General features: G+C 39.1%; 5 protein-coding genes, 1 long non-coding RNA gene, 1 other non-coding gene and 1 pseudogene across 12 annotated transcripts; 4 read left to right on the forward strand and 4 right to left on the reverse strand.

The window, feature by feature from the left end:
- The first annotated feature begins 45,790 nt into the window (after positions 1 to 45,790).
- Positions 45,791 to 65,766, forward strand: RPF1 (ribosome production factor 1 homolog). Its single transcript, XM_030324003.1, has 9 exons — positions 45,791 to 46,039; positions 47,543 to 47,599; positions 50,502 to 50,582; positions 56,447 to 56,542; positions 57,136 to 57,289; positions 63,966 to 64,048; positions 64,465 to 64,646; positions 64,835 to 64,961; positions 65,533 to 65,766. The coding sequence occupies exons 1-9, from the start codon at positions 45,812 to 45,814 to the stop codon at positions 65,572 to 65,574; spliced, it is 1,050 nt and encodes a 349-aa protein (XP_030179863.1). The 5' UTR covers positions 45,791 to 45,811; the 3' UTR covers positions 65,575 to 65,766.
- Positions 65,767 to 66,616: 850 nt separating this feature from the next.
- On the reverse strand, positions 66,617 to 74,702 carry GNG5 (G protein subunit gamma 5). Its single transcript, XM_030324004.2, has 3 exons — positions 74,514 to 74,702; positions 70,794 to 70,934; positions 66,617 to 66,788 (listed from the first exon to the last, which is right to left on the reverse strand). The coding sequence occupies exons 1-2, from the start codon at positions 74,592 to 74,594 to the stop codon at positions 70,809 to 70,811; spliced, it is 207 nt and encodes a 68-aa protein (XP_030179864.1). The 5' UTR covers positions 74,595 to 74,702; the 3' UTR covers positions 66,617 to 66,788; positions 70,794 to 70,808.
- SPATA1 (spermatogenesis associated 1) lies at positions 74,699 to 131,737 on the forward strand. Its single transcript, XM_032594330.1, has 15 exons — positions 74,699 to 74,925; positions 83,665 to 83,838; positions 98,260 to 98,366; positions 100,037 to 100,154; positions 103,247 to 103,300; positions 103,395 to 103,623; positions 113,605 to 113,716; positions 114,380 to 114,440; positions 119,457 to 119,568; positions 120,196 to 120,321; positions 123,156 to 123,334; positions 124,829 to 124,927; positions 125,660 to 125,747; positions 127,702 to 127,771; positions 131,652 to 131,737. The coding sequence occupies exons 2-14, from the start codon at positions 83,737 to 83,739 to the stop codon at positions 127,722 to 127,724; spliced, it is 1,410 nt and encodes a 469-aa protein (XP_032450221.1). The 5' UTR covers positions 74,699 to 74,925; positions 83,665 to 83,736; the 3' UTR covers positions 127,725 to 127,771; positions 131,652 to 131,737.
- Positions 88,849 to 89,438, forward strand: LOC115520051 (annotated as a pseudogene).
- CTBS (chitobiase) lies at positions 126,845 to 167,103 on the reverse strand. Its single transcript, XM_030324005.1, has 7 exons — positions 166,271 to 167,103; positions 147,340 to 147,478; positions 146,657 to 146,865; positions 131,632 to 131,800; positions 130,122 to 130,219; positions 129,677 to 129,838; positions 126,845 to 127,246 (listed from the first exon to the last, which is right to left on the reverse strand). The coding sequence occupies exons 1-7, from the start codon at positions 166,436 to 166,438 to the stop codon at positions 127,055 to 127,057; spliced, it is 1,137 nt and encodes a 378-aa protein (XP_030179865.1). The 5' UTR covers positions 166,439 to 167,103; the 3' UTR covers positions 126,845 to 127,054.
- An 8,742-nt stretch (positions 167,104 to 175,845) lies between these two features.
- LOC115519741 lies at positions 175,846 to 195,336 on the reverse strand. 2 transcript variants are annotated; one of them, XR_004343976.1, is made up of 6 exons: positions 195,182 to 195,336; positions 190,750 to 191,002; positions 184,554 to 185,057; positions 183,136 to 183,308; positions 178,576 to 178,709; positions 175,846 to 175,868 (listed from the first exon to the last, which is right to left on the reverse strand). It is a non-coding gene; the product is annotated as an uncharacterized LOC115519741 (long non-coding RNA). The 2 variants fall into 2 exon arrangements; XR_004343975.1 differs by lacking the exon at positions 175,846 to 175,868 and having other exon boundaries at positions 178,344 to 178,709.
- Positions 195,337 to 208,917: 13,581 nt separating this feature from the next.
- LOC115521354 (SSX family member 2 interacting protein) lies at positions 208,918 to 252,586 on the reverse strand. 5 transcript variants are annotated; one of them, XM_030326536.1, is made up of 14 exons: positions 252,503 to 252,586; positions 232,900 to 233,031; positions 231,822 to 231,991; positions 231,146 to 231,358; positions 228,766 to 228,876; positions 227,008 to 227,143; positions 225,118 to 225,193; positions 224,858 to 225,035; positions 221,083 to 221,233; positions 219,201 to 219,337; positions 218,727 to 218,900; positions 215,792 to 215,906; positions 214,834 to 214,999; positions 208,918 to 211,677 (listed from the first exon to the last, which is right to left on the reverse strand). In XM_030326536.1, the coding sequence occupies exons 2-14, from the start codon at positions 232,940 to 232,942 to the stop codon at positions 211,503 to 211,505; spliced, it is 1,845 nt and encodes a 614-aa protein (XP_030182396.1). In that variant the 5' UTR covers positions 232,943 to 233,031; positions 252,503 to 252,586; the 3' UTR covers positions 208,918 to 211,502. The 5 variants fall into 5 exon arrangements, with proteins under 5 accessions (XP_030182396.1, XP_030182393.1, XP_030182394.1 ...); XM_030326533.1 differs by having other exon boundaries at positions 221,056 to 221,233; XM_030326534.1 differs by having other exon boundaries at positions 224,858 to 225,047.
- Positions 234,107 to 234,214, forward strand: LOC115522510. The gene has a single exon (XR_003971416.1). It is a non-coding gene; the product is annotated as a U6 spliceosomal RNA (small nuclear RNA).
- Positions 252,587 to 288,358: the final 35,772 nt, after the last annotated feature.

A 288,358-nucleotide genomic window follows, 5' to 3' on the forward strand; every position in this document is an offset into this window, starting at 1 on the left:
GGTTCTCTGTGGGTCATTTCCCTTTTCTACAAAAGTTCTAAGACCAGTGGATAATAAGATTGCAATAGGTATGATATACTTGAGCAGCAACAAAACAAAGGTCGCTCTTGATATCCTTATGGTCAAGATGACAACATTGGGTGAATGTGAATACAGTCCATTGAACTTATGCATTATTCAAAGGGTGGTAATAGTGGATTTGTGTCAGTGTGAAAGGAGGTTAATGGTGTTATATCCAAGCACTTTTCCCAATTTATTCCATCAAACATACTCTGTATTAGATCCTGTGATGAGCAAAAGGAACAATGAAGAAGACAGTCTCTGCCCTTATAAATATTATACTTAAGTCTCTCCTTAGCCTTGCTCCATAAACATTTTTAGATGAATTTGGTGAGTATTCAGAAAATACATTTATTAAATTGGTACATGACCAGCAGGTAAAAGGAATAGCAGATCCAGCAGATAAAATTGCCTCCCAAGGGTGAAAGGCTGGTGTAATGGGTTAAACCAAGTAATACTAAACACAATAAAGGTAAATATAAGACTCTTCCCTTGAATAATAATAATAAAAAAAAAGGGGGGCACCTGGGTGGCACAGTCGGTTAAGTGTCCGACTTTGGCTCAGGTCATGATCTCACAATCTGTGAGTTCGAGCCCCGCATTGGGCTCTGTGCTGACAGCGCAGAGCCTGGAGGCTGCTTCAGATTCTGTCTCCCTCTCTCTCTGCCCCTCCTCTGCTCACGCTCTGTCTCGCTCTCTCTCAAAAATAAATAAATATTAAAACAAATTAAAAAAAAAAAAAAACCCTGCACGATGGCCATCACAGAGGTATAGGCTGAGGGGAGGTACAGTTTAGTAGCAGATGATATAGAAAACGATCCAGGGTTTTGGCCAAAAAGTCATTACAACTGGCTGCAAAGAGAAAAAGAAGCTAATAAAATCTTGAGATGTGTGAGTAGAACATGTATTAGAAAGGATAAGGAAATAGACAACCTCTATCATGTGTTGGTGACCTAGATAATCACTGTTATAAGGAATACAGAGTGCAGGATGAGTAGAAGACGTTGGCCAGAATAGTATAGTTCCTGAGACAGCAGAAAGAACAGTGGAAGGAAATGGGAATGTCTATCCCTAAAAGGACTCACTGGGGACAGGATAGATTTCTTCAAATATATATTCTGTGGAGGATAGTCTACATTTGTTCCCTATGACATTTAGAGGCAGAGTCAGGACAAAGGAATAGAAAATAGAGTGAGCCATATTCAGCTCAAATTAAATACAAGCTGTGTTATCCAAACCTCTTGCTTTGACCCATGAGCTCTACAGCATATACCCCAGGCTCACTCTCCAGCCAGTCTCCCACCTTTCCCCCACCCACTCACTGCACTTCACCTACTGCCATTCTTCCTCTTCCTCAAACTCTCCAAACTCACCCCCATTCCTCAAGGCATGCCTTTACTGTTCCTGCTGTCTGAAAAACTTTTCTCCCATATGTGCACATGGCTGCCTTTTTCTCATCAGTGAGGCCATCAGCACTGAAGTAATTTCTTAGAAGAGGCCTCTTCTGGCCACCCTAAGTTAGCATCTCTAATGCAACACCCTTTATTTATTTTATTTTGTCACTTGTCACTATATGATATGATCTTCATGAGGGAAAGTGGAGTTTTACATCCTGTTCACTGTCGAATTCCCAGTCTTTTGTGCCCTGTCTGGAGCACTGGGTGTGCAGTAAATATGAGTTGAATGAATGAATGTAAAGATGGCAAGATCTACCTAGACATGTGTTTGAGTGCAGAGCAAAAGTTTACTGGGAAGGCTGTGATAGAGGGAATCACACATAGATTGAGAGGTAGAACTGGATGATCTTAAAGTCCTTTTCAATGCTGAAATTCTATAATTAAGCACTAAGTCAAGGGATGCATTATAATTTCCCTAACAGTTCAGAGAAGGGTAATTAATGAAGTTAGAAGAGTCAAGAAGGATTCATTGAAAAGGTGGAAATTAAGGGCTCTTCAAGGACAGGTGGAATTTCGACAGCTGGAATTGGAAAGAAAGATGTTCTAGGAGAAAGGAATAGTATGAGCAAAGTCTCAGAGGCAGACCTGAGGAGAGAACCACGAGGAGTTAGGCTCAACGCAAGAAGATGATCTGCTTTGGGAACTTGAGAAAAAATGAAGTTAGTCTCTGATAAAATCTGAGCCTTGAAACTGACTTAGACTAAATGATGTCCCTTTCATTCTAAAACAGTTTATTTCTATTCTATTCCATTTTAGGAGGATCTGACAATAATCCTGATGTGAGAGACGAGGTCCTGACCTAAGATGGTAACAAGTGAAATAGGAAAAGATCAATGTGAGAAACATTAAAAAAGAAAGAAAAGAACAATCTACCAGGAATTCGATTCTAAATTAGTAGGTACTCAGTAAATATTTGCTTCTGTACCATGAAAAGATCCCATCACTGAACACTGGCAAGATAAATACAAGCCTTTGTGTAATGATGATCATGGATTTACACACAGTTTCTCACTGAGATTCCTTTGTCACCACTATCCTGCAGGTGGCTAGCTGATCGTGGTCAGGTGCAAAAGATGTCTTCTATTACAAAAGGGCCTATATGGCTATGACCTTATTAGAATCACACTCCATCTAGACCAGTTGTTAAACCTTCTGTGACCAGGCCTATATGAGACAGCACCATAAAGGGATTAAAATGATTTCTTATCCATCTTGCCAGCACTTAGACATACAAATGAATGCCATTCTTTCCAATTAATCACTTTAAAAGCCCATCCCTTAGTATCATTCTTCCCACCCTTCCTGACATTTCTCTTTACAAAAGTCTTTCAGAAGCCACACACCAGCCAAACAATTAAAATGTCTCATCAGTCTCTGTTGAATCTCCTTTGAAGCATCAATACAGTTCCCTGCTTTAGGCAGTGATGGTTAGAGATCAAGATCCCTGCTGGCCTAACCCCTTTTCATGCCCTTTTCCTTGTTAACTGGTCTCCCTTTCTTCTCTTTGCACTTGACTCATTTATTTCTAACATTGCTTGATTTTTGTTGTTTTTCCTCATTTCTTCTGAATCTTTTTGAAAGAAATATTAAATATGTTAGTGTTATTGAATGAATTCAGGATGCTACCCCTTCAGAGCCCAGTTAAATTTGGGAAGTAGCATAGTACGGTATAACAGCTCGGAAATCACATAGCCCTGGTTTGAAACCTGACTCTGTCGATCTTGAGCAATTACCAGCAGTGTGACCTTGAACAAATTATTTAACCTCTCTAAGCCACTTTCTAAACTGGAGAACAAGAATGTTGATAATAGGAATGAGATAATCTATGTAAAACACTTAGTGCCTAGCACATACAAAATTTCCCCATTTTCCATTTTAAACTATCTGAACAAATATTAACTATATTAATTAATCTTATTACTCCAGAGGTTGAGGGAAAAGCAAAAGCTCTGCCTGTAGTGCATTCAAACCACAACTTGGTTCCATGAAGAAATCAGTTTAACAGGTTGGTGTCAATAGAGTAAAGGAATACAGAATGCCATTTATTTGAATTGCTCCCTTTCTCCATGGTGATAGTGTTTTTTCAATAACAAATAGGCAAATAAAAGCCAGTCATTTTTTACTTTATCTCACACTTAAGGAAATCAGGAGGAAATGAATGCAATATTCTCAGGGAAGGGGAAGTACAGGCATAAACCCTACCAATGTGCATGAAAATTCTTCGCAAATGCTTTCAGTACAACATTAACAAGCAGACTAAAGGGCGCTGCTGCCATTATTTGCAGAGTAAACAGGCATGAGGCCCTTCAGGGGAGCAGGGCTTTGGAGGCTTAAATTCCAGTTCTGCCACTTTCCAAGCAGCCTCGGGGGATCTACTTAAACCCTCAAAGCCTTGATTTCCTCATCTGCGAGATGGAGAAAATTAAGAAGAGTAGTAATATATGTGACATTGTTACACAAGGAAAGCAGGCAGTTGACATGGTCTCCCTACTCCCTTAGGGCAATGTTAACTAAATAAAACTGGGTGCTCTGCTCAGGGTTTCTAGGCTGCATCATCTGAAGCGTACGTGGTACTTTGGTACAAAGGAAGACTTTGTATCTGGATATTAGGCAGGCAGGTGTTCAATAAATATTTGATCATTTGTTTTGGCTTTAATGGAAGTGCCTTGTGTACCCCATAGCTAGTCTAGGATCTTTTTTATAGCATTTGTAGGCAGGGAAGTCACCAGCTTCCCAGGTCTGCACCATATTCCCCTAATCCCAAGATCCTGTCTAGTTCATTCACTACTGTTTGTCATTTTCCCATAGTCTCAAAATGTTTGCCGTGGTTCGGCAGGAGAGACATTCAGGAACGCAATCTCTTTTCTATGTTTGGACTGTGTGAAGCTTCCACTATGTTTAATTATCACTCTATGACTGGAAGGTATTTCAAACAGAATTGAAGGAGAAGGAGTAATGTAAATGATTGTCCTAAACAATCAGTTGGTATGAATGTCACATATGTACCACCTTCTGAAAAAGGGGGCTGTCTTACTTTTTTCCATTTGGAGTGAGAAGATTGTTGTAACCTCTAGAGGCTACTGATTCACGAGGGGAGGGGTAAGCTGCTGATTTGGGGGAAATGGGTTGTTCTGAGCAACGCTGGGTCAGCTAAATGACTAGGGTGTGTGTAGGTGGGTGGATGAGGGAAAGCCTTTAGAGTTCAGGGAGCAAAACAGGCAATGGAAATCCCATACTTTGATGCATATGTTATGGGGGAGAAATACAGCCATCAATTTTGAAATGACTTTGCCTTATAGATATTTTTTTTTGGCATTTCTTTCCTATTTTCAATCAGAGTTTTAATTTTTTTTCTTTTTTTAACTTTTTTGTTTCAAATTTTTATTTAAATTCTAATTAGTTGACACATAGTGTAATTTTGGTTTCCGGAGTAGAATTTAGTGATTCAATTTTAAATATTTTTACTTTTAAAATACATTTTTGCAGCACATACTAATACATTTGAAGCTTTGTGTTGCCCTCTGACCACATTCCTCATCCTCCGCAGAGGTAACCACTATCCTGAATATTGGTTAATCTCGTGTTTGTTTTTCTTTGTTTTTACCATATGTATATACTCTTAAACCATATAGTGATTTGTTTTATGTGGTTTTGAACTTTGTTTCTTCTGTTTGGGGTTCATTGAGCATCTTCAAACGTTTACAGTCTTGATTAAATTTGGGAATTAAAGAGAATAGAAAATAAAATAAGTTTTTTCTTTATTAAAAAAAGATATATGTTCACTGAAGCACATTCCAATACACAGATAAGCAAAAGGAAGAAAGTACAAAGCGCTGCAAAAGAGCAGTTGGGGGAGGTGGTATTGACTAGAAGGGGCGTGAAGAAACTTCCAGGGGGAGATACAAATGTTTTGTCTTGATTGGGCTGGTGATTACAAATGTGTATACATTGTCAAAATTCAAGCTGTATGCTTAAAATGAGTGTATTTTGTGTGAGTGTATATAAAGTATTCCTTATAGAGCCAGTCAATATTTTTCGAAGTACTTCTGTCCTCACCCATACAAAATTACGATTAATACCCTTACGTACATTTTTTAAAGGATTTTCTATGTATCTATGTATACACATATCTATGTATATGTATCCATATATCTATATATTTGTTTGTTTACACAAAACATGGTATCATTTTTTTTTTAACAAATGTAAGTGGTTCTTACGAATTTTAATTTTTCACTCTCCTACTTGGAAGCAGATTTGACCACCATAACCAACTGCTCCCATAAAGCTTTATTATGTAACACCCAAGGGAAGAAATTGCTTTGGGGAGAGAGAAACAGGAAACTATTTTCACTTTTTACAGGCTCCAGGATCTCATTATTGACGATTTAACAATCACTGCACGCATTGGCTAGCAACACTTGCCATTGATAATTTAATGACAACTGACTGCCGAGTAACCCACTGGCAGTTGCTACCAATAGCCTTGATTGCATCATAGGTGCCTCCGTAAGTGTGATTCCACTTACATGTTTGTGCCTGATGTGCAACTATACAAGCCTCTGCATCTAGAGTTTTACTAGATATTTTAAAGGAGATGACAACAGAAAAATCTGACCACTTCCTCCAGAGGCAAAGGAATCCTATTCCAAAGGTAATTGAAAGACAGGGAAAACTTTATCTCTACCCTCCCAGAGTCCTCAGCTGGGTCTAAGAATTAAACGGACATAAAACACATTAACAGGAGAAAATCACACACATTTTATTTAGTATGTTTAATGTGACATGGGAGTCCTCGTAAGGAAACAAAGACCCAAAAAAGTGGCAAAACCTAAATGCTTTTATACTAGGTTGATCATTAGAGACAATTGTGGAAGAGTTACTAAGAAACTATGGGAAGGTTAAAGGAAGGAAATAATCATTTTAACAATCTGTACAGAATTCTCTCAGCTTCGACTACCCAATTCTGGTGATAAGAATGTTTCTTTCCTCCTGTTCCCGGGAAAACATCTTTCACATGGGAGTTTCATCTGCTTTTAGGAAGAAAAGGGAAGGTCAGAAGCATCCTTCCTGCACTTGTTGTTTTTCAAGTGCCTTTAGCTCGAAATAATCCTCTGCCAAAATGGCATATTTCGGAGTGACGTTGTGGTTTCCTTCACAATTCTGAAACCCTGACTGCCAGCTCCTTCTTGTCTATGGGAGTCCTCAGGAACAAGGAAGGAGCCAGAGAAAGAGTCAAACCATCCCTGCAGTTAATATGGATGTCAGCGTACGGACCCAATTGCAAGGGAAGCGGCAGCAATGAGCACCTGCCTCTACCTCCGTGCGCATGTGCGCGCATGTGCGCGCAGGTAGGCTGCTCCGCCAAAGGAAGAGGAGGGTTAGACAAAGCTTCTTACTCCAGGGTAATCTGTCAGGGGTTAACGGGTTCCTAGAGAGCTGGAAAAGAAGCTATAAAAATCTAGCCACTTCTACCAGGGACCAAATAATTTGGCCCCGTTGACAGGAAAACAAAAACAGAAATAAAACACTAGTCATTTCGTGACTCATTTACAGCAGTGCCCAGTCGCTCAGGACCATATGCAGATGAGGGTTTCATGAGAGCCTCCTGATGACTCAGGTCTATCTCTCCACCTCCAGGAGGAAGAAGAGTGCCTGGTGACCAACGGGAGGCCGATCCAAGCTGCGGGGCTTGCCAGGTGTGTCCCTATATCCAAGAAGTCAGACTTGCGGCTTCCTCAGCTCCCACCTGAAGCCTGCGTGGGGGCCCCGAGACGGGAAGGCCCAGATCCTTGGGGCCAGGGGTCCGCGTGAAGGCACCTGAGAAGCTACACAAGTTGTCCTGACTCTGTGTCTGTGCTTTGGGGTTGGGGGGTGGGAGCTGCTCTCAGGCCCTCAGCCAGCAGGCGTGTACAGAGTGAGGGCAACACATGAGAAGCAGGGAGTCAGGACGCACTGACAACAGCAGAGAAGTGACAAATGACAGGGTGGGAAGACAGAACATCTCTAAATTTACAGCTGTCTGAAACCACTTAGTATTGGGCTAACAGCCCTGAGGATCTCAAATGTTCCTGAGGGCATGGCAGCATTATAGCATTGGGCAATGACTGATGTTCAAAATGAATCATCAAGAAAAGGTCAAATTATGTTCAGAACATTTTGTTTAAGAAGGCAAAGTAAAGCATTTTGGAAAAATCAGTTTTCAAAATAAAATGTTTAAGTCACCATGTAAGTTTGGGTTGTGCTATGTGGCTATTAATAGTACCTCCACTTAAAATATTAGTTATATTCTATGTTACCATATTAAAAATCCCACGTGGAGAGAGTTGATTTTTATCTTATATAGGCTTACTGATATGCAAATATATATACACATATATACCTATTTCTTTTTTATTTATTTATTTTGAGGTAGAGAGAGGGAACCAGGAGGGAAGGGGCAGAGAGAGGAAGGAGAGAGGATCCAAAGTGGGCTCTGTGCTGACAGCAGTGAGCCCAATGCAGGGCTTGAACTCAGGAACTGTGAGATCAGAACCTGAGCTGGAGTCAGATGCTTGACCTATTGAGCCACCCAGGTGCTGCTATACCTATTTTTAAATATAATACCATATCTTCCTACCTCCTTTAGAACCTGATGCTGTTATTTATCTCCTCCCACGTTATCTGTCAGCCATGTGCTCGCGACTAGATCTTTCTCCTCAGCATATAAGCATGGTTAGCTCTCTCCCACTTTGAAAACAAAACAAACAAACCTGCCTAGGCCCTACATCACCCCACGCTCTTCCAGAATTGACCTATGCCTTGCCTTTCCTTCATAATCAAACTTTTAGGAATGGGCTGAATCTCATGGCCACTTGTCCAAGGAACCTTCTCTTACTAATTTCCAGTGCACTCTACTTAAAGTGTTAATCTTATCTTTACACATTTTTATTTGCACGTTTCACTGTGCCCCCCTTCATAAGCCATGGTTTCCTCCAAGTCCCTGGGATACTGCTCTGCTTTATTTTCTTCCTACCTCCTTTCAAGTTCCCTTTCCACCTCAGTGTCAATATTTCTCAGGGTTCCATCTCTGGATCTCTTTTCACTTGAAACATTCTCCCTAGGCAGTCTTATCCACTATTGCTTTGATGACACCCATATATATATTATTGACAAAGTTCTCACTTATGTGTGTGTTTATGTGCAGGTGAGTGTGTAAAACAGTGCAGTAAATATCTCTATTGGAATGGCAATATGTCCTTAAAATGTCCTATATTCAAGACTCTTTTCTGCTCATCAGACCTGCCCCTCTTTTGTTTTTCCTGTTTGGGAACCACTCATCCAGTAACCCAACTTTGGAGACATTAGAGATTCTTCTCTTTCCTTCCTCTACTCATCCAAACGATTACCACTTCCTCTTGATTCTGCTTCCTTAATACCTCTTATATCTATCTCCTCCAGACTGTCTCCTGTGTGCTGCTTTATTGAATGTTAGATCAGGGTATTGCTTCAGTACTCACCTTCACACTTCAGATCTTGATTCCTGAACTTCGTGCTATACTCCTGGGCTTCTCTTTGGAATTTTGCATTTGGTAATCTGGATTTATTTTCATTCACTACCCAAGACTTGAGATCCTGGTCCTGTTGTGCAGGCCAAAGACCATCCCTTCCTTTCTCTTACCACCACCCTACATAAGGGGGAGAGAAACAGGATAATTTCTCTTGATGGAGGACACTCCCTCACAAATCGTAGCGAAATCATAAATAATTTGTTGTTCTGTATTGGAATTGTTGGTTCCTTTGTTGTCTTCCCTTTTATGCTCTGAATTATTTTACAGTTCTTGACTGCTATTTTCAATATCCAGATAATCAGTGGTCCTGGTTCTACTATCTGTCTTTTCCCTTGATCATTACCCACATTTTATTGCCTCATCACGTCTATTAGTTTTATATCCTATACCAAGGATTAGACATAAAAATATCACAGGGAGTCCAAGTGTTATATTTCATGAGGGAAGGTCCCCCCTTTTCTCTGTTAGGCAGAGAGGGTAAGGGCTTGGCTCCTTCAGTTACACGATAAATTGGGATGTGTTGGGCCCGTGCTGCAGTTTAACTAAACTTGCTCTACCTGTGACCAGCCCCTGTTCCTTGGGCCTAGCTCTCCTGGCCTTGTATTTCTGAGCTTAAGAGTCTTCATCTCGTCAGACTTGACAGATTGTAGGAGATCCTGCTCTGTCCTTCAGAAGTTCCAGACCAGCTCTTCAGCCTACCTGTCCCCCACAACTTCAACTGTTCTCCGGTGAATGTCTTGAGAGACTAGAAGCATTTTGAAACAAGGTTCTCCCCAAAGGGTCTTTGTTTCCTAAGCATTTCAAGAGTGAAGTCTGTCTCTTAGAAGCTTTTACCCTAGCTCTGTAGCCTCCTGCAGAGTGCCAGAATTCCACAAATACGTTATGGGGGAAATCAGCCACGTGTTTGAATCTTCCTCCTTCTTATCTGTCACACCATCCCTATTTGTCATATCATCCCTTTATAACTGCTAAGACATTTACTGATTTTTCTTTGCCCCAGCAGAGGTTCTCTGCCTAAGCAACATCCTCATCAAACACTCTGAATCAGCAAAGGCCCTTCGGAAAAAATATCAGATGGTGTCATCTCTCTTTGGAAAGCATTCTACTCTCTCTGGAATTTTAGTTTATGTAATCCTCAGTGATTCCATAGCAACCCGATGTGTTTAAAGTACAATTTTTTGTCAGTTATACATTATCCTAGTTGTTGTACTAGGAGGAGTGTTGGTCTTCTGTGACCTATTACATTTTACCCAGAAAAGAAAGTCCTATATAAGACTTTTTGATACCTATCGCAGTATTTTGTGCATAATACACCATAACATGCCAAGTGACTTTTAAATTAATAAAGAAATCATTTAACTTTTCTTAGCATCATTTCCTTCTAGTAAGAGAGTAATACCTTCCATAAATTTAGTGTTTAATACTATACAAAATATTTTCAACTCAAGAAAGAACGTGGTCCATATTCCGTATTCATTTAATTCTCACAATACCTCTTCAGTAGGATTTATACTAATGACGAGAAGGATAAAGATAGCTACTAGTTACTGACTACTTATTTTGTGCCAAACCCTATGCTAAATAGTTTATATATACATACATTATCTTATTTAATTCATATAATAAACTGGGAGGTAGGTATTTCTCTCCCCAATTCCAGAAAGAAATCAAGGCTGCAAAATGTTAAGTGACGTGTCTAAGTGCTGAAAAGTGATAAATGAAAGAGTTGGATTCAAATACTGCATGTTTACCTCCCAGTCCTGGATATTTTCCACTGCACTTTAGCTTTTTGTCTGGTATGATATCAGTTTTCCTATAGGGTTCAACTAAAAAACAACATTCTTCAACCTACGATCTTTCCTAAGTACTATGTAAATATAAAATATAATTATGAAGAGCTGTCCCAAGATGATACTGAAAACAGTTAGAGTTGGGTGCCTCTTATTGATAGAGATGGTTTTTTGCCTTCTTCAGATGACGTTTCATTGTCTGGTCTCAGATCTGGACAGCAATAATAATTGGTAGGATGAATGAATACTTAAGATTAGAGATGTGTCTGTGGCCATAGTAATGAGTAAACCTAACCTCGCAGGTTAGGTTAACCTCTGAGTTAACCAGCCATAGATCAAATGGCTCAAATTGCATTCTTTGATGGAAGAACATATTGGTAAAAATGAAAGCTGTTCTATTTGTTTCTTTAAAATTCACTACCTTCAGAAATAACAATCTTAATGTCATATTGAATTATTTGTTGTCATTTGGGAAAAGGGAAAGATTTACTGAAAAAAAAATCAGCCATTTTAGAAACTAAGTGAATAAAATATATGCTTTTTTATCATATTGAACTAGATTTCTCTTTATTCAGAATCATGTATATTTTTTGCCACTTATTTCCCTCAAAATGCTTACAAAAAATTTTGATGCTATGCTTCTATTCAAGGTACAAATAAGACAAGGGAAAAGTGAACTGACACAGTGTTTTAATCAGGTGTATCATTAGATAAGGATGGGTGTGTATTATAAGCTTTAGTTGAAGCATCATCGTTAATTCTCTCCTTATAAATTGAGCATGGGAAATAGGAGATACAAACCTCTTCTCACCAGATAAGAATTTTAGAAAGTAAATGCTTATCAAGAGTCCTGGATTCTTTATTATTTCTGCCTGTAAGCTATTATTGTTCTTAGTGAGTGGGTGGAATGAATAATTATTATAAACAGTGTAACACTTTCAGAAAAAAATTGTCTTCACCTGTTTACTTTCTGTGTGTATAGATTGCATATACAGAGAGAGATTTCATATTTTTTATTATAGAGATATAAATATATCTATTTAGCTATATGTATATATATACACACACATATACACACACACATATACACACACATACACACACATATACACATACACATGTATGTACTCACACACACGTGGAGTACACATGCACTATACGTGTCAAATGAGATCTTTAGTGTAAATTATTGCATAGCTATTTCTTGATCTTTCAAGATGTTTTCAAATCTATTATATCATTTCCTCTTCATAAAACGTTTGTGAGATTAATAAAAGAAGAAATCATAGTACAAAGAGTTGGGTGAAATATATCATCCGTGATCATGAGCGGAATCCAGATGAGAACTTGGTCTGACTGTTCCTTTTCACGGCGCTGGCACCCTTGCTTGATAGGATTCACTCCAGCTGAGTGTGGGAAGGACACCGCGTCCCCATTGCGATCTCCTTGAATCCATTCACTCAAACAAAAGGTCATTTTAGACAAAAATCTGGTTTTGACTGATTTCTTTCACTGTATTGGCCAGTTTGAGCAAATCAGTGTCTGTTTCTGTGTCACATACACACTGCCTAAATGCTGACCAGGTGCTGTAACACTAGCCTCCGTGACCCATTTAAAAGCCTATCTCCTGGACTAAATAAACACCTCTCTCTCTCTAATTGGAATGTGACCGAAAGGCAAGAGAGAGAGGATGAAAAGACAGCAGATGACATCTTCTTAAGCAAACACTATTGAATTACAAAGGCGAAAAAAAAAAGCTATTTTTAACAATTGCAACCACGAGGGAGCAAAGGTATTGATTGTATCATTGTTTTTTTCCTTCTCGTTGCTAGGATGTGGTCTATATTAAAGATAGTTGTTGCCTTGGTAAAAATCTTGCCAGAGCAAAGTAGTAGTGCTCCCCCTGCTGACCAAGAAGCCAGGTTGTTTTTTTTTTGTTTTGTTTTGTTTTTTCAATCCAAAACAAAACCAAAAAAAAAAAAAAAAACCACTAAAAACAAAGGCGATTAGACATCTTTAGTAAAAAGATTAAGACTTTAAATGCAAAATTGGTAAGGATATTATAAACTTACTGAAAGAACACTGAATATTTTCTTTCCTGCTAGGTGTTACCAGAGGAGGCAAATTTTGACCAGGTGCCAGATTTCTCCCTGCTTGGGGCTATTTCTTTGTTTCATCTCTAACTCAGAGTGAGTCTGGAAAGTAAGACCTTTTTCACCATGATAATTTCAGCTCTTTGGGTGACATCTGAGGTTCTGAAAAGGCCTGAGGCAGGGAATTGCTTATAATATTAACCAGTAACTTTTGCTCATCACCAGGTGCTTGTAACAGAGGAAAGAGGGCAAGAAACAGAACTCCACAAAGGTTTTAGTTTCTTTCACCATGGGAATTACTGAAAGCCCAGACAAGTGATAAGTGGTAAGGATTGGGTGGTCAGATTATGGAGGGGCAGATGCCCCTCACTGAATTTGAAAGGCCTGTAACCTGTCCAGTCAGTGATGACCAGAGGGACTAGGGTTCAAGAGAGGGGCTGGGAAATGAAGTTACAGACTTGAAAATCATCAACCTTTATGTCAGAGTTGAAGTCATGGGTGTGGGTGAGGTCATCAAAAGAGAAAATAGAATGAAGAGAAAAGGGCTCAGCATGGGAACTTGGGGAACATCACCAACTGTTAAAGAATGGGCAGAAAGGAGAGCCATTAGTGGAAACTGAGACAGAATCCTCAGAGATTTTGGAGGAAAGCCAAGAGAAACTATTATCAGCTTGACCAAGGAGGAGAAAATTTCAAGAAGGGAGAAGTCAACAGTGTCAAAAACCAAAGGGAAACCAAGAAGTATAAGAACTTAAAGAAACCATTGACTTTGTTATTTAGGAGGTCCCTGGTGTCCCCGAAAGAGTATGGTGGTGGAGGGGAAGACCCCATTTGAGTGACCATTTGAATGATAAATGAGGAAGTAAAAGTACTGAGGACAAACAACACTATGGAGAAATTTGGCAGTAAAGTAGAAGAGAGAAACAGGGTGGTGCCCACAGGAGAGAGTGGGGCAGGAAAAGCTTCCCTAAGACCAGCTGACTTGAATATGTGTGGAGGTTAATGAGGAAGAGCCGGTGAAGAGGGAAAGACAGAGGAGAGAAGAATGAATGGTTCACAGATTCAAGAGAAGTTGGGAGGGGAAAGGATCAAGAGCACAGGCTGAGTCTTGGAAAAGAGTAGAATACATCTTCTTCTGGGACAGCTGGACGGCAGGAAAGGACGTGCCTTCTGAATGGTGGTCGGGAGTGGTGATTTCCAGAGGACCACACTGAGATGAGGGTCTAAGGAGACAGGTAAAGGTTCTGTGCTAGAGCAGTTGCTATATGAGAAAAGGAAAATCAAACCTATTAAAGATTTGTAAAAGACTCCCTGGGCAGTACAGAGGGGACAGTAGGACAGCAAATATAAACTGAAGGAGATGAGCATCAACACAGTTGAGTAGCATTTCTCCAGCAGTTACACGTAAACCAAAGGCATGAGAAAAAAAAAATAAGTAGGATGATTCAGAGTTATAGATTGCCACGGCCAATGCAATGGACAAAGAGTATTGTCTTGGTGAGATTGTGGCAGTGAATATTTGGCTGTGGTATGCAGGAGGAACATGAAAGGAAATGAAGATGGTGTGAAGAAAAGGGATAGGGTGGAGGGTGGAGGGGTATGGCTGACAGTTTGGGAAGATAAGATGAGATCCAGCGACCAGAGACGTCAAAGGGACAGAAAAACCCATTTAATGGGAGAGTAAACTTAGAGGTTAAAGGACAGAAGCTGGAGTCTGAAAGGGGTTTTGATAACTTGGGATCTCTGGGATAAAGCAATTGTTGGTCTATGAATTACTGGAGGGGAATGTTCCTGAGTCTCTATGAGGCAGAATGAAACTAAGAGCCAAATACCAAAACCCTCAGAGAATTTCTCATGGAATGTTGCAAGATGAACCAAAATATCAGGTTATAGTGATTACAAAGATGGGAATCTATAATAGGCTCCAATTTTTTAAGCTCCTACTATGTACCAGGCACTCTGTGGAGGTAATTTGTATATATTATCTCATTTAATTCCCTTTTAATTGTTGCTACTCTGTGAGAAGTTACTCCCATTTTACAAAAGATGAGACTGAAGCTCAAAGAGATTAAGTGATTTTCCCAAGAATGCTCAGGAGTAAATGGTAAAGATGGAATTCGAATCTTCCCCAGGCTATAAGCACTATAAAGTATGATTTAGTGTTATGCCCCCAGCAGCTAACAACACCAAGCACGTTTTAGGAGCCTAAAAACAAATTGTTAAGAAAAAGAAAAGGAAGGAAGAGAAAGCATAAATTAATGACAAAAAAAGAAATGAAAAAAGGACTTGAAAGTTCACGTGCTTTCTCCACTACCCCATTGCCTTGCCAGAAGGGTGTGGTCTAATGGGATGACAAAATCTAATCACAAGCAAGAAAAAACAAAAGAGCCCTCCCCTTCTTCCCTTCCTCTTCCCTCACCATTAAACTTAAGATTTCATTTTATTTCTTTAAGTTTATTTATTTACTTTGAGAGAGAGTGTGCATGTGTGCAAGATGGGGAGGGGCAGAGAGAAGGAGAGAGAGAAAATCCCAAGCAGGCTCCTTGCTGTCAGTACCAAGCCAGATGCAGGGCTCAAACTCACAAACACTGAGATCATGGCCTAAGCAGAAAGCTGGAGTCGGATGCTTAACCAACTGAGCCACCCAGGTGCCCCTTATTTTTAAATCAGAACCTAAACTGAAGGAAATTGCCTACAATCAAGCCTTCCTAATTGTCTTCTATCTGTCCTAAATTGTCCTGTGGGCCACGCAAATAAAACAATATGTTCTTCTCTAATGTGGACCTTTCCAAAAGCCCATCACCACTATCAGCTTCGTGCCAATCCTCCCTCCGCTTCCATTAAAGTAATGAAAATAAGCTTAGATTCCTCTGAGGACAAAGATAATTGATCTGAAAAGAAATGCAGCTGGATTTTGCTGGTCAAAAGCTGAGGTGAGAATGTGAAATGTTTGGTGTCTTTGTAAACTCACAGGAAAGCGCTTTCCCACCAAAGTCACTGGAAAGGAGGACATTTTCACAAGTCTCTGTTTTTGCTTAATATTTTTAAGAGTGCAATGTTCTAATGAGTGAAAACTTAGCACTGAGGTGCAGGCTCCTGGAATAGTTTCAGGGACCCTTCTCCATCAAACCTAGCCTCATGACACTTATGAAGGGTGTTAAGCCTGTGACCACCAGGGGGCTGGCCCCTCGCTCTCCAAGTAAGTTGGGGGCAGGTAAGTAACAGCTTCAGTTTCATTAGAACAGAGATCAGACCTCCAAGAGGCTGGAAGAAGTACAAAATGAAGCTCTTGGGCAAGCCCCATCTAGCATACCAGGCCATTTTCAGAGGTCTTTGTGGCAGAGTGTTTCAATGGTCTCTGGGCTGCTCTGGTATGTGGAGGGGGAGAGGTTGGGGGAGGCCGGGGACTGCTTGCCATTCTGTCTGGCACGGCTTTATGCTTACTTATTTTTATACACTAGATTTCCAAGTAAGGCTTCTTTTAAGAAAAGGTTGTGCTAATTAAAAACAAACAAACAAACAAAAATGGAAAAGCTGTAAGGTTCTTTATAGTTTTATTTATTTTTTTTAGTGATTATATTTTTTTAAATAAGAAAGTCAAACACCCAATAGGGAAATGGGCTGCAGATGAGACCAGGCATTTTATTTTATTTTATTTTATTTTTTATTTTATTTTTTATTTGATTTTATTTTATTTATGTTTATTTTATGTTTGAGAGAGAGAGAGAGAGAGTGCAGGCAGGGGAGGAGCAGAAAGATAGGGAGACAGAAGATCTGAACAGGCTCTGTGCTAAAAGCAGAAAGCCCAACGCAGGGCTCAAACTCACAAACCACGAGATCATGACCTGAGCCGAAGGTGGATGCGTAACTGAGCCACCCAGGTGCCTCTCTTTCTAGTTTTAAAAATAAGCTATGATTATAAATCTACAGAGCAACTACCCCCAAAGTGGAGTGCGGTGATTTGCTGAGGTTTAAGAAGATCCACAAGGGTTTATTTGTTCAATAATCTATCCTAAAAGATTCTAGATGGAGAATTGAAGGAGAACAGCAGCTAGGAGAAGTTCAGATTGCTTGGGGGAGGAAGAGGACCTATCAAGTGATCCTAAGCGGGGAGCACAAACTGTGGAGGGACATCAGGGGGGCTCAAAGAGCCTGCAAGGGAGAGGGGCCTTGAGCAAGGCTATGAACACCTAGGAAAATTCCACACTTCGGCTAAAACTGGCCCTAAACACAGTTTAGGCAAAAAGCTTGAATTTTTTTTTGGTATCCAAGGAAACATAATTAAGGGGACACAGGTGGTAATCCCTCCTAGAATTGACAGAGAAATTCCTCAGAGGTTTGAATACAAGGTTTGTGTCAAACAAATAAGTTTGGCTAATCAGAGGAAATCAGCGACTGTGATTAGATAAGATGAAATATATGTTTAAGAACTTTGGGCATGGATGGGAAGTGAAGGATAGGGATATTAGATCCTTGTCTATTCTAAGTTTGAGGAAGAGAGAAGACAGCGATTCTCAAATCCAGAGTCAATACAGAAAAGGTAACATTCTATATTTGTAATATTTTATGTGACAAGGATTCATTTTTAGCTTATGAACAGTAAAGCCTAAGGTCAGTGGTAAAGTTATTATTAGTAGAAAAGTATAGATTGCTGGTGCAAAAGAGGTTAGAGTGGGAGAGAGCCAAAGCATAAGAGAATCTTAAAAACTGAGAACAAACTGAGGGTTGATGGGGGGTGGGAGGGAGAGGAGGGTAGGTGATGGGTATTGAAGAGGGCATCTTTTGGGATGAGCACTGGGTGTTGTATGGAAACCAATTTGGCAATAAATTTCATATATTAATAAATAAATAAATAAATAAATAAATAAAATTTGGTTAAATCTAAAAAAAAAGTATAGATTGAAGATAATTCATACATTTATTAGGCTATTTCTTTTGATTCTTGAATATCTGTACTCTCTCCACAGCAGCTTGCATGTAATAGGTGTTGAATAAGTATATGCCGAATGAACAAATAATGAAAAATTTTTGTGAGTATTAAGCCATGGGATTTTTGAAGTCTTTTCTGACCTGAGATCACCAATAAAGTCTCATTGGGAGCACAGGGTGAATCTTTGAGCGTCCCCACATCAGTGTTAGCTGAACATCATCATTATTATTATACACTTTAATACCCAGAATCAATGATTCCTGTGTGAAAGGGTTGTGGAAAGATCTCTGTATATCTAAAAATGTGCTAAGCCCTTTCTGGAAGTATGCTAGCACACACATACTGTTTGCTTTCAGGGACAAACTTTTCATAGCAGTGTTAAAGTTTTCCAATAATTAATTACAAAAAAATAAACTGATTGACTACAGTGACAATGCAGTGCATTTCAAATAATTCTAGGAAAATACAAACAATGGCAATGCAAATAAAGACTTTGCTGGAAAGTAGAACAGGTGTGAAGGCTGAGTTTCCATACATAAAAGAAAAGAAAGCATGTTTTTATTCCATTTCTTATCAAAAGAACTTCCTAGTTGGAATTTTTAGACTAGATTAACACAGTCAAGGAGGGACTACTCCTAAATGTCCTAAATTTTGGAAAATGGGGAAAGTTTCTACAAACACAGAATGTTAATTAGAATCATATTTACATTTCTATTCATAAGTCTAATCATTCATTTAACAATCTCCTTGGTGATTATTGCTAAGCCAACTGTTGAGTATTTTTAAAAATTATTCCCTGGTTAGTGTTCAACTTTTATATTATATGGTAACTCATTATTAATGACAAACCTTGATCATGACAAGTACATTACTAACAAATTCTTGGTTCATGAGGGTGTGCATATTCCAGTATAGATGGGATGATTATAAAATCAAGATCTCTGGGGTTCCTGGTGGCTCAGTTGGTTAAGCAACCAACTTCAGCTCAGGTCATGATCTCGTGGCTTGTGGATTCAAGCCCTGCGTCAGGCTCTGTGCTGACCGCTCAGAAGCTAGAGCCTGCTTTGGATTCTGTGTCTCCCCCTCTCTCTGTCCCTCTCCTACCCCTTAAAAATAAACATTAAAATTTTTTTTTAATTCCAGCCATCTAGCCATCCACTCTATTTTCACCCTTATCTGCTTTCTTTCTATCCTTTTAAAAAAGAAGTCAGTCGGGGAGCCTGGGTGGCTCAGTCGGCTGAGCGCCCGACTTATGGCTCAGGTCATGATCTCACGGTTTGTGAGTTTGAGCTCGCATCTGGCTGTGTGCTGACAGCCCAGAGTCTGGAGCCTGCTTCTGATTCTGTGTCTCCCTCTCTCTCTGTCCCTCCCCCACTCATGCTCTGTCTCTCTCTGTCTCAGAAATAAATAAACATAAAAAATTTTTTTTAAATAAAAAAATAATAAAAAAGAAGTCAGAAGACCTCATTCCTCTGCTTAAAATCCTACAACAGCCTAAAACCCCAAATCCTTACATAGTCTGTAAGATCCTGTCTGGCCTCATCTCCTATGACCCTGTGCCTTGTTCACTCTGTTCCAGCTGTGTTGGCCTTACATAAGCCAGGCACACACACACTCTGCTCAGGACCTTTGCACTTGCTGTTACCTGTGCAGGGAACATTCTTATCCCAAATATCCTTGTAGTTTGCTCTGCTTTTCCACAACTTCACTCAAATGTCACCTCCTCAGTACCTAACATCTCCCCTATTTAACACTGTAATATTACTCTCACTCTGGACATTCCTGACCCCTTTTCTCTGTTTTATTTTTTCTCCTTAGCACTAATCACCATCTAAAAATATATATATTTGGGGCACCTGGGTGACTCAGTTGGTTAAGTGTCTGACTTTGGCTCAGGTCATGATCTCACGGCTCATGAGTTCAAGCCCTGCATCTGGCTCTGTGCTGACAGCTTACAGCCTGTAGCCTACTTCAGAATCTGTGTCTCTCTGCCCCTTCCCCACTTGTGCTCTGTCTCTATCTCCTTCAAAAATAAATAAACATTAAAAAAATAATAGTTTACCTTACTATCTTTTTTATCTGTCCCCTCACTAGGAGATAAGCTGTATGAGACGAAGGGTAGTTCTCTGTTTTGTTCCCTGCAGTATCCCCAGAACTTAAAAGAGTGCCTGGTATCTAACAGATATGCATAGATATTTGTTGAATGAATTGCATGAAGTCAAATAGCACCAGCTCCTGAACCAAGAATAAATAGAAAAAAGGTGAGAAAATATGTGACTTAAATTCATTAGGCTTTACTACTTTGGATCAACTGCTTTTGACAAAGTTAGAACACCTGTATAATGTGAAGCTTCTGATTAGCAAATATTTTTCATTTATCCAAGGGTTTCTATCTTCCCACAAAAATTTCCAAAGATGATGTAATAAGTAGAAAAAATGTTGCTTTGCATTTTATCCACTTTCTCTATTCCTTTCTATCACTCTAGGGGCATAATAAAAGGGATTAGGAGTAAAAGCAAAAAATATAGGTAATGTCAAATTGGACAAACTGTACCTGAAAAAAAGAGAAAAGGATGGTTGGTTTTATAAATGGAAACTGTCAAACACGGGCATGAAGAGACTTTCTTCAATAAGGCACCCTATCTGGTTTGGATTGTTTAAGCCACTTAATTCAAATGAAAATGCCTTCCAAAAAAAAATATATCAATTAATGGACTAGACAGTAATTATCTTACACAAGGAGGCAGTGTTGCTCAGAGAAACTGAAGGTTCTACTTCCTTAGCTAAGTCATGGATATGAATCATCAACATACACCCAAAACCACTACAGAAAGAACGAGCATAATTTTCCATATGACTACTTGTTCAACTTCTCCAAAACTCTTCCCTTCTAAATGAAAGTTGTTGCAAGAAACCCAACCCAAATGCATTTATAAAACCCCACTGGAAGGTGCTTTGTTTGAATGTTCACTCAACACAACCTTGTTTCAGATCACAATTTTGCCTTCCACAAGAGCTCCTATAAGATTCTGTTTCAAGAATGCCTTTGAAAGGTAACTTTAAATGAAAAAACAAAAGCAGGCATTTATATTCTACAAATTTTCAAGTGTTAAATTTGTTTCAGCAGGAAGTAAAGTCTTCTTTTAAATTAAGTCTGCAGCTATCCAGAGCTTTGTTGGCAGTGCTGGTGGTGAGCACTGAGGATTTCCCTCCTGGTGCTCTATCAGAATCTTAATTCCACTCTTAGAGATAAAGATATTGACAAGGTATGGCATGGATGGTGGAGTTACGGCTGAACAAAGCCACAAATCAACAAGAGTAATGGGTTTTGCTTGTAAAATCAACTCTCAGTTATTCCCTATGTGGATTCCTATTTTGGTACATTTTCTACATAGAACGTCAAGACCAGTCTGGCTTTCCGCTGCTATCGGCATTCTCCCAAACCCACATGACCTACTCCCAGTTGATGGGTGCTTCTCAAACTAAAGTGATTATAAGTATCACCCACCTAAAGCCAACCATAATTAGGAATGAAAATCCAGTACAGGATAATAATACAAATATATCCCAAGACCAGACAAGCTACTTAAAGTTTTAAATAACTAGCACCACAATCCTGCTTCCTAGGATACTGGTTGCTAATAGAATAGTACCTTATTTGAAGACATGACCTTTTTGAGGTATACGCCTAAAGGCCTAATCCAGGACCCAGGGTAACCCAATGACTTGCCTTCTGACAAGTTGGTCCTGGAGAGGAGCAGCGTATGTTTAGAGCCTTCCCTGGATTCTTAGGAGTAAATCCAAGGAGCACTCTTCCATTTGTTGCTTATCTCCTCCTTTTCAGTTCTCTCCTCTACTCCAAATCAAGGTTGACATGTGCTTTAATTTGATGAAAAGTAGATTACAGGAAACTGTTCCAATATCAGGATAACCTGGGCACACCTTAGTATTAAAAAGCAGGATTTTTCAAAAAATTGAACAGTGAAAATAAGATAAAATCCATTGAAGCCAAATATAATACTTCTATCTATTATGCAAGAATAAGAGCTTAAACATGTGCTCCTCAGTAACAATAAAGATAAAGAAACTGGGTGTTTACATGGAGACCTAATACTTCGTTTCAACATATAAATCACTAGAATTCAAGGAATGACCCAGTGAGTACAGGAACATCCCAGTGACTGTTATGTGAGTCCAAGCTGGGTACTCCAGATTTTGTTAGAGAATATTATCATTGCCCTTTGTGCCACAGACCATCAATAAATATGTATCAGGAAAAAAAATGTATCTGACCATAACATTATTTGCACTCCAGTTTCTTTCCAAAACTATAATTTTGCACACGTTGTTGCCAAACTCACACTGGCAGCTTACTGACCAGAAATAATATTTAATAAGAGTTGCCCCCAAATATGTTATCCATTTGTTTCTCTAGATTAGTGATTTTTCACTTTCTTAAAGGCAAAGACTGCTTTCTTCAAAGCAAATCATATTCAGAACCCCAATTTTTAAATAAATAAAGCTACCCTGATTATAATGGGGGGGGGTGCTCAGAGGCCCTCAGCCACTCACCATCGTCAGATGCAGATAAACCTCTGTGCCCTCTTAGGAAGTGGCTTGAATCCATTGCTCAAGATATTCTCAATTTTGTTATTGTATCAAACCAAACCATCAGAGAGATACACATTTGAACCAAGATTTGGGCCTTTCTAGAATTAATTCTCTGAAAGTACTGCATAAGTTACCTTCTTTTTAAAGTTAATTTAGATTTACTTAAAAAGCAACCCCCCAAACAAGAGTAATGTTTAGTATGACAGCCAAAGGTGTAGATTTCAGAGCTAGACTTCCCAGGTTTCAAATCATAGACCTACCATTTATGAATTGCATGATCTCATGCAAGTTACTTGACTTCCTTGTATCTTTGCTTCCTCATCTGTAAAAAGAGGTTGAAAACATAATAGTACCTCCCCCAGAGAATGCTGTGAAGACTAAATGAATTCCAATATATAAAGCAGTTAGAAATACACTGTTTATGAAGAGCCATGGAGAATTCTTTCCTTTAGCCATCAGTGTTAAGAAAATTTATTTTTCACCCTAAACTGTATATTTTTTATTGTGAAAGCATTGAGATTCTTATAAATGACTATGACTTCTTTATTGTGCAAAATGTAAGGATGTTATCTCCACTTCTCCCTTCAGGGCCCGTGGGAGACACAACTGGCCAATCACATACTGAGATCAGACAAAGCCTCGGAATACTTTGCAAGTAATCCAGGTAACTACAACTACTAAGTCAAATCTGGCATGTAAGTGAAATCTACTTTCCCTGCGCTGCAAGTACTCTTTCCATTAAACCATGCTGCATTCTGGATAGAAGGAATGGTAACACCAGAGAAATGACTATAGAACTTGCTTATGAAAGAGCAAATAAAAGAAACCAACATAGGTTTTTATTTATCAAAAATTAATATTAACAGATTATGTACCAGGTACTTTGAAATATGAACTGTTAATATTAAATACTATAAACCTCATAATCACCCTTTGAGGTAGATATGATTATCCCCATCGTACATAAGAGAACCGAGGCAGAGAGAAGGTGAGAAACTTCTCAAGATCACAGAGCTAGTAAATGATGACCCAGGCAGTCCAACTGCAAAGGACAGCTTTTCATCACCCTGTGATTAGGCATCTCTTCGGGAGTAAAGTCCAGTCAGAGCTGGACTTTAAGAGGATTAACCTGAGGGCAGAAAGTAGAATGAATTAGGAGTACTGAGCGGTGATCATTATTATTATGTGTTCAACACTGATTATGTGCTAGGCATTCTACTGAATGTTTTACATACATTCTCTCAGCTAATTCTCACAACAACCCCTTGAGGCCCATACAGCTGTGTACCCCATTTTACAAGGAAGGTAACTAAGGGTCAGGGAGGTTAAATAATGACACACAGGCAGGAAGTGGCAGAGCTTAGGACTCAAACCCAGTTCTGCCGGACTCCAAAGCTATGTGCTTAACTGCTCACAAAATATGACTTTAGGTGACACATGTGAAAAATAATAGGAATGAAAAAGAAAAACTGATGTAAGACACTTTGCGAAAAAGGAATCCATGGAGTTTAGTGACTATTTCAACATTATCAAAGAAAGGGGAGGGGTCAGGGATGACTAAGGTTTGAAACTGTGAGTAATTTGGAGAATAGTGATGCTGATCAAAGAGAGAAGTCAGGAAAAGCCAGCCTCCCAGAGCAAGATGAGTTCATATTTAGACAACACTCACTCCAGAGCAGGAAAACTATGTGGCACAGAGTTGTCATTTTTATACTAGTTCACGCTACTCATCCATCAGATTTTCTAAAACTCATGCAGAGGCTGAACTGAAACTTCTGGTTCTTGCTCCTCTGAACAGATTTTTCTGAGCTCTTTTACTATTTGAACGATGAACATGATTTTAAAAGTCAAGTCAGAAGGAAAAATGTTAAAAAAAATTATTTTTAATGTTTTTTTTTTTTTGAGAGAGAGAGAGGGAGAGACAGCACAAGTGGGGGAGGGGCAGAAAGAGGAGCATACAGAATCCAAAGGGGCTCCAGGCTCTGAGCCGTGAGCACAGAGCCCCACACAGGGCTCAAACTAATAAGCCGAAGTCGGACGCTTAGCCAACTGAGCCACCCGGCGCCCCTGGTTCCTTTGTTTTAAGGCACCTTGCACTTTAGAGAGGTAGCATCGGCATGAGCCTAGAGAATCTTAGTCTTCCTCATTCTTCTTCTTCTTCCTTTTTTTTTTTAATATTTATTTATATCTGAGAGAGAGACAGAGAGACAGAGCATGAACAGGGAGGAGCAGAGAGAGAAGGAGACAGAATTCCAAGCAGGCTCCAAGCTCTGAGCTATCATCACAGATCCCGACACGGGGCTTGAACTCAGGAGCGGTGAGATCATGACCTGAGCCAAAGTCTGATGCTTAACTAACTGAGCCACCGAGGTGCCCCAAAAGGAAAAACATTTTAAGGTGTTAGTTTCTTTTATTATTACTTTTATTGGGGGGGGGGTGGAGGAGAAGGGCAGAGGGGGAGAGAGAGAGAGAGAGAGAGAGAGAGAGAGAGAGAGAGAGAGAGAATCCCAAGCAGACTCCATCCATGTTCAGCACAGAGCCTGACCTGGGCCTCAATCTCACAACCCTGGGATTCTGACCTGAGGGGAAATCAAGAGTCAGGCACTTAACCAACTGAGCTGCCCAGGCACCCCTTAGGGTGTTAGTTTCTTAAAGAGTAGGGTTCTTTGTGTTTAACCCTTAAGCAGCCAACAAAACCTCTGCACAACAGTCACCGATATTTTGGCATGAGATATACAAGAAGCATCCTAAAAGGTGAAGCCATCTTAGCAGAAACAGGAGTTCCACCTTTTTGTGAAAACTTCTGTCTCTTCTCCACACATTATCACCCCCACCCCCACCGCCAAAAAAAGATAAAATTTTTTGACAAAAAAATTCTTGATTGATAAAAATGTCGGGTTTGGGTTATTAACTAGTTGTGTGACCTAGGTAAGTAACTTGACTTTTCTGTTCTCACCTAGGTTCTTCTTCCTCTATACACTAAGTAGGTTGTTTAGATTCAGTTTAGCTCAGACTTAACATTAACATTAACTTAACCAATGGCAGGGTTCTTTCCCACACTTTATATTCCATTATTCAAGAAGCTAGAAAGGAGGGATTAAGGGTCTGGAGCTCAAACAGAACATCAGAGCTGAACATGCTGCTACCCTTCATCTCACACAATTCCTTTAGTTTATAAACCAAGAAAATGAGGCACAGAGTCTAGACTCAGCTGGTTAGCTACAGAGTCCAATCTAGAACTGAGATTCTGATTCACAGTCTTATGTTTTCCCGCTACACCATAGTGTCTTTTCCAACCAACTGACTGGTTTAGAAATATTTGCCTTGGATGAACTCAGAGTGAGTTACAAGAGAAGAAGGAAAAAAACCAAAACCAAAAACAAAAACAAAATACAAAGGCTCGCTGACCTGAGAGAGATTTATGTGTTGGACTTAGGTTCTTATAAAATGAAATCCCATAACACTTCAACTGCAACATAAAAGTATTAGGCTGTGTTGTGTGCTTTTTATAGAGCAGTATAATTGCTCAAGCCTCAGACAGAACTTCAGGTCTTGCGGCTGCAAACACAGTGTAACCAGGAAAAGTCACTCTCAAGTCTTAGCTCCTGAGACTACAAATGGGAGGCGATAGTACCCTCCTACCTGGGGAATGCCCTTGGCCAAGTCTGCATTTGCTCCCACATTGACTATGCTGCTGGAAGAGCAAAGAAGAAAAAAAGATGTCCTGAGCAAGCTAGACAGGTGAGAAAGTGGGTAACAGAGAGGGTGCCAGCCAAGTCCTCCACCCACCCCCTGTCTTTACCACTGGACCTAAAAGGATACAGAAATAGAGGAACAGCAAATACAAAATTCAGACACAGAGACTGAAACGAGAGTCCGCTTGGCATTGCCTACGGAGCTCTGGGCAGAAGCCCACACTGCCCACCCTAAGGGATGCCTCTGCTCACAACCTCTGTGCTGAGTTGCCAGGTTTAATATAACCATCTGAAGATTCTCTTGGAATTCCTTAGAGACAAGAACTAAGTGCACACAGAAAAAACTAACGAATAAAATGAATTCATTGTTTTTATAGTTCAAAGTCTTTTTACCTTCCAAAAGAGTAAAATAGCAATGAAATTAACCTCTGAGGCAAAACCAGTCTGGGACGTGAAATAGTTGCCCCCCTGAACATACAGGAGTGTGCCTTCTCTGACACCTGGATGCTTCAAGTCTTCCTCAGAGTCTTTTTCTGAATGCTGGGCCTTCTGCTGCTCGCTATTTACGGTTCCGGGTGAAATGTGCTTAGTATAAATCTTACTCCAAAATGAGTTTCTTTAAAAAAAATGCTAATATTCATTCATCAACAAATATTTATTAAATGACTTCTCTGTGCCAGGCACTGTTCTGACAGTTAGGGAGGACCATGAATGAAATAGACAAAAATCCTGTGCTCATGGAACTGACGTTCTGATTGAAATCTCTCCCTCTTAACCATAGTTTGTATGATTCTCCACAAATTCTGTGCATCTTTGAAGTTGAATATTGATGATGGAACAAACATTTAGTAAAACTTTGTTATTGTGAACTTAAAAAAAAAATCTCTCCCTCTTTATCTGCAAAGTGCCTGATTTCATAGATGTTTGTTGAATGAATAATATTTGGGGTAATCTATGAGAATCAGATTGATGATAGTATAAAGATGAGCAGTGAGCCACGTAAAACCTAAAATGTATGTATTTTATTAATAGATTCTTAAATTTCATTTCCATTCCCCTTCAAAACTTTTTCTTATTGGCTATAGTGCTACAAAATAAAATGGAGTTAAGTCCTGGGAAGTATTTCTCCCAAGACACTGAGTCAAAATATCAACAAAGGAAAAAGGGAGAGCCTACTAATGATCACCATCATTCTGTGAAGTCCTGCATTTAGACATCTCCTGCTTCTATATGGAGCATCAGTTTTGTTTTGTTTTGTTTTGTTTTTTTTAATTGAAGAATCATTGACAGACCACCTTATTTTAGTTTCAGGTGTACAACATAGTGATTTGATATTCATATACATTATGTAATGACCACCATAACGAGTCTAGTTACCATCTGTCCCAAAGTTTTACATATTATTGGCTTTATCTCTATGCTACACCCTACATCTCCGAGTCTTTATTATTTTACAACTAGAAGATTGTACCTTTTAATCCCCTTCACCTATTTTGTCTATCCCTCCACGCTGCACATCAAATTTTTGGAAACCAAATGAAGTAGCATCTCAAAACCGACACTAAAATAAGTAATAATGTGGCTGAAAACTTACTTCAAGCAGATTCAGAGATGACCCTCTACAGATTGGCCTTTGGGGTTCCATGTTGGTGTAAGCTCTTCTGAACCCAGCAGAGTACTACTGACCTCCAGTCCGTGGCAACTTCATTTTCATAGTGTCCTGGGTGGTGCAGCCTATGGAGGGATGGGTCAGACAAACCCAGGTATTTCATAATGCAGTTAGACACAAAGCGTGTCCTTTGCCTCTGGGGAGTAAAGTTATGAGGATAAAGGTTATGAGGGAAATCACCTCTAGCATCAAGGAATGGCAACAAACATGGAAACGTAGACATCAAAGCCTAGGTGGTTATTAAAACACATCTCCAAAGAAAGACATACCATCATTGGATGAAGCCGCCTCTCACCATCCCCTTCTAAGGTGACTAGATGAAAGAAGAAAGATATTTATTATTATATCGGAAAGTTAAAAAACAATAAAATACTGGAACACCACAATCACATAACCGTTGTGGCATAAATAATGCTACCTCCGTCTCAATGTAGCCTCTCCTTAGAAGGAAAGCCTGTACTAAAAGGAATGGACTTGACTTTCTTTGCCATCACTCTTGAGCAAAGTACCATTTATATTACAGTCAGCTACATTCACATCCAAAGAAAAGGGCAGGAGTCAAACAAAAGTTTTAAAATAATACTGAGAATATACAGATGAAAAGAAATCATACACACACCCACACCCACCCACACACACACACACACATATACACACAAACATGAACAAGAATAGACAATGACATTACAAGGTCTAGAGGACAAGCTAGCTCCATCCTGACAATGACAACAAGAGGTGAGTTCAAACTTTGATTCCCTTCCTGGGTCATCCTCCCTGGAAGGCCTCTGCAAGAAGGTTATTCACTACTGGTAATGAGAAAGCAGTCAGAAGCAGTTCTCTGTTTAGAAGAACCCAAATAATGATGAGAAACAGCTCTAATATGTACATTGGAAGAACAAGTGCAAAACCATTGTGACTTCTGTGAAGTGTTCCTGTATCTGCTGAAATGGCTTGCATGAGAAAGGCTTGGGGAGGAGATGGATGGCGGTGGGGGTGCAGATGAACAGAAGGAGAGGAGCATAAGTGATATTTTTGTGTTTTTGTTGACTACTTCTAATCTGCTTTTGAAAACTTTCAAAATATTTCGAGAGTATTGGGTCCTCCTTCTCTTTCAAATTTTTCATCCTTCTCGCCAGCTTCCTTTCTTGGCTTTTTCCCCCTTTTGGTGCCTGTTCTCCTCTTCTTTGCCTCCAGCCTGTATGTATGACAGGGCTCAGAGTTTCTGTGTCGAAGAAAGCAATGTCATGGGAATGGAGAATGAGAGTGTGATCGCGATTCGAGGAGGAACCATTTTTCTTCCTTGAACGCTGGTTCTATGAGAAGATCTGTGCAAGCTGGTGAGAATTATTGCAGAATGTGGCAGAGGTGGAGCCTTAGGAAAGAAAGTCCACCATTACAAATTCTAGTCATGAAATGTAAGAAAATACAGTCATTTATTGCCCCATGATATAGTCCCCCATCTGGATCTGATGTTGCATAAATGTATACAGGAAGCTTTGAATGACAATGTCTGGAGGTGTGCATGAAAAAGATGACTAAGACAACACCTTGCCAGTGACCTGAAAGTCAAAGTTTAAGGTGGACAGGCTGTGCCCCAAACACTCAGACAGGAAGCTTGTCTTCCAAGAGCTCTTTCAGGTGATTTGGAAAATGAGTAAAGATTGTTCATCTTTGGACACAGGCTTAATCATTGCTGGCATTATACTGACTAAAAAGAGCCACTATAGACCCAAGAGAACAACCGAATACTTCTAGCAATAAATGTACACTCTCCATACATGAGTATTAAGTAAAACAAAATATACAAAGAAAAAATACAATAAAGAATGGTAGTAAAGATGTCTTGAAAGTTCCCACTATTTTTATTATTGAACCACTGGGGTGTTTCGAAGTATGGACTTCTTTTCTTCTTCTGTGTATTTTCATTTTTCTTCTTTCTTCTTCTACCTCCAACCCTATTCCCATTTCAAGTACATAGAAAGTTATGTGTTTATCACCTCTGAGTAGCTTTGGGGCAAAGCCAAAAGTAGAAAAGGCCTGTAAATCTTTCATTACTCTTCCAGGATCTTAGGAGAACATGGTGGTTTTGTGAAGGAGATGAAAGTCTCTATGCTAAACATGGAAAAAGTGTCTTGGCCAGAAACAAACAGGGAAGAAGAGTTTCACAAGTAGAGATCCCCTTTGTTCCACGCTGGTGGTTGGGGGGAGAAGAGAAGGAGAGAGGAGGAGGTCTGCAGGTTCTGAGAGCAAAGAGAACCTAGTCTGCCTTCTCACCAGCATATTGGTCCAGCAGCAAGATCCACAGAGTAAAGGGCTGCCTGCTGTGTCTATACCGGTAAGAGTACAGCAACTTTAGGACAGAATTCCAGCTCTTTTCAGTAGGGAAAGGTAAGCAGATCACCCCCACAGGCTAGGTATAAATCAAGGTCCTTCACTTGGAAGCAAACTACACCTGTTTGAGCAAAAAGAATGTATTACCATCAAGCAAAAATGGAATGTATTGGAGGGTTATGGGAGAGTTCAAAGAATCAAAAACAATCTGAGAGCACCCAGCTTCAGAAAGGGGAGGACTGAAGTAAATGTGGTGGTCTGGATAACGGGAAGTATGGGCTTCCTCCAGGGTGCTGACACCAAGCGGATCAACTACAATCTTTTCTCATCCTTGGATCATTCTTCACAAAATTTAAATTCCTGGAGAAAAAGAGGAAGCTTACTCAGATCCTTGGTTAAACTTTCAGCTAAAGAGAATATGAAACTTGTTTGCTCATTGTAGAAGATTATAGGGATTGGGGGAGGATTAAACACCCCCACCCCACCAAAGAAAAGTTGAGGTGTTATTATAAAAAATGAAAGAAGGAAAGAATGGATGCTGGGCAGGCCCACTATAGATGGCCACTTTAGATATACAAAAATCTCATATACTTGATTACTTTTTAATACATTATTCATGTGTGATAATCAATTGGAAGAGTTGGAGCTCAATTTGACTGAACATTAAATACATCGTGTCACTTTCCTGCTTACAACCATTTATTGACTCTCCATTCTTTCCAGTAAAGTTCCACATTCTTCATGTTCTTCTGGACCTGCCATTTCCTCCAGGTTCATCTTTAATTCCCTTCTTTCCCTGAAACTTCTGTCCTCATAATACTATGAGATTGACAGTTCCTTGAACACATTATCCTATTGCATATCTATGGGTCTTTATACGTGTCACACCCTCTTCTCAGAATGCCCTTCCCTATCCCTTGTCTGCCTGGAGAACCATTCACCCAATTCAAATACTTCCTCTTTGGAAATGCCTCCCAGATACCTTCTTATTCCTGTCATCCTTTTCCCCCCACCACTTCTCTTCTTTGTTTTGGTACCCCCACTATATGTCTTGCACATTGCCTCTATTTTTAAATTTGTTCTACTGTGTTGTAATTATTTGTGTATATGTTTATCTCTCCTGCAGATCTATGAGGTTTTGGTGGGGGGAGGTTCTGAACAGATGGTTGTTGAACGAACTAATGAATTTTCCAATCAGACACCAATATTCACCAAGGGCCCACTCTGCATGGAATCATACACAGAAGACATTAGTAGGGAGTCATGCAGCATATTGACTGAAGCAGTAATTCTCTACTAGGGGTATGCAGACTACCAGTGGGGAGAGAAAAGTGGTCTAGGGAGGACATAACGTTTTCATTAGAATCCCCAAATTCTTCCTTAATGTCCATGTTCACTTGCAAGCATAGTGCATCACTTTCTGCCTACTTTTTAGTTGCTGATATTACTTTTGCAATTTTAATTTATCTTCATTTCAGAAATATAGTAGTAAAGTTCATACTCTAAAATATTATCAAAATTTTAAAGTTTATTTATCTTGAGAAAGAGAGAGAGAGCAAGGGAGGGGCAGAGAGAATCCCAAGCAGGCTCCGTGCTCTCAACACAAAGCCGGATGTGGGGCTTGAACCCACGAACCACGAGATCATGACCTGTGCCCAAATCAAGAATTGGATGCTTAACTGACTGAGCCACCCAGGTGACCCTACCATATTTTTAATTACTAGTGAAGTACTTGGTTTTATTTAGTGGATCATTTTATAGCGTAGCTCCTAAGAATATGGATGCAGGAGCCAGAGTGCCTGTGTGTGGATCCAGGTTCTGGTTGAGTCACTCTCAGCAAGATACTTAACCTTCCTGTGCCTTAAATACCTCTCTGTGCCTCAAATAAAAGTGAAACTCACAATAGTACCCAACACATGGAATTGTGGAGGAAATTAAATGAGTCAGAGATGTAAAGCACTTAGAACATTTCTCGGCATGTGAAAATTGCTGAAGAAATGTTAGCTGCCATTATTAATGCAATAAGATGTACTTCCTATCATAATTTTTTGGTCATTAAAATAATATAGTAAATGAGAAGTATAATAACATAACGCAGGTAAATGTGAGTTTGTTCATCATGGTAGGATTCAGGTTCTTGGTGAAGTAACTATCAGGACATAAGAAACCATTCAAAACCACTATAACTGAGAATCACTCTTAAGGAATTGATAAATAAATGGGGGCAAAGAGAATAGACACAAATCCAAATCCACCAAAGGGGTGGTTGAATACACTTTCTCACATAAGAACTTAGTAACTGGAAAATAATAACATGAGTCCAAAGTAATTACTTTATTTGAGTGGCCAAAAAAAGAAAGGGGGCCACCTTTTAGTTGGGAAGGGAGGCAGGAATAGGTCTTGAACTTGCTGAAAAACAATTTTTGCCCCCACTTAACATGGGGAATCAGAACTAATGAATGAATCCAGTTAATTCATGAGTCACTATTCACATTTTCAGTCAGTCTTGTTTCCTGGGATCAGAGTTACAAGGTTTACTAATCAGTCATGTATCTGAGAGTTTCTACTCATTTACTCCAAAACTGACTTTCATTAAAGGGAATTTAAATAATTCATCTACTCACCTAAGTCTATAAGTCCAGGTGAAGCTACTGTTAAATAAAACTGTTTTTCCTGGTTTTCTAAGCATGCTGGTCACTCAGTAAAAGTTATTTAATGAGAAATATTATGAGTTTGTTTAAGAGTTTTCATATGGTCACTTTGTTTCTATGGGAAGACACTTAAAAATCCAAACTTATTCCTGTAGTTTTTATTACAAATTGACAAAGGACATTGTGTATTTTTATACTTATGAAAATAAGCACTTGCTGTAAGGTCCAGGATCAAAGATTAGTTAATGATAATTAAGCCTTAAGACTTTGGAAATCACTGAAATATATTTTCCTTCTACCTAATCTCTTAGGGTTTAGCTTTGTTAGGATGTATATGAATTAGTGAAATGAGGTTACTGGCTATGGAAAAATAACTGTGCTATTTTAGTATGTTTGGAACAATATGTGAGGATGTTTTGAAGGGGGAGTGAGACATGTTACCTTGGGAAATGCCGTAAGTCAAATGGAATTTGAAATCTAAAGGCTTCCACTGATGATGACAAACCAATAATAATGAATACTCTCTATTTCCAGTTAGCTAAAATTTCACCCTATGACCTCACCTCTACTACCTCAGTAGGTCAGAAACTCAATTTCCCAAACAGAAATCCACACATCTGTGTAAAATTGCACAACCCCTTTCTCACTAGTCTTTTTCCTAAGGTTGGTCCTCTTCTTATGCTCTGGATGCCACCCCAACTGCCTTCTCTCATGTATTCAATTTCTAATGCCCTCTGTATTGGATCCTTCCCATCAGCTTTCAGACATATTCAGTCTCTTCACCTCTAAAACATCCTCCCTCAACCCTACCTCCTCCCCTAACTACCACCCTGTTGCTGTCCTCCCCTCCACAAACAAACTGAGAAAGGATTTATGTGCTCTGTATTCCTTTTCTCACTATACACTGCTTTTTAGACCCACTTCAATCTAACTTCCATTTCCAGTCCCCTGAAATGGCTGTCACTAAGTCACCAATGGCTTCTAGGTTGTTAAACCCGGTGGACATTTTAGTCCTCACCTTACCTGATCTCTCAGCAGCATTCAACACAGTGATGACACTCTCTTTATGAAACACTCCCATCTCTTGGGTCCTCCTTTTTTTTCTTCTACTATTCTTCCTCAGACTCTTTTGCCAATTGTCCTCCTCTATTCAACCTTCAACTGTTGGAGTTCCTTAAAGATCAGTCCTAGACCTACTGTTCTTCTCATGTTATATCCTCTCTACTTGGTTATATACATTAATTATTATCTATATACCAAATGACTCCCAAATTTCTACTTCTGGCTCAGACTTCTTGGAGCACCAGGCCATATGTCCAACTACCTACCTTATAACTCCAGTTAGGTTTTCAAAAAGTACCTCATACTTGAAATATGCAAAATCAAAGCCGGGGCCTCCCCTCTACCCTGACTAGCTGGTCCTTTCTTAACTTTTCACTGTCTCACCATCCCTTCATTTTCTAGATCAGAAATGGGGAATAATCCTTGACTTTCTTCTCTCTTATCTCCCATATGCAATGTTTCAGGATGGCAAACTATTCTCTCCCTGTATTTTCAGAATTTCCTCCAAAGCTCCAAAGCTGAAGAAGACAGGCATCGATGAAACTTTATCATCTTAAGATAACCACTGGGTTAATGACATTCAACAGAACTGGCTTTGCGCGTGCGTGCACCCACGTGTACACATGCGCGCAGGTGCGCACACACACACACACACACACACACACGGAATATGAAGGGAGTCCCTGGCGGCAAATGATGTGTCTCTTCCCCTCCCACAAGACAAGTTAGGAAATTCAATCAAATTAATTGTAAAGATAAGAACCCCTTCAAGAAAAAGATACAAGTATCTCATTGCTAGGTTGGACATCTACCAAGGCAATGGACTTGCTAATTTACTCTAAGCACCCTGAGCAACAGAAAAACAAGAATTGGAGAACAAAAAGAAGTAGCACCAGTTAGGGTGACAAGATGTTTAGATTTCCCAGAAGACACCAGAGAAGAAATCCAAACTTGAATAAACTGCTGGTACTGCCCAAGAGGGCCACACCCCAAGTGAGGGAACCCTAACACCAAGAGGCTGTGGGAACATTGCTAAGGTAAGGTGTCAAAAGTGGTCCTTCCCACATCACAGAACTGTACAGAAGCCCTTGCAAGGCGTGTCTTTCATCAGCCATGTCAAGTACATTAGGTGCATCCTCATTTTGTAGAAAGCATAGTCTCCTAACAGTTCAAAACCAGTTAAACCACCTTTTAGCAACTCAAATTTTAAACCATGTAAAGTCTTATTCCTGAAAATTTTTTTTTTATCCCTGAGAAAGAAATCTGGAAGAAAAATCAATAACTCTCCTGGCCTCTGACCAAGAATTTTTTAATTGTGTTAACCAAATAATTTTCAATTTATTACCTCACCTCAGGGAATCAAAGATTATTCTTTCCCACTTTCTATAATTGGGAACCCCCAAAATAAGTCTTCCTAGTTTAATTAAGTATATGGGAAACAATATATCAAATGTATATATTTTTGTTTTAATTTCATTGTGCTGAAATTATTTTTTGTTTGTTTTTTAAAATGTGTATTCATTTTTGAGAAAGAGCAAGCGGGGGAGGGGCACAGAGAAAGGGAGACAAGAGAATCTGAAGCAGGATCCATGAGGTCAGCACAGAGCCTGACATGGGGCTCGAACTCACAGACAGTAAGATCATGACCTGAGCTGAAATCAAGAGTTGGACGCTTAACTGACTGAGCCAGCCAGGCACCCCTCCTTGTGCCAAAATTGTATCAAGCTCCACCAGACATGCAAGAAACAAATGGGTTGAAATAGTTCAATGAGAAACAAATATGACTCTTACATTCAGTACATCAACCTTCATGCATCTGATTCTTTTAAAGAGTCCACATGTTATCAAGCGCTTCGTTCCTAAACACTCCCGGCTGAGTCAAGAAAAAGAATATGCAGTTATATGCAGATGTATAGGGTTGTGTTCATTTAATAATTTACTCTAAGTAATATTGATCTAAGGGCATGACACATGATCAGTTGAAAGAGCAATGGCCTAAGTACTATAAGTTGTAGTTTAATCTGAGTGCTGTCTTTCATCTCTTTGAATTTCCACTTTCCCACTGGAAAAATGGTGATAATTCCTGCCTTGTATGTATTTATAAGAATTTTAGGTCTGAAATGATATATTGGAAACATTTTGAGAATCTGTAAGGTTAGATGTGTCATAATTCTTGATATTTTAAAGTAACTTTGGCTTTCGTTTACAGAGATACTGCTGATGAATATCAGAGAGATAAATCATTCCTTCTATTACAGGCATTTTCCAAGACAGATCAACAGCCAGACCAAGATAATATTTGTGATCCTTGATTACCTTAAAAAACAAAATACACTAAAACAGAAAGCATGGAAGAAGTAACATTGGTAACTTTCTGTTCATCCCAAAATTTATTTTAGAAGTGTTAACTTCACACGAACTATTCACCTTCAGTCTTGAGTGTATTTCATATGGATGATTTAAATTTTTGATATTCTGGTTGCCACTGACAAATTCTGCATTTTGACAAGTTTTGATGAAGTCTTTTCATTCTAGACAATTTATGCAAACCTAACTTGAATAGTTGATTTTGACTTTATCCCCTTGAGTTCCTAGAACTGCCCTGATTAAATTTTAAAATATAATTACAGGTAGCACATTGAGTCAGTCAGTTAGTCAGAGAAATCTGAGCTCTGAATGCCTACTTCCTGCATCACACTGCATTAAGTGCTCTGGGGGAGGGCGGGGGTGGATGGGAACAGTCATCCATGAAATGATTTGAGGATTATTATTAAAACAACATATCACCAAGTACAAAGTACTCAAGTAGAAACTATACATAAAAGTTCAAGGAATGAAGAGTAAAGGAAGCACCTTTCCTGCTTTAATTGCCTGTCCTATATATTTAACAAATATGTTTGGTGATTGTTAGTAGTCATCCCTTTGCTGGCATCCCAAGAAAACAAATTAAACAAATGTTGCTCCACCTAACAAATGGGCAGCCTGGGTTGGTATAGAGAAGTTCTTTAATTTCTTTTATCTGCTCATACTTGAACAGCTTTGTTAAGTGAAGTGTCAGTCAGGGTTGTTGGGGTTTTTTTTTAATATTTTTTTTATTTTGGAATAATTATAGATTTATGGACATATTGCAAAAATAATATAGAGAGTTCCTGTACACCCTCATCCAGTTTTACCCAATCTTAATATTTTACCTTGCCATAATACATTTATCAAAAAAACTAAGGACCCACAGTGACACATTACTCTTAGCTAAGCTCTGGGCTTTATTCAGATTTCATTCATTTTCTGCTAATGTCTTTTTTCAGTTCCAAGATTTAATCCATATACCACATTGCAAAGAGACTTTAATGTCTTACTGCTGAGATTTAAAAATCAGCCATTTCTGGGCAATGAAGCTAATCCATGTCAAAATATTAATGTGAACAGTAAAAAGTAAACTGAAAGCCCAAGAGCTACCTGGGCATACCACAGTCGTAGGTTCTCAACTAACTTTGGCAAGAAATAAGCATGATTTTATATCAGTCACTATCCCTTTTTTATTTACTTAAAGATGATGATTGCATCAATATGAGCTTTACCGTAATTGCTTGGGTATTTTTTTAAATATCCATGAGAATAATTCTTTTGGTATCATATAGGGTGGACACCTACATTTTCATACATGAAGACACAAATAGAGGTTGATTGAGTTTCCAGTTAGGGAAGCTTACCATAGTCACTAGAGAAACAGAACTTTAAATAGTCAGCTGAAGGGAATCAGAAGATAATAATGGATCAAGACCAGGGGGTGTACAACTTGGGTATGCATCAGGATCACCTGAAGGGCTTTCTAAAACACAGATGTCTGAGTCCCACCCCCAGAGCCTCTGATTCAGAGGGTCTGGGCTATTCTCAGCATCTGCATTTCTAACAATATTTCTGGAGATGTGGATGCTACTGGTCCTGATACTACACTTTGAAAATCACTTTCTTTGGTAGTTTCCCGGAAGAAGAATACAGTCATTTTGTTCTGACAAGGTATAATTATAGGTCCCTAAATTGATATGTTGTCTATCAGTTATATAGGGAATCTGTTGAATCTCATTCCATATCTGTGCAAGAACTAAAACAGAAAATAAAACAAATATATTAGTTTTCCAAACTGGTGTTTACCATTCAGTCTTCCTTTCAATTAATGCTTTCATTTTAAAAATAATAGAATATTGTTTATAACAATAATAAAATATCATTATAAATGAACCATAAACTTGTGGCCTGAAACAAGACCTCTACCTTGTTTAATAGAAATTAATAGGGGTGAGGGATATAACACTCCTCTTCAGCAGTGTTTTGTTTTGTTTTGAGATAGAGAGGGAACACGTGTGAGCAGGGGAGAGGGGCCGAGGGACAGAGAGAGAGAGAATCCGAAGCAGGCTCCACGCTCAGCAGGGAGCCCAATGCGGGGCTCGATCCCATGACCTTGGGATAATGACCTCATCCAAAATCAAGAGTTGGACACTCAGCAGACTGAGGGATAATTGTAAGGAAACTAAATTAATAACATCTCCTGGGGTGTATTGGCACATGGTGGAAATTTTTGGAAACATTACTTATTGAGAGGTCTTTTATCCCTAATCTCCACTTTTTCACCCTTGTATCAATAAGTAATGTTAGTGCTGATCTCATAAACATATCTTCAGTTCCTCAAACTGTTCTTCCATATCCTTACCTCTCTCTCTCCCAGAAGCCTTCCTGACTCTTGTGATGGAAATTCCAGGACAGCTACTGACATTTGTTACTTCCCCTAAGTGAAGCTTAGCAATTTTTCAGTTTTTGTGACGGCATAGACCAACATTATATAAGACCTCATCATCCCTATTAGAGTGTAAAGAGATAAAGGATAAGGTGCATTTTATTTCTATTTCATCTGGTTGCTACAGAAAGAAAAAGAAAAAGGAAACTTCAGAAAAATTGAAAAGGTATGCTGATTGCCTCAGGACAAGAAGAGAAGATGTGAGAACACATTCTTTTTCACAGTGGGTCAGAAGAGAAAAAATCCTCTGTCAGAAGCAACAAATAGTACAAACTTTGGATCCTGCAAGACCCTGCCTTAGGATCCTTCATATGGTGGGTTGGTAGCTTACATCCTGCACAAATTAATAGGGTACAAGAACCTCTACAAAGCACTCCTTGGATTCCTCTGCAAGTACACTCCAAATATATTCAGGGTTTCTGATAAGGTTGTTCTTGCTAACTAATGGTGGCAAAGGAAAAGTCAGCCAACTTTCAGGGTCCACAGATAAAAAAAAAAAGGTAACAAGGAGATGACCTAGCCCTGGGAAGTATACATCAAGAAGAGGCTCCCATCACACATGACTCCCCTGAACCCCTGTTTCTATCCCCCTGCATTGCTATCAGTGATAGAGGGTTCAGGCACTGGGGGTGGAAGGAAGTCCCCATTCAGTGAAAATCAGAATTTCGGGTAACCTCTGCCCACCACCATAAGCTGGACAGCTTACCAATGCCAGTATTTGAAGACTTTTCTGATGAGATTAGCAGTGATTTTAACAAATGTGATTTTTTTATACTGTATAATGAAATGTGTCAACTTTTGGAAGATATGCACGACTCAGTGCACCAATATATTCCAAATGACCACTATAATGCATGATGTTACAAAGTCATGCATGGGTAAAAAATCCATTCAAAATGAAAGCTAGACCAATAGATTTTAATGTGATAGAGTACATATAGCCTGTTGATATGATTTCAGATTACACATTGCAACTAACCTTTAAGAAACTTAAAACTTCTCAATTTTTGGTGTAATATTAAAGATGAATATCCACAGTTACCTGAAAAAGCTCTTAAATATTCCTTCCATTCCCAATCACATACATTTTTGAGGCCATATTTTCTTCATGTACCTAAACCAAAATAGTATGTCACAACTGGTTAAACGCAGAAGTAGGTATAAAACAAGTTATTTCCTATTAAGCCAAACATAAAAGAAATTTGCAAAGCATGTAAAAAAATGCCACTTTTCTTGCTAATTTTTTTGTTTTTGAAAATACAGTCATTTTCATAGAGTGTGTATATTATCATATAATGGATTTGTTATTTTTATATAAATGAATACATATTTAATTTGTTCTCAGTTTTAATTTCTACATGGTGCACATTGATATGATCTAAATAAACAGAAGCTCTTTGGGGTTCTCAATAATTTCTAAGAGTGTTAAAGGGGTTCTGAGACAAAAAGTTTGAGAACTGCTACTCTTAAGCCAAGGACTATGCTTCATAACCTTTCATTTTAAATATTGTGTTTCTGATAATTGTGCCCAATGTTTGCTATACTTTATGTTTGTGAAATGTATAGTAGGGAATATTTTATTTCACATAGTAATTCTTTCTAAGATTATGGAAAATTAAAACATAAATATGGAGAAAAGTTAAACAGCTGAAAACAAAAGAAACAAATGAATAATCGTGTCTCTAGTGTGGGTGATCTAATCATTACATTTGGGCTAATTTCTATGGAAAATATATTCTCAGCTACCAACGAGGGATGTACAAATGCATCTAATCCGGCTCTTTGAAGAAGACATGAGAAGGTATCATTCTAAATTTGGTGTTGATTACACAATAAGGTAGAAGTCATAGAACCTCTTCTACTTTTTGGATTTGCTTGTGTAATTGTTGGTCTCTCCCAAGTGGAGTTGTTTGATGGAAGGGAATAGTTTCTTTTTTACTGCTAGAACCAAAGGCTCTGGCATGAAGTATGATTTAATAAGTATGTGTTGAATGAATGAAACAACAGAAAAAGTTCTTAGACACATAAAAGCCATTCCAGGTTGTTATTTAAATTATATTTATGGTTGTTCCATTATCAGAAACATAAGCCAGAGGCACCATATGCATTCCAAAGATATGCATAAAACTCCTTTGATGACCCAAACAACCAGAAATCATTTTAGGAGATGATATTTTAGTGAAACTGCAATTTGATTGTGGTGTTGCTTTCCCTAGTCAAGTAGGGGTCAAGAATGTGTATCACCAGGTAAGACACATGTGGAACTATATATACTCTGGAAATATATATTTTCTTAAATGTTTTTAGTGTTTATTTTTGACAGAGAGAGAGACAGAGCATGAGAGGGGGAGGGGCAGAGAGAGAGGGAGACACAGAATCAGAAGCAAGCTCCAGGCTCTGAACTGTCAGCACAGAGCCCGACGTGGGGCTCGAACTCACAGACCACGAGATCATGACCTGAGCCGAAGTCGGACGCTCAACTGACTGAGCCACCCAGGCACCCCTACACTCTGGAAATATTAACAGGCAGAAAAGAATCTGTTTATCCAAATAGCTCACCTTATTGCTTAGCATCAAGTCACTCGGGAAATATAGTAAAAACTGCCCTTGTATCCTATTGCATCATGCCGAGTTTAGAATATGCTGAAAAAAGTTAAATGCCTCAAGGAAACGATTAGAAATTACTCCAAAGGCATGATCTGAAGACTTATTTCTGGAAGAAAACTTCTGGTCTCCTAATAGATTTCTAGTTTCTGGAAAGGGTAGCACACGCATTATGTCTCTTTCACAGTGTGGAGTATACCAAGATGACAGCATTCACCATACAATTATTCTTCAGGTCTTTGATATCTGAAAAATCTTCATGTTTGAGTCACTAATTGAGTTTCAGGTAGGAGGGGGTGTGGTTCTAACATCTCACAAAATTGTACTGATTATACTCTTGCTGACTTTAACTTCTTTCACAGGAAAGCTGCCACTGTGACAGTCCTATTGACACTATGAATCCCTGTAATAACTTTTCAACCAACTTCCTGGTCAGTAAAGCCCGAGAAACAAACCTCCTTAATCATGTAGACAGCTTAAAGTATAGAATAAACAAAAAAAGAGGATTCTCAAAATTCCTTGAGATAAGTAGTTTAAGGGCCAATAACAGCTCTTGAGTACCAATGAAAGCACCCACAGTTGACAGGCTACTTCTGTAATAGGTCTATTGTTTTTGTCAAAAGAAACTTCTGAGAGCTTTGTTTGATATGAACATTTTATTGAGCAAGAAACAAAACTCTTCGCAGAGAGATTTCAAGCTAAAAGGGGTTAGGAGCTCAGCTTTTAGCAGTTACAACTCAGTTTATAAAGCATGAATGAGAGAGTACATTGTTGTTTAATGTGTTTGGTAACTAAAAACTTAGTCTTTTTAGTGTAGTAGCACTGTGCAAGCTTAATTGTGTGCAGCTGATTAGCTGGGAAGCTACAAAGTGACACTGACTTGAAAAAAAAGCTCAAGTTTTGCTTTAGGTCAGTCAGTATTTGGGGGAAATCAGAATAGTTTAAGTGTTGGTTATGTGACTATGAGTGCTGGTTAGTCTAGAGATATTTTCAAACTGTGGCCCCCATTTTGTTTTTTCCTTAACAGTTCTTACCAACAAATTATATGGCATAATTCAAGTTCAGGAAGCATTAATTTAGTGTTTGTCAAACAAAGGTTTGTCAAACGTTTATACCACATTATAAATAAAACATCTTCCAATCCCAAAACTGGTACCCCTTATTCTTATGCAATGGATTAATATTTTGTGCCTCTGGAATAATTTTTGTGATACAAAGAGCTTAAGTCATATTGTAAAATAATAGATCCAATTTTGTGAACAGACTCTTGGTCATTTGTTAGTTTGGATCATTGAATTCATCTGGTGTCCAAGAGTTCTATTTCAGGGTATCTCATATGTCAGAATGAATACAGATAAGGAAAACATATTTATTAAATATTTAAATTGTTTCATTTTAAAACAACATATACTATATCAGGAATGTACCCTGAGAATATCAGACAATGAAGCAATTAGTGAGAAAAAGCAAATGGCCGAAATGGACATCAAGTTAAGGAGCACTCAACATGAACCACTTTTTTTTTTTTTTTTAACGTTTATTTATTTTTGAGACAGAGAGAGACAGAGCATGAACGGGGGAGGGACAGAGAGAGAGGGAGACACAGAATCGGAAGCAGGCTCCAGGCTCTGAGCTGTCAGCACAGAGCCCGACGCGGGGCTCGAACTCACGGACCGCGAGATCGTGACCTGAGCTGAAGTCGGACGCTTAACCGACTGAGCCACCCAGGCGCCCCTTTGAACCACTTTTTAATACATATACTAGAATTATGCTTCAACTTTTTCTAAGCTATAAGCTACTTGAGGGCAATCATGATATCTTTTTTCTCCACACTGTTTGTCATAGTCTTTTATACCCAGAATTATAAAAACAGCTAGTTAGCATTTATTGGATATGTTTCTTTAGCATACATTATCTCAACAACCTACATGACAATATAATTAGCCCCATTTACAGATCAAGAAATTGAGGCTCACAGAGATTATGTGATTTAATTGAGATTTTATAGTGTCTAAGCGACTGAGCCACCCAGGTGCCCCGAGCCCACTGTTTCAATCATACTCATTCACACTGTTCCTTTATTGAGCAGTTTAAATATATATTGGCAGAACTGAACAATGCTTTTGTGACTTCTGCAGAATATGGATTTTATTCTGATAACAGAAATCCTTTCATTCAACTCACACAACTGTTTTGACAAATAAGCCATGAAGAAAAAATAGGAAGTCTCTATATTAATCACCTTATAATCTCATTTGTATAGTACCTCTGAATAAACTTAAGACAATTATCTAAATCCATTTCAGGATTGGGGTGCCTGGGTGACTCAGTTGGTTAAGCATCTGACTTTGGCCTAGCTCATGATCTCGCCATTCCTGAGTTCGAGCCCCTCATCGGGCTCTGTGTTGACGGTTCAGAGCCTGGAGCCTGTTTCAGATTCTGTGTCTCCCTCTCTCTCTCTCTCCTTAGCCCACTCACACTCTCTCTCTCAAAAATACATAAACATTAAAAAAATAACACATTTCAGGATTATTTTGTGTTCTTATGAGGAAAGTATATATTATATGTAGGGAAATAAAATATTAAGACTAGAAGACATTTCCAAAATACTTTTGCAGTCTATATTTTTTAGATAAAGTTTGGTTTGTCTCCTCTTACTTCCCCCTCCTCTCGTTCTTGATCTGATTGTTCCTCTTTAGATGTTACATAAAATCTTATGACTTACTGCAGCCAAACCAAAGTATGTCAGTAATTTTAGAGCTCAACATCTTTTCCTTTCTATTATATTGCATAATTCAGTTTTGTATCTAAATATGCTGGCTTTAGTTTTCTAATCACGATTTTGGACTTGCGACTTCATAGCAGGTTTTGTATTCTGGAAGATGAAGTTTTGATGTTTTCAACATCCTGCGTAAAAGAACTTAAATGGGTAAAAAATGCAGTATGGACATCAAAATATTGGATTATCAAAACACTCAATGTCAATATTTAAACATATAATTTCAAATTAAGGCAGTTTCTGGAAAACTAACTCCTAACAGTAAACCAAAAGGAAGTATTTTGCCTCTGTTTAATTTTCATGAAATTAAAATGAAGAATACAGAAAAATTTAACCATTGGGGAAACATTTTCTTCCCTTGGCTCTTATGACACTCTCTTCATTTTCCCTTCTCATTCTCCTTTAGTGGGTCCTCCTTTTCTCTCCAGCTCTTTATGCAGGATCGTTCCAGTGCTCAGTCCTTGGTCCTCTTCTTTTTTTCAGTTCTTTATCCACACTCACTGTAATGAGTTGAAATACTATCTATATTCCAATGACTCCTACATTTTTATCTCTAGTCCATACCTTTGTCTCCTGCTGCAGAATCATACATTCCAACCAACAACAACAATCAGTTGACTACCAAGTGTCTCAAACTCAATTATTTCCAGAACTGAAATCTTGATCTTACCCTTCAAATTAGCTCTACCTTAAGTCTGTCTCATCTCAAATGATGATAGCCCCATCCTTCCAGTTGCTTAGTTCAAAAGTCTTGGGGTCATCTAAACTCTTCTCTTTCTCTCATGCACTTCATTCAATCATCAGGAACTATACCTTGCAAAAGAATCTGATCACTTCTCACCACCTCCATTAGAACCACTCTGGTTCAAGCCACTTGTCATTTCTCCCCTCCTTCACTTTCCTTCCCCTAAAGTCTATTCTCCAAAGAAGGGCTTGGATGATACTTTCAAAATGTAAGTCAAATCGTGTCATTTCTTTTCTCAAAATCCTCCAGGAAATGTGCATCTCACATAAAATAAAAGCCAAAGCTCTTACAAAATCTTACACAATCTCTTACTTCTAAACCCTTCCCCTACCCACTGTCCTCCTTTCTCATATTACTCCTGGCTTCCACAGTTTCCCAAACGTACCATGCTTGCTGCAGACTAGGAGTCTTGGAATTGTATGTTTCCGTTGCATGGACAGCTTTTTTCCTAGATAAAAGCTTTACTCAGATGAGCAGCTCTTTTCTCAAATATTCGAATAGTTTATCTGTTACCTCTTTCAAATCTTTGCTCAATGTAACTTTTTCCAGAAGGCTTCTCTAACAATCCTATTTAAAAGCTGCAACTGCCCCTCTACCCTCTCTTCTTCCTTTACCCGGTTCTATTTTTCCCTTGCCATGTGTTACTTTATAGCTCATCACACTATTTGTGTGCTCATTTCAGGTCTTTCTCCAGTAGAATGTAAATTTTATACAGCAAAGACTGTTTTGTTTCAGTATTTTGAGGATTCGGCAGATAGCAGATGCTTAATAAAGACTTCTGCGAACTCATCACTCCACTATTCATACAGCTGGGCAGCCCCCCTAAACTTTCCTCAAAACTAAATTTCAGCACCTTCTAAAACTGCTGAAGCTCACAAAGTAGTCCACGTTTTTCTTTAAGAACTTCCTGACCCCGGAAGTAAAAGACTAGGTAAGGGAGTCGGAGGGGTAAGCTATTTCCGTTTCCGTACAGACGCTACGGAGCAAACACCATGGCGAAGGCCGGGGATAAGAGCGGCACTAAAGGAAAGAAAGGCCTGAAGCGGAAAGCAACCGCCGAAGAACCTCAAGAGGCCGCAGTCGCTGAGGATGGGGCGACGGAAAGCGGGGTCCAACCCCCGAAAACGGCTGCCTTTCCCCCAGGCTTCAGCATTTCGGAAATTAAGAACAAACAACGGCGACACTTGATGTTCACGCGGTGGAAACAGCAGCAGCGAAAGGTATGACGGGGCCGAGGCTGCAGGGCGCATGCGCTGCATCCGCGCGCGCGCACGACAGTGGGGAAGGGAATAGCACTTGCGTGGTGGCCGTGGCTTGGCGTCCCGGAGGCGGTAATTAATCTAGAAGGATGACGCTGACGTTCTAATGCCCTGGTCCCCTCGCACTGCTTTGGGGATTCTGTCTAGGTTCAGCTTTTTGCCTGAGCGACGAGGATTCTCTTTCCAGCCCCTGCCTACGTTCCCTGGCTGAGAATGAAAGCAAGAAGTCCCGCTCTCCTAGCAGTGAAAAAAAAAAAAAAAAAAAAAAAAATCCCCCTCCTGACCTGGAAAGAGAAAGTCTCCCATCTCTGTGCTTCGACCCGTGCACCTAACGTTGGCAAATTTCTAGAGCCTGTAATACAGGCAGTACGTGAATCCAGTGATGCTTTTCTGATTCCTGGGCAGCAACTCTTACCTAAAGTATTTCTGTGAAGTTTCTGGTAATTATATTTGTAGCGTTGTCCTCATACTGTTCTAGGAGATAAACAGATATGAGGAGATAAATAAAGCTCAAGATCACAGTGCTTATTTGTGGTTACGTTGCACTCGGAAGCAAGCATTTGTTTATTCCTGTACATCATAAAAGTTCCCGCACATAATATTCTTTTTACTTGCCTGTCTCCTCTTATTAGATACTACATCTTTTGAGGCCCTGAATAGTGCCTTACTCATAAGCGCCAGAGTGCTTTTGGAGTACGTAGAGAATCTAACTCATTCTGGTGAGCGCGTTTGCGGGAAGGGCCTCCTCGAAGACTTCTTAACACTATAATCTGAGATTTGATGTATGGAGGGTCTACAGGCGTTGGGGGGGAGGGAGGGCGTGCCCGGGAGATCACTTTCTGTGTGTGTAAGTGAGCATTCTGTTCAGAAATTTCCAGCAGGTACAAATTTACAGTACAAATGTAACTCACTTTGCAAGTCCTTAATAATTTTAAAAGCATATTTTGATTGTAAAATTTATGAATAACTAATGGTGGTTTATTGGAAGCAATCTGAAAACGCATCTCCCATTCTCATTTACTTGTAGTATTTTCCAAGAGAAGCAACCGGCATAGCCATCATGGTTTTCTTTAGAATGCAACTTGTTAGGAATGCAAAATAAAACAGCCACAAAAACGTGTTAACTAGTTTTAGATGGGCGTTTCACATTTTCACTTAATTTGAGGCTTTATAGTTTATAGTAAGATAAAAAGTAAAAGGTAAAAAGGCAAACTTTAAATATTCATACTTGCCAATTTCAATTTTTTGAAGGAGAAAGAGCTTTGTTTATTGATTAGCCAGCTTATTTGGTTTACAATAACTTTGGTATGAAAGTCTGTGTCAGGGTGTTTGCTTTAATGCGTTACAAAGATTGCTGAGATAAAGTGGCCATAGCATTAGTAATGTGTAGTTTCAGTATGTGTTTGTGATATAACTGATGGTTTCTCAATATTTTTCTGTTTTGTTTTTTTTTAAACCTTTTAGGAAAAGTTGGCAATTAAGAAAAAACTTAAAAAAGAGAGAGAAGCTCTTGGTGATAAGGTAAATAACATTTTTGGCCACCTGCTTTCTGTCTTATGTTGAGTAATGCTCCCTTATGTTTATGTTGTATCGCTTTCTTTTAAAACTTACTATAAAATATTTCCAATGTATAAAAGATATGAAAATAAGGGGCGCCTGGGTGGCGCAGTCGGTTAAGCGTCCGACTTCAGCCAGGTCACGATCTCGCGGTCCGTGAGTTCGAGCCCCGCGTCAGGCTCTGGGCTGATGGCTCAGAGCCTGGAGCCTGTTTCCGATTCTGTGTCTCCCTCTCTCTCTGACCCTCCCCCGTTCATGCTCTGTCTTTCTCTGTCCCAAAAATAAATAAACGTTGAAAAAAAAAAAAAAAGATATGAAAATAAAATAATAAACCCCTTTCCATTCATTACCTAGCTTAGAAAACATTGCATTAGCAAATAATTTTCGAAGTCCTTTGGATGCTTCTTACTGATTGCTTTCCCCTCCAAAGCTAACCACTTATGAAATTGCCATTTTCTTGTTTCCATGCATTTCTTTCTTATCTTTAGGTTTGTGTCCCTAAACAATGAACACAATAGTGATGTTTTGTATTTTTTTCAAAATTTCGTGTAAATGGTATGTCTACTTTAACTTGCTTATTTTACTTAATTTTACGTGTTTGGGAGATAGGGACTTATCTTTCTGACTTTGGAAAGCTTTTGGGGAAGCTTCCCAGTTTAGGCCTGTGGTTGGAGTTTTTGTGACTTGAAGCAAAGGCTCTTGGGGAAAGGCAGGATGCAGCCTGTTCTGTTGTAGGATTGAGGAGTGTAGGAATGAAAGCTGATACAGAGGATATTAACCCTTTGAAGACTGAGAATGGCAAGTGGGAGGAAAGTGAGATACTTGGATGGACTATGGCAAAGAAGAGAGTAAAGATAATACATCCAAAAACGATTTGGCTACTTTTGTGATATTGATAAGAAATGAAGTCTACTGAAAATTTTTAAAAGAACTGCTAAATACATCCACAACTAAGCTGTTTTCCTTTAATTTCATTTTATTTATAGCTAGTGTTAGATTTTGATTTATGCTTGCAAAATTTTTAGAACATACAACTCTTCCTCCTCTACTGTCTCTTAAGATAAGGTACCAAGGAATGATAAGCATTTTTGAGGAAAATGAAAAATGTAAAGATTATATGCAAACTAAACACTCTGCCTTTTCATGCCTTCTCTTAATAGGACTAGGTTAAATCACATGAAATTGCCAGTTTTAGACTGTTTTAACCTGCAGAATTCTATCAGCAGTTATTCTCTTTTAACTCTCAGTAATCAGCCAGTTATAGCAAATATGCCAATCACCTTTGGATATATCACCATTCTTGTTTTTGGACTGTAAAAATGAATTCCTAGAACTGCCTTCTTTAAAAAATTACTTAAAACTTAATATTTGTTTCATAGAGTAATAAGAAATGAAATCCTAGAGAGTTTAGCAGTTCTTATTTCTTCCTATCTCTGCTAACATTCAAAACCATATGTTTTGAATTTGTTTTAGTCAGTATATGCTTACAGTTCTGTATTCCTGCTCTGTAGCATTTCATTTACACAGTTTTTTGGTCTAAGCTGAGTATACATGATTGCCAATTCTAACAATATTCCATTATGTTGAAGTGTCACAGTCTTTACCCTGTTTTTGGATGTTTGCTGTATTTGCTGTTCATAAATTGCTTCTCTCTTTCATACCTTACCATAAATGCTTCAAACTGGAGTTACTAGTTCAGCAGATAGATTTGTAGCTTTGGTTATTTATTTCTGGTGTTTTTTTAAATTTTAATTGTAGAGAGAGTATGCATGTATGCATGCATGTGGAGAGAGGGACAGAGAGAGAGAGAGAGAGGAGAATCCCAAGAAGGCTCCATGCTTAGCGTAGAACCCCACACAGGGCTCAATCCCTAGTCCCTGGGATCATGACCTGAGCTGAAATCAAGAGTTGGGCGCCCAACTAACTGAGCCACCCAGGCAACCCTTGTAATTTATTTCTGAAGAGCTTTCTGAAAGTATTGGAACAAAGTTCCATATATATGTACCTTTGTACATTTGACTCTTGAACAACATGGGGGTTGGGGTGCAGAATACTAACTCCACTCCTGCACATGTGAAAATCCCATACCCTACTATTGGCCTGAAGTCTTACTGATAACATAAAGTGAATTAACACATATTTATGTGTTATATGTATTATATACTGTATGCTTACTATAAATTTTTTTTTAGTGTTTACTTTTGAGAGAGAGAGAGACAGAGCATGAGCAGGGGAGGAGCGGAGAGAGAGGGAGACACAGAATCCGAAACAGGCTCCAGGCTCTGAGCCGTCAGCACAGAGCCTGACGCAGGGCTCGAACTCACAAACTGTGAGATCATGACCTGAACTGAAGCTGGACACTCAACCGACTGAGCCACCCAGGCGCCCTTGTATGCTTACTATAAAATAAGCTGGAGAAAATATTATTTGGAAAATTATAAGAGAAAATACCTTATAGTATTGTACTATAAAAAATGCACATATAAGTGGGCCTGCACAGTTCAAATCTATGTTGATCAAGGGTCCACTATAATTTTTCCAATGTATTTGATATTTTTCTTAGCGTATAATTACTTTGATCGCAGTTTCTTCTTTCTGCTACTTCTGAATGGTTTTAGACCATTTCATTCAGTTAGCAATTCTTCCAGTATGTTTAGGTCTCTGCTTAGAGTTAAAAAAAAAAAAAAACCTCTTACTCAGTATTATTATTAGGATTGATACAGCAATGGAAATGAGGAACAGATTGAGGCTTTGGATTATTTACACATTTCTGTTACTCGTCCCTAACCCAAATGCAAAATTATTAACATAAAATCCTTCTAAAACTTAATCTGTTGTTTTTGTTTTTTTTTTTTTTTTAATTTAGGCTCCACCAAAGCCTATACCAAAAACCATTGACAACCAGCGAGTGCATGATGAAACTATAGTAGACCCTAATGATGAAGAGGTAATGTTGGAAGTCTTAAATAAATTTGGATGACCACATTTGACAAATTATTTGTTCATATGTTGATATTTAAAGTACTGGCTGGTGAAGTTGTATAATGGACTGATTCAGCTATAATATTGGTATATTATTTGCTATAGATTGTTTCATAACTGAATTTCTCAATAATCCTATAGGAAAAACTCTGATTCTACTCATTTTATAGAAATGTATTATATTTTATGACCAGGTAAACTTTTTGTCATTTAATTTATAGTACTTCTGTTGTTTTTAATATCATTTGAAAAGCATTTCTCATTATAGAGTTTTATAGTACTAGAAATTTTGATATAAGGATAACATTTGATATTTTTTGTGTCCTCATAAAACTCTTGGTTTCAAGATAATCATCCACTTTTCACTTTTCACGTTTCCCTTTAAATAGTTTGTTACAGTATGGTGAGAGAATCAAGTTTTAAATTTTTTTTGTGCGTGTGCAGGGAATTTGGTTTTGGTTATGTTTGTTTGCTTTCAAACCGTACTATTATTGACATTCTTTCCTATTTCCTCATATAGTCATTCATTCATTCATTCAGTCAGTCAGTCTTCTAGCAAATGTTTATTGACTGCCTGCTGTGTACTGGGATCTGTTTTAGGAACTTGGCATCTGTCAGTGCACCAAGCACCGTGCCACATATACACACAAAATATCAGCCTTTTTCTGGGCTATTGGTCAGTTTGGTCAGTTTGTCACTGTATCACTTCTTTATTTTTATAATTATTTATCTTCATGGTAAGTTTATCTATTAGAGCAAGATGCCCCTCCCCACATCCATCCTCAAATCTCTCTTCAGGAATGTTCATTCTCTTTTTGGACCTTTGGTCTGCCATATAAAATTATAAAAATTGTATTAAAGTAGATCACTCAGGGGATCTATTTGTATATTGCTCTTTTTAGGTCTTTAAAAATGTGATTCAGTGAATTTTATAATTCTCTTCATGCAAGGTGTACATATAAATCTTTTTAGAGCTATTGATGGCTATCTTATGTTTTTTATCAGTGTAAATCACATCTCATTGAGAATTGTTTTATTTGCTGATTTATAAAAATACAATTGATTTTTGGACTGTGATCTTCTAAACAGTAGATCACCTAGATTCGTCTCCAATAAGTTGTCTAAATATTGTTTCCATTTCATGTTTAGCTAATCATTTCTACAAATAACTTTCAATCCATTAATCATTTATTTCTTTTGTGCTGACTAGAGCCTCCAGCATAATGTGAAACAAATAGAAAACGCAATAGTGGCATCTATGCCCTGGTCTTGGTTTTAAAGAGAATACTTCTAACATGCCATCTTTAATGTTTGTGTCATTAATGGTAGATTCTCCTTATATGTTAAGGAAAATCTATTTCTTTTTTTGTTGCGGGGGGGGGGGGGGTTTGTTTTATCATGAATGAATGTGAAACATTATCAAATGCTTTTTCTGAAAATAGAGATAATTATGTACTTTTTCTGCAAATATTGAGATAAATATGTAGTTTTTCTCCTTTATAGTACCAATGTAGGAAATGAAATGGATCTTCTAATGTTAAATCTCTTTTGCATTCTTGGGGTAAATACAATTTAATTACAATGTTTTATCTTTTACATGTTTTGGTTTGTCAGTACTTTGTTTAGAATATGTACATCTATGTTTATAAGTGAGACTGCAGAAATGTCCCTTTCCATTCCTAATATTATTTATTTGGGCTTTTCACCAGAGATACATCTATTTTGTTACTCTTTTCAAACTACTTTTTTCTTTGATCATCTCTTGAAATTTTGTTTTCTAATTTATTTATATCTCTCATTATCTTTATAATTTATTTCCTGTTACTCTGTTGAGTTTATTCTTCTTATTTAACTCATTTTTCATCTTCCTTTCTATTTCTTCCTTTCTATTGTGAGCAATTAAGGCCACAAAATTCCCTGTAAGTACTACTTTTGGTATATCGCACAAGTTTTAAGATGTGTTTCTTCATTATTATTCAAATCTAAGTATCTCCTTTAATGGGAGATTTGTTCATTTCTTCTGGTAATTTCTTTTTTTTTTCCTTTGACGTTTATTTCATTGTTTTCCCCCGGTTCTTATTATGTTGTTTATTTTACTTATTTAAGGTTTCATTTATTCTTCTTTTTCTAGTTTCTTAAAATGGAAGCTTACATTACTGATTTTATACTTTCTTTCTTTTTAATATAATCTGATAAAGCTATCATTTTCCTCCAAAGCACTGCTTTAGCTACATCTCATACCTTTTGATATGTTTGTTGTGTTTTCATTTTCATTCTGTTCAAGATATTTTCTAATTTCTCTTGTTATTTCTTCTTTGGCTCATTGATTATCAAGAAGTATGTTGTTTAATTTCCAAATATTTGAGGATTTCCCACATATATTTCTGCTGTTGATTTCTAATTCAATTTTATTGTGGTTCTGGAACATACTCTGTTTGATTTTAGTCCTTTTTAAGTAAAGAACTGTTCTGTGTTTTAGGATAAGATCTATTCTTGAAAATGTTCTGTGTTCCTTTGGAAAATGTATATTTTGCTGTTTTGAAGTATATTAAGAGTTGTTTTAAGTTTGATTGTGGTGTTCATGTTTTCTATATTGTTGCTGAATTTTCTATCAGTTACTGAGAGAGGAGTATTGAAACCTCAAACTATAATTGCTGAATTATTCATCTCTTCTTATTCAATTGACCCTTAATCCAGTGTCCCATATTGTCCCATCCCTTCGATTGTCCATAGCCATATTTCTTAATGTCTATTTTGTTTCATATACACATAGCCACCTAAACTCTTTTATGGTTACTGTTTACATGGTATACTTTTTTCATTTTTTACTTTCTTCATTTCTTCTTTTTTACTTTCAACCAGTTTATGTCTTTGAATTTAAAGTGTCACTTACAGGGGCATCTGGGTGGCTCAGTCAGTTAAGTGTCAGACTTCAGCTCAGGTCATGGTCTCATTGTTTGTGAGTTCGAGTCCCACATTGGGTTCTTTGCTGTCAGTGCAGAGCCTGCTTCGGATCCTCTCTCCCCACCCCTACCCCTGCTCTCTCACTCTCTCTCAAAAATAAACATTTAAAAAATAATAATAATAAAATGTCACAGATGTTGCTTTTTTTATTCAGCCTGACAATTAGTATGTATTTTTTTAATTAAAAAATTTTTTTAATGTTTATTATTTATTTTTGAGAGAGAGAGGGACAGAGTGTGAGTGGGGGAAGGGCAGAGAGAGAGGGAGACACAGAATCCGAAGCAGGATTCAGGCTCTGAGCTCTCATCACAGAGCCCAACGCAGGGCTCAGACCCATGAACTGTGAGATGATGACCTGAGTACAAGTCAGACGCTTAACTGACTGAGTCACCCAGGCACCCCTGACAATTAATATTTAATGTTAACTATTGATGTAGTCATATTTACATCTGCCCTTTTACTTTTTTCATTACATTTTATATATTTTTTTAATACTTTTTTTTAATGTTTATTCTTGAGAAAGACAGAGACAGAGCATGAGTAGGGGAGGGGCAGAGTGAGAGAGAGACACAGAATCTGAAGCAGACTCCAGGCTCTGGGCTGTCAGCACAGAGCCCGACACGAGGCTCAAACTCACAAACCGTGAAATCATGACCTGAGCTGAAGTCAGACGTTTAACTGAGCCACCCAGGTGCCCCACTATATTTTATACCTTTATTCTGTTCCTCCTTGACTTTCTCTTATATTAAAAAAATATTTTTATTACGCTATTTTAATACCTCTTAATCTTTTAAGTTATATATTTAAGGGTTTTCTTAGTAGTTTCTGTAGGAATTACAGCATGCATCTTTAATTTATCACAGTGTACTTCCAGCACATACTGACATGATTCTGGTAAATACAGTAGGTTTCCACCAGTATAGCTTTGTTCCTTCACTCTTGTTCATGCTGTTGTCATATATAACATTTGTCTGTGTTATAAATCCAGTGTTGTAATTTCTGCTTTAAAATATCTCATTGTCCAGGGGCGCCTGGGTGGCGCAGTCGGTTAAGCGTCCGACTTCAGCCAGGTCACGATCTCGCGGTCCGTGAGTTCGAGCCCCACGTCAGGCTCTGGGCTGATGGCTCAGAGCCTGGAGCCTGTTTCCGATTCTGTGTCTCCCTCTCTCTCTGCCCCTCCCCCGTTCATGCTCTGTCTCTCTCTGTCCCAAAAATAAATAAACGTTGGAAAAAAAAAAAAATTAAAAAAAAATATCTCATTGTTCGGGCGCCTGGGTGGCTCAGTCAGTTGAGCGTCCGAGTTCAGCTCAGGTCATGATCTCGTGGTTTATGAGATTGAGCCCCGCGTCGGGCTCTGTGCTGATAGCTCAGAGCCTGGAGCCTGCTTCGGATTCTGTGTCTCCTCCTCTTTCTGCCCCTCCCCTGCTCAATGCTTAGTCTCTCTGTCTCTCAATAATAAATAAACGTTAAAAAAAATTTTTTTTTAAATATCTCATTGTTTTTTAAAAAAAGGAAATTTACACATACAACACACACAAAAAGTCTTTTATAGTTAACTTCGTGTTTACCATTTACAGTGCTTTTCTTTCCTTTCCTTGGATCTAAGTTACCATCTGGTGTCATTTTCTTTCAGCTTGTAGGATTTCCTTAAATTTTTTTTTTTTTAGGTTTGTTTATTTATTTTGAGAGAGAGAGAGTGGGTGTGCATGATCATGAGTCGGGGAGGGACAGAGAGAATCCCAAGCAGGATCTGTGCCGTCAGCACAGAGCTCTAAGTGGGGCTCGGTCCCACAAACCGTGAGATCATGACCTGAGCCAAAATCAAGAGTTGGACACTTGATTAACTTGAGCCACCCAGGCACTCCGGGAGATTTTTACTCTTATCTTTGGTTTAAAGTATTTTTTAGGTTATTTGCTTGGGGTAGAAATAGATCCCAGGCTCTGAAGTTTGGCAAAATCATTCTGACCTTGGTAAAAGTATAACTTCCTTGGGAGCCCAGGAGCAAGGCCCACAAACATTAAAAGTTGAATTTCCTTTAACAGCACTGTGTCTCCACTTGTTTGTTTTATTGTTATTTTTAACCTGCCTCCTGAGTGATTGTCCTTGTGTTTGTGTGGCTCAATCGTAAGCCAGTGATTCGGGCAGAGATTGTGTTGAGATACCTTGAGCCTCTGAGCCCCTATCAACTGAGCTACCTGTGGGTTGAGGACTGCATTCAAAGTTGCAACCAGTTTTCAAGTCTCCCTCACCTTTTGTGTGCACTGGTTTTTTAGGTCTGTCCCATGTATAGTTCAGCTGTCAGCCAGGGATTTGTAGAGAGATTATCTCAGCTCCTCTATGGCTCTTACATTTCCAGAGCTCTCCTTTAAATTTCTGGCTGATCCACACCTACCCTGAACTGGCCCAGTAACTTTAGACTGGCAAAGCTAGGGTTTTCAAACCCACCTCTCCTCAAATCCAGTTTACCACCTTGGATTCAAGATTGCTGGTTCTTGCCTACCATCAGACCCGAAGTTGATAAAGTTACTATTTTTGTAGCCATGTTGATGGAAGAAATGGAATAGTTCTAAGGAAGATTCCTGATGTTCTTGCCCACAGCCCTAGCCATTTTTCAAGAAAAAACACAGCTCAGTTTGTGTCTTGAAATTGTTTTTGACAGTTTTTTCCAGTTTTATACTTGTATTCTACAGGTAGAAAATCACCCAACCTCTTTATGTCACCATTAATGTAAGTCCCTCCTGGCTGTCTTCAAATCCCCTATCAGCCAGGAAGGAGGTCAGTGTCATAGGATCCTGATGGAGCTACTTTTAAAATTCTGGCCCAGTAGAGTGTTTGATATCAAATTATCCTTTTTCTGTTCACAGGTTGCTTATGATGAAGCTACAGATGAATTTGCTTCTTACTTCAACAGACAAACTTCTCCCAAGATTCTCATCACAACATCAGATAGACCTCATGGGGTAAACATATCTATCAGTGTAGTTATTGAATTCTTAATTTTCTTACATTACTTAGACTATTTAAAAGAACTCTTTTCAGAAGATCTGAGTTAATTAGTAATTTAATAGATAATGCCTGTGAGTAAGCTAAATAAAATGAATACTGGTGATGTGATGTAGGTTCTCTAAGCATGATTCTTCCGGATAGGGTTTATCAACCTCAACACCATTAGCATTTGGGGCTGGGTAGTTTTTTATTATGGGGGTTGCCCTGTTCATTAGAGGATATTTAGCGGTATCCCTGGCCTCTACCCACTAGATACCACTACCAGCTGTCCCCTACTATTACCACCAGTCATAACCACCAAAAAATGCTTCTAGATATTGTCAAATGTCCTCTAGTGGGGCATAATCACCCCCAGTTGAGAACCACTGCTTTAGGATGGTCAGTCTTTGATAAAGGATTAAATACTGTTCAGATATCATTTTTTTCCCTACCCTTGCTCTTTATTAATAACACATATTAATCATTGCTCCTTTCCTTATTAATGTATACCAACTTAAAATTTTTATTCCTTTTCACCTCAGAAGATTTCTATTATTTTGTTTTGCAGAGAACAGTACGACTCTGTGAACAACTCTCCACAGTTATACCAAACTCACATGTTTATTACAGAAGGGGATTGGCTCTGAAAAAAATTATTCCACAGTGCATTTCAAGAGATTTCACAGATCTGATCGTTATTAATGAAGATCGTAAAACACCAAGTATCCTTTCTTTATTAAAGTTTTCCTGTCTCACCTTCACCCCCTTTTAAAACATATTTAAAAGAATAAGGAAATGTTTTCTATAACTTTCAGAACATAATATTTTAAACAAGAAAATTATGTATCTCTATCCAAGAATCTATAAACTACTTTTTTCATTTAGCAAATATTCATTCAAGCAAATGCTATAGGCAAGACATTACTTTAGTCCTTAGTGAAAGATGCAGAGATAAACAAGAGCTTTAGGGAGTTCATAATCTAGTAGGAGAAAATAGACATGTAAACTAACAAAAATGTAGAGTGGGTAGTACAGTTAAAGAGAAATACAGGATACAGTGCACACTCTGGTAAAAATCTGCCCTGGGGATATCAGGGAGGAAGGACTTGACCGGAAAAAATGCTTAACTCAGTTTGGTGAATATGGGCGAATGAGGTGAATAAGGCAGAGGAAGAGTGCCCAGTGCAGAGAGACCATTTGTAACGGCAGAGGCATTAAGGAGCAGACCCAGTTGGGGATCTGCAAGTAGTTTGATATGGCTAGATTTTATGTTACCAGAGGTGGTATCACAGGATTACATTTTTGAGGCAGATCTGAGCCCATTTTATGTATTTACTACTGTTTCGGATGCCAAGAATACTTTATCCTTTTTCTGTGAGTCTCAGATCCTAGGTGACTGTGTCACTTGAAACCAAGGTATTTTTTCCTGTTTGCAGAAATGAGATCATATAAAGAATGCCTATATTTGTTGTTGCTGTTGTTTTACTTATTTATCAAATTGTGGCTGTGAGATCACTAATTTTAAAGATGATCAGTTGAATGGGTCAAATTCTTAAAACTACTAAGGATTCATAAAAAATAGGGACAGGAGTTTCCTGCTGCCAGGATAACTTTTTTTTTTTTTTTTTTTTTAATCAATGAACACTGCTTTAAAAATGGTGTCAAAGCTATTTTTTAAAAATCTAGATAACTTTTATGGTTTTTACTATTTTCAATAGAAGTTAAAGACGTTATCCACTTGTACGAGTTGCTTTCTAGAGACTAAAATAGACTAAAGCTAGCTTTGTAATGTGATGTTTTTTTAGCCATATTATAATTTGGCTTGGATTGTGGGTTAATGTACCAAAATAACTAAAATCTCTTGAATACTTAACTATTCCAGAAGAGGTCTGTTTTTAAAAATGTAGTTGCTGCCTTCTTAAAACTACATCCCAAAATAAAGTGGCAAGGTCTGTGTTCCTCTTTTATTTTTGGCAGTTAAATAAACCATCATTATTTTAAGGCTGCCAGCAGGTATTCATCAATTGAATAAACATTGTATCCTTGTTTTATCTGAGCTATTTTATATGGATACTGCGTTTCACTTACACCATCTATTGCCTTTAGAAAGCTATGTTCTCTTTTCCTTATAAAATTGTATTGTCTTTTTACTCAAAATGTATTAATATTTTTCTGATTACCATATTGGACACCTTGTAGGGTAAGTTAACCATTAGATCATTAAGATACCATCAGTACACAGACCAAATTTATATTAAGGAAATAACTAGGCTAATGAAGTAATCCAAATATGAGATTGCTTCTCCTATACACGTAAATATATATGCACACAGGTGTGTATGGGTGTCCCAGGATTATAAGTTTTGAGTATAGAATTATGCAGCAGTTTCTAAAAGTCCTAATGAATAGAGTTTGTATCAGTATAATCCTGCCTAGATGTTGATTTTTATAATTTCAAAGATATTTCATTTTCTTTTCTAATTGATATATAGTAATGAGTTAATGGCAAATTATTGGTGAAACAAGCTAGGAAAGCAGACCTCCTACATTGCTTTTGTGTTCTCTGTTAACAGAGAATGGTCTTCAAGACTAATGAGGACATTGCTGGGGGGCCCTGGAAGTCCATCTTGGATAAAAAGTTTGTAAGATAAGGCCTAGAAACTGAATAAGGTCAGATATCCTGGCTTCAAAGACTATGTGCACAAACTTGTAAAGGAGACTTTGCTACTCTGGGGGAAGATATATGAGACAGGCAAGTGGAGGAAGGAGGGAGAAAGAGGACTGCTGGTTAATATATGCCATGATCCAGAAAAAAACATGTCAAATAATTAAAGGGAGACTAATTTGTAAGCACATAATAGAAATGGTGTATGATTCCTAGGGACTTAACATGGGCTCACAAATAACAAATCATGACCCCTAATGATGACACTTGGAGAAAACTTGAAAGAATTGAGGATGTACAGCCTTTGGGAAATTAGAATATGGGGCATGACAAGATACGGAAGGGCTGCTGTGTAAAAGAGTAGTGCCATATGGTGGGAATGGCTTATAAATTTTCAACTTAACTCTAGAAAAGAGCTTTGTCAACTATCTAAACTGAGTCTGGTGGCTTTGGGTCAGGCAGATGTAATGTTAAATACAGACTTCATTACATGTGACTTTTGTCAAGTTTCTTAGCCACTTGGTTTCCTCATCTTTTAAAATAGGAAATGATACCTAAATCTTCAGGTTTCCCACAAAGACCACATTAAATGTATTATGTTTCTTTTTTTAATTTTTTTTTTAATGTTTATTTACTGTTGAGAAAGTGAGACACAGAGTGTGAGCAGGAGAGGGTCAGAGAGAGAGGGAGACACAGAATCTGAAGCAGGCTCCAGGCTCTGAGTTATCAACACAGGCCCCATGTGGGGCTCAAACTCACAAATGGTAAGATCACACATGAGCTGAAGTCAGGCGCTTGCTTAACTGACTGAGCTACCCAGGCGCCCCTAAGGTATTATGTTTCTTAAGGCATAATACCTTAGTCCTGTTGTGGGCATTTTAGTAAATGTTATGGTATAGGGGAAAGCGCGGAAGTTTTTCCTGGAGACACCTAACATCTTCTATTGATTATTTCTAAATGGAAATTTGAGTTAGGTACGTCTTTGTCCTATACTTTTGGCAGCTTGTAGGCTGTTTTGCTTTCTTGGCCTTTGGGGACTAAAAGTCCTTTTTGCCTCAGTCATCATAACAAAATACCTCTATGCATTAGGGCTTGGGCACAGGTGTAGTCCCACCTGTTATGATCTGCCACCTAGCTCTGAAATTTGAGCTTATCTACCTAACCTTTCTCAACCTTTTTTCATTGTTACTAAAATAGGGATAATGAACTCCTATTCTTCAGGATTTATGTTAGGAATTAGTTAGGAATTTATGTTAGGAATAAGTAAAGCTTTTGTACAATGTGGGTACGTAGGAAAGGATTATTTTGGATTTTGTAGTTTTGACAGAAACCACAATTGAGTTGCAATGTCCTAGAAAGTTGGGGATCTGTAATTTGTTTGATATTGCAGATTTGATTTAGGTTGGAAGTGTTGATTTAGGTTGGAAGAAATTACCTTTACCTCTCTTAGCTCCCATGAGTGTGATTTTTTTTCATTGTGCAAATGATCCAGAAATACTTTTGGCTGTACCTCAAGAAGTTGAACCTGTGATGAATTTTTGAAAAGAAGGAAATTTTGAAAAGAAGGAATTCAAACATTACTGATAATCTGGTATGTGGTAGGCACTAGTATTTATCAGAAACAAATGTATCTTCCAAAAGTTAACAGATTAGTTGGGAAGAAAGTCATTTACATAATTATAACTCAAATCAGTGACAAGTGCTATATATAGTTAAGTAACAGTGACAGCTGAGATTTAAAGCTTAATGTTAACTGTGTAAAAAGAAGTGGCATTTGAAGTGAGCCTTAATAACAGTACTGCCCTTCTTGGTCAAGCTTGCGTGAGTCCCAAGGCGACAAGCCCCTTCCCCAGTAAACCAACAGAAACCCCTGCCCATACCACAACTCCCTATCTGATTGCTCTGCAGGGCTTCAGTTCTAGTGGAAGTAGTATCTTGTCTCATTTGATAAGCAGATCAGAGCACACCTAGTTAAAATTGACCACATTCTGGCCAAGTACTAAACATTGCCCCCTGCAGGCAAGGCCAGCCTCTGCAGATGACTGGCCTGAAGGATAGAGCAGCCAAAACACAACTGAGCGCACACAGCACACACGAGATATTCCCTCAAGTGCCAGGCCCTGGACATTATGGGACCTCTTCTTCATAAAGCCATTACTCTCAAAAGCAGGAAACCTAAAGGGCTTTTCTAACAGAGAAGAAGGCAGAGACCTAGAAAAAAAATGCCAAGACAGGAATTAATCCCAAGTGAAAGAACAAGTGAAACAGACATAAGTAACATGTCTGCTGGAGAATTTAAAGCAACAATCATAAGGATACTCACTGGGGTTCAGAAAATGAAAGACTCTGATCAAAATCAAAAGCAGTCCAACACCAAGATACATTGTAATTAAACTTGCAAAATATACTAATAAAAACATCTTAAAAGCAGCAAGACAAAAGAAGTCCCTGACTTAACAAGGGAAGACCCATAAGGCTAGCTGCAGCTTTCTCAACAGAAACTTGGCAAGTCAGAAGGGAGTGGCATGATGTATTCCAAGTGCTGAATGGGAAAAATCTATAGCCAAAAATAGTCCAGCAAGGCTATCAGAATAGAAGAGATAAAAGAATTTCCCCAAACAAAAATGGGGAAGTTTGTGACTATTAAACCAGCCCTGAAAGAAATATTAAAGGGAGTTCGTGACTATTAAACCAGCCCTGAAAGAATTATTAAAGGGAACTGAGTAGAAAAATCTCCAGAAACGATGACAAAACAAGTATTAAATGGCACTAAATGCATATCTGTCAATAATTTCTCTGAATGTAAATGGAGTAAATAACTCCAATCAAAAGACATAGGGGGAGTGGGTGCCTGGGTGGCCCAGTTGATTAAGTGTGTGACTCATTAATCTCAGGGTTGTGAGTTCAAGCCCCGCATTGGGCTACACGCTGGATGTGAAGCCTACTTAAAAAGCAAAACAAAAATAGGGTGTCAGAATGGGTAGAGAAACAAGATCCATCTATGTGCTGCCTACAAGAGACTTATTTGAGACCTAAAGACACGTGCAGATTTCAAGTGATGAAAGACTTGGGATGAAAGACACGGGATGAAGAAACATTTATCATGCAAATGGATGTCAAGAAAGCCAGAGTAGCAGTACTTGTATTCGACAAACTTTTTAAACAGAGTGTAATGAGATGAAGAAGGGCACTGTATCATAATATAAGGGACAATCTAACAAAAATATATAACATTTGTAAATATGCCCCCAACATGGGAGCACCCAGATATATAAAATAATAGTCATAAAGGAATTCACTGATGAAGTGAGCCTTAATGGAGGAGTTAAATATTGCAGGTGTTTCAAATAGCATGAACAAAAGTACATGATAGGATTAATATGTATGGTGTATAAGACTGTCAGTGTCTACCAGTTAGGAAACATGGGGAAGGCATACAGATTAGAAAGGTGGTTTGGGGCCACAGAGTGTTACAGTGATGTTTTTACTCTGTAGATAAGCTGTTATGAGAGTATTCTGACATTAGGTACAGTTATCAAGACTCAAGGTATCTAGTTTGTTTTTCAGTTAGCACATGAGAAACAGTGGTCCAGATATAATGAGTCACATCCCATAGCCTACTATACAAACTCGATTTACCGTATTAGAAATGTACTTGGAATGGTGGGAGAGACGTCAGGCCAGCAAGGATCCTGTTTTAATCTAGTTGGAAAATCTCGAGGACCTCAACTAACAATAGCAGTAAGGGTGAAGAGGAAGTTATGGAAGTGAGGAATTTATGAGGGTAAATAGGATTTGGCAAGGAAGGGAAGAAGGAGGAAGTTGAAGATAACCATAGTGTTTAATCTGGGTTAATGGGAGAATGTTGATACCTTTATCAAAAATGGAAACTTCTGTTTTGTAAAACTGTGTGCAGTTAGATTTGAAATAAGTAGTCTGATTATGACCTCCTTTTAAGGTTCAGTATTTGGAAAAATCAAGTTGTTACAAAAATTTGAGGAATGTTATCTTAGCTAGCTGCATTCCAGACTTTTAAAGCCCCAGCACTGCTACCCCTGCTGATTGTAGGTAGGGCTCTTATACTTCATTTGTAGTTGAGAGTGTCTAGCACCAAGTCTGTTTGTGGTAGACAGTCAGTAAATGGTTATTAAATAGTTGATTCTAATTTGTGGCACAGTAATCCCAAGAGTAAGAGCTGGTCTTTTGAGAAACACTAATAACCTTGATTTTAAGAAGAGAGCCGAGTCTCTGGTTTATGGGACAGTATTTCAAAGCTGACAGCATATACTTACAAATGTACAAAAAAATGTACATACAAATGTGTAAGTATGCATTTTTAGGGTTATAAGGCCTAAACATTATACTAGAATTCCATCCAGTCTATCATTCCTATTAGGGTAGTGTATATAAGCTCTTTGAAGAAACCTACTTTGTTGAATATGCAACATACCCTCTTGAGAGTGATGAGGTATTTATCATACCATGAAGAGACAAAGTGGGACTACTATAGGGGGACTAATATAATCTATTTTTCTGAAATATTTGGTTGACTTATGGTCTTTAGTTTTAGGTATGTATGGTAAGAAAATTTCTTTTCACCCAGAGGAATACATGTATCTACCTGTTCATCTAGCTACAGAATTTAGGAGCCTTTGGACATACACAGGATCAGTTACTTATGCAATTTAAGATTTAAATAACCGAGTTCAGTGTGTTCTTAGCTTTATGAACAGATGGATTAGTTCTAAGTCACTTGCCCAGTGGCCCAACCGCTCATTTTAAAATGAGCAGTGTTCGCTTGCGTAAAGAAATTAAGGTAAGTTTTACGTGTTCCTTAATTGGCATTGGTCTCCTTGCAGTTTTTGATTAGTAAACTCTGTAACTTATATAGATCTAATTGCTTTTATAATGGCCTTTGCTTTCCTGGTTAAAGCAAGTTTTATCTACCAGTAGTTTTCTTATGAGATTGTAATTGAGTTATGGCAGACAGGCAGTAATAGCCTTCATTACTCTGAAACCAGTTTCTTTTCTAGTAGGACTTTTTGGTACAGCCACTACATGTTAAAGTTATTTTAGAAGTATTATATTTCATGGAATTGATGTTATCTGTGGTAATTGATCATTAAGAAAGATACCTTTAAAGTTTATCAGTTTGTCAGGTAAATTCTGAAACTTGAACTTGCAATAAGGATATTAATTCCTTAATGTGATTTTTTTTCATAATTTTTCTAGAGAAGAGGTAAAGACCCTACAGAACACGTACCAGAAATAATTTTGAATAACTTCACAACACGGCTGGGTCATTCTGTGGGACGTATGTTTGCATCTCTCTTTCCCCATAATCCTCAGTTTATTGGAAGGCAAGTTGCCACATTCCACAATCAACGGGACTATATCTTCTTCAGATTTCACAGGTGAGGAAGGTTCTTTAACTCCATGGACTCTGATTTCAATTATGAAATACATTTTCAACATAAAATGTTTTCTAATGTATTGTGACAAGTATTGTAGATGAGAAATAAGTATCTTTTGAACTCTGTCATATTAAAGAAATTACATTTGGCTTATTCAGACTGTTTTCCCTAATTCTTTATCTTTGAAGGTACATATTCAAGAGTGAAAAGAAAGTGGGAATTCAGGAACTTGGACCACGTTTTACCTTAAAATTAAGATCTCTTCAGAAAGGAACCTTTGATTCTAAGTATGGAGAATATGAATGGGTCCATAAGGTATGTGCCTTATTCTTTGAAGAGCCATTTATATCATTTCAAAAGTATAGAATGAGAAGGAAACTTTGTATTTTAAGCTTTGAGTGCTTATACCTTGTGTTTCTGACCTCCACGAGCTTGAAAGAACCAATCTCTGATAAAGTATTTGGGTCTGATGACTAACACTGGTTCATTTGAAGTATCCTAAATTAGATCAGTGGTCCTCAAAGTGGGACCACCACTGTTAGAAGGCAAATTGTTGGGCCATAGACCTACTCAATCAGCAACTTAGGGGCCTAGCACTGTTTATAAGCGTTATGATTCTGCTGTATGTATGAAAACTGCTATAGAGGTTTCATAGAAGTTTGGAGATCACTTTAAGTCCTAAATGAAAACTTAAATATTTTAAAACCCATCTCTTTTCTAATAAGCAATATTTCACCTAAGTACTTACTGTAAAATTTTATATATTATTACACACACACATACATATTAGAACAGTAACTTCTAAAGACTATTCAGTCTCAGAGATGGACCCAGAGGTTTTTTTTTTAGCATTGTTTACTTTTTTTTTTTTCCTTCTAATTTTCAGCCCCGGGAAATGGATACAAGTAGAAGAAAATTCCATTTATAAAGTACTGAAGGAATAGTATTGGATTGTGCTACAACAGGGCCTCTTGGATTTCAACTCTGGCATCTTTTCAAAATGGCATCTACTGGTTGGGTTTCATAAACTTTTCATGTCTGGACAAGTGCCATGAATTATCTTTCACTGTTTATGTAGCAAATACAAATAAAAGTCATTTTGGTGAGTTTAGAAATTGCAGTTTAAGAGTCCTAAAATTTAATTCTCTTATTTCTAGGTATTGTGAATAAGTTGGAATCAAGATTCAAAGTAAGTTTCTCATGTGTACTTTCATGGAACATTCGGTCTGGAGAAAAAATACCGTCCTTGGTAGATACTGTGTAACCCAGGGGCTTTCTACCGGAATAAACTTGGATCTGCCACATCTTTGGAGGCCAGGTTTCTGGGATATTTTAATATTTCTTTAAGCCTTTCAGAATGGCAAATTTTTAAAGCAAAATGGTTTACCAAGGACTTAAGGCAAAATTGCAAAAAAAAGCTAATCTTCGGTTCCATTTTTCTTGGTACTTTGTACCTCATTACATCGTACTGTAATATTCCACTCAAGAATTGTGTAAAACTCTGAAGTTTTTAACATCTTCTAATATTCCCATGTCTTTTCTCTACTGTCCTTATTCGGAGAGCAGTCTATTAAGTAATTAATTTCTAGGTGTAATGGTAATACCCTACACAAGGGAGTTTTTTAGTATTTCTCATTATTAAATAACTTTTATTAAGACAAAGTTAATCCTGCAAATAACTCATGTGTAGAAACTAGTATTAGCAGCCTCCTCCTGACCTTGAAAGAAAAAAGTTTGCAACTTATCTTTAATTCTCTAACAGTCTTTCATATGTATGGTATACAATTATGTGAGATGAGCTGTAGAACAAGCCCTAAAACGTAAACCTCTTCTTAATGACATTGAGAAATTGCCATTATCTTATGTGTTCAAAACAAATTAATACACAGTATATTCAATACCAGTAATTAACCAAAAAACTTTTACACTAAGTATTTTATTGTATGTGGCTGCCAGTGTATATAAAATAATTACCCTTGTGAAATAGAAATTTATGAAAATTCAGAGAGGTAGATGTTAAGGACTGACAAAAGTAGAAGTTTATATAGTATGGCACGTGTTAAAGGGATAAGCTTTCATACAGGCTCCAAATTTAGTTCTCCTTTGAATATGCACTGGTTCATGAAAAATGGTTTAGAAAACCTGAAATGGAAAAGAAAAGAGTGGATTAGGGGAAAGGACCAAAACACAATAGTTTTTTCTGAAAAGTAATACATCTTCTATTACTTTGAGGGCATTCATTTGCATGTTAGCTTATACAGTGCTTTCAATTAAACCAAGCCTTTTAGGAAGCAGACATATCACAGGATTTCAAGGGAAAAAATGAGAAATAGATCTCTGTGGTATATAAAATAGAATTTTCTCTTAATTTTCACAACCACTCTGAAGTACAAATCACCCATGGTTTATAAAAAACAGACTTATAGATTAACTTGCCAAGATCACTGCCAAATATACTCTATATCCTAATTTTTAAAAGTTAACATAAAAATCTCTTAAATTTAGAAAAATCTGAATATCCCTAGAAAATAAGCAATAGCATTGAGGAGAGCAGTTTGATAAATTCTACTAAGGCAGAAGATGCAATCCCACTTCTATTTACGTAGAGGCCACTTTTAGGCAAACAGGCTTGAGCCATGGAATGTAAAAAGTGCCCACACTGGATACACACAGGCCCATCAGGCGATCCACATTAAAATATCCTTAGGCCCTAACTAACCAATGGGCTACTTACAACTAGGCACAGTTACCAAAAGGAAGATTCCATACATCACCATACCGCCTCATGTTCTCCCTTTAAAAACAGCCCCTACCTGCTTCCTCACTGCAGAAAGCCTCTCCTTTGCTGTCCTGCCCAAAGCTCCCCCTAAGGTGTATTCCATTCCCACTGCCTCATGGCACAAGCCTTTCTGCTGTCCTGCCTTCCCGGTCCCTTACGGTGTATGCAATAAATTTCTATCTCCTTTGTTCTGTTTTGGGTAAATTCTTTCACCTCCCTCACCATCAACTTCCACCCGATCACTGCCTCACATGTGGGGGCCCCATTCAACTGGACAGACACCCCACTTAACATTTACCTAGATAAACCTATAAAGTGAAACATACATGGATGTTGACTATCGTGGTGTTTTAAGAGGGAAGAACTAGGAATAGCCTAAATGTAACTCGGCTGGGGAATGGATAAACAAACCGAGGTTTATACACACGTTGAATACTAGAGATAGAGAGCAGGTAAAACAATCTACAAGGATCAACACAAATCTCAAACATAATAGTTGGTCCTTAAAAAACAGTAACTATGTTTTAAAACTACAAAACACAAGAAACGTAGTAAAAAGTAAAAACATGGGTATACCCACTTCAGAGTAAGTTACCTATACAGAAAGGTAGAAAAAGTGTCTTTTATTTCTTTTTGAAAATTAGTAACGGGGCGCCTGGGTGGCTCAGTCGGTTAAGCCTCCGACTTCAGCTCAGGTCACGATCTCGCGGTCCGTGAGTTCGAGCCCCGCGTCGGGCTCTGGGCTTATGGCCCAGAGTCTGGAGCCTGCTTCCGATTCTGTGTCTCCCTCTCTCTCTGCCCCTTCCCCGTTCATGCTCTGTCTCTCTCTCTGTCTCAAAAATAAATAAACGTTAAAAAAAAATTAAAAAAAAAAAAGAAAATTAGTAAGGTAAACTATTTAATTCAGGATGGTAGATACATGGGTCTCTATACTTATTTGGAAATTTCTATTGTCTTAGAACGAGAATGTTCAAGAGGCTTAAACAGAATGGTGAAAAAAATGTTTAAGCTCAGTTAACATTTGAATTACTAGATCAGTAGAAAAACTAGAAAAAACTAGATCAGTAGAAAACAGTAGCAAATAGGCTGAGGTCTGTTTGGCAAGGGCTCAAGAGAAAGCACTCTTGAGCTCCATGTGGAAAGTTTGTTCCCAGTTAGCAAGTGTTATTAAATTTTAAATGTCATTCCTTACTGAATCATCTTACTTCTAGAAATTTATCTTAAAGAAAACAGGTAAACTATACATAGGACTACCAAGATATTTGCCTCAGTGTAGCAATATTTAATGTTTAAGCTGTATTAATGATGTATAATACAGCCACTAAAAATTTCATTTACAAAGAATTTTTAATGAAATAAAGTTCAAGGTTTTTTTTTTAATTTTTATTTTTGAGAGAGAGAGAGCACGAGAGGGGGAGGGGCAGAGACAGAGAGAGAGACATAGAATCTGAAACAGGTTCCAGGCTCTAAGCTGTCAGCACAGAGTGGGGCTCAAACTCACAAGCCGTGAGATCATGATCTGAGCCGCCGAAGTCAGATGCTTAACCAACCGAGCCACCCAGGCATCCATAAAGGTTTTTTAAAAGCAGAATAAAAACTGTACATACTCACTGTCTGTAAACCAGCATATAAATTTTTTTCCCTCTTAAAAGGAAATCTAGATTAATAATGATTGTCTCTAGGTCCGCTGATCATGGTCTTTGTATTTTCCTTGTATTCTAACCTACTGCTAAGTTATCTATGCTGTCTTTCTTTAAACTATATATTTTTAAAAGATGTAAATATAAAGACTCAAATATAGAATCTATGTATCCCGGCCATTCAGTGTGGGCCCAGGACGACCAACATCTGTATAACCTGGGCATCTGTAAGAAATGCTTCAGCCCTATGCCTGGGTGGCTCAGTTGGTTGGGCATCCAACGTCATGGTTCATGAATTCAAGCCCTGTGTCAGGCTCTATGCAGACGGCTCAGAGCCTGGAGCCTACTTTGGATTCTGTCTCCCTCTCTCTCTGTCCTCCCTCACTTGTGTGCAGTTACTCTCAAAAACAAATATTAATAAGAAAAAAAAAAAAATCCTTCAGCCCTTAGAATTCAGACCTACTGAATTTGAATTTGCATTTTAACAAGGTAATTTGCAGATACATTCAAGTTTGAGAAGAAATACTTTTACATCCAAACATCCTTTTCTTGGCCCAAGGTGTTTAAAATCATATCCATAAACCTGTTTTATTAAACTGCCAGGATTAGTAGCTGTTATTTTACTTTGAAATCTGTGTTCTTATCCTAGCTATATTATAATTTTGAGCAAGTCATTTAAACACTTATCTGCAGACTCCTACAAAATGAAACTGTTAACAGCCAGGTAAGAAGCCACATTTCTTAACAGTATTTTATATCAAATGAAAATAAACCACTTTATAAAGTGAATACAATGGGGAACAAAGGTTTAAAAAGAATCTTTAATAAGCCATAAAAATATGAAATACCCAAAAACTGCCATGAAGAATTAATATTGCTGAAGCAAAGAACTATTAACTATTAAATACGAACATGTTAGGCTGTTAAAAAAAGCTACTTCCTTATGGAAAACCTGTTACTCAAAGGTGGTTTCTGGTGTTTCAAAATCTTTACCAATCATTGTATTTACTGGAAACATGCTGACTTCCTGGATACTCCCAAATCCACAAAGCTTAATTAGGGAGGGCACCAACTATGTAACATGGTATTTTAAGAAGCTGGCTTCCTGCACTTTGAGGAGTTAGAATGTTTGTAAAGGGTGTGTGCCATAGTCTTTTTTTTTTTTAAACACTATTAGTTTGGTTGCTTCTCATAGGTCAATATGAGTACACCCTCTGACTTAAGTACTGTGAATTTATAAAAGGTAGCAGCACCCTTGGATTACATATTAAATTATCCACAGCATGTTTTTTTGGTCAAATCTCTCTTGGATTAACATTATACAATTTTGCACACGCTGACACTTGAAATGGAAGCTACAGATTAACATATGGATACATGCTTTAAACCAACCCATCCTGAAACCTGAAATCAAATCCACTGCCTGCCACCATGAACTCTCATACACTTCATTTCTCTCTTGTTGTATCTTTACCTAAGAATAAAGAGTAAAACCTGTTATCCCCCACTACAAATGTCCACATCATGTCAGTCTATTCAACTATATCCTGAATTTCTCTTGCATTCCCAATTCCCAATTAATTCTCTGCTATGCTGTGCTACGGCTGGTTTCTATTAGAGAAATGGCATCAGAATCCAAATCAATTGGTAGTACACGTATTCAAAGTTGTCCCCATAAACACTGCAGTTTAAAAAAAAAAAAAAACCCTAAATATTAAAGAAACTTACCAAAGATTCATTTTACTACAAAAAGGAACAGACTTTCTGGGGTCTGAAGGGATTTGTACTTGAAGATACTCCAGTCAGCAGGGGATCGTGTTGAGCATTCTGCAGACAGAATTGTTTCAAATCTGCAGCTGCCTGGGAAACCTGTACAAGACAAAAGGAGGGGGTAGTGGGAGGAGGTGAGAATGTTTTCAGGAAGGTTTTCTCAAATCTTTGAAATACCTGCAATAAACACTTCTCTTAACTCAAAAGAAGACATATAAAGAGTCACACTGAGCTCATCATACTCAAAACACTGCACATACAGTGGACTAGTTTATAGTATGCTTTCTTTTGCTTGCTTATTAAAAGCATCAAATGATTTAGTACATCTGCAAAGAAAAACCCATCTGGGTAGTTTATTAATAAACTTCAGAGGTACTCAACCTTCAGGTTACTCAACATCTTGTTTTTTACTAAAAGCAGTACACAAGATGCAAACAAAAGGTGTTAACTGTCTTGAAAGCATATATATTACTGAGAAAATGAACATCATGTTCTAAATCTGAACCACTCAGTTCATTGTTTTGGCATTATGTACCATCTGCTGTTTCATGTTACAAAACTGGACAGTTCAGTGTCATGTAACTGAAAAGCCGATAGCAAACACTGAATTATTTTAGCCACTTCACCAAGCAGCCTGCCTTTAAGCAGCAGTGTATTTGCTTAAATGTGATTTAATTTTCATATATGTATGCAATGCCACTCAAACAGCACTTAAGGAATTAGGTATCACTTAAACACCTATGATTTGTATACATTCTGATTAGGTGATGTAGAATACCAGAACAGTGAACTGAACGGTTCAGATGTAGAACATGAATAAAAGATGCTCCAAATGAATACAAGATCCTAAGTCTTGAGGTTTAGGAAGATGGGAAAAACAATCATTTTATTTTCAGTTTTAACTATCCCCAAGAAGGGTGAGAGCAGGTGTCCAGTTCAGTTGGGCATTTGAAAGGGAGGTGAAAGCATCACAAATACTCTAAGAAATCCTGCAGATTACTGCTGTAACCCAGACATTTACCTGGTAAAAGGATACATCATCCCAAAATGAATCTCAAGCGTTGAAATGTTTGTACATTATACAGCATTTTATCCACTTATACAACAGTTTATCCACAGGTTAGCAACTGTGTAAAATAATGTGTAAATACCTGTTAGCAAGTGCTACAAGTGGCCACCCTGCTTACCCACCAAGAGAAGGTGTAGCTAAAGTGGGGAATGCAAGGTATCATTTTACACAATCTTAAAACTTGGTTTCATTCACATTAACTAGCAGTAAGGATAAAGTATCTGACAACTTTCTGCCTAAAGTGTAGGCAGGCTTCCAACTTAATTAATTCCCTTTCACAAACTTCTCAAGCACCACTATGTGCCAAATATACTTCTAGGCACTGAGAATACATAAGAATAGCCAGGTTCCTGTTATGGAGGTGACAGTTCAGGAGAAAATACAGACAAGGAGCTATTCAGAAAGAGTGGTTAGATCTTGACCTAAGGAAAAGTGTCTCTGAGGAGGTGACATTTAAACTGACATCTCAATGACGAGATCCAGCCAAGTAACTATCAGTGAGAAACAACCATCAGCGAGAATTCCAAGCAGTGGGTGAACTGAGACAAAGGCTCTAAACTCAAACAAGCTGCTAGCCCCTAAAGCACAGTAATAGTCACCATCCAGGAGATTGAAACCTTATAATCCTGGCATAATTATTAGTGCCCTCTTTCACTCTCCAAAGTGCCCTGGTTGGCAATACAATGCATGGTCACCCTACATATGGTATAGTTTGTCAAGCATTTGTGAAAATTTCTATCAACTGTGGTTAAACATAAAGGTTTAACAGTAAACTCGTGCTAGTTTAAAATAGCACCAAAAAAAAGCATCTAGCACAGAGTCATGGATAAAATAGGTGCACAAAATAAAATCGAACCAACCACACTTTACAACAGAGTTAAAGAAAAGTTCATTTGAAGTCCCAAGGTGGAACGCCCTCCCCTCCTTGCTACATCCCTAGTAGGAGATGAAATAACTCTAAAACCAAAGCCACCTGTGGTGACTTTAATGCTCCAGAACAGAAGCCTCCTGAAGAATTAGGTCCAAGAGGCAGGCATCACTTGGAAGAGTCACTGGAGTAGCTGGGGTTTTCATAGTAAAACCCTCAGAGTACTTTAATCTGAGGCCTTCATCTCATTTTCTTTCGAGACAAGGAACTAAGTACCCCCAATGAACACTTACTACTTTCAGCCAGCTTTTTTTTTTTTTTTTTTTGCATCCCAGTCCCATTTTTTTTTCTTTCCTGGGCCACTCTAACCTGTGATAAAGGCGCACATGTGTGATAATGTAATGGTTGGTTAAGAAACATAGGATTTCAAGTTTCAGAGTTAAATCCAACCGAGACTGACCATAAATCACTGAGATGAGTTAAGAAGCTGGAGATGAGAGAAATGGATTCCAAACAGCAATGTAGTCTACAGCACTTAAAGGACAGGGAGGGGAATCCCACACCAAACTGATGGGAATTTCCCTTCCCTCCTGAGGTGACCACAACTGAGTAAGCTAGGTCCCTGACATTTCTATTTAAGGAAGTAGGTAAATGGGAGGCTATCTTACTCCATAAAACATTTCAGGGAGAAGTAAACACTTAGCCAGATGAGTACACAATCAAGTCATCTTGAAAACTGGCTGCTTCTTTCAACAGAGGGCATGATTTATATTCTTGTTTCTTTTTTTAATTACAAGAAGTGTTTCACTTGTAAGATGACCTGCATCAGAAAGAAGCCAATCCACTTAGGATTTTAAAAATCTGGAGAAACTTGGAACAGCACTTGAATGTCAGGTTGTCCTGCCAACACACACAAAGGTTTCTCCCCGCAAGGTAAATGCCCCAAGACAAGGTCAGTATTAACTAGACGGCAAAACAAGTAAGAATGGTCCACTCTGATCACTAAGGTATGCAAACCAATAGATATTTCCAAGGTCAGACACAGTAAACTGCCAACTAAGTATGAAATGCACGCTTTGTATGAGGTTGTACAGAACACACCAGAGGTTGTACAGAACACTCGAGGGGAACCTTAGGCACCGGGGACGTTTCGAAAACAAACATGCTTCTTTAACTTACAGTTTGCGTTTGCAAAAATTCGTTTTCAAGTAAGTGTTCGGTGGATAAGAGGAGTTGGCAAGGAGTGGGTTTGGGAACGTTCCGACATGCAAATAGGTTCTGTTCTGAATTAAAAGCCAGGTAAAACTCTGTCCAGTGAAAATAAAGGGTGGAGTCTGGTAAACTAAGGACTAGAAGGGTGCGGACGGCGCTCGGAGGAGCAGCTGTTGCCCAAGCCAGCCGCGGAGTCACGGCGGAGGGAGGGAGAGAGAAGGGCCACCGGAATGCGGAAAGCCGTGGTTCAGCCCCGGGGCCAGCCTGCCTTGGAAAGCCCTGGCGCGGAAAGGCGCACTAACCGACCCCCGAACAACAGCGCCGATCCGCGCCGCTACTTCTCTAAAGCTGGCCCTCCCGGATCGGGTCGTCGCCGCCGAGCGCGCGTCCTCCCCAGAAGAAACAGGAGCGGGACAAAAGTGCCGCTCGCCCCAGCCACCTCGGCCGCCCGATCCCATCCGCCGCCGCCGCCGCCGCCGCCCTCCCCTCCCCTCCCCTCCCCCTCGTCCGCCCGCCCGCCCCCGCACACCTTCACGCGGTTGAGCCCGGCTTCCAGCCGGAGCTGTTGAACCACTTTCTTCATAGCGGCGACGCTGGAGGAACCCGACATGGCGCTCGCGAGAGCCGGGCAGATTCGTCGTTGCGGGAATCGGTCCGGTAGAGGGTCCGCGGGGTCTGACGGCGGGGCAGCGCGGCGGGGGGCGGGGCTCCGAACTTTGTCTCTTAAGTTTCCGGTTCTTTGCCCAGCGGCTCCACCCGCGGCGCGCATGCGTGTCCTCCACGGCTCTCAGTTCCAGCTCCTCTCCCCACGCAGGAGCAGAGCCGGAGGGAGGGGAAGAAGGGAGTGAGAAGGGGAGGAGCGCGGTTTGGGCAGAGGAGCAGCGGGACGCCAGCGAGACCCGTCGCCCATCTTCCTCTCCCGAGAGGCCGACTTAGGAGAGGTAAAGAAAAAGCTCCTCATTAGCCGCCAACACTCGAGGGGAACCTGAAAAGGACTGGTTAGGAAAGGCGGGTGCTTGAAAGAGTTTATAAAAGGCCTGCTGGACAGGTGACAAAGAGGTTCCAGTTCTCCTGACGGCCTTGGCAGCAGAGGTTGTGGGAAGAGAAGGGCCCAGCCGAGGAGTAGGAGCCTGAAGTAACCGGCGCGAGTTACGGACACCCCGTCTCCTTAGAGACGCGTCTCTAAAACGCTACCCGAGTTTGTGGCGCGGCCGGTCTTCAGCCAGTTTCCGGCCATCAGACCCCCCTGAGGCCCAAAGCTCTCTTTAGAGCTCGGAGGTCGCCGTAACTGACCGAGGGAAGCGGGGCGGCGGGGAGCAGGGGTGCTGGCTCGCTAGGGGAAAGCGCGTCTTCTCAGGATTTGGCTTCTCTCGCTTCTTATCTCTTGGTTTTCTCGAAGAGGTGGTGAAGAAGCCAGAGTACTTGCAGAAGATTACACCCGTCTCATCTTGTTATCCACTTCACTTGGGGAATTAACGCTTATTATACCTTAAAAAATAAAACAACTTCTTGTGCTTCCGGAAAGTTTGTTTTGTATTTCAGTGGTAGCTTATTACCTGCTGCTTGAAATTGACCTTCAGAGGAGTTGCTGGAGAGAGAAACAGTAGTATCTAATCAAGCAAAATAGGCTCAGCCAATGAATGTCTCACCCATGGAAACTTATTTGTTATGTCACAGCGCTTAGGATAAGTGTTTCCTCCTATTCAACGATTAAAGTACATCAAGGAATACACTACTGTTTTCTTTCTATAAACGTGAATAATTTAATCACTGAGACATTTCAGATTTTTTGTGTAGTGAGAAAATCCACATATAATTTGCTCTAATTGACAAATAAAACATTATTTACTAAACAGTTTAAATCACTTTACAAAAATGTACAGGGTGCTTTAGTAGTTTATTTAATTCATACAATAGATGTAATAACTAGGGTTAAAAACCAAGGTTTAAATTCTGGCTCTACCACTTACCTTTGTATTCTCCACCACCACCCCTCCCCACCCCCTCCTGCAAGCCAAAGCCATTTAAACTTTGCTGAGCCACTGTTTCCCCATTTCATAATGAAGTAATAAATCTATCCAGAATTTTTTAAATTTAAGTGAAGTATAATTGACACACAATGTTACATTAGTTTTAGGTGTAGAACAGTGATTTCACAACTCTATTCATAATGCTATGCTCACCACAAGTGTGGCTGCTGTCACCATACAATGCTATCACAGTACCGTTGACTCTATTCCTCGCTGTACCTTTTAGCCCAGAGACTTATTCATTCCATAGGTGGAATCTTGTACCTACTACTACCCTTCATCCATTGTGCCCATCCCCCCACCCTCCTTCCCTCTGGCAACGGTAAGTTCTCTGTATATGGGTCTCTTTCCGGTTTTGTTTGTTCCTTCATTTATTTTTTCGATTTCACGTATAAGTGAAATCATATTGTATTTGTCACTCTTTGATTTATTTCACATAGCATAATATTCTTTAGGCCCATCCGTGTTGCAAAGGGCAAGGTCTCATTCTTTTTTAGAGAGGAGTAATATTACATTACTGAATGATATTCTGCATGTTCTTTTTTTTATAACTTTTTAGTGTTATTTATTTTTGAGAGAGAGAGAGAGAGATGGAGTGTGAGCAGAGGAGGGACAGAGACAGAGAGAGGGGGAGACACAGAATCCGAAGCAGGCTCCAGGCTCTGAGCGGTTAGCACAGAGCCTGGCGCGGGGCTCAAACTCACAAACCGTGAGATAATGACCTGAGCCGAAGTTGGATGCTTAACTGACTGAGCCACTCAGGTGCCCCTACATATTCTTTATACATTCATCCATTGATGAATACTTGGGTTGCTTCCATACCTTGGCTGTTGTAAATATTGCTGCAGTAAACATAGAGGTGCATATATCTTTTCAAATTAGTGTTTTCATTTTCTGCAGCTAAATATCAGGTAGCAGAATTACTAGATGGTATAGTGTTCCTATTTTTAATTTTTGAAGAACCTGCATACTGTTTTCCACAATGCCTGCACCAATTTACATTCCCACCAACAGTGCAGAAGAGTTCCTTTTTCTTCACTTCCTTGCCAACACTTTTATTTCTTGTGTTTTTGAAACTAGCCATTCTGAGGGGTGTGAAGTGATCTCCTTGTGGTTTTGATTTGCATTTCCTTGGTGATTATTGATTTTGAGGATCTTTTTATATGTCTGTTGGCCATCTGTGTGTTGTCTTTAAAAAAATGCGAGTTCAGGTCCTCTGCCCATTTTTTAATCAGATTGTTTTTTGGTTATTGAAGTATGATTAACATACAATGTTATATTAGTTTCAGGTGTATAACATAATGATTCAACAGCTTTATACATTACTCAGTGCTCATCACAATCAGCATACTCACCATCTCTCACCAAACAATATTATCACAATATTATTGGCTGTATTCTTATGCTGTACTTTTTGTTTCCATGACTTATTTTATCACTGGAAGTTTGTACCTCTTAATTCCCTTTATTTCACTCATCTCCCTACTGTCCTCTGGCAACCATCAGTTTGTTCTTTGTATTTAAGGGTCTGGTGTTTTGCTCATTCATTTGTTTTTTAGGTTCCACATGTAAGTGAAATCATATGGTGATTGTCTCTCTCTGTCTGACTTATTTCACTTAGCCTAATACCTTCTAGTTCCATTCATGTTGTTGCAAAGGGCAAGACTACATTCTTCTTTATGGCTGAGTAGTATTCAATTGTTTATATAAACCACCTCTTCTTTATCCATTCATCTGTCAATGAACAGTTGGGTTGCTTCCATATCTTGGCTATTATAAAATAATACTGCAATAAACATAGGGGTGCATATATTTTTTGAATTCATGTTTTTGTTTTCTTTGAGCAAATACCCAGTAGTGGAATTACTGAATCATATGGTATTTCTGTTTTTAATTTTTGAGGAACCTGCATAGTGCTTTCCACAGTGGTTGCACCAACTTACATTCCTACCAACAGTGAATGAGGGATTCTTTTTCTCCACATCCTTGCCAACACTTGTTCGTGTCTTTTTGATTCTAGCCATTTATATATGTGTAAGGTAATAAATATCTCATTGTGGTTTTGATTTGCATTTCCCTGATGATTAGTGATGTTGAGCATCTTTTCATGTGTCTGTTGGACATCTATATGTCTTTTTTGGAAAAATGTCTATTCAGATCATCTGCCCGTTTTTTAATTTGATTATTTGTGGGTTTGGTGTAAAGTTGTAGGAGTTCTTTATATATTTTGCATATTAACTCCTTGTCAGATATGTCAATTACAAAAAAAAAAAAAAAAAGAGAAATCTTCTCCCATATAGTAGGTTGTCTTTTCATTTTGTTGATGGTTCTAATGCTGTGCAAAAGTTTTTTATTTTGGTGTAGTCTTAATAGTTGTGGTTTTTTTAATAATTTTTTAAAAAAGTTTATTTATTAAATTTAAGAGAGAGAGAGTAAGCATGAGCAGCGGAGGGGCAGAGAAGAGGGAAAGAGAGAATCCCAGGCAGCCTCTGCACTGTCAGCACAGAGCCCTGATGTGGGGTTCGAACTCTCAAAACCTCAAGATTATGACCTGAGCCAAAATCAAGAGTCAAGATGCTTAAGCAACTGAGCTACCCAGGTGCCCCAGAGCTTTTTGATTACCAACTGAATTTTGTTACTAGTAATTAGCCTGTTCAGATTATTTATTTCTTTCTGATTCAATCTTGGAAGATTGTATGTTTTTCTATGAATTTATTCTAGGTTGTCCAATTTGTTGGCATATAATTTCTCATAGCAGCCTCTTATAATTTGTTGTATTTTTGTAATGAAGCTTGTTATTTCTCTTTCATTTCTGATTTTATTGAGGCCTCTCCCTTTTTTTCTTGATGAATCTGGCTACAGGTTTATTAATTTTGTGTATCTTTTCGGAGGACTCACTATTAGTTTCATTGATTTTTTTTTTCTTCTGTTTCATTTATTTCTGTTCTGATAGGATTTCCTTTCTTCTCTGGTTCCTTTAGGTGTAAGGTTAGATTGTTTGAGATTTTTCTTGTTTCTCAAGGCAGACCTATATCATTATAAACTTCCCTCTTAGAACTACTTTTGATACATCCCCAAAATTTTGAACCATGGTGTTTCCATTTTTATTTATCTCTTGGTTTTGATTTCCTATTTGATTTATGACTTATTGGTTGTTTAGTAACATGTTTTCAAATCTCCACATTTGTATTTTTTCCTTTTTTTTTTTGTAATGATTTCTAGTTTCATATTCTTGTGTTCAGAAAAGATGCTTGATTTTATTTCAGTCTTCTTAAATTTATTGAGACTTGTTTAGTGGCCTAACATGATCAATCCTAGAGAATGTTCCATATGCACTTGAAAAGAATGTATATTCTGCTGTTTGGGGATGGACTGTTCTGTATATATCTGTTAAGTTTATATGGTCTAATGCATAATTCAAAGCCAGTCTCTGTGTTGATTTTCTGTCTGGATGATCTATCCATTGATGTAAGTGCGGTGTTGTTAAAGTTCCCTACTATGATCATATAACTGTCAATTTCTGCCTTTATGTCTGTTCATATTCTTTTATATATATTGGTACTCCTATATTAGGTGCACAGATATTTACAATTGTTATATACTTTTGTTGTATTAATCACTTTATCATTACATAATGCCCTTCTTTGTCTCTTGTTACAGTCCTTGTTTAAAGTCTATTTTGTCTGATATAAGTATTTCTACCCTAGCTTTTTTTTTCCCACTTCATTTGTGTGAATATCTTTTTCTTTCCCTTTACTTTCAGTTTGTGTCTTTAGGTATGAAGTGAGTTTCTTGTAGGCAGCATTTGGAGGGTTTTTTTTTTTTTCTTTTTTCTTTTTTTTTTTTATATGCGTTTTGTCACCCTGTGTCTTACCTGGAGCATTTAGTCCACTTACATTTGAAGTAATTATTGATAGGTATGTACTTACTATAATTTTCTTCATTGTTTTCTGGTTGTTTTTATTGTTCTCTATTCCTTTCTTCTTCTCTTGATCTCTTCCCTTGTGATGACTTTCTTTAATGTTCTCCTTTGTCTTTATATTTGTGTATCTGTTACAGGCTTTTGGTTTGTGGTTATGAAATTCATGTACAACATCCTAAGTATATAGCAGTCTATGATAAGTTGATGGCTGCTTAAGCTTGAACACATTTTAGAAGCATGACATTTTTACTCTTTCCCCCTTCACGTTTTATGTATATGATATCACATTTTTCACCTTTTTATTTTGTGACTTCCTTAACTTTTTTTTTTACATATAATTGATTTTACCACTTTTGATGTTTAACCTTCATACTAGCTTTGTAAGTGAATGATTGACTACCTTTACTATATGTTTGCTTTTATTAGTGAAATTATATCCTTTTATAATTTTCTTCTAGTTATGGCCTTTTCCACTTAAAGAAGTCCCTTTAACTTTTCTTGTAAGGTTAGTGGTGATGAACTCCTTTAATTTTTTTTTTTTTTTTTTTTCTTTCAACGTTTATTTATTTTTGGGACAGAGAGAGACAGAGCATGAATGGGGGAGGGGCAGAGAGAGAGGGAGACACAGAATCGGAAACAGGCTCCAGCCTCTGAGCCATCAGCCCAGAGCCCGACGCGGGGCTCGAACTCACGGACCGCGAGATCGTGACCTGGCTGAAGTCAGACGTTTAACCGACTGCGCCACCCAGGCGCCCCTAACTCCTTTAATTTTTGTTTGGGAGACTCTATCTTTCCTTCAATTGTGAATGATAACCTGGCCAGATATAGTATTTTTGGTTGTATTTTTTTTTTTTTTTCCTTTTAGTGCTTTGAATATATCATGCCACTCCCTCTGGCCTGCATAGTTTCTGCTGAAAAATCAGGTGATAGATAGCCTTATGGGGTTTTCCTTGTATGTAACTAGTTGTTTTTCTCTTGTTATATTTGAAAGTCTCAATCTTTAGTTTTTGATGTTTTAATTATTAGGGGTTTGATGTGGACCTTTTTGGGTTTATCTTATTTGGGATTCTCTCTCTGCTTCCTGGGCCTACTTCTCTGTTTTCTTACCCAGGTCGAGGAAGTTTTCAGCTATTATTTATTCAAATAAATTTTCTGCCCCTTTCTCTTCTCTTTCTGGGATTACTACACTGCAAATGTTCGTATGTTTGATATTGTCCCAGAATTCTCTTAAGATTTCCTCATTTTTAAGAATTCTATTCTCTTGTGGCGCCTGGGTGGCTCAGTCAGTTACCAGGCTGATCACGGCTCAGGTCACGATCTTGCGGTTCCTGAGTTCAAGCCCTGCGTGGGCTCTGTGCTGACTTCTCCGAGCCTGGAACTTGCTTCAGATTCTGTAACTCTCTCTGCCCCTCTCCTGCCTGCTCGCTTGCTTGCTTTCTCTCTCTCTCTGCCCCTCCCCCACTTGTGCTCTGTCTCTTAAAAATAAATAAACATTAAAAAAAAATTTTTTTTAACTCTTTATGAAATAGGTTTCTTATCTTCATTTCATTTAGTTCTTTCTGTGGTTTTGTTTTCATTTAAACAAATATTCCTATCATTGAAACCATATTCCTCTGTCTTCTCATGTTGTTTCATTTTCTGTGTATGTTTCTATGAATTAGGTGAAACAGCAATCTATCCCAGTCTTGAAAGAATGGTGTTGTATAGGAACCATCCATGTGTAGACTGCATGTGCCTGGTGACTTTGGCTGGCTGGCTGGAGCTGGAGTGGGCACAGACTGGGAGTTTTGTAGCATGCTGCATCGGGGCCACCCCAGTGGGATGCCTAGAGCTGAAGTAGGCCAGGCTGGCAGTACCCTGGATTCTCAACACCAGGTCATCAAGTGTCAGAAATTTTTAAGCTTGATTTTTAGTTCTGCTGCTTACTCCAAAATGATTTTTGGAGTAATGCAGAGAAAGTACGATAGGTCGTTCTCTTTAAAGTACAGACCAGATCAAAGATGACAGGTGATATATCTACGAGCACTTACTCCCTCTCAAACCCATAATTGACTAATGATAATCTATTTTTGAGAATTCTGAATCTTGAGTTCTCCCAGTTCTAATTTTTAAGGTCTCATCTTTATATGCAATGCCATTTTATTGTCCAGGATTTAGTCTTCAGCATTGATCCAGTCAGAAATGACAAAATGGAGGTATCATTCAAAATATGGCTTCTTTGCTATACCTTTAGAAGGGATAATGTAATGGGGCAGTTTACCTGAGGACAATATTAAAGCAGGTCTTGGTTAATGACTTGAGTTTGCTTAATTAAAAATTTGTTCTGAATGAAAATGTCAAGTTTTTTTTTAATGTTAATTTATTTTGAGAGAGAATGTGCACATGTGCACAGGCCCGTGCTGTCAGTGCAGAGCCCATCTTGGGTTCCATCTCATGAACCGTGAGATCATGACCTGAGCCAAAATCAAGAGTCAGAAGCTTAACCAACTGAGCCACCCAGGCACCCCAAAAATGACAAGCTTTTAATGCATGCACAGAAATTAACAATCCCAGCCTCCCAGTTTTCACATCAGTAGCAATTTGCATGCCCATGGACTGTAATTCTTATAGGTTATTACAAATAATTTTTATATAATAAAGACATTACCATATATGTATCTGAGTTGTGTTTAGGTTCATAATATAGGCTGATATTAGTACAATGGCAGAAAGAGCCTTTGGGTAGGTATAGAAATGGAAATATCTAAATAGTTAAAAAAAATACTAATGTAATTAAAATAATGTTTGAGATGGTTAAAATAACAAAACATTTTAAGTTTTAATTATTGTAAGAAATTTGCATAGGAAGTAATATGTGAAACTAACTTGATTTAAAAGATGTTATGTCCCAGGATATAATTTTTTAATTTTGATACCATTAGAATAATTAGTGGTCTCTGATATGATTTCATAGAGCTGTAATCAATACCAAATAACAGAAATTTTAAATTTTGTTGCACTTACTGTTTTAATATAAATCAAGATTGTACAGTGCTTTGAAATCTTGAAAAGGCTTCTGTTCTGGTATTGGTATCACATCGCTTACTTAAGGATTGTCCTACTTTGATAATTCCTGTTTAGAGTAATTCAGCTACCTTACTTTTCAATTTTTATTATATAATTTAAATGTTATTGTGGATTCTTGTAAACTGTTTTAAATCCTCTGAGAACAATACAAGAAACAACACAAACATAGCTTAAAGTACTTAAAAACTGGCATTTTCATCTGGAATAATTATTCATGTTATATTTGAGATATCCAAGCCCAGGAAGAAATGTTTATGGTAAAACAGTTTTCATCATTCTATAGCCATTTGCACAAATTTAGTCTCTATACTTCCAGAAACATATTTCTACTTTATATAAAATACCATATATATTTAACTTTAATTTTCAACCTTGAGAAAATTAATTGTTTAGAATAGTAAAATATGCCCTGGTCACAAGTCTTTTATAATGTAATTTAACAATTTATTTAGTTGTATTGAAAAAAAAATATATATATATATGTATGTATGTATACATATATAGATGTGTATATACATATATATATATATATATATACACACACACAGACTTACTAGTAATAGGTCTTTTTAAATTATGAGATTGTGTACATTCCTAAGTTTTCATTTTCAGTGTATTTTAAAGCCTTTTGTGTTTTTCTTTTCATTTTTTGAATGAATCAGAGACCAGAATTGAGTGGAATGCTATCTTAAACAAGTCAAAAATCTGTTATAACCTTTACATATACTACTTAAATGAAGAAAGGTAAAACACCCCACAAAATTCCAACTGATAATCACCCTATTCAGACACTGGTGAATATGTCCCTCAGTCCAAGCCGACCTTCTTCATCAGAGGTAAGAAAATCCTGTAAACTAAAATATAAGAAAATATAAGAAAAGCTTGCTTAATATTGTTTTTGAAAAGTTCTGAGAAAGCAAAATATGGATTATATAAAGTGTTAGATATTAACTCCACTGTGTATCCCATTGTCTGATTACAATTATTTTATCCCAGTTCTTTTATCTGTAGTTCATTTCCTCTAAGTGCTCTGATTTTATTGGGTTCCCAGTGCATTGATCCTATCACCTGTTTTTTGTTTTTGTTTGTCTGTTTGTCTTATTCATCAACTTTTGATGCCCTCCGCAATTTAAATACCATAGAACGATCTGGATTACTCTCTTTCTGATACTTTTGACTCCTTGGCCCTCTCTCATTTCATTATACTGCTTGGCAAAACAAAAACCCTGGTTAATCTAATTCTTCACTTATGCTATACCTATGCCTACAGTGGAATGTGGCTGGAGAAAAATATACCAACATGAACATTGTTCTCACTTTAAATTCAGGACCATGAATCTCAACTGGAACCTTTTGCTGGTAGGCAGACTGTCTTCCACTCACTCATTTACTTTTCCACTGTTCTAGACAACTATTTCATACCTTCTCAAACCCCCAGTACCTTCTCTCCATTTTCTCTCTAAACCAGCTCCAATCAAGTTTTCACTCCACTACTGCACCAAAATTGCTCTTGTTAAATTCACCTCTACATTACTAAATCTGTTGTTTAATTCTTATCCTGCATATTTTTGGTCTGTGTGCAGCAGTTGACACTGTTGATCACTCGTATTTAACATAATTAATTCACTTGGCTTCTAGCATACACATCTTGGTTTTCCTCCTGCTTTCCTTGTTGTTCATTTTCAGTCTTCTTTGCTGGGTTTTCTTCTTCTTCCTGATCACTTAATAGTGGAGAATTTCAGGGGCCAGCTCTTTGTTTCTTCTCCATCTGCACTCATTCCTTGGTGGTCTCATTCTGTATAATAGCTTTAAATACCAACTTTATTTCCCAAATTTCCCAAATTTATATCCTCAATCTAGTCTTCTTTCCCAAACTGCAGATTCATATTTTCAGCTTCCATCCCTCATGGATGGCCAATACACATCTTAAAATTAGCATATCTCAAACTGAACTATGGATCTTTTCTCCCTCCCCTAAACATGTTCTCCCCATGACATTCTCCATCTCAGGTGATAGCAAATCCATCCTTTGAGTATCTGTGGCCACATGCCTTAGAGTCATTTTTGTTTGTTTGTTTCTCAAACTTCACTTCCAATGGACTAACTATAGCTTCAAATTATATAAAAATCTGACCATTTCCCATCACTTCTGCTAGTACATTGGAATGAGCCACCATCATCTCACACTTTATTCAGATAGCATCATAACAGGTTCCATTTTCTTGTCCCTTACAGCCTGTTGTATTAACCCTTTAATAGTTATTGAATATAGTAAACTTTGGAAGTAGAACATTGTATGTGTCCTATTGAAAGGCAAAATGAAATACAGGGCACCATTTATAAAGTATTCTTGCCCCCAGCTGACTAATTTGTGTCAGAAGACTATACACAGTTAACTGTTTACAAGAGGGAAGTCTTTGTTTCAAAAACGCTTGTTGAACAAGGTTGGCTGGGAAGAAGGTAGAGTAGGAGGACCCTAAGCCTGCTTCATCCAAGGATACAACTAGATAACACATCATAGTAAATAACCAAGAAAACTACCTAAGAAAGACTGGAAGAACAAATTCTACAACTAAGGTAGGGAAGAGGCCACATCGAAGGAGGTAGGAAGGGCAAAGACAGGGTCTAGGAGCAAAAGGGACTATGGCCATCTTTGGTGGAGAAGGAGAGGTGTAGAAAAAGGCAGAAAACAGACTTTCACACTGGGGCACCTACAAACAGGGAGGATGAATCCCCATAATATTTGCCTTTGAAAATGAGAGGGGCCAAATTTCTTGAGTTCTTACAACCAAAGGGACTTAAAGCCTGGAATTTTAAAAAATCAGTGTACTCTACTCTGGAAGAGTATAGAGGGCTGTAGAAAGCCCCACCCATAAAGAGCACAACAAACAGTCCATGAAGACACAGGGTAGAACCAGCTGTTTGAGACATGTCAGGGGAAGTGGGAGGGTGAGTGATTTGTCATCACAGAGTGTGACCCAGAGACACAGGGATTGCTGAGAGATGCCTCCAGGAAAAGGAGCAGACAGGCACCATTTCCCTTCCCTGTTCCCCCTCCTCTGGAATAAATACTGGCCACCTGTGGGAACCAGGGTGGTGCCTACACTCGTTACCTAACTTGCTTGCACTGAGTCCTGCCCCCTCATGCTTTGGCAGATCAGCCCTTCCCAGTCACACCTACCTCAGTCCCCACATTGCACATTCCTCCCCCAGAAGACTGGTGCAAACCCTGCCAACACCAAATCTGCTGACACATACATTTGGCAGGGCCTTATTTCTGGGAGCAGGAGGGGCAGATCCCATTTCACAAGCTGACTACTACACACCATGTTAAAATGTATGCCACTCCTGCTGAGGACCACAATAGGCAAAGAGAGCCTCTGCAGACAACTGGACTGAAGGAAATAAGATGCTAAGACTCAACAGCAGAGCACATGCAATGCACATAGGAAACATTCCCTGAAACACTAGGCCCTGAGGAACAGGGGACACTGTACTGCAAGGTACTATAGGACCTCTTCTTCATAAGACTGTTATTGTTAAGAGCAAGAGAAGTAGCTGACTTTCCTAATACAGAGAAATGGACACAGAAAGTCGGACAAATAGGGAGGCAGAGATATCTCCCAAATGAAAGAACAGGACCAAGCCACCAAAAGAGACCAAAGCAAAACAGTTAAAAATAATATGCCTGATAGAGAATGTAAAGTAATGATCATAAAGATACTTACCAAACTTGAGAAAAGATTGAAGACATCAGTGAGACCCTTGACAAAGAGATTAAAAAAAGAGAGAGAGAGACAGATAAAGAACACAGTAAATGAAATTGAAAATATATTTGATGGAATAAATACCAGGCTAGATGAAGCAGAGGAACAAATTAGTGACCTGGAAGACAAGTAATGAAAAGTAACCAAGCTGAGCAAAGGAGAGGAAAGAAAATTATGCAAATTGAGAATAGTGCAAGGGAACTCAGTGACTCCATCAAGCATAATAGTCATAAGGGATCTCAGAAGAAGAAGAAGAGGTTAGGGGGCAAAAAATTTACTTGAAGAAATAATAACTGAAAACTTCCCTATTCTGAAGAGGATAATAGATGTCCAGATCCAGGAGGCACAGAGAGCTTTCCAAATATTCAACCCAAGGAGTTCCACATGAAGACACATAGTAATTAAAATGGCAAAAAGTAGTGATAAAGAAAAAAGTTTTTAAGCAACAAGAGGGAAAAAAAAGACTGTTAAATACAAAGGAAACCCCATAAGGCCATCAGTGAATTTTTCAGCAGAAACTTTGCAGGCCAGAAGGGAGTGGCATGATATATTCAAAGTGGTGAAAGGAAAAATCTACAACCAAGAATATTCTATCCAGCAAGGCTATAATTCAGAATAAAAGGAGAGAGAAAGAGTTTCTCAGACAAAAACTAAAGGAGTTCATGAATACTAAACCAGCTCTACAAGAAATATTAAAGGGGACTCTTTGAGTGGAAAGGGAAGACCATAAGTGAGAGTATGGAAAGTAGAAAGCAGAAAAGCAGTAAAAATAAATATTTCTGTTTTATAATATTGATATCATAAATATCAAAGGACTCATAAAATAAAAAGATGTAAAGTATGATACCATATACCTAAAATGGGGTGAGGGGATAAACAATGGGTTTAGACTTAAACTGATCATCAACTTGATATACACTGCTATATGCAGAAGATGTTATATACAAAACTAATAATAACCACAAATCAAAAACCAGTAATACATATGCAAAGAATAAAGAGAAAGGAATCCAGTCTATCACTAAAGAATGCCAACACACTATAAAAGAGAACAAGAGAAGGATCAAAGAAAATCTGTAGAAATAACCATAAAACAAATAACAATGGAAATAAATACATACCTATAAATAATTACTTTGAATGTAAATGGACTAAATGCTCTTATCAAAAGACATACAGTGACAGAGTGGATAAATTAACAAGACCCATCAATATGCTGCCTACAAGAGACCCATTTCAGACCAAAAGACACCTGCAGCTTGAAAGTGAGGGGCTGGAGAAATATTTATCATGAAAATGGATGTCAAAAGTAACCTGGGATAACAATACTTACATTGGACAAAATAAGACTTTAAAACAACTGTAACAAGACAAGAAAGGACACTATATAATAATATTTATGTACCCAACTTAGCACAGAAATACATAAAACAGTTAATAACAAGCATAAAGGAAATAATTGATAATAATACAATAATGGGGCACTTTAACACCCCACTTAAATCAACAGACAAATCATCCAAATAGAAAATCAACAAAGGTATAGTGGTTTTGAATAACATACTGGACCAGATGGATTTAACATATATTCAGAACATTCTATCCTAAAACAGTACACATTCTTTTCAAGTGCACACAGAACACTCTCCAGATAGATTAGGTCACAAAAGAAGTCTCAACAAATTTTAAAAAATCAAAGTCCTACTGTGCATCTTTTTTGACCACAATGCTCTAAAACTGGAAAACCACAGGAAAAAAATCTGTAAAGAGCACAAATACATTGAGGTTAAAATAGCGTGCTGCTAAACAATGAGTGGATCAACCAAGAAATTAAAGAAGGCAAAAATTACCTGGAAACAAATGAAAATTGAAAAGACAATAGTCCAAAATCTTTTCCTCAAGTGTGGTCCTAAGAGGGAAGTTTATAGGAATACGGGTCTACCTCAAGAAGCAAGAAAAATCTCAACCTTACACCTAAACAAGCTAGAAAAAGAACAAAACCCAAACTCCGCAAAAGCAAGGAAATAATAAAGATTAGAGCAGAAATAAATGATTTAAGCAGCCGTTGCCACAACCATGATGTTGAAACAAAAGAAGCAGAATTAGCAGCAGCAGCCACCACTGCAGCAGCCTCTGCTGCCAGAGCGGAAAGAGACTGGAGATGAGGAGCATGGAAGTCCCATTGGACCACCCAGCCTTCTGGGCCTTACTCCCATGGCCACTGGAAAGCCTGGTGACTCTAAGTCAGCTCTTCACAGAGGTCTTCCAGGGTCAAGGGGATGAATGATTCAACCACTGCTGAGTCTCCCACCTCCTTCCTGGGGCAGAGGCCCAGTCTGGGGAGGCCTAGGCCCCAGGTGTGGCCCATGTAGTTGTGGTTGGTGGAGGGCCAATACTGAACCTTTTTCCTGGACCAAGCCATGGAGGTCCTTTCAGGGGAGGCTTTCACAAAGAGCAGAGAAGTCCTCGAAGGCTCAAAAGTTGGTCTCTTATCAAAAATACCTACCCACCCAAGTATTGCCCCCAAGTTATGGAAGACAAATCCTACCACCCTGTCTGCTGACATTTTGCCAAAAAGGGCCACTGTCGATATGAGGACCTCTGTGCCTTCTGCCATCCAGGTGTCGATGGACCTCCTCTGTGAGACTGTGCCTTCCCATTGAGGCTGAAGGGAGCCCTCTGTAACCTAACAGCCATATATTTCCTTGTGGCCCTATGATGGCTACTGTGAGGCTGTTCCACCCACTGCCCTCAGACAGTGACACCCACCCCCATCTGTGACCTTCCCATTTGGGGTCCAGAGTTGTGTTTCATCACTGGTGCCCAGTGTGTGGTCTTTTGTCTGATTCAGCCTCTAGAGACTTGTCTTCAGGACCCCATCTTTGCTCACTTCAACTGCCTCCTAGATCCTCTTCCCCCTCACTAACTCACTGCTGAACAGGAAACCTCTTTGGTGCAGTTTCTTGTGCATCTGTCCACCCAGCCCCCGGTACTGCCCTCAATTCTTGAGAGCCCTGGAGCAGTTTCATACCATTGCCTTCCAGCTGCTTGAGTCCTTTTTATGTGACAACCCTTACCCCCAAAGTTGCCAGTTGCTCTGTGAAACGCACCAGGTTGACCTGGGGTCAAGTATGGATGACTGGTGCAGTTACTCCCTGAAAGGCCACTCTCCCTGCTTTTGGATTTTGTAGTTTCTGTATCAGTAGCATGATCCCCACTGCTCTGGTCTGGTCTGACCACAGTGCTTTGTGAAACTGTTCATCCCTTTGTATGTAGCCTCTCTCTGCCCGTGGCTTTGTGGCTTCCCAACACTAGACTTAAGTTTTTCTGCCAAAATGAGTGAGACTTCATGCCCTCTAGACTTTCCGTACCTCCCAATGTGGGAGAATTGTGAAACTTTGTGCAAGACAGCCTCCCTGGTCTCCCCATTCTGGGGGTGGTTTTTCTGGGTTTGACACAAGCCCATGAGACATCTTCTAAAGCTTCTGAGGGGTTATCCTCTCCTCTCCAGCCCACTTTAGTTAGACTATGTCATTGTGAGGCCACCAGCCCTTTCATCTGAATTCTGTGAATCTCCACCCAGCCTACCTTTGGGTAGAACCTGGACAGTACCGTCACCCTCATCTAACTTTCTTCCCTCCATCCCTGGCACTGGTTGTTTTCTGTGAAAATGGCAGTGCACAGGCTCAGTTTTGAACTGGCCCTGAGGAAATGGATCAGGGATTGTGCGGGCAGGAAGGAAGGATGAGAGCCATTGGAGAACAGAGAATGATTTTTTTTTTCTTTTTAACATTTTTTTTTAATATTAGTAATAAACGCAGTGAACACAAGCAAAAAAAAATGATATAGAACAAAAATAAATAGATCAATGAAACCAGGAGCTTTTTCTTTGAAAAGATCAACAAAATTAATAAACCTCTAACAAGACTCATTAAAAAGGAGAGGACCCAAGTCAACAACATCACTAATGAAAAAGGAGAAATAGCAACCAACACCACAGAAGTACAAACAATTGTAACAGAATATTATGGAAGCCTGTACACCCAACAAATTGGATAAATTAAATTAATAAATTTCTAAAAACATATAACCTACCAAAACTAAAGCAGGAAAAAATAGAAAATTTGGCCAGACCAATTACCAGCAATGAAAGCAAATCAATAATCAAAAAACTCCCAAAAAACAAAGTCCAGGACTAGATGGCTTCACCAGCAAATTCTACCAAACATTTAAACAGTTAATACCTATTCTTCTCAAACTATTCCAAAAAATACAAGAAGGAATACTTCTAAATTCATTCTATGAAGCCAATATTACCTTGATATCAAAAGGAAATAGATACCAGAAAAAAAGAACTGTAGGCCAGTATATCTCATGAATATAGATGCAAAAATCCTCAACAAAATGTTAGCAAACCAAATCCAACAATACATTAAAAAAATCATACACCATAATCAAGTGGGATTTATTCCTGACATGAAAGGGTGATTCAATATTCACAAAACAGTAAACATGATACATCAATAAGAGAAAGGATAAAAACCATATCATTTCAATAGATGCAAAAAAAAAAAAATCTGAAAAAGTACAAGATCCATTCATGACAAAAACTGTCTGCAAAGTGGGTCTAGAGGGAACATACTTCAACATAATGAAGACCTTATATGAAAAACCCATAGCCAACATCGTACTCAATGGTGAAAAACTGAGAGCGTTTCCCCTAAGGTCAGGAACAAGATAAGGATATCCACTCTCATCACTTCTATTCAACATAGTACTGGAAGTCCTAGCCACAATAACTAGACAACATAAATAAAAGGCATCCAAATTGGTAAGGAAGAAGCATAATTTTCACTATTTGCAAATGACATATATAGAAAACCCTAAAGACTCCATCAAAAAAAACTACTAGAAGTCATAAATGAATTCAAGCAAAGTCACAGGATACAAAATAAATGTATAGAAATCTGTTCCATTCCTACACACTAATAATGAAGCAGCAGAAAGTGAAATTAAGAAAACAATCCCATATACAACTGTACCAAAAACACTCCGATATCTAGGAATAAACTTAAGCAAAGAGGTGAAAGACCTGTACTGTGAGAATCACAAAACACTGATAAAAGAAATTCAGGAAGACACAAAGACATCCCATGCTCATGGATTAGAAGAGCAAATATTGTTAAAATGTCCAAACTACCCAAAGCAATCTACAGGTTTAATGCGGTCCCCATAAAAATACAAATAACAATTTTTTATAAGCCCCTTTCAAATTTTTTTTTATGTTTATTTATTTTGACAGTGCGTGCGAGCGAGCAGGAGGGAGGGGCAAATAGAGGAGAGAGGATCCCAAGCAGTCTCTGCGCCACCAGTGCAGAGCCCAACACAGGGTTCAAACTCACAGATTGTGAGATCATGACCTGAGCCAAAACCAAGAGTCGGATGCACAATCAACTGAGGCACCTAGGTGCCCCACCCATAGCATTTTTCACAGAACTAGGACAAACAATCCTAAAATTTGTATGGAACCACAAAAGACCTCAAATAGCCAAAGCAATCTTGAGAAACAAAAACAAAACTGGAGGAATCACAATTCCAGATTTCAAGTCATATTATAAAGAAGTAGCAATTAAAACAGTATAATACTGACATAAAAATAGACACATAGATCAGTGGAATAGAACAGGAAAGCCAGAAGTCCATTATTATATGGTTAATCTTCAACAAAGAAGAAATGAATATTCAATGGGAAAAAAAAATCTTCAACAAATGGTGTTGGGAGAACTGGACAGCCACATGCAAAAGAATGAACCTGGACCACTTTCTTTCACCACATAAAAAATAAACTCAAAATGGATTAAAGGCCTAAATGTGAGACCTGACCTGAAACCATAAAAATCCTAGAAGAGAACCTAGGCAGTAATTTCTCTGACATTGGCCATAGCAATATTTTTCTAGATATGTCTCCTCAGGCAAGGGAAACAAAAATGAACTATTGGGACTACATCAAAATAAAAAGCTTCTGCACAGTGAAGGAAACAATTCAACAAAACTAAAAGGCAACCTATGGAATGGGAAAAGATATTTGCAGATGACATCTGGTAAAGGGTTAATATCCAAAATATATAAAGAACTGATATGACTCGATACCCCCCAAACAAATGATCTAATAAAAAATGGGCAGAAGACATCCAAATGGTCACCAGAGGCATGAAAAGATGCTCAACATCACTCATCATCAGTTATATACAAGTCAAAACTGCAATGAGGTATTACCTGATGCCTGTCAGAATGGCTAAAATCGAAAACACAAGAAACAGCAAGTGTTGGAGAGGATGTGGAGAAGAAAACTTCTTGCAGTGCTAGTGGGAATGTAAATAGGTGCAGTCACTGTGCAGAACATTATGAAGATTCCTCAAAAAAATTAAAAATAAAATTATCCTTCAATCCAGTAATCTCACTACTGGGTATTTATCCAAAGAATACAAAAACACTAATTCAAAAGGATACATGCACCCCTGTGTTTATTACAGCATCATTTACAATAGTCAAATTATGGAAGCAGCTCAGGTGATTGGATAAAGGAGTGATTTTACATATATAAAAAAAGTGATTATATGTGTGTGTATGTACACACACATATACAATGAGATATTATATAGCCATTAAAAAGAATGAAATCTTTCTATTTGCAACACTATGCATAGAGCTAGATAGTATAATGCTTAGCACAATAGGTCAAAGACAAATACCATGTGATCCTATTTGTATGTGGAATTTAATGAAACAAATGAACAAAGGAAAAAAAGAAACCAAGAAACAGACTCTTAGCTATAGAAAACAAAAACTATAGAAACAAGGGGTGGAATGAGGAAAATAGGAGATGGAGATTACAGGATACACTTTTCATGATAAAAAAAAAGATTAAAAAAAGAAACTATACTATGCTAAAAAAAAGAGAGGAATTGGAGAATTAAGTTAAATGTATCTTAAGGAGTTAATAAGGTAAATTCAGAATGCAAAACATTCTTTAAAACAACTACCCAGTCTCTTTAAAAAGTTAATGCCATTAAGAGGGGGTGGGGGAGAAGGTCTGGAAAACTTGCAGATTAAGATTTTTAAAGATGTGACAAACCCAATGCAGTGTGTTATCCTTGATTGGATTCTAGACTGAAAAACATTCTGAGAACAAATGGACAATTAAGGAAATTTGAATGTGGAATGGATATTATTTTACCCTAAGGAACTGTTAATTTTCTTAAATGTGAAAATGTGAAAAATTAGACAAGTCCTTATTTTTAGGAGATGGATGCGAAAGTATTTAGGATTATATTTTCATGATGTCTGATTACTTTGAATGGTTTGTTAAGGGAGGGAGAGAGGATTGAGGACAATCTGGTTGTAACATCTGTCACCCCATTGATGACCAAGGTTGATTGGACTGATCTGGCTGGACAGGTGGGTGTCCCCTTTCTCTCTCACAACTCCATATGTGTCCCTCCAAAAGTTGTGTGCTGGGTTGAAGAGGACGACCTTCCCTATAGAGGAGGATCATTCTTCAGTCAAAGGGTATACAAGTAGTTCTGCTCCCCTGCTAGAACCTCCAAACAAGCTCTCAAGGTCCGATTGTAGAAGGCAGGGTAGTCAAGTTTCCAAGACTTCAGACACATCCAAATAAGGTGCTGCATGTGGCAGTCGCCTTTAAAAAAAGAGGTTGGGGGGGGCGGAGAAGAAGTAAATGTGGCATGATGTTTACTTTTGAATCTAAGTAGTAGGTATTTGGGTGTTTGTAGTATTCCTTTTATTTGTATGTATGTTTAGAATTTTTCATATTAAAATAATAAGAATCTAAAATGAATGTCAGATGTGCTTCTATTAAAACCCTGAATTGGCTTCTCATTTTCTAAGATAAAGAGCTTACAGTGACCTGGAAGACCCTATTTAATTTGTTCCTTGTCCTCCTCATTTTTCTTACTTGATCTTTTACTACTCTCTCCCTCACTCTCTCTGCTTTAATCATACTAGCACTTTCTCACCTTAAGACCTTTGCTTTAATTCTTCTTGGAACTTTTTACTTCTACATCGTCACTCATCTAATTTCTTCTTCACCTGCAGTCTTTACTTAAATCTCACCTTTTCTGGGGCGCCTGGGTGGCTCAGTTAGTTGAGCGACCAACTCTTGATTTCGGCTCAGATCATGATCTCACAGTTCTGTATTGGAGCCTGCTTGAGAGTCCCTCTCTTTCTCTCTCTCTCAAATTAAAACAAAACAAAACAAAACACTGAAACCTACTTCCTCTTTTATCTTCCCAGTTTTCCTCACCCTGCTCTACTTATTCTTTTTTTTTCAGTACTGACCACTTTCTAATGTACTATATAATTTATCAGTGCTTTATATTTACTGTTTATTGTCTGTGTCCTCACAGACCTGGGTCTAGTCTGAGGCAAATGAGTCACTTGCCTGAGGTGCAAAATTTCAGCCCCCCCCCACACACAAAAGACCCCTCCATAATTAAGATAAATAATTCAATACAAGTTTTTTTAATGAAAAAATTGATGCAAAAGAAATCCTAATAGCATTTTAAAGAGAAACAGAATCTGATAGCCCATTTTGGAACCTGAGGCAAAAGGCAAAAATATGTGCCTATAAATATACCTTTTAATGTATTTTTTAATGGTTAGTAGTTTTGATGAAAATATTATTGATGAGCTGCTTCCATGAAAGCCATAAAAGTAAAATTGTAATAAATTCATGTTTTGGTATAAATAGAATATTTAACCTTAAAATAATGTTGTGAGTTTTAGTAATGTACTTGTAAAATTCTCAGTATTTTTTCAACTACTTTGTTATTCTGGAAAAAGTTAACCATTAAGAATTTTTGTTTGTTTTTTGTTTTATTTACTTTTGAGAGAGAGAGAGCGTGAGCAGGAGAAGGGCAGAGAGAGAGTGAGACACAGAATCTGAAGCAGGCTTCAGGCTCTGAGCTATCAGCACAGAGCCCAGTGCGGGGCTCAAACCCATGAACCATGAGATCATGACCTGAGCTGAAACCAAGAGTCAGACACTTAACCAACTGAGCCACCCAGGTGCCCCCAGAAATGTATTTCTTTTAAGAAACATGTATTCAGGTTCATATTTTTCCTTTTGCTTAAGGCTGTAATAGTAGTATTAATTTCTCTCTTTATTTAAATTTTTGATATTTTGCTTATCATGAAAGTTTTTACATTGAATAGGTTTTTTTTTTTAATGTTGTATTTATCTTGATTACGGAGGTTTTGTTGCAGCCTTAAATTTTGCATCTGAGGTGAGTGCCTCACTTGCCTCACTCTCCTTCTTGTCCTGTTACCTCATTTGAAGGTAGAGTTAGGCACAAGCAAGGATCTTTTTCTTACTCACTGCATATCTCTAATGCCTAGACCAGTGCTGGCACATGGTAGACATTCAGTAAATATTTGTTGAGGGAATAAATAAACACAAATCCACTATAAATTATTTTATATTACAAAATGTTTCAAAGTCCAAGAAATGTTTTAACTATATTTTCTCTGTATTGCCTACCCACTCAATTATGGAATTAAATCTATACAGGCACTTTGATTTATAGTTCATGAATTATAGAAATATTGACAGAATTTACTTTGTTTATAAAAACAAAGTAAAAATGTTTAGTTCAATAAATATTTTTTCTCCTGTAAAATATTAATGCATTTATATAAAGGATAAGGTCATATTTACTAAAGGCTTCTGAAAGTTTTACAAATATTTAATCATGTAGCTATTAAATATTATAGTATTAATTGTATAGTGTAGGGGTGCCCAGTTAGCTCAGTCGTTAAGTGTCCGGCTCTTGATTCTGGTTCTGGTTATGATTTCACAGTTCGTGAATTCAAGCCCAACACTTGGGATTCTCTCTCTCCCTCTTTCTCTGTTCCTACACTGCTTGCGCTCTCTCTCTCTCAAAATAAATAAACTTAAAAAAAATAGTATAGTGTAGTGTTAGCTGTGAATAGTATAGTATAGTTAGGAAATTATCTTTTAAATGCTCTGGTATTCAAAATACAGCATATGGCAAACTTCAAACTACAGCAGATCTATACACACATCAAATGTATAGAAGTAATTTACTTGGTCTATAAAAACAACTTGAGCAAAACATTCAGTTCAAGAACCAATTTTATCTCCTATAAAAATTACTAATATTAATGGTAGGTCATAATCAAATTTTTAAAGTTTTACTCAGGTATTTAATACTGTAAAGTATAATCATTTGAGTTTTAATATGCAATGAATAACAAACTTCATTAGACTAAAAGATAAGACTATATTTGCTCTAATTGTTTTGTTTCTGTTGTGGTAATCTAAATATTCATCTAAGTGGAAGGATTCTAATTGAGGTTTAACAAAACATTAATAGAAAAGAAAATGGTATTGGGGCACCTGGGTGGCTCAATCGGTTGGGTGTCTGACTTTGGCTTACGTCATGAACTCATGGTTGATGAGTTCTAGCCCCATGTCGGGCTCTGTGCTGACAGCTTGGAGCCTGGGGCCTGCTTCAGATTCTTTGTCTCCCTCTCTCTTTGCCCTTCCCCTGCTTGTGCTCTGTTTCTCTCAAAAATAAATAAACATTAAAAATAGCTTTTTAATGTTTAAAAAAAAAAGAAAATAGTATTAATTTTTTAAAGTTTATTTATTTTATTTGGAGAGAGAGCACGAGAAAGGGGCAGAGAGAGAGAGAGAGAGAGAGAGAGAGAGAGAGAGGGGGAGAGAATCCTAAGCACACCCTGCACTGTTAATGTGGGGCCAAATGTGGGGCTCAAACCCAGGAACCCATGAGATCATGACCTGAGTCCAAACCAAGAGTCGGACGCTTAATCCACTGTGCCACCCAGGTGCCCCCAAGAAAATGGTATTAAAAGTACAGATAAGCTAAGCTGGCAGACATGCCCTACACAAGAACAACCATTTCTTCCCCCATCACTGTCAGGAATAGGTTCTTCCTAGAATTCTGGGAAACAAAATTATTTCCCAGACCACAGTTGAGAATTGCACAGTTGCAGTTGCTGAGAACTAGCAATCATCACAACAATGTTAGGGAGACAATATGTAAAGTGTAAGGATTCCACAAGATCACTATAACAGAACTGAGTAGGTGGGGATCAAGGGAGAGGGAAAGGTTGGTAATCAGAAAACTGATCTTGGTGGTCTGCAACTCTTACTTCAAGCCACAGAAAGAACACTGTATGTCAGGGATGTTATGGTACCTTAAGACCACATCTATGACATTGTTTCTAGGGAGAAGATGTGCTGTAAGTGCCAAGTAGCCAACTTAAAATTTTGGCTCTTCATTTTCTTTTTTGTGTTTGTTCAGAAGGATACATGTATTCCATCTTTATTTCAATTATGATTATTAACTTTAAAATTCTAGAGGACATCAGTTGATTTTTTCCATTTTAAAAATATTTTAACTGATGTCTTCTCAATTTATTCAGTTGGTGGAACTTCATGTTTTCTATGTCCCTGAAGGATCATGGAACTATAAGCTAAATACCATTTCAATAGAAGTTGTTAACAAATTCATTTCAGCTGGATTTATAAGGCAAGTATTTTGTGGTCATGTTATGATGTGCCTGAAAAAGCAATCTCTTTTTTTTTTTCTGCAGAGAAAAATGGGTTGTTTTTTTTTTGTTTTTTTTGTTTGTTTGTTTGGTTTTTGGAAATTTAGGTTATAAGTGAAAAATTCTGGTCCATGTTATGGATCCAGTTTCTAACTTAATACTATCAACAAATAATGTTATATAACAGTTAATATGTACTGGAGGAACAGATGTCACTTAACCATAATACTGCCACCCAGAAAAGGTATAACTGGTATATTACTGTGGTTACACACAAAAAGAATATAGAGAGAAATTATCTGAAATTAGAAACCTGTTGAAAGCTGTGAATAGTGGTTAAACCAGCGTATCCACAATGACTTTTTCAAAAAGAAACAATATAAGTATATGTGTGTGTACATTTACATGTATGTGTATTTTCACATTCACAGAAGCATACATGACATTATTCCTTATCTTCCCCATCACTTCAAGCATACCAGTCTCTTTTCTGTTCTGGAACACATCAGACATGGACCTCAGGACACTTGTACTTGCTGTTCTCTTAATCTAGAATGCTCTTTCAGCCCTTATGTATCCTATCTCACTCATCTTCAGGTCTTTACTCCAATATTACTTTTTTGTTTAGATCTCTGATCACTATATTTTAAATTGTAGCTATGCTTCCTTCTCTGCTTTACTTTTCTCCATAGTACTTAGCAATGTCTTATAATTTATATGTTTTTCTTATTTTGTTAATTTTTTCTTTCCCATCATTAGATTGTAAAGTCTGTAAGGGCAGAGATTTTTGTCTCTCTTGTTGATTGCCGTATTCCCATTCCTTAGAACAATGCCTGACACATACTGGGTGCTCAGTGAATACTTGTTGGTTGAATGAATTAGTTATATAATGTTTCCCATAAGATCCTAGAATAACAAGAACTCAAAAAAATAGCATAAATGATGGCTTTAAATTTTAGATTTTGAGTGATGAAGTATCCCTAAATGAGCAAAAGTGTAGAGTCTGACAACATTTGATCATCAAAGAAATTTTTAAGCACCAGCTAATCTTGTCAAACTTCCAAAATAATTATCTGTGGGTAAATCATTCTTTAATATATGTGTAAAAAATATGTAAGTTCCATAACAAAGATTTTTAAAAAATAATACCATTTAGATGTGGATGAGAAAAATAGGCAAGCATTTTCCTTTCAGTACAGAAAGGCCTTTTTTTTTTTTTTCCAACGTTTTTACTTATTTTTTGGGGGACAGAGAGAGACAGAGCATGAACGGGGGAGGGGCAGAGAGAGAGGGAGACACAGAATCGGAAACAGGCTCCAGGCTCTGAGCCATCAGCCCAGAGCCCAACCCCGGGGGCTCGAACTCACGGACCGCGAGATTGTGACCTGGCTGAAGTCGGATGCTTAACCGACTGCGCCACCCAGGCGCCCCTGAGAAGGGGCTTTTATAAACAGTATTTATTTGTATAATCATTTTTTAAAATTTCCTGAAGTTTTACAAAGTGCCAGGCAATATAAAACCACAATATATTAAGTCATATATGATATATTAAATTAGTATTTATTTTTGAGATAGCTGACTAATGTTATCAAATGTGTAGTATAGCTGAAACCTATTTCATTTTACATTATAAAGCAATGTCATATTTCAGAGTATCTCCTCACCTTACTTTACAAGGCCTGAGAGAGCGTCTCGGTGAGTTCCTTGGTGAAGATGCTGTTGCAGAAAAATTTTTATTTCTGAAATGCATTGGAAATAATCTAGCTGTGGTAAGTTTTCTTATTTTTTCTTCTTGATTAAAGAAAGCATACCTTAAGAAATTATGTTTCTTAAATGCTTATCAACTCAGCTTCTTAATATGAGGTAAGTAATATCAATCATAATGAAATGACAGTATAACTAAATACATAGATCATTAAGAAAAGATGGGTTGTGGGGCACCTGTGTGGCTCAGTTGGTTGAGCAACCAACTAGGGCTAAGGTGATGATCTTAAGGTTCCTGAGTTCAGAACGAGCCCTGCGTCTGGCTCACTGCTGTCAGCTCAGAGCCCTTTTTGGAACCTCTGTTCCCTCTCTCTCTACCCCTTCCCCACTCGTTCTCTCTCTCTCTCTCTCTCTCTCTCTCTCTCTCTCTCTCTCTCTCTCTCAAAAATAAACATTAAGGGGCGCCTGGGTGGCGCAGTCGGTTAGGTGTCCGACTTCAGCCAGGTCACGGTCTCGCGGTCCGGGAGTTCGAGCCCCGCGTCAGGCTCTGGGCTGATGGCTCGGAGCCTGGAGCCTGTTTCCGATTCTGTGTCTCCCTCTCTCTCTGCCCCTCCCCCGTTCATGCTCTGTCTCTCTCTGTCCCAGAAATAAATAAACGTTGAAAAAATAAATAAATAAATAAATAAATAAATAAATAAATAAATAAACATTAAAAAAAAAGATGGGTCTTATTAGCATATTATTGGACACTAAAATGATGGGGATATTTTCAGGTGTGCGTTTCCTTGGGAAGAAAAGGAAGACAAAGTTAAAATGTGATTGTATAAGTAATATGTATTTTTAAATTTAAATGATAGGTTTAAAAACATTTTAAATAAGTACTTGTGTTCTGGACAGAAATGGATCCTCATTGTTTGGGCCACAGCTAGCTTCATTTGGTGTGAAATGATAGGACTCCAGCATATGTACATATATTTTGGAGGGTTTCAGCTATTATCTGTTGAACAATCCTATTTGTAGTTTCTGTGATTTAATGGCAGGCTTTTCTCAGTTTCTCCAGCTGAAATTCTTAATTCTTAAGCCATTGGATCTCAAAAGTTTCTGGTTTCTCATATCAACATGAGGTTTCTTTCTTTAATCAAGACTTTCCATGTTTAAACAAAAGTCAGTATATTCCTATTCCACTCTGGTTAACATATTATGTCACTATTATGTATTTATGTGATTATTTATTTAACATCTGACTCTGCCATTAGACTATAGCTTCCTGTGAGCAGGGACTTTATTTTATTCATTATTGTATTTATACAGTGCCTAGCAAGGTGTTTAGCTCTTAAAGACATCTAAATGTTTATTGGACAAATAATGAATGATAATGGAAAAAAAATAAACATTTCCCTCCAAAGTAGTACTATTAAGGAATTTTCTATGTGGAATTCTCAGGATCAGCAGCTAGATTTGAAGTTTTTGTCACTTGAGTTCTATTCAGTATGGTAGATTCTTAATTTACTCATTAAGTTTTTCTCAAAGAAGAATAAGAACAGTTCTCATAACTTTTTATTCTTTTTCATGATATCTAAAATTACACAATATCAATCACAGAATCCTAGGTTGGAAGGTAATTTAAGTGAACTTCCAAAATTCTTCTAATATTTTACTGTTTTCAACAAATACTTATTGATGTTTTTCTACAAACAAAATGAGAAAAAAGAATTGGATATGGATCCTTCCCTTAAAGAGTATTCAGTGTAGTGGTGGAGAGAAATTAAATTAGCATATTTTGTATATTCAGAAGAAAAAGGGATTACTTCCAGCAGGAGAAGAGGGGAGATGGAGAACTTTGACAAAGAAGAGATATATTCAGTTTGGAGATTGTAAGATAAATACTTGATCTTGCAAAGATGTTGGGTGGGGAAAGCTTTCTGAGAAGAGAAAATAGAATGAGCAGCAAAGTGGAAAAAGCAGGCAGCTAAGAAAGAGTGGAGTTTTTCTTTTTTTAAATTGGAACATGGTGTGAAAAGAAATAGTAGAGAACAAGTTGTAAAGTCATTTGTTGAAGTTCTTGAATGCCAGATTAATGAGTTTTGTTTGTTTCTGAAGCATTGGAGTTTTTGATCAAAAGGTGACATGATGAGAGCCTTAAGAGACTAGAGGCAGGGTTCATAACTAGGAGACTTGCCATGGTTAGGCCAGAGATGTGGAGGGCCTAAAGAATAAGCTGCTTCTTAGATTTCATCTACTGCTATTTTTCTCCTTGATTTTCCATTTTAACCACAAAAATCTTTGTGTGGTCCTCAAATATAGCAAACTCTGTTCTGATTTATTACTTCCCCTTGATTTTCAAATAGCTTGCTTCATCTTTTCATAATTCAAGTCTCAAGCTCAAGTATTATCTTTTCCAAAGGGCCTTCTCTGACCACCTACTTTTTAGATATTCTTACTCTTAAATTACTCTGTATTCCATCACTCTTTTGTTTTCATAAATCACATATCACTGTTCTAAATCATGTTTCTTTAACATCTGTTCTCGTAAGTAGAATAGAAGCTACATGAAAGCAAGAACTCTGCGTTGTTTACTGTTGCATCTCCTACCATAGAGAATACTGCCTGACCCATAGTATGCCCTCAATATTTGTTGAATGAATGAATGGATGGATGGATGAATAACAGATGAACTCCATGGGTTATATATTTAGGAAATAAAGTATACAGCTTTGGACTCTGAAGCCAGATTTCCTGGTTTTGAGTCCCAACTTGGAAACTTCCTGGTTATAACATCATGGACAAGTTATTTAACTTCTCTTTGCCTCACTCTTGTTGTCTGTGAACTAAAACGTGTGCCCATCACATGAAACTGTGGAGATTAACTGAGCTATTACATGTAGGGCACTTAGAATAGTGCTTAGCATATAGTGAGTCCATGCAAGTGATAGCCATAGTCATTATGACTAAATGACATGGAATTTCTTTTATGTTTTGTACAGTGAATAGAAATAGGATTATATTCTACATTTTCTAGACTCTAACCTCAGTTATCAGCTTTTAAGTTTGATTTGTATGTCACAAATATGTGCCTTCTGCAAAAAAAAAAAAGTGGACTAAAAATAATTGAAAACATACAAAAGCTTAATTTTTTTCCTCATTTATTTGTTTCTAGGTGAAGGCAAAGCAAGAATCAGAACTGAAACTCAAGTCATTTGTTCCTCCATATGTATGTAATGTGACATTTTAAACTTATGCTAATGTTTTAACTTAACTGTTTTTTAAATTACAAGCTAATTTTTTTAATTTCCTATGTGTTTTAGGCTCTTCAGCCAGAATTGTATTTGCTTCCTATAATGGATCACTTAGGAAATATTTATTCAGCATCAACAGTTTCTTTAGATGAGCGGCAGACTAATACCGGTGTTGCTGAGGCTGATGGAATAATCCACAGACCAGTTAGTGTAACTTTGGTGAAGGAAGAACCTGGAACAGATCCCAGTTTTTTAGTAAACACTTTGAAAGAGCTTCTTAACAAGAATCGAGAAGAAGGTGATTTCAACTGGAATGGGAAAAACAAAGAGGTTATTATAGTACATTTTAGTAGTCAGGTCGGTGAGCAAATTCTGGGCAAATCTAGCCTTACAAATGTGGCAGTATAAAAGGAAAGCTACAAGTCCATTGGGGGATTTTTAAAAATAGTTTCACCAAGTGAGAGAAAAAAACGCAATTTAAGTACTATGTTAAAAATCAAGTCAAAATACTTATAGCACATGAATAAACTCCATTACCTTCTTTTATAATAGTTTCAGATAGTTAAGGCTGAAGGAGAAAGGAAGTGATTACTGCATAGAACCCTGGTATTATTACTATAAGTGAGAAGGATCTTAGCCACGAAAATAGTATCAAACAGAAGCAAAACAATTTTAATGCTGGGCGACATTTGTATTTCAAAGAATTGTAAATTTTTATCTGATTACTTTCATCAATTTACTGATAATTCAGTTCTTAAAAAGTGGTAGATAATTAAACAAATATATAAAGGTGGAACTATTGTCTAAGAACCTATTGAAAAAAATAATGCCTATGGGAAATAAACTGTGATGGAAAAGCATATATATTAAATATTTATAACTGATATGACCCCCACCCCCCAGTTAATGGCAGCATCCATTACAGCTGCAAAATACAGATGTTCTTAACCACTAACATTTTTCTCCATCTTCAATTATAACCATTCTTATATTCTAAGTTTATGCTATATCCAATGATAACTCAAACTTAACTCCTCCTTTAATCATAGGTCCACTTAGTATTTACTTTTCTGATGTGTTTTACTATTTCTGATGAGAAATGTGGATGAGATCCACCTACTTTATTATTTGATGTCAGCAAGATGCTCAGTGAGAATCTTTACTTCCTTCTTGATCGAGTCTTCTCTCTACTACAGTGTTAAATATTGCTTTCCAGTCATAATATCACTTAAAAGGTTAAAGGGAAAAAATACCTGGGAAAAAAGTTCAGAGTGGAATCCCAGTATTCCTGAAAAGTACAAGGTCAAGTAATTGATGAAGTAGGCGATTGCCCCACATAAAGCTGTGAGTAGTGTCATATTTCATATCCTGGGCTACTGGCCAGATTCTTGAATTATGATATTTGCACAAAACCCAAAACAATCTTTGGTGAGAATATTTAACCCTTGAATTTTGTGAAAGTGTAGTTTTTAAATGGTATTAATATCTTGGTGCTTCACTTCAAAAAGTTTAATTATACTTTATAAGAGGCCAGCATATGCTCATTTTAAAAAGTTCTAGATATAACAGTAACTATAAAGAAGATAACAATAATTTCACCATCCAGAGATGGCTTCTGTTGGTGTTCTGGCATATATTCTTTCAGTTATTTTTTTTTCAGTTCTTGTATATAATAAATATTTTTTGGCTTCTAAAAATGAGGGCACATATGAACCCTTAAAGCCTCTTCTTGTATTTTAGAATATGTCATAAACATTTCATATCAATAAATATAGATCTACATCATTATAGAATTCCTTGTGGTATAATTTATGTATCCAACCCTGTGTTAGTGTTTTTGCTATTATGAATACTGCTGCGAGCAACATTTTTTTAAGTACTTCGTGCATTTGTCCTGTTATTTTTTAGAAGTTTAATGGCTCTTTCTAAGGCTGTATTTTTTGTTGTTCTTTTTCTTACAAGCACTTTCCAACCTTGTGTGTCTTTCTCTGTCACATCTTATTTCTTCCCCAATAACCTATTACTTTGATTTTTTGAGATAATTGTTTTCTTGCTTTTATTTATAGTTTTACCAACTGAATATGTATTTATTTTTTTAAAAAATTGTCTTCATTTACTCATTTTTGAGAGACAGAGACAGAGTGTGAGTGGAGGAGGGGCAGAGAGAGAGGGAGATACAGATCTGAAGCAGGCTCCAGGCTCTGAGCTTTCAACAGAGTCCAACATGGGGGTCGAACTCACAGACTGAAAGATTATGAGCTGAGCCGAAATAGGACTCTTAACCAACTGAGACACCCAGGCGCCCCTAAATATGTATTTCTTAACAATAGTTTAGTTTTGAATGTTTTTTTTTTTTTTAATTTTTTTTTCAACGCTTTTTATTTATTTTTGGGACAGAGAGAGACAGAGCATGAACGGGGGAGGGGCAGAGAGAGAGGGAGACACAGAATCGGAAACAGGCTCCAGGCTCCGAGCCATCAGCCCAGAGCCTGACGCGGGGCTCAAACTCACGGAGCGCGAGATCGTGACCTGGCTGAAGTCGGACGCTTAACCGACTGCGCCACCCAGGCGCCCCTAGTTTTGAATGTTTTTAATTTAATTTAGATGGACTCATATTGAAAGTATTTTATTTTTGACTTGTTTCTTTTGCTCAACATTATAAGATTCAGTCATGTTTCACATATAATACTATTTTTTTCATTGTTGTGTAATATTCCATTATAAGACTATACCATAATTTATTTGTTCTGATGATAGACATTTGGTTTATTGCCAGTTTAGGGATATTACAAATGTGTACATTCTTCTACATGACTCTTAAATGTATAGGTCCATGAGGATCTCAGAGAATGTAACTAGCGTTGGCATTGTTTGCACATATTCAGCTTTACAAATAATGCCCATGTGTTTTCCAGAGTGGTTGTACCCATTGGCAATGTCTGAAAGTTCCTATTGAACCATAACTTGTCATCCTATCAGATATTTTCGGTCTCCTGTTTCTCTGCTTTAAGTTGTAGATAATTTCTGCAGATTTTTCTTCCAAATCTATTTTACTGATTCTCTCTTTAGTTGTATCTTATCTGCTATTAAATCCTTACACTGAATTTTTAATTCCAAATATTTTACTTTTCTTTTCTAATGGTTCTCTTTGGTTGAACATGTTTTCATATGTTTATGGCCATTTGGATTTGCCTTTATTCAAATGTTTTGCCCATTTTCTTTCTTTTAAATATAGCTCCATTTTATATACATATATGTTTTTTCCACCATATGTGTGCGTGCATGTGTGTGTGTGTGTGTGTGTGTGTTTGTATGTTTGTATATAATTCATTGTAGATTTTAGTTTGTGGCTTCTTTTTATTCTCTTTATGATTCTTTTGATGAAAGGAATTCTTAAATTTTGTCAACATGCTCTAAAATTACAAAGAAATGTGTTGACATCAACTCTTCATCAGTTTTGCTTTACATATTTGAAGCTGTTATTAGATGACTGTCATTTAGGATTATTATGTCTTCTTGATAAACGGACCCCAATGTAATTATACAATGTTTCTCTTTATTTCTGGTAATAGTTTTTATTTTAAAGGTTAATTGCTCTAATATTAATATAATTATTCTAGCTTTTATTTTTTAAGTTTATTTATTTTGAGAGAGAAAAGGCATGTGCATGTGATCGAGGGAGGGGCAGAGAGAGAGGGAAAAAGAGAATCCCAAGCAGACTCTGTACTGATGGGGTGATCCCATGAACTGTGAAATCATGACCTGAGCCAAGATCAAGAGTCAGAGGCTTGACTGAGCCACCCAGGCACCCCTCTAGCTTTTTTTTGATTGGTGTTTGCATGGTATATCTTTCTCCATTGTTTTATCTGTTACTGAATATCCAAAGTGGGTTTCTTATAGACAGCATGTATTTAGATCTTACTTTTTAGTCCAATTTGGCAATCTATATCTTTTACTAGGGGTATTTAGACCATTTACATTCATTGTAATTATTATTGATGTGGTTTGTCTTAAATCTACCATCTTGCTATTTATTTTCTATTTGTCTCATTTCTTCCATCTTCTATTTTTCCATTTTCTTGCCTCTTTCTTGATTGAGAAGTTTTTTGTGATTCAATTTTATCTCCACTATTGTCTCATTAGTTATTTCTCATTTTAGAAAACTTTTAGGTGCATCTGGGTGGCTCAGTTTAACTGTCTGACTTAAGCTCAGATCATGATCTCGTGGTTCATGGGTTCAAGCCCCGTGTTGGGCTTTGTGCTGACAGCTCAGGGCCTGGAGCCTGCTTTGGATTCTGTGTGTGTGTCTCTCTCTCTGTCCCTCCCCAGCTCATGCTCTGTCTGTCTCTCTCTCAAAAATAAACATTAAAAAAATTTTTTTTTAAAAAAGAAAACTTTTAGTGGTTGCTATAAGGTAGAGGTCATCAAACATCTATATTTATACTTATTTTTTTAAGATTTAAACTTTTTAATCTCTATTAATAATATATTAATATTATAATATCAATATGGAGCTCAAACTCAAAACCCCAAGATCAAGAGTTTCATGCTCCACTGATTAAGCCAACCAGGCACCCCTATTTTATTTTATTTTAATCCATGCCTTATGGATTGTTTTTTATAAACTTTTATTGGAACACAGCCATACCGTTTTGTTTACATATTTTCAGTGACTGTTTTTATACTACAATGACAGATTTGAGGAGATGTGACAAAGACTCAGTGGTCCATAAGCCTGAAAAATTTATTATATGGCCTTTTAAGGAAAAGTTTACTACTCTTGCTCTAAACTATATACAGTGCGCCTTTAAATTTGAAGTTTACTTTCAAATTGTATACAACTTCATATATAATTTAAGAACCTTACAGCAGTATTACTTCTGTTTTCTCCCCCAATTCCTTTGTGCTGTTGTCATATATTTTACTTCTGTATATAACTCCACAATACATTTTTACCATTTTTATTTTACACTGTTATCTTTTAAAGAATTTTAAAGTAAGGGAAAAATGAATTTTTATATTTAGGAGAGAGTTTCTTCCCCCTTCCCCAACCCAGTGGCAGTAAACCAATGCTTTGTATCGGTGCATGATCCTGGGGCCAAGATAATCCTTACAGCTTTTGCTTCTACCCTTCCTTCAGGCTTTGCCTGGGACTGGTGATGAGGTTTTCCACTCCTTCCTCAGTGGTAAGACTTCTCAAAGCTAATATTGTTGAAAGGGGAGTCACTTACTCTTCCTCCAAAGCACATGGCTTTTGTCTCTGTTCCTCCTTGAGAACCAATACATTTTTGCCTGGGTCCTGAGATGGAAGAGTTTCCAGTTCCTCCCCAATTGGCTTAAGGCTTTTGCTTTGTGTGAAAGAAGAGTGTTGAGAAGGATGGAATGTCATACTTTTTTGCCACTGATGGCTCTCCTGCCAGGTCTCCTGCCCTGCCCCTAGTCTTTCATGTGAGCATATGATACACGCACCTGGAAGGGAATTTGCTATTAAGTATTGACTTCCCTTTGTGTCTGAAGATCCCAGAGATTCCAAACTATCCTCGTAGCCCACACTGGCCTTTAGAATTCCTTAAAATTTTAGCTGTTTTCTTATTTCTTTTAATAGCAGTTACCACTTCCTCCTGTGCTCTGCCAAAGATGAAACCATTTTCTCCTAGGAGGGAATTGGAATTCAATTCCCCGCAACCATAATTCTCTGATGAATTCAAGAAAAGTTATTATTTTATTGATTATTTACCTTTTCTTCTTGTTCCAGTGGGAGCATTGTTTCATCTTTCTATAATCCTGAGCACAAATGGAACTGCAGTTCTTACATTTTAATATAGTCAAGTTTATTGATATTTTCATTTATGGATAGTGTTATTTACGTCTTTTTTTTTAATCCCTTTTCTACCCTGAGGTCATGTATTGTCTTTCAAACATGTTTTGGTTTGCTTTTCCAATTCAGTTTATTAATCTACCTGGAACAAATTTTTATGTGTGATGTGAATAAAGTTCCTTAAATTTTTTCCCATATGTACACTTCCATTTGTTGATGGTAGTTGTATAGTGTCTTTAAAATACCAAATTACTCTTTAGTGGTGCATGAGAATGCAAAATATCTGAACTCTAACATTATGTTATCAAATATAGACAGTTACAATGCGCATAGTGGGGCACCTGGGTGGCTCAATCTGTTAAGCACCCAACTTTGGCTCAGGTCATGATCTCACAGCTCGTGAGTTCAAGCCCCGCGTCAGGCTCTGTACTGACAGCTCAGAGCCTGGAGCCCGCTTCAGATTCTGGGTTTCCCTCTCTCTCTGTCTCTCTCTGTCTCTCTCTCTTTCCCAAAAATAAACATTAAAAAAAGTTTTTTAAAATAATGTGCATAGTATGTTTTACAAGTTCTTTAATGAAGGAGGAAAGAGTAATGCTTTACCCATTTTCATATTGAAGTGGGTATTTCTTTCCATTAGTTGTCTTCTGTTCTTTCCCATGGGTCTGTGCTACACACCTCTACATTTTTGACATACCTCAACTTTAACATATTTAATACTTGACTCCACTGTTGCCCCCAAACTAGTGTACTTTCTTGACTTCTTTGGTTTCATCACTCTTCCAGTTGTTTAAGCTTTGAAATAATCCTTACTGTAGACTAATATATATATATATACACACACACACACACACATATATATAAAGGAACCTTAAAAACCGTATTGTAGCCCCCTTGCTTATAATCTGCTTTCCAGTCTATTCTGCAGAGTGCAGTCAGCATCATTCTTGTTGTTACAAGCTGGATTATTTATCTCTCTGCTTAAAAACCTTTGGAAGACTCGTTGATTACTACTAAAGGCCCAAGTTCTTTAAGATGGCATTGAGAACCCTTTATATTCAGACTTCAAACCCAGGGTTGCAAATGTTTGGCCATGCAGATTGTTCACTGCCTAATTCCAGAAGGCTTCCTTCACACAGATCATGATATGAATGGGGCTTTCAGGATTTGCTTAATGTGGTAATTGGTTCAGTAACTTTTAGCTATTATTAGTAGTAATACTATTCTTCTTATTATTATTATAATTATTATAGTTTATGGATAAAGGGGAGGAAGAAGTACCATGAAGTACAACTGAAGAAGTAGGTAGAAACTTGAACTGCAAGAGCCTTGGTTCCAAAACTAAGGAATGTTTAAGCAATGGGAAGCCATATTAATTTTCTTTGTTTCAAGTTTTTATTTAAATTCTAGTTAGTTAATATATAGTGTAATTATTAGTTTCAGGAGTAGAATTTAGTGATTCATCACTTACATATAACATCCAGTGCTCATCACAACAAGTGCCCTCCTTAATGGCCATCACCCTTTTAGCCCATTTCCCACCCAACACCCCTCCAGTAACCCTCAGTTTGTTCTCCATAGTTAAGAGTTTTATGGTTTGCCTCTCTCTTTTTCCCCCCGTGTTTATCTGTTTCATTTTTTAAATTCCACATGAGTGAGATCATACAGTATTTGTCTTTCTCTGACTTATTTCTCTTAGCATAATACACTCCAGCTCCAACCACATCATCACAAATAGCAAAATTTCATTCTTTTTTATGGCTGAGTAATATTTCATTGTATATATATACCACAACATCTTTCTCTATTCATCAGTTGATGGACATTTGGGCTCTTTCCATAATTTGGCTATTGTTGATAATTCTGCAGTAAACATTGAGGTGCATGTGTCCTTTGGGTAAATACCTAGTGGTGCAATTGCTGGATCATAGGGCAGTTCTATTTTTAACTTTTTGAGGAACCTCTATACCACCTTCCAGAGTGGCTGCACCAGTTTGCATTCCCATCAACAGGGTCAGAGTATTCCCCTTTTTCTGCATCCTCGAAAACATCTGTTGTTTCTGTGTTGTTAATTTTAGGCATTCTGACAAGTGTGAGGTGATGTCTCACTGTAGTTTTGATTTGTATTTCCCTGATAATGAGCGATGTTGAACATCTTTTCATGTGTCTGTTACCCATCTGTCTTCTTTGGAAAAATGTCTATCCATGTCTTCTGCCCATTTCTTAACTGGATTATTTGTTTTTTGAGTGTTGAATTTGATAAGTTTTACAGACTTTGGATACTAACCCTTCATCAGATATGTCATCTGCAGGGGCACCTGGGTGGCTCAGTCGGGTAAGCATCTGACTTCAGGTCATGATCCTGTGGTTTGTGGGTTTGAGCCCTGCTTCACATTCTGTGTCTCCCTCTCCCTGCTCCTCCCGCACTCATGCTCGCTCGCTCTCTCTCTCAAAAATAAAGCTTAAAAACATTTTTTAATTAAAAAAAGATATGTCATTTGCAAATATCTTCTCCCATTCTGTTGGCTGCCTTTTAGTTTTGTTGATTGTTTCCTTCGCTGTGCAGAAACTTTTTATCTTCATGAAGTCCCAATAGTTCATTTTTCCCTTGCCTCCAGAGATGTATCTAGTAAGTTACTGCTGTGGCTCATGTCGGAAGAAGTTGCTACCTGTGTTCTCCTCTAGGGTTTGTTTCTCTTGTCTCACATTTAGGTCTTTCATCCAATTTGAATTGATTTTTGTGTATGGTGTAAGAAAGTGGTCCAGTTTCATTCTTTTGCATGTTACCATGTACCATGTTACATCTTTTGCATGTTCCCGACACCATTTGTTGCAGAGACTGTCTTTTCTCCAGTGGGTATTCTTTCCTGCTTTGTTTTAATAGGAGTAACATGATTGGATTTCAATTCTAGCAAAACCACTTAGGTGACACTATGGAGAATAGATTGAGGTGATAAAGATCTGAAATATGAAATGCAGTGGAACAGAAATCAGAACTTGAAGTCAAGACACTCCTAAGGATTGGGTACTGTGCTGCATGCTTTCCATGCACCGTGCCATTTTAGAGATAAGGAAACGTAGGTTAAAAAAATAACTTAGCTGAGGTCACACCTGCTGTGACAGTGCCAAGACTTGAACTCCTGTGTGTTTGACTAAAGCCCATGCTTTATTTACAACACCATGCAAGAGTCACACTGAACTTTTCACTATTGCCAAAAATGCTGCATATATTTGTACTGTGTATTTTGCAAATGCCATTTTCCTTGCTTAAATTCTTCTTGCTCTCTTCTTTGCCAGGCAAACATCTCATAGTTCAAAACATAGTTTCACAGTTATCATATCCCTTTCTGTGAATCTATAACATTTTATGCATATATTACTGTAGCTCTCAAGACACTATTATGATTTTTTTCAAAAGTGAATAGGCCTGCTTTCTTTATGTTATTAAACTGCATAGGTATGAATGGTGCGGTGCATCATGCTCTAGACTGTTACTATGAATGAGATACATGTGCCAGATCCCTATCAAAATTACTTAGAATCTAATGAATTTTTCATTGTTTTTTTCTTTCTTTGGTGGGGGGGGAGTAGTATTTTATTACTAACCTTTAAGCATCTGATACATCTGGTTTTTGTTCATTTTGCATTGAATATATCCTTTAGAAAATCCCTGTTTATTGTCTTTAAAAGACTATTTCAAATATAACAGCTGGGAAATATAGCAGCTAGACTAAAATTAAACCAGTACAGGCTTCAGGTTGCAAAATTCTGTGGCAACTCCTGTAAAATGGTTTTTCAAATATTAACATGACTCATTAATTTTTTCAAAATTAAAAAATTTGATTTATCCAAAGGAAAAATATCTGCATTAATATTGTGAGGTTCGTGGATCTTTTGTTCATACAGATCATGTAGAACATTAATGTTAACATTTTAAAGACATTGTATAGTTTTCCTATATAGGGAAATTCTGTTAAAATGAAGGGAGGTTTTATAAATAGAAATGTATGTGAAATAACAAATGACATTATATGCTCTGTATTTACACCAGCCTTTTCCAGAGAAGTTTCCTCAATACAATTTCAAAAGATGCTTTTGGCCAAAGCTTTCTAAAGACAATTAAGTTTAAGTAAAACCTAACTTACCCCCATCTTGTAGATTCACATTGCACATAAAAACAGAGAAATCCTACAAGGGGGTGTGTGATTGTTTTCCTGGTAGGGTTTCTTAATTCTTTCTTTTCCTCAAACTGAATTGACACAAAGAATTCTCCTTTCACATAAACTGTTTTATGAAATTTACTTTGGAAACTGTTGCCTTATATCATGTGTAGTAGAGTTCATGGAAACGGACACAGGACAAGATAAGAGTATGTCCATATATATACATATTTGTATAAAATTTTATTTTACTATTTTCTTAATATTATTAACTTTATTTGCCATGGATGAACATGAACATCAGCAGGGGGAAAAGCCACTCCAAAAGGAAGCCAAACTGGAAAAAATCAAATTGGAAATTCTGAAGTGCCAGGATCATCAGAAGAATCAAATAGTGATTTAAGAAACAAAAAAAGGTAACTAGTATAGATGTTGATTCTACATGTCATAATCTAAACTATAAAGAATGAGATAACCAGGGTACTGTTACAAGGACTTCTAATTACAACAAATATATGAGTGAAATTAGTGATTTTCAATTAAAATTACCTTGATTCTAATCTTTAATAATGAGGAATAATTATTGCTTAAATTTATTTCTATTATAATTCTTATGTCATCAGGGGCAGCCTACTGACAGAAAATTTTGTCTTTGCCTTTCTTAGAATTAGTTGTTCTACCTCACTTAGATTCTTGGTTATGAGGAAACTAATCAGTATGCTTGAGTTTCACATGGTATCATTTCATGGAGAATTACAGTACTTAAGGCAACAGTTTTTCATACAGTCTTTTGAAATTAATAGAAGGGATTTTATAAACAATCATTCACAAAAGAATTGCAAACAAAATGTGTTTCCAAAATTTTTATTTTACTTTGCTATAGATATTATAATGTGATTTGAGTTTAGCTAGTATTCATACTAAATGTAGTTTATGAGCTTGAAATATAATGTTCTCAGGCTTTTTGAGGCTTTAATGTTACATTTGTGTTTACAGAATGTCAAATAAGATAAAATGTGAAAAGCTAATATTCATGGAATCATTTTTTAATGACTTTCAAATCTGTCATTCCCTTTAAGTCTGTTTCTTTGGAAAAATGAAGATGATAGAGTTAATACCATTAGAACAGAGAACAATCAGGTATGATTTAAATATTTTTTGTTTAAATGGGGTATTGCAACATAGTATTTATACTGAAATTGAAACAAAACTGCAGCTTAAAATGTCTAAGTTTTCTAACCTTAGAGGTGAGAGGATGGGAGATAAGCCTCAAAAAAATTCAGGAGCCTACCAATTCAGTGAAATCTTTGGGTATACTGTCGTATGGATAGGACATATTGAGGTATGTCCTAAAGTGAAAGCCAGGTTTTTATATCTTGCCCCATTTATCACTGAGAATGAGTCACTTGATGGACCTCTTTGGAATTTGGAGAGAGATTTGCCACATTTTGATGTACTGCTCCAGTCTTTTTTTTTTTTTTTTTGAATCAAGTAATCCAAAAGACCGCCAACTTTGGGCCCAAAGGAAGTGAAGGCTCACAAGGTGATCTGAGAGACATTGCAAACAATGTTGCCACTTGTGTTTTAATGTCCAGCTGATCAAGTGCTGGAGTACTGAGTGCAGTCTGAGTCATGTCCTGTAGGCGAATCACAGCTCAGAGCTCTTGGGTTTCAGAGCAAAAGGCACACCATCTTCAGCAATAATTGTCCTATCGTAATAGGACAATTAGATATTAATAAAATATGCTAGATTTTAATAAAATCTAGATATTAATAAAATATGCTATCTTCATGCTTTAAAATTTTTGTCAGTCTAGTGGATGCTTACTGCTATTTGTGGTTTGAATTTTAATTTCCCAGGTTACCCATAAAGTTGATCACGTTTTAATATTTTTATGGACTTCAGTTTGGTAACTTTTTTTGGAAGTGCATTTTCAAGTGTTTCTTTTGGGTTGTCATATGTTTCTGATTTGTATAAGTTTTTAATATACTCTAGAGATATTTCTTTGATGCTTATTTATGTTGCAAGTATCTTCCCCTACTCTGTGCCTATAGTCTACCTTGCTGAATACCTTGCTTAGTATTTCTTATCCTTATTTTTTCCCACATTCTCTTGCTAGGTAGCTGAGTAGACTGAGAATGGTATATTGGCATCTCCTATTATTAGTGTGTTACTGTTTATCCCTGTATCTCCTGTGGTTTCTGGTTTGTTTAGATTTCTATGTGTTACTTGGCGCAAAGTTGTTCTTATGTGAATACTAATATCACTTTTGTGCTCTGAAGTATCCTTTTTTTGACTCCTTAAGTGCTTTTTTTGGTCTGAATTCTCCTTTATTGCATATCAAGATACTAACCTGTACTTTGTTTTTGCATACATTTATTTGGTATACCCTCATCTTCCTTCACACTTTTTCCCCCCAGCCTTTCTGAATTGCTTTGTTTTAGATATGTCTTTTACATATAGCCCAGATAGAGTTGGGTTTTGTTTTGTGAGAGTGTGTGAAAATATTTTTTATTTAGTAGATGAATTATGTCAACTTATGTTATTGATAGGACTGATGTGTTTGACTTAAGATTTGTCATTTTATGTTACAGTTACTGTGAGTTACTATGTGGTTTATTTGTACTTTTCCCCTCTCCTCGTGTTTTAGGAAGGTTGTATTTTTGTTCTAGTGTTTACACTAATACATTTATGTTAGTATACTAGTGTTCTTTTCCCATTTTTTAAAATTTATGCTTCTGCTTTTCATTTGTTACCTCTAAAACTATCCACTGATCTGTCCTATTCAGGGTAATCAAAAAGATCTTTCTTCTCTAATGTATTTTAAGTTGTGTTACTTCTATTTTGTCAGAGCATATAACATTTATATGCCATACTTCTAGACTTAACCTCTCACCTTTGTTTTAGTCTCAGATCTGTAATTAAATATGTTCAACACACTGCCAGTTCTTTTACAGAAGACTTTTCAATCATCTCTTGGTTGGATTAAGTTCAATTTAGAAAAAGCACCTAGCTACAATATTCTCTTCTTCCACATTTAAAACTTTGTCTAGAGCAGAGATCAGCAAACTAGGGCCTGCAGACTATTTTGTAAGGCCTTGGACCTACAAATATTTTTTAATTTTATTTTGTTTATTTTTGAGAGAGAGAAAGCACAAGTGGGGGAGGGGCAGAGAGAGAGGGAGACACAGAATCTGAAGCAGGTTCCAGGCTCTGAGCTGTCAGCGCAGAGCCTGATGCAGGGCTCGAACCCACGAACTGTGAGATGATGACCTGTGCTGAAGTCAGATGCTTAACTGACTAAGCCACCCAGGTGCCCTGATTTTTTACATTTTTAAGGAATTTAAGGAAAAGAATCATGACAGAGACAATATGTGGCCCACAAAGCCTAAATTATTTACTCTCTGGCCCTTTACAAAATTTGTTCATCGTTGTCTAAAGTTTTGATACCTGAAGGATAGCTTGATTGGATGTCACATCCGTGGCTTACATCTTTTTTTCCCTTGAGTTTCTTTAAAATGTTGCTCTACTGATGTTGTATATGTTACTGTTAAAAAGTGTGATGCCAGGTTTTCTTTTCTTTGTAAACTAGCTTGGGTATATTTGTCTGGAAGGCCAGAGGATTCATTTAACGTGTACTAGTTTTACCGGGCTGAATCTTAGCTCAGAATTCTAGATCAGGTTTTTCTGGATACACAGTGGATCCTTGCAGTATGAAAATCCAGACATATTTCAAGAGCATTTCCTAAAATTATAATTTCAGAAAATAATTTAGGTAGCAGATCTATTGTTTCATTTTTTCTTTACCTTTTATATACGTTATCTTTTCTCTGATCTATTTCACTTTTTTTTTTATGTTTCATTTCCTTTGCATCTTTTATTTGTATTCTCCACTATCCTTACTGTATTTTTGGTCATATTTGTTGCTTCTTGGGTACTTGCTAATTTATTCATTTCTGAGACAATTTTGTTTTTTAATTTCTTTCTTCACTTTAGCCAACTTCCATTTCACATCTTCCTGTTTTTCCATTTTTATTCTGAGTTTTAAAATTCTTGATTTATTGTGTCTGTGGTATCTGCAAATGTTTATTTATATTTAATCTGTGTTGGAAGTATTGTTTAAGTTTTTCTCTGCTTCATGGCTGTCTGGTTTTAGTTCTCAATTGTGAAGGTTTTTTTAAAATGTAAATTTGTGTGGATGCTTGAATAATTTGTAGATATTGTTCATGTTTATTTGTGTTAATTTTTCTGTTTAAGTAATAACTTATTTTTATATATTTTTTATTTTTATTTTTATAGAGGAACAGGGAGCCCTGTGTTGGTGGTTTCTTTTGCTTCTTAGGTTGGGTGCTCCCTCTTCTGTTCATATAGTTAAATGCAGTTATTTATTTATTTATTTTTTTAATTTTTTTTTTTTCAACGTTTATTTATTTTTGGGACAGAGAGAGACAGAGCATGAACGGGGGAGGGGCAGAGAGAGAGGGAGACACAGAATCGGAAACAGGCTCCAGGCTCCGAGCCATCCGCCCAGAGCCTGACGCGGGGCTCGAACTCACGGACCGCGAGATCGTGACCTGGCTGAAGTCGGCCGCTTAACCGACTGCGCCACCCAGGCGCCCCAGTTATTTATTTATTTTTAAATAAATGGGGCTTTTGTTTTTTTTTTTTTTAATTTTTTTTTTCAATGTTTTTTATTTATTTTGGGGACAGAGAGAGACAGAGCATGAACGGGGGAGAGGCAGAGAGAGAGGGAGACACAGAATCGGAAACAGGCTCCAGGCTCTGAGCCATCAGCCCAGAGCCCGACGCGGGGCTCGAACTCACGGGGCTCGAACTCACGGGGCTCGAACTCACGGACCGCGAGATCGTGACCTGGCTGATGTCGGACGCTTAACCGACTGTGCCACCCAGGCGCCCCAATAAATGGGGCTTTGGGGATCTGTTTTCTTTGAATTCTTTTCTACTAACTTAATTCAGCAGAGCTGTTATCTTGTCCACTTTCTTCTTTTCTCTTACCAGCTATCCCTGAGGGAATACCTCTTCCAAAGTATTTTCCTCTCTTCAAAGCTGTCTTCCCATGATTACCACTCAGGCCCCGTACATTTTATAATCCCCTTTCATTTGGCCTCCTCATCAAAAGTGCTCTGATTTACAAGATTTTATCCTTACTCTCAGGATTTCTCCTATGCATGTGGAGCCCCCTCCTTCCAGACTAAATCATGGTTGATGTTTATTGTGTTATCTTTGTATAGTGGCCTCTAATGCTTAAGCAGTCCACATCTGCTTGGAGGTGGGCTCCTGAGCACACTCTGCTGGTCTAGGGTGTTTATTTCCCCAGTTATATGCAAATTAAAGTATATGTAAATTAACGGATTTTGTGTCCTAGTTATGCTGTAGACATAAGTTATGGGTATTATTTGCTCTCTTTTTATAGCAATTGGAAGGATATGTGGAGAGATTGTAATTTAGGTGATTGCCATTATTCTGTAGGAGACTGAACTTATAAGTTAATAATGTAACATAACATTAAAAACCAGAAAAAGAACAGTAAAACAAAGGAGTAAGGGCTTAATGAAGATAGAAGGAGACACTAATAACTTAGAGGTAAAAAACTAGCAGAATTGAAAACAACTCAAGATCTATGAAGTGATGGTGGGAGAGACATCCACATTGGTAAGGCTCGAGGTAGTTTATCATAAAAGGGTAGAAACACAAAAGTTAAGAAAGATAAAAGTGACACAAACACAAATACAGAGCCAATAAAATATATGCTAAATTTTGAAAATGCAATAAATTTTCTTATTTTCTAAGCAGACATAAGTTATCAAAATTGGCTCAAGATAAAAAAAAATCAATAGTCATCTTAGAAAAATGTTAAAGTTATAAGAAATCTTGGAAAGAAATCATGTTTACAAAGTAATAATGGATTTTTTTTTCTTTTAAGTTTGAAGTACTTGTGTATAATGTCCAAGTAATAGTGGAATAGAGAAGTTGAAGCACAAGAGAGAACCTATAGTTATAAATACAGATTTGGGATTTTGTCACCATATAAGTAAAAAAAAATATGCATTGCTGTTGTACATTATTACATGCTTACAGACAGGTGAAAATGTGTTATTCTACCAGATCTTACTGGTTTTCATGTTTGCTTACAGATAGGTAAGAAAGAGTGCATCACCCTACCAGATCTTATTGATTTTCCTTCACTTCCTTGTCAACCTGCTCTTTCTCCAGTAATAACTGATATCTCTTTATTACAGATTGAAAGTAAGTATGATGATACCGTAAGTACAAATAACTCTGTGAGGTAAAGTTAAATATTAATGGAGGGGCACCTGGGTGGCTTAGTCGGTTGAGCATCCGACTTCGGCTCAGGTCATGATCTCACAGTTCGTGAGTTCGAGCCCTGTGTCGGGCTCTGTGCTGCCAGCTCAGGGCCTGGAGCCTGCTTCAGGTTCTGTGTCTCGCTGTGTCTCTGCTCCTCCCCTGCTCGCACTCTGTCTCTCTCTCAAAAGTGAATGAAGATTTAAAAAAAAATTTTTTTTTAATAAAAAAATATTAATGGGGAATTATTGTCTAATAGGTACAGAGTTTTAATTTCGGAAGATAAAGTTCTAGAGATGGACAGTGGTGATGGTTGTACAGCATCATAAAAGTACATAATGCCACTGAACTGTACATTTAAAAGAGGTTAAAACTGTAAATTTTATTATGTGTATTTTACCACAAAAATGTTAAATTATTTTAAAGTATGTGAATTATATGTTAATTACTGCATATATTTAATCAGTAATATTATTTGCGGGTAAAATTTATTCTTGCTATTTTAAGCACTTTTAAGTTTTACACTCCCAACTTTTAGCTTTTGGACATTGACGGGTTATAATCTTTTAGGAGAGAAGATTATTGAACAACTGAAACAAGTAAAGAAAGAAAGAAGATATCTGGAAAGAATTAGAGAAGAACTAATTAAAAAAGTTGAAAAACTATTTGAACAAAGCAAGTTGAAGCAATGTCACGGTAAAATTTATTACATCTTTTATCACTATTTTATCATTAATTAACATACTTTACATAAGGTTTTTTAAAATTTAAGTTCAAATTTTTTTATAACATTCCTTTATTCATTTACTAAATAAGTATGTATTGTCTACTGAACTTAGCCACTGTTCTAGGGGCTGAGGAGATAATAGGCAGACACAATTTTGTCTCTGCCCTCAAAGAGCTTATAGTCCATTAGGGAAATGATAAGAAAACAGTAACAATACATCCTGATGATGCTATGATAAAGGAATTACAGAATTGTATGCACAGAAGTACAGAAGAAGAACACCTAAATTAGATGCAAGAGATCAAGAAAGGCTTCCCAGAAAACTGTTAAATATGCTTAAATCTGAAGTGTGCCTCCTCTTGGCTGTAGGCTTTCAGGCATGCTTTCCCTCTGCCATCTACATCTCCTTTTCCTTCTACGCACCCCTTCCCAGTTTACCTGGCTAGTTCCTACTAATCATTCAATCTCAGCTTAGATATTACTCTAGAATCATCCCCTGAATCCCTTAGTCTTCTCTACATGCTTAATTTTGTGGTATGTGTGTCTGTTTTGCCAAACTAAATGAATGAATGAATGAATAAGAGAAATTAAGTAGAAAAATAGGTAGTTTTCCTGCAACAGAATTAGAAACAAGTGTTACTAGGACTAGGTAGAAATGGAAAAACAAGCCAGGGTAGAGAGATGTTAAAGGATTTGAGAAGACTGCATTTTGGGTGGTATTGGAGGATTATATGAATAAAAGGTATATATGGAATTAACTGGTTGTAGGATTCTCAATTTACAGCAAAATTATTACTTCAGTGTTAGAACTGACTGAATGTTATAGGCAACGTCAGGAGGTATTTCTGCAGGTTCTACCTTATTAAGTGGTATCCTGGAAATGATGGCAATGACTAAGTTTTGTCGTACTGTTAAAAGTGATTTTATCAGACAAATTTGAGTAATGGACTAGAAATCACAGGACCAGGATTCTAATACCAGATGAGTGATTTATGTAGACAAGTTATTTCTCCTCTTTGTGTCTTCCTTTTTCTGTTTATAAAATGAGAATATCAGGGGGCCTAGGTGGCTCAGTTGGTTAAGTGTCAAACTTTGGCTTAGGTCATGATCTCATGGCTCATGGGTTCAACTCCCCGCGTCAGACTCTGTGCTGGCAGCTCAGAGCCTGGAGCCTGCTTCAGATTCTGTATCTCTTTCTCTTTTTGCCCCCTCCCCTGCTTATGTGCTCTCTTGCTCTCTCTCAAAAATAAACATTTAAAATGAGAATGATTACTTTCTATTTCAACAGGAATGTTTCAAGATAAAAGGCATGTATCAGCTATCAAATACGTAGGGAGCCTACTATGTGCATCAATTCCTTGCATTGTTTTAAATGCTGAGGATACAGTAAACAAGATGAACATGGCCCTGCCCTTAAGGAGCTTTCTTCTAATGAAAGGAGATAGATGTAAACAAATAAGACAATATCAGCTCCTGATTAGAGCTCAAAAGTCCCTTTAAAAGAGCAAAGAGTGATGGGGCAGAAAAAAATGTTTTAGCTTGAATTTTCAAAGAAGGCATCACTGAGGAGATATCATTAAGATGTGATTAATAAGGAGGCAGGCATCTAAAGAGATAAGAGAAAAAAAAAAAAAAAAAAACCAGTCCAAAGAGAAGGAACACTAAAATGTCAAGGTCCAGAGATGGAAGTGAACTTGCAGTATTAAGGAGCTGAAATAAGGCCAGTGTGGCTGGAACTTAATATGGAGGAATGTAGAGGAAGATAAAATCAAAAGCTCACCAAGGAACAGACAGGCCAATTTAAGGAGTTTAGATTCTATTCTAAGATGAGAAGCCATTGGAGGATTTTTAGAGATGTATAGGACTTTAAAAATATTTTTAGAACATCAGAATGACTGCTGTATGGAATAGCCCATAGAGGGGCAGGAATGGAAGCAGAGAGACCAGTTAGAAACATAATCCACTTTCAAAAGATGATTGTGCACTGACTAGGGACATAGCATTGAAGAAGACAGAATGTGCCAGATGCTGGAAGTATTTTACAGTAGTACCAATAGAACTTGCTGAGGGATTAGATATAGGACATGAGGGAAATAAATAGTTAAAATCTTGAGTTAAAATCCCATAAAGTTGTAGAATTTTAATGAAATCAACTTTTATATCTGGGGTTTTCATTTCTTTGATAATTTTTTAAAAGAGAAGCATAAGCATATTCTGATATAGTAGCATGGAGTTTGTGTTCCTGTTAAGTTTGTATTTAGAATCTCATTGGGTCAAAATGATTCCCTAAATTGGCAGTATTTGATTTCTAATTTTCTCAACTACAGGGCTCAGGCTTAAATTCTGCCCTACATACATTTGGGGATATATCTGGAATAATTTTAATAAGTGATAAATCAGAATCAGCTTATTTTAGAAAGCATAAGTCATTTAAGGGGATGAAAAAATATTATGCCTTTCTCTTCATTGTTTTAATTATGATTTGAAATCCGACTATGGAAAAAGTAATCAAAATAAATATACACATTTTTCTATAGGTAGTATTTTTAATCAAGATTTTTCAGAAATAATTACAAGCTTAAAGAACTTGGTTTGGTTCCTGGATTCATCACTATTTTCTATATTTGTAGGCCAATCCTTTTATTATCTAATAAACATTTCAGTCTTTGCTTTAATTTCCTCAGCATATGAGGAAGGAAGAGTGGGGGAGTAGAAGGGTTTAAATTAACTCAAGGGTTCTTTCCGAGTTGAAAAGTTTAATCCTTTAGTCAGACTCACATTATAGTCCTTGCTTTTTTTGTAGCCTGTGATGATTGGAAGAAAAAATACTTTGAAACAAAGAAAATCACAGCATCGTTGGAGGAGGTTTTAACAAAACTTCGAGAAGATTTAGAACTTTACTATAAAAAACTGCTCATGCAGCTTGAAGCCAGGGACATTAAGATGAGACCAAAGAATTTGGCAAACATCACAGACTCTAAGGTACTTATTACTAAATGTGTTCACATTCTATTAGAGAAGTTCTACTCAAAATACATGTTTTATCATTGCTAGTATTATCATAGGTAGAATGCTTTGGGCTACGGGTAACAAAAACTTGACTTAACCAATAAGAAAATTTATGATCTCATGTAATGGGTGCTGAGAGGATACAATTAGGAGCTTAATGAGATCTTTAAGGGACTATGTGCTTCTGGCATTCCTTACCTATTATTTTCAGCATTGGCTTCATTATAAGACTGCTTGTCCTCATGGTACCAATAGAGTTGCCAATGGCAAGTAGGGCTATCTGCCTCCTAAAGAAGAATATATAAAACTTTTCTCTAGTCTTATACTAATATTATACACCAATTATATCTCAGTAAGGTATATAACATAATTATTTATGTATGTATTATGAAATGATTACCATAATAAATTTAGTTAACATCCATCATCTCACAGTTACAGATGATTTTTCTTGTTAATGAGAACTTTTAAGGTCTATTTCCTAAGCAATTTTCAAATATACAATACTGTTAATTGTAGTTATCATGCTGTACATTACATTCTCAGAACTTATTTTCACTACAAGTTTGTGCCTTTTGACCATTTTCACCCATTTCCCTTCATTTTCTACCCTCTGGCAACCACCAATCTGTTCTCTGTTTCTATGAGTAAAAGTTTACCATTTTAGATAAATCTAATGTAAAACTCAAATAGGCTCAAGTTATGGATTATCCATCTTAGCTGATACTAATTATCTTGCATAGCTGATTTTGTTTTATCAAGTTCAATATACAATTTTTTTTCACAGAGGCAGCTTAAAATTTTAAATAGTTTTTGTTGACCATTATACCTCATAAACTTTTCTGAACAAAAATAACTAAAAAAGCTTCTTATATTAAATAGGTTTTCTTATATATAGTATTTAATTATTAAATATTTTAAAGTAATACTATCCAATTCAGCTGATAAATTGTTATGACAATTTCAAAAGCCTTGCTAGTATCTTAAACCTAGTATATTCCTTTTATAGTAATATTTCTTACCATTAAATTGGCACCACAAAGGCAACTTGCACAAATATTTACTTATTTTTATAAAACATGAATAAATGTAATACAACAGAAGGGAATGTGGTCCCTAAGACATAAGAAAAAGGTCAATTCTAATTTACTCCAAAGCAATGAGTTTATTTTATGCAATAGGTTATTCTTATGATTTGCTTTTTTGGTATTTGTTATCACTTGATAGTTTGCAAGGCAATTAAAAATAAAAATAAATAGGGGCACCTGGGTGGCTTAGTTGGTTAAGTATCTGATTCTTGGTTTTGGCTCAAGTTATGATCTTACAGTTTGTGAGTTCGAGCCCCACATCAGGCTCTACATTAACAGCGTGGAGCATGCTTGAGATTCTCTCTCAAAATAAAGAAACAAACTTAAAAAAATAAAAATAAATACAAATGAATTTACTAAATGTCTTTGTTTCATACAGAATTACCTTATAATCCAGATCACTGAGGTACAGCATGCTATTGACCAACTTAAGAGAAAACTGGATACTGACAAAATGAAACTCATAATGGAAGCTAAGGTAATTTGCATTTCTCCTAATCAGACAACATTTATCTTGAAATAAATTGTTTTAATTTTGGGTATCAAAAGCCTAAAGGTAGTACGGATTGTCTTAAAGTCATTACCTTAACCAAGAGCATGAGTGAGAAAAATGCAAGAAGTAAATCCTGTGAAAAGATGCCTGTTATAACAAGGCCAAAGTAAAATTTCACTAAGAATTAAAGCAAAAGGACCTTGTGAATCAGTAGAGTCTCAATATTTTAAAAGTAATTTATTTATGGATGACTCTATGAAAGTCTGACAAACCACTTAGCTCTCTGAGCTCAATTTTTTTTTTAACCCATTCTAGGGTAAGTCTCTCATTCTGATTATTTTCATGTATATATAATTAATGCTCTAAATTCATTTCTTTATCAGAAATAGCTCTATGACATGAATAATGACCCCTTTCTAGAATGAGCACTGTCCATTGTTCTACAGTGATGGAAATGTTCCATATCTGCACTGTCAGAAACAGCAACCACTAGCCACATAAGGATATTGAGCACTTGAAAGGTAGCTTGTTGTGTGACTGAGGAACTGATTTTCAATCTTCATATAATTTGTTAATTTATATAGCTATATGTGGCAAGTAGCTACTGTATTGAATAGCCCAGTTCTAGATTCTTTTCACTAGCAGCATTCAATTAGGACTCTGAATTTTAGAACAGTAAAATGAAAGCTAATTTTTGAAAGGTAATTGTTTTTGTAGGTGAGAAAACAAGCAGTTTCAGATTTACGCATGCTGAAAACTGAACTGGCACAGAAGAAAAATAACACATCTGTACAGCCTCAATTGGGTATGTTAATTTAAAACTTATTTGCCAAAAAAATGTAACCATTGTTTTCCTTGGTGCGATACTTTATATAAATCATAAGTTATATATTTTTTTCGCTTTTCATGTGGGTTTCAAAAAATGTTTCAGGAACTATTAGATGTAAAAAAGCAAAACACTAGCTATTTGGTTATTTTTGAAGTTTTTAAGTCTATTACACATTTTACAGTACTATATTTTATAAAATAGTCTTAAAGTTTAATAGCAATATTTCATATTTATTAAAATGATTTAAAGAATCTATCTGCATTTAAATAGAGACCATTTATTCATTGTATTTGATTAAAAGCAATCTAGAAATTATAGTTTATAAATAGGGATATTGAATTTACATCCAGAGCTATGATAGAGATTAGTATCTAAGAATTCAAATTTTTAAAATTTTAGAAATACAAAGACAATAGTAATTCAACAAATACTATGGAAAATGGTTGGTTTCACTCTGTCATAAATAATTGGATAAATAGGAAGTATTCTCAATAACAGGTGACTGAATCATCATTTATTCCAAATGAGGGAAGAGGGTGAAATGTACAGAGAAGACAGGATTTATGTAAGTCCAGAGTTCAAGGATGCAGATTTTTAATAAGTGTAACACAATTGCCCTGAGGAAAAGAACAGAGACCTCTTTACATTGTGTGCAGAGAAAAAAGTTGAAAAACCAATGTCTTTAAATAATTAAAGGAAAAATTTAACAATGGGAAGAAATTATAGATGTTCATAAATGAAGGAATATTAATAGAATCATGTTCAACACTAAGTTTTTCCTGAAAGTTTCTGCTATAACCTCATAAAAATAATTTAGGTAAAAAATATTAGGTAGTTCTAACATACTAATTCAAAATATGACTTATATTTTATTTTTTCCTCTGGAGGCTTTCAGAGAATTTGAGTACTATATGAAATCAGGAAGCAGAAAAATTTTCGGAACAAAAAGTACAGAGCTAACTGCTTCTCAAAGACTAGGTTTTAAAAAATCTAGTCTAAGCAAATAATTTCCAATTCAAATTATACATATTTTAAAAATCAGCAATAAAATTCTGAAAACAATTTTTCCTAATTATAGTATTAAACACAGAAGAATAAATATAGCAAGTTGACTTCTTACCTTTGTTTTTAGATAACCAAAGCATTTATCTGCTTTTAATTGCTTTTAAATATGATAACTAAATTATATGACAAAAATGTATACATTTTCATCTCTTCAAGAAACGGATCTATTTATACAGATCATTTTTCTAAATCTTAGTTTGACAAAAGATGCTCATCTGTCACAGCTTTGGGTTTAAGACTTTCCACATTTCTTCGGTTTGCTGTTTGGCTACAGCATCTCCAGAGTAGTCAAGACAATTTGCGTGCCACATGCCAATGCCTCGTAAGCCATGCTTTTGTATGTATGCTGCCTTTAAAGAAATGCTCTGAGGGTTATCATACCACACTTGATGCAGATGGCCAGAAGAATCCTAGAAGAAGAAATTAAACTATTCAGCACAATATTAAATCCAATGACTCAAAAATGATACAATGAAATAAAGATTTTAGGGCACAGTATTTTCTGCTTCCATGATTCTGTATGTGATACCTTCTAGATATGATTGTGGTGAGTTCACAACAGAAGAGAACAAATGAACTTCATAATATATTCTATATGAAGTCCTTCTCATGCCCTAAGATTCCTTCCTTGGTCTGATCTGATGATTATCAACCAAGATGTATATCTGAAACACTTGTGTGGCTTTAAAAAATACAAACTACTGGGACCCACACCACATGAAAAAATCTTCAGGGCTGATGACAGGGCATACATTTGTTTTGTGTTTTGCCATTCCATTAGATAATTCTGATATGCAGACACAGTTAAGGAGGATCACTGCTCTGGTCCTCTAAGTCAGTTTATGTATTTTTTTTTCTTCTACAGTTCCTGGAAATGTGCCTAATTAAGAACTCAGCAGATGACTTCATCTGTGATGAATCAGTCATATCAAAAGGTAATGGGTGAGGAAAATATCTCCTTTTCCAGGTCTTACAGAATTGATTTTAAGAGCCTGTCGGGTGTGGATTCCGTGGGTAACTTATGCACACACATTTTTGTAGATGAGAAAATCTGAAAATGGTCTTATGCTCACCTTCCACCCTTTAAAGTCCTCCTCAGCATCAACTGCCTCTAGTACTAACACAGTCTCTCCTAGAAGGTAGATAAGCTATTGGATAAAAGAAAGAGAAAAGGAACAGAAAAACTAGGCAAAGGGTAAAGGAAAGGGGGAAAAGATAGGAAATAAAAAATAGAATCAACTGTGATTTTAAATAATTATACTGATTTTTATAGACATCTGGGAAACTTTTAAAGGCAATTCTCAATGGATGCCAGTAATAATTTTATTTATGGTAGCACCACTGGAATTAGGACTACTTTGCAGGACATTAGTCACTTGGTAAATGAATAAACTGGCATATTTTAGTAGGCTCATTTACTACAAGCATATTTTATATTCTATTTAAAATTTTAAATTGTGATTCACTATTAAAAGGCAACCTCTATGTAAATATAGAAATATTTATTTTTGCAGGTTCAGGGATGAATCCAAAGACACATATCTCTTTGCCATTATTTAGCGAGTACTTTGAGCCCTTTTGATACTGTTAAGAAATTTCAAATGCCTCAAAGTAGTGAAGGATGAAAGGATGAAAAACTGAGCATATGTAAAATTGATCTATTCATGATTAAGGCATACATATGCTTTTGGGAATATCGAGTGCATGATGAGGCTGCTATGGCTCAAACAGCGTAAGAAAGCAAAAACGATTCTCTTCAATCACAACAAGAAACTTGATTTTGGTTGCTATGGAATTTTACAATGAATGAAAAAGAGGAACAAAACAGTTTTATAGCTAAACTGTTGTCTAAAGTGCCATTAAATAAATGGCTTTCAAAAGGTTTATCAAAAGGCTTCCTGAATTGTAAAACCTTAAAGAATTTGTCGTATTCATTAAGGAAAAAAATAAGTCAGGGACTACAAAAAATAGTACCCAAGAGTGTAAAATAGTACACTGTTTGGCAAAGACAACTAGTTTAATGGGTATATAAAGGTATAGAAATCTCTACACCAAAGCTTTCTATATAATTGATACATATGTACATGCCTGTATAGCAAAATTTATTAAATATTTTTCATAAATTGGGACCAGGCCATTATTAAGGAATATAAATTCCTACTGGAATCAACTTACATCATATTTTAGGGCTCCTTTTACAGTAACAGAATCCAAAGTAAATTCAAAGATGGCTTGTAATTGAGGTGTGTGGAAAAGTTTGTATTATATTAAAGGTAAATTATGAAAAATATTACTTTTGCCTCTTTGTATGGCAATTACTATTTATCAAACACTACCTGACAGAATTGCTCTGGTCATTTCCTCTACTTCTTCAAGTTTCTGTTTGTAATATAATTTGTCTAATGTCACATAGTTTATACCATTTTCCACTGATTCCATGATGATGCATTCTTTATTCTCAGCCTCATGCCTCCCTATAAAAAACAGCCTCATCAGAACCTTTAGGCTACCTTGAAATGAAGGCTTACTGAGTGGTAACCTATTTTGGCCCAAAGCCACAGTTATACATAGCTGTCAATTATTACAGGAGATCCTGTTTGTGATATGCATGTTTTTATAACCTTATCTAACATGACAAGTGGCCCATGCAAAGAAGTTATATTATTAGCATAAGTTGAACTGCTCAGCTGGAAAGTAAAGTACCTGATTACAAGTTTACTCATCTAAACTCTATGTTGTACCCTAAAAGAAAACTTATGGAAATTCTTAATATCAAATATGTAATTATGAAAACATGCAGTTATGAAAATAGAATGTTCATAACTTGTGAAAAGTCTTACTTTATAGTTATAGTAAGAGGCCTGCTGATTTTTATCCCAGTGGCTTCCAGAAATAGAACTATTTACGTGCTTCATAATTATTTTATAGGGCACCTGCTGTCCTGAAGCAATACCACAAGAGGCCCTCCAGGAAGGGACTTTTGGAATGGTACAAACACGATCCTAGAAATATAAAATGTTCATGTTATACATTTATCAGTTAAGCAAATCTTAGAAACCCAATCAGAAAATGTAATCAAAAACTATTAGAAATAAAATATGTACTATAAACAACCTGACTATACCTAATAAAAGTAAAAAGAAAATATGTAACATTCAGAAACTTCCATGGGATTAAATAATTAAACGCTACCTTTTAGTCTCAAACTATGTTCATATACAAAACAAAACAGGCTCCAAAAATATAATAGAGAAAAAAATCATATAGGAAATAATCTGTTCTTACCTCCAATAGCTTTAGACAGGTATAGTCATAACCATACCAGGGGATACCCATTACAAGTTTCTCAGGGTTAATGCCGATCTTGATGTAGTCATCATACCCTAATCAAGTTGGGACGGAAAAGGCATATTTTTTCACTTTATATTCTACTAATGGGTTTATACAAGCTATTCAACCATTCGGAAGCTAAGTTTGAAAAAACAAGTACATTTATGCAAAATACCAATAGAGTGTTTCTCTAATATGACATAAGTGATTTGTTTTGAATATTAGAACACATTTAAAACAAGATCAAATTGAAGCAAAAAACTCATAAAATTTATTTCTAGGAAGAATGACACATTTCAGGAAAGCATGTTAATTGTGTATTAACTGCTAAGACATGATATAACTCTCTGGCAGGGATGGCCTCAGAATTTCATATAGCATATTTCTATAACATGGAACAATTGTGCTTTCTATAAGTATGAATTACAGCTAGGGACAAAAAATGTCCCCCAATTACTCTGTATTCAATCTATAGTTAGGAAACAAAGAAATATGAACAGATTCCTGGTCAGTCCCTGCTGTGCCCAATGCTGCAAAATGTTTTCCCACCCAAAGATGTTCCAAGATTATCAGAAAGTTGAATTAAGTAAATTTGCTGTTTTTAAGAGCCTTTATTGTGTACTGTTAAATATCCAAGAGAGGGGTACAGTATGCCTTATTTCACAAACATATTTGATAATGAGCCTAATATTGTTAGGACACAATTATCTCCTTTATGAAACACAGTTTGGAAAAATGAATTACTTTGTAGTTTTAACAGTTATTTTCCAAATTATAAGTGGCATATGCATATGATCAGATTATTAATTTGGACATGATGAGGCTAGGTTCTAAGATTTTTCTCTCTAAATTGAAAAATATTTTTTTATTAATCAATACTTAAAGCAGGGCCAATCATCTCAGAAAATTTCACTTGAGTCCAAAAGATACCAAGAAATCTTTTATTGAATTGGCTGCTGTGATATGAATGATAGATCAGAAGTACTCTTAATTCTAATAGAGATATAGCATGGGTGCTAATAATAAATGCCAAATAAGACAGTCCTCTATCAATCATGCACAGTAGCTACTCACATTATAACTATCTTTGCTATTAGCTAACATTGGTTATTTCAACAAAAATATGTCAAATTCTAGATAAGCAAATATCTCCTTTATGTAACTTTGGGAGAAAAGTTTTGACTTGAAGTTAGAACACCTGCTTGAGCCCCAACTAAATAATACTTAGTAGCAATACAAAGAGAACTTAACACTCATCATCCCATCTATAATAGAGGATTAATAATATATCTATCCCACAAAATTTTTAGAAGAATTAAGTGAAAACTTTATGTAAACTTGAAAGCTCCCCAAATTAAGTGATATTCATGTTTCAAGAAACCTTTACAAATGGAAAAGGTATACAAATGATTTAGAAATACTAAAATAACCTTAATGTTAAAGTGATCATTTTGTGGACTCTTACCAGTTAATGTCTCCTTATAGGGAGCATTGGCTGCTGCAATACATTCTGACAAGGCCGGACTTTGTTCATCATAAGACATCACAAAGAGAAAGTCACAAGCATCTGCAATTCCAGTGTAATTATAGCACCTGTCTTTGCACTTTGGAGACCAAGTTACATCAAAGGTTACCTGTGGAAAAACACGTACCATTTTATGTAACATGATCAAATATGCTTATTATGTCAGTTTTTTATTATATATATTTGCTTCATACTACCCAAGAAAAAAAGATCTATTTACGTATATGAACATAGGGTTCTATATGCTTATAGAAGTAGAACAGTTCTAAGATATTTTTACCCAGATGGGTTAACCCAGACATATATTTGGACAGATACAATGACCAGGAGCAGGGCACTGTGTAGAAGAGGAATTTTAAATGTCTTTAGAGGCTAGACTGGTACCTCAACTGATTGAAAGAAATAGACGTAATGACAATAGGGTGTAGATGGGTCACTAAGCAACTAAAGAATAAGCACAACTAAAATAATTCCAGTACAGAAGTTTTTAAAAATATTGTGTGGGCTAGATAGGTCATCTCTTGGTACAAGTTGACTGTCCTGGGTTGGGAGTCTAATATTCAATTATGTTACATGATAGGTTTAATCCAACATTACAGTTAAAGAAAGTGGTTTATGGCTATAGGGATAAACTAATCAACTCAAAATGTTGAACAAATCACTTAAATGTTATTTTATGGGAATATTCAAATAAAACCTGAATGATGAATTACCTTTAATTTTTGTAAGCCAGTCTTCAACAAAGATGAGTCTCTTTAAAATATTTATTGCCTTAACCAGATATTAATTTGCCTTATTTTATATATGGGCAAATGTTCTAAAACATCATTAAAGGTTTCTTTTTCCTTTAGATACTCATTAAACACATTAATTATTACAAAAATTAAGATAATGCAATTAAAATTTTTACACTTTGGCCAATTTATTGTCATAGAATTTTGACAAAGTCCTAAAAAGAGTTGTAATTCTCTATTAACACTAACAGAATCTCAGCTTTATAAGTACAAGCTTTCCTCAATAGCACTACAGCAAAATAGGTTATAAAGTGAATTTTTTACACATCCAATCCCATTTTATCACTGCTTCCTATTATAAAATGGAGCTATACTATAGTAACAGAGAAACCAAATGATCACCTCTAAAAAGGAAAATTTCAAATCCACTGTAGAAGTCCTTACCTCTCCTGAGCATTAGTACTTTTACCTGGGGCACCTGGGTGGCTTAGTCGGTTACGCATCTGATTCTTGATTTCGGCTCAGGTCATGACCTCACAGTTAGTGAGTTCGAACCCCACATCCAGTGAGCTTGAGCCCTGCTTCGTGTGAGGCTCACTTCTCTGTCTCTCCCTTTCTGTTTCTCTGCCCCTCATGGGATTCTCTCTCTCTTTGCCCTCATTCACTTGCACCCTCTCTCCCCCTCAGAAAAAAGAAAGACTATTTTTACCTGGATTTCCTGTCATGGTTAATCTCCTATTTTTGAGAAAGCAGCATTCGTATATTAGACAAATCAAAATGATTTTGGTTCTAGTTTTGGCTCTGTTATAACTAGGTCTGTGTCTCTAAAAACATCTGAATTGGTTTTCCTACCTGTAAAAAAATCATTGTGTGGAAAGAAATCTTCTGGCATATTTCTAGCTCTTTAATTCTAGGACCATAATTCTGTAGTCTTTTTTTTTATATATAGGCAAAATGAATTTTTTTTAAATATAAAATTTATTGTCAAATTGGTTTCCATACAACACCCAGTGCTCATCCCAACAGGTGCCCTCCTCAATACCCATCACTCATCCTCCCCCTCCCTCCCTCCCCCTCCTTAACCTTCAGTTTGTTCTCAGTTTTTAAGAGTCTCTTATGTTTTGGCTCCCTCCCTAACATTTTTTTTTCCCTTCCCCTCCTCCATGGTCTTCTGTTAAGTTTCTCAGGATCCACATAAGAGTGAAAACATATGATATCTGTCTTTCTCTGTATGACTTATTTCACTTAGCATAACACTCTCCAGTTCCATCCACGTTGCTACAAAAGGCCATATTTCATTCTTTCTCATTGCCACATAGTATTCCATTGCGTATATAAACCACAATTTCTTTATCCATTCTCAAATCAATGTGATACATCACATTAATAAAAGAGCATAATTCTGTAATCTTAATCATCATTTCCCCAAACCTCATTTCTCCTTCCAGACTCTATTTGTCTTTTTTCTTTTTTTTTTTTTTTTGGTGGCCAGTTTAAGAACTTTAGAGCTATTATCTGACTTCTCTCACACCCATAACTAATCTCCCATTTTCCTTTGGATGGCTTCTCATAACTGGTTCTGCTTCTTTCTTTCCATTAATTAATTCAATATTTATTGAACACTTCCTGAGTGTTAGGGTTATGCCATCATCCTAATCCAAACTATAAATCTCAAGTTATTAGACTTGGATTAGTATTTACTGGTTTCCATTTCTCCTCTAGACTATTATACATACTACTGTGGAATAACCTTCCCCACTTTCTACCATGTAACACACCACATACAGAATAAAATGCATATGCTTCAGTCTGACATTCTGGACCTTCCACAATCTGGCATGCTTTAGCAACTGTACCTTCCACTAATTTTGATACATGAATTTGACATAATAGGCCAAATTGTTCTAGTTGCCCCTCAAAATTGGAAATAGATACTCCTGTTGCAAAGTCTGCTCAATTTCTTCCTCCCTGCCCTTCCACTGTAGCATAATCTGGGCTAGCAAAGAGGTTGTTTCCCTTACACTAACTCTAATCTCTTAGTAACAGCAGTCTAGAAAATGAAGGAAATGTTTTCTGAGAACAAAATTTGTGAGGAGTATGTTGACCTGTGTACCAGGTATTTGCTATTCTTGATCTAAACTGTATTCGTCTGAGGAGGGAAGGTCCAAGATGGTGATGTAGGAAAACCCAGAAACCACCTGCTCCACAGACATACTAAATCTACATCTACTTATAGAGCAGTTCCTCTGAAAGAACTGACGACTGACTGAACAGCTTTTGCACAACAGAAGAGAAACACACCACCTAGAAGACAGCAAGAGAGATGTAGACACGGGTACAAAGGAAGTCCCCACCCCCCTGATGCTGCTACTTGCAGTGGGGAGGGATATATACTGGGAGACCATGAGAAGATTTACCTGCCTTGGGGTACAGGGGGAAAAAAGCAACTTTTTAATAAAAGATCAATTAGAGGGGCTCCTGGGTGGCACAGTTGGTTAAGCCTCTGACTTTGGCTCGGGTCATGATCTTACTGTTCATGGGTTCGAGCCCCGTGTCAGGCTCTGTGCTGACAGCTCAGAGCCTGGAGCCTGCTTCAGATTCTGTGTCTTCCTCTCTTTCTCTCTCTCTTAGCCCCTGCCCCACTTGTGCTCTATCTCTCAAAAATAAATAAATAAATATTCAATCAATTAGAATATACAAAATCTAGCCCTAGAACTCTGTCAAAAAGTGGGGGAGCTGCTAGAAATCTTTGGGTCAGAAGGGTTGGCAAGCACCAGGGTTTACATTCCCTCACTACCTTGACATCATGAACAGGAGCAGGGCCTGGGTGGGTACCCAAGGCAGCTTACCACTTCAGTAAGCCCTGGGCTCCTAGTCCACACCAGCCCTACCCATCCCACAAGGCAGATCGAATACGGTGCACATAAGACAACCCTGGTCAGCATTTACCATAGTTACAGCTGTCTCACCAAAGTGACAGAGGTGCATAACACCCTAAAACTTTCCAGGCCTGCACTGCTTTGGCTCTAGGCAATTTGCCAGGGCATTCTCCACCCAGAAAAGCACCCTGAGACACCCTGGCCTGTGCCTGCCTCGACTCCAGCCACCCTGCCAGAGTACCCATGCACAAATGTCCTGAGAAGTCTACCCACTTAAGCTTCACCTGTCCTGCCAAGGCACCCTCTGCACAAAGAACCCTGGGACTGTCCCAGCCTATGCCCACTTCAACTCTGACCATCTCACCAGGGTGGCCCCACCCTGCAGGGGAACTCATGCTAGCCACCACTCCAGCCAGCTGGCCAAAATTACCAGGTGCACACAGTCTACACAGGGGATGATTACACACACAGGACCATTCCTTCAAGTTTAGAAATAGCTGTTCTACCTAATTCATAGAAACAAACACAGAAAGTCAAGCAAAATGACAAAGAAGAATATGCTTCAAACAAAAGAATTCAGAAAAGGAACTAAATGAAATGAATATAAGCTATCTACCCAATAAAGACTCTAAAGTAATAGTCATAAAGATGCTCACCAGAGAAGAATGGATAGACTCAAAACATTAAGAGGAGACAGAAACTTTAAAAAAAAAAATCAGAGATGAATATGGTAACGGAGATGAAAGATACACAAGAGGGAATCAAGAGTGGATTAGAGGATGCATAAGAATGGACCAACAATCTAGAAGACAGGATAATGGAAAGCACTCAACCTGAACAGCAAAAAGAAAAAAAAAATTTTAATGGGGATATGGTAAGGAATATCTTGGACATCAAGTGAATAAGCATTCACATTCTAGGGGTTCCAGGAGGAGAAACAGGAGAGGAGGAGGGAGAGGAGGACAGAAAATTTATTTGAAGAAATAATAGCCAAAAATGTCCCTAACCTGGGGAAGGAAACAGACATCTAAGTTCAAGAATCAGAGAGTTCCAAATAAGATGAACTCAGGGAGGTACACAACAAGACAATAATCAAAGTGTTAAAAATTAAAGACATAATTTTAAAAGCAACACAAGGAGTTAGTTACATACAAGGGTTAAAGCTATTTGATGAGTTTTCAACAGAAACTTTATAAGCCAGAGAGAACTGGCATGATCTAGTCAAAGCACAGAAAGGGAAAAACTTCCAAGAATACTCTAACTGGCAAGTTTATCATTCAGAATTGAAGGGGAGAGAGAGTTTCCCAAACAAAAGTTAAAGAAATTTATCACCACAGTTATGAGAAATGTTCAAGGGACTTCTTTACATGTAAAGAAAAAGGCCATAATTAGAAGAAAATTATGAAAAATTTCACCAGTAAAAGGAAATACAATAAAGGTAGAACAATCACTTATGTAGCTAGTATGAAGGTTAATAGACAAAAGTAGTAAAATCAATTATATCTAAAAATGTAGTGATGGGGCTCACAGTAAAAAGACATAAAATGTGACAACATACATAAAATGAGGGGGAGAAAAATGAACTACGTACAAAATGTGTTTGAACATAACTGACCAACTTATTATAGACTGCCATATACTTAAGATATATGAACCTCTTGGTAACCACAAACCAAAAATCTATGATGGATACACAAAAAAATGGAGAAAGAAGTCAAAACATAACGCTAAAAAGTCACCCATCACAAAAAGAGCAAGAAGACAAAAACTACAAAACAATCAGAAAACAACAAAATAGCAGTAAGTACATACCTATCAATAATTACTATAAATGTGAATAGTCTAAATATTCCAATCAAAAGACAGAGTGACAGAATGGTTAAAAAAAAAAAAAAGACTCATTGATGTGTTCCTACAAGAGACTAATTTCAGACCTAAAACCACATATGGACTGAAAGTAACAGGATGGAAAAATACCCCATGCAAATGGAAGGAAAGAAAAAGGTGGGGCAATACTTATCTCAGACATAATAGACTTTAAAATAAGACTATAACAAGAAACAAAAATGAGCATACATAATGATGAAAGCATCACTCCAATGAGAGGATATAACAGTTGTAAATATGCACCCAACACTGAAGCACCTAACTACATAAAGCAAAACTTAACAGACCTAAAGGAAAAAATGGACAGTAATATAATAGTGGCAGGGGACTTTAAACCCAACGTACATCAATGGATTGATATTCAGACATAAAATCAACAGGGAAACAGTGGTTTTCAAGGACACATCAGACTAGATGGACTTAACGTATATATATATCTGTGTGGGTATGTGTATATAGATGTGTATACACAGAATACACAGTCTTTTCAAATGCAAACAGAACATTCTCCAAGATAGAGGATGTGTTAGGCCACAAAAACAAGTCTCAATAAATTCAAGAAAACTGAAATATCAAACATATTTTCCAACCACAAAGGAATGAAACTAAAATTCAATTACCAAAAAAAAAAAAAAAAAAAGAAAAGAGAAAAAACAAACACATGGAAGCTAAACAACATGCTATTACACAACAAATGGGTCAAAGAAATCAACTTTTTTATTATTTTTCTGATTTCTGAATAGTTATTTTTTTTTTCAACGTTTATTTATTTTTGGGACAGAGAGAGACAGAGCATGAACGGGGGAGGGGCAGAGAGAGAGGGAGACACAGAATCGGAAACAGGCTCCAGGCTCCGAGCCATCAGCCCAGAGCCCGACGCGGGGCTCGAACTCACGGACCGCGAGATCGTGACCTGGCTGAAGTCGGACGCTTAACCGACTGCGCCACCCAGGCGCCCCCTGAATAGTTATTTTTAATGTTACTATTGCAATAGTTTCAGGGTGCCACAAACCATGCCCATATAAAATGGCAAACAACCCATAATATTGTGTGTGTTCTGACTGAACCCAGTGGTTTTTGCCATGTCTCTGTCCCTCTGCTTGGGCATCCCTATTCCCTGAGACACAACAACATTTAAATTAGGCCAATTAATAACTCTACAATGGCCTCTAAGTGTTCAAGTGAAAGGAAGAGTCACATATCTCTCACTTTGAATCAAAAGGTAGAAATGATTAAGCTTAGTGAGGAAGGCATGTCAAAGCTGAGACAGACCAAAAGCTAAACTTTTTGTGCCAAACAGCCAAGTTGTGAAAGCAAAAAGTTCTCGAAAGAAATTAAAAGTGCTACTCCAGTAAGCACATGAATTATAAGAAAGTAAAAATTGTAAGAAAGTAAAAATTATAAGAAAGTAAAAGCCATATTGCTGATATGGAGAAAGTATTAATGGTCTAGATGGAAGATCAAACCAGCCAAAATTCCCTTAAGCCATAGTCTAATCCAGGGAGAAAGTCCTTAACTCTTCAATTCTTTGAAAGCTGGGAGAGGTGAGGAAGCAGCAAAAGAGAAGTTTGAAGCAGCAGCAGTTGGTTCATGAGTTTTAAGGGAAAAAAAACCTTTCTCCATAACATAAAAGTGCAAGGTGAAGCAAGAAGTGCTGATGTAGAAGCTGCAGCAAGTTATCCAGAAGATCTAGCTAAGATAATTAATGAAGGTGGCTACACTAAACAATAGATTTTCAAGATTGACAAAACAGCCTTTATTGGAAGAAGGCTGTTATCTAAGATTGGAAGAACATGTTATCTAAGGAATTCCATAGCTAGAAAGAAGTCAGTCAATTTCTGACTTCAAAGCTTCATAGGACAAAGTCTCTTGTTAAGGACTAAAATAGCTGGTGACTTTAAGCTGAAGCCAATTCTCATTCACCATTATGAAAATTCTAGGGCCCTTGAGAATTATGCTAAACCTGGAAGAGGGGGCCATGATGCTGGAGCAGCATGGAACTTTTTTTTTGCCTCTCTTATTTCTGAAATGCAGCTAGATCAACACCAAACTATCTTGCACACCTGGAAAACTGATTTGAGGATTAACACAACAATCTGCACAACTTGAACCACAGAACTTGGCAGTTACATGGCATGGAGAGATGAACTGGGGGGAGACAGAAGCCATAGAGGGTAGGGAGCTGTTTTTGCTTGTGGAGAGAGGACAGAGACAGGGGAGAGTACAGGAAAAGCACTCCCCCCCCAACCCCCAAAAGCAGATGGAGAGAAGGAGAAAGAGTGGACTGAACAAAAAAGAGAAAAAGGGACTGCAAGCCAAAAAAAAAAAAAAAAAAGGGGGGGGTGGGGGGAGAAAGTAGAAAGAGGGCTTATATACCATTAAGTCTCTATAAACAGGGGAGAACAGAGTCTGAAACTCTGCAGTTCAATACCTGGCGGAGCTCTGGTGGGAAGGGCAAATCCCCAGGAGCAGAGAGCAAGATCCGAGGGGTCCTGAGGGAACATGGGGAGAGGCGATTGGTAGAAGCTGTGTGGCCTCCCCACAGGCAAAGGTCCCAGCAGACCCTGGAGAGCAGCCACATTCGCTGGTGTTGGAACAAGGACATTAAGGGTGAAGCCCGGCACCAGGTGTGTGTTGTGATTTACCATAATCCCTGAAATGCTGCTGCTACATGATCATGAAAACTTTTTCTGGGGTGGGCTGGCACCCAGCTGCAGTCTCTGGGCATCTGCAGCAGTTACAGGTGCATGAACATTCCAGGGGGTGGGCTGGCACCCGGCCATTGCTCAGCGAGACCATCCCCCAGAGGGTTTGAGTGGGTCAAAGCCGCAGTCCCTCAGAAGTGAGGGGTTTGGAAACAGCCCCATCTGAGATAAAACTCTGGAGGGAGGTGCCCCTGGTGGTTGACGGCTTTGTCATGGACTGTGTAGAAGTGGGGAGTGGAAAGAAGCCAGAGACAAAGGAAGGATGCATGATTGCCAGTCAGTGAGAGCACAAAATTCTGATACTAGAGACTAGGTAGCTGGGTGACACCATTTTCACCCCTCCTGTGTAAGGGCATATATGCCTACACGTGTCACCCCAGTAAACTAAGCAGTGCCATCTAGTGGACAACAGAGCCATTACACCAAGCCCCGTCCAACTGGGCCAACCGCACTCTAGAGGAACACCACAAATCTCTCCACCTGCTTAGTTTACAGATTATAAAGTGCTTCATAGTTTGACTTCTAGGGGAAAATGGATGTAACTTCAATCGTATTTCATTCTGTTCGCTGGTCCCTCTATTCATTTTTTTTTTCTTTTTCTTTTCTTATTCTTGAATACAGAAAGAAAAAAATTATTTTTATTATCCGTTTTTATAAAAAAGATTTTTCTTTAATTTTTTCTTTTTTTTACTTTTTGTAAATTTTTGAAATTCTATTTTACTTTCATCATTTCACTTTATTCTATTTTATTGTATTCTTTTTTTAATTTTCGTTTTCCTTTTTTTCCCTTTTTTCTTTTCTTTCCCTTTTTTTTTAATTATGTCAAACTTCTTTCAACAACCAGACCTAAATATACCTACTATCTAACATCCTTTATTTGATTTTTTGTGTGTGCTGTTTTTAAGTTTTTAAGTTTTATTTTTTAATTTTTTATTTTATTAATCCTTTTTTTCCTTCAAAATGATGAAACAAAGGAATTCACCCCAAAAGAAAGAACAGGAAGAAATGACAGCCAGGGACTTAACACAGATACAAGCAAGATGTCTGAACCAGAATTTAGAATCTCGACAAGAAGAATACTAACTGGGGTTGTAAAAAGCATAGAATTCCTTTCTGCAGAGATAAAAGAAGTAAAATCTAGTCAGGATGAAATAAAAAATGCTATAACTGAGCTGCAATCTTGAATGGTTCCCATGGCAGCAAGGATGGATGAAGCAGATCAGCGAATCAGCAGTACAGAGGACAAACTTATGGAGAATAATGAAGCAGGAAAAAAAGAGGGAAACTGAGGCAAAAGAGCATGATATAAGAATTAGAGAACTCAGTGACTCATTAAAAAGGAATAACATCTGAATCTTAGGGGTCCCAGAAGATGAAGAGAGAGAGAAAGGGGTAGAATGGTTATGTGAGCAAATCATAGCAGAAAACTTTCCTAACCTGGGGAAAGACACAGGCATCGAAATCCAGGAAGCACAGAGAACTCCCATCAGATTCAACAGAGGACAAACTTATGGAGAATAATGAAGCAGGAAAAAAAAGAGGGAAACTGAGGCAAAAGAGCATGATATAAGAATTAGAGAACTCAGTGATTCATTAAAAAGGAATAGGGGCGCCTGGGTGGCTCAGTCGGTTGAGCGTCCGACTTCGGCTCAGGTCATGATCTCGCACTCCGTGAGTTCAAGCCCCGCATCGGGCTCTGTGCTGACAGCTCAGAGCCTGGAGCCTGTTTCAGATTCTGTGTCTCCCTCTCTCTCTGGCTCTCCCCCCGTTCATGCTCTGTCTCTCTCTGTCTCAAAAATAAATAAATGTTTTATTTATTTATTTATTTTTAAATTTTTTTTTTCAACATTTATTTATTTTTGGGACAGAGAGAGACAGAGCATGAACGGGGGAGGGGCAGAGAGAGAGGGAGACACAGAATCGGAAACAGGCTCCAGGCTCTGAGCCATCAGCCCAGAGCCCGACGCGGGGCTCGAACTCACGGACCGCGAGATCGTGACCTGGCTGAAGTCGGACGCGTAACCGACTGCGCCACCCAGGCGCCCCAATAAATAAATGTTTTAAATAAATAGGAGTAACATCTGAATCTTAGGGGTCCCAGAAGATGAAGAGAGAGAGAGAAAGGGGTAGAAGGGTTATGTGAGCAAATCATAGCAGAAAACTTTCCTAACCTGGGGAAAGACACAGGCATCGAAATCCAGGAAGCACAGAGAACTCCCATCAGATTCAACAAAAACCGGCCATCAACAAGGCATATCATAGTCAAATTCACAAAATACTCAGGCAAGGAAAGAATCATGAAAGCAGCAAGGAAAAAAAAGTCCTTAACCTACAAGGGAAGACAGGTCAGGTTTGCAGCAGACCTATCCACAGAAACTTGGCAGGCCAGAAAGGAGTGGCAGAATGTATTCAATGTGCTGAATCGGAAAAATATGCAGCCAAGAATTCTTTATCCAGCAAGACTGTCATTCAAAATAGGAGAGATAAAAAGTTTCCCAGACAAACAAAAATTAAAGGAATTTGTGACAACTAAACCAGCCCTGCAAGAAAGTTTAAAGGGTACACTCTGAGGGGAGAAAAAAAAAAAGGAAAAAAATATTCCAAAAGCAACAAAGACTAAAAGGACCAAGAACACCACCAGAAACTCCAACTCTATAGGCAACATAATGTCAATAAATTAATATCTTTCAGTACTCTAAACGTCAATGGACTCAATGCTCCAATCAAAAGAAATAGGGTAACAGAATGGATACGAAAACAAGATCCATCTATATGCTGTTTACAAGAGACCCATTTTAGACCTAAAGACACCTTCAGATTGAAAATAAGGGGATAGAGAACCATCTAACATGCTAATGGTCGCCAAAACAAAGCTGGAGTAGCCATACTCATATCAGACAATCTAGATTTTAAAATAAAGACTGTAGGGGCGCCTGGGTGGTGCAGTCAGTTAAGCGTCCGACTTCAGCCAGGTCACGATCTCGCGGTCCGTGAGTTCGAGCCCCGCGTCGGGCTCTGGGCTGTATGGCTCAGAGCCTGGAGCCTGTTTCCGATTCTGTGTCTCCCTCTCTCTCTGCCCCTCCCCCATTCATGCTCTGTCTCTCTCTGTCCCAAAAATAAATAAACGTTGAAAAAAAAAATTAAAAAAAAAAAAAGAGGTGAAAAATCTATACACTGAAAACTACAGAAAGCTTATAAAAGAAATTGAAGGCGGCACAAAAAAAATGGAAAAATATTCCAAGCTTATGGATTGGAAGAACAAATTTTGTTAAAATGTCAATACTACCCAAAGAAATCTAAATATTCAATGCAATTCCTATCAAAATAACACCAGCATTCTTCACAGAGCTAGAACAAACAATCCTAAAATTTGTATGGAACCAGAAAAGACCCTGAATAACCAAACTAATCCTGAAAAAGATAACTAAAGCTGGAGGCATCACAATCCTGGACTTCAAGCTGTATTATAAAGCTGTAATCATCAAGACAATATGGTACTGGCACAAAAACAGACACGTAGATCAGTAGAATAGAGAACCCAGAAATGGACCCACAAACACATGGCCAACTAATCTTTGACAAAGCAGGAAAGAATATCCAGTGGAATAAAGATAGTCTCTCCAGCAAGTGGTGCTGGGAAAACTGGACAGCAACATGCAGAAAAATGAACCTGGACCATTTTTTGCACCATACACAAAAGAAACTCAAAATGGATGAAAGACCTAAACATAAGACAGGAAGTCATCAAAATCCTAGAGGCGAAAGCAGGCAAAAACCTCTTTGACCTTGGCCACAGCAACTTCTTATTCAACACGTCTCCAGAGGCAAGGAAACAAAAGCAAAAATGAACTACTGGGACCTCCTCAAAATAAAAAGCTTCTACACAGCGAAAGAAACAATCAGCAAAACTAAAAGGCAACCAACGGAATGGGAGAAGATATTTGCAAATGACATATCAGATAAAGGGTTAGTATCTAAAATTTATAAAGAACTTCCCAAACTCAAGACCCAAACAACAAATAATCCAGTGAAGAAATGGGTAAAAGACGTGAATAGACACTCCTCCAAAGAAGACATCCAGATGGCTAACAGACACATGAAAAAATGCTAAACATCACTCATCATCATGGAAATACAAATTAAAACCACAATGAGATATCATCTCACACCAGTCAGATTGGCTAAAATTAACAACTCAGACAACAACAGATGTTGGAGAGGATGCAGAGAAAGAGGATCTCTTTTGCACTGCTGGTGGGAATGCAGACTGGTACAGCAACTCTGGAAAACAGTATGGAGGTTCCTCAAAAAATTAGAAATAGAACTACCCTATGACCCAGCAATTGCACTACTAGGTATTTATCCAAGGGATACAGGTATGCTGTTTCAAAGGGCCACATGCACCCCAATGTTTATAGCAGCTCTATCAACAATAGCCAAAGTATAGAAAGAGTCCAAATGTCCATCAACAGATGTATGGATAAAGAAGATGTGGCACACATATATATAATGAAGTATTACTAAACAAAAAGAATGAAATCTTGCCATTTGCAACTATGTAGATGGAACTAGAAGATTATGCTAAACGAAGTAAGTCAGTCAGAGAAAGACAAATATCATAAGACTTCACTCATATGAGGACTTTAAGATACAAAACAGATGAACATAAGGGAAGTAAAAATAATATAAAAACAAGGAGGGGGACAAAACATAAGAGACTCTTAAACACAGAGAACAAACTGAGGGTTGCTGGAGCGGTTGTGGGTGGAGGGATGGGCTAAATGGGGCAGGGGCATTAGGAAGGACATTTGTTGTGATGAGCCTTAGGTATTTATACATAAGAGATGAATCACTGGCATCTCCTCTTGAAATCATTATAACACTATATGCTAACTAACTTGGATGTAAATTAAAAAATAAATAAATTTTAAAAATTATGCTATATCCACTCTGTGCTCTATAAATGGAACAAAGTCTGGATGAAGGCACACCTGTTTACAATATGGCTTAGTGAATGTTTTAAGCCTACTGTTGAGACCTACTGAAGAAAGTTTCTATTCAAAATATGACTGCTCATTGACAATGTACCTGGTCACTGAAGAGCTCTGATGGAGATGGACAATGAGATAAATTTTGTTTTCATGCCTGCTAACACAGCATCCATTCTGCAGTCAATGGATCAAGGAGTCATTCCAAATTTCAAACGTTATTATTTAAGAGACATATTTAGTAGGACTATAGCTGCCATAGACAATGATTCTGCTGAAGGATCTGGGAAAAGCTAATTGAAAACCTTCTGGGAAGGATTCACCATTCTAGATGCCATTAAGAACGTTCGTGATTCATGGGAAAAAAAAATATCAACATTAACAGGAGTTTGGAACAGGAGGGTTGATACCCACCCTCACTGAAGACTTTGAGGGGTGTAAGACTTTAGTGGAGGAAGTAACTACAGATGTGGTGGAAACATTAGGAGAACTAGAATTAGAAGTACAGCCTAAAGATGTGATTGAATGGCTGCAATCTCATGTAAAACTTTCACAGCGGAGGAGTTGCTTCTTGTGGATGAGAAAGTGGTTTGAGATGGAATCTATTCCTGGTGAAGATGCTGTGAATATTGTTGAAATAACAAAAGGTTTATAATATTACATGAATTTAGTCAATAAAGCAGGAGCAGAGTTTGAGAGGATTGACTCCAATTTTGGAAGTAGTTCTATTGTGGATAAAATGCTAGTAAACCACATTGCATGCTACGGAGGAATTGTTCATCAAAGGAGGAGCTGATCAGTGCAGCAAACTTCACTGCTGTCTTATTTTAAGAAATTGCCACAGCCACCCCAAACTTCAGCAACCAACACCCTGATCAGTCACAGCCATCAACATCGAGGCCAGACTGTCCCCCAGCAAAAATATTACAACTTGGTGAAAAGCTCAGATGGTGGTTTGCATTTATAGCAATGAAGTATTTTTTAATTAAGGTATTTACATTATTTTTCAAACATACTATTGCACACTTAATAATAATTGACTACAGTACAGTGTAAACATAACTTATATGCACTAGAAGGCCAAAAAAATTCATTTAACTTGCTTTATTGCAGAGAGAGAGAGTGTATGTGTGTTTAAATACTCTTGGTTATCTTGTTATGAGGCCAGGTTTGAGATCACTGATCCAGGGCCACATTATCTTTTGTTACCTATATATTGCCTGTAAATATGCCTTTTGCTCTTTTAGCAAAAAGCTAAAAGATCTTCTGCTCTAATCATGCTCACTATGGCAGTGGGGAAGCCTTTTGCCATAGCTCTGTCAAGTTCTATAGAGTTAGTCCTTTGAGACTTATTGGACCTCAGTTTGCAAGTAATCAGAGCCTATGAAGCAAGTGACTTCCCCAAACTACCTCTACTCTTAGACAAGAGGGATTTCTGTCCTGCACTGATGAAAGCAGGGCCTGGATGGCTAAGCACTTTCTGATTCTTGCCAATCCAGTTGCCTATTTAATATCTCTAACCTTGCTGCAAGACAAGTAGGTCGGGCATTCTCAATGTTGTATTGTGCTATGAATAGAAAACAGATTTAGCACTTTAAAATTCTGTAAAACTTCTCTAATTAAGAACCTCAAAAGTTCCAGAAAATATTTTTAGGATATATGTGCTGAAATTCTTTCCTACTCAATAAAGCTGAGATTCTATTAGTCATACCTTCATGAATACATTTTGATAGAGAAAATGAGTTTCCAAAAAGTAGCAAATGAATTTTTACCTGTGATCCCTTAATTTCACGATGGAAAGAGTCTGTGGCTTCTTTGACTAAAGCAGTTAATGCATAATATTCAGGTGAAAAACAATTAGCTTCTTGCTCTATGTCTATATTCATTCCGTCCATATATTGTGCTTTGGCCAACTTAACTTTTTGAGCTATCCAGGATGCTCTGAAAGTAGGATCAATTATATCTTTTAAGGGTATATCTCCTATGGAAGAAATATACATCTTTTGTGCACATGTGCTTTTCATAGTTTAATGAAATTTATTTCACAACACCTTAAAACATCTTATTATCTTGGAATACTAAGCCCCCAATTTAAGTTTTCCAAATAGAGAAATAATATACCAAAATAGAAAGTCATTACTCAATCTCCAAAATAACCATTATGAATAACTAGTAAAATCATTCTCAAATTAGAAGTAGAAATTGTAGACTGACTAGCTAAAAGTCATCAGGCTAATTAGGATTCACATTTTGCTCAAAATCAGAGTGGTTTATTTAATTCTTTAAAAATAACTATCTGTGAAATGAATTAAACAGTATCTGAGATTAATTTTAGGATGATAAAGCACATACCAGATAAACACGAAAAGGGAATTTTTTGGAAAGTCAGGATGACAAGAAATGCAAGTAAACTTACCAATTGGCTGGACACATCTAGTGAAAAACTGTTACCCACCTTTTAGCACTACTCTGGCTCCGTGTGAATGAGCATAGCACATAAGTTCTGGATCATATTTTCCAAAAATTACCACAGTTGTAATCTGTGACCAGTCATAAAATTTCCAAGTTTTATATCCAACATCAAACACAAAGACCTGCCAAAACAACAAAGATAAGCATCATTGCTTAAATCAAAGAGAATACAATGCTGACCACCCAAAATAACATTAAACACTGATCATATACCAGGCACTGAGAGTACAACAGTGAACAAGACATAGGTGTCCCAGTATCATTGGTGGCAGGGGAAATTAACCAGGCCTCGAAAGTTGGGCTAGAGAGAAATGTGGAAGGAGCCAAGGCCTAGCGGCAGAGAAAGCATGGTGATTCTGCAACTCAGTATTGAGTATAGCTGACACCTAGGATTTGGAAGGAGACAGCAGTAAAGAACCAAAGAGATCTAGGCAGGGTTAAGTCATGAAAGGCCTTATAAGCCCTCTTGAGAAATTAGCATATTATCCTGAGAGAAAGGGTTTTAAAAGAATGTATTCATGTTAAGTATGCATTTACATATGCATTTTAGAAAAATTCCTTCAGCTGAAATGGGAAGAGAGGCTAAAACTGGAAGCAGCACTGCTGACAGGAAAGCTGTTGGAAGAATCCAGGCAAAACATGAAGGTGACCTCAGTTAAAATTGTGGAGCAGCAGAGATAAGCCAGATAAATGAACAGATCTGGAAGATCCTAAGGGCAAAATTAACAGAATTCTGTGATGATTGAATGAGTAAAGTAAAAGAAAGGGAGGTTGATTCATATTGAAGTTTCTGGCTGCAGCAGCTGGAGCCACTGCCTCTATGCAAACGCACCAGATAATTGCATTTACTACGAATGGTTTTTGGTGAAACAAACTTCTTAAGAAGTCCTCAAGTTCTAAGGTGGTGGATGTTATGCTTCACCAGTATTTTCCCTTCACAGATAATTCTAGAAGCACAGAAGTCTCACTGATAATTTCATTACAAATAAAGTTTTAATTCACTGATTTAGCAAATATTTATTGAATTCCAATAAGGTATGGGGAATGCACCTCGCTAGACATTAGTGACAGAAGTTAAAGAAACCAGGTCCTTTAGCTGTTCAATTACAATAGTGTCAAGGGCTGCATGGAAATGCAAGAGGCCATGACACCATATGAAGGGGGCCTGCTACCCTGGTAGGGCAGGGTAGAGCTACACACTTTGGGGGAAAACTGAAATCTGGGTAATGATCTGGACACGATGGAAGGTTACCCATGAACAAAAAAAGAGCGTTCTCAGGAGAGAACCAAAAGATCAATGTGGCAAGATCAAGTAGGGCTTTGTAGATACTCAGAATTTTGTATTTTACCCTGAGATGTAATGGGAAGCCATTAGAGTGTTTAAGCAGGGGAGGGACATAAAATTTGCATTAATAAATGAGAAAGAGGGAGAGATCAATAATCACTGGGCCACTATGAGGAGAATGGAAGGGGGAGGGGAGGTATAATAGTTAAAACAGACATTTCTTAATCTTCTCAATTTAAAAAAATTATTTCATTTTTATTCATTTCTGTTTTCAGAATTATTTCATTTCTGTTATTTCATTCTGTTATTTCATTTCATTTCATTATTTCATTTCTGTTTTCAGAATTAACTATGTATAATCCATTTTTCTCCTAGGTAACTTCCCACTAAAATAAAAATTACAGAATGTGAAATTGGAATGGCCATTATTTTTTGGAGTTTTTAGATGCATATTTACATCACAAACCTTATCCCCTATTTTAATTCCAATAATTAAGATTGAATTTGTTTTTAAAAATACTGAAAGCTTGGGACATAATACAAATCCTAAAAATATAGCTGGATGAATCAACTGAAAGTATAAGGGAAAAAAGAGCAATGTCGTCTGTGTTTGAAGAATATAGGTCAGTAAAGAAAAAAACCATGAACTTACAAATGAACAAAATTTTTCTTCTTTGCATAATTGATTTTCCAAATGCCCACATACACTGCCCAATCCATGAAGAGGTATTGAGCGCTACAGGAAGTCTTTCAGATGTTAGGTTTCCACACTGAGTAGGTTCTTTATAAACACTTTACCACCTTTACTTACCTTAAGCAATGTACATATGCCTTTTTACTGGCATTTAAATGCCTTGCCTCAAAATCAGTTAGATTAAGAACTGGAAATTGTCCCTATCTTTACAATAGAATTGCTCTTTACACTGTTAGCCATAAAAATAAAAACTACCAGTTATTTTACCAGCAAAAAACTGCGTTTAGCTGGGACAAGCAAGCTATGGCAACAGCACTGGTAAATCTGCAGAACAAAGGAGAAGAATGCTCTTTTATAGAGGAAAGGAGGAAAGTGAGAAGGCTATTATAAACACAAAGTCAATCAGAATATACTGGAAGCTTGAAGTATGGTGGCGTTTGGTTGGCTGAGTTATGACAGTCTAATTGCTTGGGCATTAATGGGGCAGGAGGAAATCCTTTCTCTTGCTAAGATAATAAAGTAGTATCCATGTGCAGGGTACCTCTGCTCTTCCCCATTGGGTCTTCAATCGATGACAGGTAGGACATCAGAGCTCCCTCTGCCAGTCTCCCAACTCCAGTCTAAATGAGGTTTCTTTTTATTAATTTTCACACTTCCCACTTTTGATCAAGATCCTTTTTTGAAAGCATCACTGATCAAGAGGCAAGTTTTCCACATTTAGTGATGTTGTCCCTAATACCTGGAAGGATCTTCCCTGATTGTCACATCCTGTATTAGAGGGAAAGTACCGCTATAGTTGGAAAGCACTTCAGGCCACATTTGAGTAACAAGAAAGATTAGGAGAGAGAAACTCAGGTATTCCCACCTAAAGTCTGTATCCATTCAAGGTCCTTACTATTGGAAATAATCTCGAAGAGTTGAGCCAGCATCACATTACTGGATACAACATTTTTTTTTAAAGTCCAACAGGCCACAAAGTATGAAATTTAATTATACAAAGAGGAAGTAACATAACAACTCCAAATTGTATAATGATTCTAAACCAGGACACTAGGTCTAGAAGTAGCCACAGAAATATTTACTGACACTTATTCCAATTTAGGGGAGAAAGGTTCTTCCTATGTAGGCAGAGGTGGAGTCATGTATGCCTCCTGGAAGGCTCCACTTAAAGAAACCATGAAAACAGGAACACCTAGGTGGCTGAGTTAAGCATCTGACTTTGGCTCAGGTCATGATCTCACAGTTTGGGGTTCAAGTTTCACATTGGGCTCTGCACTGACAGTGGAGAGCCCACTTTGGCTCCTCTGTTTCCCTCTCTCTCTGCCCCTTCCCCCTCAAAAATAAACATTTTTTTAAAAACTAAAAAAAAAGAAACCATGAAAACAGAATCATAAATGCTGCAAGCCCACGGTAAAGGAATTAACTGAGGCATCTTGAGAAGTTACAGTGTAGGTGTAAACTTGAAGCAAGGGCTGACGAATTTTTTGTAAAACAGCACAACTTGAAAGATGTTTTAAAACAGTATTCTTATCTCAAAAGACTGTTTGGAACCAAATGTGTTACTGAAAATACAGGTTGGGGGTGCCTGGGTGGCTTAGACTGTTAAGCATCCAACTTGATTTTGTTTCAGGTCATGATCTCATGGTTCATGAGCTTGAGCCCAGCATCAGGCTCTGTTTGAGATTCTCTTTCCCCCCTCTCTCTGCCCCTCCCTTGCTTATGCTCTCTCCCTCAAGATAAATAAGCTAAGAAAGAAAGAAAGAAAGAAAGAAAGAAAGAAAGAAAGAAAGAATCTGTAAGGCTGCAAACTCAGAAACCATGAATCTGGATAAGAATCCAATGTCAGTTAATAGTTCAGATGAAATTGTGAATTCTGAACTTTCTACCTTTCAAAAATAAAGTGAACAAGTAGCTTGTCCCAGGAGCATGATAAGGCTCTTTCCAAAAAGCTATAATCAAAAGAAGAGGGTTCCCCCTTCCACAAGGGCTTGGGAAATACAGATGAGGTATTGTCTTCCCACAAAAAAAGACAGAAGACAACAGTGAGAAAAAGGTATACAGGCCTGGTCCAGACATCTTGGGAAAGCTGTCTTGCCAGATGCCATCCGCTTTAATTCCAGGAAATCTTAACTTTCACGTCATTAGATGTATGCGGGTCCGGTCATGGTTTGGTGCTTTCTTTAGATATGTCATGTGAATCTATTCCCTGGAGTTTTGTGGCATAAGGCTTGGTTTGCAGTTCCTGATAAGGAAGGGCCTTTCCAATGAGGTAGAAGACTCTCTATGGAGGTGGGGTTTTTTTGTTTTTTGTTTTTTTCCCAACAAAATCTCCAGGTTGCAAGATGTGATGATGTTTCAGGTCACCTTCTCCTGAGGGTGCATGGTAAAAAGATTGCTCTACCTAAGTATGGTTATTTTTGAACCCAGAAGATGACCTAAAGACTGGAAGAACAGACTCCACAACCAAATGTAAAGAAGAGGCCACATCAAGGAGGTTAGGAAGCACTGATGTGGTCAGGAGCCAAACTGACCCACAGGACTGTCCATGCAGGTCTGGGTATCAGGGTGAGGAGTAGACCCCACAACAGGCACAAAGGACCCACACTGGGAAGACAAATGCCCACAAACACTTGGCTTTGAAAACGGGAGGGTTGAATTTCCGGAGTTCTTACAATCAAAGAGGCTTAACACTTTGAACTTAAAAAATCAGCTGGCTTGGCTCTGAGAGAGCCAGAGGGCAATAGGAAACTGTCCCTTAAAGAGACAGCACAACAAACAGCCCCACTGAGATCCAGCATAGAGCAGCAACTTGAAAAATTCCAGGGGTATACAGGAAGGAGATTTATTTAATAATCTCAAGTGTGCTGGAAGGGCAGAGACCTTTGGGAAAAATGCAGCAGGAACACTCTCCACCTAGCTTGCTAAAAGCATGCCCCACCCCCACGTGTCTCTGTAGATCTGTCCCCTCCAAGTTGGCTGGCATCAGAAGTTTTCCTGGATGGCTGCAGATCCTCTCCCACTCTGGACCAGCACAGGCCTTGCTGGCACAACACACCCCTGCCCCCATGTTCTCCTGTAGACCAGACCCCCAGTATATACAGCCTTACTCAGAGCCCATCCAAAGTAGTGCCACAAACCTGGCAGTGTGCAAGCACCCCCCACAGAGGCCGGCACCACTCCAAAGTGACTCCTGCCCTGGGGAGAGAGGAACATAACTTCACAGACCAGCATAACCATGGCCCAGCAGTGGGCTAGAGACAGACATCTGGTTGCCCCACCCACCAAAGAAAACTTCTCAAGGGACAACACAGGGCAAGTAACCTGTAGTTCCATGCTACTGCATCCCTGACAAACACCTGGTCAAACTCAACTCAAGCCAAAGGCAGCCCCAGTCTGGTGCACTAACAACACAGGGACTAAGTCCTTCCCACAACAAGCAAAATGAGCCATTGCAGATGACTGGACTGAAAGCAAACATGGCTCAGCCACAATAGTAGGGTGCATGCAACACACATAGGAGAGAAGTGCCAGGTTCTGGTGAACAAAGGATGTTGCACTGCAGGGCACTACAGAACCTCTTATTCATAAGCCCACTACTTCCAAGAGCAAAAGACATAGCTGAATTTCCTAACACATAGAAACAGACACAAAGAGTCAAAATGAAGACAGAGAAGAATGTGTCCCAAATGAAAGAACAGGACAAAACCACAAGAGAGCTAACTGAAACAGAGATAAGTAACATGCCTGATAGAGAATTTAAAGTAACAGTCATAAAGATATTCATTGGACTTGGGAAACAAGTGGAGGGACTTCATGAGACCCTCAACAAAGGGACAGAAAACATAAAAAGGAACCAATCAGACATGAAGAACTCAATAACAGAAATTAAAAAGCACACTGGAGGGAATAAATAGTAAACCAGAGGAAACAGAAGACTGGATCAGCAACCTGGAGGACAGAGTAATGGAAAGCATTCAAGCTGACCAGGAGGAGAAAGAAAAGAAAGAAAAGAAAGAAAAGAAAGAAAAAGAAAAGAAAGAAAAGAAGAAAGGAAGGAAGGAAGGAAGGAAGGAAGGAAGGAAGGAAGGAAGAAAGAAAGAAAGAAAGAAAGAAAGATAGATAGATTAAGGAAAATCAACAATATCATCAAGCATAATAACATTCACATTATAGGGATCCCAGGAGGAACAGAAAATGTATTTGAGGAAATACTAGCTGAAAACTTCCTGAATCTGGGGAAAGAAACAGATATCCAAATGCAGGAGGCACAGAGGGTCCCCCAAAAAAACCAACCCAGGGAGGTCCACATCAAGACACCTAGTAATTAAAATGGCAAGAAGTAATGATCAGAGAATTTTTAAAACAGCAAGAGAAAACAGTTACATACACGAGAAATCCCATAAGGTTATCAGTTAATTTTTCAGCAGAAACTTTGCAGGCTGGCCAGAAGGGAGTGGCATGATACATTCAAAGTGATGAAAGAGACAAATCAAGAATATCCTATCAAACAAGCCTATTATTTAGAATAGAAGGAGAGTTTCCCAAACAAAGGTTAAAGTTAAAGGAATTCATCACCACTAACCCAGCACCACAGGAAATGTTAAAGGGAACTCTGAGTGGAAAGGAAAGACCATAGGGAAGAGCAAGGAAAGCAGGAAGCCATGCACCCCAATGTTTATAGCAGAACTATCAACAATAGCCAAATTATGGAAGGAGCCCAAATGCCCATTGACTGACGAATGGATGAAGAAAATATAGTATATAAATACAACGGAATATCACTCAGTGATCAAAAGAATGAAATCTTGCTTGCCATTTGCAACAACATGGATGGAACTAGAGTGTATTATGCTAAGCAAAATAAGTCAGTCATAAAAAGATAAATGTCATATGTTTTCACTCATGTGGAATTTAAGAAACAAAACAGATGAACACAGGGAAAGGGAAGGAAAAATAAGATAAAAATAGAAAGGGAGGCAAACCATAAGAGACTCTTAAATACAGAGAACAAACAGGGTTGCTGGAGGGGGATGGGCTAAATGGGTAATGGGCATTAAGGAGGACACTTGTTGGGATAAGCACTGGGTGTCATACTTAAGTGATGACTCACTAAATTCTACTCCTGAAACTATTATTACACTATTATTAACTAACTTAGATTTAAATACAAGTTAAAAATTAAAAAAAAATTAAAAGGCAGGAAGCACAAAAGCAGTGAAATTAAGTGTATCTATAAAAATCAGTAAAGGGATTCACAAACTAACAGGATGTAAAGTATGACACCATATACCTAAAACATGGAGGTGAGAGGAGTAAAAATTTAGTGCTTTCAGAATGGATTCAAACTTCAGTGACTATCCACATAAAATAGACTGCTATATGCCTAAGAATGTTATAAATAAACCTAACGGTAACCAGATCAACCAAATAAAAAACCAGAAATATACAAAAAATAAAGAGAAAGGAATCCAAGTATATAATTAAAGAAAGCCAGAAAACTGGGGGAAGACAGTAAAAGAAAAAAGGAACAGAGAAAAACTACATAGGAACAGGGTAAAACAAGTAACAAAATGGCACTAAGGATATACCTATCAATAATTACATTGAACGGGGGCGCCTGGGTGGTGCAGTCGGTTAAGTGTCCGACTTCAGCCAGGTCACGATCTCGCGGTCCGTGAGTTCGAGCCCCGCGTCGGGCTCTGGGCTGATGGCTCGGAGCCTGGAGCCTGTTTCCGACTCTGTGTCTCCCTCTCTCTCTGCCCCTCCCCTGTTCATGCTCTGTCTCTCTCTGTCCCAAAAATAAATAAACGTTGAAAAAAAAAATTTTTAATAAATAATTACATTGAATGTAAATGGACTTAAGGCTCCAATCAAAAGATATAGGGTGACAGAGACACATTTTAGACCTAAAGACATGCAGACTGAAAGTGAAGGGATTGAAAAGCATTTATCATGAAAATGGAAGAGAAAAGAAAGCTGACGTAACAATACTTATATCAGACAAAAGACTTTAAAAAAAAAGACTGTAACAAGAGACAAAGAAGACACTATATAATAATAAAAGGGACAATCCAACAAGAAGATATAACAAATATAAACATTTATGCACCCAACAAGAGAGCACCCAAATACATAAAGCAGCAAATAACATAAAGGAAGTAATCAATAGTAATGCAACAATAGGCGGGGACTTTAATACCCTACTTACATCAATGGATAGATTATCTAAACAGAATCAACAAGGAAACAGTGGCTCTGAGTGACACATTGGACCAGATAGATCTAATAGATATACTCAGAATTCCACTCTCAAACAGAATACACATCCTTTTCAAGTGCACATGGAACATCATCTAGGATAGATCACAGGTAAGACCACAAAACAAATCTCAATAAATTAAAAAAGATAGAAGTCATACCATGCATCTTTTCTGAATAGAATGCTATGAAACTAGAAATCAGCCACAAGAAAACATCTGGAAAGACCACAAATACATGGAAATCAAACAACATACTACTAAACAATTAAAGGGCCAACCAAGAAATTATAGAGAAAAATTTAAAAATTCATAGACACAAATGAAAATGAAAATACAACCATCCAAAATCTTTGGGATGTAGCAAAAGCTATTCTCAGAAAGAGGGGGCCTGGGTGGCTCAGTCAGTTAAGCATCTAACTTTGACTCAGGTCATGATCTCATGGTTCATGAGTTCCAGCCCTGCATCCGGCTCCGTGCTGACAGCTCAGAGCCTGAAGCCTGCTTCAGATTCTGTGTCTCCCTCTCTCTCTGCCCCTCCCCTGCTCACACTCTGTCTGTCTGTCTCTCTCTCTCTCTCTCTCTCTCTCATTCTCTCTAAAATAAATAAACATTTTTAAAAAATGGGGGGAGGGTGTCTGGGTGGCTCAGTTGGTTAAGCATCGTACTGCGGCTCAGGTCATGATCTCACAGTTCCTGGTTCGAGCTCCATATCAGGCTCTGTACTAACAGCTCAGAATCTAGAGCCTGCTGCAGATCCTGTGTTTCCCTTTCTCTCTGCTCTTCCGCTGCTTGCACTCTCTCTCTCAAAAATAAACATTAAAAAAATTTTTTTTAATTTTTTTTAAAAAGAAGAAAAATCTCAAACAACCTAACTTTACACCTAAAGGAGCTAGGAAAAGAAGAACAAACAAAACCCAAAACTAGTAGAAGGAAGAAAATAATAAAGATTAGAAATAAGTGAAATGGAAACTAAAAAACAATAGAACAGATCAATGAAATTAAGAGCCAGTTCTTTGAAAAGATCAACAAAATTAACAAACTTTAACCAGAACTATCAAAGGAAGGAAGGAAGGAAGGAAGGAAGGAAGGAAGGAAGGAAGGAAGGAAGGAAGGAAGGAAGGAAGGAAGGAAAAGAAAGAAAGAAAGAAAGAAAGAAAGAAAGAAAGAAAGAAAGAAAGAAAGAAAAAGAAAAAAAGGACACCAAGTCAGAAATGAAAGAGGAGAAATAACAACCAATATCACAGAAATACAAAGGATTATGAGAATATTATGAAAACTTATATGCCAACAAATAGGAAAGCCTAGAAGAAATGATTAAATTCCTAGAAACCTATAACTTCCTGAAATGGAATCAAGAAGATAATAGAAAATTTGAACAGTCTAATCACTAACAATGAACATGAATCAGTAATCAAAAAATGCCCAACAAACAAAAATCCAGGACCAGATGGCTTCACAGGTAAATTCTACCAAACATTTAAAAAACAGTTAATATCTAGTCTTCTCTAACTACTCCAAATAATAGAAGAGGAAGGAAAGCTTTCAAATTCATTCAATAAGGCCAACATTACCTGGATACCAAAACCAGACAGACACTACCAAAAGAGAGGGAGAGAGAGAGAGAGAGAATGAACTACAGGCCAATATGTCTGATGAACAGACACAAAAAATCCTCAACAAAATATTAGCAAACTGAATCCAACAATACATTAAAAAAATTCATTCCTCACGATCAAGTGGGATTTATTCCTGGAATGGAAGTATGGTTCAATATTCACAAATCAATCATTGTGATACATCACATCAGCAAGAGAAAGGATAAAAACATATGATCATTTCAGTAGATGCAGAAAATGCATTTGACAAAGTACAACATCCATTCAACTGTCAACAAAGTAGATTTAGAAGGAAAGTACCTCAACATAATAAAGGCTATATAAGAAAAATTCACAACTAACATCATATTCAATGGTGAAAAACTGAGAGCTTTCCCCCTAAGATCAGGAACAAGACCAGGGTGTCTATTCTCACCACTTTTAGTCAACATAGTACTGGAAGTCCTAGCCACAGCCATCAGACAAGGAAGAGAAATATAAGGCACCCAAATTGGTAATAAAGAAGTAAAACTGTCACTACTTGTAGATAACATGATACTAAATATAAGAAAACCCTAAAAACTTCACCAAAAAACCTGCTATAACTGATAAATGAATTCAGTAAGATCATAGGCTATAAAATCAACATAGAGAAACTACATTTCTCTAACACTGTAACATTAGTGTTACATGTAAATGTAACATTAGTGTTACATTTCTAACACTAATAATAAAGTAGCAAAAAGAGAAATTAAGAAAACAATCCCATTTACAAGTGCACCAAAAATAATAAAATACTTAGGAACAAACATCCAAGGAGGTGAAAGACCTGTACTCTGAAAACTATAAAACACTGATGAGAGAAACTGAAGACAACAAAAATTGAAAGATATTCCATGATCGTGGATTGGAAGGGCCAATATTGTTAAAATGTCCATACTACCCAAAGCAATGTACAGATTTAATGCAATCCCTATCAAAATACCAACAGTATTTTTTCATAAAACTAAGAGAATAATAAAATTTCTCTGGAACCACAAAAGACCTCAAATAGCCAAAGCAATCTTGAAAAAGAAGAACGAAACTGGAGGTATCACAATCCCAGATTTCAAGATATACTGCAAAGCCGTAGTAATCAGAACAGTATGGTATGGCACAAAAAATAGACACATAGATCCATGAAAGAGAATATATAGCCCAGAAATAAACACACAATTATACGGACAATTAATCTTTGACAAAGGAGGCAAGAATATGCAATGGGAAAAAGAGAGTCTCATCAACAAATGGTGTTGAGAAAACTAGATAGCTACATGCAAAAGAATGAAATTGGACCAGTTTCTCAAATCATACAGAAAAATAAACTCAAAAGGTATTAAAGACCTACAAGTGAGACCTGAAACCATAAAAATCCTAGAGGAGAATACAGGCAGTAATTTCTCTGACACTGGCCATAGCATCATTTTTCTAGATGTCTCCTGAGCCAAGAAAAAAAAGCAAAAATAAACTATTGGGACTACATCAAAATAAAAAGCTTCTGCACAAGGAAGGAAATAATCAACAAAACTAAAAGGCAGCCTACAGAATGGGAAAAGATATTTGCAGGTGACATATCTGATAAAGAGTTAGTATCCAAAATACATAAAGAACTTACACAACTCAACGTAAATCCCAAATGATCCAATTTTTTTAATTGCCCATTTTTTATGGGCAGAAGACATGAACAGACATTTCTTCAAAGACAACATTGGGATGGCCAACATATACATGAAAAGATGCTCAACATCGCTCATCATCAGGGAAATACAAAGCAAAACCATAAAGAGATATCACCTCACATTTGTCAGAATAGCTAAGAAACAACAAGTGTTGGTGAGGTGGTGGGAGGAAAAGGAAGCTTCATGCACTCTTAGTGGAAATGCAGCCACTGTTAAAAAACAGTATGGAGGTTCCTCAAAAAAATTAAAAATAGAGCTACTATAAGATCCAATAACTTCACTACTGGGTATTTACCCAAATAATATGAAAACATCAATTTGCAAAGATATGTGCATGCTTAACATTTATTACAGCATTATCTACAATAGCCAAATTACGGAAGAAGCCCAAGTGTCCATCAATAGATAAAGAAGACGTGGTGTGGGGGGCACCTGGGTGGCTCAGTCAATTGAGCATCTGACTCAGTTTCAGCTCAGGTCATGATCTCAGAGTTTGTGGGACTGAGCCCAGTGTCGGGCCTTGCACTGACAGCATGGACCCTGCTTGGGATTCCCTCTCTTCTTCTCTCTCTGCCCCTCCCCTGTTCATGCTCGTGTGCACTCTCTCTTTCTCTCTCAAAATAAATAAACTTAAAAAAAAAAAAGATGTGTGTACACACACACACACCACACACAGTGGAATATTACTCAGCCATCAGAAAGAATGATATATTGCCATTTGTGACAACATGGAAGGATCTAAAGGGTATAATGCTGCCTTTCAGCCAGAACAACCATCTTCCAGTAATTCACCAAAATAACCAACACAAAGGGAAAAAGGAGAGGTACATGCTATATGTTCTTTAGACCTTTTGGAAAACATGGAGTTGTTCCCTCAGCCACATACATAGGAATCTACAAGAAAGGTGATATTGTGGACATCAAGGGAATGGGCACTGTTCAAAAAAGAACACCCCACAAACGTTACCATGGCAAAACTGGAAGAGTCTACAGTGTTAGCCAGCATGTTATTGGCGTTTTTGTAAACGAGGGCAAGATTCTTACCAAGAGAATTCATGCATGTAGTGAGCATATTAAGAACTCAAAGAGCTGAGATAGCTTCCTACGGTGTGTGAAGGAAAATGATCAGAAAAAGAAGGAAGCCAAAGAGAAAGGTACTTGGGTTCAACTGATGAAAGGCACCAGCCTGCCCCACCCAGAGAAGCATACTTTGTGAGAACCAATGGAAAGGAGCTTGAGCTCCATTGAGCTCCAAAGGAGCCCATTCCCTATGAATTTAAAAAAGGGTATAATGCTCAGTGAAATAAATCAGAGAAAGACAAATACCATATGATTTTACTCATATGTGGAATTTAAGAAACAAAGGAAAAAAGGAGAAAACAGAAAAACCTTGTTAAATATAGAGAACAAACTGATGGTTACCTGAGGGGAGGGGGATTGGAGGACGGGTTAAATAGGTGAAGGGGATTAAGAGTATACTTATGATGAGCACTGAGTAATGTATAGGACCGTTGACTCACTGTATTGTACAACTGAAATTAATAAACACTATATGCTAATCATACTGGAATTAATTTTTTTTTAAAAAACAACAAAGTATGGTTATCTTTAACAGAAGCAATTAGGCTCTTACAATCCTGAAGTGGATTTCCTTTTATTAACTGTGGGTCAGAGAAGGCAGGGGCTAAGTGCACTGGGTATTCTGTGCTATTACAAAGGGTGAGACCCTCAGAGTTCCAGTGTGGGTGGATCCGAGATTTAGAGGGACCAACAGCAGTGCTTTAGGCCAAGGTATTTGGAGGATCTCTATAAATTTTGAGAGGTGGGTCTAAATAGTGCTGTTTGAAGATGGTATGCACAATGGAAGTGTTGTAAAACCAGCCAAACCACACAGAATTATAAACACATCTGTAAAATAGTAAAACAGTAAAACAGGTTCCCTGATCACTATGAAGTTTGAGAGGGGTTCCCCAGGTATAATCTTTCAAACAGAAGCATTAGCCTGTCTATAAGAGAAAGCTTCGGTCCAGTGAGAAAACATACAAACCATTACTAAAACACATTTAGCCATGAGAGGGGAGGTTGTATAAAATCCATTTGTAGGAATAGGTTTCTCTGGATAGTAGGCACTTTGGACAGCCTCATTAACTTTTCTTTACCAAAATTGGTTCATAAATGCCATCCTCTGTCAGCATGGTTCAATGCATGTACAGCGGGAAATACGGGAAATTTCAGAATTTCTGGTAAGGCCAGATTGTTATTTGGTTCAAACCAGGGTTCTATTTTTATGCAGCCAACAATTATTATTATGGAGCCAATATTGTTTTTCCCTCTCTAGGGCCAGCTATTAGGCATCTCTTACCAATTTTTCCAAAATTATCATTTGGGAGAACAGCCTGTTGAGCTGTGGCAGAGGTTTGGCTATTGATTTCCTTGAGAGTAGCAATTTTGGCAGAAATATCAGTGAGGTGGATTACTTTGGCCTACAGGGAGTGAGTCTGGAATGCCCAGGAACCTTAAGAGTCAGGTGGGTCGACAAAAATATGGCATCTAATACATTTTGGACATAGGAGCCATTTTAAATTCTATTTCCATTGGAAGTAAGGACATCCCATTGTTTCCATAATATTCCAAAGTCATACCAACTAACAGTATAAATGCTTGTGGTTTTACCCTTGGCTACAGTATAAATTCAAGTAAAGCCATAGGGGTCAGCATGCTGGGCTGAAGTATACAAAATATAAAGGTGCTGTTTCAAGGACTTCAAAAGGAGTTGCACTAGGATATTCAGTATCATACTCATCATGTTTATCCTTTAGGTAAGAACCATCAGTCAGTAAACCATGAAAAACCTGCACTCACAGCAGTTTCATATAAATTGCCACAGGGATTCAAAGGTAATCTGTCAGCACCAAGCAGTCATGAGGGGTTTCGCCTGGATTCAAATGTAGTCCTTATTCTCAGATCAGGTGCCTCAATGATCAAACCTGAGTTTGAGCAAACTGCAGTTTTTCTTTGTAGACTTTAAGTCCTTTGAAGTCCAAAAGTTTGAGGGGCTTCTGGGTGGCTCAGTCGGTTAAGCCACCAACTTCAGCTCAGCTCATGATCTCACGGTCTGTGAGTTTGAGCCCCACATCTGGTTCTGTGCTGACCGCTCAGAGCCTGGAGCCTGCTTTGGATTCTGTGTCTCCCTCTCTCTCTGCCCCTCCCCCACTCATTCTCTGTTTCTCTCGCTCTCAAAAATAAACAAACATTAAAAATAATAAAAAAAAAATTTAAAAAGGGGCGCCTGCGTGGGTCAGTCGGTTGAGCGTCCGACTTTGGCTCAGGTCATGATCTCACAGCTCGTGGGTTCGAGTCCTGCGTCGTGCTCTGTGCTGACAGCTTGGAGCCTGAAGCCTGCTTTGAATTCTGTGTCTCCCTCTCTCTCTGTCCCTAACCCACTTGCACTGTGACTTTGTCTCTCTCAAAAATAAATAATAAACATTAAAAATTAAAAAAGTTTGAACAGGTATATTCTTCCTGTGAAGAAGTTTGAAAAGAGGAGCAGAAAAGCAAATTGTCTACATATTCTAACAGGATAGAGCCTGCATAAAACTTTATCACATCCAAATCAGCTTTTAAGTTTCATGAAAAGTAAAAAGGACTGTTCAAGAAACGCTGGGGCATCACTGTTCAGGTATATTTTTCCCTTCTTTCCAAGTAAAAGCCAAAAGATATTGGCTATCCTTACCAGCTGGAGTACTAAAAACATGCCGCATAGATCAATTACTCACTTAAGAATTTGCTATCAGTGGGAATTGATGTTAGTGGCATGTGGGTGTTAGAAGCCACAGGGTGCCAAGGAATAACAAGGTTATTTATTGCTGGCAGGTCCTAGACAAACCTCCATCCTCAGACGTTGGGTTTTCTCATAGGTAAAGAGGGGTATTACAGGCCAAGAGCAGGATAAGGAAGCCCCAAGCCTTGTAATATCCTATAATGGGCTTGATGTCTCCTTGAGAGGCTTATTTATAGGGTGTTAATTATACGAGAGGGTTTAAGAGATCTATTTGAATCTTGATGGGAGGTTCACTGTGCATCTTGCCGATGTCAATTGAGGCTTTTGCCCATAAAAAGGAGGGTAGCTCAGCCAATAGAAGCTAATTTAATTTCCCTGACTGGCTTTTATTACTATTGTCAAATTCAAGAATTATTTCCCCCTTTTGGGAAATATTTTGGCATGATACTTATCTAAGAAATCTCAGCCGAATAAATGCATAGGGGTGGAATAACTAAGGAGAAAAAGGGTATGTCTCCAAGGGCCTAGACAAAAGGGAAAAGGTTCAGAAATAGGATCCTGTTGAGGTTTTTTAGAGATACCCACTATTTTAACTGTTTTAGTGCTCTAAGGCACTGCTTTGTAGCAATAGGGTTAAACCCTGAGAGCGTAGCTCTGGAGTCAATAAGAACAGAGAGATTTTCATTCCCAGTCTGGGCAGTGGTTTCTCTGAAGCCAATTAAGAGGGAGGATTGAGAAGAGCCCTTATAATTCCTTGGAGATCTGTCACTGGGAATTAAGAGGACATTGGAAAGACCAACTAGAAGGCTGAAGGTACCTGCAACACTTAAATTCATAAAAATCTTTTTTCCCCAATGTCCTGGCTCTCTGCAGTAACAACAGAAACTAAGGGTTGGTGTTTTTTTTGTTTGTTTTGTTTTTTTGTTTTGTTTTGTTTTGTTTTCATTTTGTTTAGGGGGCTTCATTTGCTGGAGTTGAAAATTGAGAATTTTAGCAGTCTGTCTTTTAGGTGATTCATCTAATTCGCTCGATGTGAGCGAGCAGATTTGCCAAATTAACTAAATCTCTAATGGTGAGTTTCCTGTTTCATCCTGATCCTTTTAACTAAAAGAGAAAGATCCCAGGTAAGCCCACTAATAAACAGAACTAAATGCTACCCAGGTAGACTCAACATCTAAAGAAAGAGGAAAAAATTCTTCAAATACAATTTGGAGTTGATTGTAAATAGTCATGAACAGGTTCATCAGGCTTCTGTGTGGAAGCCTGAATCTTGTTTCAATTAGCAGGTTTAACAAAAGCTACCCTAATTGCTCGGTAGAGATTTCCAGTGAGTGTTCTACCCTGTTGCCAAAAGTTAGGGGTTTCTCTAAATCACCTTCAGGATGTTACCTCGGGGCGAGTTTCATCCAATCTTTGGCCTGGTCCTCACCACCAAGCAGGTGAACTAATTAATATAAATCTGAGAAATGAAGTTAAGTCTGAAAAACGATGCTAAATTCTTCAGCAAATTTATGGGGGTCGTCACTCACTTTAGGAAACTTCATGACTCACACACAATTCGGTCTTAGTCCAGGGAAAATAAGAAACTTGGGTTTTATTTAGATCCTCAAAAGACTTAACTTTAAAGAGGAAGGTTTTAACAGGCTCAGGAGAGGAAGGAGGGGAGAGAGATTCCTGTCTGCAAAGAGGGAGGGGAAAGGGGCCTCAGAAGCCATTTTGATTCCTTTCAATTGTTGGTTTGCCTCAGTTAGATTAGAAATAGTATCTTGAAAAGAGGCAAACTTAGAATCCTGAAAACATCTGGGAGCCTCAGGGTACAATTTAATATAAGCATTCCATTCAGTTTTTTGCTTTGTTTTAGAGCCTCAGCTTTCTAATTTAATTTTGAGTAAAACAAGTTTGGGGAGATAGAAATTCCCCATAACAGCCATTGATGTTCTAAATTTTGGTTATGTCAGTCCATTTAGTTATAAATGCGTGCAGGGAGGGACCATTGTTTTAAAACAAAACCAGCCAGAGTCTGGTGGGGGGGGGGCACCCTCAAAGCATTCTGATGACTGGAATCCCATTTCATGGAGGTTTTTCTCTAGAGCAAAGAGAAAAATTTCTAAACAGCAGTTTTAATAGATACAGCCTGGTTCCAAAAGGAATCAAACCAAAGGCCAGCACAGTTCCAATAGAAACAGTCCGGTTCCAAACAGGAGTCCCAGCAAAGGCCAAATGAGTATTCTCATACAAAGGAAAAAAAAAAAAAAAAAAAAAAGAGACAAACAAACAAAACCCAAGGCCTTAAAACAAATCCCAAATAATGTCTGGAGAATTCAAACACAAAGCACGGAGCTCGAAATCCAGGATAAAACTTACCCTCAAACCCCAGGGTGGGCGAGAAAGCAGTGAACCCAGGCTCTCTGGGTACCAGCACCCATTTGCTCACCACCTTCAGAGCTGTTGCGGGTCTTCTCTAGATCCCACTTCTGCTCACTAAGTAATATTAACCTTGAAAATAAAACTGCCAGCTATTTTACCAGCAAAAAAAAAAAAAAAAAAGTTTTTTCGGGAATAGCAGAGAATTGCAAACCAGGACAAACAGGCTACAGCAAAACCATAGGCAGATCCACAGAACAAAGGAGAAAAAAGTACTCTTTTATGGAGGAAAAGAAGAAGTTAGGAAGGCTGTTAAAAACACTCAATCGGAGTAAACTAGGAGTCTGAAGTATAGTGGCCTTTCATTGGCTAAGTTGTAACGACGTCTCATTGGCTGGGCTGTTGCCAGGGGGGAAGAAAGCCTTTCTTCCCCCTGCTAGGGTAGTAGAGTGGTATCCACAGGCGAGGTGCCCCAGCTCTCCTCGTTGACAAGGAGTGGTCGAGTGTGAGAGCTCCCCCTGCTTGGCCTTCTGACTCCATTCCAAAGGTGGTTTCCTTCCGATTTTCACAGGACTAAGTCTTTCCTCGTTCAACAGGAGTTCAACCAGGAGTCATCAAACTCTAGGTGTCACGTGGTTTTTCATCCTGCCTGCCAAAGGGTGTTTGATTACGGTTCCCAAAAGCCTTAGACATTGTTAGGTGGGCGAAAGGAAAAATTAAAGACCGATTTTTACCGCCCTTCTTGGGTTGTTTTGAGGTACCTAACAGAAAGGGCTGGTAGATAGGGAAAAGCAAAGGTAAGCAGAACATCCTGCCTTCCAATGTACTGTTGTAGGGCTGAGATTCTTTCAAACTAAATATTCATTTTCTTGCAAAACGATGGAACGTGCTGCTTGGGAAATACCTCATCATCCTACTTCCTTGCTAGTGTGCCCAGAGTGCCACCCGAGGGGCACAGCAGGGCAATGAAACAAATTTGCATTTGAGGTCAGACCTGGGTTTGAATGCCTGCCTGCCTCTTTTGGGCAGGCACTAACTGTGAGACCTGGGAGGCTACTCAACCTCTCTGAGTTTCCTCATCATCGGCTGAAGGCAGGCCCTCAGGGAGTGGTCAAGGTGGGTGACTACACCCACACCACCTCTTCTTAGGGCTCAGTTTTGCTTTTCTTACAGGGCCACGAGGACCCGACCTGGAGGGGCAGGGGAGAGGCACTGACCTCGAAGTCAGGGTGGTGGCGGATGGGTTGGCACAACGCTGGATCCTGGCAAGGGCAGCGGGCCCCTGCCCAGAGTGGCAGCACCAGCAGCGGCAGCAGAGCGAGCCCAGGAATGCCACGTGGCCGGCGGGCTTGGAGGCACAGGCGACAGAGCAGCGGCAGGGCCATGACGGCAGTCACTGCCCGGCAGGAGTACGTTCCTCCAACTGGTGGCTCAGGTCCAGCCTCTCAGCAAGGCGGACCCTGCCTCAGGGCAGAGGTGATGGCGTGGGAGGGGCTGAGCAGTCTGGGCCACTGGGGACATGAAGGTCGGGTGAAGGAGAAAGGCCGTGGTGAACATCTCCCCTGGCAAGCCAGTGCCTCATGCCCCCAGCAGACCTGCTGACTCGATCAAGTAAATATCATCACTCCCTCAAACTCACAGACACCCCCTCAGCACTCTACGCCTGTCTTTGTGTCGTGGCCTTTGTACTCCTCGTGCAGTATAAACGTGGAAGCAGTCCCCCAAATGAGAAGCAGGGGGCTTTGAAAGAGATGACTGAGCAACATGGTTGGAATGGTGCAGGTTAGGGAGCTCTCCTGGCGTGCTCTGAAACCGGCCCCCATGCACAGAGGGCGGGGAGAGACCAAAGACCGAGGCAGCCACTCCAGGTTGCTAGGTGGCAGTTTTAACAAAACAGCAAAGGGAACTTACATATGAGGCTCGTCTTGGACAGCAGCAAGACGAATGGATCCCTGTGGCTGCCCTCCACGTCTTAAAAAGCTTATCAAGAGGCCCTAACTGGGCTCAGGCACATAATACCTTGCAGATGTTTTTACCACCACATCACCACCTCAAGGTTATGTCCTTGGAGCAGCCTCTGGGAGCAGGAAAGTCAAGCGGAACCTGTATTCCAAGGACAGGGGCGAGGGTGAGGAGCCTCAGAGTGCTCACAGGTCAACGGGCGGGCGTGTCTTTTTGATGACATTCCCCAATGCGCCACCCTCAGTAACAGGCTCTTACAATCTCACATGCCTGAATGGTCAGCAAGGGGTTTCATTAACGTGGAGGTGGCTCTTTTGATGGCTATCTGCTGCATCGGAGGAGGATGCCACAGCAACAATACAGGCACCTGTTAGAGAAAACACAGATTAAGACAATAATTCCCCAAATTAGTGACACCTCTTTCTATTAAGAGCCCTAGGATCCAAGCCATTGATTTATTCAATCTTCTAGCCTGGGGTTGGATCACTCAGGGCATTTTCACCTGTGTCCTCATGTGATTCGGTAAAGATCTACATTAGCATACTCGTAAGGTATGAGCTCAGAACATTTTGGTTTGATAATGGCACAGGCACCTCCTTGTGAGGTAGTAATAACGTCCAAGGACATCCTATTTCAGAAGATAGTTTTGCTTGGGGTGACTCAGTCAGTTAAGCGTCCAACTTCGGCTCGGGTTATGATCTCACGGTTCGTGAGTTTGAGTCCCGCGTCGGGCTCTGTGCTGACAGCTCAGAGCCTGGAGCCTGCTTCAGATTCTGTGCCTCCCTCTCTCTCCCTGCCCCTCCCCTGCTCTCACTCTGTCTCTCTCTCAAAAATAAGTAATAAACACTAAAAAAATTTTTTTTAAAAAGAAGACAGTTTTTCTCACTAGAGTCATTTCAGTGTTCAGTAAGGACAGGTTTTTTTTTTGGTTTTGGTTGTGGTTTTTTGGCTATCGTTCAGGGAGTGCTGACTGAATTTTTTAGTAAGGGCTTCTGTGTATGCTATAATATCCTCCAGGCCTATGGAGGGAGCAAAGACAGTAGCCAAATAATCAAACCAGTGAAAGACAGTGTCTACCTGGCCTTGAGGAGAGGGAGGCTGGCAGCTTTAGGAACCTGACTCAGTTGTGCACACTACACATGTTGGCCCTGGGGGGCAGCGCTGTGAGGTGTGAGGAGATAGACTGAGGACAGGATTTGCCAGAAGAGGGACCCCCATCTTCTCTTCTCTCTCAGGCCGTACGTTGTTTCAGACACAGTACATTTCAACAGGTCCGGCTTGCGGCAAGACAAGGGGACCCCGGTGGAGACTGGGCAGTTTCTCCCCACCCAGGAATTTGAAGGAACTCACCAGCCCTGGCGGTATGCCCTGTTGCAGATTCCAGTAAATCATTCCTTTCCCAGGGGTGACGGGGCTCGGCATTCTCAGCAGATAGCATATTGATCCACGGTGGAGAGCTGGGGCAACGGCTGTTTCCCGTCATTTCCACACCTTTTTCGTGTTGGGGGCCTTGCCAGGGGTCCCCAGTCTGGCATATAAGGCAACTGGCCCTGCTCACTGAGTATCCAAATGTATTATTCCACCTGGTTTTATCTGTTAACAATTTAACATGCTGTCTTAATATGTTTTCTTTCTACCAACCCTGCCGCTGGTGGATTATAGAGGAGATGAAACCTCCATTTAATGTCATTTTTTTTTTTTTGCCCAGTCTTATACAGCATGACCTTTGAAATGTGACCACCACGCCCGACCCCAGTTGCTATCTGATGAAGGTGTCCAAAAATGGCACTCACTCCCTCTAATCTCCTTATGGTGGCAGCCTGTTTTGCATTGCTGCAGGGGATGACTTGGGTCAGGCCAGATGCTGCGTCCACAGAAACCAGGGCATATTTAGAACCCTCACTTGGAGGGGACCAATTCGATCAACTGGCCAGTCCCTCACTGGTTGGGAACTCCAGTGAATGGCCCCAGATTCTTTCAGCAGTTGCCTTGGGTGTTGTTTAGAACACACGGGATAGCCTGTCACTTCATTAGCAATGTCACTGTACTTCAAGGGCAATTTTGGCATCTTTGGCAATACACCATCCCACCTGGGCCTCGTGATGGCCATTCTTCCTGTGCACCCAGTCTGCTGTATCTACTGCAGGGTCTTTAGCTAAAGCTTGTACCTGAGACAGGTGGCATCAGCTTCCACATTGCCAGAGGGGGTTGTCAGTGCCTCATGAGCTGGGACATGGAAAACAGTGAGGGCTGCCACCAACTGTAGGTTCACGTCTCAGGAGCTCTCCTGGGGTGCTCTGAAACCTGCCCCCATGCACAGAGGGCAGGGAGAGACCAAAGACCGAGGCAGCCACTCCAGGTTGGTAGGTGGCAGTTTTAAGAATAGCAAAGAGAACTTACATATGAGGCTCGTCTTGCACAGCAACAAGACGAATGGATCCCTGTGGCTGCCCTCCACGTCTTAAAAAGCTTATCAAGAGGCCCTAACTGGGCTCAGGCACATAATACCTTGCAGATGTTTTTACCACCACATCACCACCTCAAGGTTATGTCCTTGGAGCAGCCTCTGGGAGCAGGAAAGGCAAGCGGAACCTGTATTCCAAGGACAGGGGCGAGGGTGAGGAGCCTCCAATCACCTGGGTCCAGCTCATGGGTCAGCTGGCAGTTAACATCTTTTTTGATCATGTCCCCCCAGTGAATGGCTAAGAGATTTTTAAGATAAGATACAGATATTTGTTCTGAATACAAGCATCTAATTTTGCTTCCTCTCATGCTTAAACTCCAGTAAAAACTTAAGCCCACAAGGACAAGGAGATGACAGCAACCTCATTTTGGAAGCTGGAAAGCATGAGAGGTTAAGTACCCCAAACCCCAAAAGTATGGAAAGCTGAGAAACAACCCAGTTTAAACCACAGAATCCTTAAAATGTTCCAGAACTGCAAGAGGTGCCTCGAGAATTAGAGCAAAGGGGGAATGGGGAGAGGCTGTCTGAAAATAAGGGGGAACATGGTGAAAGCTGCTTAACAAGCAGATCATTTCTCCAGGCTTATGTCTCTAGGCAACTATCTCTCTCCCATCTCGACTGAAGTCTGGAGGTTTCATTCTCTGGAGTGGGTAAATTCTCTAATGTCCTTCCAGGAGAAAGATAAGAAAATTGGGAGCGCAGTCCAGCAGATAAGAAATCATCAATTAAGTAATTCAAGAAAAACTTCCAGGACTGAAGCACTTGAGGTTTCGGAATGAAAAGGCAAAGAATAGATCCTAAAAGCTTCCAGAGGAAAAAAAAAAAAAAAAAAGTCACAAAAGATCAAGAATCAGAATATCATCAGATTTCTCAACAGCAACGCTTGAAGCTCAAAGACAATGAAGGAATGCATTTGAAATTCTAAAAGAGTATGGTTTCCACCTAAAATTATTAGTCAAGTGGGAAAGTCATTTCAAATGTCAAAATATTTACCTATCATACAGTCTTGCTCAAGCAACCGCTAGAGAATGTGTTTTACCAAAACAAGGAAGCACGCCATGAAAGACTAAGAGGGGTACAGAAAATAGGAGATGGCACTAGGAGCCAGGGCCTTTGAGAGGTAATCAGGTCATGAAGTAGGCATCCTCCTGAATAAAATTGGTGCCCTTATAGAAAGGACCCTAGAGAGTCCCATCACCTTCCTGCTGCCTTGTGAGGACACAATGAGAAGACAGCCATCTTTGAGCTAAGAAGCGGGCTCTCACCAGACACCAAATCTGCCAGGGACTTGCTCTTGGACTTCCCAGCCTCCAGAACTGTAAAAAATACGTGTTTGTTGTTTAAGCCACGCAGTCCTTGCTACCTCTGTTATAGCAGCCTGAGAGGACCAAGGCACCAGCTGGGGCTGATGCGGCCAATGTAAGGACCACACTCTGAGAACCACTGCCTCAATAGATCCTGTCCTTTGGAACTTGAATATTTAGGTGGTCTTCTAAACCCGATTTGTTTTTCAAGAACTGATTACAGCGTGGTGGGATGACACCTTAGGGTTGAATCTAAGTGGCGTTTCCACGTACTGAAATCATTTTTGAGGCTAGCTCGAGTAAACATTTCAATGCAGGTGTCAGCCTGAGGCATACGGGTTAAAAACTAAATATGAAAGTAGCAGTGGGCTCTGTTCACAGTAGGTAATACCCCTTTGCTCATTTAATTCTCACAACAACCCACGAGACACACTCAAACTAGTGTCATCTCTAGTTTACAGATGAAGGGGCACCAGAAGTTAAACATTTTCATACAGATAGTAATGTGTGGAGCTAGGATTTGAACTTAGTGTAGCTCCAAAGGCAGGATCTTAACCATGCTATTCAGTCTCCATCCCCAAGAAGAACAAGGCTCAGGCTGGTCAGATGCCTGGGAGCCTCATCCCTCACCACCTTTGAGCAAGAATCGTCAGTTCAGATGGAGGAACACAACCTCCTAGGGCCGTTTTCAACAACCATAGCAATGTGATTTTGGTAGATGGTAATTTAAATTAGATAACAAGACCACAGTCTGCTTCGCAGCGATGGAAAAAACAGGGTCACCATTAGGGTGACACAGTCTAAGACTCCACCACGAGAGGGTGCAGCGTGGGCCAGGATGGCTTCCAAACTCTCCATGAACCATCCTTTCCACACTTTGAATAGAAACTCTCAGAGTCCCATCTTACATCCATCTTCCCCTCCTATAAGTGAAAGCGTTCAGCCTTTACTGGGATCTTCCAGATATAACAAGGTGACCACCCCATTGAGTAAGCAGCCCAGCATACTTTAAGGAAAATAGTAATTACAAAAAGCTTCTTAACCTTGAGCTGGAAATTGTCTACTATGACCCTAACTGTTCCTAGGTTTTCCCTTGGGAACCTCCAGAGCAACTATGATAGCTTTTCCACAAGGTACTCTTCAGGCATCGAAGATGAGCAACCAGTATCTCCTCCTCTTCTGCTTTCCAAAGCTTTCCTTTTTGGGGCTAAATAAATCAAATTCCCTCAACTGTTCCTCCTATAACATAGTTTCCAGACTTTTTGCCATCTCACTCATAACCTCTTTTGTTTTTTATTCTTATTTTTGAGAGAGAGAGACAAAGCATGAGCGGGGGAGGGGCAGAGAGAAAGGGAGGCACAGGATCTGAAGCAGGCTCCAGGCTCTGAGCCATCAGCACAGAGCTCGATGCAGGGCTCGAACTCACAAACCGCGAGATCACGACCTGAGCCGAAGTCGGATGCTCAACCGACTGAGCCACCCAGGTGCCCCATCACCCATAACCTTTTTTGATGAACTTGAAGGATGTGGTGCAAAGCTAATCTGTACATTCTAGGTCGGGCATGGTCTGGCCAATGCAGCATACAGCAAAATTGTTACCTCGTATGGGCGCTTTCTGGGCATTAACGATGTCTTAGCTTTCTAGGCAGTGATATACCTCTTAGCTCATAATAAATTCATGATCAACTAAAACTCCTTGCTATGTCTGACAGGAAATATTGTTCAGCCAGGTCTCTTTCATCTTTTATCCATGCAGTTTGTTTCATGAAAAAAGAATTTTACATTCATCTCTTAAAATCCTGCCTTATTTGAGCCAGTCCATCTTGAATGCAGAGACTCAGAAGCAACGTGTCCTCGTGTACTCGAATGAGAGAAGTTTAGGAAAAACGTGACAACCTGTAAAGCCTGACTTTTTTAAATGGCTTCTCAGGGGCACCCGGGTGGCGAGTCGGTTAAGCATCTGACTCCTGGTTTTGGCTCAGGTCATGATCTCACGATTGGTGAATTTGAGCCCATATTGGGCTCTACGCTGATGGCTTGGAGCCTGCTTGGGATTCTCCCTCTCTCTCTGCCCCTCCCCTGCTCTTTCTCTCTCTCTCCCTCGCCCCCTCTCTCAAAATAAATAAATAAGCTTTAAAAAAAAAAAAAGGCTTCTGTCTGCATGCATGGACAGCCACCAAAAAGGTGTCCACTTAGCAGCTGCCAGACAGTGGAGACCAACAGGGACAGAGGTGTCACTGCGGCTGCTGCTCCTGTGGGGGCTGCTGCTATTATTGCTGCTTTGCCTCTCCTTGCTTTTCACATCTCTCGTTTTTGAATCCCAAAGCAAGCAGAATACGTGTCAAGAAGGCACTAGGATGCACAATCTTCTCATAGGATTTACAGAAATGTCTCTGACTCTCTGCAAATGTTTCTTTGACAGTTTATGTGTACGTGTCAGGGAGGGGGGTGTTTTTAAAGCTTTGAGAGTGCAATCTCTTACTTTGAAAGAAGACCCACTCCTCAGAAATAATTGGGCTTTGACTTGATACAAGATCAAATGTGTGGGAAAAGGTTTATAATTTATAGTTTGCCTTTACTAAGCGATAAGAATATTTTGCAATATTATGTCATAACTGTTTTTGTTTCAAACCCCAATTTTCAAGTTCTTATTTTTTATAGTTGAAAATTCTGATTAAAATCACAAGTTATCTAACCCTGGCTCTCAGCTTTTTTTTTTCTTTTTTTTAATATTCCTTTCCAGTGCAAGAAAAAAAGTACCATGAGTTGTTCTAGTATGAACGAGAACCAGACAGCCGTGGCCATAATTGTGCATTCCTTAAATCCCATCTCTATTGTCCGGGCAACCCTAGTTAGAGATTTTTTTTCTTCATCAATGGAAGATGTGTTCTTTCAGGATTGGAATTCACACAATTGGAAGATGTGTTCTTTCAGAATTGGTAGAGGAGTAAGACCTACCTTATATGTGTGGGACAATCTGAAATTAATTGGTGGCTCTCCGGTGGAATCTTTGAACCAAGGGAAATAAGCTATGTAGGATACCTTTTGATGGGAAACAGAACCCTACTGCTGTAATTTTAAGTGAAGAAACAGAGCAAAGTAAAATTTTTAAAAAGCGTCCATTCTATAATCAAAACTGAAGCCTTATTAAATGCCATCTAACAAAATTTAAATTTTTTTTTCAACGTTTATTTATTTTTTGGGACAGAGAGAGACAGAGCATGAACGGGGGAGGGGCAGAGAGAGAGGGAGACACAGAATGGGAAACAGGCTCCAGGCTCTGAGCCATCAACCCAGAGCCCGACGCGGGGCTCGAACTCACGGACCGCGAGATCGTGACCTGGCTGAAGTCGGACGCTTAACCGACTGCGCCACCCAGGCGCCCCTAACAAAATTTAAAATAGGAAGTAATGGGGAACAATTAAAATGATCACGTTAAGAATTCTGAAGACAGGAAGAATCCTTATGGGAAAGCGAAGGGCCCGGGCAAATGAAATAATGGAATCATAAACAGAATGATTAACATCCTTGAGCTCAGATTTATTAGATAACAACCAGCTGGTCATCCTGGCAAGGTAAGAACCTTACTATATGGTGACTATCCACAGAAACAAAAAGATAGAAAATAGGGCCATTTAAATTACATATTGAATTAATAATGGCAAAATAACAAAAACCTCTTTGGTATGGAGTTTTTAAAATCACCCATTTATTTACTAATAATATTTGTGATCACTATTATATCATCAATAGCAATAGTATAAGTAATTATTTTCAGTTGCCATGTTGCTGTGTATAATGCACTTTAGTATGTATGATCCTATTAAAACACATCCAGCGGATGATCAGTCACAGATTCAGATCATTGTGTCTCTTTAGCATATTCCAAATAGATATCTGAAGTTCAGTCCTTGAATTTGGTGGCATGATTACTACCAACGTTAGACCCTTGCCTTTGTGAAGATGCCAGGGAATTTCCTCTTCCTTCTCTCTGTCCCTTAGGGTTTTTGCTCCTTTGGCTCCGTGCATAATGTCGCCGAGGCTGCACCGCCGCTATCGGGGCTCTGGTACCACTGCTCGTATGGCCCAAGACCATCTGTGTTGGGTTTTGCTTTCTTCCAAGTGTGTTTGCTTCGGCTCTTGCTGCGGAGGCCTCCACGGCGCTTCCCGCCAGGACAGCGACTGCCAGGGTGCTTGCTGGGGCGCCTCCCTGCAGCCTCTGCGTTGCCCTTGCTCTTTGCTAGGAGACCCAAGTCCCAGTTTGGGGCTTGCGCTTTCCAGGAGATGTTACAGAAAATGTTACCATTTTTTATAGAAACGTGAATGGGTTTTTCCTCTTGCTTCAATGTGGATTTCAGAATTTCACTGTTAGGTATTTTTGTTTGTTTGGAGACACATGCTTATTTATGTTGGTCAAGCTTGTTAATGATGTTTTCGGTTTTAAGCTATGAATAAGATGATGATGATGTTGATTAGTGAAAAGGGGTCCCAGAGCAGAGTGATTAAGAGTTCAAGCTCCGTTGGGGCGCTTGGGTGGCTTCGGCTCAGGTCATGATCTCATGGTTTGTGGGTTCGAGCCCCACGTTGGGCTCTGTGCTGACAGCTCAGAGCCTGGAGCCTGCTTCAGGTTCTGTGTCTCCCTCTCTCTCTGCCCTTCCTCTGCTCGTGGCTTGTGCTCTCTCTCTCTGTCTCTCAAAAATGAATAAACACTGAAAACATTAAAAATTAAAAAAAAAATTCAAGCTCTATCAACATACAGAGCTGGGTTCAAATCTGCCCAATTCTAATCATTTGACTACCAGAATGTTATGTAACTCTTAGAATTTTTATTTTGTACAAAACAGGTAATAATAGTATGATTCTCACAGGATGCCATGAGAATCATGAACAAAAAGGAAACACAGGGCGCCTGGGTGGCTCAGTCGGTTGAGCGTCCGACTTCAGCTCAGGTCATGATCTCCCTATTTGTGTGAGTTCGAGTCCCACGTCAGACTCTGTGCTGGCGGCTCAGAGCCTGGAGCCTGCTTCAGAGTCTGTGTCTCCTCCTCTCTCTCTGCCCTTCCCCTGCTCATGCTCTGTCTCTCTCTGTCTCTCAGTAATAAAGATTAAAAAAAAAACAAAAAACGAAATGCATGTAAAAGCCTTTGGACCTGACACATATTACTACTAATTTTCATTACTGTTCTTACTGGAATATCAATTACCATATCCTACATGCAGCTCTTTGTACAAATAAGCATTACATAAGTTTTGGTTTCATAATGAAATCAGTAAATGAATATTAATATATGGTACCTCAAATATCTTATCCAGTGAAATTGTAAGATTTAAAATTTGCATATCCCTTTCTTTAAGAACAAATGTTTTCATTATTACTTTATAAAGTTCTCCAAGGCTTATGCCATCAAAAGCTAACAGAAAAGATTTCTGGCTTCAGCAAAAATTTTCTCTGATAGACCTTAAAACAAAGCAAGTGCAATCTTTTCTCCAGGGAGAAAAATCTAATGCAAGTAAATATTTATAAATAAGTATTTAAGGAGGAATAAAATAAAATCTGTCAATAGTCATCTATTCATCCACTTGTACATACTATTTAATGAATATGTGTAGAGTGTTACAATGTCCTAAACTGATTCTGGATTAATCCCTTTAAATGCATTGCTGGCTGAAGAGGAGGCTGCACTGGGCTTAAGGTTGGGATGAAGGTGGGGGGACTTGTGGGCCAGAAAGGAGCCCATTCCAGGGTTCAGTATCTCTATCGTCAAGGGGGGATGTGGCTATTCCTTCCCTGCCTTCTTTGCAGGATGCCCTCATCTTCCTGATCCCTGTGCTGGAGTGTCCCAGGGCTCCCTCTTTGACCTCTTTTCTTCTTAATCCATGCTCACTTTTTGAATAATTTCAATCAATCCCATGACTTTAAATACAATCTATATGCTTATGATTCCCAGCTTTATATCTTCACTCTAATCTCTCACTTGAGCTCCAGATTTGCACTTTTAATGGCCCACTTCGTACTGCCATTTGGGCATTAAATGGGCATCTCAAACTCACCCTGTGGAAGATGAGCTCCTGATTCCCCCCTCCCCCCACACCTGTTCCTGCTCCAATGTTCCCCATCTCAGTAATCCCCTAGCCAATCACCAGACTGTGCAGGCAAAGCCCCTTCTCTCTCCCACATACCATGTCTAACCCATCAACTTCAAGCTCTCCCCCTAAACATTTCTCACCTCCTCCATCATACCTTAGTCCAAATAAGCATCAACTCTTTCCAAACGTGCTGCAATAGCCCCTATTTGAACACTTTTGTTCTTGTCCCCTTGAAAGCAGCCAGAATTATCTTTCAAAATTGTAAGTCATATTCATTGTATTATTATCCAACACATTCCAAGTTAAACCCAAAGTCTTTACCAGGACCTCTAATGCTCTAGACTGCTGGTTTTTGCTTGTCATTGGCCTTCAGTCTTTCTTGCTGAGTGGCTTCTTCCCACTCTTTGACATCCTACCTTGTTCTTCCCTCAGGGCCTTTGCAGTCACCGGTCCCTCTGCTTAGAACACTCTTCCTCAAGCTTCTCGAGGCTTTTCCCACCACTTGTTTCAGGTCTCTGCTCATCTGTTACCTCCGCATAGTTCTCCTGATCAGCCTCTCTTTAATACTCTTTCTCACATGAAATCACCCTACTTGGCCTCATTTTTCTTCAAGCATTCATCAACACCAACATTACATTTATTTGGTGAGTGGCTTAACTTAACCATCAGAAGAGATTCTTCTTATTCATGTCTGAAGTCTTGTCACTTGGAATAGTGTCCGATAGATAAAAGACATTCAATAAATGTTTCTGAAATGGGTAACTGAATGTCTCCACTTCCTTCTCACCCAGGGAACACAGTACCATGGGCAGACTGAAGTTCGGTTCCTTGACTTTTTGATACCATTTACTGAGCACTTATGTGCTAGGCATAATACTGATGTATTTTCCCCCCGTATATTCATTATCATGTTTAATCCTTAAACTGTACAAAGTACGTATTCTTATTGACATTATTATTTCTATCTCCTATTTTACAGATGAGGAAACAACTCAGCAAGGTTCAATAACTTGGCCAACACCGCTAGGAAGAGATAGATCTGTGTTTTGGGAAAGGCAGCAGTTTGTTGACCCTTGCACAGCTGCTGAAGAGTACCACGGGCCGGAGCATTCCCTCACGTGGAGATAAGGAGCCATCACAGCCTGTGGGGGACTTACCCCTTTGTTGGGGATATCTTTCCTTGTTTTGGGTTTGGCTATACTCAGGGGCTCTCTCCCTATTTTTTCAAGCTCCTTATCTTACGTGTATGTGCACGCGCAGGAAGATAGGGGTACGCTATCTCTAAAACAGCTCTAATAAAACCTTTCAAGCTATTTAGCCAAAGCTCCAGATAATTCCATTATCTCATCTAAGATTTTCCCATTCTTAAGTGTAATTTGTTTACTGTTACAAAGTAAGTCACAGGACCTACAGAGAATTAACTCAGATATCTGGTACATGTGAGTGAACAAGCTTTACTCCCCGGCCCCCGCCCCCCGCCCCCCAAAAAAACACACGGGTGTACAATGTACTTTGTATATTAATTCTGTCTCCAGGAATTTAGAAGAATTGGGCTTAGGAAAGAAAACTTCTGTTGTTCCCAACAGCATTCAAAATTATATCCTAGATGAAACTTTTAACCAAGTAGAATTAACTCCTAGAGAAAAGAAGCTTGATGGTGCTGTACTCATTGATGATCTTGCTGTTTTTTTCAAGTCACACTTACCTCCCAAGATGCTTATAACATTGTCGACTCCTGCCCAATAAATATTCTGATGCTGGTGAAGAGGTTCTTTATATTTTTGCCCTTGGAAAGTCATTCACATGGATATTTTGTTTCAGAATATCCCATTTTTCTTCCTGAAATATGTATCATTATATAAGGCTTAGTATTTCATTTCTCAAACCTCTACTTGTCTACAACATTGTTAGAAATAAGTCTCTCACTGTTCTTGTGAAACTTGGCAAGAGATTGAGAAAGGAAGTTTTTCTTATTTATTTATTTATTTATTTATTTATTTATTTATGTTAACTTTATTTACTTATTTTGAGAGAGAGAGAGAGCAAAGGAGGGGCGGAGAGAAAGGATTCGAAGCAGGCTCCACACTGCCAACACAGAGCCCAAGGTGGGGCTCAAATTCAGGAACCTTGAGATCATGACCTGAGCCAAAAGCAAGAGTGGGATGCTTAACTGACTGAGCCACCCAGCACCCCAGAAGGTTTTCATATTTAATTGCTAAAGTGAAAACAGTTGATTATCTGAAGAACATGTTTAATCCTGCTTGGCCTTTTTCTGCGTCCCCAGAGTCTCCAAGACAGCTTCAGACAACCATGGGATGTTAGAACAGAAGAGACACTGGAAACTACAAACTTAATCCCTCCTTTTAGAGATGACGTGACTTGCTTCCATTGGCCTGGTTTGTCTCCAGGGAATAGAGATGCATTAAACTATTCACATGGGCAAGAAAAAGTTAGGAAAAGAAACTGGCTTTCCAAATGTACTGCAAATACAGAGTAACTGGTTTTTGTTAGCCTCCTCTACCGCACCCCACCCTCCATTAGCAGAAACATGAGAAAGTTCAGAGAATCTCATTGTTAATGTCTGTGTTTGGAGTCCAGCTCTTACATAATATACAACTGAAAGGATAGAATTTTAGGTAATTATTGGGTCTCAGGCTAGCTTAAAACCCATCCAATTGTCTGTTTGCAACGGTGAGTAATGAACACAAGAATGACTATGATGATTCCCAACATGGCGTAGACCAGATGAAACTGCAGAAGATTCCAGGACTTGATTAAATGTTTAAGATATTACCTCATGGGGACGCCTGTGTGGCTCAGTCAGTTAAGCGTCTGACTTCGGCTCAGGTCATGACCTCACGTCCGTGGGTTCGAGCCCCACATCAGGCTCTGTGCTGACAGACAGCTCTGAGCCTGGAGCCTGCTTTGGATTCTGTGTCTCCCTCTCTCTGCCCCTCCCCCACTCACACTCTTTCTCTCTCTCTTTCAAAAAGAAATAAAACATAAAAAATAAAAATAAAAAAATAAAAGATAGTACCTCATAATAAAAGCAAGTTCCCTTAAAATAGCACTTCAATTTCCAGTAGTCACTCCGGATGGCCAGGTGACGTTATTTATGCCATCCTAATCAATTATGCAATTGCTACCATTATGTATTCTGGGCAAATGAACTCATCACTCTTTGTTTCCACCCCTACCAACTTCAAAGAAATATTATGAAGATAAATCAGACAAAATGCATGAAGACAGGAGCATTACACTGGGGTTCTTTGGAAGTACACAAATAAATTGTGTGTAAGATTTATGTATTTACGTACACAGAGCATTCTTTTGGTTAGAAGCTTTTATCAAAATCTTAAAAGGAATCTGTAACCTCAAAGTGGTTAAGAAGCACTTACAGTCAATCAAAAAAAAAAAAAAAAAGGATTTCATTAGAGCTGTTTTAGAGACAACCTCTCCCTACCACCTTTCCCTGGCAAAGACACACACTCAGGATAAGGATCTTAAATAGAAAGAGAGTTCCTGAACTTACAAGTGTTCTTATGATGCCCAACAAGTCACTACCCTCCATGATAATGCAGTTGTCCATGGAAGCACCAGAAGACCACAAACTGAATCAGACCCTACTTTGGCTACTCCAATCAATGGAACACCCTTTCTGTCAGCACAAATAAAGCCTACTACAGCCCCAGAAAATACATCTTCTTTAGCTATCACTGTATCTTCCCCTCCACCCTTTCCTCATAATCATTTCTGACATGCACACTGACCTTCTAAATGTCTTTTTTTATGTTTATTTATTTTGAGAGGGGAGGGGCAGAGAGAGAGGGAGAGCATGAGTCTTCAGCAGGCTCTGCACTATCAGCATGGAGCCCGACACAGGGCTCAAACCCACGGACCGTGAGATCATGACCTGAGCGGAAACCAAGCTCAAATCCACGGACCGTGAGATCATGACCTGAGCCAAAACCAAGAGTTGGATGCTTAATGGACTGAGCGACCGAGGTGCTCCTTACCCTCTTAATTTCTAATTTAAGTTGGTAGTAAACAACAGATTCAATGCCCTAACAGGTTATTACTTAACAAGTATACATCAAGTGTCTTCCAGTTTCCAGGCACTATGCTAGCCAGGGATGCAACAGAAAACGAGGTCAGTGCTTCCATTATGAAGCTTGACCCAACAAGGGCCAGAAAGGAAACCAGTACAACGCAGTCTGGGGGGGGGGGGGTAGCACAGGAGGAGAAGCAGAGCAGACGGGGCACACACAAGAGGAATGCCTAATTCAGTCTTGATGGTCACTAAAGGAAAAGAATATTAATAAACATCCCCTAAATAGCACTCACTGTACAACCGGCACTCTTCCAAGTGCTTTATATCACTGTTTAATTCCCTTAAGGATTCCAACAACATTAACTGAAGAGCCAGACTGCAGAGTAAGGAGTAGGGTCACCGGCACATTCCAGGCAGAAGTAAGAGCAGGTATAAAGCCCCAGACGTAGGAGAGCATGGAAGAGAAACAGACACAAATGTTCATCAGAGGCACCTTGTGACAGCTCACCAGATCTAACTGCTAAGTATTCAGGGATTTTGCAAACCAGCAACTGTTGGTAGCTCAAAGTCAGCCACAGCAGGAGTATTTACATTATGGAAGTTGGCAAATATCACAAATCAATCAACCGATATTTGGGTTTGGTTTTTGGTTTTGAGAGGCATTTTATCAGCACACCACCTATGCCGAGGTGTAGGAAATAAGGACTTGACAATGACGGTCATTAACCACTCTGACGTGACAGTTGTGGAGCAGGCTTCTCTTAAGGTTTACTTCTTGTCTCTTGGACAGCAACCAAATGAGGTTTGTCAAAGACTGGAGTATAACTAGAAAACATCTCATACCTTGAGTCCATTTTATGTTGAGCTGGGGACATGCCCAACCCAAAATGCTTTGTTTGTTTATCTTGATGTCGATCCCATAGACAAAGCTATTGTGTGTTTTTCTATGCAGCTCAAGGTCAGTTTGTTGACAGATATCATTACGGTGGTGTGCCAACATCAACTCAAAGAGAGGAAACGGATGATATGTTAGAATATCATAGGGGCACCTGGGTGGCTCAGTCGGTTAAGCATCCGACTTTGGCTCAGGTCATGACCTCACAGTCCGTGGGTTTGAGCCCCGCGTCAGGCTCTGTTATGACAGCTCAGAGCCTGGAGCCTGCTTCGGATTCTGTGTCTCCCTCTATCTCTGCCCCTCCCCTGCTCACGCTCTCTCTCTGTCTCAAAAATAGATAAAAACGTTTAAAAAAAATCATATAAAAATAATTTAACATTTTACTGGCACTATGACCCAACTTATACCGCACACCTAGATCCCTACATCGTATCTGAAATATACATGTCACCCTCCATCTCAGTAGTGATGCTAACCTATCCCCTTCAAATTATAAAACCACTCTTGTTGTCACAGTGCATAGAGAGGAGCAATTTTTACATCCAGACTGGATGCAAAGTCTATGAGTAAAGCACAATGTCTTTAAAACTCCTAGGAAATCTTTTAGGACTAGAAGGAAATTCTTCCCCAGTTCTCCTCACCTTGAAGTAAGTAACATTAAAGTGTATATGTACAGTCCGTGCAATCAGCCCTGAGAGGCAGAAAGTTTCACTGAAGGACAGTGATGTGTGTTGTCTGAAGATGGCAACGCTCAGTAGGAAGGAAATACTATGTTTCTAATGTATATCCGTTCACCCTATGCTGAAACCTAGATTATGACAAAAAGTGCCAGCTTTAATGCAGGGGAAGCCCTAAACAAGGTGGAAATTACATGGTCCATTTTGAGCATTCAGAATGGCTGTGTCCAGAGCAAGAAGAGGCCTTTACGGAGTAAGGAAATCACTGTCACTTTTCTACGGGTCCCGTTACTGTCTGCAGACAGATCATGCACTAGGTTATTTGTGTGTTCATATATTTATTCAGATTTTTTTTTCTGTGCAATGCTCCCCTTTGTTCACGTTGCATAGATTTTAAAAACAACTCACCGAGGGGCGCCTGGGTGGTTCAGTCGGTTAAGCGTCCGACTTCAGCTCAGGTCACCATCTCGCAGTCCGTGAGTTCGAGCCCCGCATCGGGCTCTGGGCTGACGGCTCAGAGCCTGGAGCCTGCCTCCGATTCTGTGTCTCCCTCTCTCTCTGCCCCTCCCCCGTTCATGCTCTATCTCTCTCTGTCTCAAAAATAAATAAAAACGTTAAAAAAATAAAATAAAAACAACTCACCGAAAGACAACTTTTGTCTTGGCCACCATGTTTCCCATGCAGAGCTTACTTTTTGATAGGATCATTCTGGCCAATCTTCCTGATGTCATCACAGCCTCTGCCTGAACCGCAGCAAGAAGGCCCAGAGCAGCAGATGAAAACCCAGACAGGGCAGAATGGTGGACGATCCTTTTCTGCCAGCAAAACAGAGCCGGAGACCATGAGGAGACATACCAGCCCGGTGCACCTGGCTGTCCTCCCCCTCCAATTATGCTGCTGTTGGCCACCAGCATGTTCTTCACCGCCTGGTTCTTCACTTATGAGATCACCTCCCTCAAGTACACGCAGGGTATATCTATTGCTTACGTGAAAGAGAAGAGCATAAAATAAAATTTCTTGATCCTATTATGTGCTAAACAACTCACCTATCTTCTTCCATTTAATCCTCACTACAAACTACAAAGAAGGTGGATTTAGGCTCATTTTACAAATGAGGGCAAGTCCCTTGCATAGGATTACGCGTCTTACATTTGACTCATCCATTCAACAAACACTCATTGAGTGCTCCCTATGAGCTGGGTGTTCTGTAAACAAGAGGTGGTGGTTGGGTTAAACGATAGCAAATAAACACGGTCCAACTTCAGGTTGGTTTCAGTTTTCCTGCAGTGAAAGTCACAAGAATGCAGACTCCGTCCTAAATGTTTCAATTTGTAAATGAAGTTCAGAAAAAGCAGTGCTTCTTCAATCTAATGAACATGTTAAGTGCCTATAGGAAACAGGGTCCTATGTTAGAACCGTCAGACCCCTTATCCTTGGCCTCACTGGCTATCATTGTTGCTTGAAGAATGCAGCATTCCCTTCTAATAAAAGCATGGAAGCCTAAAATACAAAATCAATTAAAAAAAAAAAAAAAGTAGAGCTCTTCAGTTTAGAAGTGGGAATGCTTGAATTTTTGCTCATTCTGGGCAGAATATCTCAGATCGTGCAGGTCACAGTTTGAAAACCACTGAGCAGGGCGCCCGGGTGGCTCAGTCGGTTAAGTGTCTGACTTCGGCTCAGGTCAGAATCTCGCAGCTTGTGAGCTCAAGCCCCGCACTGGACTCTGTGCTGACAGCTCAGAGCCTGGAGCCTTCTTCGGATTCTCTGTCTCCCTCTCTCTGTCTCTCCTCTGCTTGCGGTCTGTCTCTCTCAAAAATAAACAAAAAATTTTTTAAAAATTGTTTTTTAAAGAAAAGAAAACCACTGAGCAACTCAGTATGGCATTGATTCAGGAGAGTAGGCATTGGGTTCCATGACCCCTGGGGTGCTGATCTGGGGAAGGTGCTGAGGAGCTCTGGTCCTGGGACCCACCTGAGTGTAGACTGGGAGGTCATTCATGTACACAACCCCACCACTCTCCATAACCTTCCTTTGGCAAGGGCTGACATCTTCGGTCTTACCTACAATCACCCCGTTGTGCTCGTGGTCTTCCTGGATGGCATACCTGGGGGGCAAACTCCAGAAATGCCGACTGCAAACAAGGAAGAAAACCATCGGATCACCTTCAGCGGGCAGCTGGGAGGAATGTCACCTGACCACCTCCATCTGGCAGCGAAGAGGAATGACACCTGGCCATCTCCGCCTTCCATCTGATTGATCGCCTTCACCTGGCAGCTGGGAGGAATGTAAACAGGCCCAGGGCAGCGGTGTTCACACCCACCTCTGCGGTTCATAGATTGATTGTTTTCTTGATAGTCACATGCAGCCTGTAGAATCCTCAGCACACGATAGTGTCTGATATATTTTCAGGGGCAGAAATGTTTTCCAACCTTCCCACTGGTATACTCAAATTTAACAGGGACAGAGAGATGGAATGCCATCGTAGCGGTCACCTTTGCTGATGGTGGGAAGGGGTCTTTGGGCCAGCAGCCATTGTATTCATCAATTTGGAAACAAGATTGAATCTGAAAACAAGATTGTGGGAAACGGCTAAGATATTTTTCGATCGAAACAAATGAAAGAAAACATAAAGAACATCCCTCGTATTTACTGAGTGTTTATTTAGTTCATTCTAGCAGTGTGTTTATTCATTCATCCTATAAATATTTAGCAAGTGTCTGACTGAGCCTATAGTGTGCTCAGCCTTGGGATAACTTTCTAAGAACTGGCAATACTTCCATGATGTCATACCTGAAGACATTCCAGGGCATTTCAGACTTTCTCTTATTATAGTTTCTCTCCAATTCCCTACCGCGCCCTTTCTGAAAAACTGCAAGTCTTTAGGAAAACCATCGGGCCCTGGGCGGCCGTCTAATTGCCCTTGGGACAATCCCCAGTGTGGCCCGAAAGGTCACCAACATCATTTTGAGCCAACCTCCTAATTTGGACTAGAAGAAGCAGATCTCGTGTGGATGTGGGGCAGAGTTTTACCATCTGCAGGCAGAAATCTGTCTGGGTTCTTCCCAGATGGGAAAGAGAGAACTGAGAAAGCCAATTTCAAATTAAGTTGGCAGGAGCCAGAGTGAAGGAGACAATATTCTGGCAGTTTTTTCAGACTTCTAAATTCTTTCCAGTTGAGAGAACAAATAGACCAGAAAGATGAACACGTGGATCTCACTGGGTTGCCTCAAGTATAAAATAATGTGACCAATCTTCTCTTCTGATTTGGAGAGGGTCCCCAGAGTTGGAGGGGGGCAAATACCTCCCTGTCCTCTCCCCACCCCTCCTCCACCCCTGTCCCACTGGGCTTCCGGGGCTCCCTCCAGGAACGCAGCCCAAGTTCTGCTCTCCCAGCACGGATTCCCGGGGAGTCTCTTACCCTTCCTCCCGCCTCCCTGGGAGCTCTCTGGGGAGGAAGAGCTTGGGGGTTAAGATCACAGGCTTTTTGCTCTGTGTCCTCTCAACTAATACAGTGAGTAGATCCAGAATTGTGTTTAAAAGAGGAAGTCGCTGGCTTAAAAAAGAGAGAAGCCCTTCACCCAAGAAGATGCTTACAGGGAAGAGTTGCTGGTGCTCTCCTGGACTAGAAAAATAGAATCTTCACTTTTGCTCCCAGGGAAGAACACGAACGGCTGAGAAAGCTGTGGATTTTTGCAAAGCCACAGAAGGAAGAAAGCGGAGGAGAAACATTTAAAGGGGAACACTTACTAATAAGAGAAGGGCCTCTCTGCCTGCTTTCTGTAACTTCCCAGCTCTTCAGATTCATTGACATAATGAGTCAGAAATTTATTTGGGGGATATTTCAGCTCCCTCACTGTTGGAAGGTACCTGTGAAAAGACTATAAGGCCTCAAAGATTTATAGCAAAAAGAGAAATGGTCCAGTAGAAGGGGGAAAGTTCAAAACAGAAAAGTGAGATCTCTGGCTATAAGTAACACTCAGAAAACAGCCTCTTCAGGAAGGAAGCCAGTCCCTGTCACACATTCAAGAGGGTGAACTGGATTCAGTGAACATTTCGTGTTTTGTTTACAACATTTGAATGAAGAACCTTTTGTTTTGTCTTTTTTTTTTTAAACTTTTTTTATGTTTATTCATTTTTGAAAGACAGAGACAGAGCACAAGCAGGGGTGGGATGGAGACAGAGGGGTACACAGAATCCAAATCAGGCTCCAGGCTCCGAGCTGCCGGCACAGAGCCCGACGCAGGGCTCGAACCCACGAACCGTGAGATCATGACCTGAGCCGAAGTCCGACGCTCAACCGACTGAGCCACCCAGGCCCCCCTTGTGTTGTTTTGTCTTAAGGTTATTTATTTCAAGAGCGAGCAAGTTGGGGAGGGGCAGAGAGAAAGGGAGAATCCCAGGCACTGTCAGTGCAGAACTGTTAATGAAGAACCTTTAAGAGCAGTCTTTGCTTCTGCTCCCAGGCCCCCAAAGGCCCCATTTTTATTTCAAGCCTTTAAAAAATTTAGAATGTAGAAACAAATGGTGGACAATTCATGACCACTTCTTTACCGTCATTAGTGCAAAGGTGAAGAAATCGTGTTTCTAAGGAACTGGGCTGGCTGTACACAGACCAGGAGAGTATAAGAGATAATGTCTCTGTGGAATGACACTTAACATAAGTCTCCATTTTCTTCTGATTTCATCAGTTCAGACAAATCGGATTGTGTCGGCTGACTCAGGGACAATAAAATATTCCCGCCACGTACAGATTTCCTGTAAGCTGTTTTGCAGTAGAAAGGTTGACAAAGGCCTGGAGGACTAAAAACTCAATTCTGTTCAGGCATTTTCCACATTTTTTAACTATTTTTGTCAGAGCTTTTTATGTGGGTTCTCTTTAAGACATGTTGGTGGCGGGGAGGTTGGGGTGGGCACCTGGGTGACTCAGTTGGTTAAGCATCCGACTCTTGGTTTCGGCTCAGGTCATGATCTCACAATTTCGGGAGTTCGAGCCCTGCCTCGGGTTCTGCAATGGCGGCTCAGAGTCTGCTTGGGATTCTCTCTATCCCTGCTCTCTCTGCCCCTCCGCCACTCACACTCTGTCTCCCTCAAATAAAGTAAAACTTAAAAAAAAAAAAAAAAAAGACATGTTGGTGGGAGTAGTGGTGATGCTATTAAAGCAAACAAGAAAAACAAGTTGCCTTTCATTGTTTAGGCAGGTGCAAATGAGACTGAGGCAGTCAAGCCCTGGGGTGAAGAAATCGGGCAGGTGGTGACCATTCATTGAGAAGTTTTTGGTTAAAGAAACAAAGTTATCAACGTTTCAATACAGGAACTCTAAAAAAAGACAAATGAATAAGCAAACAAAAAGCAGAAACGGACCCACAACTACAAAACAAACTGATGGTTGGCAGAAAAAAGGAGGTTGGATGGGGGTGCAAAATGGGTGAAGCAGATTGGGGGGGGAGGGCGGGGGAGGGGGCAGGTACAAGCTTCCAGCTACGGAATGAATATGTCACCGGGATGAAAGGTACAACAGGGAATATAGTCAACGGTACTTTAACAGCGCTGTATGGGGACAGATGGTGAGCACAGCATGTTCTATAAACGTGTAGAATCACTATGTTGCTCACCTGAAGCTAATGGAACATTGTATATCAACTATACCGAAATACAGAATAAATAAATTTTGTAGCAAGAATAGCAGCCAAAAGGAGCCGATGGGTAGTATGATTCTAGAAGCTGGGGTGCGTGTGAAGGTTTGGCTTCAACTACGCCCAACAGGAAGAGGTCGGGGAACAACTGAAGATGTTTGGAAGACGGTCTGTCCGGAGGAGACAGGATGGTGGCCCTGGAAAAGAGGGACGCACCTCTTCCTTCGTGAGCAGGAGAAAAGAGCAGCAAGGGGAGAGAGGCCGGGGCTGGGAGGCTGGGGCTTCTGCACAGACTGGGCTCCATGCCCAGCACGGCCCAGACCACCCACAACTCACCGGGATTCAACTGCTCATGTGCCTTCCCTTCTGAAGTCGTGTGCCCTTAAAACCTACTTGCGCCACACCGATCTGATTGGATGCTCTTCCCCTTAAAACGCTTTCATAGTTCTGGCTGTCACCATTGTTATAGAATCTAAATTCCTGGGATGCCTGGGTGGCTCCGTTGGTTAAGTGTCCGACCCTTGATTTTGGCTCAGGTCGTGATCTCATGGTTCAGGAGATGGAGTCCTGCATCAGGCTCTGTGCTGACAGTGCAGAACCTGCTTGGGATTCTCTCTCTTCCTCTCTCTACCCCTCCGCTGCTCATTCTGTCTGTCTGTCTCAAAATAAATAAGTTAAAAAAAAAAAAAAACTAAACTGCTGAGCTGGTGCCTTAAGTCCTCTCTTCTTCCCACCATCCCTGTGCCTTGCCCCCACCCAGAGGGGGTCCCTGGCCAGCAACAGGAGTGCAACACAGAAATTTATTAAAAATGCAAAATCTCAGTGGTGCCTAGGTGACTCAGTGGGTTAAGCGTCCTACTTTGGCTCAGGTCATGATCTCACGGTTCGTGAGTTCGAGCCCTGCATCGGGCTCTGTGCTGACAGCTCAGAGCCTGGAACCTGCTTCGGATTCTGTGTCTCCCTCTCTCTCTGCCCCTCCCCATCCCCGGCTCAGTCTCTCTCTCTCTTTCCCTCTCTCTCTCAAAAATAAATAAACATTAAAAAAAAAAATGCACTTACCCCGGACTTGATAAATCTGAAACACTGGTAAAGAGGCCGAGCAATCTACCAAGGCTTCCAGGGGATTGTGATTCACGCTCCAGTGTGAGAACCATGGGCCTAGTCTTCTGAACCACTGGCAGCTCCCCAGGCCACACTGTGCTGGCCATCTGCACACCTTTACACACTCCCCTCACTGCCCAGCAGGTACCTCTCCCTCCCACTCCCGTTTCGAGTGTCAACTGGAGGACCACCTCCTCTGTGAATCATTTCCTGACCTGCCCTCTCCCCTTCCCTGTGCTTCCACGAAAACTGGGGAGAACCTCCATCATTCAGCTTTGCTGCAGCTCAGGGTTTATGTGTCTGCCTCCCCCAAAGCCAGCATGCTCCCCAGCACGGGCGACTGTTTGTCCTGGCACAGTCCTGGGGCTCAGAAGATGTTTGTTGTGTCAAAACGTTATTGAAAAGCAAAGTACAGACAGAGGAGAGAAGAGGGAACCAGCATGAAAGAGAGAGACAACCACGAAACGATAATGGCCGGTGTTTGCTGAGTTCTATCTGTGGGCCAGGTACTGTGTGCTAAGTGCTCCACATAAACTGTTACTTAATCCTCACAAGAACCCTGTAGGGTTTACTGAACTCATTCAACAGGGAGGTTACATAATGCGCCCGAGATGCCCTCAGCCGGCACGTGGAGGAGCTGAGATGACTACACGAGCAGTTCTGTGCTCGGGAGTCCGTACTGTCAACCCGAAACGGTCTGGGGGGAGGAGACAGCTTTTTCTGGAGCCCTCATCAGTATTCACTAGTTCAGCAAATATTCCCTCAGTGCCTGCCCTGTGCCCGAGAATACAAAGAGGAATGCAGAGAAGGGCACAGGCACACGGGTGCTGATAACGCAGCCCCCGAGGAGCCCACACTCTAGTAGAGAAGAGAGAGCTGTAAGCCCGGGAGCATGACTCAGCCAGGACAATTTCCGAAGGATGTCCGAAGTGCTACTTAGACCGCGCAGCAGGCGGGACCCACTCGTTCTGCCAAGGGTGGCACTGGATTTGGATCCTAGGAGATGAGCATAAACCCACAGGAAGTGAGGGTGGGGGAAGGGCAAGATTCAAGGCAGAAGGAAAATGCAGAAGTGACCTAAAGGAGGCATGAAACACCTTGGGAAGTCTACGGAAGGAAGTCTATGGAAGGGAGAGGTGTCGCAGGGGCTGGACAGAGAACAATGAGCTGGACACTCCGGACTGACCCACGCCACAGCCGTTCCTGGCGTGCTTGCCTGTTCTGCAGAACTGGGAACGAAGCCGCATTTCCAGAATGCCTTGAAGTTATGGTTCCGGAAGGAACTCTGCCAGTCAGATACAGTTTGCAAACCCCACCTGTCTACGGTGTGCAGTGGCAAAAGCGCTATTTAAATGATCACTGGAGGTCACCTGGGACAAAAAGTGTCTATGGAAACCAAAACATCGGAAAGCCAAGACACTATGGCAATAAACGTTTATGGAAAGAGTGAAAAGTTGAAAGACCACGGGGTTGGCTGGCTTCTCTGGAGCGCAGAGAAAGGAAAAGACAAACATGAGGTTACCTAGAGCATCTTCTACCTGCTAGCAGATTCGATGTCGGTTAGGCTTAGGCTCAGCAGCAAGGGACAGAGACTCAGAATAACAGTGGCTCAACCAAGTTAGAAGTTCATCTATCACTGAAAATTCCAGATGTAGGCAGTCAGGGCTGTGGCAATTCTGCTCCGTGGCACCTCCCAGCTTGCTGCTTTCCTTTCCCTGGGGTGTCCCCCGCATCTTCATGGTCCAAGATGGAAGCCGTCACACTGTTGTTCCAGACTGTAGGATGGAGAAAGGGGGAACAGAGGAGGGGTGAAGGTCATGTCCTCCTGCAAAAGTTCTTGGAAACTTTCTCATGATACTTTTGCTTCATTCCACTATCCAGAACTTTGTCACCTGGCCACATTGAATTGCAAGAAAGACTGTAACAGGAATTAGCAATTGTCATTATATTTTTTAAACGTTTATTTATTTTTGAGAGAGAGAGAGAGAGAGAGAGAGAGAGAGAGAAAGCGAGAGAGCGAGCGAGCGAGTGCGGGGGAGGGGCAGAATCCGAAGCAGGCTCCAGGCTCTGAGCGGTCAGCACAGGGCCCGATGCGGGGCTCGAATTCACAAACCATGAGATCATGACCTGAGCCGAAGTCTGGATGCTTAATTGACTGAGCCACCCAGGAGCCCCAGCAATTGTCATTATTTTAATCCGGAAGCAGGAGAGAACATAAATTGGGGCGGGGGGGCAGACCGTAGTCTCTCCTGCATGACACATGGTAGAGAGTGTCCCAGGAAGACACCGGGATGGCCGGGAACCAGATGGGAAGAACTTGATGTGGTGTGACCAGAAGTTTGGACCTTATCATACTGGCAATGAGAGCCATCAGATAGGTTTAAGCGAGAGACAGATGGAAACTGAGCAATGTTTTCCAGGGATCCTCTGACAGCTGTGCAGGCGAGCTCTTCTGGTGAGATGCTACTGTGACCCCAAGATCAGTTAGAAGGCAGTTTCCCAGTGCGGGTGAGAGCTGATGAAGGCCTGGACCAGGGCTGTGACAGTGAGGTGGAGAAAAAGAGAAGGGAGAGTGAGACACGCTAGGGTACAGGAGGATGGACCTTGGTGACAATTAGGAAATGGGGGGGGGGGGAGGACACCAAGGTTTTCAGCCTGAACAATCTGATAAATGACCATGTGGCTCACCAAAATAAAGAAAGGGACAGAGAAGGCGAAGGAGGCTGCTCCCAGTGATGGAGAGAATTGATTGGTTTGATCTGGAATATGCTGAGCTGCAGGCGCCTGTTGGGTAGAAGACATTCAGCAAACAGACACAAAAATACGTCTGGAGCTCTGGAAACAAGTCAGGGATAAAAGTGCCAACTCAGGAGTGTGCGTCTATGTGACGGCTGCAGACACAGTTTGGGATGGCTTGACCAGAAAAGAATGAGGGAACAGAGTCGAGGATGAAGACTGGAGAGTGCCAATGTGGTGTGAGTTCCCTGCAAAGTCTATTCCGATGGAAGGTTCTTTGGAAATTGAAGCTCAAGAGAGTTGAAGTTGCAAATGCATCCTTTTCCCAGACATCTAGGACCTGGGTCAAACTCTCCCTTTCAAGACAAGGTATAACCACTAAAAGCTTTTGCTTTCCCTGGCTGAAATACTTTAACACCAGCTAATGCTAGGTTCGGGGGGAAAAGTCATATTGAAGGTTGTGGTTTCCATTACTACTCTGTAATACAGTAGAGCCTGTGCCCGGAAAACCTCCTGCCTCCCTCGTCATCCAGGGAGCTGCCTTGTCATTATGCCAACAGGTCTAGGGCTGGGCAACGTCAGCAGGCCGAGGTACGTGTGGTGAGGGATGCAGATCAGAGGGCGCCTCGTCTACAAACTGCTTTCAACCGCAGGGTGATTTAATGGCCTGATTGCTTTTAAGAAATGGGAGGTTGACTGTTGGTCCTAATATCTGCTTCAATTCTAGAAAAGGTTAAAAAAATGGCATACAGCATCCCTTTCATTTTAATTGATTCTTATTGTTGTTCCCCTCTCCTCTGGCTTCACTCCTTGCTCCTCTCCCCCCTCCCCTCCCCTTCTGATTTTAAGCAGCTGGCTAGTATAACCCACTTTCAAAACTTGTTTCCTTGAAATTCGCTGATTCTAATTTGGAAAATACTTTAGGCCAAAGAATATGGTATCAAAAGACTCAGTTCTTTGGGTGATCATTAGCAAAATGCCTTCAACTGAGGAGAATCCAAGTAGAAGGACCTTCAATGATCTAGCAAGCACTAAAAGTCCAAACCCAACAGAAACAACAAAAGCAATCTAAAACTGAAATACTAAATGGTGGTACACTTGTCTAAGTTGGAAGGTTTGGATCCAGGATTAGTATAGGATCGTAGGATTAGTGTAAAGTCCTAATTAGCATAATTTCACCCAAATGTCTACTACTTCTCACCTCCATGTACTTAACAATGTTCACTAATACTCAGCATGACTGCCCTAAAATAGTGCAAGAAAAGCTCCGATCAAATAAAGATTGAACTACAGGTCTTGTGCTCTAGTGGCTAACACATGAAAATGGGCAAAATGCAAGCCGGTGATACTTTCACTTTGGAAACGTGAAAAATTAAACAAAATACGGTAAAATGTTTTACAAAGCAAAGTTTACTCTTTAAGACAGTCCTTTATTCTGAGATCATGTCCCTTTTATGTCAATGCGTCCTTTCTTTTATAAAAACAGTAGTGCTGGGCGCCTGGGTGGCTCAGTGGCTTAAGCATCTGACTCTGGCTCAGGTCATGATCTCACAGTTCGTGAGTTCAAGCTCCATGTCGGGCTTGGTGCTGACAGCTCAGAGCCTGGAGCCTCCTTCAGATTCTGTGTGTGTATCTCTCTCTCTTCCCCTCCCCTCCCCTGATCGTGCTCTCTTTCTCTCAAAAATAAACAAACATTAACAAAAATGTTTAATAAACAAAATATATGTATTTTTAATAAATTGGTTACATCTACAGAACTCAAATCCGACCACCCTTGAAAGGCAGTCTTGAAGGGGAGCCTCTCGGCTTTACACATCTACTCCTCACAAAGATCCTCAAAAGACTTGGTCAGGCTCCTTGTGTTTAGAACACAGCACCAAACCCTTTTCTGCCTTTCAGAAACCAGGAAGGAGAAAGGAGGAAACTTGTAATTACCACATGACGCTCAAAGACAATAAAGAGTCAGCGTTAGTTAGAACAAGCTTGAATTCAGAACTTGGGTTCTCGGGCCTCCAAAATCACAGAAAACTTTCAAAATCGCTTTTCAAGAATCACAAAGAAAAAAAAAAAGCCCCTTCCTATGGGTTCTTAATCCACAGTGTTTTGATAAAACTATCATTGGGATTCTCTTGTTATTTCCCAGAAACCAGCAGCCCACACTTTCCGGATGAATCTGCTCTTAAAGCTGGTAAATATGTAGGCAGGAGCCGAGCCTAGTCCATCATAGTCATTAATCACAGAGACACAACCCTCAAGTTGTTACTAGGGGACCCACAGCGCTGCTTGGTGAAGCCAGGACAGGATCCCGAGGAGTCTCTCCATGCCAAGAGTCTCAGAGCGGCCAGCGGGAGTTAGGTCTCTTTATGTGCAGGTGAGGACAGTCTTAAGAGGGGAGGGGTTTCAAAAATGGTAACGACTCCCCTGCCACAAACATTTTCCCTGCAGAACACGGAGAAAATAGAAATCATTCTAATTCTACCACCGACAAATGACCACGGTTAACATTTTGATCCATCTTCCAGGCACGAATGGACGCACGGACAAACATACAGATCTCCACAACGATATACTTACTACATGCATAGAAGTGCATTTATAAGAACCTATTACTAATTATTTATGGAGAGGAGAGTTGGTAAAGTGGTAGTGAAGGGAGACTGATTTTTTTAATATACACATAATTTGGATTTGCCATAACGACATATTACTATGTTTTACTTCCCTAATTTTTTTTTTTTTTAATTTTTAATGTTTATTTTTGAGAGAGAGACAGAGAAGGGAGGGAGTGTGAGCAGGGGAGGGGCAGAGAGAGAGGAAGACACAGAATCCAGAAGCAGGCTCCAGGCCCTGAGCTGTCAGCACCAAGCCCAACTCTGGGCTCGAACCCACCGACCGAGATCATGATCTGAGCAAAGTCGTGTGCCTAACCAACTGAACCCCCCAGGAGCCCCCCTAATTTTTGTTTAATGGCAAAAGCCAAAGCAATCACTCTTGGGAGCGGTGGAGTCCAGTCGCGAGCACCTCCCCCGCCCCGCGTGTGCCTTGGGGGCGCAGAGGTGACCGGCCGGGCTCCCCTGCCTCCAAGCAGGAGGCTGGTGGGAGGGCCAGGAGGAAGACTCCAGCGCAGAAGCCCGAGGCAACCTGGGCCCGCGGGCCGCTGGAAAGGCCTCGGGGGCGGGGGCGCAGGTGGCCCTTGAGCTGCGCGGGACGGTGTTTACCTGCGGGCAGGGTGAGGTGTGGTGCGCCAATGACCACTGTGTACAGAGCCTGCTTCGCTGTGCATGGGTGTCCCGCCTTCCCGCTGGTGGGTCCGCGGCGGTGGGAGGACGACTCTCCCCTGCAGGAGATCTAGCTGCTGGGGCGAGGACGCCGGGCGGCGGTCCCAGGGTGCCCTCTGGCGGAGCAGGTGCGGGCCCGCGAGGGGCGGGGCGCGCGGCAGCAGGAGGGGCCGGAGGCTTGTCTAGCAGGGATGCGGAAGAACTTGCACCCTTCAGGTACCTGCCCTGGTTTTCCAAGGTTTGGTTTGGGTTTGGGTTTCCATTTCTCACCTCCTTGCCTGTGTATTCATATTTCCCTCCACTCCTGTTGGCTTTTTTTTTTTTTTTTTTTTTCAACACCAATTATTTTCTGTTCTCCAAAGTAATGTTTATTCATTGTAAATAAAAATTTGGAAAGCACAGAAACTCATAAGGAAAATAAATAAAACAGCTGTAATCTCACCATTCAAAGATAAGCATGTGTTTAAAAGTGTTTCTAATAGTCTTTTTTTCTGTACCCAATATTATATATAATGGTGAGTGTGTATTTAAACAAACTGGTTAATGCTATTTGAGGAGTCAGGCCTCGTGTTGAACTGGCCCATGGGAAGAGAAGACAGACCAAAAGACAAGAGAGGAAAGGCCTTCTGCCCTTAAAAACCAGGCCTGGCTGCTTCTTGGCTTGATAAACCAGTTATTCTGGTCCTAAGGAAGCTTGTCTTTTTCACATGAGCCAAAGTTGCCCCTTTACAGGAGGGAAGTAGATGGTGGTGGCCAGTGAGGTTGGGAAGGAAAGGAAATTGGTCTCACTGTTAGCTTTAAATAACTAGAAGGTTCTAAGGTGCGGCTCCAGCCCCTGCCTCGCACCTTCTCCCAAGCTTATTCCATGTTGTTTGGCTCATCCTGTGTGATCTCCCACCTCTAGGCTGTGAGCCCCAGAGAGCAGGAATATCTCGGGCCCATTTCTTGCACCTGGAAGAATGCTGAAGTCTCTTTGGTCACTTTGTCTTCTTTTTCCTCCACACACTTTGTCCCATCATGAAAACAGCATGCTTGCTTTACAAATGTAGCTTCAAGACAATCCCCACCCCCTTCCTGCTAGATTTGGGCCTCCAAGCCAGACTCCTTTTTTTTTTCTCCTCTTTGTTATGTTATGTTATGTTATGTTATGTTATATCCAAGTTAGTTAGTATATAGTGTAATAATGATTTCAGGAGTAGAATCCAGTGATTCATCTCCTACATATAACACCCAGTGCTCATCCCAGCAAGTGTCCTCCTTAATGTTCATTTAGCCCATCCTCCTGCCCCAAACCCTCCAGAAACCTTCAGTTTGTTTTCTGTACTTGAGAGTCTCTTATGTTTTGTCTCCCTCCCTGTTTTTTTTTTAATTAAAAAAAAATTTTTTTTTAATGTTTTCGTATTTCTGAGAGAGAGACAGAGCATGAGAGGGGGAGGGGCAGAGAGAGGGGGAGACACAGAATCCGAAGCAGGCTCCAGGCTCTGAGCTGTTGGCACAGAGCCCAACGTGGGACTCAAACCCACAAATCATGACCTGAGCCAAAGTCGGATACTCAACCGGCTGAGCCACCCAGGTGCCCCATCCCTCTCCCTGTTATATTAGTTTTGCTTCTCTTATCTTATCTTCATTTGTTTTGTATCTTAAATTCTACATGAATGAAGTCATGTATTTGTTTTTCTCTAATTTCACCTATCATAATACACTGTAGTTCCATCCACATTGTTACAAATGTCAAGATTTCATTATTTTTGATTGCCGAGTAATATTCCATTGTATATATAGCACATCTTTATCCATTCATCAGTCAATGGACATTTGGGCTCTTGGCTATTGTTGATAGCGCGGCTATAAACATTGGGGTACATGTGCCCCTTCGAAACAGCACTCCTATATCCTTTGGACAAATACCTAGTAGTGCAATTGCTGGGTCCTAGGGTAGTTCTACTTTTAATTTTTTGAGGAACCTCCACACTGTTTTCCAGAGTGGCTGCCCCAGTTTGCATTCCCACCAGCAGTGCAAAAGGATTCCTCTTTCTCTGCATCCTTGCCAACATCTGTTGTCAAGCAAAACTCTTCTTTATGGGAAGTCTGAAGTTGTCCCTCTCTCCTGGGTGTGACTGGATGTTGGTTACAGTCATTGGTTTGGGAGTAGAGAATCAACTTCAGTGCTTACATGTGACATCACATGTAAACTCCCTCCCTGTCTCTGTACTACTTGGCCCAGGCTGAGGCAGAGAGACGGGATTGTAAGAGACTAGTCTGTGGAGGTGAGGATGTTGTGGGGCATCGGGGTACAAGGTCAAATCCTCAGGCCTTCATCTCCCCTCAAACTGATATAAAATCTCATGAGATCCACATTACTCAGCAATGCCTAGTAGAGAGTTTTCCCTGTGGAAACACAAAGAAGGACCGAGTTCCCCTTCTAGTTCTGCTTGGGTGAAATAAAGGCTTTAGGAAGTAAAAGTCACCACCTACTTGACACTCATAAAACTGGCTGGGCCATGCCTGGTCTGACCTGTCTTTTTTGGAGAATAAGAGAAAATCTATAATACCCAGAGTTGAAGGCCTGGGTTCTTCTTATGCTACATGTTAGCATTGTGCTCAGGAGTGGATTACCTGACCTCACCTAATCTCAGTTTGTTCATCTCTAGCAGGGAATAGTAATGTTACCCAGAGGTTGTGTTTCCATGATTGCTGTGGGGCCCAAATGAGCCTTGAAGCTACATTTGCAAATTTTCTCAACTTGAAAGTACTGTACCTCCTTATGTTTGATTCTCCTGCATTAATGTTGAAACCTCTGAGTGAGGGAGTATGGGCAGCTTGACAGAGACATGACTCAACATTGAACTAGATGATCCTTCCACCATAGTGGCAGTGTCTCGTACTTGTCAATCAAGGACTGTGCTGGAATCGTCTTTTTGGCAGTTGAAAAAACAAGGCTCAGAGAAGTTGAACTTGCCTGAAGGCACACAGCTTGGCCATGACAGGCCCAGGACTGGAATATAGTCCATAACCAACCTGTCCTTGCACCCATCTCCAGCAGGAGATGGGAAAAGAGAGTTCCCTTGGAATTGTTCAGGGGGTGAGTGTCCCCATGTAGGAGACACGGAGAAAGGGGTAGAGGATCTTAGGCTCTGCTCTAAATGTTTGGTAGTGGGAGGATGACCCCATTATTCTTTCTGCATTTAGAATCTTTTTTTTTTTAAACAATGTTCTCCACATGCCATAATAGAGCTGAACACTCATTTAGACGCCGTTTAAAAATTTTATACACTGAAATTTCAAAATAGACAACTTAATAGGCTGCTTCTATGTTAAATGAGTCACTTGAAATTAAGATTCTTTCTGTATGTCTCAGAACTGGTAGTCATCTAAGAGACTGGAGAGATACTCTGACCTGGACTTTATAAATACTGACTGGGTCAGTTTGACACAAAACACCTTCTGGTCTGCACACTGCTGCTTTCTTGATCAGCTTCAGAAACTGAGCACTGAGCTAGGTTAGGACACGGAAGCAATCTGTAAGACTTGGATATATATACGTGATCCCAGAGAAGATGACCTGACCGAGCAGTGAGAATCTTTTGATTAATGGGGCGCCTGGGTGGCTCAGTCGGTTGAGCATCCGACTTTGGCTCAGGTCATGATCTCAGTCTGTGAGTTCGAGCCCCACATCAGGCTCTGTGCTGACAGCTCAGAGCCTGGAGCCTGCTTCGGATTCTGTGTCTCCCCCTCTCTCTGCCCCTCCCCCACTCATGCTCTCTCTCTCTGCAAAAATAAACTTTAAAAAAAAAAGAATCTTTTGATTAATCACAGTTTGCCTTGTCCTTTCCTTCTTTGTGCATACATTGGCTGTTTATACAGCACACACTCAAATATAAGAGAATCACATCCCTCCTGTTAGCTGAATTTGATTTTATTATCAGAAAAGGGCAGACCAACCCCTTTTGGGGGCCAAACTGGACTGCCAGGGCACTGTCCTCTGCCCCCTAGGATGTACATGGGCAGGGGGAGATAGGTTCCCCAGACTTGAACAGAGGAAGTGGAATCATTTAGAGATGACTGCTGGGGGACAGGACAAGGTGAATGAATACACCATCCCTGGCAGAAAAAAAAAAAATCTGAGAAAGGAGAATTCTTTTAGAATCCTGTTGGGGATTTTATTTTCACATATTTATCGAAGTCATTCACCTAAAGGGAGAGTTTTCACATTAGAAGGGAGAGTTTTCAAAACCAAAACACACCCATTTCAAGTCCAATTGCTCCCCAGTGCAAGCAAGGAGAGCTCTGCAGAGGACCGGCTTGAGGGAAAGAGCAGCCACATCACAGCAGAAGAGCGCACACAGCATACACCAGAGACACTTCCTAAAGCACCAGGCCCTGGATGGTGTAGAGCCCCTTCGTAATATAGCATTACTCTCAGGATCAGGAAGTATAGCAAGGTTTCATAACATGTAAAGACAGGAACCTAGACAAAATGACAAGACGGAGGAATTTTCCCCCAAAGAAAGATCAAGAAGAAACCACAGCCAGGGATGAACTTAAAACAGATATACATAATATATCTCAACAAGAATTTAGAACAACAGTCATAAGAATACTAGCTGACCTTGGAAAAAGGCATAGAAGACACCAGAGAAACCCTTGTGACAGAGATAAAAGACCTAAAAACTATTCATGCTAATATTTAAAAAAAATGCTACAATTGAGATGCAAAACCGACTGGATGTGATCACAATGAGGACAGAAGTAGCAGAGGATTCAATAGGTGATACAGAAGATAAACGTGTGGAAGATAATGAAGCCGATAAGGAGAGTGAAAGAAAACTATTAGATCACGAATATAGATTTAGGGAAATGAGCAATTCCATAAAGCACAATGATATCCATATCATAGGCATCCCAGAAGAAGAGAGGGAAAAAGGGACAGAAGGTTGATTTGAACAAAATATAGCTGAGAACTTCCCTAACTTGGGGAAGGAAACAGACATTCAAGCCCAAGAGGCGTAGAGACCTCCTCGAAAAATTGATAAAAACAGATGAACACCGAGACATATTATAGTGAAACTTGCAAAATACATGATAGAGAATTCTGAAAGCAGCTAGGGTAAAAGGTCCTTAACCTAAAGGATAGACACATAAGGTTAGCAGCAGACCTGTCCACAGAAACTTGGCAGGCCAGAAGGGAGTGGCATGATATATTCAATGTGCAAAATGGGAAAAATATGCAGCCAAGAATGCTTTATCCAGCATGGCTGTCATTCAGAATAGAAGGAGAGATAAAGAGTTTCTAAGACAAGCAAAAACCAAACAGTTTGTGAACACTAAACCAGCTCTGCAAGAATTATTAAAGGGGACTCTTTGAGCGGGAAAGAAAGACAAAAGCAACAAAGACTAGGAAGAAACAGAGACAATCTATAGGAACAGCAACTTTACAGGTAATACAATGGCACTAAGTAAATATCTATCAATAATTACTCTGGATGTAAATAGGCTAAATGCTCCAATCAAAAGACAGAGTATCAGAATGGGTAAAAAAAAAAAAAAAAAACACACACACAAAACAAAAACAAAACAAGACCCATCAATATGCTGTTTACTAGAAACTCATTTTAGACCCAAGGACACATCCAGATGGAAAGTGAGGTGGAGAACCATTTATCATGCTACATGGACATCAAAAGAAAGCTGGAATACATCAGACACGTCAGATTTTAAACCAAAGGCTATAATAAGGGATGAAGATGGGCACTATATCATAATAAAAAGGTCTATTCAACAAGAAGATTTAATAATTGTAAATATTTATGTCCCCAACTTTAAAGCAGCCAAATATACAAATCAATTAATAACAAACTCAAAGAAACTCATTGATAGTAATACAATAATAGTAGGGGACTTTAACACCTTACTTACAGCAATGGACAGATCATCTAAGCAGAAGATCAACAAAGAAACAATGGCCTTGAATGACATACTGGAGTACATGCACTTAACAGATATATTCAGAGGATTTTACCCTAACACAGCAGAATATACATTATTTTTGAGTGCACATGGAACATTCTCCAGAACAGACTACACACTGGGTCACAAATCAGGCCTCAACCAGTACAAAAAGACTGAGATCATCGCATGCATATCTTCAGACCACACTGCTATGGAACTTGAAGTCAACCACAAGAAAAAAATTTGGAAAGACCACAAATACATGGAGGTTAAAGAGCATCCTACTAAAGAATGAATGGGTTAACCAGGAAATCAAAGAATAAAAAAATACATGGAAGCCAAGTGAAAATGAAAACATGACAGTCCAAAACTTTTGGGATGCAGCAAAGGTTGGTTCTAAGAGGGAAGTATATAGCAATACAGGCCTTTCTCAAGAAGGAATAAATGTCTCAAACACACAACCTTACATCTAAAGGAACTGGCAAAAGAAGAGCAAATAAAGCCCAAAACCAGCAAAAGAAGGCAATAATAAAGATTAGAGCAGAAATAAATGATATAGAAATCACAAAAAACAGTAGAACAGATCAACCAAACTTGGAGATTGTTCTTTGAAAGAATTAACAAAACTGATAAACCCCTAGCCAGACTTCTCAAAAAGAAAAGAGAAAGGACAAAAATAGATAAAATCACAAATGAAAGAGGAGAGATCACAACCAGCACCTCAGAAATACAATTACAAGAGAATATTATGAGCAATTATATGCCAACAAATTGGGAAATTTGGAAGAAATGGATAAATTCCTAGGAACATACACTACCAAAACTGAAACAGGAAGAAACAGGAAATTTGAACAGACCCATAAACAGTAAAGAAACTGAATTAGTAATAAAAAATCTCCCAACAAACAAGAGTCCAGGGTCAGATAGCTTCCCAGGGGAATTCTACCAAACAGTTAAAGAAGCATTAGTATCTATTCTTTTGAAACTGTTCCAAAAAATATAAGTGGAAGGAAAACTTCCAAACTCACTCTATGAGGCCAGCATTACCTTGATTTGAAAACGAAAGACCCCACTAAAAAGGAGAATTACAGAGCAATATCCCTGATGAACATCAATGTAAAAATTCTCAACAAGATACTAGCAAATCAAATCCAGCAATGCATTAAAAGAATTATTCACCAGGATCAAGTGGGATTCATTCCTGTGCTGCCGGGGTGGTTCAATATCAGCAAATCAATCAACATGATACACCATATTAATAAAAGACAGGATAAGAACTATATGATTCCCTCAATAGATGCAGAAAAAGCAATTGACAAAATAGAGCATCTTTCTTGATAAAAACCCTCAAGAAAGTAGGGATGGAAAGAACATACCTCAACATTATAAAGGCCATCTATGAAAGACCCACAGCTAATATCCTCAACGGGGAAAAACTGAGCTTCCCCCTAAGGTCAGGAACATGAGAGGGATGTCCATTCTCACCACTGTTGTTCAACATAGTACTGGAAGTTCTAGCCTCAGCATTCAGACAACAAAAAGAAATCAAAGGCATCCACACTGGCAAGGAAGAAGTCAAACTTTCAGTCTTCACAAACAACATGATACTCTACATGGAAAACCTGAAAGATTTCATCAAAAAATTGCTAGAACTGATATATGAATTCAGCTAAGTCACAGGATGCAAAATCAACATACAGAATCTGTTGCATTTCTATACACCAAAAATGAAGCAGTAGAAAGAGAAATCAAGGAATCGATCCCACTTACAGTTGCACCAAAAACCATAAATAACTTATCAAATTCAACACCCAAAAAATAACCCAGTTAAGAAATGGGCAGAAGACATGAACAGACACTTCTCCAAAGAAGATATACAAATGGCTAATAGACACATGAACAAATACTCAACATCACTCATTATCAGGGAAATACAAATCCAAACTACAATGAGATACACCTTACACCTTTCAAAATGGCTAAAATTAACAACACAGGAAAAAACAAATGTTGGCAAGGATGAATTTCCATTGTTTATGGAAATGCAAACTGGTGCAGCCATTCTGGAAAACAGTGTGGAGTGTCCTCAGAAAGTTAAAGATAGAACTACCCTACATCCCAGCAATTGCACTACTAGATATTTATCCAAGAGTCAAAAATACTGATTTGAAGGGGTACATGCACCCTAATGTTTATAGCAGCACTGTCAACAGCCAAATTATGGAAAGAGCTCAAATATCCATCGACTGATGAATGGATAAAGATGTGGTACACACACACAAACACACACACACATACATTCCATTGTATATACACATCATGTATACACACACACACACGATGGAATATTAGTCATGAAAAAGAATGAAATCTTGCCATTTGCAACGATGGGGATGGAACTATAATGTTTTATGCTAAGTGAAATAAGTCAAAGACAAATAGCATATGCTTTTACTCATATGTGGAATTTAAGAAACAAAACAGATGAACATGGGGGAAGAGAAGGAAAAACAAGATAAAAACAGGCAAACCATAAGAGACTTTTAACTACAGAGAACAAATTGAGGGTTGATTGGGGGGGGGGGTTGGGCTAAATGGGTGACAGGCATTAAGGGCACTTTGTGATTAGCACCGGGTGTTGTATATATGTGATAAACCACTAAATTCTTCTCCTGAAACCAATACTGCACTGTATGTTGACTAATTGGAATATAAACAAAATCTTGGAAGAAGAACAAAAAACAAAAAACAAAGGAGTGAGAGTTTTCACATTAGGTTCTTCTCTTAGAGAAAAAGCAAGTCCCCAGGTGTGAAGGAAGATAGTTTTTAAACTCCCTAGGCAAGTGATGCAGGGTGTCCAGGGCTGAATCCTGCAGGCTGCAGTTCCTGTCCCTGGGTCCACAGGTTCAAGGAGCGGTTCCGAAGGGCACTGTCTGGGATTGGAGCTCAAGCCACCCTGCAGGACCCCTGGGGTACACAGCCCTTCTGTTGCAGGCTTCTCAGAGACCCTCCTCTCCAGAGCTTCCTGTCTAGTTGCAGCAGTAATGGTTGGGACGGAGAACTCTGCCAATACAGAGATGTCATAAAATATAATCCTGCCCTTGGGGAAAGAAAGAGCCTCACCAAACTGAACCAGTGCTAGCTCCGTTTCCCCAGATATTAAATTGAGCCAATTCTGTAACAATAGTTCATCCTCTGAACACACACTCAGCTTTGGGGAGCTAAGACAGGATTTCTGCACAGGTGATTGTTTGAAGAGATAGGCCTGTTCTCCCCTCTTCATGTCGAGAGAGCACAAAGTGGACTTTAGAGCTACAATCTTCCGGCCTGCTTCTGTCACCTGCCATCAGCACCACTGCCCCCATTCTTCTCGCTTTACTTTGCCCCGGTGTCTCCTAAGAGGGCAGCCTGCACAGGCAGCTTCCAGAAAGTAAATAATGTAATCCCAATATCCTGACTTTGGCGACCTCATTTCAGACCTCTTTCCTACTGCCCATGGTTAGCCAGCAATGGGTCAGACCATCTTTCTGAGGAATTCCAGGAGAAAATGTAGGCTAAGCAAAAAGCTTTGGACTCTTTCCAAACCTCAATGGGAAGAATATTCTATGACTTTGAGGCAGAAGTGACGAATTTCAACATGTAGCTTGAGAACCATCTAGTTCTGGGGCAAATTGACCAACACCAGCAGCCCGTTGGTAGCCTGAGAGCACACTGAGTCTTTGAGGTGGTGAAATGTGGGCTCCTGCAGTGGTCTTCTCTTGATAGCAATCTTGCTGCCCAGGCTACTGTGTTTTCTCCAGTCAGCCTCTGTTGCTCTCAAGAAACGTAATGAAGTTCAAGTGTGTGGGAATGACAATAGGGATAAGCTCGAATTTGCTCTAAGAAACACCGATAAAAGGAATTCATTTGCGAGCATGAATACTTTATTGTCACTGATTTCTCCCACATAGCTGTGGATGAGAAACAGTGGCCTGGTCCCTAAGACTGGGTTTCTGCTCACATGCTGTGGGGACTGGAGTCTGCCCATGGGCCTGAGGTTCCGGCAGCCTCCACAGGCCTTGCCAGCTCCTTCTCCTGATGGGAGGGACCCTTTGCCCTGTATTTCCAACTGCAGATTTGGCATCCTGTTCTGTTGGGGCACGTCACCAGTGTTTCTTCGGTGGTTTGTAAGATAAGCTGCCAAATTCTTTTGCCTCAGTTACTTCCAATTGGGTTTCCATCACTTATCTACAGGGTCAAACATGAGTTTGCCGTGATGGGATTGGAATTGCTGGTTATGCCCCTGGCACACCATTCTAGCAGCTGGGATGGTGCCTGGTCAAGCCCATGCCTGGTCAAGCCCACTACTGCCACCCTCAAAGGAAGAGTATTTTGAGGCATGTAAAAATGCATGAAATTCAATTTCCGGAACCATAATAAAGTTTTATGCTAATGCAATCATTTTAATTTATTTGCCTACTATGACGGCTTTCATGATAAGGTGGCAGCCGAGAAGTTGGAAGAAGGACCATATGTGATGTTCCCGCTGCTTTGCACCACCGCCAGTTGTAACTGCGGTGCCACAAATTTGTAACCACAAATGCCCCGCGTTTCACCATACAGTGACATTTAAAAACTATTACCGGGGCGCCTGTGTGGCTCGGTCGGTTAAGCGTCCGACTTCAGCTCAGGTCATGATCTCACTGTCTGTGAGTTTGAGCCCCACATCGGGCTCTGTGCTGACAGCTCAGAGCCTGAAGCCTGCTTCAGATTGTGTCTCCCTCTCCCTCTGCCCCTCCCAGGCTCATGCTGTCTCTGTCTCAAAAATAAAAAAAATAAATAAATAAATAACCTATTACCTGTGCACAATAGAAGTGTTTTTGGTCACTGTGACGGTAGTCACAGAGGGACATGGCACACAAACACTAACACTGCCAAGAGTGAACAAAGACGGCAGAAAAAGCAGGCCGTGTAGGTATATCTTGGGATTCCTCAGTGGCCTCTACTCTGTTTACATGGGATGAGCTATTTGAATTAGATCCTTAATGCCCCTGTCTTGAAAAGGTAAATGTCCAATTCTGAATGGGACTGCCATGGTAACCATTCACAAAAACAAGAGTGAGCCTTGCACTGGGAATGAATGACGAACACTTTAGTGCAGAAAATTATAGAGTGGCGAATTATGGGTAAAGAATCGAGTAATTTCACCTAAAAACGGATACCAAAAGGTCCTGTAGCAGTCTGGAATAAGCTGGAAATTTAGGGCTCAGAAAGATCTGGGTTTTGTGGCCCCTGGATGGCTGTTGGTTAGGCATTCAACTCTATTTCGGCTCAGGTCATGATCTCGCGGTTCGTGAGTTTGAGCCCCGTGTCTGGCTCGTTGCTGACAGCACAGAGCCTGCTTGGGATTCTCTGTCTCCCTCTCTCTCTCTGCCCCTCATCTGCTCGCACTCTCTCTCAAAACTAAGTAAATATTAAAAAAAAAATCTGGGTTTTAAGTTCCAATTTTACCACTTACTAGCTACATGATCTTAGATTCTGAGTCTCTTATTAACTCTTCAAAAACAGAAAGATTAATATTCTCTCAAGGAATCAAAAGAAATTGTGAATGTTCTGTGCAATGTGGATATTTTAATAACTGTGTAAAACTACCATCTGAATTCCTTAAAACTTTATATTATGAAAATATATACTCTCTTTATAGAGAGTATAAAAGAAGCCTTAAATACATTCCTTAAAATACACTCCTTTCCAAAATTAAGAATATGTGACTTTAATTATCAGCAATAAACCCCTTGTACCAGGTAATAGGTTTTGCTGGTTATTTTTTGAAGTAAATGACTGAGTGGATGAAATATCTCACACACACATACACACACACACACACACACACACACACACACACACACCTGCCTTAGGTAGCAAACCATCAATGCTCATCAAATAGCTGCATTTTCTATACCTCCTAGTCTTGTTGGTAGTGAGGCTGATTCCAGACGTCTAGGTGTTGGACAAAGCAATGCAGGTAGAAGGCAGGTCTTTTTCAGGTCTGGTCTGTAAAAACATCCACGACCACCTGCTAGACTATGGTTTTCCTGATTTGACAGCATCTGAGGCCATGAGTTCCAGATGGCATACCTAAAGATGGAGGAAGACTACCCAATTCACATCAACAAGAATTTCATATTGACCAATAATTAAGCTTTTGTATTGAGCCATACCGACTTAGTGTTTTTTATTTGTAAGATGGTCTAATAGTCTGTGCTAAGAATCAAGCTAGATGGGGTTGGAAATAGGACCCCATCCCCCCGGCCTCAATCATAAAACAAGGTTCTTACATTCTTAAGAATTTTATAGTGTATTCCTGACAATGAAGTACTGTGATACATTTAATTTAGTATTTTATGTCTCATTAACAAATTATCTTACCATGTGTTAAGCATTATACTGGGTACAAGTATTTCTAAATCTTAAATATATCAATATTGAGGTGGACCTTTTACCAGCGTCTAATCACAAACCTTCCAAAACCTTCTGAACCCCTCTGAATTCAGTTTTGTGTAAATGTTAAAAATTTACAATCTTAACCAGTCAAGTGAAACAGTTTTTATATTAACCAAATCATCCATCAAATATTATCAATTTGTCAATAATCAATTTATAGTTTGGTATTAGTCAAATAATTTATCAATTATCAAAATCACAATTTATCCACTCCACTTTTATATCCAGCCTGAAAAATTATATTTAGAAAAGGGACCAGAATGACCTACTTCAGGACCCTTATCAACATGTCCCAAATCTTTGCAAATGCATTTTCAACGTTTATTTATTTTTGGGACAGAGAGAGACAGAGCATGAACGGGGGAGGGGCAGAGAGAGAGGGAGACACAGAATCGGAAACAGGCTCCAGGCTCTGAGCCATCAGCCCAGAGCCTGACGCGGGGCTCGAACTCACGGACCGCGAGATCGTGACCTGGCTGAAGTCGGATGCTTAACCGACTGCACCACCCAGGCGCCCCTGCAAATGCATTTTCTATTACATAGTACTAAATGGTCTTGTGGGCAGAAAATCTTACACCGTTTTGCAGGTCAGTATTTTGATTGTAAAAAAAAAAAAAAAAAATGGAAACCCAGCAAAACAAAACGGTACTAATTACACAGTACTTCCCATAGGAAATCATGCAGACTCTTTAATTAGAAGCCCAGCCACGTCACTGTCGCGAAATGGACATACACGGTTCTGCAAAAGAACCACGAGTCCAAGTTTTATTGAGACTGAATGAATAGCAGTAAATGCTATTTCTTTATTATAATTTTGGTTTACATAGCCAGTCTTCCATTCAGCTCAGAGGCTCTTGGTGGCAGAGTGCGTGCACTTAGTCTGTCTTCCTACCCCAGTATCTAAGAATGTAGTAGAGTAAGCCCTGAATACAACAGGTACTTCATAAATGCTTACGAAGATTGAAAAAAATTAAGGACAAATATAGGGAAAAATATATTTACTAGCCTTCATGACCCATACTTACCTTAAATCCAAACCTAGAAACATACTTTGAAGATTTTTACAATAGGGCAATCGCATGAAGGGCTTCCTAGTTCACATCGTTCTGGTTATACACACACAACCTCTCCTGGCTTCCTGGGGCACTCTCATCATGCACCATGGAATGTGTTTTCCTACAAAAGCCGTGTTCCCACAAGCCTATACACACGTCTGGTAAGCAAAGGTAGGAAACGTGGAACTCTTTTCAAGTAACAACTGTTTTTAATTGCACCAGAAGGAAAACAATTTGCTGTGGACTATTCTGTGCATCTAAACATTTTAATACATTGCTTCAACAAACAAAGCAAAACAAGAAAACAAAAAACCTACTTATTAAGTTAAATTTTAATCTTAATTTTCTGCTATGATTCTTCTAAATTTCTCATCATCATAAATTCAAGATACAAAAGTTTAAGAGTAGGAAATAAAATTTTTCTCTTAAATTTTCTTTACCGTTTTTGTCCTTTGAAAATTCAAAATGGATATGCCATGTAAAAACAAACAAGATTTCAGTTACATATTGATGAACAAGAAAACATTTATCAGGAGGACTTTGAAGCTGAGGCTCCCTGTGGTGCCATCATGTAATCATGGCTTAATGTAAGACCGAAGCATAGTTGAATTATTAGTACCTTGCAAATACCTAGAGAAGGGGAAGGGAAACAAAATTCTAGGAGTTGTATGTGTGAAGTCAGGAGTTTTCCAACACAGAAGGCATTCCAATCATCGGGGAAGTTAAGCGTGATTGGGAATCGCTGGGAGTTGCAACTTACAGTAAAGCAAAAACTGATGCTGTTCAGTAAAAGCTATAATGTCTAGCAGATCTATGCAGATTTTTATTAAATACATAAGGAACCTGGCTTTCATTTGACTGTTTCTTTCACACCTTTTATTTCAAAATAAGTCTCAAGAGATTGTTCCTTCCAATATGAGAATTCAACCAGCTTAGAATGGAAACAGAACAAAAAATAGATGCTGCTTTGTAGAAATCCATTTTTGTCAAGTGCATTATTCGCTGCAGTAAGATTTATTTTAAAAATTAAAATGTTCTTTCCTGGCAAAGTAGATCATGGAAACTCCTGCCAAAAAAAATTCTTGATAAATGGATCAATGACTATTTCTAAATTTGATTGCCTTTCTTTGATCATATTATTGCTCAATAGTTAAAAAAAAAAAATCTCAGTTGTTTCCTCCTTTGGAATATGGTACAATCTCAGAAATTTTGTATCATTTCTAATATTTTAAACTGTGAAGAAGTGACCATGCATCGAACGGAAGGCAGTGACTGCTTTGCTTTCTAAGAGCCAGTTTTTTGAGACTATAAACGTGGCTATTGTGTTACAAGCAGTTTCGCTGTCTTATAAGATATTCTATCAGCCCTGAAAAAAATGGTTGCTACACAAACTCTTAGATCTAGTGAACGATGACAAAAATAAGACTTTTTCTTTTCTTAGCATGATGGATTTAAATGGAACACCCCTAACAGGGTGAGTGTATATAAGTGGTTGAACTACTAGAAAATGGGAAGGCAGATAAGCTTTACAATATCTAGCTAGAACTGGGATCTGTATAGGCTTCTATGTACAAAGACAAACAGGGTTAGGCACTGAAGCTTTTTGATACAAATTCTGGGAAAGAACCTGGGCCTACATTTATTATCATCGGTAACAAGAAGAAACATGCAATCAGTTCTGGAAATGAGATGACACAAGTTTATCCAGAGTATTATATTTGGATAAAATCTGATGCTTTTTACATTGTCAGATTTCTTTATCATTTGTGGCAAATACTCCATTGAAAAATTATTTAAAAATTACTGGCAACTATACAAAGCCCGAGCTGGTACAGATGTTGCAGTGCTAGTCCCCATCTAGTAAAGAGAAGATCACCATTCTGATATCTTAAATATCTTCTATCATCCCACGTATCTTAAACCGATATTCTTAACTTGTTTTATTCAAGGGTACTTTTATCTTGCCTCTATTATCCTATAATCAAAAGTCCTTTGAAAAATTATAATATCCTACATATATAAAAGTCTACTGCTGTAGAAATCTCAAAAATGCAATGTCAGTAATGTTAATTATCTGAAGAAGTCAGCTTCATGGAACAGCTTTTGAGTATTTATTGCTCAGATGCATTCAAAAAATTCTTAAACATAATGTGGCAATGGCTCTAATACATCTGTAAACAGAATACCACTAAAAAAATTTTATTGGCATGAAATACTATAATTATGGATGTGTAAAATTTTTAAATCTTAAAGCCTCTTAACATAATCATGTATATCTATGTACAAAACATACATAAATTTCACTTTATTTAAAACATATGAAAGAGGAAATTTCAAATCACACTAAACATAATAAATATAGAACTTGCTTTGTTAAAAATCTACAGTATACATTCAAGTAAAGGCTAAACTTCCAATGCCAACTATATAGGAGACAAAATTAAACATTTACAATAATCAGTTTCCTAAAAGTGCTATTTTTAATACCTATAAGAGGAAACTCATTCTAGTGCTTCTGTTTTCGACCAAACATATACATTCCTTTATTCACAGAACCAGATGCTTCTGTTACTAAAAATACATTATCCAAAGCTTTTATATCCTTTTAAATAGATTTAACATTTTAGCTCTTTGGGGGAGGAACAGGAAAGTCCAAACAAACAACTCAGACCACCTTAAATTAGTAGAGATGACTGACTTTATGACACACCCTGTTTCAACTTAGATGTGAAATCTGATGAACGTGTTAATGAAAACAGTTCCAGTCCACACGTCTAAGGTAAGTCATCTTTTTCAACATGGGAGTTGGTGTAGGTCAAGGAGCACCCACTATAGCAACCTTCCTGTGACTCAGGTCTCGATGCCATGCTCCACTTCTGATTTGCACATTCTCTTCCAACCTGATTTGGTTTAGTTTCTTCAGGAGTTATATTCAGTACATTGACTGAACTATTAGGAAAAGAAAGGCAGATCTTAATAACCATCTCCTCTTTCTTTTATACTTAAGCTAGGCTTGAATGTCTAAAGTCAGATTGTTCCCTTGTCCGATGCTAAGTCAATTGTGAAGATACACAGATAGGGAACAAAGAAATGTTTCAAAATGGCCTAATTTATCACTTTTATCGTATCTATCCATCTATTATTTTTCTGTTTACCCACTTATTTTATTTATCTCTTTGGTTTACTCAGAAGCGCTCTACCCAACTAATGCCTAAGTCAGATACAGGACACGTGGGCTTTGAAAGCCAATGTCCCTCCATGTCCCCATCTTCCTGCCACTATTTTGTAATCTGTTTTTTTTATACACACATCCATTTGTACATGCAAGTTGTCCTCTACCCACCCATTTACCCACACAGCTATTTAATGAGTGCCTACAAAAGTAGTAAGGAGTCCAGACTCTGAAGTCAGATGGTTTAGGTCTGTACACCAGCTGAACCACTTACTATGTCACTGTTTCTTCAGCTTCCTCAGCTGTAAAATGGAAATAATAATAGTATCTATCTCACAGGGTTAGATGGAACTGAGTTAACACACATTAAGTGCATACACCAGTGCTGAATTAATTGTAAGTGTCAGGGAGTAACACTCTTAGGTTCTGAATGTGGACACAGCTGCTACCCTTCAATGACACAATCTGAGAGCTATGCTCTGTGACCATCTCAAAACAAAAATAGCTGGTTAAATGATTACTTTCGAATCTAAGGGGTTAAGCCAACAAATATATTTTTATCAACTGAGTATCTTTTTTCCCCAAAAACGGGTTTTTCCCCCATAAATGTGCATTTTTTGTGACTTTGGTTTACTAACTCAACCTCGATGTGGCAATCATCTTATTACAAACCCAGATCTAAGGTGCTTCAGGAGCAAGGAGTCCAAATTTTCCAAATAACTTAAAATTTTAAGAACTATGTCAAGCTGCAACAGCTTCTCTCCTGAAACTAGTTACACAACTCTTTTCTGTGTTTTATATTCAGAGGCCAGTAACCACAAATATTAATAGCTCAATGGAGCTTCTTGATGCTCCAAAGTTCTATTTCTATGCCACTGATGTTGTTTAGTGTAGCCCTTGGAATATATGAAACAGAAAAGCACTTTTATAAACCATTTATATTTACATATATTTTTATGTTTATAGCCTGCTGAGGGCTTATAATGGACCAAGTACTGTTTTAAATGCTTTATATGTATCATCACTGAAATCTCATAACGCCCTATTATATAGGTACTAAATGTTGGACTTATCTTTACTAAACACAAAATAATGTCTTCAAGGAATGTTATGTCAAATATTTCATAACTAAAAATTAGATTTAAAAGAATTTTAGATACATAAAAATAACCAAGACAAATGCTATGTTCTCTCTCAGATATAGAATGTATTATTTGAAAATGGCGACTAGAATTTGTGTTATTTACATAGAGCACTCTAATTGGTCAAATTTGGGAGTTTAATAACACTCCGTATAAGAAAATACTCTGAACTTACAGTACCTTTTGATTGTAAATTCAACTTTCACTTCCGATACTCCCCCCATTAGTCAATCCGTTGGTTGAAAAGCAAAATATATCCCAAATCCAGTCATTTCTACCTTCATGTTATGACCCTTGTCTAAACTACCGTCACGTCACCTCACCTTGACTCCATTAATGTCTCCTAACTGCATCTCCTGACCTACAGGACTCACTCCTACAGTCTGTTTTCCAAACAATAAAACAGTCATCTTTTCAAAACATATCTTTTCCACTGCTTACAAATCTCCAATGCTTTATCTGTTGCCCTTAGAACAGTATCTGACCTACAAATAGAGATTGAAATACTTTACAAATGAGGGGCACCTGGGTGGATCAGTCAGTTGAGCGTCTAACTCGTGATGTCTGACTTGTGATTTTGGCTTAAGTTATGATCCCAGGGTTGTGGGATCAAGTCCCGTGTTGGGCTCCGTGCTGAGGGTGGAGCCTGCTTAAGATTCTTTCCCTCTGCCCCTCTCCCCTGCTCTCATGCGTGCTCCCTCTCAAAAACAAAAACAAAAACAGCAACAAAAAAACCTTACAAATGAACTGCCAGGTGTGTGTATGTGTATGGGGGCAGCAGAGTGGGGTTATGTATGAACAACATGGTCATAAGTTGGTAATTGTTGAAGCCGGGTGATGGCTATAAAGGGCACCATGACCTTATTCTCTCTACATTGGTATATATTTGAACTCTTGCATAATAAACTTTTTAACCCTACTCACCCAGGACCTTATAGGATGTGATCCTTGCCTACCTCCCACTATTAACTACCTCCTACCTCTTGGTCTTGCTAGCTAACAACACTTGCCCTCCACAAACACACCAGTGTCCTACACCTCAGGGGTCCCTACACTTGCCTGGAGGACTCTTCCCCAGGCTCTTTTTTGCCCCTCAATATTTAGAGTCTTAAACCTTTTAAAACTCAACAATATGTACAGTGTCTTATCCTTTTTAACCTTCATATTTTTGTTCTGAAATTCATTTATTTAACAATTCTTGGTCCAAGGGCTAGTAGGCTTCTTCAACACTTAGCTCCACACCAGTATCTCACTACCACAGGCAAGCGTGCCCCTGCTTTCTGGGGCACCTACCAAACTGGCACGTCCTCATGCCACTGTCCTCTGCTTTGGTTAAAAAGGAAAGATCACCACCACACTTTCCAAGGTATCCCTTTGTTCTTTGCTATTCCTCTGTCGCTAGGAATGTTCTATCTACTTAATCTTGGAATAGGCTCTGAGGTAGAATAGTGATATTATACCTTAGAATATGATTTAACAATTTGAGACAGAGAAAAATACCAAAATGCATCAGGTAATAGAAGTATGTGGGTTTCCTGGGGATAGGGAACAAATTTTTTAGCTCCCAGAAGACAGGGACCAGGATCTACTTTGTTTGCTACTGCATTCCCAGCACCTAACACTGTCCTTATATAATGGCTACCCAATAAATACTTGTAGAATGAATCAATCTACTAAATTCCTCTCCAAAGCCACTATTGTTGCTAACACTACAGATAGGCCACCTTTCCCTCAGCAGTGCAACTCTAGCAATGGTACAGATATGTGCAAAGATCACCCATAGACCAATACCTATGTTCAGATGCACAGGAACGTGTCTGGCAAAAGTCTGAAGTAGAAGGAGAAGCGGGAAGAGACTTCGTAAGTTTAGATGTGCAAACTGGAGACCCGTTAGACATATTCTGAGGCTTCTTTTGCCGTGACCTTGAGTGCATTGTAAGACTGTCCCGATCAGAACCTGTTAAAAGAAAGAAGAAAAAAAGGCAGTCCCTATGGTGAGGTATCAAATATAGTGAAGGTAATTAACTATGATCACCTGAAGGGTAGTGAGGTGTGAGATAGAACAAGTTAATGTGGGTGTTCACTTGAGCCCTTGACTCTAGTCTTGCTAATCTTGCCATCTCTTATGCATATTCCATAAACATCTAGAAGGATTTAGTTTTAAAAATATTTGGTGATCTCCAGGGGTGCCTGGATGGCTCAGGTGGTTAATAAGTGCCTGACTTGCTTTCGGCTCAGGTCACAATCTTGCGGTTTTGTGAGTTTATGCCCCACATTGGGCTGTGCGTTGATGGTGCAGAACCTGCTTGGGATTTTCTCTCTCTCTCTCTCTCTCTCTCTCTCTCTCTCTCTTCCTCCCTCTCTGCCCCTCCCCTACTAACGCTGTGTCTTTCTCAAAATAAACTAAAAAAAAATTTTTTTTAAGTATTTGGTGATCCCCAAAGTTTTATATTAATAATTTACAGTATTTTATTGACATGCATTTTCAGATTAAAGGGTTAATGGAGGGGCGCCTGGGTGGCGCAGTCGGCTAAGCGTCCGACTTCAGCCAGGTCACGATCTCACAGTCTGTGGGTTCGAGCCCCGCGTCGGGCTCTGGGCTGATGGCTCAGAGCCTGGAGCCCGTTTCCGATTCTGTGTCTCCCTCTCTCTCTGCCCCTCCCCCGTTCATGCTCTGTCTCTCTCTGTCCCAAAAATAAATAAACGTTGAAAAAAAAAAAAAATTTTAAAGGGTTAATGGAGTACTCACTTCCTGAGAAGGCACTGAAAAGTTTCACATTTTCTGAGTTCTGGTGGTCAAAGGTAGTCATATTTAAAAACTGTTGCTTTAACCAACTGGCTCTTTCTTCTTCAAATGCCTTTCTCTGTCATAACAAGCAAACCAAAGAAATACTGATCAGTATTTCAACATTCACACCGGTGCCACTTCCCATGATTTCTGTAGCTGTTGGTGTTTGCTTTCTGGCTACCATCTATATTTTGTAAGTCAAATGAATTAACCTAAAAAACTAAGAAAAACTTCATTTAAGAAAATCATATTTAAAAAATAAAAATTTACCCATCTCACCTAAAAACCAACTGTTATTTTCACATCTATTTTAAATAAATTCAAATGGATAATGCAAAAAAAAAGATAGCACATTAGAATTTTTGAACACACAGAACATTGTAAGTATAAAATTACAAATGACAGAAAAATACCCACTGTAAATTAATCACGTGAGAAAAAGAAGCTATGACCTCACCAGGCATCGCTCTCAGCCTCCAACCATCTACCAGCACCAGCAGCCACCACCACTAAACCACAAGAGGGCACACGTCAGACCTTCCCCTTTCCAACAGCCAATGATAATCCTCAATTCTCCCTCATCCCTCAGGTCTCTCGTGCTTCCTTCCCATCCTTCACTGGCCCCACTGACCAGAGGCAGACAGACTGTCCTGCAGAGAACTGGGAGTGGTACAAAAAGTAGCTAGAGGATCTCCCGGAATAGGACGGATACAGGGATTCAGAAAAAGGTTCCTGTAAGACAGGAGAAAATGCTGGTGCAAACGGATTTTATTTTCTGAGAAAGGTAGCTATTGATAAGATAAATTTTCACAAGTGTGGAGGAAACCCATGTCAGCTAAACAGCATATATCTTTCATTCATAAACACTAATACAAAATCATGCGTCCCCAGACATTTGAAGAAAACGAAGAGCATGAAAGAAAAAGAGCCAACATAAAGAGACCTGACTATAGGTAACAGTTCAAGAGCCTTTCGAAAAAATATTCTAACACAAATGACCAGATTTATGAACACCTGTAAAATAATATAATGCTCTACAAAAAGAAAAAAAATGAGGACACCAAAGACTTGAAAGATAAATTCTAAAATAAAAACTCCTTGGATGAAATGAAGAGTTAAAACTGATGGTGCTGAATATCAGGTTGGTGATGTACAAGATAAAGGTGAGAGAATACCCTTAAATTCAGGACATAAAGTCAATCTATGGATGTAGTCAGAAGGCCAACCATCTGTCTAATAGAAATGTTTGAGAATGCAAGGGAAAAAATACAGAATCAAAGAAAATATTCCAAATTGAAGAAATACAGTGTCTTCAGGCTAAATTACCTAGATATATCCTCATAAAATTTTGGAACTTTAAGAATATAAAAAGGAGAAAAGAAGAAGAGAAGGAAAAAAATAAAGCACAGGATATCTACAAAGTATTGCCTGTAGGTTATATGATAATCAGGCTGCTTATTTGCAAAACCAAACAGCAGAAGAAATGGAACAATGGGAAACTGAATTCTATATGCAGCCAAACCAATCACCTATGAGTGCATTTTTGGATATCCCAGAATTCAGAATATTTTTTACTCACACAATACTTACAAAAAAATTACTCAAGAAGCTAATACAGCAAATTGAAAAAGGAACCCAAGAAAGTAGATAGTGTGAGCTACAAATTGAATGTGATTCAGGAAATCCTAAGCTATAAAGAAAGTCAAAAGATTCACTACACAGTGGTACACGAAAGATTCTCTCCAAGGTGGCAAAGTCTTATTAACATAGAGTATTTTCTATGTGATCAAACATATTAGTAGGTTACAGAATGAATAATATTTACAGAATCATGATGTCATCAATGTTCTTTCCATTTTTAAGTCTCAACCTTAAAGTACATACACCTGGATTACACCGTAGGGCAGAGGACAAATGTGGTAACACCCAACGATGAGAAATAATAACCATAGACAAAACTTGGGAAGTAGAAGGGCAAGAGAAGGGGAACAAGGGTAAGTACAAGAATGTCTTCATCTTTCATTGCGGGGATATGGTACTGCCTCAAGTCAAGCACACGTGAAATGGAAGCATCAAACATATTATTTAAAAAAGTCAACCAAAAGAAACCATTTTTTAAAAGTGGTTTTAAAAAAGTATGAAGTATGTATGAAGAAGTCATATATAGAGATGAGGAACAGCATAGATGGGAGTTGCGGTAAGGACACTACATTCCTTATCTTTCATAGCCGGGAATCAATAGATTGTTATCAAGAAAACAAAGGCTGAAATACACTAAGGTTAAAACAGTACTTCTCAGAAGAATTACGAAGTTCAAACAGTGGTGACTTCTGAGGAATGAAATTGGTGGTAAGAATGGAGGACATTTGTTCAGTTTGTGGTTTTTTTGTAGGAGTTATTTTTTTAAACCATGTTCACACATTACTTGTGTAACTTTTGAAAGGGAAATATGTAGGTTAATATATCGTTAAGTCAAAAAGCAAGCTGTAGAAGGTGTATGCACACATCCCTGGGTGAGGGGGAGAGGGAGAACTTTTGTACTGCTTTTTGATGCCCACAGACAGTGGGAAGATAACAAATGTCCCAGAGAGATCTCCTGTGTGAAGCTAAACACTGACCAGTAGAAAGCCAACAAGAAGGGGATAACAGATGCTTAGAGTTTTCTAAAAAGAAAAGTTTCAATTCCCAAATCTGGTAAAGGCAAAACGACACCCTTCTATAATAGTTCACATGCTTACAATCCTTTCCAGTTTGTTATTTATAAGATCGCTGGTGAAATACTTTAGGGAACAACTGGATGGCAAAAAAACAATGAAAGGCAGAACTTCGATACATTCTGCTGGGCCTCCCCAGAACTTGCAAAAGCTCTACAAGGAAAGCTAATTGTTTAAGATACCTCCAATCCTAGGCGGATAGCCGCTTCTGTAAAGCTTCGTCTTTCCTTTTCAAAATTCTTTTTTTGCTCTCTAAATAGGGACCACTCTTCCTTGAGGCGCTCCTTTTCTTCCAACAAGTAGCAGTCTCGAAGCAGTGAAGTGGTGTCGTCATCACATGCAGTAGCAAGCTGCTGCTATTAAATTTTAAAACATAGTAAGTTCCAGAAGATCCCCGCAGCACCCCAAGTTAAAGCAAGGGACGGCAGGTCAAACTTTTGGGGAAGGACAGAAATGATGAAGAATCAGCAAGTCAATGGAGGACTCTCATTTTCCACTTGGCAAAGCCCCGCCTCAGGAATGGTACGTAATGTCCCTGTTAGTAAGCCCAGAACTTAGTTTAAAGCAGAAAAATGTCAAATACTACATATCTTCTGAAATAAAGGAATAAGGCCCTTTACAGGGGACAACAGCTTTAAAAGGTAACTCACATTTACCTGTAAAAGCTGCTGCTGAGTTTTAATCATTTCTTTACACTGTTGAATTTCCAACTCGAGTTTTTCAGTTTCTTGTTCATGGTCTTGTCGTGAGATTACGTCTTCATCATTGAAACCTTCTAAGTGTACCTTTGAAACTAACATAAAACCAGTAATTTGACATAGGTTTTACAGCCTCCACTCAGTTTATGGGGCGCCTGGGTTGCTCAGTCAGTTAAGAGTCCGACTTTAACTCAGGTCATGATCTAACAGTTGGTGCGTTCGAGCCCCACATTGGGTTCTGTGCTGACAGGTCAGAGCCTGGAGGCTGCTTAGAATTCTGTGTCTCCCTCTCTCTCTGCCCCTCCCCCACCTGGTGCGCGCGCTCTCTCGCTCTCTCTCTCTCTCTCTCTCTCTCAAAAGTAAATGTTAAAAAAATTAAAAAAAAAAAACTCTAAGAATTTTTCTAGAATCTCAACAGGTTTTCTAAAAGGTACCTATTCCCTTTGCCCTCTAAAAATTTCATAAGCTATAATAATAAAATTAAATTTATGGTATTTTACCACCATGAAAAAATGTAAAAAGCAAAGCAACTATAAAGGATTCAGGACAACTACAAATTCATACTATTTTCTGGACTCAAATGATATCTTTACTAGTTCTACTATGAACATTTAATTTGTAATCTGTATTTATTCACGATTATGTCCTAATTAAAAATGGACAACCTATATTCACAGAGGAGAAAAATAATTAACAAATTCATAAACTACTTTCAACACTTCTTCAAAGATCAATGCAGCACTACAAATCTTGCTCTCCAATATTAAATTCAACAAATAAAAAGTCCAAATATACTTGCTATTTACTAATAGACTGGGACTGAAATCAACAAAATCTCATGTAAATTAATTTTGGTACAGAATTTTGTTGATTAGTCTTTACTACTAAAGACAACTGGCAGTGAGTTTGTGACTTCTGACATTTAGAATAAATTTCCTTTCAACAGACTTCATTTACTGAGCAGAAACCTTAATTTTCTTGATTTAGAAGCATGCAACCTTCAAAAAATATAAAATGTTAAGAATACATTCATCAATGTAAATTTATACTATCTACAGTGACAGGAAATGGTGTCTAAAATAATACATTCACTCTTAAGTGAAAAAAAGTGTAGAAAGAATACCTAGTATTCGGTTTTTGTTTTTCATATACATATATATATATTTTTCATGTGTTTGTTTGCTTATTTATTTGTTTATTTATTTAAAGAGGGAGAGCACAAGAGAAGCCCAACACAAGGGCTTGATCCCACAATCCTGGGATCATGACCTAAGTCGAAATCAAGAGTTGGACGCTCAAATGACTGAACCACCCAGGTGTCCTGTTTTTTATATATTTTTAAATAAATTTTGTAAATGCCTACAGAAAAATCAAGAAAGATATGCACCAAACTGTTGAGTGTTAGCTATAGGGAACAGAAACCTGAATATTCTACTTCATATACTTCCTAATTGATACTTTAAACCTCTATTATATTGAAAATAATTTAAAAATAAATTATTAGGAACCTAGAAGTATGCAAGTATCTAGAAATAATAAGCAACAGGTTTATATTTATACCACATCATGATTAATAATTCTTCATTTCCAAGATTTAGTAAGACACTCAGTTTACTTCATTCAACTGTATACTGCACTCAGAGAAAGATTCACTCTGAAGGCAAAGTATTTTCTCAGTGGGGTTCAAACCTCACCTCTAGAAGTAGATAGAAGCTTGATTATCAAACTACCAAACTGAGTTCGAGTACTTCACAGCTGAGCCCATAACGTGGCTTTCTAAGTGACTGAAATTAAGAGCTGAATGTCAACTCACTTTGCATGCACTGAGGCAGTAAGTTACCTTGGTTATCAAGCTTTTCGACATGACTTTTCAAAATTCTCCACTGTTTTCTGATGCTGTTGGTAAGCTGCTCTCTCACAGTTTCACAGGAAAGGTCCCACATACTCTCCCTACTCAGTTCCCCAGCATCTTCCTCAGCATCAGAGATAACCTACAAGCGAGAGAGGTGAAAGGGAAAGACCAGTATCTTAAAATGGCTCTAGATACTCAGGCAGTAGTAATTATCAGAGATCCTTATCAAAATCATTTCTGCACCATATCTTAAGCATATGTGACCTAACATTTAAGATAGAAATTGTCCAATTCAAGTCTCTTCAAATGTGAATTTGAATCTAGTGATGAGAGTCAAGGAGCTGTGTGAGGAAGTTATTCATTACCTGTCCAGTGCTGTGTTAGATGCTCTCATATGTTAATTAACCCTCAAATCATGTTATAATGTGGGAAAAATGAGGCTTTCAGAAGTAGACACACTGCCCGATATCACACAGCCAAGAGGCAGAATGGAGATCTGAAGTTAGATCAACTTATCTCCAGTCCTAGGCTGTTTAAATAAATAAACCAGTGAAGTTATCTACAAAGTAACTGTGAATCCTATTTTTTTCATATAATTTTTAAAAAATAAAACCAGAGATTATTTTCCTTTTTACTCTACCAGCACATTAATCATAGGAAAATACAGCAACCACAGACATATGATCACACAGAATCAAAGCAGGATAAAGAACATAGGAAAACAGTATTAAAATATATTGAAACAATCTATAGCTACATAAACAATAATATATATTAGACAATAATAATATGTATATAATGTGCAGGTATATATACATATATTATATACATATGCAGGTATATATATGTCTGCATAACAATCTGCATGGTCCTATTTTATTATTAACATCCAAGAAAGTGGACAGAGATCTACTTTACTAAACTGAACAGTAAATATCTTGCTGGGGGAAAAAAAGAAAAAACATAGAAGATGAGAAGAAATGCTGGTTAGGCTGTTCCTGCATGCAGATGCAGCAGGAATGAGCGAGTGACTCAGTGTGGAGAGCTGTATCAATAGTGTGAGGTCAGCAATGGCTGCCAAAGTCAAGGTCTCCCAGGGGAAGCAGGTTGGGGAAGGGTCCAGCGTGGAGCTCACTATGACTCTGCTTCTTGCCAATCAATCCTCTGGAGCTACTTGCCAGTAATTCTTCCAAGAAGCTATACCTTCTATGTGTTAAAGCATACCAGAATACTATAAATCCATTACTTAAAACATTAATAATAATAATCGCTTTACACTCCCCAGACTAAATTAAATGCTAAAACCACAAAATGAAAATAAAAAGTTACCTTGAATCTTGGGCATATATTTTGGCTACAATTAAGTAAGAAAATAACTAATAAGTGAAACCTGAAGGCTACCTAGGCATTCTAAGGTTATACCTTACTCCCTTACTAAAATGCTCCAAAATCCTTAAAAGGACTGATTTAAATTATAAGAGAAAAAAGATCTAGAAAAACAGACCTTTTAAAACCAAGAAATATACTTAATTAAGGGTACTTCTCCAAACTTAAACATTTGCATTATTAAGAATTACACAGGATACTGGGGCGCCTGGGTGGCGCAGTCGGTTAAGCGTCCGACTTCAGCCAGGTCACGATCTCGCGGTCCGTGAGTTCGAGCCCCGCGTCGGGCTCTGGGCTGATGGCTCAGAGCCTGGAGCCTGTTTCTGATTCTGTGTCTCCCTCTCTCTCTGCCCCTCCCTCGTTCATGCTCTGTCTCTCTCTGTCCCAAAAATAAATAAAAAAACGTTGAAAAAAAAAAAAAAAGAATTACACAGGATACTAACCCACTGGATGAGTAGTGGTGAGGAGAGGGAAATTTAAATATCTGAGGAAGGTCTCCTTGATTTACTACTTACTCTTGCTGACTGAAAGCTGGTACTGTTTGTAAAGGTTGGGCCAAAACCTGAAGTAACTACAGGAGTAACAGAAACTATGCTAGCTCTGGGAAGGCATTTGTGGATTTTCACAACGAACCAAAAAGTGATGGACTTTGAGAGAAAAGGCTAACTCAATATAAAGGTCAAGAAGGTCCCAAACTGGAGAGTTTAAAAAGAACATCTAGGTAATGATTTTTTTTTTTTTTCTGAGAGAGAGAGAGAGAGAGAGACAGAGAGACAGAGAGACAGAGAGAGAGAACGCATGTGTGCAAGTGAGCGAGGGGCAGAGAGAGAGAAAGAGCATCCCAGGAGAGGCAGAAAAGAGAGAGAGAGAATCAAGGCTCGAACTTATGAACTGTGAGATCATGACCTGAGCTGAAGTCAGATGTTTAATGACTGAGCCACCCAGGTGCCTCAGATAACGATTTTTTTAAAAAAGAAAGAAAATAAGAGGTAGAAGAGGGTAGACTTATCAGCAGGACTGATCTGTGACACCACAAAGTAAACAGTCCCCAAATGTAGGTTTAAAAACAAGTTCTGATGGACTTGCTGACAATTAGCATTTTCCATCAACATTGCTATTTTCAGATTTTAGTCACTTGGTTGAATCCGGAATTTATACATGGAAAGCAATTAAGTTAAAAGAAGTTTTCACCATGATGTGACTTGTTCTTTCAGACCTCTGCACGTATCATTCCCCTTGCATCACATGCTTTCTACTCCCAAAACATACACCTACTTATTTTTAAGAACCACCTCAAATTCACTTGCTCTCTGATGCCTTCCTTGACTGCCTCACTTGCTTTGTTCTGCACACTGCACCACCCTGTTATAGCTCTTAACAAGTGTAACAGTTACTTTTCTACATGCCCCTTCTCCCCAGAAGAGCTTCTGAAGAATGCAATGGACTGAATGTGTTCTCTCAAATCTGTGTTGAAATCCTAACACCCAATGTGTGGGTATGCGGAGGTGGGGCCTCTGGGAAGTGATTAGGCCATGAAAAGTAGAGCCCTCGCGAATGGGAGGAGTGCCCCTACAAAGGGATTCTGGTGAGCAATCCTCCTGTTTCTGGGCATGTGAGGGTACAAGGAGTCAGCAATCTGCAACCTGGAAGACCTCTCTCACAGACACTGGCCCTACGGGCACCTAGATTTTGAACTTCCCGGCTCCAGAACTGTAAAAAATAAATTTCTGTTGTTTTTAACCACCCAGTCCATGGTAGTTTGTTATAACAGCCCCAACTAAGACAAAGGAAAAAGTCAAAGTCCTTTCAGCCTTTTCTTTCCAGGGACCAGACAACAAATTTATGGACTGCATGATTAGCTGGTTCCCAAAGTTAATGAATATTTCACTCTCTGGAAAGCAAAGCATGCTTAAATACGTAACACCTAAACTAAACTATTTAGAGGATATTCAGCACAGTACTTAAAAACATGAACTCTGGGGTAAGGCAGACTTGGATTTAAATCCTGATTTTGTCCTGTGTGATACTAGGTTAATTAGACTAAGGTGCCTCAGTTTCCTCAGCTATAAAATGGGGGATAATTATAATATGAAAAGCATCAAATTATAAGAATGAAACGAGACAATACTCATAAAGAGCTTAACACAGTGTTTTGGGCACAGATCAAGTCCTTGGAAAATCATCTCCCTCATTTCCCAGGGCATGTCTAGAAACATATCGGACAATTTTTTGGGTTGTCACAGTGATTGGGGGTAGTACAGCAGTGAGTGTCCTGTCCAAAACATCAGTAATGTCCCCCACTGGGAATACCTATCTAATGTTTTAATTGTTCGACTTAGCAATCCAAAACTGTATTAGAGAGGAAAGAGCCACTTACAGTTCCTGTACTATCATCTGCTCTTTCTCTAGGTTTCTGCTTTTGGGGAGAAAGAAGAGAAATCATTTCCTTTTTCATTTGCTGAAGAACCTTCTTAAGTTCAGCATTTTCCATTAGGATTTGTTTCTGACGATATTCATAATCATTCAAGAGAATTTTATACATTTCATCTTCATTCCTGAGAAAGAAACTGTCAGCATGAAAATGCAGTTATAGAAAGAAAAGTCTGATGAAATGTATCAATTTAAATTGGAACTTACCTGGCCTCAGTTTTACCCGTCCTCCAGGAGCCTCTTTTTCCATCAGCTCTCCCCACATAATTTAAAACTTCCATAGCTACAAACATGAACATGCAAAACAAAACCAATTCTTAACATACATACGTTTAAGTGTATAAAACCCTAACACACTATATACATACTGGAGACCTAAGTCAACCTGGTGCAGATTAGGATTTGGGCTCAGAAAGTCCAGGATTTCAAGTTCCAGTTCTCCATTACTGATAAACACTGAGATCTTGACAAGTTATTTACCTGCTAAGCCTGTTTCTTCATCAATACAGTGGGAATAATGAAAATATCTACCAAAGAGTTGTTGTGAAGAGTAAAAGATGTTGCTAAAACACTTAAAGTACTTGATAAATATTATATTATCATTATTAATTTTATCTTCGGGGTTGGCAAACTATGGCCTGCAGGCCAGATGCCTGATTTTTGAAATAAAGTTTTATTACAACACAGCCACACCGTTTGTTTATATACTCTTACACCACAAGTGCAGGGTTGAATAGCTGTGACAAAAGGCCACAGACTCCACAAACCTGAACACATTTACTATTAGAATCTTTATAGAATAAGTCTGCCAAGCCCCGCGTTGTCATCATCATCAAAGGAGCCAAAGCCCCTGACAGTATTAATTTCTCTTCTATCCTAGGGGGAGACGGAAGCAGCTGGCATAAGAAGGAAAGAAGATGACAATAAGTTACTGTAGTTTTAGGCTTGATAAAATCATTATGAAAATACCACTTCCAGGTAGGTTTGGACTAGGAGACAGCCAGATTCCCACCAAATAAGAGCTCTGTTACCAGAGTTAAATCTTCAATAAACTTCTCTAATTAGTACACTTCATACTTCTGGCATTTCATCTTGCTCTTTATTTAATTCACGGATGAACATGAGGTTAACCAATGAAGTTTAAGTTTGATTACCTAAAGATTTCCCACCTTGTCTTAATAGCTTACCCCACTTCCGATTTTCAGTAATGTTTAAAATAAGATAGCTGAATAACTAAGTCAATAGTGAGCTGCCTGCTGACAGCGGACACGGCCCACCATGTGACAGCTTGGGACATCTGTTCATCAGCTGTCATGTCAGCAAGTCCAACTGAGCTCCGTTTCCGAAACCACGGTTTAGGGTATTACTGTAGCGTGCAGGTTAGAGGACAACCTGCAGCCCACGTGGGAACCACTCTTCAATAAATAAATGCACACATTTCCTGTTCTGCATCTCACCAGGCCAGTAAAACCTTGCGTGTAGCTCGATTTTTGTGTGCATGGTTCCACTTTGTAATCTATGTCATGTACCTGAAATTATGCTTGGATGATGTAAGCTGTAAATTAATTTTCAAAAGAGTAACACTAGAAAGAAAAAAAAAAAAACGTAGGCACAAACAAAAGCATAATGTCCACAGTCCCTTCTTTAGACCAGCTGCTTCAAAAATGCGCAGCTACATTTAAAGGAAATGACATAGATGATTTGATGTGAAGAATAATTTTGCAAAGTTATTTCTAAAATCATATACTTTTTTTGGTACTCAGAAACTCATCTTGCCTTTTCATATTATCAGTTCTTTGCTATAGAAGATTAGAATATCCTCTGGCTTAGTTTTTTCTCTATGGAACCACAACTGCCATATTAAAAAAATATGTAATTCTTATACGCAACTAAGGAAGCAAAGCAAAATTATTTACTTTTCGCTAACGAGTTGTCTCAATTTCTAGTTTATGTGGATATATACCGTCTAGAGACATTTTATGAATAAGGCATAAAAATAACACTTCATGGGTTGTTGTGCTCCGTCTATTCACATTTCTTTCTTAGCATATTAGCTTATGCATTTACTTTGCTCTATCTCAGCCAGTTGTTTCTTACCTATTTTTTTATCCTTCTTGTTCATAACAAGTTGATGCAGACGCTCCTTTAATTTATTATATTCACGTTCTTTTCTCTTCATATCATGATTATATTGAGTAGCTCTACTTGCAATGATATTTTGTAATTTTTGTACCTGAAAAAAGCATTTTCCATCAAATGAGTCCCTTTATGACTGACAATCCCCCAGTTAAAATTTATAAATTCAAAAGAGAATAGAAGTCCTAGCATTCACCTCCTCATAAAATAGTTTACTCTAGGATTATTCTTTCTTCTCAATAACCACTGGAAATCACTTTGAAAAGTATCATTAAGTGAACCACAAAGTTTTTATTGTTTAATTCTGAAACTTCCAGAACTCCTAACTTTCGAAATTATCTTTTTCTACCCTCTTTACTCTACATTTAGAGTCTGATCATTTAGAATCCAGAAACTCTTACAGAAGTATTAAAGTGATCAGAGCTTCATCTGAAACAAGAATCAATGATCATTTGTAGTGACTTCCTTACATTACTTACTTGAACCACTTTATTCCCTATAAATCTGTGACAAATTAGCCATAGCACATCGCAGCATGTAAACAGGTTTATTTTTTTGTTTTGTTTTTAAACAGGTTCATTTATCTGACCACAAACAGCTCTCAAATTAGAGTAAGCCCAAATAGCAGACAGAATCCAGTTCAAATATTTGCTGAGTACCCACGATATGCCATGCCCTACTGTTCAATGTTTAGATCTACTATGGTTTCTCAGGCAACCCTTGATAGAAAGCATGTTCTATTCTATAATAACATTTTTAATCTCCGGTGAAGATGATCACATTTAACTCAATCCTTACTAAAGACTAACTACATTCAAACCACTTAAGTGTAATCAGCACATCAAGTCAACATTTTTCTGGGAAATAACTCAAGAAAATGTATAAGCAATCTTGCAGTTTAACTAAGATATCTCATTATCCACCAACGGAATATATTACCAGTCAAATATGATAAAATCTGTCTAAATCACTATAAGGTCATTAATGAAATATGCTCCCTTAGAAGTCCTTAATTATAGTTTAAAAAAACATACACAACACTGAAAATATTGTATTTTTACAGTTATCAAGTGGTCAGGGATCAAAAACTGCAGAGCAGTAAGAACATAATGGTTTCTTCATATATAAATTAAAAAACAACTTCAAATGCATGAACCCTATAGATCTAAATACTAAGTAACCACTATAGCAGAAGTGAGATTATAATTATGGTATCATTAGCAATCAGAAATAAGATTTTTAAATGTGAATTCCTTTTTTTAAAAACCAATAACTCTTAAAAAAAAAAAACAATAACTCTTGTGTCCATTTAGTCAAGTAACTGCTTGACTGTATGAATAATGGATTTAAGATAAAGAAGAGGGATGCCAGATATTAAACAGAGATATAGCAGAGAATAAAAGATCTGCATTTAAAGCACCCCTGCCCCTCGGAAAAAATATCAATGCATTTGAGTCCAGGCAGACATTACAGGACACTGGCTGTCACAAGCTATGGACCACTACACTAAACCAAATGAATCCTCTTGGAGCAGGGATGACACAGAGAGTTCCTGACCTCAGTTAAATATGCTGCAGTGGTGTAGAAAGAGGTCCACCATACCAATTTGACAAAGGATGAATTAATGATTCTTGTTTTAAGGTAGCCGTTATGGTCACCTCAAATCAAAGAAGAAAAAAAAAATCACTCAAACTTTGTCTTCAATAACTGACAACTCACTTCATCTTTTTCATTTTTCAGTAGCTGATGCAAATTCCGGTTCTTGCACTGTAATTGTCTGTCTCTTTCCTGAAGCCCAATCATTTCTCTCCTGGAGGTTTCCAGTTGTTCCTAAAACATCCACATGCAATCCTGATTAAAATTAACACAGGACTCAGAGCAAATGAATTTTTAGAAGAACAGTATAAACAATGTACACATACTAGGGTTCGTTAGCTAAAACTGCAGTTCAACGGCACACAAAATGTTTAGTTAAAACAATTATTCTCAAACAATACTATAAAGTTATAAATTTATTTAAATTCCAAAATGTTGTATGTATCTGACAAAAGAGTTTCAAAGCGGATCCCTTGAAAGGCTCTTCACTTATTCAAGTGATGCTGCCACTGGACACTTTTAAAATTTCCTTTTAGTACTTTGTAACATGGCTACAGCACACTCTTTGAGAAAGAACCAAAGTGATTTGGAGCTAAGTCTAAAGAAGATGGGTGACCAAGCAAGCAGCAACCCTTCAGGTCAAAAAAAGTGAGGCTCAGCACAATACTAGTTCTCCCTTGCAAGTGGGAACCTCTGACGATTTTCTCCAGAGAGGAACGGCAGCATTGCTGGAATCAGTATGGGATAAGATGCTCACTTTGAATTCATTCCACACATTCCGTGAGGAAATGTGCCAAGTTCTGCATGAGACCATTGGAATATTTTTAAAAGCCTCTTATCCTTATAAAATAGAAAATCCACTCAACTTATGGCATAAGTGACCATAAATGACAACTTGCACAATCTCTTTAACAATGGATTCCTATAAATTTAGGAATTTATAAAATTTAGGAATACAACTTGGATAACTGAGGCTGTCAGAATTTTTGGCACCTTCTTCTCTGGAGTGCTGAAAGCTTCCTATCATGCCAGACCATTTGGAATGGCTGAACTTAAAGGCACTGGGCCAGTTGACACGTCCCACATATGTCAAATCAGATTCACTCTGAGTAATTATCAGTGCTTTACCTGAACTATCATCCCTGCAAATCTGTACACCCCCCTGCTATATCACTTAATTCAGTAAATCATACCATCATCCTCTGTAAAGTTGACAGAGACCTGGCTGGTATCTTAATTCATGACTCTCTTTACTCCCCAAATTCAATTCTTCATAGAATTCTACCCATTTTACCTCCTAAGTTTGCTTAATATCTCCCTTTTACCATCTCCACTGGCAAAACCTTTCTGGCCTTAACAGCTGCTAAGGCCTGCTAACAGCTGTCCTTTCCACCATGCCTTCTAGGCTCCCTACTTCCACCCCAAACACAAATCTACACCTCTCCCATAATTTCTCCACCCTACTGCCAAACTGGTATCTCTACATGATGCCCAAGATGCCTTCTCTTGCTTACGTTCCTTGGTGCCTCCAGGTTTCTGCACAATGTGCTCACATCATCTGATGCCTGGGTCCCAGCCCCACCTATCCGTCTTCATCATAATCATATAGTTCAGCTCCTACAGGGCTACTATCTGTTTCCTAAAAGTAAAATCCTCTCTCATACCTCTATGCTTTAAATAGGTTGCACCCTCTGCCTAGAATGTCTTTTCCAAACATTAGCAAATTTCTACTTATTCCTCAAACCTGAGATCAGTGTTAAGTCTCTGTGAAGCCTCCTTTTACCTCCAAGAACAATTAATGACACAAATAATCTTAGTTCCATGTATCGCCTTCCACTGGACTACAATCTCCTTGAGAGCAGGGACTGGGGTTCACTCCTCTGTAAACCCATTGACCCTAGCACACAAAATACTCAATAAATTCTCCTCCACAAATTGAATGAATCATATACTAGGAGAGATCAGCAACTTTTGCCACTGAACACATTTCTGTCCACAGAGAAATACCTGATTTTGGCCCAGGTCAAACCCTGAATTAGAAGACTTCCTGGAAAACACTCTATACTCTGGGCTGTCCTAATAAGCGACCACTCCTTAGGGGAAAGGCTAAACAGCCCCTGGTTATCAATATCATTGCACAATTATTCACTATCTACTTAAAAAACACTCAGCCAAGGTTATCCAGATATAAAAAGTTTTAATGCAGAACTACTGCCTTCTTAGGCTTACAACTCTGAGTCACTCTAATTCATAAGACCTTCCATAGGCCTCTCTGATTAAAATTAAAGTACTATCCACAACCCACAGCCTTTTTATAACCTGGAGGGTATACCAACTACCCCCTCCAGCCCACCACAGCTCCCCTGTCAAAATAATCTCTAGCCTGTAGGCACCGTAGGATGTACAGAGACCTAAAAATATTAAAGAGAAAACATTGTTATCATTTGGCTTAGCTTATGAGACATCTGCCTTATTGAAATACAGGTTGACATGCAATTTCTACCTTAAGTTTTGCATAGCAGTTCTGTAGATGGTCCATATCACTTCCCAGTTTCAGATTCTGTGTTTCTACATTTTCCTGAGCTAGAAGGTTCTTCCGCTGAAGTACAAGTAGCTCATTCATACAATTTAAAACAGCAACTATATTTAATTCTCTCTTTGTGTCTTTACCTTTGGATTCTTCATATAATGAAGGAAAACCGAAAGTAGTCAATTCCTGGTAGGAGAAAATGTTTTCCTCAAAGTTGGTTATCAGACAACTAAGTATAGAAACAAAAGACAGAAATATTTTCTGAGAAATCATAAAAACTACCCTGAGTTAAGAAAACTGTAAATATCCCAAAGGACAAAGAACAGAGAGAACTGGGCTCTTTTAGCCTCTGCTCTGCAATTGCCTGTATCCTGGAGCAAGGCACTCAGGTTTCTGCAGCAGTAAAATAAGGGAGAGACTCCAAGTGGAAGAGCCCCTAGGGTGATGTGCAGGCCAACCTGCTCCTGACAAAAACATTTACCATGTATCCAGACTAGATGATCACGGTGGTTCTCTACATTTCTAGTGTGTTTAAGTCCCAGGCCGATACATAACAACATACATGTGCTTAACACGTGTTTTTCCCATAACTTCGATATGTTATATAACATGATTTATGCTATTCTTCTCACAAAACATTTTTTTTTACCTGATCAAGATATGAAACACTTTGTTCAATATTCTCCTCTGTGCAGAAGGCACTGAAAAAACTGTGCACATTTTTTGATAAAGGTATTGAAGAACATAGCACTTGCTGTGAGTATAAACTTGATGGAGACATCTTTGTTTCTGAGGTATATTGACAGATATTTTTGCTTTCTGAAAGAATAAAAGGTATTTACTTAAACAATTTATAAAACACATGCAAAGAAAACTATCTCCGTTACCAAAGATGTTGAATTATATAAATACTTTTTAAAATTTTCAAATTCAGACAAAGCTGGTTTTTGTAAGAAAACTACACAAAATTGACCCTTGAACACTGCACTGACTTCCAACACAGCTGAAAAATCTGTATATAACTTCTGATTCACCAAAATTTAACTACTAATAGCCTACTGTTGACCAGAAGCCTTACGAATAACATAAGCAGTTAACACATATTTTGTATGTTACATGTATTATATACTGTATTCTTCCAAAAAAGGAAACTAGAGAAAAAAAAAAAAGTGTTATTTAAAAAATCATAAGAGAAAATAAATATGCAGCATGGTACATTTATCAAAAAAAATTCTTGTATAAGTGGACCCACAAAGCTCAAACCCATGTTATTCAAGAGTCAACTGTACTTTTTTTTCAAAAAGATACAACTATCAAGTGCCCTTAGGAGGCATGTTAAGATACAATAGATTCTTAGTTTATACTATTTCAGATTTATGAAAATAACAGAAAAAAAACCACCTATGTCAAAGTTTATATATTAAAGGAATAAATCAAAGTGTACTGAAGTAGCCAATAAACTCATTTCAAATGCATAAACGTTTCTCTCAAAAATAGCAACAATCAAACTCATCATCCGTCAAAGGCATTTAACCCCACTTAAGTATGCACAATTCTTAGCTTTCCCAGATAATTTTTCTCAAAATAAAAATTTAGATATTTTACAATTATTTATGTCTCTCTCTAGTCACATCTTCAATATCTGTGGTAAATCATTTTACAGTTTCATTTAAAAATCCACCTTTACAATTACTGATTTAGTTTATACTTATTTTAGACTCAGGTACCTGAAGACAGATCTGGATCTGTAACAGTCATCCACTCTCCCATAGCAATCACCAGAGCCAGGATACCTGAGGAACCAGTTCAGCAGTGAAACATTCAGTCCAGCTGCTGTCACTCTTCTATGTAGGCATCTCCTTAAAAAGCAAATCATAAAATAACAGCATTTGACCAAAAATAAAAGCAAATATAAAATCAATGTGTAAAAAGAAGGATTTTGCATTATTTACTCCTGCACTCCCATGGTAGAGCAGAATGATAATCTGTGTCCATGTATGCACGTGTGTGTTTGTGTGTTTAAGAATCAGGAGTAAAGAGGGATGCCTGGGTGGCTCAGTTGGTTAAGCATCCAACTTTGGCTCAGGTTATGATTTCACGGTTCATGAGTTCAAGCCCTGCGTCGGGCTTTGTGCTGACAGCTCAGAACCTGGAGGTGGCTTCAGATTCTGTGTCTCCCTCTCTCTCTCTGCCCTTCCCCAATTCACACACTGTCTGCCTCTCTGTCAAAACTAAATAAACATAAAAAAAATTTTTTTTAATTAAAAAAAAAGAATCAGGAATAAAGAGTTCTAGTAAAGTATTCATATTTTTTCATATACGAAGTACACAGTACATGATTTGACTCAGAATATAAATCTAGGTACAGCATTGTTGTACTAATAGATATTTCTATATTATATTCTTTTTTTTTTTTTTTCAATGTTTATTTATTTTTGGGACAGAGAGAGACAGAGCATGAACGGGGGAGGGGCAGAGAGAGAGGGAGACACAGAATCGGAAACAGGCTCCAGGCTCTGAGCCATCAGCCCAGAGCCTGACGCGGGGCTCGAACTCACAGACCGCGAGATCGTGACCTGGCTGAAGTCGGACGCTTAACCGACTGCGCCACCCAGGCGCCCCTATATTATATTCTCTAAGATAAAGTACAAAGCATTTATACAGATAAGAGAAAGAAAAACTTCTTAGATAGCATTCTCATTTTTTGTTTTTACTAACTGTATTAGCAAAAAAAAAAAAAAAATTTAATTGCAATTCCCAGTGGTGGCACAGATGTAGAAAAAAGCATACTCCCATACACTGCTCGCCACAAAGATCACATCAATTTATACAACTACCAGCGATTTGGCAATATGTACCAAATCTTAAAAATGAAAACACATTTTGACCTAGAAAAATTACTTGTAAAGTTTTACCCTGATAAAATAATGATTTATGCTCATTTTCAACAGCACATATACAAAAATTGGAACAATACAGAGAAGATTAGCATGGCCCCTGTGCAAGGATGACACACAAATTTGTGAAACATTCCATATTTTTTATGTGGAATTTAAGAAACAAAACAGATTAACATGAGGGGAGAAAAAAGAGAGAGAGGCATAATAGGAAAAAAGACTCAACTACAGAGAACAAAATGAGGGCGATGGAGGGAGGTGGGTGGGGGGATGGGCTAGATGGGTAATGGACATTAAGGGCACTTCTGATGAGCACTGAGCATTGTATTTAAGTGATAATCACTGGATTCTACACCTGAAACCAATATTACACTCTACGTTAACTAACTGGAATTAAAATAAAAACCTGAAAGTAAAAGAAAAAAGATTTGTACAAGGATTCATCTACAAGTTGTTCTTGAAATCAGAGATAGCTTGTATGTTCCACAGGAGACTGGTTAAATAAATGACACATTTATACAACAGAACACCTTTAAACACAACCATGTGGAGTTAGGGTGGTTAAAAAATACATGAGAGGCCAGAAATATGTATGAATGAAGTGGACTAAGTATAAGAACCTTTCATATAACAGTTTCAGCCTACCATCATTTCCACTTTTTTATAAAGAAAAATGGAAGAAATAAATACTTCTACACCATAAAAAAATTCAAATGAAATTTTGTGAAATCTCCTAATGTTAGAAGCTAATTAGAAAATTATGCAAGTACCCTGTGGAAGGGGCAGTGGCTGGAAGGAGGATGTGAAAGAGCCTTTTCCACAGTGATCCGAGATGGCTGCACAAGTATACACATTAGTACAATCCTTCAAGTTGTACACTAAAGATCTGTGCACTTAACTGGATGTAAGTTACACTCCAAACAACATTTTTTAATAAGCCAAATAAAAGGCCGGATCTGGATTATGAAACAAAGAGTTCGCAGCCCGTTCTGAATATTTAAGATTATGGAAATATTCATAATGTAATACTGAAATGAGAGGAAAATTTTCATTCATTCAATATATTTTTAATTGTGCTACTGTGTGCCAGGCACCCTCTTCTAGGCACAGGGGAAGCCCTGCTCTCAAGTTTACATTCGGGGGGGGGGGGTAGAAATAGATAACGAGACAATAAATTAACCTAACACAGAGTGATAAGAACTATAAAGAAAGCTAAGCTAAGCACAGTAACGTGAGAGTCCTGGAGTGAGGGTATCTAGATTCATCAAGGAAGGCTGCATCGAAATGTTGACATTTAAACTGAGACCTAAATGATACACAGTCAGCCACAAGATGTTCCAGCCCAGGTAGAGGAAACGAACTTGGTAAGAATGAAAACCATAAAGAAGGCCAGTATCTCTGAAGTACACGAGGACAGATGGTAGGAAGGTAGATTTTCTCAAAGTAGCAATGCAAAGCCATGGAAGGCATTTAGGCAGTAAATCAACAGGATCTTCTCTAGGCTTTGAAAAAGATCACCTCAGCTACTCTACCCCCTGAATATATTGCAGGTGGGCAATAATGGAGGCTGGAAGATATGAGGCTACTGCATGAGTTCAGGCAAGAAGACACTTTTACATTACAGCTTGAACAGAAATAGACACAGGTAGATAAATTAGCGATGTGTTTTGGAGATAGAATCTTCAGGACTTGGAAGATGGGATGAAAAATACACAGAAGAGAAATCAAGGATGATTTCTAGGTCATAATAGCAGCCTATAATACATACTAATGCAAATTATGTTCTGTGCTGTATTACATGTTACAATGTCACACACATACAGGTGGTTACCCAATCCGGCACCAATTTTTGCTATTTTTCTACTCATGTGCCTTAGCAAGAGCACCTTGAACTATTTTGCACTTCCCTCTGTCCTTAAATGGGTGCCTTCAGGAACAGGATAAGCAGGATAAAGGTCTGCACCAAGAAAGACAATGATTTCACTTTTTGCTTTCAGAGCTAGCAGCCATAAACAAAACAGGATCTAAGGGACAATAAACCCGTCTATACCAGCCCAGCTCTGCTTTGGTTAAGTTACTTAACCTCTCCAAGCCCTACTTTCCTCACTGGTAAAATGACATAATAATGGCTTACTTTATGATTTTCCCTGAGGATTAAGTGAGCTCAAGCACATAAAGAAGTACTTAGCACACGACTCGGCATATGGGACACACATAATTACTATGAGTTGTCATCATCACCATCACCATCATCATCATCTGGACACAGATCTGGACTGCTTGAGATAAATGACAGGAGATTCCATAATCTATATAACAAAAGGCACTGTTGCTCTTAATGATAAAAGTTGAACACAAATCCTGAGAAAATGTGGAGGCAGATATCCTCATAAAAACACAAATTTTCAGTGGGTTAATTCTTTGTAATCATTACACAGAGGGGAGGCATCATATCAGAATAGGCACTTTCCCAAGCCCTTCTTGTTTTTGTTTTGTTTTTTTTTTTTAAATAAGACACAATACTGCCTTAAGTACCTTTTGTCTTCATACATAACAGAAAGATCAAACACCAAAATGTTTGCTATACACCCATTCTTTAAAATTGTAATTTAAGTCAGTTATTCCTCTGTGAATGTAGCTCTGTCCACTGTCTACAGGTTTAGACAGTGAATTTGTTAATTAAAATAACAAAAACAATAAGAAACAACCAACTGTGAAATATTCAGATCTAGTTTAATGTTCACAATGAAAACCAAAACTCCACTTTGAAGCTCTACCAAAAAAAGAACTTAACCAACAGTATCTGACTTCACACCATCTAAAAGTTTCTAAGTATCCTCTTCTGTTCAATGATGCACCAAATTATACGCCAGAATGCTTGTAATAAAAGAAGTTACCCAACCAGACTATTAATCAATATACATCCCCAAACCAAGAGACTAAGTTAAGCAAGTTATTTCTAGCTCAACCACAGCTAAATTTCAGTAAGGATACCAACTATTTTTTATAAAGATATTATAATAAATTAGTATTAACTTCAAAAGATAAAGAAAAAAGCTAACAGGAATATCTCTGCTCTGCATAAACCTAACACCATCACAAGTATTTCAACTTTGAAAGCTTCAAAAGCAGCCAAGAAGGACCCCATTAAAGCCAAGTGCTGAAACACACAATGAAAAGTTCCACATAATAGATAAATCAAGTCATAGCAAATCATTACACAGTGAACCATGAGCACCCATGACAAGTCACATAAGAACAAACTTGGTTATACTAGCATTGTTATTATGGATTCACTATAGAAGGAGAAAAGGAAAAGGTCTACAGTAAATCATTTCACATTCAAGTAAACTGCAACCCCCATTTCTCTCCATATACCACTGGTTAGGGAAGCTGTCTGGATTCCAAGACAGATGAAATTCATGAATGAATTTTATGAGCAATCTTGAAGATAAAGAATTTAACCATCCTGTAAAAGTCCTTTCATTCATCTAAAATTGTTGAGGAATAACCTTGAAATAAATTAAAGAAAGAAAACATCTATAAAGTAATCCATAAAAATTCTTTCTCCTATCCTCTACATCAGAGAGTTTTATTCCCTCCTCGTGGGTAACATATATATAGACATCTAAAAAACTTTCTTGATTCCAAGTATTTCTTAATGTACATTCCAGTAAGTCAGTCTACATAACAAAAAATCTTACTAATTTCAGCAAAACTGCAGTAATTTCTGTAAAAATGTTACCTTACTCTTTTCTGAAGAACTACTTTGGCTTCCTTAATATGTGGCCAAAGTACCAATGCCATATTTCGGGTATAAATAAGCAAGGGTACTCTAGTCTTTCCTGGGTAAAATTATTATGCAGAACTTAAGAATTGTCTAGTGGCATTTTCTAGGTTAGAATCCTAACAGAAAATTGGGAAATAGTAAGACATCTGAAATTAACTGTACCCTTTATGAAAAACGAAGACTTTAGTAAGTTTCATAAGTTTATCATTCTTCATGTCAAAGCATTTTCTTTCATATATATTTATCTATATTACAGACAGAAAACTTGGGCTCAGAGAGGCCAACAGGATTGCCTGAGGCCACATTTCTGGTTGGTTGTGAAGCCTGGACACAAATCTGTCTTCAAAACTGCTCTTTTCACTCTGTCACCAGGTAACCTTTCCACACTGTTCATGCAAACCTCTATATATAGAAAAACAAGAGTTAAATTAAAAGTAGAATAGAATAAAAAAGATTTCCATCAAATTTCTTAAAGAGAATGAATCCCATAGTTCACCTGAAATCATTCTACTCAGAGCATACAGTCCTTAAAAGAACATATCTACTACCTAAATTGAGGCATATGCGTAAACTTTTCTGCTATGCCATAAACAACAGCTTTTTTCCTCATTTAGAAATACTTTGCTTTCAAAAGGTTTAAAAACAATTCTCAGAAATGAATTCAGTTCTATAGAAAGTTTAACGAGGGTGGAATCACTCATCTTACCATTTTGTATTCTAGAGTAAATATTAAGACAACATCAAAACCAAAAGTTTGTAGATGTTTAGCAAAAACATTTGTAGTTCAGGTTAATTACACCCATTGTTTTTTGTTGTTGTTTTGTTTCCATCAGAAAAGTTCCTTGGCTGGTTATTGCTCTTCCTTTTATACAAAAGACTCTGGGGGTCTCAATATACAATAATCACTTGTAAAATTTGGGAGTAGGCAACCTCTAAGATAACTCCCAGTTACCCCTGCTTCCTGGTGTGCACACCTTTGGGTGCCCTTGCTCCTTGAATGTGGGCTGGATTCAGTGGCTAGCTTCTAATAAAGAGAATACACCAAGAGGTGACAAGATTTCTCTTCCTTATTTGGGTTATAAAAAGGCTGTGGCTTCTGTATAGGATCATTTACCACCCACTGCCTCTTGGATCCCTCTTTCTGTCATATTGTGAGCAGAGGCCAATGTGGCAAGGAGCTGATGTCTCAGTGTCTCCAGCCAATAGCCAGTGAAGACCTGAAGCCTGCCTAGACTCACAGGAGTGAGGTTAGAAGTAGATCCTCCTCCAGTCAAACCTTGATGACTGCCGCCTTGGTCAACATCTTCACAGCAGCCTAGCGAGGGATCCTGAGCCAGAGGCACCCAAATTCCTGATGCACAGAAATTGGGAAATAAATGTCTGTCGTTTTAAGCTGTAAAGTTCTGGAGTCATTTGTTATGCAGCAAGAGACGACTAATGCAAGTAAAAAAAAAAATATGTATACATTTTGCGCCCCTCCCATAATTTACATGTCTCTAGCTGAAACATAACTAAAGTGACATCATATACAAGTGCAACAATCACCTTTACGACAATATCATCCAGTAGTGCAATTCATCTGTCCATATTATTATAGGCAGATGCCTCCCACGACTAGTTTATGAACGTCTACAGGAAGTTATGAACTTTCCTATAGGGTTGGGATCTTTGTATCAAACAGTGCCTGAAACAAAGCAGGTGCTCAATAAATGTTTATAAAATGAACTGCATCCCACATTCGGCCCACTCACTTCCAACCTGTGTGCTCCACCTGGGCTTTCGTCTCTCACCTAACCCCAAACTAACACTTCTTCAAAGCCCAGAACAACCACCATCATCCCCTCCGCACAGCTCACTAAACTCTATTCTCTAGGTCCTCTGTATACTTGCTAATTTGTGTCATCATTCCTAGCTAGACTCTCACGTACTACAATTTTTACATTCCTGTATTCCCTCCACTAATCTTAACAGACAGAACAATACTCAATAACTGATGATAAATTAACATGTTCATTCTGGGAAGCAAAGGAAAACAGCAATGGAAAAGATGCAAAAGATGTGAGTCCTTCAGAGAAAAGTATTACTCTCTTCATCCCCCAAATCTCTAACACAACTACCAACTGAAAAAGAGCTCAGCAGAAACATAAGTAGTATCTTGATTACAAGATTTCCTTCACACAGTACAATATTTTAAGTGTTCTTTTCAAGTTCACTTGAAATTCAAGCTTGAGAAGGTGCAATTGCCTACCTAATCGGAATTCTAAAACTTCAATCAAGTGTCAGAAAATAATAGCTTTTCATTACAGGAATGTAGTAACACTCACTATACCATCTAGGCTTCTAAATATTGCACAGGATTTGTCACAAACAGCTAATTAAAGTCTTCGCTAATATCTCACAAAGTTAGAGTCACCAAATTGTCAGGTTAAGAAAATTGTTAAAACTATGTCTTTATGTATTCGTCCTATCTTACAAATTCACTCATAAAAATTAAAAATTCAGTTATCAGCATATTTTAAATAGATGTTATTACTCTCAAAAAGCAAGTGTTATTACTTTAAAAACTAATACTACTATCTATATTTTTGCTCCAAAGAAAACTACAGATTTAAATTCCATTATAAATACTTCTACTACCTTACACAAAACCACTGAGGTTTGCATATCAGTGTAGAAACACACCAAATTCAACTTAGAAAATCTATCTTTTACAAATTTAAAACCTAAAGTAACTCATCTGAGTGGCACAGTTTAAAAGTATAGAAATTTTCCACAGAAACAAATTCCTCATAACTTAAGTTTGAATAGATACTTGGATGGCTGAAACTCCAAACGTGGCATTCCCTTAACCATCCCTTCTGTTGAGTCTGCGGCTACGAGGAGGCCTGAGGGTTCGGGAGTACAGTGCCAACAGGGAAAGCCTCACAGGCCTGAGCCAGACAGACTAGGATCACATCCTGACCAAGTCTCTCCAGCTGGTTTCCTCACCTGGAAAACGGGGTAGCACTCTCTTTTTGGAGGGTGGTTGTGGGTATTTAATGACATAATAGGTGAAGAACTAAGCACAGCATAGCTAGTAGTTAAGGAACTGATTTAACAAACATGTGCCAGAGGCTGTTCTAAATGTTTTACATATGATGTCAATTCTCACAACAATCCTATATCATTTCCTTTTTACAGATAAGGAAATTAAGGCACAGAAAGGCTACCCACCCCCTCCCTAGACTCCAGAGCCCATTCTCTTAACCAACACATGCTACTGCTTTAGTGGATGAAAGGCTCAGGAAGCAATACTCCTACCAATTATTAAAGGCCACCACTCATTAATCCAGATCTCCAACTGGGCAAAGACTGCACAGAGTAGTGTGAAGACACAAATTATGGTCAAATATTTCATGCATATCCTTTTGGGTTGAGGGATACAATCTTAGTGAAGCTCCAAGCCAGAATCTGCCATTAGAAAGCCACCCACTTAGTAGCTTCGGAAGCAGGGAACAACATGCTATATTTTAAACTTCTTATATACACCCTTGAACCAACTGATGCTGCAGTATGAGTAACAGTATGGTATAATGGTTAAGAGCACAGGATCCAAAGCCAGACCACCGGGTTTCAAACCCCGGTTCCACCACCCACAAACTAAGTGGCCCTGGACAGAAATCTCTGAACTTCATTTTCCTCATTTGCAAAAGGAGAGTATAGAGTCTTTGGTCTCAAAAGATTGTTAGATGGGTAAATATATTTAGTTTTAAAAATTATTTAATAGCCTTATTAAAAGTTTATGCATGTGCAGGGCTTCACATAAGGTCTTGGTTACATGGTAAGTGCCCAGTAAGTACTCAATAAACATTAGCTATTATTAGATACTTTACTAACTTGAAAAGATTTTACAATATTTTGTTAATAATAAAAAAAAAGTTGCAGAACAATTATCTCACATGACCTTATTTGGTCTTTAAAAAACTGCCAAAACTATATGAGTATATACAGATAGATATAAATTCTGCTCTATAAAGATAGAAATTTGTTATATAACAACAGAAAAAACTAGAAAACAAGAACAACCTGTGAGTAGAAAAGGGAGGGGGAAGAGCCAGACTTTATCCCTTTCATTTACACACAGATCTTATGCGTAATCGTTAGTTTTTTGTGTCTTCCAAGTTTTCTGTAAGTGAATGTGTTTTCCTTACAATGATGAAAAAAAAATCCACATTTTTAAAAGGCAATTACAATGATAAACATCTGCAGTATCTTAACAAACAAAAGCAAGCAGCCCTGTTGGGCAAAAACCAGTGAGAAATTATACAAAAGTCCTACAGCTACTCAGATAATCAATTATGTAAGGGAAACAGAACTTTAGCAGTGGTCAGTAGTTTGTAGTTTTAGATGGCGATCTATCAGTCTGTAAAAATTTGCAATCTATAAAAGGCTTCTATTACTACATATCCCATCATACAAATGAGCAAGCATACCATAATGACAACAAACTGGAGACAATCTAAACGTCCGTCAATAAGCAGTTAAATGCCAATACAGATAGTTTAGCCAAAAGATGGGCTACTTTGGAATTATTCAAGAAGATGTGCATGTACAGCATTAAAAAAACCCAGTATGGATAATATCAATAGTATGATCACCATGTTTCATTAAATCAAACTATATAAATACTACCTAACTTTAGAAGAAAGGTCTAGAAAAGTTACAAACTGTTACTAACATGACAATCCTGTGGCATGAGATGGCTGGGTGTAGGGAGGGGTGGACCCTACCTCCATTCACTTCTTTAATAGGACATTTTGATATAGCTGGAGTGTTTTAGAAGCATGGATTATTTTGTAGTATCTTTAAAAGCAGTGGACTCATGCACAATTAATGAGATAATGTATGAGGAAGTACTCCCACCTCAATCCTAGATGGTAGCATCCCTACCCTTTAGTGGAAATATCAACTTAGACAAATGAGAAGCTCTCTCCACCAGTTACATTTCTAGCACCTATCCCACCTATTCACACGTACAAGTGAGCAACGGTGACGCAGTCTTCACAACGATGCCCTGCTTTGTTGGAGTATATCCATGGGGATCTAGCCCATCAGGGAAGACCATCCCCCACTGCACTGCTGTGAAGAGTAAAGACAGAGTACTGGCACACCTAGCAAAAGGGACTATCCCTCTGGCTCAGTTATAATCTCAATTTGTAGGAGAAAGAAGGGAAATAGATTGACACGGATTTATAACTATGAAGATTCTTTTCAAAAAAGAATGCTCTTACTCTATTGATCTTCTATGACTCAGCAATAAGATGTACTTCCTTGCGTCAGGAGAGCAGTTTATTAAGTTACATAAGGTATGTACTTAGAGATATTCCCCATCACCTGATACTTCATTATACACTGACTTGCACTGCTTATGTTTTTATCTGTTCTGTTCATGGCTCCCCAATCGAATTGTTAGTTTGTTTCAGGACAGTGTCACTTCAGGAAGCTGCACAGGATATTGAAACAGCACTAGACCAGGTGTCAGGGGCTAAGGTTCTTGGGGCCACTTCTGTCATTCACTGAGCAACCTTGACCTAGTCATCATTTCTCTGGTTTTCAGTATCCACATCTGCAAAATGAGGAGGCTGAACTAGGTGACCTTTAAAGAATTTTGAGTCTATTAACTATGTTTTTTTACATTTCTCATGGGACCTAATATGGAGTTGAGTACAGCTATTCATATCAAAATTTCCTCTTTATAAAAATGTACACACATGGTCTTCACAACCGTATGTTTAACAAAAGAGATTCTACCTAATTCTAACAAGATTAACTTTTTTTTTTTAAGTTTATCTATTTATTTGAGAGAGAGAAAAAAGAGCGGAAGGGGAAGAGAGAGAGAATTCCAAGCAAACTTCAAACTGTCAGTGCAGAGCCTGATGTGGGGCTTCAACTCACAAACTGTGAGATCATGACCTGAAACGAAACCAAGAGTCAGACACTTAACCCACTGAGCCACCAGGTGCCCCTAACAACAATAAGAATTTATTAAGGATAAACCATTAACTAGGAAAAATTTAAAGCATTTTAATATAATAACTCATTCAATCTCACAACAGCCCAAATAGTTATCTTCCCCCACCCCATTACAGATGACAAAACCGAGACCCAGAGGGTTTTCTTGCCCAAGGTCACACAGCTAGAGTGTGACAAAGCCAACATTCAAACCCAAGTAGTCCAACACAGTAACTACTACAACTTACTGTCTTTATTGTAAGAGAGGAGGGAAACACAGTATATGAGCTGCTTTTCAAACTGAACACAAACATAAGTACTCACTTTTCTGCTAAGTCACCTTGAGACTACATTACAACAAGATACTAATTATTCCAACTGAGCAACTGGGATGTGAAGTATATAAGCACAGACAAAACATTCCATGTTATAGCAATTTAAAAAAAATTTTTTTTAATTTTTTTTTTAATGTTTATTTATTTTTGAGACAGAGAGAGAGAGAGAGAGAGAGAGACAGAGCATGAACAGGGGAGGGTCAGAGAAAGAGGGAGACACAGAAACCGAAACAGGCTCTAGGCTCTGAGCTGTCAGCACAGAGCCCGACGCGGGTCTCGAACCCACAGACCACAAGATCATGACCTGAGCCGAAGTCGGATGCTTAACCGACTGAGCCACCCAGGCGCCCCAAAAAATTTTGTTTTTAATCTAGTGAATATAGACCCCAAATTGCCAAGCTTTCCTGGAACTGCCATTCCCTTCTGTTTGTGTTTCCAGGTCACTTTGCATTAACTTTTTTTTTTTTTATATTTACCTTTGAGAAAGAGAGAGCATGAGTGAGCAGGGAAGGGGCAGAGAGAGAGGGAGAGAAGTAGGCTCCAGGCTCTGAGCTGTCAGCACAGAGTCAGATGCAGGGCTCCAATCCTCGAACTGAAGTTGGATGCTTAACCGACTGAGCCACCCAGGTGCCCCCACTTTGAATTAACTTTTACAACACAGATCTCACTGTAATGAAACTTGTCTCCCACTACCTAAACTGACCTACTGGTCAAGAGGCCTGGCATTGTACTGTTTGTACTCTGCTTTGCTATGATGTATCATAAATGAGCCATGGTAGGATCCAGTAAAACATTTGCTGAATAAATGTCAATTAAGTTCAATGACATATTAGTGTGAGGTATGCTACTTTAGTATGATGACAGACAAGAACCCACATTTAAGCCATAGTACATCTCAGAATGGCTTTCAATTCAATCTTGATTGGTGCCAGCTCATAGAAGCAGCAAAGTGATCTAGTGTACGAATCAAGAGCATGATAATTTAGGGGTGCCTGGGTGGCTCAGTCAGTTAAGCGTCCGACTTCGGCTCAGGTCATGATCTCACAGGCCATGAGTTCAAGCCTCGCGTCAGGCTCTGTGCTGATATCTCAGAGCCCGGAGCCTGCTTCGGATTCTGTGTCTCCCTCTCTCTCTGCCCCTCCCCGGCTCAGGCTCTCTGTCTCAAAAATAAATAAAACATTAAAAAAAAAATTTAAAAAAAAAAGAGCATGATAATTTAGAGACAGTATACCAATTTCAAATTCTTCCAGTATACATGTAGGAAAGCAACAATCATATTCTTACAAGAGGATTGTTAAGAACAAAAGAGAAGCACTGTTTTAAAATTTATCTTACTTAGTAAGGTTGAAAGTGAGCTAAGAAGTCCAAATAAAAAAGTTATCATTTATCGGTATTTTATTCCTAAAATAATTACGGTAACAACACATAGTAAAGGCAATGGAAACAGCAACAACAAAAAACCCAACATAATTCATGAATTTGTAATAGTGGAATCATGTATAATAGCTTTCTCAATGATTCAGCCCAAATTCAGTCATTGGTTATAGTTCTCAAATTGTGGTCTCAGGATGGGCATCAGTAGCATCTAGAACGTGCTAAAAATGCAAATTCTCAAGTCCCATTCCAGGTCTAAAGATTCAGAAACTCTGGGAGTGGGACACAGAAAATCAGTGTTTTCACAGAAACTCCACGGGATTCTGATGCATCAAGTCTGAGAACGTGGCTTATACTCTACAGAATGTGTTTCAGTGTAAGTTAGTATTCTATTTATGCACTTAGAATATGGAATACCAAAAAGGAATTCTTACCTACGGGTGCTACAGAATGGATTTCGAGAATAATGTAAAAGTGTTCCAGAGTACTACATGAAAATAACAGTCCTAGAGAACCTGGCTAAGGCTCAACAAACCTTGGAAGGTAGGGAGCACCTTTGAAAAACAAAGTTTGGCAGCTGAAATTCATATATCCCATTCATATACTCTACAACCTAGCAAGTCCCCTTATAGGTATAAATCCAAGAGAAACTTGTGCATCTCTGTGCAAAGGGGCATGAACATAAATAGTGACATTCTTTATATGAGCCAAGTAGCACAAGAGCATAACCCTGGGGCAACCCAAACACCCAAGAGCAACAGAATGAAAAAAAAAAAAGTGGGGCATATATGCAAAACAGAGTATTAGGCAGCAATCAGAAAATCCCAGAGACACACAACATAGAGGAGTCTCAGCAATACCACGTAGATGAATTTTGCATTATAGTAAGTGAAAAACAAGTCTCAGAAGACAGGGCACATAACATAGTTGTTAATTGTGTATGTGTTTGGAAAACCCGTAGATGCCATAAAACTGTATTTTAAAAAACACCAAGGGAATGATGAATATAAGATTCAGTAAACGGTTGCCTCAGGTGAGACAGGTAGGGAAAAGGGCTGGAAGGGCCTATACGGTTATACAGAGGTTATTGTCAAGGCACTACTGTTATGTTAGATGGTGCCTATCATTAAAACTAAATAAATAGACTAATTATGAGAATGTGTCCTGAACCAAGAATATAACTAATTCTTTGTATCTGAAGTCCTTTAATTTTTTTAAAAAATATATAATGTCCCTCAAATATGTCAAACACTAAATTCTACCTGGTCTGGCTATGAGGCACCAAGAGCCCTGGGTCCTGAGCCTGACAACTCCTAAGGCAGGGATAGCTAGTGATTCTTCCCCCTGAAAGTATAAAAACAAGCAGTTTTGGCTATAGTTTCAAGGATCTATGAAGCCATACAGATCTACAAAGGATGCATGGATAGGGAGTGAAGAACTGAACTCCTATGCCAGTTAATTACAAGAAACCAGTAGGAGAGAACAACTCTCAGCCTAGTGGCTCATCAGCTATGCCATCCTTACCATGGCTCTAGAAAGGAGCAGACAGAACACCATTTATAGATGGAAGAATCTGAGACAGATTAAACTAACTTGCCCAGTTACAAACCTGGGAGCAGGAATGAAAATCCAGCTATTTAATAATATGGAAGGTAAGAATAAAAACTAGCTATTAATGATTCCAAAGCCTCACAGATCCTGGCCTCCTCTTGACACTCAACACGTATCCCAAGCAAATGATATGAATTCTGCAGGCCCATCTCTTCATTATAAAATAACACAGCTGATGACGGGTTTACTTATTAACGATTTCTAAGATGTCTTCTTGCATTTTATATTCTAGATCTTTTGTGTGGGGATATTTCTAAGACTTGGATACAGAATAGAAAGAATAATGTTGAAGGTGCCAAATTTTAGACAGGAAAGTACAGACAAGCAGATGACAATCTATTGGCAAAGGACTGACACACTCAAGACTGGGACCTTTACAACCTAGACTAACTCTCAGATGAAAGGCATATGCAATAGCCGGTACTCATCTCGGATTGTAAGTAGCTACTGGCCACTCATTAAAACCCTGTACATGATTGTATGTAGTGCTAGGATTCCTTTAGAGCAATATTCTTCTAGCAATCTCATCCCAACTCGATGTTTCCAAAACATTAAGGTTCCCTTCTCCGCAGCCCTGGCACAAAAATATTAATAGCCAACTACGCAATTAATGGTCAGGGTCCGGCTGATGGACTTAGCCATGATGATGAGGATCATGAAGGACAGATAAACACTTCGGAAGTTGGACTGACAAACGCGATGACAAGTATACAAAAGGGAGGCATTTATTCTCATGCGAAAATCTGTCTTTGGGGCTAGACAGGTAACAGTGTCACTTAAAGAGAACAGAGGAAGAAGATTAATAAAATCAGGTGTAGTTAAGTATGTGATAATGACCTCAGTGTAGAACTTACCGGGTTTAGAGATGCCCTCATGAGACATTCAAATGGGGATAAACTCTAGGGCCTGGAGATCAAAAGACATCAGGGCAGATTTAGGAGTCGTCAGCACATATGTGGTACAGAAAAAGAGGCAGCAGAAAGAACTCTAAAGAACATTAACATGTAGCAGGTGAGTGAAGGGAACCTGGATATATACTGGGGGAGATAAATACTGGGGTAGGGGGTGGACTCTAGGAAAGTTAAGGGAAAAGAAATTTTTAAAGAAGAGGGGGTAATGAACAGCAGCAAAGGCCATGAAAGGGCAAGATCTGAATAAAATATGGTGGATTTGGCAATTAGTGACTTTATGACAAAGGTGAAGAAATTGGATTTCAGAAAAGTGATGAGCAAATATGAAAAGGAGACAATAAATCATTTACTCAAGGTTAGTTTCCCAGAATGTGAAAACTGAGTTCCTTACATGTGGAGACTTTATTAGATGCTCACAGATCTGCTAGCAACTCAAAAAAATAAAAACATTCTGTCCTTAAGTTAGTTCTTATTCAATTGCAGCATTTTTATATCAAATAGAAATACTAAATAATAAATGTAAGTTATTTTTCTAGGCACCATTATGGATATTAACATATTATTTAATCACAACTCCATGAAGTATGTATTATTCCTAACTTACAAATGAGATGACTAAGGACAGAGAAGATAAGGTCAAGTAATAACTTGCCCAAGGTCAAAGTAGTAGTAGAATGGTCAAAACCAAAATTCGACTCAGGAGAGTTAAGAGGGAGGGAAGGCAATATAGGAAGCAAGAATTAACAGATGAGAGCTGTAAATATTATTGGCTAACTGGCTGTAGCTTAATTTCTACTTAAGAACTTTTTTTTTGAGATGGGGATGGGGGGGAGAAGAGCAGAGAGGGAGGGGGGAGAGAGAGGGGGAAAGAGGGGGGAGAGAGAGGGGGAAAGAGGGGGGAGAGAGAGGGGAGAGAGAGGGGGAGGGGGGAGGGGGGAGGGAGGGGAGAGAGAGGGGGAGGGGGGAGGGGGGGGAGAGAGACAGAGAGAGAGAGAGAGAGAGAGAGAATATCTTAAGCAGGTTCCACACCCAGCAAGAAGCCCGACTAGGGGTTTAAGCTCACAACCCTGAGATCAGGACCAGAGCTGAAAACAAGAGTCAGAAGCTTAACCAACTGAGCCACCCGGATGTCCCAAGAACTTATTTTTCATTTAAAAGGCAATTTGTGGGTCTTCTCTCATCTCGGAATCCTACAGTGCTAGGGCCTTTGTTTTTTAACAGCCCTTAATGACACTTAGTTTCTGTACTGCATTATAATTTTATTTCTCTTACCGAACTACAAGTTGCTTGAAAATGGAGCTATATCTTATTTATCTTTGTATCCCTATTCCCTCAATCTTGAAAGTAAAACATCCTCGATAAAAACTGGTTCTATGAATAATCACTTTTCTTTCCTACAGTTTCTGGGGGCTTCAAAAACTATTTTTAACTATATTTAACTGTTGAGTAGGGCTGAGGTCTCTTATATTCTACTTAGATTATCCACATTCAGAACATTTTCACATCATTCAAATTACTGACTTTGGCAGAAATACCCTTCTAAAAATCTAATATAATTCTCCTGGATAAAAACCATTCAAAAGCGGGGTGCCGGGGTGGCTCCGTCAGTTAAGCGTCTGACTTCGGCTCAGGTCATGATCTCATAGCTCTTGAGTTTGAGCCCCACATCAGACTCTGTGCGGACAGCTCAGAGCCTGGAGGCTGCTTTGGATTCTGTGTCTCCCTCTCTCTCTGCCCCTCCCCTGCTCACACTCTGTCTCTCTCTCAAAAAATAAACACTAAAAAAAAAAAAAAATGTATAAAAAACAAAACAAAACCATTTAAAAGCTCCCTAGCATCTACTGGTCAAAGGTCATAGCTCTGCTCTCTAACCTTATCACTAACATACCCCCACCTGACTCCAACAACCAATCCACTAGTATTTCCCCAACAGTATATTGGGCAGAACGTGACACCATGCACTTAACAGGTGAACTCCTTTTCTGTCAAAACACAGCCGAAATTCTCCTTTCTGAAGCCTATTCCTAGTTGCAATTTTTCTTTTCTATTTTTGCTCTCTCCCTCCCTACACTGTTAATTTCCTACAAAACAAACTCCTCAAGGCAACACTCATCTTTTTTATCCTTAGGTCTGGCAAGCAGCAGCTCAGTGTTTATTAAAGCATAATTCAGTACATCTGCCGGTACTATGTATACTACTGACCCACTATCAAAAGTAATGATTTTAGGTTGTTTTCCATTAGCAATAGTGAATGGTGCACCTCTCTAGGTCACCTCTGAATTCAAGATTAACATCTACCTTCATTACCAGCTAATCATAATCACCATCACTAAAGACACAAAAAGCCCCTCAAAGTATCAAAACCCTTTGTGTCTTGAGCGCAACAAACCAACAAGGCATATTCACAGCTATCGTAAAATGTATGAAAAGAAACATTACTTAAAAAGCTTTGGACTGGCTCCACTTTAAGGATGTGAAACGAACTAAAATCACACACTTGTGGGACAATGTCTTTGACCTTTTTATCTGTAGGCACATACTACACATATAAGGATACTTTTGTCTACTTTTATAATGTCCACCTTTTTAAAACCTGCTTTGTCAAAGAGCAGCTAAGTCGGGTTTTAGGAGAACCCATGAGTATATACAATCTTTGTGTCGGTTTTGAGGCTTCTGACAAATCATCTGAACAGTTAACGTTTTAGTTCTCATATATATGCCACCTCGGCATGCCTGGAACAGAACGTACTTTAACAAGTCTTGTCACAAGGCACAATGTGTTATGAGGAGATCTTCACATTTCAGCCTAGAATAACAGTCTTTGCAGTTATCTTCAAGCTGCTTCACCCATGTTACTTAATCCTAGGGCTTTATTATCTTCATTGCACAGATGGGGAAAGAGGAGGGAAGGAAGGGATAAAACGACTTGGCTGAAGGGGCCCAGCAAAGTCACTAAACGAGCCTTCATTTTATCAGCTGCTAATCCTCTTTTCAAAGAACCATTTTGTTTGAGGAACTTTCACTGACAGCAAACAGAACAGTGGGTCAAATTGGTCATTAGCTTTTTTACTTGTTTAGTTTGAATAACATAAGATTCCTAGGCCTCCGTGTTATGATAGCTATAGGAGAGGAGTTTTGATGGAAGTTCTGTCTGAATCCAAGTTCATAAATCTACCTCTAACTTCTTCTAAATTTCAAGATAGCTTGACTTCAAGTTTCACTCTAAAAGCATTTTTGTCACTCTCCAGATCTCTCACTCTTTTCAAGTTTTATTCAATCTCCTAAATGTGTCAAGTCATACCTACCTTTCAGCTCAGGATCAAGCTACCAGAATTTTCTTCTACCTAAAGAGTAAACCAATTCCTCCTGAGCCATGCAATGTTCCAAGGCATCCATCTTTCACCACCAACTCTACAGCCAGACTCTAATCTGTGTTAGGGAAGCCTTAGCAATTTCAAACTCCAGGCCGCTTCCACTCAGTTTAGATCCACTCTTGGAGGAGTGCCTCTTCTAATCCTCTCCCCATTATGCCCCACCCACGAAAGGGAAATCTCGATTCTCTCAGATTCAACAAGAACTGTATCAGAGTTGCAAGTAATGACAATCTGGCAATCACAACTACGGACCTTGAAATGAGGTAAAAATCTAAAGATCGCCACATTACACGTGCTAGGAACAAATTATTTAGCAGATTCCATTTCTTGGACCCAAGTGGCTTGCAAAACAGGGCGATCAGCATAGGCTCAAAAGCGGGCAGGGAGCTCACAATTCGGCTTACCGTTCTCTACTGTTAAAATTCTACACCAAAATATTTTCACACTTGCCTGCCTTTTAGATGATGTAAGCTCTTCCCCTTGACTTTTAACTAGACCTCCATCGGGGATCTCTTCCCCCGCAGCAGCCACGGGCCGCTCAGTCAGTAACTCATTCTAAGGACTGCCTCTTGCGGCTCGCCCCAACAAATCCCGAAGCCCGCATGCCCCGCAGCCTCCGCTAGCGACACACCGCAGCCCCAAACTGGCCATCCCCTCCTCCCCCACGTCGCTCGTCATCCCACGCCAGGCGCCACCCTCTCTCCATCCGGGAGAGGATTTGGGGCTCCGCGGTCCGGATTCCTCCCGGGGGCGCAGCGCTGCGACCGCTAGCGGGAGCGGACCCGCGCTGGCACCTACCTCCCACCTCCTCCTCCAGCCACGGCCGGGGTCAAAGCTCGCCCGCCTCCTCCAACGGCCCCAACGGCCGCGCCAAGCCTCTCGCAGAGGAGCGGGGCGCCGAGCCAGGTGCCGGCGCTCACCTCCGCACCCGCCCTCTGGCTCCCAGCCGGCGCCCACCCCAGGCCCCGCCGGCGCCCCCGCCCCTCTCCGGGCGGGCGCGTCACAATCCCCGTTCGCGTGGCGGGGGGGGGGGGGGAGAGTTCTCACCGTCACCGCCCCCGAGAGCGGCGGGGGAGGCACCGCTCGCTGTCTTAAGCCGGCTCTCGCAGCCCCGGGGGCCCGCACAGGCGCCGCGGCACGCAGCGCCCCGCGCCGGCGGCCCCGCCTCCGCCTCGGGCTCCCGCCTTCCCCGCCCTTGGCCGGGCTCCGCTCCTCCCCTCGCGGCCACCCCCAGCCTGGGCAGGTTCGCTAGGTTCCCACCCCGCCCCCGCGCCGCCGGCGCCGCAGGCTCAGCCGCCTCCCATTGGCTCCTCCGGTTGCTAGGCGATGAACAACCGCGGCCTGCATTGGCCCCCAGAGTCTCCTCCACCCCCTCCAAAAAAACCTAGAGAAAAAGAAAACCTTATCCCTAGAGCCGGAGAGGGATGCGGGCGCAGCTGCGGCTGCGGCACCTGTTACGCCCTGTGATTCACCCGGGCCCTGCTCCCCGCCCCCTCCTTACGCCCGCGGGGCTGGGGCCCCTGGGCTCCGTGGGGGAAGCGGGTCGTGGCTGCTTCAAGGCACGTGTTCCGAGCCCCAGTGAACCCCAACACCCACCCTAGAAGCAAAAATGAAGCATCCCAAAAGAGCCACGTGCGCTGGCAAAAGTGGAGAAATAAACCAAACAACAGCCGGCACCCAGAATTAGGTCAGGCCCAGGGGAAGGGAGGTTCAAGCGTTGGGAATCATGGATGCAAACAACCCAACCCGGGGAAAGTTACATGTAAAATTAGGGCAAAGAAACGGACCTGGGCAGAAGACAGCGAGAAAACTGACGATGGCACTCGTGAACTAGAAGTTTATGCAGAAATGTCCCACACCCACTCAGCAAAATATGTGCAGAGAAAATGAATGCCTGTGTTGCTCCCGTAGCGGGGGTCAAACCGGCTCCTCCCCTCTTCCATAGCAGCCTAAAATTCTCCAGGGAGGAAGAGGGGCCGGGGAAAGGAAAGAGATCAGATGGTGAAGTCGCAGGCATAGGAGCGGAGTTAGAAAAAACACAAAGATGTGCTTTGATGGATTTTGTTTGTTTTTAGTGGAGCCAATGGATTTACTCAAGAGGAGAGAAACAGGTTTGGTATTTTAAGGAGGCTCCTGAGAGCTCTTGGAAACCTAAATAATTGAGACAAAAACAAATATTAACACTGAAGAACAAGGGAGGGTGTAGTGCTCCCACCTCCCCCGCCCCCAATGTACACGCACAGACCCCCAATCCTGGATGAAAGATCAAGGCGAGAAAGTGAGCACACCATGGTGACAGCTTCAGAGTCCAATGAAATCCTCTTTGCTTTTGGCCTAAGCCATCAGGAGGCTGGCTAGATGTTGTTAAGCATAGGTGAATGACAGCCAAATAGCCTGTTAGGGGCCATCATTGCAAGCTCGCTATTAGCGCAGGGCTGATGGGGAGGAAGAAACCAATTATCACCAAAGATTACGTACCTATCCCCTAACCCAGGCTACCGATATGGGGGCGAGGGGCTTAGTCCTGTTCCCAAGAAGGGTTTTGAAATTTCAACTATCCATCCCTCAAAATCCCATACCCCTCCCCATCCTAAGAAGCAACTTAATATGACAGTTTTTCCTTGAAATACCAAGGCTTCATTTTGGCCATTTCCCCTCACAGTTAAAAAGGGAGTGCTCACTCTTCAACAGGTATAAGAGTTGAGCTCAAGCAATTCAAAAAGCAGCCTCTGGCACACCCTATTGTGACCTAATCACTAACAGACTTGGATTCTAAGAAAAGAAGGCTTGGGTCAGGCTGAGGTCTGGAAATTCAGACGTGCCCCCACCCCCAAGGATGAATCAGGTCAGTCTGAATAAAACAGTGGTCTTCGATTTTTTGGTTTCAGGAACCTCTTTCCATTCCAAAAAATGATAGAGGGGCCCAAAGAGCTTTTGTTTATTTAGGTTACATTGACACTTACCGTACTAGAAATTAAAACAGAAATTTAAGGGGCGCCTGGGTGGCTTGGTCGGTTAAGCGTCCGACTTCGGCTCAGGTCATGATCTCACGGTCCGTGAGTTCGAGCCCCGCGTCGGGCTCTGTGCTGACAGCTCAGAGCCTGGAGCCTGTTTCGGATTCTGTGTCTCCCTCTCTCTCTGCCCCTCCCCTGTTCATGCTCTGTCTCTCTCTGTCTCAAAAATAAATAAATGTTAAAAAAAAAAAAATTTAAAAAAAAACCAGAAATTTAAAATGTTTATTTAAAAAAATACAAATTACATCTTAACATAAATAGCACATTTTAATGGAAAATAAGTATATATTCCCCCAATATAGTAAAGAGTGATATTAATTTAAAAGTTTGCAGATATCTTTGATGTCTGGCCTAATGGAAGACAGTTTGATTATTCCATCTGCTGAATTCAATCTGTTGCACTATTTCAGGTCGCCTTCACTACACGCTCATAAAAGAATGGTATTAAAAAGGGCAAATAACATCGTAGCATTATGATTAAAATTGATTTGACTGCACACTTCCTGAAATGGTCTTGGGGATTGCCACCTCCTTCCAGGGTTCCTAAGATTACACTTTGAGAACTGGTCTAAACCTGTCTTGATACTCTGTCCCTCTTTGTTAACTGGTTTAGGACCTGAGCATGTGACCTAATTCTGGTGAGTAATAATGTGAAGTAAGAGGGTGTGAGACTTGGAGGAAGAGTTTTATCCCTGAGAACCCATAAGAATTCTTTTCCTTACCTCTTGCCTTGGCCATCCTCCAGTGAGCAAGATGTGTTTGGAGCTGCTGTGGTATATCCCTCAATAGTGAGAGAAAAACAAGAAGAATTCAGGAAAAGCAACCCAGAACCCAGACATCACTGAGTAGGGCTCTGCATACCTGTATACTCCTCACATGCTTATTCACTGATGTATCCCCAGTGCCTAAAACAGTGCCTGGTACTTAGTTGTTGGTGCTCAATATTTATTTGGTGAATAAATAAACATAACTTCAAATGAGTGGTTTTCATTTCAAAGTAATCACTTTGGCAGGCTGTATACATGACCTATTCCATTGATGCTGCTGGAAAGGTATCACACCAGTAGGGACTGAATTTATTGAAAAGAATTTTTTTTTTTTTTTTGAGAATAAACCTGATTTTTGAGACAATCCAAAAGTTATTCAGAGCCAAATCTGATGAACACATTCTGGAGCCATGCTAAAATGCCAAACCTGTGTTTTCCAACTAAGTTGCTGCATTTGGGTAGATAAAGGTCAAAAAACAAGATGTGTTTGATTTTCTAAGACAGTAAACTGACTCGGAACCTAATTGCAAAGAGGAGTTCTAAAAATGTACACCAATAACAAGTTGCAGAAAAAGTATATTTAAATGTATATGTGTTTGTGTTTACGTGTGAATGAACCTCTTCCAAAATGTCTGCAGACTACAGACATTGCCCCTACTACATGCCCCTACTACATCAGTTTTTCAAAAATGAAAATCAGATCCTTTCTGTCCCCCACCCCCGATTAAGAACGTTTAATGGCCTCTCGTTGTATTTAGCATGACATGAACTTCCTAACCAATTATACACACACGATCTGGCTCCCATCCCCCTCTTGGTAATCTCACTATGGCACACAAAGTCCCAGCCACAGTGGTGCCCTTTGTGGCACTCTGTCCCTTGAACCTGCCATTCAGTTTTCTTCCCACAAGGGTTTAAACTCTGATTCTTTTTCATCATTCAGACCCCACTTTCAAATATAAAGTAATCTTTCTTTGGGCTTGGTTCTATTTGTTTACTTGTTTCCTTGCTTATGGTCTGTCTCCCCCCAACTGGAATGGAAGCCTCTGAAGACAGTGATCTTGGTTGTGTTCGCCTTTGCAGCCCCTCCATGCCTGCCCTGGAGGGTTGCTAACCAAACTATTAATAGTGAGATTGGGAGGGAAGGAGGGAGATAGGAGGGAGGGAACATTTGCTTTACATTTTATTAGCTTCTGTTATACATGAATTTTTACAAGTATGTATTATTATAACTTTAAAATATTTTTATTTTACAGAAATAAATAGGTTCTGACTTTAGTATATGTATTAAATTAATAATCCACTCCCTATTTACTCATATGCACGCCTTAGAAACCACTGTTTCAAATACCACAGCAAACATTCAGGCCACACAACTTCTACTAATGTGTATATTCAAATCTGGATAATAATGGACAAACTTATAAAGCCTTTCTGTTGTAATTCATACCATCTGGACTATTTCAATAACAGCAACCATTTCTGGACCTAGAGGAGAATATTTCTTGTCAGAGCCTGTAGGCTGTAACAGATGAGAAGATGGGCTGAGTCACTTCTCCTTAATGGCTACACTTTTATTATTTCTGTGTTCTGGCCAAGACCATCTTTCCAGGGGTGGCAGGGTGGATAAACAAAATCTTACTGGATATTGTGCTAGCGATTCTCTTACCCATGGCCTCATTTTATTTACAAGATCAATTTAAGGCTGTTTGTAACTAACTGCAAAATACTGTAGGACAGGTTCCAAGGCCCAAAGACTTCAGAGTCCTCCTTGTGGGCTCAGTGGTCTGGGAGTCCTCCATAGAGGAGAGAGAACTGTGGCAATCTTCACCCTGCAAGCTTGACAAAAAACTGAGACCAGCCACCAGCTCTGCTTTCTGACTTCTAAAAGGTGGCCTTATACTTGGCTGGATTTGGCTCCCTTAGCTATCTGACTGAATCTCTACATCATGCCGCATTTCCAAACATGATTCATTCCTGGCAAATCCCTTTGGATTTGGGCCACTTGTAGTCTGGCTTGAAATGAGAGTCCTGTGCCACTTACAAAGTCCTGGCTACGTCTGCAGGGAAACAGACCGCTGTGGTGCCCTTTTCCTTTCATCTCCACTCAGGTGAAAATCTCCAGAAAAGAAAACTGTCCCTTCACATTACCTGTCCCACCCTACTCTGACACATACAAACATACAGAACTGCGTACAATTACCTGATGCCTGACAATCTTCCAGGTATTCCATTCTTAGTGCTTTAGATTTTTGTCTAGTCTGCTGAGTGTTTTGCTCTAGTATTTTTTTTTAATGTTTTTAAAAATAGTTTATTTACTTGGGGAGTGAGAGCACAAGCAGGGGAGAGGCAGAGAGAGAGGGAGACAGAGAATCCCAAGCAGGCTCCGCACTGTCAGTGCAGAGCCCAAAGTGGGACTCAGTCTCATGAACCGTGAGATCATGATCTGAGCTGAAATCAAGAGTCAGACACTCAACAAACTGAGTCACCCAGGCACCCCTAGTATTTTTTTTTTTTTTTTTTTTTTTTTTTTTTGGTGAAAGGGTTCTCTTTGAGCAAGAATGCCTGATGAATTTATTAAGCTCTAACACTTTGGTTTCCAACTCTCCCATTTGTCCCCAAATCAATTTGTTAATTTAAAAATATGCCATGCAGGGGCGCCTGGGTGGCGCAGTCGGTTAAGCGTCCGACTTCAGCCAGGTCACGATCTCGCGGTCCGTGAGTTCGAGCCCGGCGGCAGGCTCTGGGCGGATGGCTCGGAGCCTGGAGCCTGTTTCGGATTCTGTGTCTCCCTCTCTCTCTGCCCCTCCCCCGTTCATGCTCTGTCTCTCTCTGTCCCAAAAATAAATAAAAAAAAAAAAACGTTGATAAAAATATGCCATGCAAAACTTGATTATGCATAAATCACACAAACAATTATAAGATATTATTAAGAAAGGTGGTAAGATATCAACTGGAGTAGTTCTCGAAACCTTTATTTCTGGGAGAGAAACATACCTCCTTTAGTAAATACAGTGAACACGCGTGTAACACACACACACACACACACACACACACACACACACAATGGGCAAGCATTTTGAGCATTAATAGGGACTGTCTTGAATTCTGATATAAAACATTTGAATCACATTAACATAAGTCGTTGACACAAACTCATCTTCTTTAGTATCTACTCATACTAAGTATAACGTTTTTTATATTTTTACTGAATATATATATATATATATATATACACAAAGGAATATTACTTGGTTACAAAAAGAATGAAAGCTTGCAACAACATGGATGGATCTAGACAGCACAGTGTTAAGAGAAATAAGTCAGTCAGAGAAAGACAAATACTGTATGGATTCACTCCTATGTGGAATTTAAGAAATAAAACAAAGAAAAAAGAGATACACCAAAAAGCAGACTCTTAACTATAGAGAACAAACTGATGGTTACCAGAGGGGAGGTGAGTGGGGGAATGGTTAAATAGGTGAAGGGGATTAAGAGTTCACTTACTACGATAAGCACTGAGTAATGTCTAGAACTGTTGAATTGCTATATTATACACCTGAAACTAATAGAGCACTGTATGTTAACCGTATTGGAATTTAAAAAATAATAACAAAATAAAAAAATTAAAACTTACCAATCACACATATCTCCTGTTGGGTCTGTCCTTCGGCCACCTTGTTTTTACTCGGGCCCTCTACCCCATCCCCTCCAGTACATATACACACTCATGCACAAAGCTAACCTTGCAAACTGTGGTGACTTCTAAGTCTTTCTCAGAGCAATTTGGCTCATTCTACTCTTCTAAACTTGCAAATTTAAACCCAGAGCACCGATCAGCCAACAAAACATCCTCCAAGGAAGTGGGGGTGGCGGGACTATAAATGACCCCAAATGCTTTTTAGTTATACTGAAACCTATTTAAAAACCACAGAGCACAAAAATCCAGCCTTGACTTGAACAGTTCTGATTTAATTCTGCACCAATGCACCCTTTTATTTCACATAGTCCTAGTCTCCCTCCTCTTATTTGAAATTTTCCCTAATGGTTCAGTGAATATTTATTGAATGATTACCATGGACCAAGCACTGAGGGATATAAGGTCCCTGTTCACAACAGGAACTCAGAATCTCCCAGGAACACAGGACAATGACAGTCCTGTAGGGAAGAAGTAGAGTGTACCACAGGCTCTTGAGTCAGACTTTCTGGGCTGAAATACTGGCCAGCCACCTGAGTCCATACTGACATTACCGAGCTCCCAAACTAGCCTGAGGCTTCCTTCCCCAGGACATTGAGTTTAGTAAACAATAAATGCTTTGTGGTCTAAGTCACTACTAGTTAGGCTGTGTGTTCCTTGCAGCCCAAAGCATCCTGATAGTATTCTCATAAAGTAATCTGAGGGTATGATATTTCATTTTATTGGTACAAATGTACTCAAGTGTCACAAGTGGAAACAGTCAAGTGAGCAAAAAGTCAGTGAAAAATGAAGTATGGGAATTATTTACAAAGGACTGATTGAGTGGAATAATTAAATAAAGTAGCAAAAATATGGAACTTTCTGTCATTTGAATTATAATATATATCTAGGATATTAACATTTTTCTACATTATATTTTCTTTCTTAATTAGGCCAGAAAAATTATAACATATTGATAAATATAACTTTTTACAAAATTTTCTGTTATTCTGAAAATTTGAGGCCACACTATGTTTTTTTTTTTTTTTTTTTCCTAATACTTGCTTTATGTTACAGATATTTTCCAGGAAAAGCCGTGTGTAAATAATGTATTTAGAAATCAAGTTTTATTCTAAGCTCCTAGTGAAACGAGGTGTTTCAAAGAAAATTATGATAAATCTTTTTGTATGGTAAATGACATCTTTGTAGAACAAATAATCTCTTTATCACTTAGCCATTCTATAAGATAGTATTTTAAATATGCTGGCTATCCTTAAAAGGGTTTTACCTATCATCATTTTAAACCCAGACTTTTATGTAACTATTTTATTTATTTATTTATTTATTTATTTACTTTAAATGTTTATTTATTTTGAGAAAGAGAATGATCAGGGGAGGGGCAGAGAGAGGGAGAGAGAATCCCAGTCAGGCTCCACACTGTCAGTGCAGAGCCCAACGGAGGGCTCAGTCTCACGGACAATGAGATAATGACCTGAGCTGAAACCAAAAGTTGGATCCTTAACCAACTGAGGCACGAAGGCTCCCCTCCGTAACTATTTTAATGAAGAGTTTTCTCTGATATGAATCGGATTACAGAAGGCTGAGGTGTTGAAATGAACAGTTCATATCCTTTTATTCTGCAACTAGCATTTCAATTTTACCTTACTTTTAAATTTCTTTTTGATTTCATTATTTATATTTTGCCAAAGTTTCTTTTCCTGCATTGTTAGCGAGGAAGAAACCTGGAGGCTTGCCTCCTGATTTTATTTCTCGCTTTATAAACCTCTATCAATGATGTCATCACATAAGTGCTCAAGTTGAAATATAATGGAAGAGAATCTTCTATATGCTGGGTAAACTGCCCATATAAAATTTCAGATTTCAAAAACGTTGATATCGATTAAAGTATGGTATTGACTTAAAGTAACAGCTTAAGACTGAAAATCATATGTGAATCTGCCTGTCCCTTTAAAGAGAAAAGCAATTGCATTTTGGTTGCTGAGCCCTCTTGGATTTATTTTATCTTAACAGCTGTTCCTGAAGTCGATGTTATTCAAATGAGGGGTTTCAAGCTCTTTGTTATGTTTTGCAACTTATGGTGTATGCTATCAAACATAAAACCCAAATTTAGAATGGGGTGATGGGGGAGGCAATTAACAATACTAGAGAAATAAAATAATATTGAAAAAAACCCTCTAATTTTTATTTAACAAAGATACAACTGATGAACATGATCTGCCTGAGGCCCCGGTAACAGTAGCAAGGCAAAATCCCCAAACCTCTAGGACCAAAAGTTGGATGATATATTTAGTAATAAGTATATGTGTAGTGGGGAGGGGTGGCATTCTAGATGGAAATAATGGAAATTTTCTGTGGTTATAGAAGATGAGAAGAGAACATATCAAACACTTTTCAGTCCTGGAAATATATGCTGGAAATAAGCATATTATAAACTTTGCCTAACATAGGCCATTCTTTGATCTAGGAAGAATAACTTTACAACTCACACTCTCTATTTCATTTATTTTTGGTGCACTTGTGTTTCAAAAGGCAGCAGAGTCTGAATGTTAAGACTATGCAAACCCTGAGCAAAAATATATGCTTTGCTCTGTCACATACTTGCTGTGGAAACTTCAGTTTTCGTTTAATTTACAAATTAAAGCAGTTCACTTCAGTCATAGCAAAGTATATACCAAGTTTTTAACTTACTTAGGAGTTATCATCTTTATGCGTATGTAAGATTTAATAATTTCCTAGTATTAATGTTAATGATTTATTGAATGATTATTACTTGTTAAGCATTGTTGTCAGAGCCTTAAATATGAATGTATTTCATCCTCACAACAACCCTATAAGATAGGTATCATTATTGCCTTTATTGCCAGATTAGGAATTAAGCAGGGAGAGGTTAAATAATTTGCGCAGGATCACACAGCAAGTAAATTTCAGAGCTAGGGTTCACAGGGCTCTTTTCTTAACTACCATGTCATTACCAACCTATTTAGGACTGCCTTATCTCTGTTGCTCTCCAATCATTTTTGTTCAAAAGGCTAATTAGTGAAGAGTAGTTTATTTTATTAAAAAAAAATTTTTTTAACGTTTATTTTTGAGAGAGAGAGAGAGAGAATGGGGAGAGCATGAATGGGGGAGGGGCAGAGAGAGAGGGAGACACAGAATCTGAAACAGGCTGCAGGTTCTGAGCTGTCAGCACAGAGCCTGATGCAGGGCTCGAACCCAGGGACTATGAGATCATGACCTGAGCTGAAGTCAGATGCTTAACCGACTGAGCCACCCAGGCACCCCAGGGGTAATTTTTAAACTGAGGTAACCACCCTCTGCCTATAGACACAAAGACTCTCCACGTGGTATAGAACATGGATAGTTTGAAGGGAATCAATTCCACACCCTCCATTTCCACACTTTTCTTCAAATGTATCTGCCTGAGAACTGGCTTGTAGTCTCTCTTCCACCCCCTTCCTACAATTAATTGCCATTTTTCCACTTAACAAAGGAAAGTCATTCTCACACACCCCACTTCTTCCTATGGTGCACTAACCCCAGGTTCACAAAACACAGGAAATCTGAAGACCGTGTTAGTGTTGAGAAAGAGGGAATGTGATGAACAGAACTGTTGCCTGATAGAGCATTACAAGTAGTTCAAACGATAAATCATCACGTGGCTCTTGGCATATAATTGAGAATTCGAAGAACTGAGTAACACTGCTACAGCAAATTCCTCCCATTTCCATCTACTCATTTCTGTGGATAAAGTACTTCAGCGTTTCTATCTATACAGTGTCAAATGCATTGAATAGAATTGAAGCAGAACCCAATCATACAAGCAGAATATAAATATATTCATCCACAAATCCACAGGATTTGAAATCCCTTTCATTAACACATGCATTTTCAATAAAATCTCATTTTGTAATGTTTCAAGGTAGTTATCAATTTGTAATATAGCCACTGTTTGATCAGTTGTGTACTACTAATAATTTTAATGATAACTCCATCCAGAGACATTTTTAACACCTAGAACCTAGAGAGTCAGTCACTGGAAGTAAAATTATGTCAATATATAGTTAAAATGTCTGTTATGAAGAATGATGTAGTGATCAAGAAAAATTTTTCATGCATGAAAATACACAAGATACCATTCTGTGGGGAAAATGGAGTGAAAATATGAATTCAAGAATAAAAAGCAAAAATTTAAATTTTCTAACTGTTAAAGGAGTGCTAGTGTATATACATTGAAATAATAATGTTGGGTAACAAATTACTATGGGCTTTAAATTCTTTGGGACACCTTTATTTATTTATTTTTATTTTTTTTTGAAATTTATTGTCAAATTGGTTTCCATACAACACCCAGTGCTCATCCCAAAAGGTGCCCTCCTCAATACCCATCACCCACCCTCCTCTCCCTCCCATCCCCCATCAACCCTCAGTTTGTTCTCACTTTTTAAGAGTCTCTTATGCTTTGGCTCTCTCCCACTCTAACCTCTTTTTTTTTTTTCTTCCCCTCCCCCATGAGTTTCTGTTAAGTTTCTCAGAATCCACATAAGAGTGAAAACATATGGTATCTGTCTTTCTCTGTATGGCTTATTTCACTTAGCATCACACTCTCCAGTTCCATCCACGTTGCTACAAAGGGCCATATTTCATTCTTTCTCATTGCCACATAGTACTCCATTGTGTATATATAAACCACAATTTCTTTATCCATTCATCAGTTGATGGACATTTTGACTCTTTCCATAATTTGGCTATTGTTGAGAGTGTTGCTATAAACATTGGGGTACAAATGTCCCTATGCATCAGTACTCCTGTATCCCTTGGGTGAATTCCTAGCAGTGCTATGGCTGGGTCATAGGGTAGGTCTATTTTTAATTTTTTGAGGAACCTCCACACTGTTTTCCAGAGTGGCTGCACCAATTTGCATTCCCACCAACAATGCAAGAGGGTTCCCGTTTCTCCACATCCTCGCCAGCATCTATAGTTTCCTGATTTGTTCATTTTGGTCACTCTGACTGGCGTGAGGTGATATCTGAGTGTGGTTTTGATTTGTATTTCCCTGATAAGGAGTGACGTTGAGCATCTTTTCATGTGCCTGTTGGCCATCTGGATGTCTTCTTTAGATAAGTGTCTATTCATGTTTTCTGCCCATTTCTTCACTGGTTTATTTGTTTTTCAGGTGTGGCATTTAGTGAGCTCTTTATAGATTTTGGATACTAGCCCTTTGTCTGATATGTCATTTGCAAATATCTTTTCCCATTCCGTTGGTTGCCTTTTAGTTTTGTTGGTTGTTTCCTTTGCTGTGCAGAAGCTTTTTACCTTCATGATGTCCCAGTAGTTCATTTTTGCTTTTAATTCCCTTGCCTTTGGGGATGTGTCAAGTAAGAGATTGCTATGGCTGAGGTCAGAGAGGTCTTTTCCTGCTTTTTCCTCTAGGGTTTTGATGGTTTCCTGTCTCACATTCAGGTCCTTTATCCATTTTGAGTTTATTTTTGTGAATGGTGTGAGAAAGTGGTCTAGTTTCAACCTTCTGCATGTTGCTGTTTGGGACACCTTTAAAAACACCTCACAACTTTATGTTAAAATATCATGAATTGCATTATGCTGGAAACCACACCCTTTACAAATTTATGATAAAAAATTATAAGTGGTAACATAAAAATGTCAGAGGGAAGCTGCCTGGGTGGCTCAGTCAGTTAAGTGTCCAGCTCTTGATTTCAGCTCAGGTCATGGGGCAGTTGGTGAGTTCGATCCCTGCATGGGGCTCTACACTGATAGCGCAGAGCCTGCTTGGGATTCTCTCTCTCTCTCTCTCTCTCTCTCTCACACACACACACACACACACACACTCAAAATAAATAAACTTTATTCAAATATGTGGGAGGGATACAAGTTTTTCAAAATTCTTTCAGGGAGGTATATGAGCAAAAAGTTTGAAGACCACTGATCTGGAAGCCCGAGAAGATCTCCCTAGGGTAATTAATACCTGGTCCAGGTAGTCATTAACAATACCACTTTACACATAAAAACATGACTGCTATGTAAAATAAAATGCCCTTGGTCACTGCTCTTATGCCCTGGACATTCAGCAAATAAATGTTAACAAATGAGAACTGAATATACCATTTTGAGTTGACGCGGGCACTTTTTTCTATGCCCTTCTTTCATCTTTAAGGACACTGTGTATGGCTCTGCCTGCCATACTATGTGTTTGAAGAAAACGTAACATAAAACACAACTTTTAAGAGCACATTTAAGATAAAGAAATGTACTACAAAATTCTCCTGTGAACTTTCTGTTAATATAAGCCAGGCCTATGAACTACTTGGATTATATGATTTCTTTTTTTTTCTTTTTTTCTTTTTAAATGTTTATTTTTATTTATTTAAAAAAATTTTTAATGTTTATTTATTTTTGAGAGAGAGAGAGTGCGAGCAGGGGAGGAGCTGAGAGAGAGGAAGACACAAAATCTGAAGCAGGTTCCAGGCTCTGAGCTGCCAGCACAGAGCCCAACGTGGGGCTCGAATCCACAAACCTCAAGATTAGTACCTTAGCCAAAGTCAGAAGCCTAACCGACTGAGCCACCCAGGTGCCCAGGTTACATGATTTCTAAAACCAAATTTAAGACCAAAGTGTCCTTTGGAGATTAAACCGGTAGTTTACTGAAAATCAGAAATTTCCTGAAAATCCAGGGCCTCAGGTCAAATTAGATACACTTCACACCATGTTCACTATCTTAAAGAGAAAATCTTATAATTTATTCTAGGGCCAAAATTAGACCCCAGAAAGCTTGGATTCTCATTTTATTCTGCTACCAATCCTCAATAAGTAACTTCTCTAGGTCTCATTTCATCATTTATAAAATGATCAGGATTATTTCCATATCTTTGGTTTCCCTTCTACACAGAAGTTCTGCGCACTCATAAATTTAACAAACATTTACTGAGCACCTGCTATGTACCAGAGCTGTGGAAGGTGCCAGAGATTCAAAACAGAGTAAGACCAAGTCCCTTTCTTCCAGCAGCTTCTAGATTCTGAGAGTATTATGACTGCTTAATTGTTTGCAGATAATTACAATACAGAATGATAAACGCTGTGCTAGAGGATTATGGAAAGCACAGTGATAGCTCAATGGAGGAAGTGTGAAGTTAGGGAAGACTTCACAGAGGAGGAAACACTTACATTTATCTTTTATTTGGTCCATTGATGCTTTAACTGTTTGTTTTTTTAATTGGCATTACTTTTAAAGATGAGGCAATACATTCATATAGTATAAAATCCAAAATGTACAAAAGGGAATGCTAGGAAAGGTTTCCCTTCTACCCTCCTCCCCCACCCTACCAGGCTGCCCAGTTTCCCTTCTCAGAACAGCCAGGATTGCCATTTTTTCTTGTACATTCTTTCAAAGATTTGAATTCTCTCTGAAAAGAATGAATATAAGATAATCAAATGAAAATGGGGGACTGAGCATTGCAGACAAAGGGAACAGCCTGAGCCTGTGGGAGATTTGGGGCCCATGAGGCCGCAGGACAGAATGAGGGTCAGCTCCTTGAGGGGCATCCCCATGCTAAGAAGTTTGGATCTTATCTTGAAGCATTTAGAAGAGCCCTCAGTGGATTTAGAGCAGAGAAGGTACCTGATTAAATGGGTGACTTAGAGGGGATCCTGGGTGGCTCGGTCAGTTAAGCATCTGACTCTTGGTTTGGGCTCAGGTCATGATCTCACTGTTGGTAAGATCGAGCTGCCAGTGCAGAGCCTTCTTGGGATTCTCTCTCTCCCTCTCTCTCTCTGCCCACCCCCCACAATAAATAAACAAAAAAAAATAAATGAATGACTTAGAAATAAATGAGTGACTTCTGGCAGAAATATGGAGAATGAATTAGAGAGAAGCAAGACCAGTGAGAGCAACCCATTAGGGGGCAACTGTAATAACCCAGGGAAGGAGTACTGAAGACCTAAGTCAGTACAGAATCAGTGGGGATTGGAAGAGGGCCAACTTGAGCTATTAAGGAAAAAGGATGAACAGCATTATAGAATCAATTGGATTCCAATGAATTGAATTCTTATTCCCTCCTCATCTAAGAATTGGCTGAGTCAAGTTCCAAGAATAATTAGAATTAATTATCCCCTCCCTTTAAGCTGCCACCAGGGCACCCCGTCTTGTCTAGATGTTTATCTCAGTGAACTCAAGATGCCTAAGCTTCCCAGGTCAAATTCATCACTCAAATTCGAATCCCCATATGGCTCTGTCATCAGAAAGTCCCCTATACCCACATTCTTTTCTGACCAGTCTCTTCACCTTCTGGCTCTGGGGGAAACCTGGCTTTTCTCTGAGGACACTGAATTCCCTGCAGCACTCATGAGTGGCAGCCATTTTCTCTCACACTCCATGTACCACCAGGCCAGAAGGTGGTACAGGCAGACTTCTTGCTTCTCCCTGCCACTTCCAAACCATTGTCCCTTTCTTGCTCTCCCCCATCAACTGCTTTGAAACTGATGCCATCAGACTGCACCTCTCTTCTGACCCCCTAGCTCTGTGGCCCTCTCCTGTCCTCCAGATCACTCCCACACAGTTCTTGGAGATTTCAATAGCGGGTTCACTGTCTTTCTCTCTGCCATTCTCCTACAGTGAATGGTCTATCCAATCTCATGGCCTCTTCCTTCCCCAATCTCTTTATTTGCAGTGATCTTTTCTTCTGCCACATCACTTCAGCCACCAAGCCAGTTATCCGTACACCTGTCATTTATAACTGTCCCCCTCAGTCATCTCAGTTTCAAGCATATTACTTCTATACTTCAGTGCATGCCTCTTCATACCTCAGCTCAAAAAATTCTTCTACTCCACTAGGCACTTTGTTCATTTGACCCTACTGCTCTTTCACTCTGTTTATCTCCATTCCCCAGACCTTCTTTTCCTCCTTACCTAGCTTAGAGTCCACGGTCTTGCACTATAATTAATTCTTTAAATATATGCTCACCTCTCTTGGCCCATTATTGTTTCCATTATATTGTCCTGAAAAGATATTTGTCTGCATTCCTTGTCTCCTTCTCTCACCTCTTCCTCCTTTGGTACCTTTGACCTCATTCTATCCTACTGCAGACAAAATTTCTCCATCAAGCAGGGAACATGGATGCACGTAGCTGTTGGGTGACATCTGACTGCTTGTCACCAAAGAGAGATGAGAATGGTATCTATTCCAGAAAGTGCTGGGAAGAGGTTTTGATTGTTTCAGCTTAGATAATGTGCCCACCTTGGACCAATTACTGTGTTCTAAGGAATGTGGTCAACTAGCCTAGCCTGGATCACCTACTAAAATCCTCAGCAAGGCAGCATTACCACAATCAGCAGTCCCACCAGATCCACGTGGAGTAGAGGAGGAGCAGTGAAAAAGCTGGTGCTTTTACCAAAGAAAAAGAGATGAAGGATAAATGAAAACAACGGATACCTGTAATATAGTTCTTCAGGTGGTATTGGAACCTGGAAAAGTGGGTGGCAGGCAAATCATAGAAGACATGATTGCAGCATATTTAGATTACAAATGTATTCCTTAACCAAAGGAGAGTCTGTGAAATAAATTTCAATGCCTCATCCAATAAGATATAAATAATGAAAAAGAAAATATTAAGAAATAATATTAAGCAAGGGCCCTATAAAGTAAAATTTAGAAAATGGTAAGAGGGATCTAATTTATATGTTGCAAATCAGCAGCACATGAAATGCATATCCAAATCAGAGCAATACCCAGAAAAAAGCATTTCAAAAATATACAATTAATAGCCTTCACTTTTCATTTGCATGAGAAATAACACTTTAAATTTAACTCACTTTCCGCAAAACTAGGGTAGGCAACCAAAAAACATGAATACATTCTGAAATATTCAAACGAACATAGTCTTAAGGAACAAAAATAAGCAAGGGTGTCTGGCTGGTTCAGTCAGTAGAGCGTGCAACTCTTGATCTTGGGGTTGTGAGTTGGAGACCCATGTTGGGTGTAGAGATTACTTTAAAAAAAAAAAGAAACAAACAAAAATAAGCATTTGGAGTTTTATTTGTACAGAAAGTCTTGCTATATGGTTTGTTTAGTATAAGAGTAATTTTTTTTAAACGAAACATCCTCTTTTTTAAACTATACAAAACAAACAAAATAAAACAGGAAAACCCATAAACCCTGCTGGAGGTTTTGAGATGCTAAAGTTCTCAGAACTGCTGTTTGCAATTATAAGAGATGATGAACTATTTATAATCCCAGCATTTTCAGAATTCAGCATATTTAAATGTTGCTACCTGATTTACAAGCCAAGGGATTTAATCTAGAACTGCAAGCAATATGGATAGAATAGTCAAACCCAGACCAGATGGCTCTTTAATGCTTTTTAAGTAGGTTGGTGGTAGCATGGTGTTATCTGAGGACCCAAAAAAAGCACTTCAAAAATATCACCCTTATTCAAGTCTTGGTGGCTGAAACTCCACCTTTAGCAATTCTGGAAGGTAGAGGACATATGTTGCTTTTGCCTGCCCAGCATTGATTTCTTTTTCTGGTAACAACATCCTGTTTTTCTTAGGAAAGCACTTCTCCTTAGGTCTCCTTGAAGCAGTTAAGGGGCATTGATTCTGACCCTAAATTTGGAGGTGAGCATGAGACCTGATCTTGACTAAGCAGAGTACCCTACCCTCTGGCCATAGCAGTTGGTTAAGGGACAGGTGCAGAACCCAATGATATCCATTCATGGGATTTCGTATGGAAGGACAGAGAAAGAGAAAGTACTCTTTCCCCTGGGAAGCTAGCAGTGGAGAGTGCTATATGCCTGGGGCCATTCCCCCTTCTTTTCTGCACTCCCCCCCACTCCCCACCTCTCACTTAGGTCAACCACTATGGTGCTGAGACTGGGGAATGCCTGTGTAGACTCCTGCCCGGGCCTTCAGGGCCAAGCAACACTTCCACTTGTTAACATTTTCTAGTTTTTGGAGATACCCTAAGACAATTCATTGGCATCTATAAACCACCGACTCCCATATTTCCCAGACAAATGCCAGAAGACATGTTCTAGAAGAGCCATGTTACCCTATGTAAATGCATGATATTAATATTTCTGTTAATACTCTCACAAGGGAGTTTGGAAAAAAGAGAAATCTCTATTTGTAAGGAATCACTTGATTTTTTTTTTTATTTGGCCTCTTGGAAAGGAGCTAAATGGACATTCAAGTTTTCTAATTATAAATGTAAAATATAAATACTGAATTTGCTCTGTATACAGTAAAGATGACCTATGTACCGTAAAGATCTTAGAGTGTCGTAGTCAACGAGGACCTCTAAAATGAATCCTAGTCCTTTTCCCTTCTTGGAAGTCTTCCATGGCGACTAACAAAATGCCAACCATGAAGACAAAGGCATGGTGAGATTTTTTTTTTCTGAAAGTGTTTCACTTCTCCCTCATTTCCAAATTTGGCAAGTTTCAAGAAGAAATCATCTACAGTGAGAGGAGGTGGCTTAAAAATAGTCCCATCTTATAAATATTTAGAAGTGAACTGACCTGAGTTTATGTACATGCTCCATTACTTCTGTTGCTAACCCTCCTCCAAAATCACTTACTGTCTGCCTCTAGTAGGACAGAGGGACACTGTGTGACAATGTCCTAGACATCAGGGATATAGCAACAAATAAAGCCAGAAAAAGACACTTCTCTCATGGGGCTTATATCTGCTGTTGGGTGAGACAAAATGAAAACAAATTAGTTAAGACAATAACACCAAGTATGTGACAGAGAGTGCCATGCAGGCAGGATGCCTTAGGTGGGGTGGTCATTCTAAAATCTTAGGGCAGAGGACTCCAGGCAGAGGGAACAAATGCAAAAGCCCTAAAGCCAGAACAAGCTTGATGTGTATGTATGTATTTAGTATATAAAGTATGTATTAGTTTCCTATTGCTGCTGTAACAAATTACTAGAATCTTAGTGACTTAAAACAACAAACATTTATTATCTTATAGTTGTGGAGGTCAGAAATCCAACATGGGTTCAGGGGGCTGAAAGCAAAGTATCAGAAGGGCCACACTTCCTCCATAAGGTTTAGTGAGAACCTGTTTCCTTGCCTTTTCTAGCTTCTAGAGGTTGCCGGCATTTCTTAGCTTGTGACTCCCTCTTCTACATTCAAAGCCAGCAGCCTAGCATCTTCAAATCCCTCCATGACCTCTCCCTGTCTCCCACCCCATCCCTGCCACCTTCTTTTCCTCATAAGGACCTACATTGGGCCCACTCAGATAATCCAGGGTAAGCCAAAAGGCCATTCTCCACCTCAAGTTCATTAACTTAATCAAACCTGTAAAGTCCCTTTTGCCATGTAACAATTTCACAGGCTCCAGGATTTAGAATATAGACATCTTTGGGGGGGCATTATTCTAAATACCAGAGAGTATAGAGGAGGAAAGTGGTTGAGAGTTTGAACTCTGGATGGCTAAGCGGGATGGGAAGCCATCAGGGCAGGAACCTGATCTGGTTAAAGTTTTAACAAGATTATTGTGAGTGTTGTGTGGAAAATGGAAGTAGTGATGCCAAAGTGGAAACCAGAAGACCAATTAAAAGGCTATCACAAAAGGGGCGCCTGGGTGGCTCAGTTGGTTAAGCATCCAACTCTTGATTTTAGCTCAGGTCATAATCTCACAGTTGGTGAGTTTGAGCCCCACATTGGGCTCTGAGCTGACCGCATGGAGCCTGCTTGGGATTCTCTGTCTCCCTCTCTTTGGCACTCCCTCCCCCACTTCAAAATAAATAAATAAATAAGCATTAAAAAAAAAAGAGGCTATTTCAATGGTACAGGAGAGAGATGATGGGGTGTTTAGACTTTGGGAGAGCTACTTAGCTTCTCTGTGGCTTAGAAAACTACCATAAAAAATATAGTTAATATTGCAGAGCTGTCCTGGGTTAGCAACAATTACTGTAAGAGATTAAGTGCAGTACCTAATTCCAAATAGTGCTCAAGAAAAGGTAGCTATTATTTACATTTGCTTTAAGCTTTAAGTTTTAATTACAAAAAAAAAAAAAAAATAGAGGAGAGCCTGTGTGGCTCAGTTGGTTAAGCATCCAACTTTGGCTCAGGTCCTGATTTCACAGTTTGTGAGTTTGAGCCCCATATCGGGCTCTGTGCTCACAGCACAGCTTCACAGCACAGCCTCTGTACCCCCCTCTCTCAAGTAGACGAAATCTTAAGGATTAAGGAAGTGAGGCCCAGTGAGGAGAAACGACTTGGCCAAGCATACCTTGCTAAGTCAACAGATTGATAATAAGCTGTATTTCAAGAGAAAGTAAGGACAGAAGCCACTTCCTGTCATCTTTACAGAAACCAGGAAAGGCAGCTCACAGCTCACTGGGAAGCAATGGGAAGGGCACGGGGCAGAGCCCCATGAAGCAAAGGCCTTGGCTTTGTAGTGTAGGGACATGCAGATGGTATCCAAAGACCTACTTTCAAATGCTGCCACTTACTGACTTCGATTTTGAGCAGGTCATTTACTCTCCCTTTACCTCATTTACTTTTCTTAAAAGTGGGCACAGTATCACACTCCACAAGGTGGTCATGAAGTTCAAATAAGAAAATGTAAGACAGAGCATTTTGTAAACCACCACGCCTGTAAAGTTAAGAATTTTTCCCCTCCTCCCAAGCAGCATCCTTTCCATTCCGCTCCAATCTTTAAAGGCATTTTCACAATGGTTTTAGATGGACTAACAACCTTCTGATAGCCCTCCTAGCTGGTGGATCCAGCAATGTTTACCAGTTTCTGCTTCTGAGCGCACCAACATTTTCCTTCAAAAGTTAACATTCAATCACAAAATGTGCTTTCTCCAGGCACATGGTTCTGGGTCTTCATTTCTCTAAGCTTCTTTCTGCTTGCAAATTCGCTTGTTATAAACCAGAACTCAGATGCAATAAAAATAACTGTACTCTCCAAAAAGATAACATAGATTTGAAGCTATATGCAACTGGGGATTATTTATAACAAAGCCAGTTTAAGGACGTATTTAGCCAACTAGCACATATATGCCTTACATAACAGTTCATTTAGGCTTTGAAGAGCATTAGCGATAATAGAGCTTCGAGGCCAAATGAGTGGATAGAAGTCAATGCTGCTGTCACCCACAAGGTCAAAGCTAAAATAATAATAGTACCTTTCAGCGTTCACACATGTGAACTACAATACGTCAGCTTGTGGACAGCTTATCTGATTACTACACTGCAACTACCTGCTCTGAATAAAACACAACACCCTCCCTCCCTCTGGCTTTGTTCTCAAGAGTTCTCAGCTGTGAGTATATCAAATGCTGTCTAGAACCAGCCCCACCTTCTCCCAAGGGAGAGCCTGCTGTCTGTCTTCTCCACGGAGACCAGAATGGAAATAAATCAGCCATTCAATATGTCTAATCAGATGAAAGCCTGTTCCCTGAGGGATGACCTCAATCCCACGGTGAATGGGGAACAGATTAGCATATCGAAGATCCCAGGGCACCAGACATTGTCTGGTAAACAAAATGAAATTAGAAACACAGGAGTAGGACACAAAAGCCAAGACAAATTAATGCTTTGCGGGTGTGTTAATGTTTATCTGTGTTTAAATGTAGATTTTTGAGACAGGTGGTGAGTCATCTGCAAATAAATGTCTGGTTAGACAACAGTGTTGGGTGAAAGTGGGGAATTCTCATTCAGTAAAACACATGAGATTTAGACTTCACAGGTGAAAGCTCTAGAATCATTGAAAATAAAGATGACTTCCTCCCACCATCAAACCTTGATTACAGATTGGTTTTGGTTTTAGTCAGGGCTCTATTATATTGTAGGTATATGTAAAGCTGGAAGGAAGGCGTGAAGAGACAGAAGAATGAGACTGAAGATGAGCAATAACTCAGGAATCAACGGTGGTCATGGGAATATGCTAAATGAATAGGTGGAGATCCGGAAAACCTACAGTGTGGAAAAATCTGCAAGACGGGTAACATGGACTTTCCCCCACCCCCCCCCAAAAGAAAAACAAAAAAGAAAAAAATACAATAGGAAAGGGAAACTTAAAGAATAAAAGAGACATAAGGGACCTATCAACCAAATGCCATGTGTGGGCTTTGTTTGGATCTTGACTTCAACAATGTTTAAAAAAAGTTTTGAGACAATTGAGGATATTTGAACACTGGATATTTCATGAAGTGAAGCCTCATATTTTAGAGACACATACCGAATATAAATATAGATAAAATGATATGATTTCTTTTTTTTTTTTTTTTCCAACGTTTATTTATTTTTGGGACAGAGAGAGACAGAGCATGAACGGGGGAGGGGCAGAGAGAGAGAGGGAGACACAGAATCGGAAACAGGCTCCAGGCTCTGAGCCATCAGCCCAGAGCCTGACGCGGGGCTCGAACTCACGGACTGCGAGATCGTGACCTGGCTGAAGTCGGACGCTTAACCGACTGCGCCACCCAGGCGCCCCAAAATGATATGATTTCTAAGATTTGGTTCAAAATACAAAACGTGATTGGTCACGCTTAATAATTATTAAACTTGGGAGATGGGTACATGGGGTTTTGCATATTATCCTCTCTACTTTTGTATGTGTTAGAATTTATCTATAATAAAATTCTTTGTTTTAAATGAGCCAGCTCTAAATAATAAAATGGAAATTGTTCTTGTTATAAATACAGTATAGTGGGGCCCCTGGCTGGCTCAATTGGTAGAGTATGTGACTCTTGATCTCAGGGTCATGACTTCCAGCTCCACATTGGGTGTGGAGATTACAAAAAAATAAAAGTAAAAATAAAATAAAATAAAATAAAAAGAAATACACTGCAGTATTTTAAGGTTTTCTTATATAAGAACATTATAAAAGTCAAATCAAAGTTCACAAAGAAGCTCTCTTGTAAATGAATTAACCCACATACAGCCCTTAAAATGATGCCCAGTACACTACATGACAAGTGGTTCAATAAGTGTTAACCAATTCTTATTTTCTTAAATGTATCGGTTCTAAATCTTAGCCTACAAATACAAGTGTGTAAGAAACAGAGCTTTATTTTTAAAAATTTTTTTGGTAACGTTTATTCACTTTTGAGAGAGAGAGAGAGAGACAGAGAGACAGAGCGTGAGACAGGGAGGGGCAGAGAGAGAGGGAGACACAGAATCCGAAGCAGGCTCCAGGCCCTGAGCTGTCAACATACAGCCTGACGTGGAGCTCGAACCCACGAACCGTGTGATCATGACCTGAGCAGAAGTCGGATGCTTAACCAACTGAACCAGCCACGCACCCCCAGAGACTGAACATGTCTCTTTTAATCCCACTTTCTATCAAGGCAATCAAGAAAAGAACCTCAGGCAGTCCTAAGATACTCTCAAAATTTTCCCTGTAGTTGTATCTAAGTTGCAGAGTGTCTAGAGATCCAAGTGTTGGAGGCAGGCGGTGTGGGATGGGGGCGGCTATCTGACCCTCAGGTCTTCTGTTTGCACTTCCCATCTGCTGAGACATCCATCATCCCATTTAACCCATTCACCTTTGTGTCCTCTCTTTTCCCCATCTTCAGATTGGGTGGGTCACTAGCCTACTTCTAGGTCAATCTCGGGCCCTTGGAACTCATACTGCTTCTCCCACCACAGTGAGCCATCTGTGAGTTTCTCCAAGACCATTTCTTCCCTGGGATTTTCCTACTTTCTGAGGTTCTCCCTGGGAGAGAAGACACCAGTCTCTTCTTCTGAACCTTAAAAACTTAGTTGGAGTTTTGTCCAGCTCCATCTCCCTCCATTGCCCCCCTCCAGTCCAGGCCGAGGCCAGGAGCTGATACAGGGCCTCATTTCTTCAAGACCTAGGAAGACAGTTTCCCACAGATCTATCATTTTCGACACTGCCTCCTCTTGCAACCTCGGGAGCCCTTGCTCTTACTCAACCATATTCCCTCACATATTTTTCTGTGCCCTTTTAAAACTCAAATACTGAAAAAAGTTACCCTCTTCTCCGCTTCCTCCAGTCATATTCTTTCTCTGAGGCGATAGGGAAAGAGTAGCTAACTAAATGGGGGAAGGGAAATGATGGGGGAATATGTCCATAAGTATTTCAATTATTTTTCCTTCCATTCCAACAATGTATGAATGGAAAAAAAAAAACACATAGCTGAGTGACTTAGCCTTTTCAAATTCTCATAATTAGTTAAGACAGCCTTGGCTGTGTTTCAGAATGTGCAGAACGAGGATCATACTGGGTGTCTGCCTTCAGCTCAGCCCTCAAAAGAATGATGAACTCGTCAGTGTGGGCTTGTAGGTACAAAGGAGATTCCTGCCTCAATATTTTCCAAAAAGACGTAAAACCTGTTGCAACAAAACTAGTAAGGGCAGACCAGAGAAATGTAACCACATAGCGTTCGCCAATTGCTGCACTTCTAATTTTGGGTGGAGGTGCATGTTTTGAGGAAGGCCTTGTTTGGGAAGACAAAATAGAAGCTCAGTAAAAGTAAATTTTGTTCTTTTAGTTCTGAGCCATCTCACCTTGCTTTACATTTAGCAATCATGCCATGCTGGCAGTTGCATGGATTTACCCTTTCGTGCATGCGGTAAATAAATATTTGCGAGTGTCCGGGTGCCAGGCACTGTGCTATGGGCTCAGGCACAACCAAGAGTGAGGAATATATGGCTGTGCTTTGTCTTCTAATCCAACCTGACCCGTCTATGGGTATGAGTTTGGGAAACCACTAAACCAGGGTTCTGGCCAGAAACATTAGTTATCATGGGCTAAAGAATGTGTAGTTAGGAGATGTGTGACTAAAAAATGGTGGCTTTCAGCTAACAGGCAAAGAATAGAGTGAAAAGGCCCTTTATTGGTGTGTAACTGTGTGAACAGAGCACGGTGGGGAGAGTGCATTGTGCTATCTGAGTATCAGGTTAAATGCCAATGCGTTATTACTGGTCTAATGAATTTTAAAAGTATCATTCTAACGCAAATCCGGTGACCTACAAAGATAAAGAAATTCTGCTGCCATAGCTGAAAACGTTGCCACTACCAAGGCCCTGTCTAAACAGGCATACACTCAGGCTGGGTTACACGTTGGACCCATTAGAAACTCCCTCCTCACAACAAACATCTCCTTGAACTTATAGTTCTTAACCCAAGTTAAAGACCAAGAGAAAAAGAACTCATTGTATTCTAACAGTTAAGGGACCAAAAGGTCATGCATTTACCTTACTTCACAATGTCACGCATTCCCAGAATTTCTAGCTCACCGAAGGTAAAGAATATAATTTTTCCCTTTAAAGATCGCTCATTTTCTCCATCAAAATGAAAAGCTGAAACGTTCTTTGTTACATTTCTGTTAATTAGTGATAATTACGGGGTTTATAGCCAGTTGAATCAGGTCGCTGGTTAAAAAGAAAGATTCTCTTATAGAAATTACTGGGAGTTTTTTCTTGCTATGGCATAATGTTTCAACAGTTAAGGGTCAAAACTATTTCCACGTGAAACTTAAACAAAGTGGGTATTCAGGTGAGCTTTCTTCTGGGGATTAGTGATCTTGAAAATTCAATATATGAAACAAAAACAAGAAGAAATACCTTTTCTCATATACTTAAAGTGTAGTAGAAGGATTACCCCTTTTTACGGACACACTCTATTCAAACCTCTTAGGAGATGAAAACTATGTCCATGCAAATTTACGCAAGAAAAAGTATAAATGAGAGAAAAAGCAGCTGCTTTGACTAAGAGCCATAAAGCACCTCCCTATGGTGTTTGTAAGTAATTGGGGAACCATGTCCCAGTCTGCACAAGTGGAACCACAGAATGTCTGGTAGGGGGAGATGGTTTGCTGACTCAGGGTCTTCCTCTCTCCCCCAGATTAGGTACCTTGCCACAAAGTCAGGGCTCCCTTGCAGGTCAAACTGGGTCACTCTTAGGTGACTCTATACAGTGTCGGTAACACACATTATGATACCATCATAGCCTTTAATACAATGACTAAATTGCAATCGATTATTTTGTTTCCCATTTTCTCCACTAGGCCACTGCCCAGATTTATGGCTTTCCTCCATTTTTGGCAGTTGGTTCTTCCTTCCCTGAAAAGGCAACAAATCTGCCTCCAGTCTTACCCTCTTCATATTTTTGACTAGCAAATATGAAAATCTAATGAAAGTGATCTTACAGAGTTTTTTTTTCAATATATGAAGTTTATTGTAAAATTGGTTTCCATACAACACCCAATGCTCATCCCAAAAGGTGCCCTCCTCAATACCCATCACCCACCCTCCCCTCCCTCCCACCCCCCATCAACCCTCAGTTTGTTCTCACTTTTTAAGAGTCTCTTATGCTTTGGCTCTCTCCCAATCTAACCTCTTTTTTTTTTTCCTTCCCCTCCCCCATGGGTTTCTGTTAAGTTTCTCAGGATCCACATAAGAGTGAAAACATATGGTATCTGTCTTTCTTTGTATGGCTTATTTCACTTAGCATAATAGTCTCCAGTTCCATCCACATTGCTACAAAGGGCCATATTTCATTCTTTCTCATTGGCACGTAGTACTCCATTGGGTATATAAACCACAATTTCTTTATCCATTCATCAGTTGATGGACACTTAGGCTTTTTCCATAATTTGGCTATTGTTGAGAGTGCTGCTATAAACATTGGGGTACAAGTGCCCCTATGCATCAGTACTCCTGTATCCCTTGGGTAAATTCCTAGCAGTGCTATTGCTGGGTCATAGGGTAGGTCTATTTTTAATTTTTTGAGGAACCTCCACACTATTTTCCAGGGTGGCTGTACCAATTTGTATTCCCACCAACAATGCAAGAGGCTTCCCGTTTCTCCACATCCTCGCCAGCATCTATAGTTTCCTGATTTGTTCATTTTGGTCACTCTGACTGGCGTGAGGTGATATCTGAGTGTGGTTTTGATTTGTATTTCCCTGATAAGGAGTGACGTTGAGCATCTTTTCATGTGCCTGTTGGCCATCTGGATGTCTTCTTTAGAGAAGTGTCTATTCATGTTTTCTGCCCATTTCTTCACTGGGTTATTTGTTTTTCTGCTGTGGAGTTTGGTGAGCTCTTTATAGATTTTGGATACTAGCCCTTTGTCTGATATGTCATTTGCAAATATCTTTTCCCATTCCGTTGGTTGCCTTTTAGTTTGTTGGTTGTTTCCTTTGCTGTGCAGAAGCTTTTTATCTTCATAAGGTGCCAGTAGTTCATTTTTGCTTTTAATTCCCTTGCCTTTGGGGATGTGTCAAGTAAGAGATTGCTATGGCTGAGGTCAGAGAGGTCTTTTCCTGCTTTTTCCTCTAGGGTTTTGATGGTTTCCTGTCTCACATTCAGGTCCTTTATCCATTTTGAGTTTATTTTTGTGAATGGTGTGAGAAAGTGGTCTAGTTTCAATCTTCTGCATGTTGCTGTCCAGTTCTCCCAGCACCATTTGTTAAAGAGACTGTCTTTTTTCCATTGGATGTTCTTTCCTGCTTTGTCAAAGATGAGTTGGCCATACGTTTGTGGGTCTAGTTCTGGGGTTTCTATTCTATTCCATTGGTCTATGTGTTTGTTTTTGTGCCAAAACCATGCTGTCTTGATGCTTACAGTTTTGTAGTAGAGGCTAAAGTCTGGGATTGTGATGCCTCCTGCTTTGGTCTTCTTCTTCAAAATTACTTTGGCTATTCGGGGCCTTTTGTGGTTCCATATGAATTTCAGGATTGCTTGTTCTAGTTTCGAGAAGAATGCTGGTGCAATTTTGATTGGGATTGCATTGAATGTGTAGATAGCTTTGGGTAGTATTGACATTTTAACAATATTTATTCTTCCAATCCATGAGCACGGAATGTTTTTCCATTTCTTTATATCTTCTTCAATTTCCTTCGTAAGCTTTCTATAGTTTTCAGCATACAGATCTTTTACATCTTTGGTTAGATTTATTCCTAGGTATTTTATGCTTCTTGGTGCAATTGCGAATGGGATCAGTTTCTTCATTTGTCTTTCTGTTGCTTCATTATTAGTGTATAAGAATGCAACTGGTTTCTGTACATTGATTTTGTATCCTGCAACTTTGCTAAATTCATGTATCAGTTCTAGCAGACTTCTGGTGGAGTCTATTGGATTTTCCATGTATGATATCATGTCATCTGCAAAAAGCGAACGCTTAACTTCATCTTTGCCAATTTTGATGCCTTTGATTTCCTTTTGTTGTCTGATTGCTGATGCTAGAACTTCCAGCACTATGTTAAACAACAGCGGTGAGAGTGGACATCTCTGTCGTGTTCCTGATCTCAGGGAAAAAGCTCTCAGTTTTTCCCCATTGAGGATGATGTTAGCTGTGGGCTTTTCATAAATGGCTTTTATGATCTTTAGGTATGTTCCTTCTATCCTGACTTTCTCGAGGGTTTTTATTAAGAAAGGTTGCTGAATTTTATCAAAGGCCTTTTCTGCATCAATTGACAGGATCATATGGTTCTTATCTTTTCTTTTATTAATGTGATGTATCACATTGATTGATTTGTGAATGTTGAACCAGCCCTGTATCCCAGGAATGAATCCCACTTGATCATGGTGAATAATTCTTTTTATACGCTGTTGAATTCGATTTGCTAGTATCTTATTGAGAATTTTTGCATCCATATTCATCAGAGATATTGCCCTGTAGTTCTCTTTTTTTACTGGGTCTCTGTCTGGTTTAGGAATCAAAGTAATACTGGCTTCATAGAGTGAGTCTGGAAGTTTTCCTTCCCTTTCTATTTTTTGGAATAGCTTGAGAAGGATAGGTATTATCTCTGCTTTAAACGTCTGGTAGAACTCTGCTGGGAAGCCATCTGGTCCTGGACTCTTATTTGTTGGGAGGTTTTTGATAACCGATTCAATTTTTTTGCTGGTTTTGGGTCTGTTCAAGCTTTCTATTTCCTCCTGATTGAGTTTTGGAAGCATGTGGGTGTTTAGGAATTTGTCCATTTCTTCCAGGTTGTCCAGTTTGTTGGCATATAATTTTTCATAGTATTCCCTGATAATTGTTTGTATCTCTGAGGGATTGGTTGTAATAATTCCATTTTCGTTCATGATTTTATCTATTTGGGTCATCTCCCTTTTCTTTTTGAGAAGCCTGGCTAGAGGTTTATCAATTTTGTTTATTTTTTCAAAAAACCAACTCTTGGTTTCGTTGATCTGCTCTACAGTTTTTTTAGATTCTATATTGTTTATTTCTGCTCTGATCTTTATGATTTCTCTTCTTCTGCTGCATTTGGAGTGTCTTTGCTGTTCTGCTTCTATTTCCTTTAGGTGTGCTGTTAGATTTTGTATTTGGGATTTTTCTTGTTTCTTGAGATAGGCCTGGATTGCAGTGTATTTTCCTCTCAGGACTGCCTTTGCTGCGTCCCAAAGCGTTTGGATTGTTGTATTCTCATTTTCATTTGTTTCCATATATTTTTAAATTTCTTCTCTAATTGCCTGGTTGACCCATTCATTCTTTAGTAGGGTGTTCTTTAACCTCCATGCTTTTGGAGGTTTTCCAGACTTTTTCCTGTGGTTGATTTCAAGCTTCATAGCATTGTGGTCTGAAAGTATGCATGGTATGATTTCAATTCTTGTATACTTATGAAGCGCTGTTTTGTGACCCAGTATGTGATCTATCTTGGAGAATGTTCCATGTGCACTCGAGAAGAAAGTATATTCTGTTGCTTTGGGATGCAGCGTTCTAAATATATCTGTCAAGTCCATCTGATCCAATGTCTCATTCAGGGCCCTTGTTTCTTTTTTGACCGTGTGTCTAGATGATCTATCCATTTCTGTAAGTGGGGTGTTAAAGTCCCCTGCAGTTACCACATTCTTATCAGTAAGGTTGCTTATATTTGTGAGTAATTGTTTTATATATTTGGGGGCTCCTGTATCCGACACATAGACATTTATAATTGTTAGCTCTTCCTGATGGATAGACCCTGTGATTATTATATAATGCCCTTCTTCATCTCTTGTTACAGCCTTTAATTTAAAGTCTAATTTGTCTGATATAAGTATGGCTACTCCAGCTTTCTTTTGACTTCCAGTGGCATGATAAATAGTTCTCCATCCCCTCACTCTCAATCTAAAGGTGTCCTCAGGTCTAAAATGAGTCTCTTGTAGACAGCAAATAGATGGGTCTTGTTTTTTTATCCATTCTGATACCCTATGTCTTTTGGTTGGCGCATTTAGTCCATTTATATTCAGTGTTATTATAGAAAGATACGGGTTTAGAGTCATTGTGATGTCCGTAGGTTTCATGCTTGTAGTGATGACTCTGGTACTTTGTCTCACAGGATCCCCCTTAGGATCTCTTGTAGGGCTGGTTTAGTGGTGACGAATTCCTTCAGTTTTTGTTTGTTTGGGAAGACCTTTATCTCTCCTTCTATTCTAAATGACAGACTTGCTGGATAAAGGATTCTCGGCTGCATATTTTTTCTGTTCATCACATTGAAGATCTCCTGCCATTCCTTCCTGGCCTGCCAAGTTTCAGTAGAGAGATCGGTCATGAGTCCTAAACGTCTCCCTTTATATGGTAGAGCACGTTTATCTCTAGCTGCTTTCAGAATTTGCTCTTTATCCTTGTATTTTGCCAGTTTCACTATGATATGTCGTGCAGAAGATCGATTCAAGTTACATCTGAAGGGCAAGAGTTCTCTGTGCCTCTTGGATTTCAATGCCTTTTTCCTTCCCCAGTTCAGGGAAGTTCTCAGCTATTATTTCTTCAAGTACACCTTCAGCACCTTTCCCTCTCTCTTCCTCCTCTGGAATACCAATTATGCGCATATTATTTCTCTTCAGTGCATCACTTAGTTCTCTAATTTTCCCCTCATACTCCTGGATTTTTTTTATCTCTCTTTTTCTCAGCTTCTTCTTTTTCCATAATTTTATCTTCTAGTTCACCTATTCTCTCCTCTGCCTCTTCAATCCGAGCCATAGTTATCTCCATTTTATTTTGCAGTTCATTGATAGCATTTTTTAGCTCCTCCTGGCTGTTCCTTAGTCCCTTGATCTCTGTAGCAAGAGATTCTCTGCTGTCCTTTATACTGTTTTCAAGCCCAGCGATTAATTTTATGACTATTATTCTAAACTCACTTTCTGTTATATTGTTTAAATCATTTTTGATCAGTTCATTAGCTGTTGTTATTTCCTGGACGTTTTTTGAGGGGTATTCTTCCGCTTGGTCATTTTGGATAGTCCCTGGAGTGGTGCGGACCTGCAGGGCACTTCCCCTGTGCTGTGGTGTATAACTGGAGTTGGTGGGCTGGGCCGCAGTCAGACCTGATGTCTGCCCCCAGCCCACCGCTGGGGCCACAGTCAGACTGGTGTGTGCCTTCTCCTCCCCTCTCCTAGGGGCGGGATTCACTATGGGGTGGTGTGGCCCCTCTGGGCTACTTGCACACTTCCAGGCTTGTGGTGCGGGGGATCTGGCGTATCAGCTGGGGTGGATCGGCAAGGTGCACAGGGGCAGGAGGGGCAGGCTCAGCTTGCTTTTCCTTTGGAGATCCGCTTCGGGAGGGGCCCTGCGGCACCAGGAGGGAGTCAGACCTGCTGGAGGGATGGATCCGCAGAAGCACAACGTTGGGTGTTTTCGCTCTGCAAGCAAGTTCCCTGGCAGGAACTGGTTCCCTTTGGGATTTTGGCTGGGGGATGGTCGAGGGAGATGGCGCTGGTGAGTGCCTTTGTTCCCTGCCAAGCTGAGCTCTGTCGTCCGGGGCTCAACTCTCCCTCCCGTTGTCCTCCAGCCCTCCCGTTCTCTGAGCAGAGCTGTTAGCTTATAACCTTCCAGATGTCAAGTCCCGCTTGCTGTCAGAACACACTCCGTCCGGCCCCTCCGCTTTTGCAAGACAGACTCGGGGGCTCTGCTTGGCCAGCGGGCCGCCCCTCTGCCCCAGCTCCCTCCCGCCAGTCCGTGGAGCGCGCACCGCCTCTCCACCCTTCCTACCCTCTTCCGTGGGCCTCTCGTCTGCACTTGGCTCCAGAGACTCCGTTCTGCTAGTCTTCTGGCAGTTTTCTGGGTTATTTAGGCAGGTGTAGGTGGAATCTAAGTGATCAGCAGGACACGAGGTGAGCCCAGTGTCCTCCTACGCCGCCATCTTCCCAGGATTCCGATCTTGCAGAGTTTAAATTCATAGTTGGGAATTTCTCTTTTGATCTTTCCCAGCTTAATTGGAGAAGGATTAGACTTCATGTCTTTCTTCTTTCTACTGAATCTATTTATAGGGCCAGAAAAGACTTAGCATTCTGGTTTCCTACATATACACTGTGGACATCTTTCCCTGTCTTTTCAAATCTCTGTAAACTGATAGACCACCAAAAGCCATGTTTATATTATATCTGATGATGAGTATGGCCTTAAATAGTTGTCTTCATCACCTGCAGTTCACAGATCTTCTCAGTGCAGTTGGTTGGGATTTTTGTCATTCTGCTTTAGTGCTGATGATACACAGGAAGCCATGTTCCGTGACTGGAATTAGAAATTCTGGCCACTGGAAGGTTAACATTAGACTCCTTTCTCATCATCTGTGAGGAAGTAATCAGATATCCCCATCTTTCAGGAACTCTGGCATGCCACAGTATGCCACCTGGTCTCTTCTTTATTAGTCAGTATGAACAGCATGGGTTAAGAGATATTATGTCAGTCAAGTTGATCCATTGCTGTGAGTGGTATAACTATTGTTCCTCCCTTCCCCACATCTGTCATTGTATTAGGTCCTGCCAAAGTTCAAATGAATTATGAAATAAGATACAGGAGACACAAAAATGGCTTCAGATTTGTGGCAACGTGGACTTGCCCAAATCCTTCCTTTTCTAAAAGTTTATCTATCAAGTCACTGGCTCATACATGCAATCTTGGGTTTTTGAGACAGGAACAAGCCCTGTAACTTACAACAACTGACAGGGCAACTGACAGACATAGCCTTTGGTGGCTGGAAGCTCAGAAGGAAAAAGAGAGAGAGAGGGAATCAGGTATACTCAGTTCCATCACCAAATTCACTGATTTGGTAAGTCCTCCTCCTTCCTGGAGGAGGAGGTAGTGAAGGCACAGAAGGAAGTTGATTTTGTTCTCTTCTTCCGGATAGTGGAGTGGAAATTCTTTTCCCTCTGTGGGCACATGAGCAGTGGGGACTGAGTGTTCACCTCTAACACAATTGTAAATGCTAGAAGAGTTGAAGGAAGGCCAAAGGCATGTTTGGTTCTGTTGTCCAGGCTGCCCTTGCCAAGATGGGCTTGGCTGGGTCCTGTGGGTAAGATGGGTGTCAGAGCCACAAATGGACCCTCTCTAGCCTTCCTCCTGGCCAACAGTGTCTTAGCAACGACTTTCCTTCTTTCCTTCTCCCTCTTTCTTTCATGCTAGTCTTGTGCAACTCATGACTGCATGGCCAAGATGACTCTCTCTCAGTGAAAAATCACTAGATTTAGGGGGCAGTTTTAACCATCTCAGTTCTCACTTTCTCACCCACATCCTATCCCAACTCAAAAGCCTAGCTGAGGATGTCTGAAACAGGCCTTGAGGCCCTGACCCAAAACTGATGGATGGGCCATGGCCAAGATGTCAGGTGTGAGCAGGAGGTATAAACCACTGCCTCAGCCATGTCCCTTCTTGATGTGCTAGAATTAACTTAAAAGTAAAAAAAAAAAAAAAAAAAAAAAAAAAATCCACTTCTTTAGTTTATAAAGTTCAGTGCTTCATCTTCTTATCCAAACATCATTCAAGTTTTCTTGATATTTATAGAAGCCAACTATCTTAAGAAAAGAAGTTCTCTTTCCAAAAGAAAGGAAAATTGACAACTGAGAGGAACCTATTTTCAGATAAGTAAATCATGTTTGTTATAACTAAAGCTTCCTTTTTAACCTATCTAGGTATAAAGATGTCTATGTGTGTATTTGTGGATACATATGTAATCTCTGTCTATCTATTATCCTGAATTAAATCGCAATCTTAGTAAAAGCAACAGAATACATTCTGGCTAGTTTAAGCAGAAATACTCTTTTAGAAAGGATATTGAAAGATACAAGGTAGCTCGGAGGGTCAGTATTAGAGATGATGCAGTCAGGAGTAAGATGGAAACCACACTACAGTGGCTTCCCTAGTGAAAACACCACAGCTCACACCAATAGGGATGGACATATGATGCCAGGAACCTTACGATGGCTGCCCTTTAAATGTGGAATGTTTCCACACTCACCTCACCAGTGGCTCACCAATGACTCCATTCTTTGCTGTACCTGAATTTCATTTTCCTCACTTCTAAATAAGAGTTTTGCCTAGATAGAACTGAGGCAAGGTTATCTGAGCTGCAAAGAAGGCTGCAAGGGTGACTTGAGGAAGAGGGGATTACAATGCAGAAATTCTCTGAACAGGAAGAGTGATTCAGAGGCTGTGTGACTGCAATAGGACTAATGTTGACTTCAGTCTACCCCTTGACTGTAATACACAAACCGCTCCCTTCCATACTTACATTTCCCAACACTTAATTTGAAGAGCCATATCCATCCCCTAACAAGAATCAGGATTTGATTATAACTCCTTCCAGTAAATCCACACTTGTTCACCCTTTCCCCTTTCTTTTCTACCATTAAATGACCACATGGCTCTATCCTTTTGTAAGTTTGCCAACTCCTCATCCAAAAGGCTGTTATTGTTCCTATTGATATTATACTGAGCTCTGGGAGGGATGGAGGAAGGAAAGTTGAAGGAGATAATTAATATTAATCAGGAAATTCTCTGAAGGCAAGGAATTGTCAAGACAGAACTGAAAACAAATATTATGTCCTGTTGTGTTCTTTTCACAATAGCTATTCCATTGTTGGAGGTTTCCTTTCAATGTTTGACCTCATTATACATCTCTTTCCCCAGGTACATCCTTCCTTGGAAAAAAGATCCCAGTGTAACTTGAGATTGCTGCACCTGTCTTGAATCTCTCCCAGAGCTTCGTTGGGCTCCAGGTTTTCCCTGACCTCAGTGACCTGGTAGAAAATCATCTTCTCTCCATAGGAGGAAGCTAACGATCTCTATTTTTCTCCTTACATCAAGGATGACTCACACTAGAATGAAAGACAATGAGAAACATTATCACTCCTCATTCATTCCTATTATTTCTTCATTTATTTACTCTGAAATCCTTATAAACCCAGAGATTAATATGGTTTACTATCATAGCAGTCTTGACATTCAAGAAGCAGAGCCAAAGAGAATGCTATTGGTTTTTAGGGAGGGGGGTAGATGGAGAGCATCTCTCAAAGAACATTAAATGGGATCCTAACATATGCTGACACTTGTTCAAATCGCCATCTTTTCTAGCTACTTCCTACATCCTGTCACAACTCTCATGGCTCTCTCTTCAAGCTGACCCTCAAACTCCTCTACCCACCAGCACTACATTATTTAGATTATTTTAGCTCTTGGTCCACTATCTCTTAGTTATTACCATTCAGATACATATTTGGGGGATAGAGGACAACTCAAAAGAAATCAGAGTTTGGCCGCAGAATTCTGTGAGCATCCCCGAGGGTTCTGATGGAGGAAGGAGGATCCACGAAGAGCAGAGGGAATTGCACTTAGAGGGTGCACTGGGTAAGCCACATTCCTTCCCCTTTCCCCCCTCTCTGCCTATTTTTCATCATAGAAGCCCAAAGAACAAGTTTGTCAAAGACAAAAATCTCCTCAGAGGGTGGAAGGGGAGAAGAAGAAGCTAAGCAGGCAGAAAACGAATCCTCAGGAAAGGGGATGGTGAATGACTGTGAATCCGAATATTGGTCATTTTTGTCTGGTCACAGTTCATTCATTTGTTCATTCTGTGTGCTTCCATTCTCCAAAATACCCAGTCAATAATGTATACCAAGACAGGAGCCCAATATTGGGAATTAAGCAATAAATCAGACAGAGCATAGTCCACGGCCTCAGTAACCTCGTTGTGGGTTCCCCTCCCATCCAGCCTGACTTCACCTGCTGCTCTCAGGGTTGGTTTGCTCTTGTCAGCAAGGTTGCGCCCCCTGGTGGCTCCCTTCTGCAACAGCGGACACAAGGAGCAGAAGATGTCCTAGGAAGCTCCCTGCTAATAACAGCAGCTCCCCACATGCCTGGTACAGGACCTTCTCCCATCAGCAGTGCTCTTAAAGTGCCTGTTGACTCACCATTTTGTGAAGCATTGGCCCTTAGCACCAGGGCTGAGTGTCTCAGCATCACCTCCAAGGAAACTGCTTGCACTAAGCTGCCAATAGACAATACCAATGCCAGGTCCCTCGTCAAAGGCCCTTGCTCCAAGCGACTGGAACAGGTTTCTCAAACTTTAGTACGATACAGAATCTCAAAGGAAAACAGCGCTTCAGCCCCTAAGAATGTGTCTGCAAACTGCAAGCTGAGAAATACTTCCTTAAGTAATGTCTGATTCTATTTAAATGTTCTTCAACTATATACTATCATAAGAGAAGTTTTATTGATATAATATATAATATCCA

This window comes from Lynx canadensis, chromosome C1, assembly GCF_007474595.2.
Source record: "Lynx canadensis isolate LIC74 chromosome C1, mLynCan4.pri.v2, whole genome shotgun sequence".
NCBI lineage: Eukaryota > Metazoa > Chordata > Mammalia > Carnivora > Felidae > Lynx > Lynx canadensis.

Coding starts and splice junctions, on each gene's coding strand:
- RPF1 (XM_030324003.1), top strand. CDS start 45,812: ATGGCGAAGGCCGGGGATAAGAGCGGCACTAAAGGAAAGAAAGGCCTG. Junction 46,040..47,542: donor GGAAACAGCAGCAGCGAAAG/GTATGACGGGGC, acceptor TAAACCTTTTAG/GAAAAGTTGGCAATTAAGAA. Junction 50,583..56,446: donor TAGACCCTAATGATGAAGAG/GTAATGTTGGAA, acceptor TTCTGTTCACAG/GTTGCTTATGATGAAGCTAC.
- GNG5 (XM_030324004.2), bottom strand. CDS start 74,594: ATGTCGGGTTCCTCCAGCGTCGCCGCTATGAAGAAAGTGGTTCAACAG. Junction 70,935..74,513: donor CCGGGCTCAACCGCGTGAAG/GTGTGCGGGGGC, acceptor TGTCTTGTACAG/GTTTCCCAGGCAGCTGCAGA.
- SPATA1 (XM_032594330.1), top strand. CDS start 83,737: ATGAAGAAAGGTAAAACACCCCACAAAATTCCAACTGATAATCACCCT. Junction 100,155..103,246: donor TTGGAAATAATCTAGCTGTG/GTAAGTTTTCTT, acceptor ATTTGTTTCTAG/GTGAAGGCAAAGCAAGAATC. Junction 123,335..124,828: donor CAAACATCACAGACTCTAAG/GTACTTATTACT, acceptor TGTTTCATACAG/AATTACCTTATAATCCAGAT.
- CTBS (XM_030324005.1), bottom strand. CDS start 166,438: ATGGCCCTGCCGCTGCTCTGTCGCCTGTGCCTCCAAGCCCGCCGGCCA. Junction 129,839..130,121: donor CCTGTCTAAAGCTATTGGAG/GTAAGAACAGAT, acceptor TTATATTTCTAG/GATCGTGTTTGTACCATTCC. Junction 127,247..129,676: donor CCTCTTACTATAACTATAAA/GTAAGACTTTTC, acceptor TTCTTCTTCTAG/GATTCTTCTGGCCATCTGCA.
- LOC115521354 (XM_030326533.1), bottom strand. CDS start 232,942: ATGGGAGAGTGGATGACTGTTACAGATCCAGATCTGTCTTCAG. Junction 221,234..224,857: donor CAGATGATAGTACAGGAACT/GTAAGTGGCTCT, acceptor TCTCGCTTGTAG/GTTATCTCTGATGCTGAGGA. Junction 211,678..214,833: donor TCCTGTGCATCTGAACATAG/GTATTGGTCTAT, acceptor TTTTCCTAATAG/TTCAGTCAATGTACTGAATA.